This window comes from Thalassophryne amazonica, chromosome 8 (genome assembly GCF_902500255.1).
Source record: "Thalassophryne amazonica chromosome 8, fThaAma1.1, whole genome shotgun sequence".
Lineage (NCBI taxonomy): Eukaryota > Metazoa > Chordata > Actinopteri > Batrachoidiformes > Batrachoididae > Thalassophryne > Thalassophryne amazonica.
The window spans coordinates 29,390,163-29,659,735 of NC_047110.1; the positions used below are offsets into that span (position 1 = coordinate 29,390,163).

The 269,573-nt window shown below is 42.6% G+C and overlaps 3 protein-coding genes and 1 long non-coding RNA gene across 8 annotated transcripts in view; 3 read left to right on the forward strand and 1 right to left on the reverse strand.

The window, feature by feature from the left end:
• Positions 1-4,540, reverse strand: part of pclaf (PCNA clamp associated factor) — a 4,600-nt gene extending 60 nt beyond the window's left edge. Inside the window, exons 1-4 of the mRNA XM_034175585.1 lie at positions 4,378-4,540; positions 1,351-1,431; positions 1,056-1,230; positions 1-849 (exon numbers count right to left, since the gene is read on the reverse strand). The exon at positions 1-849 is cut by the window's left edge and continues 60 nt beyond it. Coding sequence (XP_034031476.1) covers positions 816-849; positions 1,056-1,230; positions 1,351-1,431; positions 4,378-4,423 — 336 coding nt within the window. The 5' untranslated portion in view covers positions 4,424-4,540 and the 3' untranslated portion in view covers positions 1-815. The remainder of the gene's footprint in view (positions 850-1,055; positions 1,231-1,350; positions 1,432-4,377) is intronic.
• Positions 4,541-16,011: 11,471 nt separating this feature from the next.
• On the forward strand, positions 16,012-67,298 carry nedd1 (NEDD1 gamma-tubulin ring complex targeting factor). Of its 2 annotated transcripts, none has more exons than XM_034175918.1 (16): positions 16,012-16,116; positions 22,069-22,215; positions 24,402-24,496; positions 26,603-26,719; positions 29,735-29,875; positions 30,336-30,565; positions 32,930-33,131; positions 33,332-33,452; positions 34,562-34,687; positions 41,679-41,729; positions 41,814-41,903; positions 49,897-50,039; positions 50,142-50,328; positions 54,987-55,122; positions 64,166-64,232; positions 66,231-67,298. In XM_034175918.1, the coding sequence occupies exons 2-16, from the start codon at positions 22,080-22,082 to the stop codon at positions 66,333-66,335; spliced, it is 1,947 nt and encodes a 648-aa protein (XP_034031809.1). In that variant the 5' UTR covers positions 16,012-16,116; positions 22,069-22,079; the 3' UTR covers positions 66,336-67,298. The 2 variants fall into 2 exon arrangements, with proteins under 2 accessions (XP_034031809.1, XP_034031808.1); XM_034175917.1 differs by having other exon boundaries at positions 34,565-34,687; positions 50,142-50,329; positions 54,982-55,122.
• A 58,146-nt stretch (positions 67,299-125,444) lies between these two features.
• On the forward strand, positions 125,445-233,004 carry mfge8b (milk fat globule EGF and factor V/VIII domain containing b). Of its 4 annotated transcripts, none has more exons than XM_034175919.1 (11): positions 125,445-125,595; positions 176,669-176,791; positions 187,728-187,859; positions 189,758-189,790; positions 218,150-218,263; positions 222,157-222,338; positions 223,075-223,230; positions 223,641-223,785; positions 227,762-227,964; positions 229,391-229,546; positions 230,314-233,004. In XM_034175919.1, the coding sequence occupies exons 1-11, from the start codon at positions 125,526-125,528 to the stop codon at positions 230,455-230,457; spliced, it is 1,458 nt and encodes a 485-aa protein (XP_034031810.1). In that variant the 5' UTR covers positions 125,445-125,525; the 3' UTR covers positions 230,458-233,004. The 4 variants fall into 4 exon arrangements, with proteins under 4 accessions (XP_034031810.1, XP_034031811.1, XP_034031812.1 ...); XM_034175920.1 differs by having other exon boundaries at positions 227,780-227,964; XM_034175921.1 differs by lacking the exon at positions 189,758-189,790.
• LOC117515389 lies at positions 133,561-137,886 on the forward strand. Its single transcript, XR_004562136.1, has 2 exons — positions 133,561-133,731; positions 137,805-137,886. It is a non-coding gene; the product is annotated as an uncharacterized LOC117515389 (long non-coding RNA).
• Positions 233,005-269,573: the final 36,569 nt, after the last annotated feature.

The window sequence follows — 269,573 nt, forward strand, 5'->3', positions numbered from 1 at the left end:
CATTAAGACAGTAGCAAAGTGGGAAATAAAAGGCATGTTTAGCCCATATACACTCACAATATAATTTCAGAAGTTTCATCAAAATCTCACGATATTGCATAAACACTAGTCCTAAAACAAACGGCTCTCAGCTTCAGCTGCTCTGGTGACTGTATCATGCACACACCAAAGTATAACATCAAGTAACCACAGGTTTAAAAAAAAAAAAAAAAACATTCATTCTACAGTAACTCAGTATTTAGAAGTACTCAAAATGTTTAAACTGTATTTTAAATCAGAAATGTAAAAATGCTTCATCTTCAGAACATACACTTAATATCAGAATTTCAATAAAAAGCTTTCCAGTTTTTAGAATGTACCGTTTTTTTTTTAATCAACTGTTTTAACATTTGATATTGATTTGTTCCTTCGCTATTTAAACTACAAATACACACTTCTGTAGCAGGATGATGTACTTCAGCACCAACTCACCACCAGGCCCAGTTCCTGATGTCACAGCCCATATACACATACATCAATTAGGAGTGACCCCCCCCAAAAAACAAACCCTGCACATCAACAATAAGACCTTCAACATCCACACCTGTAATTCCTGGACCACCAGCAAGAAATAAGTGGCAGGAACTTCATAAGACTTTCAAGCTTGTCCTTGGTTCACTGAGCAAACGTACCATTAATCTAAGATAAAGCAGAAGTTTCCTGGTATGAATTTGTTTGGTTGTTTGTAATGACGTCTCCCACTTCGCTACTGCATGGAACTAAATTTCCAACTGATACAGCAAAGGCAGCACAGATGAAACTTGGTCAAAACGGAATCAGTCATCTTCATCATCAGGCAGTGGTCTGGACCTGCAAAGACGAGATAAGAGGGTCAATAAACATTTGTCTCACGTGAAAAGTTTGACAACAAATCCTAAATTATTCTGTGTGCAGACCACAAACCCACCGTGAACCTGTATAAATCGGGCAAATAAGCCAGGACTCTAATCACAGTTTATGTACAAGTCAGATAAAAGTAAACCGCTATAGTCGAATTATTAGGATGCGTCACATACTTCCTGTTGGCCTTTGACATTCCACTGCCTCCGGCCTCCTCATCATCCTCCAGAGGTCTCTGGTTCTCCTTCTCAGGCTTCATGCTGGGACCACCAAAGAAGTCCCCAATGCCCTTCTGCCATGTTGGAGTTGGACGGGGACACACTGGATTACCACCAGCATATTTGTTCTTTGCTACAAATGAAAAAAAAAAAAAAAAAAAAAAATGTATCCTAAGCATTATTATGATCTTATTCTGTGTATGCTGCAAGTTGTTTTCTGGCTTAACGTTTGTTAATAGCCAAAGAAACTGACCAGGTGTAGATGACTGACTGCTGGAGGAGGAGTTGGAGGAACTGGAGCCCAGGGACTTCCGAGGTGCAGTGGCTGCAACAGCTATTTAGAACAAAAACATGTTGACTGGACATGAACCAAAAAGACAAAGTACAATCAGGACCACCCTGTATCTATCCAAATAGAATTGTGTGGGAAAACGTGCACCCCCCTTTCCTAATCACTGTCATTTCAACACATTTAGACAATAACTCTGACAAACTGAAGACAACCTCCACAGAGACGCATCATCTGTGACAATCCAATGTTTGTACACTAAACCTGAATAGTAATAATAATAAAACAAGATTTGACAATTTTGTCAATGCTGGCTTTGGGCTGGGGAAAGTAGATACTTTCCCCCTATGAAAGACATTTTATTGGATATCCAACAGCTTCACTGTTATCTACAACTGCAGTAGCATTTCACTGGTAAAAATACACACCAGCTATTACACATTAGTGCCGCAATTAACAGTTATAGAAGTAAGTTCCCTTGGCTGCTCACTCATTGACCGACTCTACTCCCAAAGCGATCAAAGGGAATAATGAGATTATTAACCATCAGATGAAGTAAAACCTCTTAAATCATTTGAAGACAGTTTCAAGCAGAAGTCAAATTTTATTTGTTAAGCGCCTTACAACAACCTAAGTTGACCAAAGCGCTGTACATATAAAAATTGCATTTAAAATATAGTTAAAAAGAGGAACACAGATTCATTTTATTCCCAAGTCTAAAAAGACTAAGTATCAAAGGCACATCTAAACAAATACGTTTTGGGTTTTGTTTTAAAAAGGGGCAGATCCGAGATGGCACGCAAGTCAAGGGGCAGCGAGTTCCAAAGTTTAGGACCTGCTACTGCGAAAGCACGATCACCCCACTGTTTGCTTCGAGACCTGGGCTGCTCCAACAAGTAGAGCTGTGCAGATCGGAGAAATCTGCTGGGCTGGTGAAGAGTCAGAATCTCACATAGATACGCAGGTGCGAAGCTGTGGATGGAGCAGAAAACAAACAGGAGAAGTTTGGATTGGATCCTGTATTGCACTGGCAGCCAGTGGAGAGAGCGCAGAACAGGTGTGATATGGTGATGTTTACGAGAATTTGTGAGGAGCCGGGCAGCAGCATTCTGTACCAGTTGAAATCTGTGTAAAGATGTTTGACTGAGTCCAATGTACAAAGCATTGCAGTAGTCCAAGCGTGAGCTGATGAATGCGTGGATTGCTTTCTCCAGGTCACACCAACTGAGGAAGGGTTTCACTCTTGTGAGAATGCGGAGCTGAAAGAAGCTTGTCTTAACAACAGAGTCAATTTGTTTATGGAGATTTAGGCCAGTGTCCAAGTGAACTCCCAAGTTTCTGAAATGAGGTAATAGTTGGTGAATTGCTGCTGACGCTCTGCATGCACAGCAGCAGGTCAGCCTCTGACATGCTGCTGCGGTGCTCCGATCCCTCCCCCAGCCTTTATGATGAAATAATGCTGAATTTATGTGGAAATGATTGTTGTACAAAAGCTTCAGAGATCTGTCGCTGAGTGCTGCTGCCGCTCAGAAATGATGCATGCGCAGTGAAGGCAGGGCGGACTGATTTGTTTTGTTTTTTTTGGGGGGGTGTCAGTCAGCAACAAGCTTGGATGTGGAAGTAGGTAGTACTCTGTTAATACTCCCCCAAGGAAAAAAATAATCCTGCAAAAATATAGACCCAACAAGGAAAAAAGAGAAACTGCATGGTTTGAAAGGTACATGATAATGTTTGCAAGGCATACTGTACCTTCTGCCGGTGAACATTTTCACTAGCCTATGGTGGATTGTTCACAGTCTTTTTTTTTTTTTTTATAAAATGATGCCCTTTAAATTCAGTTAAAAAAAAAACTACAACATGAGGAACATAAGGAATAAAAATTAAAAAGCCAAAGTGATTTTATGAACAAGTGCATGCACCTTTTTATTGTAACACACGAAGGCTATCACTTTTACATCTAGTCTTCTTCAGACAAGTCAAGGGATGGATGCGGGAACATTTCCAAGACATTGATTATGTCTGAGACTTAAATTACATTTAAAAGGTGGTTTTATACTGTTTTAGGTAGGAGTTCTGTAATGCCAAAAAGAGACATTTATGTTTTGCACTGACAAAATCCCCAGTATTCCCATCACTCAAAAGCATGAATCTGGAAAGGTAATAGTCATGGACACATCTGCTAAAAGTTTGAAGCCATTAACTTTGCTTATGATTATGGTATGAAACAACCGCCTCCCCCAACAGCTCAAATAGCATGGAAAACTGAAAATAAAAAAGTTAAAATTTTTCACACCTGCTGCCTGTTCCTCATTTTCATTTCAGGGAGTTGACAGAAGAGAGAGCAGAAAGGCTGGTTTTGATAAGGATTAACTCAAAATTGGCTGCGTGCAGGCCCATAAACTACAGCGGGCGCGCGCGCGCACACACACACACACAGAGTTTTCATAGTATGGTAGATCATGCCGAATTTATCGGAAAGCCACGTTGATAAGAAAAATATATTTAATTATAGGCGATAACTCGCGAGCCTGCAATCAGCCATGAGTGGATTTTAAAAGGAGTCAGGGGAGGTCCGTCCGCCCAAAACTGGCGCCACTTTACAGAAAACACCACTGTAAATAAAGAAGTAAAAATGTAACTACAGCACAGTAAGTTTAACTTCAGTTATATTTGCTACTTTTAGACGGTAACACACAACCGATATCATAATTAGACCAATTTTAACAGCAGCGTCTCTGCTGGCGGGAGACTGTACGTTGAAGTTTTGCGTGCAACGCATTAGCAGTCGTTTAACTACTGCACTAACATGCTGTCCTTTAATTTGATTAATACAATTACAGAACAAACAGTATTCACGCTCTGACGTCGTGTGGCTAAAATAATTCGCTGCTTCCGCTCTGTTCGCCTGAATGACCGCGCGCTCATTCCTGCGCCTGTTTCCGTCCACAATTGCGCTAAAATGCAAAAAATATCTAAAATTCTTCACTGTACCTTTTCTGTACGCTGCTGGAACGCTATCGGCTTTCGTCCTCACCATTTCGGCAGCCTTTTAAATGAACGCTTTAAGAACGCCAGACGGATGAAGTACAACGACACACAAACAAGTCGCGCCTTGATTTAAAAAGAGAAGCGTAACTGCGACGTCACCGCGCGAGAGGCTTTTTCTTCTTCCTGTTCCTCATTGTGTGCAGCATATACGCTCCGCTGGAGTGTTGGTGCCCCCATCAGACAGATAATTTCCTAGAGACCATGACAGTAATCGCAACATATATTGTTGATGGATGATTTAATCCTTCATCATTCAGGAATGCTTAAAATAGAAAACAGACATTTCGTCCCCAAAATATACAACTCCAAATCAGAAAATTGGGGCGATATAGAAAATGCAAAAAAAAAAAAAAAAAAAAATTAAATTGACTTTGAGTTTTATTTCATTGCCGGCTTCTATTTCATGTTTTGTGTGGTTAACTTCATTTCATTAATGAACATACTATGTGAATCTATTTCTGCCTGCAACACATTCACTTTAATTTCAATGTATTTCTTTTATACAGTGTCAAATCACAACAAAGCTGCCTCAAGGAGCTTCACACGAGTCTAACCTTACCAAGCCCTAGAGCAACCACACAGATGACAGTGGTAAGGGAAAACTCCCTCTGATGATATTGAGGAAGAAACCTCAAGCAGACCAGACGCAAAGGAATTACCTACTGCTTAGCCCATTCTAACAATTACAAGGTTTTGTAAAGTTTTACAAAGCTGAAGAAACAGAAAATCAAACAACATAATAATATAAAGAAGATGAGAAGTCCACGCAGGCGTTAGCACCGCATTCTCTAAAAACAGTTGAGAAGGGGCAATTTCAAAGCAGCAATGAGACAAAAAATGAATGAATGAATGAATGAATGAATGAAAAATTAAATAATGACGTTATTTCAAATAGGGACTATACATGTTTTGGTACAAAAGCAGTATCCATGAAAGGTGTTGGGAAAGTGTAGGAACACGGACCCACAACAGGGGGCGCAAATGAACGGACAATGGAGTAGGTCAAATAACAACACTTTACTGTTGCGAACGTGCACAACAAACACAACAAATTACAACAATGGACAAAGTTCAATTCACAAAGGTGTCGTGTGGGCAGGCTCGAAGATAGGAGACGCCTCTCCAAAGTAGAACCGGAACCACACGGTTTCCTCCGCCACAGGACCCCGGGAATACTGGAGCCGCCAAGTTCCGAACTCCCAGGTGGCCACTGCCTCCGCGTGTCGGACCTGGTACTGCTGGCGAGGAACAAGAACACAATTAACGTGGGCGCGTTTGCACCCAGCAACCTGTACGGCAGGGAAGCTACCTCCACCTCTCGTTGGAGAAAAAAGTCTGCAAACACTCACAAAAATCACAAAGGGTACTGTCAAGCAGTCAGCTGAGATTATTACCTTCCAGGTAGAACGATATCTCGGCGATGAGGTGGAGATGCCGTCCTGCTGATGTACCCCAGTGATAATTGTCGTCAGCTGTCTCAGGTGATGGGTGACAGCTGTTACCGAGGCTGCTCCTGTGGGGCGGCGGCGCCCTCTGGTGGTGGTGGGCCAGCAGTACCTCCTCTTCAGCGGCCCACGCAACAAAAGGCTGAGGATCTCCAGTTTACCATGCATGAGAATATAATAATAATTTAAATATTTAAATGCAATCTTCCTCAAAGAAGAATTCAAAAGTGCATAATATCATAATATCAGTGCATAATATCATGATATGATTCAAGGAAGAATGGAGGAATTTCAGTGCATAAAGGCAAGGGTGGAAGCCTAAAATGAACACTGTGATCATCAATTCCTCAGACAGTGTCATATACTGAGATTACCCCAAATCACATTTGGATAATTGTTATCTGTGAATGCACAAAAAAATGGGGAGGTTGTTCTGTACTGATCTTACCCTTGAGATTATTCTTTTATGAACAGGCGTAAGGGTGTAATTTCGTGGGTACAGTCAGATTTTGTTTCCAGTAAACTGAGGATGACATGTATTAAGCTTTAGGATAAAAAAAAGTATAGTTTGACAAAGGACTGAGAGCAGTTTATGGAGAAAGTAACTCCCCTGTTCATAAACCCTGTCCAAACAAAGTATTGTTGAATGAGTCCAGGGAAGCAACATCGTTAAGATCAGAATTTGTTCACATTAAACCTGATTTTCCATAAATAAAGGGTAAACTCAGTACAGAACAAAGTTCCTTTTTTTCATGCATATGAAGATAGCGAACATACAAATCTGGTACAGGGGTAATCTCAGTACGTGACAACGGCACTGCATTAAGGACTGTCATTCATCAACAGCTGATATAACCACATGGGTAAGGAATTACACTGCAAAACATTTGTCAAGCATTACATTACAGAGTTACATTCACAAATCCCACTTAAAACAATTCAAAGAAGAAGGATCAGAGGCATCTGGGTTGGACCACGAGACACTGAAAACTTGTATTGTGGTCAGACTAATGAGTATTCCGGATCTTTTTGTCTTTTCTTTTAAGAAATGAGACTGTGTGCTCTGAGCCAAAGATGAAAAGGACCATACAGACTGTTATCACCAACAAGCCCTAAAACCAGGATGTGTCATATATGGGGTTGTGTCGTTGCCCTTGGCAAAGGCAATTTGAACTTCTGTGATGGCAGCAAGCATTAATGCAGAAATACGAGGTCTGTGAGAAAAGTAACGGACCTTTTAATTTTTTCATATGTTTTTACGTCAGCCAAGCTTGAACCTTCGTGCGCATGCGTGAGCTTTTCCACGCCTGTCGGTTGCGTCATTCGCCTGTGAGCACGCCTTGTGGGACGAGTGGTCCAGCCCCCTCGTCAGATTTTCATTGTCAGGAAATGGCGGAATGATTTCCTCGCAATGAAACAACGATGAGAGGGGTGGACCAGTGCTCACGCATGTACACGAAGGTTCAAACTTGGCTGACGTAAAAACATATGAATCAAATCCAAATAGTTTTTGAAAAAAATAAAAAGGTACAATACTTTTCTCACAGACCTCGTATACACTGAGGTTTTAGAGCATTATATGCTGCCTTCAAAACAATAACATATTTTTCAGGGTTGTCTATGCATTTTTCTACACGACAATGCAAAACCACATTCTGCACACATTATAAAGTCATGGTTGTAGTAGTAGAGGGAAGGGGTACTGATGTACTGCCTGCAGTGCTAACCTGTCCCCACCAGAGAATGTGAGGAGGATTTTGAAATGGAAAATGCAACAACAATGAAATACCTATTTCTCCTAAGTATTGTTCACAAATCTGTGTTAGTGAGCACTTCTCCTTTGCTGAGATAATCTATCCCACCTCACACGTGTGGCAGATTGTGTAGAAATTCTTTGGTTCTGCAAACCAAATGTTGCAGCAGCTGTCTGGGTGGCTGTTCTCAGACAATCTTGGAGGTGAGCATGCTGGATGTGGAGGTCCTGGGCTGGTGTGGTTACACATGGTTTGCGGTTGTGAGGCCAGTTGGATGTACTGCCAGATTCTCTGAAATGCCTTTGGAGATGGCTTATGGTAGAGAAATGAACATTCAATTAATGGGCAACAGCTCTGGTGGACATTCTGGCAGTATACCAACTGCATGCTCCCTCGAACGTGCAGCATCTGTGGCATTGTGCTGTGTGATAAAAATGCACATTTCAGAGTGGCCTTTTATTGTGGCCAGCCTAAGGCACACCTGTGCAATAATCATGATGTCTAATCAGCATCTTGATATGCCACATCTGTGAGGTGGGATGGATTGTCTAGGCAAAGGAGAAGTGCTCATTAACACAGATTTAGACAGATTTGTGAACAATATTTGAGAGAAAAAGTCTGTGCTGAAGGGGAAGGTAATTAAGGTGTTGAGTGGCAGAACTGCACCCTGTGCTGGCTAAAAGGAGCCTCTGCAGAGTTGGTGGATGCAGCAGGTGGACATGTCAGACAAAGAGTAACCCACACACACACACATACACACACCCCTTTCACATAGCTTAAGCAAATCAACCATTCATTATCAGCAATAAAGAAGCTAAAAGGAGCATCCGGACTTGTGCATTCTTACCGATGCCCCCCAGTGGCCACAAGTGATCTAATCCAGTGTACCCATACAGTCCTTACAATACGAGGTCTGTCCAAAAAGTATCATACCTTTTTATTTTTTTCAAAAACTATATGGATTTGAATCACGTGTGATTACATCAGCCAAGCTTGAACCTTCGTGCACATGCGTGAGTTTTTCCACGCCTGTCGGTTGCGTCATTCGCCTGTGGGCAGACTTTGAGTGAGCACTGGTCCACCCCTCCCGTCGGATTTCTTTTGTCTGAGAACTTGCTGAGAGACTGCCGCTTTGCTCCATGAAATTTTTTTCAGAAACTGTTAGAGACAGGCAGTTGGAAACCATTCGAAAGATTCAGTTGGATATCGGTGAAGATTCTGTCGGCGTCACGTGGATTATGGACTGTTAAAACCTTTTTAAAGACGGCCCACAGCGGCGGAGGGTGCGCGGCGCGCCGAGCGGCCATTCGATAGGCTGGATCGACCAGATCATTTCTAAACTGAATGCTGTGTTGATCCGGGACATCATGTGACTACCACAGAAATGGCAACAGAGCTGGACATAGCACTTTTGCGGCACATTCCACTGTTACAGGAGATTTTGTAATGAAAGACGTGCGGAGGATTTCGCGCGTCGGCATGAAGCAGCTCAGGATGCCCAGCAAAAAAACACCTCCGTCTTGGAAGTCTCACAGGACATGTTGGGGCATGTCCAGCTGTTACACAATTTCTCGGATACTCACTCGACTGAAAGCCATCGAAAGCCGTCTGAATCTTCTGAATGGTTTCCAACATGGAGGTGTTTTTTTTTGCTGCGCGTCCTGAGCTGCTCCGTACCGACGCGCGAAATCCTCCGCACGTCTTTCATTACAAAATCTCCTGTAACAGTGGAATGTGCCGCAAAAGTGCTATGTCCAGCTCTGTTGCCATTTCTGTGGTAGTTATATGATGTCCCGGCTCAACACAGCGTTCAGTTTAGAAATGATCTGGTCGATCCAGCCTGTCGAATGGCCCCTCGGCGCGCCGCACGTCCTCTGCCGCTGTGGGCCGTATTTAAAAAGGTTTTAACAGTCCATAAGCCACGTGACGCCGACAGAATCTTCACCGATATCCAACTGAATCTTTCGAATAGTTTCCAACTGCCTGTCTCTAACAGTTTCTGAAAAAAATTTCATGGAGAAAAGCGGCAGTCTCTCAGCAAGTTCTCAGACAAAAGAAATCCGACGGGAGGGGTGGACCAGTACTCACTCAAAGCCTGCCCACAGGCGAATGACGCAACCGACAGGCATGGAAAAACTCACGCATGCGCACGAAGGTTCAAGCTTGGCTGATGCAATCACACGTGATTCAAATCCATATAGTTTTTGAAAAAAATGAAAAGGTCCGTTACTTTTTCGACAGACCTCGTAAACTGCCATAACAAATACGGTCCTTCGAGCCGGATCTAGTGTGGTTACTGTGGGATTACTCCAAGATGTTCCAGAATCAGCATAGCACTCCCCAGCCATCAGATGTTCGGCCTCGTCGTAGAACACAACCCCCGGCCTGGAAGTCTCCCAGCCAGGAGAGTGATGGCATTCCTACCAAAGTGTAGAAAGATCTTTAGAGAGACATGTCAGGATGATGCCTCTCACACTGCCATCGCTAGATGATGATGACTTTACGTCAGAGCATGGAGCAGCAGCCCCATATCCATATGAGTCTGATTATATGGAATCAGAGTTTCTGGCCCCGAGTAGGCCGGTCTCTTCCCAGCGGTTGCCCCCTAGAGAAACTCCCCCTGATGTTATGGAGACTCTACACAGGTTGATGGAAGATAATCAGAGGTTACACCGGCAGATAAGAGACATGCACAGGAGACTTGACACCCATGTCCCTGTACGTGATCTACCACCTATACAACCACAAATCACCCTGCACTGTCCATCATCAGATGCACCTCAACAGTGTAGTGGTCATCATCAGCCTGCAGGAGAAGAGGACAACTGGCCACCACCACCACCCCCTGTTGCAGATGAGGAGATCTACTGACCAGTACCACCATCACAGGACCCAGAAGCAGAACTGATAACGTTGCTGAGCAATATGAAGCCAATACAGCAGGAGCAACCTTCCTTTCAGCCACATCTACATTATCCAGCACCACAAGCGCAGACCCCAGAGTATTGTGTACCTTATACCCCACCAAGGGCTGAGTCCCTGCGCAGCAAGCCATCACCCTCCCCCCAACATGAGGTTATGTACCGTGGCCCCCAGCCTACAATCCCTTACTTCTCCAAAGGGGATCCAAGAGAATTTGCCAGGCTTAAAGTTGCACTCGACAATTTGTTGCCTGAGGCTGCTACAGAACGCTTTAAATACCAAATCCTGGTAGATCATCTGAAATATGAGGAGGCGTTGCTGATAGCGGACTCTTACACCAACTCACCACAGCCGTATACTGACACCATGGCAAGCCCCACTGAGCAGTATGGGCAACCACACCAGCTGGCTCTCAGGAAGATTGCTGAACTGATAGATGTCCCAAACATTGCACGTGGGGACACCCATGGATTCAAGCTGTTTGCTCTAAAGGTGAGAGCACTAGTTGGAATGCTAGACCAGCTTGGAGACAATGGCCAAACAGAGCTCCACTGTGGGTCGCATGTGACAAGACTGTTGTGTAAGCTGCCACAGGACATGAGAGCAGAGTTCAAGAGATTCCTGTACCCCATGCGGGTCACTATTCCCAGCCTCTTGCATTTTTCTGACTGGCTCAACTACAAGTTAAAGATCCAAGAGACAGTGTATGAGACATTGCCTAATGAAACCAAGGGCAGGGCTGGATATAAGGGAGAACATTGGCGTGATCACAAGATAGGTAGGAGCACCAACATCCTGCAAACTACCGATAAGGTTGATAATACATCTGTAGCAGAGAAACAGCCCTTGAGTATCAAGCCATCAGAGAAGACAGCATACTGTCCTTATTGTAACAACACATATCACTTCCTTGACCACTGTTCTAACTTTGCACAGCTAACTGTTGAACAGATAACTGCTTGGATAAAAATCAACAAAAGATGTTGGCGGTGTGGCCACTCACACCAAGCTGCACAATGCCGCCTTAAGGTTACATGTCAGAAGTGCAAAGGGAAACATCTTCAAGCTCTGCATGAAGTGAATGCAAAACCTACAGCTGCAGATACATCCTGCCTTGTCAGTACCACCAGCAAAGTCCTGTACTTGGACAGACAGTCTGGGTGCAGTCAGGTCCTGCTTAAAGTGAGTAAGGTATTGCTGAGGAATGGTAAGCATATCTTAGAGACATTCGCCATACTTGATGATGGATCTGAGCGGACTATTATTCTCCCTGCAACAGCTCAGAGACTTAAGCTCACAGGTGAATCCGAGGATCTGCTCCTTAGGACTGTCCGTCAGGAAATGAGGACACTGCATGGGACTGCTGTGTCATTCTACATATCCCCAGCTGACCAGCCACAGAAGTCATTCAGGATACATAAAGCATTCACTTCTGATCAGTTGGGCCTGGCTGATCACACATCCCCTGTGAAAGCTCTTCAGAGAAAACATAAGCACTTAAAGGGTCTCCCCCTCCAGTCCTTCGATAAAGTGCAGCCCCTGTTGTTAATTGGGTCAGACTACCCCCACCTGATTACTGCAGTAGAACCTGTGCGCCTGGGACCACCTGGGGGACCAGCAGCAGTGAAAACTAGGTTGGGCTGGACACTTCAGGGCCAACCAAGCACATCAAACAGCAGCCAACTCAGGCGCAATGTCTGCATGTCTCAGTTCACTCTCCCACTACTGACCTTCTGCAGAATGTAGAGAGATTGTGGCAATTGGATGTCCTCCCTTACCGAAGTGAGAAGCTTGTAACACGCTCCAGGCAGGATCAGGAGGCAGTCCACCTGTTGGAGACAAAGACTATACGTGTGGACGTAGAAGGGATCCAATGCTATGCCACGCCTCTCCTCAGGGTGCAGAACATGCCCCGGCTCTGCGCACCGAAGGAGGCTGTGTTAACCAATCTCAGCAGCACAGATAGACGTCTGCTACGAGACCCTCAAAGAGCAACTGCATATTGCACAGAGATTACAAAGTTAGAGAAGGCTGGCTATGTAGTGATAGTACCAGAGGAGGAGTTGAACACATCAGCTAAGTCCTAGTTCATCCCTCATCACATGGTGAGCCATAACGGGAAGAATAGAATTGTTTTCAATTGTTATTCTATGTATAAAGGTGACAATCTCAATCAGTTGCTATTGCCTGGCCCCACCCTGAGCTCAAGTCTGATAGGTGTGTTGCTACACTTCAGAAAGCACTCCATCGCTGTCAGCAGTGATATTTGGAGCATGTTTCATCAGGTGAGATTGCTTCCAGAGGATAGATCCCTCCTTCGTTTCCTGTGGTGAGAGCTCAAGACAGAGGAACTGCCCAGTATCTACACCTGGCAAGTTCTCCCATTTGGCACTGCATGCAGCCCCTGCTGTGCTACCTTTGCTCTTCAGAAGCATGTGTTTGATCATAGCCAGCCAGGTGAGGATGTTCGAGTATCCATTGAAAGGTCATTTTATGTTGATACCTGCCTTCAGAGCCTCTCTTCTATTGATGAAGCCCGGCACCTAGTCAACAAACTGACCTACCTTCTGCAGACAGGGGGATTTGAGCTACGCCAGTGGGCCAGTAACACTCCTGATGTCATCAGCCACCTACCAAAGGAAGCCAGGTCCAAAAGCAGTGAGTTATGGATCAGTGAGACAGACGCTGATCCACAAGAGCTCACCTTAGGACTCTGCTGGCTTTGCAACACAGATCCTTACATAGACCTACACATCTTTGCTGATGCATCAGAGAGAGCTTATGGATCAGTAGCCTATTTGCGTGCAGAGAGTAAAGATGGTCGAGTTGAAGTCTATTTCCTGGCTGCCAGATCCAGGGTTGCTCCAAAGAAACAGTAAACAATGCCAAGGTTGGAGCTTTGTGCCGCACTGACTGCTGCTCAATTAGCCTCGCTACTGCAACATGAGCTGACTGTGAACATGAACAAGAGATGTCATACTCTGGACTGATTCCACCACTGTCCTCACTTGGATCAAGTCAGACTCCTGCCAGTACAAAGTCTTTGTTGGAACAAGGGTAGCAGAAGTACAGGAGCTGACAGACGTGCGGGCCTGGAGGTATGTTGATTCTGTCAATAACCCAGCAGATGACATTACACAAGGCAAGAAATTGTTGGAGCTGTCTTGCAACAGTAGATGGTGTCAGGGCCCTGCCTTCCTGCAACAATCACCTGAGTTTTGGCCCACTCAGCCAGTGATGGATAAGGCAGATGACCCTACGGAACTGCGAAAGTCAATATGTTGTTTTGCCACAACTACACGGGTGGTTTTGCTGCCAAATGCTGACCAGTTCTCCTCCTTTAGAGCCCTCACCAAAGCTGTTGCATGATCTGTCATGGGGCGGCAGGAACCAAAGCCTGTCTTTCTGCTAGAGAGATTCAGGAGGCAGAGAGAGAAATCCTGAGACGAGCCCAGCAGGACAGCTTTAAAGAAGATTTCAGCCTTCTAAGTTCTGGTAAACCAGTACATGCCACCAGGCGTCTGCTCTCTCTAGCCCCAGAGTATGATGAGACTGTGAAACTCATTCGTGTTGGAGGAAGGTTGCGGCGGAGTGATCAACTGGAGCTAGACTCTGTTCATCCGGTGATCCTGGATCCTCGTCATTGTGTGACTAGGCTTATTATCCAAGACACTGATAAGGAACTTCACCATCCTGGAGCAGAGTGACTGTTTGCAGAGCTACGTTGCAAATACTGGATACTACGTGGCTGTGAGGCAGTTAGATGGCATCAGCGATACTGCTCTGACTGTCAGAGGTGGAGAGCCACTCCAACAGTGCCTAAAATGGCAGATCTCCCTCCAGCGAGACTGAGATTCATGAAACCCCCCTTTTTTTCGAACAGGTATGGACTGTTTTGGGCCCTTTATTGTGAAGATAGGCCGTCGCCATGAGAAGAGATGGGGCATAGTGTTTAAGTGTCTGACCACTCGGGCAGTTCACTTAGAGGTGCTTTCTAGCCTGGATACAGATTCCTTCCTAATGGCCCTCCGTTGCTTTATTGCACAGAGAGGCAAACCAGTTGAGCTCTTGTCTGATCAGGGTACTAATTTTAAAGGAGAAGAGAGGGAACTTCAAAAAGCATTTCAGGTCTTGCACCCCACACTCCAGGCTCATCTGGCTAAACATCAGATAAAGTTCCAGTTCAACCCCCCCAATGCGCCTCACTTTGGTGGTGTATGGGAAAGGGAAGTGAGATCTATTAAAGCGGCACTGTACACCACCATCCAGACTCAGCCTGTTCCAGAGGAGGTATTGACAACAGTACTGATTGAAGTGGAGGGGATTTTAAACTCCAAGCCCTTAGGCTATGTATCAACAGATGCAGCAGATGCTGATCCAGTGACCCCTATCTTGTTCCTCATGGGGTGGCTGGATCCCTCACTCCCACAGGCTATATACGGAGAGACTGAAATGCTCAGCTGGCGACGCTGGAGACATACTCAGGTTTTGGCTGATCAGTTTTGGAAATGTTTCATTCGACACTATCTTCCCACTCTTCAAACACGCTCTAAATGGCCTAAAGATTCAGCCCAGCCCCAGCTTCAACCTGGAACCATACTTATGATAGTGGACCCCCAGCTGCCAAGAGCACATTGGCCAACTGGCCACATCACTCAAGTCATCCCAGGGCAAGATGGCCGAGTCAGAACTGCAGTGGTCAAGGTTAAGGACAAGAGCTACACCAGACCGGTCGCTTGGCTTGTTGTGCTGCCTGCCATCCCAGACACTGATACTGTCTGTCCTTCTTAAGGTGACAAATTTGATGGACAAATTTAGGGGCGGCTGTGCTGAAGGACAGCTTTAGGGAAAGTAATTAAGGTGTTGAGTGGCAGAACTGCGCCCTCTGCTGGCTAAAAGGAGCCTCTGCAGAGTTGGTGTATGCAGCAGGTGGACACATACACACACCCCTTTCACATAGCTTCAGCAAATCAACCATTCATTATCAGCAATAAAGAAGTTAAAAGGAGCATCTGGACTTGTGCATTCTTACCGATGCCCCTCCAGCGGCCACAAGTGATCTAATCCAGTGTACCATACAGTCCTTACAAAGTCTTTTGTGTATATAAAAAATGTTTTAGATCTTAGAGTTCAGCTCATGAAATATGGGAGCAAAAACAAAAGTGTTGCATTTATATATTTGTTCAGTGTATATTATAAACAAATACAAGAATCACTTGGCTTTTTTTTTTTGCAAGCTCTATGTCCCAACGTTTTCTGATTGGGGGTTGTCCATCTGCATATGGATACAGGTTCTGAAGTGGGGTGACCACCATTCACTTCCTCCACATGCACTGAAAAAAATTGTGGGATGAAATTTACTGGCAATAAGGCTCAGTAACATTTTCCCCATATCTATCTATCTATATTCTATAACTTTGTTTGTAAATTTGACTATAATTTTAAAACGTAGGTGCAACTTTTTACACTTTTTGACCTTCCTGCTCTCCGTAGTGGCGGTCCTAAGACATCAATTTCACAACATTTACCAGCTTTAAAAACTTAATTTCTCAACTTTCTGGGTATGTATATCACTTCCAACAGGAGGGACTCAAACACTTGAATTGTTTTTCACATGTTGCTGCATATTTAGTTTGATTTTAATGGTTTTATGGAATGTTAAAAACTTTTAAACCTTCCGTGAATCATTTTAGCGTCCGTGGGCTAGCTCGACAAAATTAGCTGCTGTTCATTGAAACCAATGTGTTAACTTAGCTAATTAGCTTAGCTGCGAGCTAACGCTAGCTCACTGAAACTTCACGCTCAGAATGCCTCGAATTTAAAATTGGTCTAGATGTAGAGTTCAAATTTAATGTTGCCGGTGTGATGTCAAAATCTATAATCTATCCGAGACTGAACCTGATTTCTCCATTCGTAACTTATGTTTTTAACTAATGACGGTTATTTTATTCATTCTATGAATGTCGGTAACGTAGCCAAAAATGGAGTTACAACGGACGATAATTTCTTGTCTGCAATATCGTGAATCAATCCATTGTGTACTTTTTACATGCCAGCATAATGTATTATGACATAAGGGTGCAGCTAATGAGTAAAACACTACTCAGATTTGTAATTTTGCAAGTTGTATGGTTTTGTAGGTATGACCTACAAAAGAAATTATTTTTTTGTTTGATTTGAATTATTAGGAAATTCAACATGTACCTATGTACAAATACCAACACATTCACAAGGGTTCATGTAAAATTTTGAGGTTGACACAAATAAGTGTGACTTTTTTTTTTTCCTTCATTGATGGACGTTTTTTATGTGTGATTTTTATATACGCTGAGACTCACGGCTACGGAAAGCAACACTCTCCGGAGCCGGTGTGAGGTAGAGGTGGGTGGATCGATCCTAATATCGATGTGTAAAAAGATCGATAGTCAAGCTTTTTTCTCTCCCACACGCACTGACTGCTGCGCACGCAGATTCATCAAAGTCTACTCTCTGTCTGTAAGAGCAGCGCTGCACTGTGTCACACAACACGAAGCAGCGCACCCTTGTATTGCGGTTTGTCAGCCCTCTATCTCAGTAGATTTTGTTTTAAGTTGTGTTGAGTGATATTTTTTAAACAAAAATGTTGATTTGTGATAAAGTATTTTGTTGTCATGTACAATGTTTGGCGAAATTCTATCCTAGGTGTTTTGGATCCTTTGGATCTATGAAGCTTAAATATGAAAAGGTATCAGTATCAATATCGGTGATACTGGGCCTGTATTTACTTGGTATCGGATCAATACCAAAATTCCAGGTATTGCCCACCTCTAGTGTGAGGAGCTCAGCACTCCCCTTCTGAGCACCCCCCCGCCGTCACTGCCCATGCGTCATTTCAGAATGTCAGCAGCGATTCTCAGATTATCTTCTTGTTTCTGCTTAAAACTGCAGTCATCATCTATATCAGCGACAGATCTCTCAAGCTTTAGTACCACAATTGTTTCCACATAAATTCAGTAATAATTCATAATAAAAGACGGGGGACTGTTCAGAGTGCGACACCAGCGCATCTGAGACTGACTCTCTGAGTCTGATTCTCTGAGTCCGAGTTTCTACCGATCAAAGTGAACAATGTTATTATTAACCATCAGTTCACAAAGTAAAACCTCTTAAGTCATTCTAAAGTCAGTTTTAAGCAGAAACAAGGCGATAATCTGTTAATTGCTGCTAAAGCTCCGAAATGATGCATGCACAGTGAAGGCGGAGACAGATCAGATGATAACACTGGGTTTGCGCATGCTCAGACTAGTGTCGAAAAATCCTCAGTTGAGGAGAGTGCTGAGCCCCTCACACTGACAATCAAGTCACCCTATTGAGATTCCAAATCCCACAAAATCTTGCGAGATCTCAGAGAGGTGGCTGTCACTGCAAGATGTATATTATATACATTTCTATCTATCCATCCATCCATCCATCCATATATATATATATATATATATATATATATACATATATGGTTTAACGGCGATGGAGACACTACTTTTTATTTATTTTAGTAAGACAATATCCATGGAAATGTTCAGTCACTTTTCACACTTTGCACATTCTAATTCAACTTAAATATTTGCAGGTTTAGAATGCGCCATTAGCTGCTGCTTCTTTTGGCTACTTCTGTTTGGGGTCACCACAGCAGATCATTTGTTTCCATCTTACCCTTTCCTCTTCATCTTCGTCTGTCACACTAACAACCTGCCTGTCCTCCATTAGTGCATCTATCACCCTCCTCTTGGACCTCCTCCTCCTTCTGCCTGGTGGCTTCATCTTCAGCATCATTCTCACTATATACGCTGGGTCTGTCATCTGTACATATCAAAACCATCTCAGTGTTGCCTCTGACTTTGTCTTCAAACTGTCATAGCTGTCTAAGGATGGGTATGGTTAAGAGTTTGGCAATACCAATGGGCTAGTGTTAGCATGAAAATGTATTAACATCACATTATGTGATGCTAACAGGCTGATGATCACATGAAAGCTTGTTAGCATCACTTACATAATGCACTGGAATTTATAATGCATTTAAACATGCTTAGAGTTACAGTTTTGCTGAAAAAAATCTTTCTGCACATGTTCAGGTAATTTTACATGTTGCCTGAAAAAATGGCAATCTCACTAATGGTCTTGGAGTTTTTTTGCTGAAGAGACTAACACAAATATTTGGACTTTCAAGAATGGCCTAAATGCACGCAGGAGCATGACATATTTCTAGTGAAATCTCAGGATGGCTGTGAACATCCAGCCATTGGAGAGTGCCATGCTACCATTGAGCGCCAGTCACCAAAACAAATGTTGTTTTTGTTGTTATTGTTAATTTTTATTCCTTCAATATACATCTGCATAATACTACAACAATGTGTAAATGTACGAAAGTGTCATTTCAAAAATGGGAGGACAGCACTTCTAGCCACCACTGTTGTGTGCCGTAATACACAGTATCTGCTATATGGAATTCTGTTCCCAGTTTCCATACACTTCACAGTTACAAACAACTCACATGTTTGTAGCTGATGTATCCAAAGTACAGACCTGATTGAGCCTCCAACTCCAGCTGGACGCTGATGTCTGACAAACGGAGCCATCCCAGTGCTTTTTCAGCGGAACAAATTCAGTCTTCCAGCCCCACGGCTCGGAGTTTGGGAAAGGACAGAGCGACCCAACGCAGAAACATTGCAAACTGATAATCCGTCTGTGGATGTGGAATATCCTGACCATAATTACTGCACCAGTACTGAGCCTGCAGCGCTGGATTTGTCTCTTGACCGCAATGAAGAACTCCATGTACAAATAGCAAATCTCCAAAAACAAATCGAGGAGATAATCATCAGCAGCATGTTTTGTTTGCAGCGGTTTGCTGGTCTGGTCAGCAGCAACTAGCTGTTTTATTTATTGATCATGACTGGGAATTTAAATACATTGCTTATGATGCTGCCTATAAAACCTTTAGCTCTGTGCTGTTGCCAGATGAGCAAAAAAGCAACAAAACAGTGCTGCTGGGTTATTTATAAAGTTAAACTCTTAACAGGGCCTGAAATAATGTTATTGTCATGCACAAATCATGGCTTGCATGAAGTTGTAATGACATTGTGATGAGCAATTTTACTAAACTACATGTTGTCATAAACCAATTAAATATTCCATCAGATGTGCATTACACTAAGATGTTCTGATGTATTTATTTTGGTGTTATTTGCAATATTTGCTTGCATTTATGACTCAGTTCGCTGTGCCAGTAGCCAGCTTCTTTCTGAACCTGTGTTTGCAAAGCATTCTGGGTATTTCTGTCCTCCACTACGTTTGAAGTCTGCATTTGAAATCCTTACATTTGAAGGGCAATTTGGAGGAAGATGTGACTATTCCCCCTAAATCCCTTAAAGAAATGGGACACACGATACTTCACAATAGTGCAAAAAAAATCATAGGGAAAGGGCCAAGTGGTTAGGGGAAGGGAGAATATTGGGATTGGGCCTTTTCTGGCTGTGCCAGGCTACCACACTCTCTATTAATATGGGTAGTTCACCCCAAGTTTTTATACTCATTAACCTTCACTATCTCTTCTCCATGCATCTGCATAATTCCACTGTGCTCACTCTCATTAACACAGAAGTAGTCCATCTTAGTAGTACTGGCTTTCATTTCCCTTCTTTCCAAAGTATATCTCCACCTCTCCAGGCTTGTCTCAGCCTGCTCGCTACTCTCTCTATAGATCATATCATCAACAACCATCATAATCTATGGAGACTCCTGTCCAATAACCTGTCCATCACCATTGCAAACAAGAAAGGGCTCAGAGTCAGTCCTTGATGTAATTACATCTCACCTTGAATGCATCTGTCATTCCTACTGCAGATGTGACTGCTGTCACATTGTCCTCTTACATATCCCGCACCATCCTCATGTGCTTCTCTGCCACTCCAGATTTGCTCATGCAATACCAAAACTCTTATCTTGGCACCCTGCCATAATCTTTCTCTAAATCCACAAACACTGTAACTCCTTCTGGCCTCCTGTATACTTCTGCATCAGCACTCTGTGTAAACATTGCATCTGTAGTGCTCTCTTTTGGTATGTATCCATATTGCTGTTCAGAGATCTTAACCAATTTTTTTTATTTAAGCCTAGTTTCCACTTTTTCCCATAACTTCATACTGTGGCTGATCCACTTTATGCCTCTGTAGTTACTGGAGCTCTGCAGGACTTATTCTTCAAAATTGGAATCATCACACTTCTTTTCTTATCCCCAGGCATCTTCTCACTTTCCAAGATTATATGAAACATTCTGGTTAAAAACTTAATTGTCATCTCTCCTAAACATTTCTATGCCTCCACTGGTATCTGGTCATCTGGACTGACTGCCTTTCCACTCTTCGTTCTCTTCATAGCTGTCCTCATGTCATCCTTACTAATTTGTTGCACTTCCTGGTTTATTCTCTCCACATCAGCCAACCTTTTCTCTGTCTCATTTATGTTCTTCATTCATCAGCAACTCAAAATAACACCTCCACCTTTGCAACACACACTTCTCAGCAGATTACCATCTGCATCCTTTATCAACCTTATGTGCTGCACATCCTCTCCAGGTCGGTCTGGAGAGGATTGCCTGGCCAATCGGTACAAGTCCTTTTGTCCTTCCTTAGTGTTTAACTTCATGTATGGCTCACTACATGGCTTTTCCTTAGCCTTTGGTACATCTCTTTTCCTTAGCCTTTGGTACATCTCTTTTAACCTTACTCCACATCTCTTTGTACTCTTGTCTACTTTCATCATCTCCACAACTTTCCAAGTTTTCATCTTCCTTCCTCTGTCCAGATTTTACACCCAGTGCCTTCTTAGCTGTCTCCCTCACCACATCCATAGTAGTTGTCTAGTTTTCCAGAATCACTTCACCTCCATCCACTGTCTGTCTTGCCTCCACCTGAATTTCTGACTTTCCTCCTATCCTGGACATGTTTCTGGACATGTTCTCCTCTTCATCTTCTTCTTCTTCACCCAACAGTTGCTGAATTTCCACTAGGAGCCATTTGGGCAATAGCACCAGTGGTGGTTATTGTTAACCCAGGCCTTGACCAGTCCTGTATGGAAATTTGATTTGTGACCTTCTCATTTATATGCGCTTGGGCTCAGCAGTCCAAATGCACTGGCTTGTGAATGTGCACCCATTGTGGCTGAGATTTAACTAAATTTCCACATGCACTTCCTATTTCTTCCCTCCTCATTTACCCAGGTTTGGAAACGGTACTTAGAATGCAGTGGCTGTACACCCCATGTGGCTAAGTTAATGCTCAATTAGCCTAAAAAACAAAATGTTAATATTATTGTTGAACTTAATACTGTTCTGGTTATTTCAGGTATGTACAGATGTAGAGCAGTGCCTTTGAATGTGCATTGACACAAGCCAGTGCTAAAGGTTTCTTAATTGCACTACGTGGAAGATTACTGCACAATACATGAGTGGGTGTACTCGTATGTTTGTTTGTATGCAGTGGCCGTTGCCATGGAGGAGGTGACCCGCCTGGTGTCGTCAGGAGACTGTGTGAAGATCTGGGATGCAGTTTCCATGGCACCGCTGGAGCAGTTTAACCCACATGATATAAGCCACCCTGTTGCGCAGGCCTGCTGGAGCTCTAACAGTATCCTGGTGCTCAAGTTGATATTCTATCATTCTTAAGAAGTACATTCAGTTGCTTGTGAATAAAATAGGATAAAAATGCGAATAACCATCAACTGGGTTGATTTACACATCAAGTCCAGTCTGGTGGCATGTCCTAGTGCTGTGCGTGTCTGTCACTTCACAAATTCCCCTGGGTGCAGGATGGAACCCGTACAGGCAGACAACCAGTCCATCCTCACATCTCAAAAGTAACCATCTGTCTGCTGGAGCCCAGTGAAATGTTGGCATCCCCTTGGCCTTCTCCAGCTACTGGAGTCTTTAGCATTGTACCTTCTTTCTGGATCTTGCCCAGAGAATCATAACACATGATCAAAATATCATCACTGACACTTCTTCCAAATGCAAGTGACACTCATTATTAGAGTGCATCATTTTCTCCCTTAGTCATAGATTTCTATGTACCCACTTTAAAAATGTTCCATTCCAGAAAATGCTAACAATTGTGACTTTTGAGGTGATTTGGTTAATGTTAGGGGGACCACAGTGAGGTTATTATCCTTTGCAAATGTAGGTTTGCAATTTTCCTGATTTATGGTAGACTAGTGGAATATATGATCTTCAGATAAAATGAAGTCCGTGTAGTCTGCCTGTTGAAACTTATAGGAAAAAATTTTCAGGCAGCTTTAATTCCCAACTACTTTCAGTATCGGTTTCACTTTCAGTTTCATACAGTGGCTTTCAAAAGTATTCAGCCCCTTGGTATTGCACGCATTTTAATTTGTTTATGGCATTTCAAATACAAAAAGTAAACCAGGCTGCTCAATATAAAAATTTCTCAAATTGTCTTTCTTAGACTCAAACTGACAGTAAATCTCTACAACTTGATATAAATTAATTAAAAATATAAAGCCCAAGATGATGGGTTGCATAAGTAATCAGCCCCTTTGGTATAATACCTGTAAATAATCAGTTTAATTGCCAATTTTCTTCAGACAAGTCAGGGGATGGATACATGAACATTTCCAAGTCACTGAATATGTCTTGAACTTTATTTACATTAGTTATGAAGAAATACAAACAGTATGGTACTTGATGCTAAATCTGTGGAGTAGACAGTTCTCAAAAATTGAGTGGCTGTGCAAGCAGGAGAGTAGTGAGGAAAGACACCCAGACAACCCAGGACAAGTACAGGCTTCTGTGGCTGTGATTGGAGAAATTGTGCACAGTGCATGTTTTGCATTCTGTATCCCCAGTGGTACAGCTTCATGATGAAGTGGTACAGAGGAGGATTTTTATTAAAAAGAAGACCTGAAAGTTCAGCTACAATTTGCCAGAAGGAAGGTACATCTGAGATGCAAGCCTACATTTAATGTTTTGGTGAAAGAAACCCCTCCTCCAAGTGAAACTTGAGGACACATTCACTTTCACATTCAGCAGTGACATACATGTCTTGTATAATGTACGGGGCCTTTAAGATTGAGAGGTGCCTGAGAAGAGCTTATGATGTCGCTGGACAGAGGTGTTTGGTGACACTGATATATTTGCAGGTGAACAAAGGTCCAAGTCTTTAGACTCACCTGTCTTGCTGTATGGTTGTGAGACTTGGATGCTAAACAGTGACCAAAGACGATGACTGGATGCCTTTTGTTTGTTAGGCCTCTTCAGAGGATCCTTGGGTACGGCTGGAATGACTTTGTGTCAAACGTGGCGTTACTTAGTGTATCACTTGCATAGCGACAGAGCATCAGGTTCAACATTATTGGCCATGTGGCACGTTTTTCATGCATGATCCATTACGCAGATGCTTGAGTGCTGAGTGTTGAAACTGGAGAAGGTCAAGGAGATGCCCATGTTTCACCTGACTGAGGCAGATAGATGGTTATTTATGTGGGGATGAACTGGTCATGTGCCTAGGTGGTTACCATCCAGGGCTTAAAGCAGTTCTGTGGTGTTGTGGATGCAGTGATCCACAGCACCAGAGAATTTTCCCAGACTTGACAGTTCTTTTTATTATTTGATATCTCTGGCAATAAGTTTGCAGTGCTTCCCACAATAATGGTCACATAATGTTTTCATCTTATCCTGCATCCTTACCACCTAGCTATTTTTTTTCTAAAATGTGATAGTTCAACGCAAATTGTACTGTATTTTGGAATGGTTGCTAACTTGCTATCACAGTGATCTTGCCTTGACAGTTGGCTACAGATCAGTTCCTGGTCACTGCTAGCAGCAGTGGAGACAAAGTGGTGCTGTCCAGTTTAAAATCACCTCCTGTTTCAGTGATGGAACTGGCAGAAGGAGTAAGTACGCAGTATTGTTTATTGTTGTTATTGACAGTATTTATGGTTTTGAGGCAGAGCTCAAAAAATTATAAAGTATTGAAAAAAGTCTTTATTTATTGATATATTGATTGATAATGGAATGAATCGATTATGGAACGACTAAGTTCACTATGAAACATAGGTCTGCAGGTTAATTTTGTTTTCTTTCTTTCTTTCTTTTTTTTTTTTTTGAAAGCATGTGCTGATTTTCATGTTGGATATTGTGTGTCACCTTTGTGCCAGTCAAAATGAATGAATGTTTTTACAGTGCTAATGGCGAGTGGGCCTCAAAACATTGTCAGCCACAAAATGAGTTCAAATTTTGACATCACGGTCACATTTAAAGTATGTTTTGCAGTTTAGGACCAATAGAAAAGTGTAGCCATCCCCATGAAAGCATAACTAACGTGGGATGTGAAGCAATTTCTTTTTTTTTTTTTTTTTTTTAATGTAACATCTAAGCTCGGGCATTACTGAGTCTGTTTGGGGTATTAGCTTTAAAGTCAGGTTAGTTATGAAATGACTACGGCTCTTTTGGTTAGTAGTCTTATCAAGCAAATATGTAGGTTGTGTTATCAATTTTGGTTAAAGGCAAAGAAAAGGTGAAAATGTGCACAAGAAAATACAAATACAACACACATTATGCAGAAAATAGTCATAAAAAAAAAAAAAAACTCCAGAATGCATCCCTGGACATCATAAACCCCAAATCTTCTGTACCCTTGTCGACAAAGGTCCACTTTCACCAAAAAAGAACTCCCACAAATTGCACATCCTGGCTACAAGCCTAATTGGCATTGAATTAAGTAAAAGCTACAGAAAAGCTGTCCCCTTAAAATGTGTTTATCCTCAAGTATTTCAATGATGTGGAGGTTAAAGTCTTTCTATAAGATGATGCTGCATTAGAAAAGAGCAGCAGTGGTTAGTGACTGAAATATTCAGCAGGAGAACAATTTGCTGTTTTGTTTGCTGTCTCCACCTTTTTTTATCTTCAGTGCTAGGATGCTATTGCAAAAAGGTTTGAAGAGTTTATGATTTGGGCATGATTTTTTTTTTTTTTTTTTTTTTTTTTTTTTTTTTGCTTTAATCCCTGTGAATGATATGTGGTAAAAACAAAAACAAAAACCCCAAACAAACAGCACAAATGGCACTACAGGATATTTTCAGTTTGTACAGGGGTCAGAAGTTAAAGTTGCTCCAGTTTAGGTAAAAAGTGTTGCAAGTCATTGGTTAAGCTAATATGACTGAGTTGAAGGCTTGATCTTCAAAGTAATGATCAAACAAGGTTAACATCCTTTGGATTCTATGACATATGTTACCTCGTAATTTGATAACTAAGCATGACAAATGGTGCAGACCATCCCCTTTGGAATAGCGTAGGGTCAGATTCAGATAGTGTTACCAGGAGAGCCCTCACTGAAGACATTAGTGAATGTCATATCTCAGGCTTGGACCTCAGATCTCTCCTGTTTACTTATATTTCAAGGAAATGACAAATTGAATAGGTTGGCTGATTTCTAAAATTAATTGTGTTGTTAATAAGAGATTTTTCAATCCCTTTCAAACCAGATGTTGTCAGTTATTGTGCATCAGGTGCCATATTGGTTATTCAGGACTCGCCTATGTTTTTTTTTGTTTTTTTTGTGGGAAGAAATACCTTAATGCATTGTATGTAGAATGACCCTGTCAATTAAGTATATTTTACTTTGTTGTTCTGCTCTTTTCCCCAGTGGGCAATATTTTTACTTTCCCTGTACTTTGAATGATATTTTTGCAAAGGTGCCAGTGTGAAATGTTAGACTTATCACATGTGGATCTGAAGAATCTTACATAGACATCTTGTCTGTGTAATTTATTTATTTTTCTTCTTTTTTTTTCATAATTTCTTTGTATGCATTCACCACCTTTTTTGACATGATGTTGATATAGCATTAACCTACTACTAGTCACTACAAAAGTGAAGACAGTTCTTTTTTTTTTTTTTTTGCTGTCATTGTTATAAAAATTACTCATAGATTTTATCTACTTTTGCTGCTGCAGAACTTTCCCTCACTAATCACGGGGCATTTATAATTCTCTATGCAGAAAAAGCAGACTCGTGTGTGTCTGAGTTCATCGTCACGGTTTCTGGTCAGTGGAGGTTTGGATCATTGTGTTCACATCTGGGACCTGAAAACCAGGCGGCTGCATCACTCTCTCAAAGTGAGTTCCCCCAGAGGTCAAGATGGTCACTGAATGCCTGTTTGTCCTCTTATTTAAAACAAAGTTATAGATAAATTGATATGGTATAAAATGTCAGTTGCATCATACAACAAAACACAAAAGTTGTTGAGTTGTAAGTCCAAAATGTAATTAACAACATTAGCTAATATTCGTAGCTTCTCCAAAACTACACTGAACAAAAATATAAACACTTTTGTTTGTCCTCCCATTTTTCATGAGTTGAACTCAAAGATTTAAAACATTTTCTACATACGCAAAAGACCTGTTTCTGTCAAATATTGTTCACAAATCTGTGTTAGTGAGCACTTCTCCTTTGCCGAGGTCATGCATTCCACCTCACAGGTGTGGCATATCAGTATGCTGATTAGACAGCATGGTTATTGCACAGGTGTGCCTTAGGCTGGTCACAAAAAAAGGCCATGCTGAAATGTTCAGTTTTATTACACAGCACAGTACCACAGATGTTGCATGTTTTGAGGGAGTGTGCAGTTGGCAAACAAACTGCAGGAATGCCCACCTCTACCATAAGCTGTCTCCAATCTCCGCTGTTTTGGCATGTTCCCATGGCAGCTCCGCTGGTATCTCCTCACAAAGTTTTCTCACGATTCTAGCACGTTAGATAGAAAGTCAAATTTGTCAATTCTGCAATGCATACACAGACATATTGAAAATTGAAATTACGTTACTCTGTCTCCCTGGCAATACAGAGTGAAAAACCCCCACAACAGAAGAATATAAAATTAATATATAAATATGGTTAACAGTAAAATGTGGTCAGTAAGGTACCTGGTGGTAGCAGTATGTCTTGTGCAAATTGAGCAGTGATTCAACATTGATGAACTTATTCAAAGTAATTTAAAGTGCATGTAGTGCATAAGCAGTCCTTGGAGATCTGTTCGGTGTTTGTGAGGTGGGTGTCAGGAGTAAGAAGTCAGTGACTGGGGGGTGTCAGGATCCAGAGTTTGTGTGTCAGAGGGGTAGCAGGGGAAATGGGGGAAGTACAGGGAGAGAGTTGAGTCCTCTGACAGCCTGGTAGTGAAACTGTCCCGCAGTTGGCTGGTTCTGGCTTGGAGACTCCACAGTCTCCTACGTGAAGGTAGCAGGCTGAAGAGGCAGTTTAATGGGTGGATGGGATCTCCCGTGATGTGGCTGGCCTTGTGGATGAGGCGGGAGCGATATATGTCTTGGTGTGTGAGGGAGAGAGGTGTCTGTGATCTTCTCAGCTGCTCTCACGATGCGCTGAAGGGTCCTGCAGCAGGATGCAGTGCAGGCACCGTAGCACACTGTGATGAAGTTTGATAGCATACTCTTAGTTGTGCCCTTGTAGAAGGTGCAGATGATGGGGGTAGACCCTAGCTCTTCTTAGCTTGTGGAGGAAGTGGAGGCTTTGGTGAGCTTTCTTGGCCAGTGATGTACTGTTGGTGATCTACGAGAGATCCTCTGTGATGTGCACATGTGGGAACTTGGTGTTGCTCACCCTCTCCACAGCAGCACCGTTGATGGTCGAGGGGGTGTTGGGTGTGTGCTCTCCTGAAGTCCACAACAGTCTCTTTTGTCTTCTCAAACCTCTTTTGTGCTCAAGCCATGAGGTCAGGTACTTCGCCTCATTCCTGTAGTGGGTCTCATCAGTAACAATGATGAGACCCACCACGGTTGTGTCACCCGTGAACTTGAAAAGATGGTTGGCCGTGCGCAGACGTGGGTCAGCAGGGTGAAGAGGAGGGGCTCAGCATACATCCCTGAGGGGCCCTCGTGTTCAAGGTGATGACACCGGATGTGTTGCTGCCGATCTGCACTGCCTGTGGTCCCCTTGTTGGGAAGTCCAGCAGCCAGTTTCACATGAGATGTTCAGTCCCAACCAGTTCAGTTTGACAGTCAGCTGTTGGTGGATGATTGTGTTGAATGCTAAGCTGATGTCATTGAACAGCATTCTGACATATGAGCCTTTATTATCCAGATGTGTAAGGGCTGGGTGGGGGGCGGTGGCGATGGCATCCTCGGTCTTGAGATTGGACCGATGTAATGTATTCCGACTTTTTCCAGTGTAAGAAATACATCTGTGTGTTCAGGCAGCCTGTAAAAATGTGGAGGTAGTGAAATAGTGTCCTGCGACAGACATGTCTAGTTAAAATACTTGTCGTTTGTGATTAAAATTGCTTGACAAGACAGATGATTTTTTTTTTATTTTGCGCTTTAAATAACCAAGCTGCTGCTGGCAGATTGAAATGACCCGCGCTGTGCTGCTCAGCCTCACACAGAGATGTGCACCCACACCACTGACTTCATGAATGAAACTTGGTCAATAAAGGATAGTTGTGTAAAAATGTAATATATAAATGTACTGCTGAACACAGCAGCAGCTGCAGGACGTCTCAGCAGCGCAGCTGGAACAGATCAGATCCATGTAACTTTCAGCACTAATATTTGGGAATGTGTATGTGTCAGTAAGTTTAATACTTTCTTTACATAATTTAATGTAAATTCATGTTACTGGCTTGATATCCAGGTCAGAATGGCATTTTATCATGTATTTTGCAAGCGTTTTTCTGTGTGAGTTGTGAATCCCCTTTGAAAATGCATTAACATCCGGCACTTCGTCAATATTTTGCCTAGTGAGGAGGTGTCTTGTCGCTGTCCATGAAGGGACATTCGCATTTAGTAGGTAGCACTGGGAGTGCAGACTCTAGTTCTCATTATTAACCTCTTTTGCTAAAATGTACATCGCACACAGAGAAATGCCAAATAACACGTTTTCCAGAAATGCACCTGTTGACTCGCAGAGTGAGAGGGATAATTAGCAATAAAATACATCAGCAACCACTAATTCTTATCGCATGTGTGTGATAGATTTACAGTCATGAATACTTTGATGTTGTGTTGCTAACTGGGACTTAAAATAACGTGCGATGTGTCCTTTAAGGATTAATGATTAAATAAATAATTTCAATTGTGAGTTTGTAATGGTACATCTATGTCTGTCTTTCTGTCTGTCAGGACCACAAGGAAGAGGTGACCTGCGTGTCATTTAATGCCAATGACAGCTGCATTGCATCAGGTTCAACCAGTGGAGATTTGGTTCTCCACAGTCTGACCACTAATGTCTCCAGCAAGGCCTTCGGCCATGGCAGCAATCAGGTCAGATTGCTGACTGAATACTCTCGCGCATATTATTGTATATTGTTATTATGGCACTATATATATATATATATATATATATATATATATATATATTTTATTTTTTTTTTAATTGCCCCCCACACACACAAATATGCCCAACACTGGCGTAAATAGATTTTCAGTTAACAGGTGACATGAATAGCATTGTGTATTAATCAGAGTTTGGATCTTGTTGCATTTTAAGACTTTATTGCATCACAATCACGTCACGCTTGACAGCAGTGTGTACATCCTATTTCCATGATGACGTGTGACATTCTCATTAAACTTTGTTTTACGAATATCATGTCATGAAAAATGACGCATGCACATTTTTGTGTGTATGTGGAGTTTTATTTGGTTTTGCAATGGCATGTAGGCCCTGTGTTTGTGCTGTTCTTTTCCATGGTGAACTAACAGAGCTCCTGTGTATTTTCAGCCCATTCATGACTTGAAATTGTCCACACTGAAGCGTTCCCTTCTGGGTAGTGTTTCTGGCAGTGGCACTCTGGTTCTGTGGGATTCCAACACCCAGAAGGAGCTCCATGTTTTTGAGCGTGCTCATAAGGCACCGCCCTCTGGCCTGGAGTTCTCTCCTGCTAATGAACTGCTGCTGGTCAGCGTCGGCCTAGACAAGAAGATCGTGTGCTATGACACTGCTAAAAAAATGTAAGACTGAATGCACTGATGTGATATTTTGTTTGTAGATCTGAGCAGCAGTGTGTTTGTGGATTCGTAAACAAATAAACTTAAAAGTTTTCAAAAATTTTAAATAGGGCAGCTGCAGTTAGTCAACATAATTGATTTACATTAAAGCTGAAAATATGTAGACTGGCTGACTTTTAAGTAGTTTTGCATTTGGCTAGGGTCAGTGTCCATACTGGTAGCATGGTGTGTTACCCGGACCCTACAGAGGTTGCACAGGTAGTCAAACTCCTCCAGGATGGCACATCAATATGTGAAGGTTTGCGGTGTCTCCCAGTAAGTCTCAAGAGGAGGAAATTGAAGGAGACAGGCAGTTACTCTAGGAGAGTTGTACAGGACCATAACAGATCCTTGACCCATCAGCAGGACTGATATCTGCTCCTTTGTGCAAGAAGGAATGGGATGACCACTGCCAGAGCCCTACAAAATGACCTCCAGCAGGCCACTGGTATGAATGTTTCTGAACACACAATCAGAAACGGACTTCATGAAGTTGGCCCAACATCCTGTACTTGTCCCTGTGCTTACTGTCCTGCACCATGGAGCTCGACTGGCATCTGCCATAGCATACCAGAATTGGCAGGCCCACCACTGGCACTATGTGCTTTTCACAGATGAGCGCAGGTTCAACCTGAGCACGTGACAGACATGAAAGGGTGGTGGGTCAGTGATATTTGGGTGAGGCATATTCCTGGAAGGGCGCACAGACTTCTACAGACCAGACAATGGCACCCTGACTGCTGTTAACTATTGGGATTAAATTCTTGGCCCATTGTCAAACCCTACACTGGTGCAGTGGGTCCTGGGGTCCTCCTGGTGCACGACTTTGCCCGGCCTCATGTGGTGAGAGTATGCAGGCAAGTTCCTGGAGGATGAAGGAGTTGATACCATTGACTGGCCGCCAGTCTCCCTCAACTTAAATCCTGCTAAGTCATGCCCTGGTCAGGTCTGAGAGGAAATCCCCCAGGACACCATTCAGCAGTAAAAGACATAGGATAATACTACACAGTACAGTAGTACTACTGCAAAAGAGTTTACATTAAAGAAAGGTGACTAAAATATATTGCAGTGTTTGCTGGGGAATGCATAAATACCGGAATGAACAGATTACATGAAAATAGAATATAAGTAAATATGTATAAATATAGTGAAATGATGGCGGTAGAAGTGAGTAATAGTGCAAATCAGCAGGTGGTTATTGTGGTAAAAAACATTGAGGTGTTATACAGTCTGACAGCAGCAGGAATAAATAACCTCTGGTGTTGTTCTGTTTTGCACTGAGGGTGCAGCAGTCTGTTACTGAAGGACCTGCTTAAGGCCCCCGCAGTCTCATACAGGGGTTGAGAGGGGTTGTTGAAATTGATGTCAGTTTAGCTAACATCCTCCTCTCACCCACCACCTTTGTGGGGTCCAGAGTACAGTCCAGGACAGAGCAAGCCCTTCTGATGAGTCTGTTAAGTATCTTCCTGTCCCTCTTACTGCAAAGACTAATGAACAAAACTGCCCAAAGATAGGTGCACCAAGTTTGTGGCATCATATTCAAGAAGACTTGAGGCTGTAATTGCTGCCAAAGATGCATCAACAAAGTATTGAGTAAAGGGTGTGAATACTTGTGTACATGAGATTTCATACCTTTTTATTTTTAATAAATTTGCAAACATTTCAAAATGTTGTCCTTACAGTGTGTTGTGATTAGAATTTTGAGGGGAAAAATTAATTTACTCTGTTTTGAAATGAGGCTGTAACATAGACAAATGTGGAAAAAGTGAACCGTTGTGAATACTTTCTGGATGCACTGTAGATTAGCTCCAGAAACATCAGTGGTACAAAAATACAAAGTTTAATTTTGTCTACAACTATTGCTGTCTCTGTTTTGCTGTTTTTTTTTTTTGTTGTTGTTTGTTTGTTTGTGTTTTTTTTTTTTTTTTTTTTTTTTTTTTTTGAAGAACTGAAACAAATTTACTGTTTAGTGTTTGTGTCATCAGACATCGTTTCACCCAGTTTGGAGCTGCTGTTCAATATATACACACTATTAAGATTTCAGGTGTCAATGAAAATTAACCAAACTTACTTTGACGCCACAGCCAGCAAGATGGTGGCTAAAAAGTTAAATTATTTGGCCCAAAGTCTATAGACGTCTTGCCGTCAAAAACACCTCGTGTCCCCCAGAAGAAATATGCAATTCACTGATATTAAAAAAAAAAAAAAAAAAAATGCAAACAGTATGTGTAATTTGTAGTAATAGAGTAAATTAAGACCGACAGCTAACCTTGAATTTTTTTTGAAGGCTCTGTATGTGTGTATATAAACTGTAATGTGTTCTTCAAGTGTCCCGATGTCCATTCGGGTGGAAAGTCCACTGACGTCAGTTGACTTCACTTTGGATGGTACTGGTGTGGTGGTTGGATCCATTCAAGGGAAGATTTTCCAGTATGACCTGAGGAACTTCAGTGCACCCACCAAGATTACTATGGCCCACAAAACGTCAGTCACCTGCCTGCGCTTCCAGAGTAACACGAGCCGAATCAAGGTGACTGCCACAATCAACAATTTTCTTCATCATAATCTGTTGGACCTTCATCAAATAATTGGACATTAAAGCAAAATGCACATACAAAAAATGTCAGAACCCTGGGTGACAGGAAAAAAATGCAAAGAAAATATACTGAAGTATACACAGTTTCAAAGTCATTTATATCAACTGGCTCCTCATTCTTTCTCATTCCTCAGTCTAGCAAACTGAGCTCCATCAAGACTTCTAGTAGTAAGCGACCGTCAACAAAGCTGCCAAGCGCCCAGATGAACCCAAATCCTAGTAGAGACCCCACTTCTTCCAGACAAACACATACAGGTGAGTTTTGCTCCCTGGCTAATGTGAACATTTCCTTTGATGCAATTGTGGATAAGTGAGGTGCTGATACGCAGATCAGAAGTGATGGAGAATCTGGTCACAGCAACCCAGCTTGTGGAGGCACAGCCATGCCAATATAGGGAAGTGGTATACTAAGATCCAGTGTTTTTCCACCTGCAAATTAATATGTGGTGATGGTTTGAGTTAGAGCCCTGCGCGAGACTAATTTCTTCGTCCAACTACTGCAGAATTTTGGACCATTACTGCCCGCACCCGCAACGTGTGTGTTACACTACTACACTTTCCTGCAGTCTGCCTGTCCAGTCCCGTCCGCACCCACGAAATGCTAAGAATTTATGTCCACACAGCTGTAGAGATGCATTTATTTTGTGTCTCCTTCCCTTCTGTGGGAGAAAACACGTCATTTAGGCTATTAATAAAGAGATTCATGGGGTTATTTGTTTTGAATCCCTGGCCTGTATGTCATTTGACACACTGGTTAAGAACAGCTCTACTATTTGGTTGTTTTCATTTAGTTTAAACACAGTTTCATGTATGTGCCATATGTGGGCATGCAGTGTTACCATGGTAACTCACTGTTCGCTCCTGTTATGTCCACTGCTCCTGTTAAATTAAAGACATTCTATTTAAGCTGAAAGTAGTGTGTGGACACTACATACTTCACACGCTTCTCCTTTGTTGACTGAGTCATCTTGTCGCTTCTATTTCCGCAGTGTTTTTTTTTTTAACCCATCTCCAGCGAAGTTCTGACCACCCGCTCCTGCCAGATTTGCATTGGGTCCTGCGGGACCCATTCTCAGCCCTCTAGTTTGAGTCATGGTTTTACTAGTTGGAATTTGTATGTGTACTATACGTAGGTGTCAGCATTGCTAGGATTCTGATAGTACCCTCAGTGGTACTGTAAAGAGTGCCAGTGTTTTTATGTTAACATTTAATCTAATGCTTTCTGACATTTCAAAGACTTAAAAAATGAGTAGCATAAGGCCAAGAAAATTCCTGGACTGCTAACTACAAAATAATCATAAGACCACGGGTCAGTGGTCACAAGACAGTAGTTGGTTTGATCATGAAGCATTGTGTTGTGTCAGCAGGGGGAGTGGAGGTGTTGTGCAGAGAGGCTGAAGGCCGGCAGGGGACAGAGCAATCTCCTGTTATGGAAAAATTCAGCACAGTGGGGCGCAACAGTTTGGACATGTTCTCTCCTGCTCGGGAAGGTCAGCAAAACTTGTCAAAACTGCATTTGTTTTAAATAAACAAGTCATGAAAGGAGAACACATGAGAGAATGTTACTAATCAGTTCCATAGTACATAAAATATCAGACTTGTTGTTAATCTCTGTCAGTGGTCCTCATGAGTATGTAAAGTTAAAGTACTGTATTGTGCCAAGATGACCCCATGTTTCAACACGTTTTTGGAAAAGTAGCTTTGAACAACCAGGAGCCTCATTTATAACCATTGTGCGCCAACAAAACAGAACCTAAAAGCTTAGCGTGACAATATCGGTGCATGCAGTGTGATTTATAAAAACAAACTAGATGGCAAAGTGTATGCACGTGTACTCAAATTGTGGCCCACGCGAACAAATATTTTGAAGAGAGTTAAAATATGAATGACTGCATTAAACATATAATTATACAGTATGTGTATATGTGAGTGAGTCATAACTTGTACATTTAATACCATTGAATAACACACATCACTTGTATATTATATTAATATTTTTTCCATAATTATTCCAAAGTAACTGTTCAATTGTTAAATATATAAACCGATATAGATCTAAACCACATGTTTAATAATTCATCAACACAATGCAGCAACTGAAATATAAATATATTTGTGGTGGACATGACCAGATTATCATTTTGACAATTGAGATTTTGCCTGTTACAGTGGGGGAAATAAGTATTTGATCCACTGTCAATTTTGCAAGTTTTCCCACCTACAAAAAATGGAGAGGGCTGTAATTTTTATCGTAGGTACACTTCAACTGTGAGAGACAGAATCTTAAAAAAAAAAAAATCCAGAAACTCACATTGTATACTACTACTACTACTACTACAACATCCAATTTTTATTTGTCATCTGCTGCGGGTGTCCCAGGTTCTAGGGTAGGCAGCAGGTGGCTATGTCTCACACCAGCTCTCCAGGCATCTCTGTCCAGTGGGTCAGTACTGGCCAGGTTGCAGTCTTTTATGTCAGTCCTCACACAATCGGCCCATGTCTTTGGAGGTCTGCCACGCCCTCGGCGACCCAGATTCTCCATATCCATGTCAGAGTTGATGCACGATGACGCCGGTTTCACATGCCCATACCATTTTAGCCGCTGGGTACGTAGCGCTGCAGAAACCTCCTCTACTCCCAGATTTGCATGAAGCACATAAGAGGAGACATCATCCGGGGGAGGTGATGGTCTAGTGGTTAAGGCATTGGGCTTGAGACCAGAAGATCCTCGGTTCAAATCCCAGCCTGACTGGAAAATCACTGGGCAAGGTCTTTAATCCCCTATTGCTCCCGGTGTGTAATGAGCGCCTTGTATGGCAGCACCCTCACATCGGAATGAATGTGAGGGTTTTGAGCATCTGATGCAGATGGAAAAGCGCTATATAAATGAGTCCATTTACCATCCTGTGGTTTTATGTTGCAGATCCATCGTATCATGGATCTGTCATTGTGGCTGCAGTTGGTTTTGCTACCATGCAGAAAAGCAGAGCGAACACAGGTTGAGAATATCTTCCCTCGGGTCTTTAGCGAGATGTTTTTGGACGTAAGAATAGAGAGGAGTTTCTTCAACTTTCCTCATGCTGTAGTGCATCTGGCGATGATGCAGAGCTTGCAACTTCCTCCTGCACATAGCATGTCACCGAGATAGCAGACGCTGGGTTCCACATTGAGCATGGTAACATCCACATTGACCTGGCTAACTGGTCTCCCATCAATTGGGCAAGCTTCACCACATCTCAGACACACATAGTCAGGGTTGGTGACTAGTTTGCCAGCGATGCCACTGCACCTCTTGTGCACCCACAGCTTGCCACTGCGGCAGACAGTGCAGGGAAACTTGCCTGAGTCTTTGAGGACTTCCAGTTCAAGGCCAGAGACCACAATCTTAGTCTTCTTCATACTGACTCTGAGACCCTTGCATTCCATGTTCTCCTTCCAGGCTTACAGCTTGGCAATACACTCATCCAGGGAGTCTGCAGTGAGCACTAGGTTGTCAGCATAGAGGAGTTCCCAAGGCGCGCCAGTGCAGAACCCGCGAGACAGCGCTTCCAGCACTATGATGAATAGCAGTGAGCTGAGGACAGAGCCTTGGTGAACTCCAACCCTCACTCCAAACTCTTCACTGTACTGGCCGTTGACTCGTACTCGACATCTGGCATTGGCGTACATGCCCTGTATGACTTGTACCACCCACTCCTCAAGGCCCACCACAGAATTTTTCTTGGGACACGGTCAAATGCCTTCTCCAGGTCGACAAAGGCAAGATAGAGTGGCTTACTGGCAGCGAGGTACTTCTCTTGTAGTTGGTGCATAGTGAAGATGGTGTCAGTTGTGCCTCTACCTGGTACAAATCCAAAGTGCATGGCATCGATGTCAACCATTTGATGAATGAAGGTGTCCATGACCCGCTCCAGCAGCTTCATGACTTGGTCAGTGAGCTTCAGTCCACGGTAATTACCACGGTCAATGGCTTCTTCCCTTGCCTTTGTAGAGGTTCAGAATGTAGCTCTCCTCCCAGTACTTGGGGATTGCACCACTGCAGAAGAACGTTTCTGATAGCTCTCTCATCAGCCCACTCCCACATCACCTGTGGCTTTCAGCATTTCGGCTATGACGCCAGAAGGTCTGGCAGCTTTGCCAGGTTTCATTTTCCTGAGGGCCTTGCGAATCAGCTCCATGGTGACTGGAAGAGGGGCGCTCTCCACTGGGGGGACCTCGGGGAGCAAGTCGCTGGGCCACTCAAACTCAACATTGAGCAATCTTGCATAGTGCTCAACCCAAGCCTTCATCTTATCCTTGTCGCTGAGAGAGAGTTCACCTGCGCCGTTCTTGACACACTTTTCACCCACAACATCTTGGTGGGTTCTGTCCATCTGTTTGGTGATCTTAAAGAGCCCACTGTCATTTGGAGAGATGTCTGCAAACACTTCCTTCTCGGGTTCAGCCTTGAAGGCTTTGTAACGAGCTCGCTTCTTCTTGACTGCATCCTCTATCCTGTCATCCCACCACTAGGTTTCAGGTTTCCACTGGTGTCTTTTGGAGAGGCGACACACCTGTGAGGATGCCTCCAGCACTGGGTCCTTCAGTTTGGTCCACACATTTTCCACAGGGCAAGTAGAATCACTGTCGGTAGTAGCGGTCACTTTCTCACTGAATGCTTCCTGGAATTGGCTAGCAACAGCTGGATCTCGGAGCTTCCAAGTGTGAATGCGTGGTGTGAAATTGCGCTTCCTTACTTTTGGGAAACGAACTGTGATGTCGCAGACTGCCAGGTTGTGTTGTTGAGCGCATTCCTCAATAGGAATCACATTGACATCGTTGACCACCTTGACTAGACTCCTGTGGTAGAGTATGAGATCAATCTGTGTCCTGTTGTTCCCGGAGGAGTAGGTTACGAGGTGGGAACCCGAAGGCAAATTCCAACACTCTTTATCCTTCAGCATTTCGCACACTGAAACCGCGACCACCATGGACTTCTTCGAAACCCTGGCTTTTCTCACAAACATGTCTGTTCCAGTCACCAACTGGAATGAGAACCTCTGAAACAGATATCTTGGTGACCACACTTCGCAGCTGATTGTAGAAATGGTCCTTTTTGGTTTTTGGCACGTCCGACTTGAGGTGCATATACGGAGATAAAAGTAAAGACCACCTTCCCAATGATGAGTCGTAGGAGTATAATCCTGTCGGAGATACGTTGGACTTCAAAAACCTTCTACGCCCACTTCTCTGACAACAGAATACCGGCTCCACCTTGACCTTCTTGGGTTCCACTCCAGTAGAACTTGTAGTTGGTGTCCTTGCCCTTGATCTGGTGAGTCTGATTTGCAGTGAGACCACCAGTCCACCTGTGCTCTTGACCACCGCACAGATCCACACGTCTGCGTGTCAGCGTCTCCACCACCTCACTACCTCTCTTCTTCAGGGTACCCACATTCCAAGTGGCAGCCCTAAACTTGGTTGGGTGCTTGCTTGATTTGCTGCAATGGCCGGACCCTGCCTCCCGCACCCAGTTGTGATATCTCCCGGCACAGCCTATCACAGAATCTGATGAATGACTAGCCATTGGTGTTGACGAAAATGTTTGACGGGGCCGCCTGTCCTAGCTGTCGCTCCAACTCCGACCTTTACGGTGTCCGAGGTTACCGCCGTTCCCGCACTTGGGCTGTGTGCTTCGCCGTTGTCCTCGCAGTGAAAGATCATCCGCCGAACCACGGCATCTACGCCAGAAATACCAGTCTGTCAGTGACTGCCGTAGAGCTCTGCCACACAGGTTGTAGCAACTCGTAACCCTGAGTAGGGGGCTTAAACAGGTACTGACCCCCTGCCCATTGGTGAGCCCGGAGGCAAACTGTGGTTAAGGGCAGCCTCACAATCCCACACTCACTTCTAAGAGTGCTGGATGCAGTTTAAAGCCATACCCAGGACCATGCTATTTTGCATGAAATAAGTTTGATCATCTACCAACCAGAAATAATTCTGGTTCTCTTTATAGTTACCTGTATAAAAGACACCTGTGCACACACTCAGTCAATCACACTCCAACCTATCCACCATGGCCAAGACCAAAGAGCTGTCTAAGGACATCAGGGACAAAACTGTAGACCTGCACAAGGCTGGGATGGACTACAGGACAACAGGCAAGCAGCTTGGTAGAAGGCAACAACTGTTATGATTATTTATTAGAAAGTGGAAGAAACACAAGATGAGTGTCAATCTCCCTCAGTCTGGGATTCCATGCAAGATCTCACTTTGTGGGGTAAGGATGATTCTGAGAAAGCGCAGAATTACACAAGAGGACCTGGTCAATGACCTGAAGAGAGCTGGGACCACAGTTAAAAAGATTACATTAGTAACAAACTACGCCGTACTACTTAAATTAGTAACACATGATGCTGTCATGGTTTAAAATCTTGCAGGGAAGCAAGGTCCCCCTGCTCAAGCCAGCACATGTCCAGGCCCGTTTGAAGTTCGCTAGTGACCATCTGGATGATCCAGAGGAGGCATGGGAGAAGGTCATGTGGTCAGATGAGACCAAAATAGAACTTTTTGGTATCAACTCCACTCACCATGTTTGGAGGATGAGAACAACCCCACGAACACCGTCCCAACAGTGAAACATGGGGGTGGAAGCATCATACTCTGGGGGTGCTCTTCTGCAAAGGGGACAGGACGACTGCACTACATTGAAGGGAGGATGGATGGGGTCATGTATTGTGACATTTTGGTAAACAATCTCCTTCCCTCAGTAAGTGCACTGGAGATGGGACGTGGCTGGGTCTTCCACATGACAGTGATCCCAAACACACAGCCAGGGCAACTAAGCATTGGCTCCATAAGAAGCATTTCAAGGTCCTGGAGTGGCCAAGCCAGTCTCCAGACCTGAACTCAATAGAAAATCTTTGGAGGGAGCTGAAAGTTGAAACCTGAAAGATCTGGAGAAGATCTGTTTGGATGAGTGTGTGAAAACTTGGTCAAGAACTGCAGGAAACGTCTGACCTCTGTAATGGCAAACAAATGTTTCTGTAGCAATTGTTAAGGTGTGTTTTTCTAGTGGATCAAATACTTATTTCATGCAATAAAATGCAAATTAATTATTTAAAAATCATACAGTGTGATTTTCTGGATGTTTTTTGATTCTGTCTCTCACAGTTGAAGTGTACCTAAGATAAAAAAAAATACAGAGCTCTGCATTCTTTGTAGATGGGAAAACCTACAAAATTGACAGTGGATCAAATACTTATTTCCCCCACTGTATACTGGTATTAAACAAATACAAGTTATTTCTTCCTGTAGATTTATATTAAATATGGGCTCACATTATGTTCACTAGTCAAATTTTTAGGAGAGATTTTATCTTAGTAAAGATAGCAGTGTGGTGACATCACAGCGGTGCAAAGGATTCTAGGAACAGTAACAGCAACACGTGGTGTGATTCTATTGATCTCTTTATTAAGGTAAAGCCCTGGTTACACGGCACTAACAAAGCACACTGAAGCTAAAACGAAACAAGAAATCTGGACTTGCGTTGAATTTTGGAGACATCCTTTAACCGTCGTCCAACTTTGTTCCTGCAGCTGGCGCTTTGTCAGAATTTTCAAACTGTTGAAAAATGTGAATGAATCCCGATGACAACCTCAATTCCCCCGTATTCCGTTTTGCTTCCTATCGTGACGGTTCCTCATCGTTTGCGTAGTTCCAATACAGTCAGCGTTCCGTTCGATTGTAGTCCAACCTCCAGTGTCTGTCTCTCTCTCTCTCTCTCTCTCTCTCTCTCTCTCTCTCTCTCATTTTTCTTTTGAGTTTCGGTCTTTTATGCACTCTGCACTTGCAGGCTTTTCGGTGATGGGACTCATTCGCTCACTTTTTTTCTTTCGTTCAGCTAACGCCATGTACCATGTGACTGGGCCCTAATCTCTTCTGATGAAGTTTGAGTAGTGACCTTGAAGTGGTTTTATTGTTGAATATAAATTTTCCAAGGGGTGGGCATAAAAAGCTGCATTGTGTGTGTGCCAAAATAACTGTATGTTGTTGTGAGGGACAGGCTTGTTTCATGGACATTTTCTCGCCATCTAATATTGTGGTTGTATATGACATAATTATGAAGATAAGAAAAACCTACTACCCCCCCCCCCCCCCCCCCCCCCCGCGCGCCCATGTTGCAAGAAGACAAAACAAAATACTGTCTTATATTTGGGCCAATGCAGTATTTTGAATTGTGTATATAAATTCTCACAAAAATCACATTTGAAGTGACATTTATGATCACATGTTCAATTCCAAGAAGCTTACAAATTCATGTAATTTATTCATCCTTACTTATGTGTAAATATTTCATAATCAACAGCCCTTTGCATTTTACCTTGATATTTTGTGTGTGTGTGTGTGTGTGTGTGTGTGTGTGTGTGTGTGTGTGTGTGTGTGTGTGTGTGTGTGTGTGTGTGTGTGTGTGTGTGTGTGTGTGTGTGCGCACACACATAGACTCTAAGATCCAGGGTATGACTTCAGAGGCACTGTCAGGTAGAACACAAGGTACACCAGGAAAAACAAATAACAGACATTGGTTTGGATTGATGTCACTTTCTATGAAATAACCGTGATTCTGTGTCCCAATAGCAACCAGTTTGGAGATGCTGCCTAGAGACGAGGAGGGTCAGCAGGCTCTGGGTCGAGCTAGTCTGGATGTCTTCTCCCCTGTCCGTGAAGGTTGGACTCACTTCAGTCTGCTGTTTTGTTTTTTGCAGTTTCTTATCCTTCAGCTAGGCTAGAATTAACAACAGTGTGCTAGTTGGTGAGTCGTGGTGCTGTGTTCACAGAAGGTATTCGTTCAAGAGTACCATGCATCCAGAAAGTATTAACAACAGTGTGGTAGTTGGTGAGTCGTGGTGCTGTGTTCACAGAGGGTATTCGTTCAAGAGTACCATGCATCCAGAAAGTATTCACAATGTTTCACTTTTTCCACATTTTATTATGTTACAGCTTTATTCCCCCCATTAAAAAAACAAAAAAACAAAAAACAACAAAAAACCAAGGGGGTAGGGAATAAGGCTGTAACATAATGAGAGAATTTTAAAAAAGGGGACCAGAGAGTGTGGACCAGTTACAGGGACATCACACTACTCAAACTCCCTGATAAAGTCTGATAGGCTGATAGTCAAACCTCAGATTCAAGAGGAACAATGTGGGTTCTGTCCTGGTTGTGGAACAACTAACAAGTTTGTCATTCTTACAAAGATTCTGGAGGGCGCCTGGGAGTATGCCCATCCAGTCTACATGTGTTTTGTGGACTTGCAGAAGGCATATGATTGGGTAGCCCCGGAGATACTGTGGGAGGTGCTGTGGGAGTATGGAGTGAGGGAGTCCCTTCTCAGGGCCATCCGACCTCTACTCACACAACGAGAGCTGTGTTCGGGTGCTCGGCAGTAAGTCAGACTTGTTTCCGGTGGGGTTTGGCCTCTGCCAGGGCTCTGCCTTGTCACCAATCCTGTTTGTGATATGCATGGACAGGATATCAAGGCATAGTCGGGGGGAAGAGGGTCTTGTAGGAGAAACACAGGAAGAATATAATGTGTTTGGAGTATTTGAAATGATCACTTGTGGATAATTTTACCTCGAACAAGGGCACCACCTATCATTGCCTGAATGTAATTATAACAAGGTTATAATATCATTGATTTTAGAGTCAGTCGATAGGAAATATTCAAATCAGTCTCAAAATTTCAGGCATAAGCTCCGCAGGTCAGATCCGACACCCTCTGTAAAACCATACAAAAATCACAGACAACTTCACATGTTTAAGATATTTATTTAACTCTGGCAAGAGTTAAATAACAGGACATATCACAGTGAGCAATTTAATTTTGACGACATTCAATGAGCAATGATTATATGACGTTCAGATAATTTGGTTTCGTAGTGGAAATTTTAAGAGTTAAATTCGTCCTAATTTAGCAGGGAATTTACTTTGGTGTTTGTCAACTTGAGAGAAAATTAATAATTCTGAATAGAGTTAAATAAAGCCACTCTTGTTTCATTCTGACATCATAACCCTTACTTGAGGCGCAGTGCAGCTGGTCTCCGTTGGCCAGGTACTAGAATCGTCTCCGTTCAGTCGACACTTTGTCCGTCACACAGCTTTCAGGGACCTTGACAAAGAGGCTTTGCAGGGCAACCCGCCCGGTTTCGTTGGTTACTGGGGACGCTTTCTGTTATGCTGTGATTTTGCGGCAGTGGTTCAAGTCGCTGTTGACGTCTCAGCTGACCTGGGTGTTTTTGTCTCTGCAGCGCTCTGTAGTCTGGGCCGTCAGAGTAAGAGTTTGAGCGCCTTTATTCTCTATCAAAAATTCGTCTTTTGTTGTCATCTTTTTGGAAGCTGCGTCAAATCAAAACTCAATGCAAAAATAGCTGACTTTATGAGAAAAATGTTCACGAATGGAATTTGGAGTTTGAAGAAGAAAAAGGTTTTAATTTGAAAAATCAAAAAAGGAAGTTAAATGCGCCTGCGCGTTTAACTTGATAAAAGTTGCAAAAGTTATCTGTCGGAAAAAGAAAAGTAATTTCTTGTTGGTGCGCAAAACAAGAAATGAGTCTTAAGTAGCACGTGGCTTTAAACAAAGGTCGTAAATCTTTGACTGCTAGGCAGTGTCTTCAGACTGAAAAAGAAAGAAGTGGAAGAGGAGAAGATGAAAAGACAGAGCGATTTCCCGGGCGCGAGCTCTTTTAAAGGTTTAAAAAGCTCCACCTCCAAGAATTCTTTGTAATGTAGTTTTGGGTTTCTTTTGTCTAGTTTTATATAGATAAATCAGCGTCTGTTCCTAAATTTCTGCTTTGAAACCAAACAAGTCCTGTAGGATACCTCTTGTAACTGTTTTACCTGGAATTACACTCAACAAAAATATAAACACAACACTTTTGGTTTTGCTCCCATTTTGTATGAGATGAACTCAAAGATCTAAAACTTTTTCCACATACACAATATCACATTTCCCTCATATTTTGTTCACAAACCAGTCTAAATCTGTGATAGTGAGCACTTCTCCTTTGCTGAGATAATCCATCCCACCTCACAGGTGTGCCATATCAAGATGCTGATTAGACACCATGATTAGTGCACAGGTGTGCCTTAGACTGCCCACAATAAAAGGCCACTCTGAAAGGTGCAGTTTTATCATACAGCACAATGCCACAGATGTTGCAAGATTTGAGGGAGCGTGCAATTGGCATTCTGACAGTAAGAATGTCAACCAGAGCTGTTGCTCGTGTATTGAATGTTCATTTCTCTACCATAAGCCGTCTCCAAAGGCGTTTCAGAGAATTTGGCAGTACATCCAACCAGCCTCACAACCGCAGACCACGTGTAACCACACCAGCCCAGGACCTCCACATCCAGCATGTTCACCTCCAAGATCGTCTGAGACCAGCCACTCGGACAGCTGCTGAAACAGTCAGTTTGCATAACCAAAGAATTTCTGCACAAACTGTCAGAAACCGTCTCAGGGAAGCTCATCTGCATGCTTGTCGTCCTCATCGGGGTCTCAACCTGACTCCAGTTCGTCGTCGTAACTGACTTGAGTGGGCAAATGCTCACATTCGCTGGCGTTTGGCACGTTGGAGAGGTGTTCTCTTCACGGATGAATCCCGGTTCACACTGTTCAAGGCAGATGGCAGACAGTGTGTGTGGCGTCGTGTGGGTGAGCAGTTTTCTGATGTCAGTGTTGTGGATCGAGTGGCCCATGGTGGCGGTGGGGTTATGGTATGGGCAGGCATCTATTATGGACGAAGAACACAGGTGCATTTTATTGATGGCATTTTGAATGAACAGAGATACCGTGACGAGATCCTGAGGCCCATTGTTGTGCCATACATCCAAGAACATCACCTCATGTTGCAGCAGGATAATGCACGGCCCCATGTTGCAAGGATCTGTACACAATTATTGGAAGCTGAAAATGTCCCAGTTCTTGCATGGCCGGCATACTCACCGGACATGTCACCCATTGAGCATGTTTGGGATGCTCTGGACCGGCGTATACGACAGCGTATACCAGTTCCTGCCAATATCCAGCAACTTCGCACAGCCATTGAAGAGGAGTGGACCAACATTCCACAGAACACAGCTGACAACCTGATCAACTCTATACGAAGGAGATGTGTTGCACTGCTTGAGGCAAATGGTGGTCACACCAGATACTGACTGGTATCCCCCCCAATAAAACAAAACTGCACCTTTCAGAGTGGCCTTTTATTGTGGACAGTCTAAGGCACACCTGTGCACTAATCATGGTGTCTAATCAGCATCTTGATATGGCACACCTGTGAGGTGGGATGGATTATCTCAGCAAAGGAGAAGTGCTCACTATCACAGATTTAGACTGGTTTGTGAACAATATTTGAGGGGAATGGTGATATTGTGTATTTGGAAAAAGTTTTAGATCTTTGAGTTCATCTCATACAAAATGGGAGCAAAACCAAAAGTGTTGCGTTTATATTTTTGTTGAGTGTATATACCACATAAACATATGTTAAAAAAAACACACTAAATAAATGTTTCACAATGAACAGAGTATACCACATCAGGTAGGATACTTTCATGCATGAGGTGAAAAGAGTCACATGTTCTTTTCTTTTCTTTTGTTACAACAATACGATGACATTTTTCCTTTTAAACGTGGTTACACTTAAGTCTGCAGGAGTAGGTCACCTGTCCTTTCCCAAATCATCCAAAAGGGGTCACTCTTGTTCCATGGCTGGATTTTGTATTTCTCTGTACAAATGTGAAAAAGGTCAGTGCGAGGTCGATTTTAACCAGAGAAACTTTACTGACATCAGTGAGTTGATGGTAATCCTTCAGTGAATTGTTTTTTTCTTGAGTCTAGTTAGGAACACATCTTTTAGGACTTTTGGGAAGAAGGTATGTCTTTCTGTGGAGGGTTTTTTTTTATGTAAGAGGAGCTGGTACATCTGGTTTGGGGTCTTGATAAGATAATTCACAGCTCCATGAGGAATGCACTTTGGGGAGTCTTAAATCCTGGAAAGTGGTGGGGGTTTTGACACCAAGCCACCCTGAGCGTCTCCTGTGTGACACCTGGAGATACAGTGAGGAAAATAAGTATTTGAACACCCTACGATTTTGCAAGTTCTCCCACTTAGAAATCATGGAGGGGTCTGAAATTTTCATCTTAGGTGCATGTCCACTGTGAGAGACATAATCTAAAAAAATAAATAAATCTGGAAATCACCATGTATGTTTTTTTAATAATTTATTTGTATGTTAATGCTGCAAATAAGTATTTGAACAACTGTGAAAATCAATGTTAATATTTGGTACAGTAGCCTTTGTTTGCAATTACAGAGGTCAAACATTTCCTGTAGTTTTTCACCAGGATTACACACACTGCAGCAGAGATTTTGGTCCACTCCTCCATACAGATCTCCAAATCTTTCAGGTTTGGAGTTTCAGCTCTCTCCAGAGATTTTCTATTGAGTTCAGGTCTGGAGACTGGCCAGGCCACTCCAGGACCTTGAAATGCTTCTTACGGAGCCCCTCCTTAGTTGCCCTGGCTGTATGTTTTGGGTCATTGTCATGCTGGAAGACCCAGCCATGAACCATCTTCAATGCTCTTACTGAGGGAAGGAGGTTGTTTGCCAAAATTTCGCAATACATGACCCTATCCATCCTCCCTTCAATACGATGCAGTCATCCTGTCCCCTTTGCAGAAGAGCACCCCCAGAGTATGATGATTTCACCGCCATGCTTCACGGTTGGGATGATTTTCTTGGGGTTGTTCTCATCCTCTAAACATGGTAAGTGGAGTTGATTCCAAAAAGCTCTATTTTGGTCTCATCTGACAACATGACCTTCTCCCATGCCTCCTCTGGATCATCCAGATGGTCACTGGTGAACTTCAAATGGGCCTGGACATGTGCTGGCTTGAGCAGGGGGAACTTGCTGCCCTGCAGGATTTTAAACCATGACAGCATCATGTGTTACTAATTTAATCTTTGTGACTGTGGTCCCAGCTCTCTTCAGGTCATTGACCAGGTTCTCCTGTATAGTTCTGTCCTTTCTCAGAATCATCCTTACCCACAAAGTGAGATCTTGCATGGAATTCCAGACCAAGGGAGATTGACAGTCATCTTGTTTCTTCCACTTTCTAATAAATAATCGCAACAGTTGTTGTCTTATACCAAGCTGCTTGCCTGTTGTCCTGTAGTCCATCCCAGCCTTGTGCAGGTCTACAGTTTGTCCCTGGTGTCCTTAGACAGCTCTTTGGTCTTGGCTATGGTGAACAGGTTGGAGTGTGATTGATTGAGTGTGTGAACAGGTGTCTTTTATACAGGTAACAAGTTCAAACAGGTGCAATTAATACAGGTTAAAAAGTGCAGAATAAGAGGGCTTCTTAAAGAAAAATTAACAGGTCTGTGTGAGCCAGAATTCTTGCTGGTTGGTAGGTGTTCAAATACTTATTTGCAGCAGTAACATACAAATAAATTATAAATAAAAATCATACATTGTGATTTCTGGATTTTTTTTTTTTTTTTTGATTATGTCTCTCACATTGGACATGCACCTAAGATGAAAATTTCAGACCCCTCCATGATTTCTAAGTGGGAGAACTTGCAAAATCGCAGGGTGTTCAAATACTTATTTTCCTCACTGTATACCAGGCCTTGCTATAATATGCAGTTTATCCTTTTTTTCTTTGAAAAAACTTTCATAGCCTTTGTTTGTGCAAACATAAGACGTTGAGGTTGGTTGAATGATCACAGCTTTCTGCTACATTCTTCAGTTTGATAGGCTGAGGGTCTCATCACTGCTTTTTGCAGATGATGTGGTCCTGTTTGCATCATCAGTCTGTGAACTCCAGCACTCACTGGGTTAGTTCACAGCCAAGTGTGAAGCGGCTGGGATGAAGATCAACACCTCTAAATCTGAAGCCATGGTTCTTAGCAGGAAAAGGATGGATTGCCTACTCTGGGTAGGAAATGAGGTCTTACCCCAAATGAAGGAATTCAAGTACCTCTGTTTCTTGTTCACTAGTGAGGGGACAACGGAGCGTGAGATTGGCCGGAGAATTGGCACAGCAGGGACGGTATTGCAGCTCCGCCGTACTATTGTGACAAAAAGGGATTTGAGCTGGTCAGTCTTCATTCCTACTCTCACCTATGGTCATGAGGGTATCAAAAGAACTAGATCATGGGTACAAGTGGCCAAAATGGGCTTCTTTAGGAGGGTGGCTGGTGTCTCCATTAGAGATGGGGGAGAAGCCTGGTCATTCATGAGGGGCTTGGAGTAGAGTTGCTGCTCCTTCGCTTTGAAAGGAGCCGGCTGGGGTGGTTCAGGCATCTGGTAAGGATGCCCCCTGGGCGCCTCCCTAGGGAGGTGTTCCAGGCACGTCCAACTGGGAGGAGACCCGGGGAAGACCCAGGACTAGGTGGAGAGATTATGTCTCCACTCTGACCTGGGAACATCTCGGGATCCCCCAGTCAGAGGTGGTTAATGTGGCCCAGGAAAGATACATTTGGGGTCCTCTGCTGGAACTGTTGCCCCCACGACCCAATCCTAATAATATACGTATGGTGTTATTTCATGCAGTGCTTGGTTGTATCAAACACCAGAAAATGAGTAAATAAGATAGCAGCTAATGCTACAAACACAGTTTACCCGTTTATTTCACTAGCATCCGTGGTGGCTTCAACGGAGCGTTATAGTCCAATCATTTCTCTGGGTAAGGATCCAGTGGTGTGGGTTTTTTTCTTCATAAAATGAAAAGAACAGCCATAGGGACGTTTGGGTGGATTTTTCAAATTCAGCGCCTTTCGCCAGCACCGGAGATCTACTGGAGGAGGGAACAAGTTAATTGCTCGTCCTCAGCACTCAGATCTCTCTTTTCCATGTTCAAAACATAGTTCTGAAAGCAATAGTTTCCTCTTTTTCAAGTTATTGTGGCACCCACGAACTGAACAATTAATGCTGCTCATGCTCGGGCACTTGTAGCGTACTGTGTTTTCCCACGTAGATAATCATTAGAAGCAGTGACAAACTGGAAGTTGTTTGACAAAATGGAGCCGCCCACCCTGACTTCCTGAATAAGGTGAATATCCATCCAATATTAATGTGTTTTAAAGAAAGATCAACTTTATTTATCACGAAGGAAATTATTTTGCCAGAGTATACAGAAACAGTAAACAGGAATTAAAATAAAATTTAACATTTTAAATTCCAGTGAAAAAATGTTCTTAGCAGTTTTTGACACCATAAGGAGTTACCACTACAAAACAAATATACATATAACTTGTGAGCTGTGAGTGTGTGAGAGAGATTTAGTCCTGATTTTTTTTTTTTTTTTTTTAATTGGAATTTTATTTTATTTTTAGAAACCATTTAATTAAATTAGTGGCTATCCTTGGTTTTGAAAACTGTCCAAAATGATATGGATATACGGGAAAAATCCCAACAACAGCCCAATTGCACTTGCACTGTACACTTAGACCGCACTGTATAGATGGTCAATATGAGGCTTATAGCGTTCTTCGTACCTAGTGACAGACAGCATGGCAGAAAAACTGTACATATGCTATCCAGGTTAAAATGCTAATGGTGATGTTAAGGTAAATTAACATTGTGTCTTTCTAGGAGTTTGTCCAAAATTGTCTGCAGTTATATTTCAAGATTTTTAGTTTCTCTGTTGTGTGACAGACTCTCACCGTAAGACACCCCTGGGAACGCCTCTGGTCGCTTCTGGAGGCTACAGCCCGATGTCAGTCTTCCAGACTCCGCAGCCAATCAAAGAGGAGGAGTCAGTCCCTAGTGCAGCTCCTGAACCACATGACTACAGAAAGGTCTTCACCTCTGAACTCAGTTTCAGAGGATATCTTGGCATACACTATAACATCAGTACTGTGTCTTCAAGTTTCACTAAATAAACCTCACTTGCTCAACAGTTGGACAAGGCCAGCAACTCCAGCCTCACAGGGGAGGGCCAGACCACACCCACATCATCTCAACCGACCAATCATAGCCAGACAGCCCCACCTTTTTTCACTCCAGAGCCAAGCCTCAGGCGAGCAAGTGTTCAAGGTCAAATGAGCTACGCCTCTCCTGTGCATGGAACCCCACCCACCACACCAGGTACAGCAAGCTGCCAGCACTGGCAGTGCTTATGGGTTTGATTTCCAGTTTAATCAGTTAGTGTCAACTACTTTTTTGCTTTTATTCATACAAATCTAAAAGATAGAGGAGGCTGTGTGTTTCAGAAATTAGCCCCTAACATTAGAATGGGCTCCATTTTAATCTTTTTTCCATTGAAGAGGCTTTTACTCACATGGGCTTTTGTCCAGGTACATGTTTTATGTTTTAATGCTCTTGTATATTTGTCATCATAGTGTTATTACATCCGCCAAGGACGTAATATAATCTTTGGTGTTCATTTACACTCAACAAAAATATAAACGCAACACTTTTTTGGTTTTACTCCCATTTTGTATGAGATGAACTCAAAGATCTAAAACTTTTTCCTTATACACAATATCACCATTTCCCTCAAATATTGTTCACAAACCAGTCAAAATCTGTGATAGTGAGCACTTCTCCTTTGCTGAGATAATCCATCCCACCTCACAGGTGTGCCATATCAAGATGCTGATTAGACACCATGATTAGTGCACAGGTGTGCCTTAGACTGTCCACAATAAAAGGCCACTCTGAAAGGTGCAGTTTTGTTTTATTGGGGGGGTCAGTATCTGGTGTGACCACCATTTGCCTCATGCAGTGCAACACATCTCCTTCGCATAGAGTTGATCAGGTTGTCAATTGTGGCCTGTGGAATGTTGGTCCACTCCTCTTCAATGGCTGTGCGAAGTTGCTGGATATTGGCAGGAACTGGTACATGCTGTCGTATACGCCGGTCCAGAGCATCCCAAACATGCTCAATAGGTGACATGTCCGGTGAGTATGCCAGCCATGCAAGAACTGGGACATTTTCAGCTTCCAAGAATTGTGTACAGATCCTTGCAACATGGGGCCGTACATTATCCTGCTGCAACATGAGGTGATGTTCTTGGATGGCACAACAATGGGCCTCAGGATCTTGTCACGGTATCTCTGTGCATTCAAAATGCCATCAATAAAATGCACCTGTGTTCTTCGTCCATAACAGACGCCTGCCCATACCATAACCCCACCGCCACCATGGGCCACTCGATCCACTCGATCCACAACATTGACATCAGAAAACCGCTCACCCACACAACGCCACACACGCTGTCTGCCATCTGCCCTGAACAGTGTGAACCGGGATTCATCCGTGAAGAGAACACCTCTCCAACGTGCCAAACGCCAGCGAATGTGAGCATTTGCCCACTCAAGTCAATTACGACGATGAACTGGAGTCATGTCGAGACCCCGATGAGGACGACAAGCATGCAGATGAGCTTCCCTGAGACGGTTTCTGACAGTTTGTGCAGAAATTGTTTGGTTATGCAAACTGACTGTTTCAGCAGCTGTCCGAGTGGCTTGTCTCAGACGATCTTGGAGGTGAACATGCTGGATGTGGAGGTCCTGGGCTGGTGTGGTTACACGTGGTCTGCAGTTGTGAGGCTGGTTGGATGTACTGCCAAATTCTCTGAAACGCCTTTGGAGACGGCTTATGGTAGAGAACTGGACATTCAATACACGAGCAGCAGCTCTGGTTGACATTCCTGCTGTCAGCATGCCAATTGCACGCTCCCTCAAATCTTGCGACATCTGTGGCATTGTGCTGTGTGATAAAACTGCACCTTTCAGAGTGGCCTTTTATTGTGGGCAGTCTAAGGCACACCTGTGCACTAATCATGGTGTCTAATCAGCATCTTGATATGGCACACCTGTGAGGTGGGATGGATTATCTCAGCAAAGGAGAAGTGCTCACTATCACAGATTTAGACTGGTTTGTGAACAATATTTGAGGGAAATGGTGATATTGTGTATGTGAAAAAAGTTTTAGATCTTTGAGTTCATCTCATACAAAATGGGAGCAAAACCAAAAGTGTTGCGTTTATATTTTTGTTGAGTGTATTTATTTGTTTGTCTGTCTGTCTGTCTGTTAGCAGGATTACGTCAAAACCACTGCACGGATTTTGACGGAATTTTCACCACAGATAGATATTAGTCCATGGAAGACTTCATTAAGGCGATCCAGATCCAGATTCTGGATCAAGTTTCACTTTATGTAGGCTTTGAAGAATTGTGTCAAAACTACGTCACAGATTTTCACTGAATTTGCACCACAGATAGATATTAGTGCATGGAAGACTCTCCTGAATGTTGGAGGTGATCTGGATCTGGATTGGCAGAGGTCAGAAATTACTGATTGCTCTTGTTTATTGCTATTGTTTAGCAAAGCGCTTATGTGGTTTTAAATTGGCTTCAGTAAATGTCTAGGAAATATTCACGTAACCATCCCCTGAATTGTCTGAAGAAAACTGGATGTAAAACTAATGGTTTATATGTGTTATACTAAAGGGTGTATTTACTTATTCACACCGTCATTTAGGCTTTTTGACTTTTATTTCTTTTAATTCATGACATAGAGATTACTTTTCACTGTGAGCTTAAAGGGCGCAATTGTAACATAAGCCTGAATTTCCTTTTTTTTTTTTTTTTTCTTTTTTGATATAAAATTTCAAACATGTAAAAGGTCAAGGGGTGCACATACAGAGAGAGAGGGTAAAATATGTATTGAATACGCCACCATTTTTCTCCGTAAATATATTTTGAAAGGTGCTTTTAACATGAGATTTTCACCAGATGTCAGTAACAACCCAAGTAATCCATATATGCAAAGGAACCTAAACAAATATAAACGCAACACAGGGAAAAAGTATTGAGCACGCTTACTGAAATTTATTTAATACATTGTTCAGCTTCAAGAGGCCTCCTGTACAGAGAAACTAGTCTCATGCATTACTCAGGTGTAATTTTCACCAATTCTTCCACACAAACAGTCTTCAAATGTTGAGGATTCTGTGGACCTCTTCTATGAACTCTGATGTTTTGTTCTTCCCATAGATTTTCTGTTGGATTCAAGTCAGCTGGCTGGGCCATTCCAGCAGCTTTATTTTGAGTTTCCTGGGCTGTGTGTTTGGGATCATTGTCTTACTGAAATGTCCACCTTCATCATCCACCTGTCCGTATAAGCATTCTGAAATCAACTCCTCTCACACTTTTAGGAGGAATTTTGTGAAACCTGATACAAGCCATTGTTATAGAGTGGTAATACACATATTATCATATTGTTGGAGTCAGGCCCATTTTACTGGAGTTATGGCCCTTGATAAACAAATCTACACTCTGTCAGTTTCATGTGTGAGTGCCTGCATTCTGAAATCAACTCTTTACATATTTAGGACGGATTTTGTGAAACTTGGTATAAATCCTTCAGATGTTATCAGAATGTAGCAAGCACTTGTGCCAAAGCAGCATTTGCCAGCAGGGATATTGTGTTCTCAGAGCACTCTTGTTATCAGTGCTCACTGGAACATTCAGAAGTTTGCTTTGGCCTTGCTAACAATAACAAGAACCAGGTGAACAAAATGCAACAAAGATTTGTCAAACATGCAAATCTGATATGACAGAACAGAAGTAGGCATACATCCATATAAAATTCCAATGGGCATTGTGACCCACAGTTTATCATGAGTGGGGAAATTCGTTGCTCAGACAGGGAGCGAAATGGATGCTCTCCTCCTTTGCAGGCATCAGTAGTAACTTCACCTTACAAAGAGACAGAGCAGGAATCAGTCAGTCGGAACGAACAACTCAGACACTGTTTTTCAACAGCAAAGTGATCGAGTAACAGACAGGATGCAGATGGTGTCGCTGGCAGCCTAGCCCTTTGCTTCACTACCAGTCTGAGAATTTGGATATGACAAGTCCAGGTTCATCATTCGTAATATAATTTCAGATCGAGGGGAAAAGTAGCTGAGTAAAACACTAATGTATACAAAAGTCTTTAAAATGTATTTGAATTACTCTACACAATCAGATTTTGTTCCAGCAGGCAGACCAGAACAGACCAGAACATTGATAGGACTAATATTTTTGGAGAAACTACGAATATTAGCTAACGACACAGAACAATTTCACGCCATTCCAGCAGGGGCTGGCAAATCACCTATATATTAAAGGCCAAGTGGCATCTGTGTACGAGTGCATGTGTACGTAATTTTATTTACTAAGTTTAATGTAAGTACATAATATAATTGTAAATACATTAAAAATACATGGATGACACAAGAACATGGAAACACTTCTTTCTATTGCGGTCAATTTAAAAATCAAATGACAAAATAGGAGCAATAATAAAATAAGAATAATAATAATTATACTGATAATAATAATAGTGTGTATATTATAACAAGAACCTAAACAATTTATAAATACATTAAGACAGTAAAGTAACATTAAAAAAATGACATAATTAAGAGGAAATAAAACTCGTGTTCTTCCTCTTAAAAACTTTTGAGGTCTAAGGTTCTAAAAACATTCTGGACTCACACACCATTCCAACTTATTATAGAAACTTTGCATAATTTATTACCGCCCTTGAAAAATGTCAGCTACCTATTTTATAAAGACTACTCAATCTAGAGCCCGTGGATGCCCACAGGCAACATACTAGTCTTCTTAATTGCTGGTGTTTTGGGGTCTGCTGCTGACAAAGTAACTGTAATACAGCAGTCTGGAACAAAGTAGAAGTCATGTTGACTGGCTGCTGTCTGCTTTCTCTTTCTTTGTCTGTGCACTTACAGGTTCAGCTGCAGCCGTGTCAAACTCCCTGTCCCAGAATATTGCAGATGTGGTGGGTCAGGGAGGAGGTGTGCCTCTCACCTCCCTGCAGATCCACTTCATCCAGAACATGATCCATGAAACTCTGGAGGACTTCAGGTGTCAAGAATTTAACTCACATTTGTTGTTAATTTATATTTAGATACCTAGTAAGTTTGTAGCAGTTTAAAAGGTTAAATCAAGAACTGTTAAATGGAAAATTGGTAAAGCTACAGTCAAGTACAGACAGGGGCAGAGTTCCTGGAATTTTGCCTCTATATATCATCACAGTGAAGTTGTATTGAAGCAGTCAGCATGTGGTGGTAGTGTAGAGTTTTAGCTTTAATTTGGGGGTGGGTGTAGGTGTAACTAAAATATTGCATGAACTATTAAGGATTAGACCTGTTAGGAAATGAATGCGCTTGCTTAGCGATGTGTAATTCTCACGTGACTTGAATGAATGAATGAATTTATTCAACACATACACACAGTCCAAAACAACAACAAACAAAACTTACAACGAAAAAGAAAATGGATTGACAATGGAAAAAAAAATGGATTGACAATGCATTCGTGTACCTCAAAGGGTATAGGCAGAAGCAAAGCTTTTTAATGCCTACCCCTTTAACCAAAACTAAAATTATCTAGTCGTCAGAAAGGAGTGGGGAAAAAAAATAACCCCAACTATTCCCAGTCCCATTTTCAGCCACTTCAATCTCTTCAATTTAAAGGACACAATCTGAATGCTCCCGAACAAATTTACAATTAAAATTTGGCTACACACAAAACTCATCCTTCTTCAGCAGATACAGAGCTTGAAAATATCATTTCTTATTGATTTTTAAACTGATTGATATTTGGACATCGTTTGAGTTCATCCATCAGGTTATTCCATAGTCTAGGGCCACACATGGAGACACAGAAACCTTTCCTGGTCATCTGAGCGCCAGCAATTTGAAAACGATACAAGCCCCGTAAATTATATTTTCCTTCTCTCTCAGTAAAAAAATTCTTGAATTCTAAATGGCACTTGTTTATTTTTTACTTTGTACGTTAATCGAACAGTCTTGAACAAAATCATATAGTGAAGTTGTAATATTTGAGATTTAATGAACAGTGGGTTGGTGTGGTCTCGATAACCTGCTTTATGAATTGTTCTTGATGCTCTTTTTTGAAGAATGAATAATGGTTGCAATGTAGTTTTATAATTGTTGCCCCAAACTTCAGCACAGTAAGTCAGGTAGGGTGCAACCATTGAACAATACAAAGTATGTAGTGCTCTGCCATCAAGAACATGCTTTGATTTATTTAATACTACAATGCTCTTTGATACCCTCATTTGAATATGCTGAATATGAGGTTTCAAATTTATTTTTTCATCAATAATGACACCTAAAAACTTATTCTTTTTGACACGTTCTATGTTTACCCCATGTATATTTAACTGAATTTGTATGTCTTTTCTAAATAATTTATCTAGATAACGATTTGTTTCACAGTGTAATCTTCACGTGCCTTAACTAAAGCACTCCCTCTGCTGAATCACCTCTAAATTATTTACACATTATTCACTTTGTGTGTTTTTAGGAATCCGCTAGCTTAGCGCAGCTACTAGCTCTTAGCCGATTTAGCATGGCAGCTTCTCCTGTCTCTCCCGCACTTTTCTGCTCTGGGTGTGAAATGTTTAGTTATTCCTCGGCCTCCTTTAGCAGTAATGGTACTTGTAATAAGTGTAGCTTATTCGTAGCTTTGGAGGCCAGGCTGGGCGAATTGGAGACTCGGCTCCGCACCGTGGAAATTTCTACAGCTAGCCAGGCCCCTGTAGTCGGTGCGGACCAAGGTAGCTTAGCCGCTGTTAGTTCCCTTCCAGCAGATCCCGAGCAGCCGGGAAAGCAGGCCGACTGGGTGACTGTGAGGAAGAAGCGTAGTTCTAAACAGAAGCCCGTGTACACCGCCAACCCGTTCACATTTCTAACCGTTTTTTCCCACTCGGCGACACATCCGCCGAGGATCAAACTCTGGTTATTGGCGACTCTGTTTTGAGAAATGTGAAGTTAGCGACACCAGCAACCATAGTCAAATGTCTTCCGGGGGCCAGAGCAGGCGACATTGAAGGAAATTTGAAACTGCTGGCTAAGGCCAAGCGTAAATTTGGTAAGATTGTAATTCACGTCGGCAGTAATGACACCCGGTTACGCCAATCGGAGGTCACTAAAATTAACATTGAATCGGTGTGTAACTTTGCAAAAACAATGTTGGACTCTGTAGTTTTCTCTGGGCCCCTCCCCAATCGGACCAAGAGTGACATGTTTAGCCGCATGTTCTCCTTGAATTGCTGGCTGTCTGAGTGGTGTCCAAAAAATGAGGTGGGCTTCGTAGATAATTGGCAAAGCTTCTGGGGAAAACCTGGTCTTGTTAGGAGAGACAGCATCCATCCCACTTTGGATGGAGCAGCTCTCATTTCTAGAAATCTGGCTAATTTTCTTAAATCCTCCAAACTGTGACTATCCAGGGTTGGGACCAGGAAGCAGAGTTGTAGTCTTACACACCTCTCTGCAGCTTCTCTCCCCCTGCCATCCCCTCATTACCCCATCCCCGTAGAGACGGTGCCTGCTTCCAGACCACCAATAACCAGTAAAAATCTATTTAAGCATAAAAATTCAAAAAGAAAAAATAATATAGCACCTTCAACTGCACAACAGACTAAAACAATTAAATGTGGTCTATTAAACATTAGGTCTCTCTCTTCTAAGTCCCTGTTAGTAAATTATATAATAATTGATCAACATATTGATTTATTCTGCCTTACAGAAACCTGGTTACAGCAGGATGAATATGTTAGTTTAAATGAGTCAACACCCCCGAGTCACACTAACTGCCAGAACGCTCATAGCACGGGCCCAGGCGGAGGATTAGCAGCAATCTTCCATTCCAGCTTATTAATTAATCTAAAACCCAGACAGAGCTTTAATTCATTTGAAAGCTTAACTCTTAGTCTTGTCCATCCAAATTGGAAGTCCCAAAAAACAGTTTTATTTGTTATTATCTATCGTCCACCTGGTCGTTACTGTGAGTTTCTCTATGAATTTTCAGACCTTTTGTCTGACTTAGTGCTTAGCTCAGATAAGATAATTATAGTGGGCTATTTTAACATCCACACAGATGCTGAGAATGACAGCCTCAACACTGCATTTAATCTATTATTAGACTCAATTGGCTTTGCTCAAAATGTAAATGAGTCCACCCACCACTTTAATCATATACTAGATCTTGTTCTGACTTATGGTATGGAAATTGAAGACTTAACAGTATTCCCTGAAATCTCCCTTCTGTCTGATCATTTCTTAACATTTACATTTACTCTGATGGACTACCCAGCAGTGGGGAATAAGTTTCATTACACTAGAAGTCTTTCAGAAAGCGCTGTAACTAGGTTTAAGGATATGATTCCTTCTTTATGTTCTCTAATGCCATATACCAACACAGTGCAGAGTAGCTACCTAAACTCTGTGAGTGAGATAAAGTATCTCGTCAATAGTTTTACATTAGGGTGGTCCATAAAAAAGGTCAAAATGTTTTTTTCAAAAAACTTCAAGTCTCACCCTCTAAATTTGTTGTACCTAACATAAAAACACATCATGTACAATTTCATAAAACTCTAATAATTTTTACTGGTAGCACACAGCCCTTAAAGATTTTGCTCGCAATAACTTTGTCATATAGTATGGTCATTTCCAGATATTTCCTAATTATTTCTGTCAGTTTAATATTGATATGTCAGGACAGAAATTATGGCAATACATTGGAAAATCAAATCTTTTCATATCCCATAAAATAGTTAACACTAAAACATGAATTGTGAGATGCAGTTCTTCTCGTACATGTATCATGCTCCTACAATACCTACATACTGGGGTAGCGAAGATTTTGTAACAATCAAACATTGCATTTTCATTTTATTGATGAAATACTGTTTCATTATTGATAAATTTACATAAGTCTATGCTTTATATATTTCCACATATATTTTGATCTAGCTCCAAACAATAATATTCTTTATGCCTTGCAGTACTTAATATTCAAAAATGTATGAATCAGCACAAGAACCAATTATATAGCTGTGTAACATAAGAGAACATCCTTTACATGATAATGATATTTAAGTTGCTTGCATCATGACCAAGACTTGCTGCTGCTTCAGTCAGAATATAGGTGGCACTTCTGTCTGTTGTTTTGGTACTATCCAGTGCTGCTGCAAGTCCTGGTGTTACAACAGCTTTAATTTTACTGGCTTTTTGTGGCACTGGCATAACAAATTCTTCATCTGGACTTTCTGTGTTCTCTTCACTCTGGCTGGAGACAGTGTCAGGTAGTGAGACATTAGATGGTCCAGGCTCCTCCAGTTTCTCTTTGTATTTTGCTTCTGCAGCTTTCCTTTTTTCTGCTCTTTGTTCTTTGGCAGTTTGTATTTTATCTATGCCTGTCATGCATCCTCTACCTTTCTCTCGCTGAGCAAGTAGGAACTGTCTGTCATCTTCAAACTTTATCATTGTTAGGACATCCTGATGTGCCATGTCAAACAAGTCCTCCAAAGATTCACAAAACACTGTTTCATCTTTCTTCTGCTTGTCTGTATTGCGATTCTTGGTCTTTTTCAATGTTTTCCATTTTCCGAACACCTTTTCTAACTTTGTGATCAGATGCTGCTTTGCCCTCAGTGGGATTCTAGCTCTCTCCCAAAAAGGAATTGCCATGTCTATAGAGGTCACAGCAGCATCATGGACAGTTTTCTTCAAATCAGTGTGTTTGAAGAAAAATACCTTGAGTATTTGCCCATTTGAGGGCAATTTGTTTCCCTTTATTTCAGTCGGTGGAACCAATAAGGTATACAAATGTTCTACTTCTAGTAGCTGACATGTTTTACTGAAGTTTCCAGTTAATGGTTAAGCATGTTAAGTCAGCAAGTGTCTCTTTTTACATTTATCTCATGTTAGATTCACCATCACCAAAGATCTGAAAGAAAAGAAGCTGTGAATTGAAGCAAAATTTTCAGCTTGTAGCCTAAAATAACATTTTTGAAAGTATGTTGTTTGTGAGAAATATTTAAACCCAGGTATAGTTTTAAATTGAATATAAAATTATACTTACACTCAGGTGGTTAACTTCTATCCTCTTTATAAGTGATGTGATTAGATACTGGATAATGGATAACCTATTGCACGGGCACTCGGGCAGCGATAATTGATATATTTACAACCTTCAGCTATGATGTGCTACCTCTAAATATTAATGTATGACAAAAATGTTTGGCAGGCTTTCTTTTTTCCCAAAGCATCATAAAATGAAGGGGTGAGAGTAATGAATTTCCAACATTTATTTTTTTGAACCACCCTATTTTACATCCTCATTGAAGACAACTTTGGATGCTGTAGCTCCTCTGAAAAAGAGAGCTTTAAATCAGAAGTGTCTGACTCCGTGGTATAACTCACAAAGTCGTAGCATAAAGCAGATAACCCCGAAGTTGGAGAGGAAATGGCGTCTCACTAATTTAGAAGATCTTCACTTAGCCTGGAAAAAGAGTCTGTTGCTCTATAAAAAAGCCCTCCGTAAAGCTAGGACATCTTACTACTCATCACTAATTGAAGAAAATAAGAACAACCCCAGGTTTCTTTTCAGCACTGTAGCCAGGCTGACAAAGAGTCAGAGCTCTATTGAGCCGAGTATTCCTTTAACTTTAACTAGTAATGACTTAATGACTTTCTTTGCTAATAAAATTTTAACTATTAGAGAAAAAACTACTCATAACCATCCCAAAGACATATCGTTATCTTTGGCTGCTTTCAGTGATGCCGGTATTTGGTTAGACTCTTTCTCTCTGATTGTTCTGTCTGAGTTATTTTCATTAGTTACTTCCTCCAAACCATCAACATGTCTTAGACCCCATTCCTACCAGGCTGCTCAAGGAAGCCCTACCATTAATTAATGCTTTGATTTTAAATATGATCAATCTATCTTTATTAGTTGGCTATGTACCACAGGCTTTTAAGGTGGCAGTAATTAAACCATTACTTAAAAAGCCATCACTTGACCCAGCTATCTTAGCTAATTATAGGCCAATCTCCAACCTTCCTTTTCTCTCAAAAATTCTTGAAAGGGTAATTGTAAAACAGCTAACTGATCATCTGCAGAGGAATGGTCTATTTGAAGAGTACCTTAGTGCTGCTTTTGATACTGTTGACCATAAAATTTTATTACAAAGATTAGAGCATGCCATAGGTATTAAAGGCACTGCGCTGCGGTGGTTTGAATCATATTTATCTAATAGATTACAATTTGTTCATGTAAATGGGGAATCTTCTTCACAGACTAAAGTTAATTATGGAGTTCCACAAGGTTCTGTGCTAGGACCAATTTTATTCACTTTATACATGTTTCCCTTAGGCAGTATTATTAGACAGCATTGCTTAAATTTTCATTGTTACGCAGATGATACCCAACTTTATCTATCCATGAAGCCAGAGGACACACACCAATTAGCTAATCTGCAGGATTGTCTTACAGACATAAATACATGGATGACCTCTAATTTCCTGCTTTTAAACTCAGATAAAACTGAAGTTATTGTACTTGGCCCCACAAATCTTAGAAACATGGTGTCTAACCAGATCCTTACTCTGGATGGCATTACCCTGACCTCTAGTAATACTGTGAGAAATCTTGGAGTCATTTTTGATCAGGATATGTCATTCAATGTGCATATTAAACAAATATGTAGGACTGCTTTTTTGCATTTGTGCAATGTCTCTAAAATTAGAAAGGTCTTGTCTCAGAGTGATGCTGAAAAACTAATTCATGCATTTATTTCCTCTACGCTGGACTATTGTAATTCATTATTATCAGGTTGTCCTAAAAGTTCCCTGAAAAGCCTTCAGTTAATTCAAAATGCTGCAGCTAGAGTACTGACAGGGACTAGAAGGAGAGAGCATATCTCACCCATATTGGCCTCTCTTCATTGACTTCCTGTTAATTCTAGAATAGAATTTAAAATTCTTCTTCTTACTAATAAGGTTTTGAATGATCAGGTCCCATCTTATCTTAGGGACTTCATAGTACCATATCACCCCAATAGAGCGCTTCGCTCTCAGACTGCAGGCTTACTTGTAGTTCCTAGGGTTTGTAAGAGTAGAATGGGAGGCAGAGCCTTCAGCTTTCAGGCTCCTCTCCTGTGGAACCAGCTCCAATTCAGATCAGGGAGACAGACACCCTATCTACTTTTAAGATTAGGCTTAAAACTTTCCTTTTTGGTAAAGCTTATAGTTAGGGCTGGATCAGGTGACCCTGAACCATCCCTTAGTTATGCTGCTATAGACTTAGACTGCTGGGGGGTTCCCATGATGCACTGAGTGTTTCTTTCTCTTTTTGCTCTGTATGCACCACTCTGCATTTAATCATTGGTGATTGATCTCTGCTCCCCTCCACAGCATGTCTTTTTCCTGGTTCTCTCCCTCAGCCCCAACCAGTCCCAGCAGAAGACTGCCCCTCCCTGAGCCTGGTTCTGCTGGAGGTTTCTTCCTGTTAAAAGGGAGTTTTTCCTTCCCACTGTCACCAAGTGCTTGCTCACAGGGGGTCGTTTTGACTGTTGGGGTTTTTCTGTAATTATTGTATGGCCTTGCCTTACAATACGTATAAAGCGCCTTGGGGCAACTGTTTGTTGTGATTTGGCGCTATATAAATAAAATTGATTTGATTTGATTTAATTTCCAAATAACATTAATTTAGTTTTAGACAAATTTAATGATAATTTGTTAACATCAAACATCTCTTTAACTTTATCATTTCAGTTCCTAAATCAGATAATAATTGTTGCAAATTTTCTCCAGAGCAAAACAGGTTTGTGTCATCTGCAAAGAGAACTGCTTTAACCAGTTTTGAAACTTTGCATAAATCATTGATGTACAAAATAAATAATTTTGGTCCCAACACAGAACCCTGTGGTAGCCCACAAATGATGTCCAGACATGAAGAACAGTAGTCCCCGAGTTTAACTGCTTCCGGTTTTGTAAGTAGCTTTTAATCCAACTCAGAGCAGCCCCTCTGATCCCATACAGTTCCAACTTTTGAAGTAATATATTGTGATCAGTTGTGTCAGAAGCCTTTCTTAGGTCAACAAATAAACCTGCTACTATTACCCTTTGGTCCACGTTTATTGATCTCTTCTATGGAATCGAGCAATTCCAGTGTCGTGGACCTTTTTGCTCTAAAACCATATTGACTTTCATCAAGCAAGTTATGTTGTTCTATAAATTTATCCAGTCTGCTGTTGTAAACTTTTTCCAGTATCTTTGAAAATTGTGACAATAGAGACACAGGCCTGTAGTTAGTAAAAGATGCTTGCTACCAGATTTGAATAAAGGTATCACTTTGCCACTTTCATACTGTTAGGAACAATTTCAGTTTGAATGATTTATTAAAAATATATGATAATGGTTTTGCGATTTCAGTAATTATTTGCTTTACTAAGGACATATGTACCTCATTATGATCCGATGACTTTTTACTTTTACATGTACTAACTACGTTAATAATTTCCCTTTCATCTACTGGGCTGAGAAACATTGTGTGCGGATTTCTGTCGATTAATTGCTGATTTTCCTGTGGACTGTGTGCAATTTCAGCTGCCAGATCTGGCAGCTTGTTTGTCAATTACTACAGAGGTGGACCAGTTTATTCATTCAGGTGTTTCATCACAAAAGATTCACAACCACCAATATATGATATATGCAAGCAACTAGTTTTGCAAGTACCATATGTTTGTATTTCATAAAGATAGGTGTAAATGAAGTCCAGGACATACAAGTGATTTGGTAATGTTGATTCTGTTCATCTTCTGACTTGTCTAAAGAAAACTGGCTGTAAACGTGCTGATTTGTATTAACAATAATCCTTATATTGAGTTTGTGCTCATAATGGATAGCTTTAACCCCTCAATAGTTCATGAGATGTTTTTGTAAAAGCCCTTAAATTAAAACTAACAGTCTGCACTAGAAGTACAAACGCCCCCCCCCCCCCCCCCCCCCCCCCCGTCCAACTACTGAAGGACCTGACAGGAACAAAATGAAGCTGTGTGGAAATCTCACACCAGTAAAATTGTATATCTTTTCAGGGATGCCTGTCACAGAGACATCGTCAATCTCCAGGTGGAGATGGTTCGGCAGTTTTACATCCAGCTGGTATGAACTCTACTTTTAAAGTGTGTTTAATCATGCCCACTTGTTGGAGTCAACATCAGGAGGTCCATCCTGCCTCTTGCTGACAGTAAAATATCTGATTACAAGCACATTTCGATAACCTGATTAAAGTTTCAAGTCTTCCCTAGACACAAGAACTAAAAGGACGCTAGAAATAAATTGACATCAGTATTGTTTTCTCTTGCATATTAATTGAGGTGGGGAGGCAGTAATGCATTTGGACACTGCTTTTAGCCCCCCCCCCCCCCCCCCTTTTTCTTTTTCTTATTAAATTTGACATATATGAAACTTCATGTCTCTGAATTCAGTGAATCATTATTTACAACCCCAATTCCAATGAAGTTTGGACATTGTGTGAAATATAAATAAAAACAATACAATGATTTGCAAATACTCTTCAATCTATATTCAGTTGAATACACCACAAAGACAAGATATTTAATGTTCAAACTGATAGACTTATTTTGTTTTGTGCAAATTTTTGCTCATTTTGAAATGGATGCCTGCAACACATTTCAAAAAAGCTGGGACGGGGCAACAGTGCTCAAAGAACACCTGTTTGGAACATTCCACAGGTGAACAGGTTAATTGGAAACAGGTGAGTGTCACGATTGAGTATAAAAGGAGGATCCCCAAAAGGCTCAGCCATTCACAAGCAAAGATAGGGCGAGGATCACCACTTTGTGAACATCTGTGTGAAAAAATAGTCCAACAGTATAAGAACAATGTTTCTCAACGTTCAATTGCAAGGAATTTAGGGATTCCATCATCTACAGTCCATAATATAATCAGAAGATTCAGAGAATCTGGAAAACTTTCTACATTAAGCGGCAAGGCTGAAAACCAACATTGATTGCCCATGACCTTCGATCCGTCAGGCGGCACTGCATTAAAAAACGATATTGTGTAAAGGATCTTACTGCGTGGGCTCAGGAACACTTCAGAAAACCATTGTCAGTTAACACAGTTTGTTGCTACATCTACAAATGCAAGTTAAAACTCTACCATGCAAACTAAAAGCCATACATCAACAACATCCAGAAACGCTGCTGCCTTCTCTTGGCCCGAGCTCATTTGAAATGGACAGACGCAAAGTGGAAAAGTGTGCTGTGGTCTGATGAGTCCACATTTCACATTGTTTTTGGAAATCATGGACATCGTGTCCTCCGGGCAAAAGAGGAAAGAGACCATCCAGATTGTTACCAGCGCAAAGTTCAAAAGCCAGCATCTGTGATGGTATGGGGGTGTGTTAGTGCTCATGGCATGGGCAACGTACACATCTGTGATGACACCATCAATTCTGAAAGGTACATCCAGGTTTTGGAGCAACACATGCTGCCATCCAAGTGTCTTTTTCAGGGACGTCCCTGCTTATTTCAGCAAGACAATGCCAAGTCACATTCTGCACGTGTTACAACAGCGTGGCTTTGTAGTAAGAGTGCGGGTACTAGACTGGCCTGCCTGCAGTCCAGACCTGTCGCCCATTGAAAATGTGTGGAGCATTATGAAACGCAAAATACAACAACAGAGACCCTGGACTGTTGGAACAACTGAAGCCATACATCAGGCAAGAATGGGAAAGAATTCCACTTGCAAAGCTTCAACAATTAGTGTCCTCAGTTCCCAAGCACTTATTGAGTGTTGTTAGAAGAAAAGGTGATGTAACACAGTGGTAAACATACCACTGTTGCAACTTTTTTGAAACGTGTTGCAGACATCCATTTTATAATGAGCAAATATTTGCACAGAAACAATAAAGTTTATCAGTTTGAATATTAAATATCTTGTCTTTGCGGTGTATTCAATTGAATACAGATTCAAGAGGATTTGCAAATCATTGTATTGTTTTTATTTATATTTTACACAATGTCCCAACTTCAATGGAATTGGGGTTGTAAGTGCTGGCTGCTTTGTTACCAGGGTTAAGGGTCATGATAGTAAAATGTTCCATCTCTGTTTCTTGGATGTGTCATGTGTCAGAATGAGATTCACAGTCTGATTGAGCGATACTCTGTGAACGAGTCTCTGGTGGAGGAGATTGAGAAGCTGAGAGAGGAGAACCGTAGACTCAAGACAAACTACTGAACGTCTTCAGGACCTCGTGTGTCGCTGTGCCCCGAGTGCAGACTCTCAGGTCGTGCCTCCTCTCAGACTAAATAACAACTCAACAGTTTTCTCTTCTTGTCAGAGGTGATTAAGATTCCAGTGGAGGCTTGTGCTTTGGATTTGTGACTTTCCAAAGAAGAAAAAAAAAAGTCTGAGCACAATTTCCACCTGCGCTGCTCATTCTTTGACAAAAAAAGTTTTCTTGTGGTATTGTGCTGAGGAGCCTTGAGTCCCAGCGTGCACCTCAGCACAGCCAAAGTGGAGCACGCTGCCATCCTGTTCTCGTTGCTAACCGGCTGATTGAGGTCCAGCAGGACTTTACTGCTTCTTTCCAGCTGAAACGTTTGTGCCTGAAGCCCTGTAGTGTGTAGCGCCATCTGCTGTTGACTGACAGCACAGCGTCAGATTGTGTGAGTGATGTATGTTTTTGAAATTGTTGACTAAACACTGATGAATTTCATTTGAAAAATGGAACTTATTTTGGTATCTCATGAAAGGGGCAGTTCTTCACTTTGTAAAAAATAAACTCTAAAACAGGCCACTTTTGTTTTGGATTATCTCAAGTGTGAATACATTTTTATCAGCTTCCATGTAAATTACTCATTCACTGTTTGCAAATAATACAGTACTACATGCTTGGAATTTAAGATGTCTTTAATTTTGAACCATTATTAAGACATACCCCTTTATACAAGATAGTAATATTTTAGGATCTGGTAAGGTTGACATTTACATATGTGGATATGTTTGCATGTTGTGCGTGCATTGCTTATCTTTTTATTCATGTGAAGCACAGCTTTTGTCAATATCAACAATAAAAAAAGATGTGTTTTGATGGCAAACAATGTCTCAATCTTGTCATTTTACATACACCAGCAGAGGAAAGTACATTTTTATGTATGGATAGATGGAAGGTAATTATAATTGAGTAATCTATATATTAAAAGCCAAGTGTCCTCTGTGTATGTCTGATTCGATCACGGACAAACTGCGGAGAGCTGACATTTGCTGAATGAATGAATTTATTCGGCACACGCAGACTCAAAATAGCAAGGAAAACTCAAAGAAAGCAATTTAACAACGTACCCATGTGCCCAAAAGGGTGTAGGGAGAAGCAAAATCTTATAAACGTCCACCTTTTAACCGAAATATAAAAATTTATACATATGTATGTAAAAATATGCATATACCCGTGATAAAGAAAAAATCACTGCACTAAAATTTCAAAATGCAAACAGCAGTGCACCATGCACTCACCTAAAAAGAAAAGCTAATTGATCAACCAGATTCATCATGCTATAACAAGTCCTCAATTTTTATAGTCTTAAAGCTTTAATGTTATCAGGACACTTATTCCAAATATCCACACCTTTAACAGAAATACAATGACTTTACAGTATTTCAAATCTTTGATTTCTTAATGTTCCTCACAAATTGCAACCCCAATTCCAATGAAGTTGGGACGTTGTGTAAAATGCAAATAAAAACAGAATACAATGATTTTCAAATCCTCTTCAACCTATATTCAATTGAATACACCACAAAGACAAGATATTTAATGTTCAAACTGATAAACTTTATTGTTTTTGTGCAAATATTTGTTCAGTTTGAAATGGATGTCTGCAACACATTTCAAAAATGGGATGGGGCAACAAAAGACTGGGAAAGTTGTTGAATGCTCGAACATCTAAATGGAAACAGGTGAGTGTCATCATGATTGGGTATAAGAGGAGCATCTCCAAAAGGCTCAGCTGTTCACAAGCAAAGATGGGGTGAGGATCACCACTCTGTGAATAACTGCATGAAAAAATAGTCCAACAGTTTAAGAACAATGTTTCTCAATGTTCAATTGCAAGGAATTTAGGGATTCCATCATCTACAGTCCATACTATAATCAGAAGATTCAGAGCATCTGGAGAACTTTCTACACGTACAGTAGTGTTCAGAATAATACGAGGGTAGGCTGAAAAGTTCTAAGTCTCCCCATGAAGGAGTAATGCATTAACTGCATTATAGTGAGCCTTAGAACTTTTCAGCCTACCCTCGTAGTAGTGCTATGTGACTAAAAAGATTAATCCAGGTTTTGAGTATATTTCTTATTGTTATATAGGAAACAAGATACCAGTAGATTCTCACAAATCCAACAAAACCAAGCATTCATGATATGCACACTCTTAAGGCTATGAAATTGGGCTATTAGTAAAAAAAAAAAGTATAGAAAAGGGGGTGTTCACAATAATAGTAGCATCTGCTGTTGATGCTACAAACTCAAAACTTACGTTCAAACTGCTTTTTTTTTTTTAGCAATCCTGTGAATCACTAAACTAGTATTTAGTTGTATAACCACAGTTTTTCATGATTCCCTCACATCTGCAAGGCATTAATTTTGTTGGTTTAGAACCAAGATTTTGCTCGTTTAACAGAGGGACATTGCGGGGCATTCTTGCAAATAAGTTAGCTTCACACAGGTGTCTTCTAACTGTCAAAGCACTTACAGGTAACTCCAGACTGTCTTTCCTGGAGCTGATCAAAGGGTGAGCCTTTGCCATTCTGGTTATTCTTCTATCCATTTTGATGGTTTTCTGTTTTCTTCCACACGTCTGTTTTTTTTGTCCATTTTAAAGCATTGGAGATCGTTGTAGATGAACAGCCTATAATTTTTTGCACCTGCGTATACGTTTTCCCCTCTCCAATCAACTTTTTAATCAAACTACGCTGTTCTTCTGAACAATGTTTTGAACGTCCCATTTTCCTCAGGCTTTCAATGAGAAAAGCATGTTCAACAGGTGCTGGCTTCATCCTTAAATAGGGGACACCTGATTCACAAGTTAAAACTCTACCATGCAAAGCGAAAGCCATACATCAACAACATCCAGAAATGCTGCTGCCTTCTCTGGGCCCGAGCTCATTTGAAATGGACAGACGCAAAGTGGAAAAGTGTGCTGTGGTCTGATGAGTCCACATTTCAAATTGTTTTTGGAAATCATGGACACCGTGTCCGCCGGACAAAAGAGGAAAAAGACCATCCAGATTGTTTCCAGCGCTATGTTCAAAAGTCAGCATCTGTGATGGTATGGGAGTGTGTTAGTGCCCATATCATGGGCAACTTACACATCTGTGATGGCACCATCAATGCTGAAAGGTACATCCAGGTTTTGGAGCAACACATGCTGCCATCCAAGCAACATCTTTTTCAGGGACGTCCGTGCTTATTTCAGCAAGACAATGCCAAGCCACATTCTGCAAGTGTTACAACAGCGTGGCTTTGGAGTAAAAGAGTGCGGGTACTAGACTGGCCTGCCTGCAGTCCAAACCTGTCGCCCATTGAAAATGTGTGGCACATTATGAAGCGCAAAATACAAAAACGGAGACCCTGGACTGTTGAACAGCTGAAGTCATACATCAGGCAAGAATGGGAAAGAATTCCACCTACAAAGCTTCAACAATTAGTGTCCTCAGTTCCCAAACGCTTATTGAGTGTTGTTAAAATGTAATAATTTAATTTCCTGCACTTTCACTTAAAATCATTACAAAAACTTTGCAGAATTTACTACCAGCCTTGTCAGCTACCTATTTTATAAACATTACCCAATCTCGAACCCCTTTTTTGTTAAAATTTTCAATAACATAATGTAATAAGGTGTAGTGACACCAAATTCACTGCAGCCACCAGGGGTCTCCTGCTAGGTATACATAGAGTCCCTTTACACAGCCAAAAGGCAAACTCCAGGCAGGCTGCCACCTATGTAGGGATGGTGCCTGGTTTCCTCCAAACATGACGTCTGGCATTCACGCCACAGAGCTCAATCTTTGTCTCATCAGACCAGAGAATTTTGTTTCTCACAGTCTGAGAGTCCTTCAGGTGCCTTTTGGCGAACTCCAGGTGGGCTGCCATGTGCCTTTTACTAATAACTGACTGTGAACTGTGGCTTGAATTCAGAGTTTGGGGGTCGTCTCACAAACTGTCTGCAACCCTTGGACCCAAAAAGAACAATTTTACTCTCATCAGTCCACAAAATATTCCTCCATTTCTCTTTAGGCCAGTTGATGTGTTCTTTGGCAAATTGTAACCTCTTCTGCACGTCTTTTATTTAACAGGGGGACTTTGTGGGGGATTCTTGCAAATAAATTAGCTTCACACAGGCGTCTTCTGTCACAGCACTTATGTTGTGTGGGCTGCCGAAGAGGAGGTACTGCTGGCCCACCACCAGAGGGCGCCCTGCCTGTTGGCACTTTTCAGGCTCCAGAGGGTGCAATGGCCAGGTGGATCCTCCAGGTGCACCGTTTGGCTGTCGGCTGTCATTCATCACTCATCACTTCATTCCATAAAAGCCTGGGAAAGACACCATAACTCTGCCGAGTTATCAGCTTACCACGCAGGTAAACCGACTCAGCCGTTTTGTGCCGTACGCACATTCATTGTTACTGAAGTCTTTGCAGTTGTGACTTATACTTGCAGCCTGTAGCCGAGTTTGTGCAAGTTGGAGGAGTTGGCGTCTCCACTCCTCACTTTTGACTTACTAAGTACATCCCCTGGCAATAATTATGGAATCTCCGGCCTCGGAGGATGTTCATTCAGTTGTTTAATTTCGTAGAAAAAAAAGCAGATCACAGACATGACACAAAACTAAAGTCATTTCAAATGGCAACTTTCTGGCTTTAAGAAACACTATAAGAAATCAGGAAAAATAATTGTGGCAGTCAGTAACGGTTACTTTTTTAGACCAAGCAGAGGGAAAAAAAATACAATGGGCTAAGGAAAAGCAATTGTGGACTGTGGATGACTGGATAAAAGTCATATTCAGTGATGAATCTCGAATCTGCATTGGGCAAGGTGATGATGCTGGAACTTTTGCTTGATGCCGTTCCAATGAGATTTATAAAGATGACTGCCTGAAGAGAACATGTAAATTTCCACAGTCATTGATGATATGGGGCTGCATGTCAGGTAAAGGCACTGGGGAGATGGCTGTCATTACATCATCAATAAATGCACAAGTTTACGTTGATATTTTGGACACTTATCCCATCAATTGAAAGGATGTTTGGGGATGATGAAATCATTTTTCAAGATGATAATGCATCTTGCCATAGAGCAAAAACTGTGAAAACATTCCTTGCAAAAAGACACATAGGGTCAATGTCATGGCCTGCAAATAGTCCGGATCTTAATCCAATTGAAAATATTTGGTGGAAGTTGAAGAAAATGGTCCATGACAAGACTTCAACCTGCAAAGCTGATCTGGCAACAGCAATCAGAGAAAGTTGGAGCCAGATTGATGAAGAGTACTGTTTGTCACTCATTAAGTCCATGCCTCAGAGACTGCAAGCTGTTATAAAAGCCAGAGGTGGTGCAACAAAATACTAGTGATGTGTTGGAGCGTTCTTTTGTTTTTCATGATTCCATAATTTTTTTCCTCAGAATTGAGTGATTCCATATTTTTTTTCCCTCTGCTTGGTCTATAAAAGTAACTGTTACTGACTGCCACAATTATTTTTCCTTGATTTCTTATAGTGTTTCTTAAAGCCAGAAAGTTGCCATTTGAAATGACTTTAGTTTTGTGTCATGTCTGTGATCTGCTTTTTTTCTACAAAATAAAACAACTGAATGAACATCCTCAGAGGTCAGTGATTCCATAATTTTTGCCAGGGGTTGTATAACAATTGACACTGCATGTCCTCCAGTTTTTCCTCTGCACTCTGGGAGTATTTGGATTTATTCCTACAGGAGGATTTCTGTGAGTTGCTGACTGTTTGCTGGGTGTTCACACACCCACCCTAACCTGTTTTTGTTCCTGCCAGCAGTACCGAGTCTGACAGCCACGAGCGGTGGCCACCTGGGGGAATCGGGACTTGGCGGCTCTGGTGTGTTGCAGGTCTTCGTTGGCGATGGAACTTCGTGGGTCCCGGCTCTTCTCTGGATAGGCATCTCCTACCCTCGGGCCTGCCCACGCGTCACCCTTTACGCGTCACCCTTTTGGTTACTGATTGACTTAAGCATATTTGGTTGTGTTGCACATTTTCATAATAAATTGTCATTTATTTGAATTCCTATTGGCTGTTCATTTACGCCCCCTGGTGTGGGTCCATGCATTTCACTTTCCCAACAACTTACAGGTAACTCCAGACTGTCTTTGATCATCCTGGAGCTGATCAATGGTTGAGGCATTGCCATTCTGGTTATTCTTCTATCCATTTTGATGGTTGTTTTCTGTTTTCTTCTTTTTTTTTTTTTTTGTCCATTTTAAAGCATTGGAGATCATTGTAGATGAACAGCCTATAATTTTTTGCACCTGTGTATAAGTTTTCCCCTCTCCAATCAACTTTTTAATCAAACTACGCTGTTCTTCTGAACAATGTCTTGAACGTCCCATTTTCCTCAGGCTGGCGCTGATGCTGGCTTCATCCATAAATAGGGGACACCTGATTCACACCTGTTTGTTCCACAAAATTGACAAACTCACTGACTGAATGCCACACTACTATTATTGTGAACACCCCCTTTTCTACTTTTTTTACTAATAGCCCAATGTCATAGCCTTAAGAGTGTGCATATCATGAATGCTTGATCTTGTTGGATTTGTGAGAATCTACTGAATCTACTGGTACCTTGTTTCCGCACCTTGTTGCGGCACGAATTTGATCCCTGCACTGTGCCAGTGCAGGGATCAAATTCGTGCAAGTGTCAAGGTGCCTTAGAGGTGGATGAACAGGAGGAGCGGTATGCCAAGGCTTTAGATCAACACAATATTAATAAAGTTCCCAGCAGCGCCAAAATCCGCTCGTGCTGAGGTGGAACAGATTACACCATTTAGTGATATAACTGGAAAAGGCACTTGTTTATGAATAATGTCCAAAATTACACTGGTGTTGATCTGGGTGGAAGTGGAAGATTACAAGTCGATAGGTACTGGAGAAGCTGGAGGATCTTGTGATAATATCATGGATAATCTCAAGTTATTGTTTCACCTGAGCAGGCTAATTACATCTGAAGATGTGGGTTTAAGCCATATAGATGTGTAATAAGTAAAGCAGGTTTCATTCCACCTGGAGGGCAACACCAAGAGTGCAGAAGTTACCGTTGGCGGCTGCAGTCAGTGAGTCCTGTTAACTCCAGTCAGTGGTTTCTCACAACTCAAACAGCTGCTCGAGCAAACACAGAGTTGAGTCAGGTCAAGCCATTCATGTATTTCCCAGATGTCATCTTCCAAAACAAGTCAGACTGTGATGATGAATCCAACTGAAAACACGTAACAGCTCAGATTAAAACTTTATATTTTCTCGGTATGTGAATGGTTTTTATATTTCAAACAGTTGAACTGTGTGAATGATCATGTGAGGACTGTAGCTTTAGCTACTGAGGCAATCGATACACAGCAGTGGGCTCCTGCTTGGTCCATTATTTTGATACCACAGGTTTCTCTGCGAGGCGGAGAGCAACACAGCCCAGTGTCTTTTACAAATACACACACACACACACACACACACACACACACACACACACACACACACACACACACACACACACACACACACACACACACACACACACACACACACACACACATTGCTTCACTTTAAACCACCGAGTGAAGGAGTGAAGAAGGAGCCACGCACCCTGTTTTTTTTTTTGTTTGTTTCGTTAGCTATCGTGGCATTATAGTGGCTCAGAGTGGCGCTTAGAGGCATTATCTTCAGTTAACGAGGCTCCTCTCTGAGCGTTGCCTAAATTCAAGATGTTCAAAATTTAGCAACAACAGCGTGGCGCAGTTTGTGTTCGAGTTACTGCGACGGCTTAGAGGCATTTGCGTGGTGCTTACGAGTCTGCAAAAAGTCCATTATCCATGTGCCTGGCACCTTCGCAGGACCTGAGAGGCTATTTTTGGAACAGCTCTCCTCTTGCGCACACAATTCCACCTGCTCTGTGCGCTGGACTCTATATAAAATAATTACTTTGTAGTGGATTAATCATTTTCTGCCAAACCTTGGATGCTGAAAACAGCTCTAATCACTTCTAGAATCAGAGGATGGTTTCATCTGGACGTTTTTTCCCCTCTCTTTCCTGCTCCATGTGGAATGTATTTTGAACAGCTTAAGGTAATTATTTTTAATGTTTTTTATAGCTTGATAAAACAGGTCCTAGCTGTAAAAGTATGTCTGTATTTTGATGTCTGTTGTATGTAAAAGTATGTTAATTTAATATCTTGTTAATGGATCACATGAGCTCCGCAGTGTGTGTGCACTGAGGCAGGACCTGAGAGGCTATTTTTGGCTCTTGCGCAAACAATTATACCGGCTCTGTGCGCTGGACTCTATATAAAATAATTATTTTGTAGCGGATTAATCATTATCTGTCAAACCTTTGATGCCGAAAATAATAATAATAATGGATAATAACTCCAGTGGAGCAGCTAAGAGCAGGAGCTGAGCCGCAACACAGGTGGAGAGCGCGCAAAAGAGCGATTTTGAAGACATAACACAAAGTTAAAAGTTGTATCATGGTGACTTGTAAGCTGCGGAAGAAATATATATATATATATATATATATATATATATATATATATATATATATATATATATATATATATATATATATATATATATATATATATATATATACACTCAATAAAAATATAAACGCAACACTTTTGGTTTTGCTCCCATTTTGTATGAGATGAACTCAAAGATCTAAAACTTTTTCCACATACACAATATCACCATTTCCCTCAAATATTGTTCACAAACCAGTCTAAATCTGTAATAGTGAGCACTTCTCCTTTACTGAGATAATCCATCCCACCTCACAGGTGTGCCATATCAAGATGCTGATTAGACACCATGATTAGTGCACAGGTGTGCCTTAGACTGCCCACAATAAAAGGCCACTCTGAAAGGTGCAGTTTTATCACACAGCACAATGCCACAGATGTCGCAAGATTTGAGGGAGCGTGCAATTGGCATGCTGACAGCAGGAATGTCAACCAGAGCTGTTGCTCGTGTATTGAATGTTCATCTCTCTACCATGAGCTGTCTCCAAAGGCCTTTCAGAGAATTTGGCAGTACATCCAACCAGCCTCACAACCGCAGACCACGTGTAACCACACCAGTCCAGGACCTCCACATCCAGCATGTTCACCTCCAAGATCGTCTGAGACCAGCCACTTGGACAGCTGCCGAAACAATCGGTTTGCATAACCAAAGAATTTCTGCGCAAACTGTCAGAAACCTTCTCAGGGAAGCTCATCTGCATGCTCGTCGTCTTCATCGGGGTCTCGACCTGACTCCAGTTCGTCGTCATAACCGACTTGAGTGGGCAAATGCTCACATTCGCTGGTGTTTGGCACGTTGGAGAGGTGTTCTCTTCACGGATGAATCCCGGTTCACACTGTTCAGGGCAGATGGCAGACAGCATGTGTGGCGTCGTGTGGGTGAGCGGTTTTATGATGTCAATGTTGTGGATCGAGTGGCCCATGGTGGCGGTGGGGTTATGGTATGGGCCACAATTGACAACCTGATCAACTCTATGCGAAGGAGATGTGTTGCACTGCATGAGGCAAATGGTGGTCACACCAGATACTGACTGGTATCCCCCCCCCAATAAAACAAAACTGCACCTTTCAGAGTGGCCTTTTATTGTAGACAGTCTAAGGCACACCTGTGCACTAATCATGGTGTCTAATCAGCATCTTGATATGGCACACCTGTGAGGTGGGATGGATTATCTCAGCAAAGGAGAAGTGCTCACTATCACAGATTTAGACTGGTTTGTGAACAATATTTGAGGGAAATGGTGATATTGTGTATGTGGAAAAAGTTTTAGATCTTTGAGTTCATCTCATACAAAATGGGAGCAAAACCAAAAGTGTTGCGTTTATATTTTTGTTGAGTGTATATATAAAATGATCCACAGGTGTATACGAGGTCTGTTAGAAAAGTATCGGACCTTTTTATTTTTTTCAAAAACCATATGGACTTGAATCACGTGTGATTGCATCAGCCAAGCTTGAACCTTCGTGCGCATGCGTGAGTTTTTTCATGCCTGTCGGTTGCGTCATTCGCCTGTGAGCAGGCTTTGTGTGAGCACTGGTCCACCCTCTCATCGTTTTTTTTATTGCGAATAAATGTCTGAACGATTTTGAGCTTTGCTGCATCAATTTTTTTCCAGAAACTGTGAGAGACCTCCAGGAGGACACCATTCGGAAAATTAATATGGCTTTCAGGGATGATTTTGTGGGGATTACACAGATTAAGGAGTGTTACTGCCGCTTTAAGGACGGCTCACAGTGTCTGAGACACACGGAGGTGGTTTTGTCCCGCACCATGAACGGCACGGTGGCGCAATCCTCCGCTTTTCTTTCCATGAAAAAAACTCCTGTAACAGAGGAATGTGCCGAAAAAGTACTGATGTCCACGTCTCCTGCCTTTTTGTGAAAGTCAGACGACGTCCCGCAGCAACAAAGCCTTCACATTGGAAATGATCTGGTTGTTTCAGCTGGGTGTGAGCCTGTCGATTGGCGCTCGGAGTGCGCCACGCTCTCAGATGCTGTGGGCCGTCCTTAAAGCGGCAGTAACACTCCTTAATCTGTTTAATCCCCACAAAATTGTCCCTGAAAGCCATATTAATTTTCCGAACGGTGTCCACCTGCAGGTCTCTCACAGTTTCTGGAAAAAAACTGATGCAGCAAAGCTCCAAATCGTTCAGACATTTATTCGCAATAAAAAACGACGAGAGGGTGGACCACTGCTCACACAAAGCCTGCTCACAGGCGAATGACGCAACCGACAGACGTGAAAAAACTCATGCATGCGCACGAAGGTTCAAGCTTGGCTGATGCAATCACACGTGATTCAAATCCATATGGTTTTTGAAAAATATAAAAAGGTCAGATACTTTTCTAACAGACCTCGCATAATAAAACGGCCACCTCATTCTGTATGCAGAACGGCACTGCGCGCAAAAGAGCGCTTTTACAGAAATAAACGGGCGAACACAGTCAAAAGTGGATTCACGCTGTAAAAATGATTGTGCTTAAAGCCAAGGAAAAAATAAAGCCAGCAAGCTACAGATGAAAAGGAAGCCACTTAGAAAGAGCAGAGAGGTGGCTGTCCATGAAAGGACAACAGCAGCACGCGCACAAAAGAGCGCTTTTGCAAAAACAAATGGACGAACACAAAGTTAAAGTGGATTCACGTTGTAAAAATGATTGTGCTTAAAGCCAGGGAAAAAATAAAGCCAGCAAGCCACGGATGAAAAGGAAGCCACTTAGAAAGAGCAGAGAGGCGGCTGTCCATGAAAGGACAACAGCAGCGCGCGCACAAAAGAGCGATTTTGCAGAAATAAACGGACAAACATAAAGTTTTGTGTGTTTAAAGCCGCAAAAAAAAAGCTAGAGAGCCGCGGGCGGAGCCAGCGAGGAGCACAGAGGCGGCTCTCCAGGAACCCGTGGTTCGGGTCTAGCTGGTCTGGTACATTACAGGTGGACAGCAGCCTGGTGCACAGCGCACAGCTGCGGAACTGTGATGGAGTGTCTATTTTTGGACTGCGTTTAAAAAAAAAAAAGAAGGGACATCTTTAAATGCTGCTGTGAACCTGTGAATTGAAAACCCACACTTTAAAGGGACCAGGTGTGGGAGGGCTGGAGGTTTGGACCAAACTCATGCCTAAACGTGCGCCAACATGGCGTTATCATGGCGCTATCATGGCACTACGTGGCTTAGTGTGGCTAATGTGAGCCATTCAAGGCTGTAATGACAGGTGGTCGTGGCTCACTAGAGGCTGCTACGTGGCACATGCGGAGTACAGAGAGGCACATAGTGGCACCTTCATAGTGGATACTGATAGATGAAAACGTGGGTCATTCTTCGAATAATCACACCACACCCATGCGTGGCTCCTTCTTCAGCCTTCATTATTCGGTGGGACCGAGGCTTTAAGTCTATTTCAGGTGATCAGCGCAGACCCTCTTTCTCTTTATTTTAATCAGTGTCTTGTTTTCAAAATTTTTTGCTTCTGCTGCCTGCTACAGCACACTTGAGTCTTCTCTATTTTTCATAGGAGCGTTACAGCGCCACATTCAGGTCTGGCATATACAGTGTTTTAAGTGTCGTACAGCTGAAATGGAACATTCTTAACTGGTTTGGGAACAACTTTTTTTTTTTTTTCTAACCGGTCCTCAACATTCAGGTACCTCTGTGCTGGATCCTGCACAGAGGAACACAACGCATGTTCAAAGTGTCTTAGCTGATGCTCCCTCACAGTGCAAACAGTACTTGTGATCTGAGTCCCACCAAAGTAATGGATTTTTCTGTTTCGAAGGTGGTAGCTCAGAGTCTGACTTGACTAATTAGCTTGGAGATCAAAAAATGTACACTTGCATTATCTGGTTGTAACTCCAATTAAGGGTCACAGGGAGCTGGAGCCTATCCCAGCAGTCATAGGGTGCGAGATGGGGTACACCCTGGGCGACAGGGCCACATATAGACAGCACGCACACTTACGGATGGAATCTAAAGTTTCCAGTTCACCTAACCTGCATGTCTTTGGATGTGGGAGGAAGCCGGCGCACCCAGAGTGAACTCACACAAACATGGGGAGAACATGCAAACTCCACACAGAAAGGCCCCAGGTGGAAATTGATCCCATGACCTTCTTGCTGTGAGGCAACAGTGCTAACCACTAATCCACTGTGCTGCCCCTGATTGTAACTACAGGTGACAATTAAAATGTCCTTGATAAAAAAGACTGATAATCTGCCACACATACATCAAAATGCTCTGGTGGTCAAAACCTCTGAGAATAAGAGAGAAGGGTCAGTATTACAGAATTCACCAGAGCAGTGGGTGTGGAAGAAGGAGCCAGAGTTAAATGAGTGGATCAACTATATAAAGTTTGCAGTATCTCAAATATATATGGTGCAATGGTGCCAACCGTCTGCTCCCTGAAAAGAAAGTGCAGCATGTTTCTGCATGGTTCCATTGTGAAGTTAGTTATTCTGTAACCAAAGCAACATTCACAGGATGTGTAAGACATAAAAAGGACTCAGTCCCAAGCAAAAGCAAACTAACCATGCATCCGAGGTGGGACAAAGTCACCATCAAGTCACTCTCAAGTCATGAATCAGCAAGTCCCAAGGTCAAGTCTCAAGTCATAATGACCAAGTAGTAAGGACACAAATCGGACATACTATGCATGTTGTGAAAGTGTAGTGACACGGACCCACAACAGGGGGTGTAAATGAACGGACAATGAAAGAGTCAAATATGAACACTTTACTGTTGTGAATGAGCACAACACAGAGGAATGTGAAATTTACAGACAGTCAATCACAAGGGTGACGTGTGGGCAGGCTCGAGGATAGAAGACGTCTGTCCTGAGATGAGCCGGAACCACACGATTACCTCCGCCACCGAACCCGGAGAATACTGGAGCCGCCAAGTCCCGAGTCCCCAGGTGGCCACCGTCTTCGAAGGTCGGATCTGGTACTGCTGGCAGGGAGCAGAGACAATAAGATATGGGTGTGTGCACACCCAGTAGCAACAACAGTGGGAATTCCACCTCCACCTCTAACACACACTCGTGCAGCTCCTGTCTACCCACTTATCTGGTAGAGGTGTGAAGCGACTCCGTCGCTGGTCACACCGAACGCCGGTCTCACAGACAAGGAACACCACAGGAAAACGGCTGCAAAAAAGAGTTCAGACTGACACACAGTTTACTTTTATGGCTGAGAATACTACCTGAACGGTTCGACGATATCTCGGCAATGAGGTGGAGATGACGTCCGTGTTTTATGGAGTGAGGTGATGAAGCATGAATGAGTGACAGCTGTCAGGAGATAATGAGTGACAGCTGTCACCCCCGACTGTGTCCGTGGCGGCAGCGCCCTCTCGTGCCTGAAGCCCGCACTTCAGGCAGGGCGCCCTCTGGTGGTGGGCCAGCAGTACCTCCTCTTCTGGCGGCCCACACAACAATGCAGTCACCCCTCACCTGTCCTCTGACCTGGATATCAACAGATGATCCATATGTGTATAACCACATGTTGCGAAAATTTGTATTTTACAAGGACAAACTTTCTCAAAATGGTTCTTGTACAATGCCACTGCCTGTTGAACAATGGTACCATTTTCACGTATGTCTGCTATCGTCTTTAAATTTTTGAAAGTTGTTTGGTTACCATGCTCCAGCTGCATCTTTAGTATTGTGTAGTCTGTTTGCAAACTATGTAGGTAATAGATCATCTGAGTACTGTTTGATTACTACTAAATCCATATTGAGTATTCGGACAGCCTGTGGATTTTGACATACTGTTTTTTGCCTACTTGACATGGCAATCCCTCAGTGGTGAGGAAGATTGCCTTTTGATGGATTCCCAGATGGTACATCCAGGATCGATTTAGAGATGCCTGCGCATGGGTTTGTTTAACATGGGAATGTTGCACATAGGCAAATGCATGGCCTTTGTTAAATCCTTAGCCTGGTCCAATGGCTGGGAAATCCCAGACAGTCGAGGTCTGAGGACCTGCTGCAACCTTCAACCTCCTTCACAGCTGTTGGGTTACAAGCCATCATCTCCTCCACTTGATCCGCTGTTGACTTCTAGTTTCACCAAAGCCCTGTTACCTGTCTTGTGTTCAGGGTTACTATATGGCATGTGAGTATCTGTATTCGGATGTAACCCTTGTTTTCAGCGTTAAGGACAGTGAGAAACTCAAGCAATCATCAGGTCTCCCATCCACAGGTGACACCCATGTTTCAGACGGTGGCAGGGAAAAGTTGCATGTCCAAGCAGTCAGTGCAGGGTTAGAGTGAGCAAAAGCCCAGGTAGTGAGGGGATCCTCTTCAGAAGGAGAGTCGTCTGGCAGGGTAAGTAATGACCAGAGGTGTCAAGTAACGAAGTATTTATCCTTCGTTACTGTACTTAAGTACACTTTTTAGGTATCTATACTATACTCCATTACTTATTTTTCTGCCTACTTCTGACTTCTACTCATTACATTTTCACACAAGTATCTGTACTTTCTATTCCTTACATTTTTAAAACAAACAGCCTCGTTACTCTTGGCTTCAGCGCCGGTGGATATGCGCTGCTGAGGTGTCAGCGCACATCCACTGGCGCGGCTCCACCTGAAGCCCGAGGCACCAGCGCAGTACCACCGGCGCGGCTCCACCGGAAGCCCGAGGCGTCAGTGCGGTTCCACCGGCGCGGCTTCACCGAGGCCCGAGGTGCCAGCGCACATCCACCGGCGCGGCTCCACCTGAAGCCCGAGGCGCCACCGCAGTTCCACCGGCGCGGCTTTACCGAGGTGCCAGCGCGGATTTATCTGACCATGGGTCCGAAGAAGGCACTGATGGCGGAGGAGGGAGATGATATCAAGAAGTCCCTGGACTTTTTGTCTGAGGAAATCTCTGTTGTTAAAATGCAGCAGAAATCCATTATGGAGCTGGTGGAAGAAGTGAAGGCTCTCCGGCTCCAGAATGCTGAGAAAGACCGGCGTCTGGTGTACCTGGAGAACCGTGTTGCGGAGTTGGAACAGTACACAAGGATGAACGATGTTATTATTATAGGAATTCATATTAAACCTCGATCCTACACACGGGCGGTGTCAGAAGACAGCGGAGGGGGAGGCCAGTGAGCAGGAGGCCAGCTCAGTGGAACAACAGGTGGCTGACTTCCTGCAATCTAAAGGTATTCAAATGGACTGTAATAACATTGAAGCGTGCCACCCCCTGCCCAGGAGAGAGGATGGAGACAAGCGAGCTGTTATAATGAGGTTTGTCAACAGAAAACATAAAATGGCATTGTTAAAACGGACAGAAACTCAAAGGAACAAACGTATTCATCAATGAACATCTGACCAAAAGAAACGCAGACATCGCCAGGAAAGCTCGTCTCTTAAAAAAGCAGGGAAAAATTCAACAGACATGGACATCCAACTGCAAAACATTCATCAAACTGAACGGAACACCAGAACAAGCGAAGGTTATGGTAATCAGGAACATCAAGGAACTGGACAAATACGATCAATAAGGTATGAGGACACAAACACATCACAACACCATGACACAGACCAGAGGAACCTATTCATCTACTACCTATTCATCTACATCTGGAGACAAGAAGGATATAACTCACAGGATTGCTGATCATGGAAAACTAGAACTGAGAACATTTAAATACACAGACCACAATGTACTGGACTTGGAGCACGATATAGACCCGGACAATAATTTCTTCTCAAATATCAATGACAGTTGTTGCTATTCTACAGATGAACAGTTTAATCGGATCATTAAAACGGATAACAAATTATCAATAATCCATTTCAACAGCAGAAGTCTGTATGCAAACTTTAACAACATTAAAGAATATTGAAGTCAATTTAAAAAAAAAATTAACATAATTGCTATATCAGAAACATGGATCAATGAAGATAAAGGAATGGATTTTGAACCAATCGAAGCAGTGGTTCGCAGATTGAAGCAATGCTTCGACCTATTGTTTCATTTATTCTTTCTTTCTTTCGCTTAATTTTCCCCTGCTAAAACCCTAAAGAGCATACTTCTGTGAGTATTATTTACCTTTTCTATGTTAAACCGACCTGTTATGGTCTTCTGAAACAGTTGATAGATGTATTTTATAACTTAAAAACGGGAGCGACGCTAACGCTTTAGCATGTCTATGGCATTTTCAATGTTAAAAGTTAGCATGAAGCGGTTCCAGCTGTCTTCACGTTCGGGTGCATTTGTTTTCAAATTGTAATATTTCTTAAATTTATTTTTGTTTATATGTTAATAATCTAATGATTATTATATACAATTTCAGAGAAAGAGACAAAAAGAACCTGAATAGAAACACAACAGAAAATAAAATATAAAAGCAACTAACAATGAACATACATAAATAAATACAGAAATAAATAAGTGTTTCCTGTGAACACCTAGTGACTCTCACACCTCCATTTCATCCCTGTTTTATTTAAGTTTAATGACAGTTTGTTTCGGTCAAACAATATTTTCAATTTGTTAATTTCTTCAGTGATTTCCTCCAGAACTTTCTGCCAAACGAAAAAACTGCTGCATCCTAGTAAGAGCAGAATACTACTGGGATGAATTTGAATAAGGAAAGTTGTTTTTTTTCCCTCACTAAATGGATTCAGCACTCACTCCAGTTTATTGTCTGGAATAGTCCCAGATTGCATTTCACAGCTTCTAGAATTGAAACATTTTCGTGCAGGTGGTGTTGGGTGGTAATTTTGGGTTTTGGGTCTTGGGCCACATGTAGAATGAATCAGTTTTTAAATTAAGCTTTCAATTCATATAGTGGCATCTACCGTTTTTTTTTTTTTTTTTTTTTTAAGGTTACTTTATACTTTAAGTAGGTTTTGGAGCACATACTTTTTCACTTTTACTTGAGTAAAGAGGTCAAGTTGATACTTCAACTTTTACCAGAGTGTTTTTAAACTGCAGTATCTGTACTTCTACTTAAGTAACAAATGTGTGTACTTTTGACACCACTGGTAATGACATGCCAGAGTTGGAGTTATCTGTCTTCAGAATAGTTATGATGGATGAAGAAACAGTGAGACAGAAATAGTGCGGCACTTTATAAGCCTGTGTGCAAAACAGGGGCTCCTCTTCAGGGTATTCAGGAGATCATCAGGGAGCAGACCAGAGACAAAGTCCAATAAGGGCATAATAGTGCCACAAGGCTGGTAGCGGGTGAGCCTTCTTATTTTTGTAATGAATTTCTGGCAGGCTGTATACTGTAAAGTGTCATACTGCCCCCCACAGGTGAAAAGATTGGTGTTCATATTCTTACAGCCGGGATGAGCAAAGAGATTTTGTTGGGAAATTCTTTCCAAATGCAAAAATAGACTTTAAAGAGAAAGTCAAAAGAAAAATATCTGGTAAGTCCCTGAAAAACTGTTGCTTTCTGTATCGATGACATAAAAACAGGAGTTGGACTAACTGTCCACACTGACACAGACCTGTGATGTTCAGGCTTGACCACAATGCCCCAGTCTCAGCTTGGTCATGACATCATCTTCCCTTCTGACAGATTTTTATCAGCCATGTATTACTTTTATCAGAAGGTTGCAGAGAAGAATAAAGCCTGTGCCTATATTCACCCATCCACTCTTTCTGAATCTTGTTATCTTGACCACATCAGTTCTTTGTCTTAGTGATTCTTTTGTACTTTGTTCTACTTGTACCAGCAGTAATTTGTGTCTTCCCACAGTTTTCACGGTTTACCACCTAAACTGGCATTTCACCCCCCACCCCCCATCCTTGGCAGATCAATTCCCAGCGTCACCAGTTTCATCTACCCTTTTAATAAATGTTTATATTACAAGTATTCAGTCTGCTGCCTCACTTGAATCTGTCCTGTCCGCCTCTTGTTCATAACAGAGGTTGCACGAGCTTTAAACATATGCTGCTGTTCTCTCAAATCAGTTGTGAGAAAAGCTTTTTGTAGATCAGGAACAGAATGCTGCTGCTTTTCCAGCCCACACTGCACGTACGTTGTTTCAATACTATATTCAGATTTTTTTTTTTTCCTTTATGCTCTTTCATTTCTTTTCAGTTTTACATTGTAGGGGTTTATCTGTCTCTATGGATTAAGCTGAACAGAAACCGACTGGTTTTAAAATCTTTGCTGAAGTGCTGACATGACAGGGATTCAATATGTGACTGCAGGATGCATGTGGCACACATTTATTCCTAACTGTCCAACACAATTATGTTATATAGGTTAAAAAAAAAAAAACTGCTGTTTGGTTGAGGACTCCCGTTATGGCATTTAGAGCGTAGACACGCATTCAGCCTACTCCACCGCACAATTCATTTTGCCTTGCAAACCTTGTACATTTTGTCAGGAATCCCAGTTTAATTTTTATTTTTCATTTTTTCTGCTTTCTGATAAGTTGCAAAATGTTAAAGTCTAAAAGTAAGTACAATCGAGAGAGAAACATCACTGTTTGCTGAATCTGTAACTATGGCGGAGATTAGCCTTCTGCTGGAAGACCACAGAGCTGTGCTGTCTGCAGACTTTAAGCCTTCTTTTGAAAGGTTGTCCTCTAAGATGGACACGGTCCAATCTGCAGTGTGTGACCATGGATTATGCATTAACTCTCTTGAATCTGCACGCACTGATTTTGATCAGAGTTTGGACCAGCTCAAGGCCGAATACTCTGCACTCCGAAGAGACAACGAATGATTAAGATCCAAGATGGCAGACCTGGGAGGATGCAGTGGAGGCCAGAATGTTTGGATTGGGGGTTTACCTGAAATTATTGAGGGTTTGCGCCCCTTCTGATTTTATTCTCCCAACTCCTCATAGATGTTTTTGGAATGGACGTGCTCAATTCAGCACCGGAATTGGACAGGGCACAACAGAGCTTAGCTCCTATATAGCCTCCCAGAGGACAATCTCAACCACTTATCCTGCAATTTCATCGCTGTCAGATGAAAGATCTGGTGATTCGGGAGGCACGTAAGACCCAAACTTGTGTTGAGTTGCCCTCCATGATGCCTGTCAGTTTTTCTTCACCAACTTGGACAACACCCTCTTGTAGGAACTCAGTGTGACAGCTACTGTAGGTTTGTGCAAAAGGTTAATGTAACTTTTTGCACATTTTATTCACCCTGGCTGTTTATGCAATATATATATATATATATATATATATATATATATATATATATATAGTAGGTTTCACTGCTTACTTCAATGTGTCACTGGATTAATGGCCTTTATAAAATACGTTTCACTGATTTTAAAGAATTGTTTTTGTATTGAGACCTTTATCATGTGAGGTTAAGTGTTTTTTGTTTGGTTCAGTTTTTATGAAGTCAGGAGGATAGTGTGGTTGGAGCCTGCAGTAGGAAGTCAGATGTTTGTTTAAACTGCAGCCTTTGTCATGATTACAGACTGAACAAGTCAGGAAACAAATGCACGACTCAAAAACAGTTGTTCAAAAAACTTTAGTCATTGTCCAGGCTGGATTTGGTACATGGTACAACAAGTAGCACAAAGTAACAATGTCCAAAACATGAGACAATAAGCAAGGTCAGTAGACTGGCAAGAGGTCGGTACACTTCTTGACAAAAATGAGGGAAAAGGACACTGGGACATGAGAGCTAGTAACACAGGCATAAAACATGAACAATCAGGCAGAGACGTGCAGCAAACAAGAGGCTTAAGAACAAGAGTGATCAGGGATAATCAGACACAGGTGAGGAAGAAAGAGCAGGAAGAAGGCGTGACCAATCAAAAGGGAACCAGACACCCACACCAAGACACACTGAAGGATAAGAGAGTGCCAACAATAAACGCCAACCAAAACTGCACAGAAAACCCCCACACAAGAATTAACTACAAAATAAAGCTAACAAAATACCCACAACCCCACATCATGACAGTCTTCTTCCTTTGGGGAAGGGGACCAAGAGGGTGGGGGTGTTCTGGCACATATGTGTGCTTGTTATAATTATTTTTTTCCTCTAATTCTTTCTTGTACACTCTAAGAAATAAAATGTTGAATTTAATTGATAAGGTTAAGGTCATTTTTTACACATAACTCTGTCAATTAAATGCAACACAATATTAGGATTTAAGTAATAATGTTTCATTTGATTTAATTAATGTCAATGACAATGTTGTTTTGCACTTAATTAACAAAGTTATGTGGAAAAAGTTACCTTAACTTTATCAATTAAATTCAACATTTTATGCCTAAGAGTGTATGTTTCATTTCTAAGAGTGTACTATTTGCTAACTTGCGCATGTGTAAGTCGAGATTCGGCTTTATTCACAGTCGATTTGTGGACCCTGAAAATTTAGACTATTGTATAAAAGTCACTTTTGATTTGACTGTTTTTGGAGACATGTGTGCGAGTACAAATATGCGCCCGCCACATGCATGAGAGGCAGGCGCGTGCCTCGGCTGTGAGGGGTGGATGCATATATCAATTTTGGCCCAATCTGAACCAGAGGGAAGGATCTAAAGAGGAAGGTCACGTCCAAAAACTTTGAGTCGTCCAGAATCATCTGCACTGATGAAGACCTCATCGCTGAAGTGCAGCAGCCAGAGGAGGAAGAAAAAGATCCCGAACCCACTACAGATAAAGAAATCATCATCATTCAGGAAGGAATCACATTTCAAATGGTCAAAATTATCGTAATGTGGCTGTTGTGTGGGACGCCAGAAGAGGAGGTACTGCTGGCCCACCACCACCAGATGGCGCCCTGCTTGGAGTGCGGGCTTCAAGACGAGAGGGCGTCGGAGCAACGGAGAGTGACAGCTGTCATTCATCATCTGCACCAGCTGTCACTCATTCACCACATCACCATAAAAGCCGGACTACAACTCCACCTCCCTGCCGAGAAATCAGCAACCAAGAGGTAACCTTCTCTGCGGTAATTTCTCTGATAACTAAACTCTTCTTTGCAGCCGTTTGCCCTGTGGTGTACTTATCCGAGCTGGAGTAAGAGCGTGACCGCGACTGCGTATGCAGTCGACTTCCGCATTGCGGCAGCGAGGTCCGGCTGGAATAACGTTGCGCTCCACGCCGCCTTCATAAACGGACTGTCTCCGGTCCTGAAGGAGCATTTGTTGGCTAAGGAGGAACCGCGGGATTTCGATGGGTTTGTCGATTTAGTTATACGCTTAGACAACCGTTTGAATGAACACCGTCGGGAGCAGGCAGGGGGGGCGTGGCCAGGCCCGAGCCGCCCCTCTCCCTTCCGGTTCCGAAAGGGTGTCATCGTCCCCACGCTTCACTGCCAGAGAGCTCCGTGTGGCAACAGCTCCCCCTGCTGACGAAGCTATGGACACGAGCAGGGCCAAAATGAAAGTAAACATCAGACAAAGGAGGCTGGCCCGTGGGGAGTGTTTTTTCTGTGGCTCATGTGAGCACATGCAAAAGGACTGCCCCAAACGGTCAAACTACAACGCCCGTCCTTAGAAACTGGGCTAAGGGTGGGCCATAACACACATGCGGGAAAGCCCCGCAAATCGGCACGAATCCCACTAACGATCCTGAGTGGGGATTTAACCCTTCACGCCCCAGCACTGGTAGACACGGGATCGGAAGGGAATCTGCTGGACAGCAGATGGGCAAAGGACGTGGGGCTCCCTCTGGTGGCTCTGCCTTCACCTTTGAAGGTGCGGGCACTAGATGGCACCCTACTTCCATTAATCACACATCAGACACAGCCAGTGACCTTGGTTGTGTCTGGAAATCATAGGGAGGAGATCGTGTTTCACGTAACACCTTCTACCTCCCGAGTGATTTTAGGGTTCCCATGGATGGTGAAGCACAATCCCCGGATCGATTGGCCGTCTGGGGTTGTGACGCAGTGGAGCGAAACCTGCCACCGGGAGTGTTTAGGATCCTCGGTTCCACCCGGCATGACGGCTACTGAGGAGGTCAAAGTTCCCCCCAATCTGTCGGCGGTGCCAAAAGAGTACCACGATTTAGCTGACGTCTTCAGCAAAGATCTGGCACTCGCTCTTCCCCCGCACCGACCGTACGATTGTGCCATCGATTTGATCCCGGGCGTTGAGTACCCGTCCAGCAGGCTGTACAACCTCTCACGTCCGGAACGCGAATCAATGGAGACCTACATCCGGGACTCTTTAGCTGCCGGGCTGATCCGGAACTCCACATCCCCGATGGGTGCAGGTTTCTTTTTCGTGGGCAAAAAAGGACGGCGGACTCCGTCCATGCATCGATTACAGAGGGCTGAACGAGATCACGGTTCGCATCCGATACCCGTTACCTCTGTTGGATTCAGTGTTCACGCCCCTGCATGGAGCCAAAATCTTCACTAAACTTGATCTTAGGAATGCGTACCACCTAGTTCGGATCAGGAAGGGAGACGAATGGAAGACGGCATTTAACACCCCGTTAGGTCACTTTGAGTACCTGGTCATGCCGTTCAGCCTCACTAACGCCCCCGCGACGTTCCAAGCGTTGGTTAATGATGTCTTGCAGGACTTCCTGCATCGGTTTGTCTTCGTATATCTGGACGATATACTCATCTTTTCTCCGGACCCTGAGACCCATGTCCAACATGTACGTCAGGTCCTACAGCGGTTGTTAGAGAACCGGTTGTTCGTGAAGGGCGAGAAGCATGAGTTCCACCGCACTTCTTTGTCCTTCCTGGGGTTCATCATCTCCTTCAACTCCGTCGCCCCTGATCCGGCCAAGGTCGCGGCGGTGAGAGATTGGCCCCAACCAACAAGCCGAAGGAAGCTGCAACAGTTCCTCGGCTTTGCAAATTTTTACCGGAGGTTCATTAAGGGGTACAGTCAGGTAGTTAGCCCCCTGACTGCCCTGACCTCCACTAAAGTCCCCTTCACCTGGTCGGATCGGTGCGAAGCCGCGTTTAAGGAGTTGAAACGTCGGTTCTCGACTGCACCACTTCTGGTGCAGCCTGACCCTGATCGCCAGTTTATTGTCGAAGTGGATGCCTCTGACTCGGGGATAGGAGCCGTGCTGTCCCAGAGCGGGGAGTCCAATAAGGTTCTCCATCCTTGTGCCTATTTTTCCCGCAGGTTGACCCCAGCTGAGCGCAACTATGACGTGGGCAATCGGGAACTCCTCGCGGTGAAGGAGGCTCTTGAAGAGTGGAGACACCTGTTGGAGGGAGCAGCGTTGCCCTTCACGGTTTTCACGGACCATCGGAACCTGGAGTACATCCGGACCGTCAAGCGGCTGAACCCCAGGCAAGCCCGCTGGTCTCTGTTCTTCGGGCACTTTGACTTCTAGATAACATACCGCCCCGGGACTAAGAACCAACGATCGGACGCACTGTCCCGGGTGCATGAAGAGGAAGCCAAGGCTGAGCTGTCGGATCCAACCAAGACCATCATCCCCGAGTCCACTGTCGTGGCCACCCTCACCTGGGACGTGGAGAAGACCGTCTGGGAGGCCCTGGCAAGAAACCCGGACCGGGGACCGGCCCTTAGAACCGATTGTATGTCCCACCAGAAGCCAGAGCTGCCGTCTTGGACTTCTGTCACGGATCCAAGCTCTCCTGACATCCCGGGGTGCGTAGGACCGTGGCAGTTGTCCAGCAGCGCTTCTGGTGGGCGTCCCTGGAAGCCGACGTCCGGGACTACGTCCAGGCCTGTACCACCTGTGCCAGGGGCAAGGCGGACCATAGGAGGACCACGGGCCTCCTACAGCCCCTGCCGGTGCCTCATCGCCCCTGGTCCCACATCGGTCTGTGGGACACAACACCTTCCCAACAGGATTTCTCGGCCAAGCGTCATGGATCCTGAGGGGCGTCAACCAGAGCTTGAACGGCCAATGGAAGAGCAAGAGGCGCAGGCGTCAGCGGGAGGTGTGTTGAGTGATCTGCAGCATATCCTAACCGCCTTCACGGCTCGGTTGGATTTGGTGACTGAGCAGAATGTACTCCTTAATCGGAGGATGGAGGCTCTCACCGCCAGGGTGGAAGCGCGCGATCAAGGCGCTGCTGCAGTCCCTTCTCTCGCTGGTCCTGGGCCCGACACAGACATTCCACTGGTCGTTCAACGACCCACCCCCACCGTCCCCTGAAGCATACATAAGCCCTCTGGAACCGTACGGAGGCTGTGTCGAGACGTGTGCAGACTTCCTTATGCAGTGTTCGCTCGTTTTTGCACAGCGTCCAATCATGTACGCGTCGGACGCTAGCCGGGTGGCTTATGTGATCAATTTGCTTCGAGGAGAGGCACGCGCCTGGGCTACGGCGCTCTGGGAGCAGAACTCACGACTCCTAACGTCTTATGCTGGGTTTGTGCGGGAGATCAAACAGGTTTTTGATCATCCCAATAGAGGCGAGACCGCTTCGAGCGTGCTGCTGTCGATGAGACAGGGGCGCCGGAGTGCAGCTGCGTATGCAGTCGACTTCCGCATTGCGGCAGCGAGGTCCGGCTGGAATAACGTTGCGCTCCGCGCCGCCTTCATAAACGGACTGTCTCCGGTCCTGAAGGAGCATTTGCTGGCTAAGGAGGAACCGCGGGATTTTGATGGGTTTGTCGATTTAGTTATACGCTTAGACAACCGTTTGAATGAACACCGTCGGGAGCAGGCGGGGGGGGCGTGGCCAGGCCCGAGCCGCCCCTCTCCCTTCCGGTTCCGAAAGGGTGTCATCGTCCCCACGCTTCACTGCCAGAGAGCTCTGTGTGGCAACAGCTCCCCCTGCTGACGAAGCTATGGACACGAGCAGGGCCAAAATGAAAGTAAACATCAGACAAAGGAGGCTGGCCCGTGGGGAGTGTTTTTTCTGTGGCTCATGTGAGCACGTGCAAAAGGACTGCCCCAAACGGTCAAACTACAACGCCCGTCCTTAGAAACTGGGCTAAGGGTGGGCCATAACACACATGCGGGAAAGCCCCGCAAATCGGCACGAATCCCACTAACGATCCTGAGTGGGGATTTAACCCTTCACGCCCCAGCACTGGTAGACACGGGATCGGAAGGGAATCTGCTGGACAGCAGATGGGCAAAGGACGTGGGGCTCCCTCTGGTGGCTCTGCCTTCACCTTTGAAGGTGCGGGCACTAGATGGCACCCTACTTCCATTAATCACACATCAGACACAGCCAGTGACCTTGGTTGTGTCTGGAAATCATAGGGAGGAGATCGTGTTTCACGTAACACCTTCTACCTCCCGAGTGATTTTAGGGTTCCCATGGATGGTGAAGCACAATCCCCGGATCGATTGGCCGTCTGGGGTTGTGACGCAGTGGAGCGAAACCTGCCACCGGGAGTGTTTAGGATCCTCGGTTCCACCCGGCATGACGGCTACTGAGGAGGTCAAAGTTCCCCCCAATCTGTCGGCGGTGCCAAAAGAGTACCACGATTTAGCTGACGTCTTCAGCAAAGATCTGGCACTCGCTCTTCCCCCGCACCGACCGTACGATTGTGCCATCGATTTGATCCCGGGCGTTGAGTACCCGTCCAGCAGGCTGTACAACCTCTCACGTCCGGAACGCGAATCAATGGAGACCTACATCCGGGACTCTTTAGCTGCCGGGCTGATCCGGAACTCCACATCCCCGATGGGTGCAGGTTTCTTTTTCGTGGGCAAAAAAGGACGGCGGACTCCGTCCATGCATCGATTACAGAGGGCTGAACGAGATCACGGTTCGCATCCGATACCCGTTACCTCTGTTGGATTCAGTGTTCACGCCCCTGCATGGAGCCAAAATCTTCACTAAACTTGATCTTAGGAATGCGTACCACCTAGTTCGGATCAGGAAGGGAGACGAATGGAAGACGGCATTTAACACCCCGTTAGGTCACTTTGAGTACCTGGTCATGCCGTTCAGCCTCACTAACGCCCCCGCGACGTTCCAAGCGTTGGTTAATGATGTCTTGCAGGACTTCCTGCATCGGTTTGTCTTCGTATATCTGGACGATATACTCATCTTTTCTCCGGACCCTGAGACCCATGTCCAACATGTACGTCAGGTCCTACAGCGGTTGTTAGAGAACCGGTTGTTCGTGAAGGGCGAGAAGCATGAGTTCCACCGCACTTCTTTGTCCTTCCTGGGGTTCATCATCTCCTTCAACTCCGTCGCCCCTGATCCGGCCAAGGTCGCGGCGGTGAGAGATTGGCCCCAACCAACAAGCCGAAGGAAGCTGCAACAGTTCCTCGGCTTTGCAAATTTTTACCGGAGGTTCATTAAGGGGTACAGTCAGGTAGTTAGCCCCCTGACTGCCCTGACCTCCACTAAAGTCCCCTTCACCTGGTCGGATCGGTGCGAAGCCGCGTTTAAGGAGTTGAAACGTCGGTTCTCGACTGCACCACTTCTGGTGCAGCCTGACCCTGATCGCCAGTTTATTGTCGAAGTGGATGCCTCTGACTCGGGGATAGGAGCCGTGCTGTCCCAGAGCGGGGAGTCCAATAAGGTTCTCCATCCTTGTGCCTATTTTTCCCGCAGGTTGACCCCAGCTGAGCGCAACTATGACGTGGGCAATCGGGAACTCCTCGCGGTGAAGGAGGCTCTTGAAGAGTGGAGACACCTGTTGGAGGGAGCAGCATTGCCCTTCACGGTTTTCACGGACCATCGGAACCTGGAGTACATCCGGACCGTCAAGCGGCTGAACCCCAGGCAAGCCCGCTGGTCTCTGTTCTTCGGGCACTTTGACTTCTAGATAACCGCCCCGGGACTAAGAACCAACGATCGGACGCACTGTCCCGGGTGCATGAAGAGGAAGCCAAGGCTGAGCTGTCGGATCCAACCAAGACCATCATCCCAGAGTCCACTGTCGTGGCCACCCTCACCTGGGACGTGGAGAAGACCGTCTGGGAGGCCCTGGCAAGAAACCCGGACCGGGGACCGGCCCTTAGAACCGATTGTATGTCCCACCAGAAGCCAGAGCTGCCGTCTTGGACTTCTGTCACAGATCCAAGCTCTCCTGACATCCCGGGGTGTGTAGGACCGTGGCAGTTGTCCAGCAGCGCTTCTGGTGGGCGTCCCTGGAAGCCGACGTCCGGGACTACGTCCAGGCCTGTACCACCTGTGCCAGGGGCAAGGCGGACCATAGGAGGACCACGGGCCTCCTCCAGCCCCTGCCGGTGCCTCATCGCCCCTGGTCCCACATCAGTCTGGACTTCATCACGGGCCTCCCGCCGTCCCAGGGCAACACCGTCATCCTCACGATAGTGGACCGGTTCTCCAAGGCGGCCCACTCCCGAAGCTCCCAACGGCCCAGGAGACGGCAGACCTCCTGGTCCACCACGTCGTGCGTCTGCATGGGATACCATCAGACGTCGTATCAGATCGTGGTCCCCAGTTCTCCTCGCAGGTCTGGAGGAGTTTCTGTAAGGAGCTGGGGGCCACCGTGAGTCTCTCGTCCGGGTACCACCCCCAGACAAACGGCCAGGCAGAACGGGCTAACCAGGAGCTGGAGCAGGCCCTTCGCTGCGTGACCTCCGCGCACCCGGCGGCCTGGAGTAACCATCTGGCCTGGATCGAGTATGCCCATAACAGCCAGGTCTCGTCTGCTACCGGCCTCTCCCCGTTTGAGGCGTGTTTGGGGTACCAGCCCCCATTGTTCCCGCTTGTGGAGGGAGAGGTCGGAGTGTCCTCAGTCCAGGCCCACCTCAGGAGGTGCCACCGGGTGTGGCGGACCGCCCGTTCTGCCCTGTTGAAGGCTCGGACGAGGGCCAAGGCCCATGCAGATCGCCGGCGTTCCCCGGCCCCTGCGTACCAGCCCGGGCAGGAGGTGTGGCTTTCTACCAAGGACATACCGCTCCAGGTCGACTCACCAAAACTCAAAGACCGCTACATCGGACCGTTCCCCATCATCAAGGTCCTCAGCCCGGCAGTGAAGCTGGCAGCCGCAGCTTCACTGCGGATCCACCCTGTCTTCCATGTGTCCCATTTGAAACCCCGTCACACCTCTCCACTTTGCACCCCTGGACCTGCACCGCCTCCTGCCCGGATCATCGACGGGGAGCCGGCATGGACCGTGCGTCGGCTCCTGGATGTCCGTTGGAAGGGCCGGGGGTTCCAATACCTGGTGGACTGGGAGGGGTACGGACCCGAAGAACGCTCCTGGGTGAAGAGGAGCTTCATCCTGGACCCGGACCTCCTGGCCGACTTCTACCGACATCACCCGGATAAACCTGGTCGGGCGCCAGGAGGCGCCCGTTGAGGGGGGGGTCCTGTTGTGTGGGCCGCCAGAAGAGGAGGTACTGCTGGCCCACCACCACCAGATGGCGCCCTGCTTGGAGTGCGGGCTTCAAGTACGAGAGGGCGTCGGAGCAACGGAGAGTGACAGCTGTCATTCATCATCTGCACCAGCTGTCACTCATTCACCACATCACCATAAAAGCCGGACTGCAACTCCACCTCCCCGCCGAGAAATCAGCAACCAAGAGGTAACCTTCTCTGCGGTAATTTCTCTGCTAACTAAACTCTTCTTTGCAGCCGTTTGCCCTGTGGTGTACTTATCCGAGCTGGAGTAAGAGCGTGACCACGACGACTTCGCATCACGCTCCATAGCAGATAAGTGGTTACACAGGAGCTGCACGAGTGTGTGATTGGAGGTGGAGGTGCTGTTGTGAAAGTGTAGGTACACGGACCCACAACAGGGGGCGCAATGAACGGACAATGGAGAAAGGTGAATAACAAGTTTTACTGTTGTGAAACGAGCACAACCGATACAACAATCAATAATTTGGGGTTTAAGCCGAAATCTGCTGGTGTCGTGTGGGCAGGCTCGAAGGTAGGAGACGTCCGTCCTAGTCGAACCGGAACCACCCAGATCTCCTCTGCCACCGAACCCCAGAAGTACTGGAACCGCCAAGTCCCGAATTCCCAGGTGGCCACTGCCTCCGCTCGTCGGATCCGGTACTGCTGGTGGGAGAGAGCAACAAACACACAGGTGTGGATGCGACAGCACCCAGTAAACGGAGAGGGGAGAAGCCGCCTCCACCTCTTGTCACAATAAAGCAGGAAGGTGAGTACTTATCCAAGTAATTAGCTTTCAGTAGTCAGCTGTCCTGAAAAGGTTTAACAAGTTTTATCAGATTATACAGAATATGCTTGCAGAGAAGGTTACCTCAATCTTAAGGCGATATCTCGGCACTGAGGTGGAGACGCCATCCTGCTGATATACCTCCGTGCTGAGTGGAACAGCTGTGTCCAGTGATGGGTGACAGCTGTCACCCTGGCTGCTCCCGTAAGGCGGCAGCGCCCTCTGGTGCCTGGAGCCCGCACTCCAGGCAGGGCGCCCTCTGGTGGTGGTGGGCCAGCAGTACCTCCTCTTCAGCGGCCCACACAACAGGACCCCCCCCTCAACGGGCGCCTCCTGGCGCACGACCGGGCTTGTCCGGATGGCGACGGTAGAAGTCGGCCAGGAGGGCCGGGTCCAGGATGAAGCCCTTCTTCACCCAGGAGCGTTCCTCGGGACCGTACCCCTCCCAGTCCACCAGGTACTGAAAACCCCGGCCCATTCGACGGACGTCGAGGAGCCGGCACACAGTCCAAGCAGGTTCCCCGTCGATGATCCGGGCAGGAGGTGGTGCAGGACCCGGGGTGCAGAGGGGTGAGGTGTGATGGGGCTTGATCCTTGACACGTGAAATACTGGATGGATCCGCAGCGAGGCCGGGAGCTGGAGCCTCACTGCGGCGGGGTTGATGACTTTCAGGATTCTGAAGGGTCCGATGTATCGTTCCTGGAGTTTTGGAGAGTCCACTTGCAGAGGGATGTCTTTGGTGGACAACCATACCTCCTGCCCAGGACGATACTTGGGGGCCGGGGCCCGCCGCTGGTCTGCATGTTTCTTCGCCCTCGTCCGGGCCTTCAATAAAGCAGAGCGGGCGGCACGCCACACCCGACGGCACTTCCGTAGGTGGGCCTGGACCGAGGGCACACCGACCTCTCCCTCAACCACCGGAAACAAGGGGGGCTGATACCCCAAGCACACCTCAAAAGGGGAGAGGCCGGTGGCTGACGACACTTGACTGTTGTGGGCGTACTCAATCCAGGCCAGGTGGGTACTCCAGGCCGTCGGGTGCGCGGCTGTCACACAGCGTAGTGTCTGCTCCAGTTCCTGGTTGGCCCGCTCTGCTTGCCCGTTGGTCTGGGGGTGATACCCGGACGAGAGGCTGACCGTGGCCCCCAGTTCCCGGCAGAAGCTCCTCCAAACGTGCGAGGTAAACTGGGGACCGCGATCGGAGACGATGTCTGATGGTATCCCATGCAGACGGACGACGTGGTGGACCAAGAGGTCCGCGGTCTCCTGGGCCGTTGGTAGCTTCGGGAGGGCCACGAAGTGGGCCGCCTTGGAGAAACGGTCCACTATCGTGAAGACGACGGTGTTTCCCTGGGACGGCGGGAGACCCGTGACAAAGTCCAGGCCGATGTGGGACCAGGGGCGATGTGGAACGGGCAGCGGCTGTAGCAGCCCTGAGGTCTTTCGGTGGTCGGCCTTGCCCCTGGCGCAGGTGGTACAGGCCTGGACGTAGTCCCGGACGTCGGCCCCCAGGGACGCCCACCAGAAGCGCTGCCGGACGACTGCCACGGTCCTTTGCACCCCGGGGTGACAGGAGAGCTTAGAACCGTGACAGAAGTCCAGTACTGCAGCTCTGGCTTCCGGTGGGACGTAGAGTCTGTTCTTTGGTCTGGTTCCGGGGTCCGGGTCACGGGTCAGGGCCTCCCGGACGGTCTTCTCCACGTCCCAGGTGAGAGCGGCCACGATAGCGGACTCCGGGATGATGGGATCCGGGGGATCCGACGGTTCCGTTTTGACTTCGTCTTCGTGTACCCGGGACAATGCATCCGATCTTTGATTCTTGGTCCCGGGACGGTAGGTAATCCGGAAGTCAAAACGGCCAAAGAACAGTGACCAGCGGGCTTGCCTGGGGTTCAGCCGCTTGGCGGTCCTGATGTACTCCAGGTTCCGATGGTCAGTGAAAACCGTGAATGGCACGGCTGTTCCCTCCAACAGATGTCTCCACTCTTCGAGGGCCTCTTTCACCGCAAGGAGTTCTCGATTGCCGACGTCATAGTTCCGTTCGGCCGGGGTCAACCTGCGGGAAAAATAAGCACACGGGTGAAGAACCTTATTGGTCTTCCCGCTCTGGGAGAGCACCGCTCCTATCCCTGAGTCCGAGGCGTCCACTTCAACCACTAACTGGCGGCTAGGGTCGGGCTGCACCAGAACTGGTGCAGACGAGAAGCGCCGTTTCAACTCCTTGAACGCGGCTTCGCACCGATCCGACCAGGTGAAGGGGACTTTTGGTGAGGTCAGGGCTGTCAGGGGGCTAACTACCTGACTGTAGCCCTTAATGAACCTCCTGTAGAAATTAGCAAAGCCGAGGAACTGTTGCAGCTTCCTACGGCTTGTGGGTTGGGGCCAATCTCTCACCGCCGCAACCTTGGCCGGATCAGGAGCGACGGAGTTGGAGGAGATGATGAACCCCAGGAAGGACAAAGAGGTGCGGTGGAACTCACACTTCTCGCCCTTCACAAACAGGCGGTTCTCCAACAACCGCTGTAGGACCTGACGGACATGCCGGACATGAGTCTCAGGATCCGGGGAAAAGATGAGTATATCGTCTAGATACACGAAGACGAACCGGTGCAGGAAGTCCCGCAAGACATCGTTTACCAACGCTTGGAAAGTCGCGGGAGCATTAGTGAGACCGAACGGCATGACCAGGTACTCAAAATGACCTAACGGGGTATTAAATGCCGTCTTCCATTCGTCTCCCTTCCGGATCCGAACCAAATGATACGCATTCCTAAGATCAAGCTTGGTGAAGATTCTGGCTCCATGCAAGGGGGTGAACACTGAATCCAACAAGGGCAACGGGTATCGGTTGCGAACCGTGATTTCGTTCAACCCCCTGTAATCAATGCATGGACGAAGCCCGCCATCTTTTTTACCCACAAAAAAGAAACCAGCACCCATCGGAGAGGTGGAATTCCGGATCAACCCGGCAGCTAATGAGTCCCGGATGTAGGTCTCCATTGATTCGCGTTCCGGCCGTGAGAGGTTGTACAGCCTACTGGACGGGAACTCACTGCCTGGAACCAAATCAATGGCACAATCATACGGGCGGTGGGGAGGAAGCGTGAGAGCCAGATCCTTGCTGAACGCGTCCGCGAGGTCATGGTACTCCGCCGGCACCGCCTTCAGATTGGGCGGGACTCGGACCTCCTCCTTAGCGTGGGAGCCGGGAGGAACCGAGGAACCTAGACACTCCCGATGGCAGGTCTCGCTCCACTGTACCACTACCCCGGACGGCCAATCGATCCGGGGATTGTGCTTTAGCATCCAGGGAAAACCCAGAACCACACGGGAGGTGGCCTGAGTCACAAAGAACTCGATCACCTCCCGGTTGTTACCTGACACCACCAGAGTTACTGGTGGTGTCTTATGCGTGATCGGTGGGAGTAGGGAGCCATCTAGTGCCCGAACCTGTACAGGCGAGGTAAGAGCCACCAGAGGGAGCCCTATCTCCCTGGCCCATCTACTGTCTAGCAGATTCCCCTCAGAGCCCGTGTCCACCAGTGCTGGGGCCTTCAGGGTTGAATCCTCATACAGGATCGTGACTGGGAGTCGTGTGGCAATGTGGGTGTGTCCCACGTGAATGTTTTGGCCCACCCCTGGCCCAGTCTCTAGGGGCGGGCGTTGGAGTTTAACCGCTCGGGGCAGTCGCTTGCGAGATGCTCACTCGAGCCACAAACAAAACAAGCTCCGTAGGCCCGCCTCCTTTGTGCTCCAGGTGCCCTAAATGTTGCCCTGCTCGTGTCCATAGCTTCGTCAGCATGGGGAGCCGTAGGCGCACGGAGCGCAGGAACAGAGGAGCGTGGGGAGGGCGGAGCTCGGTCGGAACCGGAAGGGAGAGGGACGACGCGTGCCTGGCCACGCCCTTCGCCTCGTTCCCGACGGCGTTCTTCTAGCCGGTTGTCGAGTCGTATGACTAGATCGATGAGCCCATCTAAGTCCCGCGGTTCGTCCTTCGCCACCAGGTGCTCCTTTAGGACCAGTGACAGTCCGTTTACAAAGGCGGCGCGGAGGGCAGTGCTATTCCAGCCGGATCTCGCCGCCGCGATGCGGAAGGCGACTGCATAGGCAGCTGCGCTCCGACGCCCCTGTCTCATTGACAGTAGCACGGTTGAAGCGGTCTCTCCTCTATTGGGGTGATCGAACACCGTTCTGAGCTCCCGCACAAACCCATCGTATGTATGAAGGAGCCGTGAGTTCTGCTCCCAGAGTGCTGTAGCCCAAGCGCGTGCCTCCCCGCGAAGCAGGTTTATTACATAAGCTACTTTGCTAGCATCAGTCGCGTACATCACGGGACGCTGTGCGAAGACGAGCGAACACTGCATCAAAAAATCCGCGCACGTCTCCACACAGCCTCCGTACGGTTCTGGAGGGCTTATGTAAGCTTCTGGGGACGGAGGAAGGGACCGTTGAACGACCAGTGGAACGTCACTATCACGCGCAGGGTCCTCGGGAGGGAGAGCCGCAGCGGCGCCCAGAGGGCGCGCTTCCACTTGTGCGGCGAGAGCCTCCACCCTGCGGTTTAGGAGAACTTGCTGCTCGGTCATTAAATCGATCCGAGTGGTGAAAGCGGTGAGGATCCGCTGCAACTCACCGATTACCCCTCCCGAAGACGCCGACGCGCCCTGTTCTTCCATTGGCCGTTCAACAGCCGGTTGACGCCCCTCGGGATCCATGACGCTGGCCGAGATATCCTGTTGTGAAAGTGTAGGTACACGGCCCCACAACAGGGGGCGCAATGAACGGACAATGGAGAAAGGTGAATAACAAGTTTTACTGTTGTGAAACGAGCACAACCGATACAACAATCAATAATTTGGGGTTTAAGCCGAAATCTGCTGGTGTCGTGTGGGCAGGCTCGAAGGTAGGAGACGTCCGTCCTAGTCGAACCGGAACCACCCAGATCTCCTCTGCCACCGAACCCCAGAAGTACTGGAACCGCCAAGTCCCGAATTCCCAGGTGGCCACTGCCTCCGCTCGTCGGATCCGGTACTGCTGGCGGGAGAGAGCAACAAACACACAGGTGTGGATGCGACAGCACCCAGTAAACGGAGAGGGGAGAAGCCGCCTCCACCTCTTGTCACAATAAAGCAGGAAGGTGAGTACTTATCCAAGTAATTAGCTTTCAGTAGTCAGCTGTCCTGAAAAGGTTTAACAAGTTTTATCAGATTATACAGAATATGCTTGCAGAGAAGGTTACCTCAATCTTAAGGCGATATCTCGGCACTGAGGTGGAGACGCCGTCCTGCTGATATATCTCCGTGCTGAGTGGAACAGCTGTGTCCAGTGATGGGTGACAGCTGTCACCCTGGCTGCTCCCGTAAGGCGGCAGCGCCCTCTGGTGCCTGGAGCCCGCACTCCAGGCAGGGCGCCCTCTGGTGGTGGTGGGCCAGCAGTACCTCCTCTTCAGCGGCCCACACAACATGTGCTCCCTCCTTAAAGAACATTGACTGTGAGTGGACTGCTGAGTGTGCGGATTCACACTCACCTGGATTTTCTCTGTTCTCTGCCAGCAGTACCAGGGTCGACAGCCGAAGGCAGAGGCCACCTTGGGACTCGGGACTTGGCGGCTCCGGTGTTCTTCAGGCCCGCTGGTGGTGGAAGCTGTGTGGGAATCGGCTCATCTCTCGCCAGAGGTCTTCTATCTTCGAGCCTGCCCACACGTCACCTGGTGTCTCATTGGCAATCCATATCTCTGTCTGTATTCCGTTGTGTGTTTTCACAACATTAAATTGTTACTGGTTGGCTTATCCATTGTCCGTTCCTTTAGCGCCCCCTGTTGTGGGTCAGTGTACCTACACTTTCCCAACAGTGGCAAGGTAAGCTCATTTTAAGTTTTTTTGGTTCGACCTTATTAACTCACGGTCCGATTTTGTGGACCCCAACTCGTACGAGTTTGAGTCTCACCTATCTTTGGTTTATTGTGTTTTGTGTCTTTCATGCCCTTGATGCTTAAGGTGGCCCAATGTTTGTATCACCTTTTTTTTTGTCAAAATGGTACCATACCCACATAGTGTTACTGCTGGAAAAGTGCACATATGGCTGACTGTAGTACTATGGGTAGTTCCATTAGAATCTTATCCTGGAATGTGAAGGGCATGTAAAGAGGTGTGCACAATCCTGTTGTTCTGGTGACTGTCTATGCTCTAAATTTTGCTAATGCCCAGTTTGCTGTTAACCTTTTGGGGTTGATCCTCGATTTAAATACACACCTTCTGGTTTTTGGTATTGATCTCAACTGCGTTATTGATCCTGTACTTAACAGATTTGCCTCCAGCATAAAACCCCCCTCTGTTATGTTCAAATCTTTTTCACACTTTATGATGCAAATGTTATGTTTCGGACGCGGTCGGAGCACCGACCCAGCGTTTGAAGGACCAAGCATAAAATAAGCAGAGCACGGTTCAAAAGGATAACAGAATTTAATAAACATAACAGTGAGTGATATTAAACAACTAAACAGTCCGCGGTCTGGTGAGGTGAAAACACGGCGCGCTCTCAGCAGCGCAAACGGTCCGGAGCCACAGCAGTTCGGACCCAGGGACCCCGCCAACACCCCCCAGGTGGCCGCGACAAACCGAGTCTGTGAAGAAAGAAAACATGAGGTGAGTCCAACTCCACACAGAGAGACACAACTCAAAGGTGCACGCAATCAGCAAACACTTCCTGGCTTAAATCTATACATCAGCTTCTCACCCTGCAGGCACGGAACAACTCAGTTCAAATCTCCACTGCAGCAGAAGCTGATTAGACAATTAGCATAACGTGACAGCTCACTAACACAAGGTGTGAGGGACACCTAATCCACTGTCATTACTTCATAAAAGTCACCAAAACCAAATTACCTCAGGAAGTGTGCTGAAGAGCGTGAGACCTCACCTAATCCTCCTTCACAGACTGTGGCGTCAAACCTGGAGCGGTCTCTGCGTCCGTGATGGTGAGATTGTTCTCCTGACGTCGATCTCACACGTCTGCTCACAAGGTCGAGTCTCTGGCAATCACACACTGTGCATTCAAGGTTTAAATGCAGCAATCTCTGATTAAGACAAAATACACCACAGCTGTGAGTCCTGATGACCTGCACGTGATAACAAGCCTCAGGTGTTCAGGGTGAGGTCCTGATGCTCAGCCACTCAGTCCTGAATGCATACCACCTGGTGGGAGAAACAGAAAACAAAAACCAAGCCAGCCAAACACCCCAGCCCACAACAGCAAAATGGATACAAAATGGATACGTTGATCCTTGGAGATTTCATAATCCACAGGCCAGAGAATATTATTTCTTTTCGCATGTTCATCACAAATATTTTCATATTGATTATTATTGGTTCTCAAGACCAGACACCTAAGTGGCTCTACTCTCTCTTTTCTTTTTCTTTTTCTTTTTTTTTTTTAAAAGATATTTAGGTGCACATTAATAAAGTAGAGTTCCACCTTAGATTTGGAATGTATAATAGAAGATATACCTTACTGAATTTTCATATCAATATGACATACGATATGACTATGATTTGACACAAAGTGCAGCAACAGTGAAAATTAAACATGCTTAAACAAAACAGTAATAATACCACACTTATTTTGCACTCATCATAAGGTTAGGATACTGTGCCCTCCAAAAGTATTGGAACACTTGGAATTTCACACATTTTAATTTGTTTATGCCATTTTAAATACAAAAAAATATGAAAAAATAAAGAATAAACATTTCTAAAATTATCTTCCTCAAACTCAAACTGAAAGCAAATCTCTAAAACCTGTCAATAATAATCAGTTTTATTGCCCGTTTTCTTTTGACAAGTCAGGGGATGAAAACATGAACATTTCCAAGTCACTGAATATGTCTTGGACTTTATTTACATCAATTATGAAGAAATACAAAAGTTTCTTTCACCAAAACATCAAATCTAGGCTTTCATCTCAAATGTACTGTTGTGTGGGCCGCTGAAGAGGAGGTACTGCTGGCCCACCACCACCAGAGGGCGCCCTGCCTGGAGTGCGGGCTCCAGGCACCAGAGGGCGCTGCCGCCGACGAAGGCTGTCAGGATGACAGCTGTCACCCATTACTGGACACAGCTGACTGCACTCAGGACGGAGTATATCAGCAGGACAGCGTCTCCACCTCAGTGCCGAGATATCGCCTTGAGCCTAAGGTAATCTTCTCTGCAGCTTATTTAAGTATAATACTATAATACTTGTTAAACCTTTCAGGACAGCTGACTACCGAAAGCCGAGTGATCGGATAAGTACTCACCTTCCTGCTTATTGTGACAAGAGGTGGAGGCGGCTTGCCCCTCTCATCTACTGGGTGCGGTCGCATCCCAACCTGTGTGTTTGTGTTCTTTCCCGCCAGCAGTACCGGATCCGACGAGCGAAGGCAGTGGCCACCTGGGAATTCGGGACTTGGCGGTTCCAGTACTTCTGGGTTTCGGTGGCAGAGGAAATCTGGGTGGTTCCGGTTCGACTAGGACGGACGTCTCCTACCTTCGGGCCTGCCCACAGGACACCAGCAGATTTCGGCTTACACCTCCAAATTGTGAATTATTGTATCAGTTGTGCTAATTTCACAACAGTAAAACTTGTTATTCACCTTTCTCCATTGTCCGTTCATTGCGCCCCCTGTTGTGGGTCCGTGTACCTACACTTTCACAACAGGATATCTCGGCCAGCGTCATGGATCCCGAGGGGCGTCAACCGGCTGTTGAACGGCCAATGGAAGAACAGGGCGCAGCGGCGGCTTCGGGAGGGGTAGTCGGTGAGTTGCAGCGGATCCTCACCGCTTTCACCACTCGGATCGATTTCATGACCGAGCAGCACGTTCTCCTAAACCGCAGGGTGGAGGCTCTCGCCGCACAAGTGGAAGCGCGCCCTCCGGGCGCCGCTGCGGCTCTCCCTCCCGAGGACCCTGCGTGTGAGAATGACGTTCCACTGGTCGTTCAACGGTCCCTTCCTCCGTCCCCTGAAGCATACATAAGCCCTCCAGAACCGTACGACGGCTGTGTGGAGACGTGCGCGGACTTCCTTATGCAATGTTCGCTCGTCTTCGCTCAGCGTCCCGTGATGTACGCAGCTGATGCTAGCAGGGTAGCTTATGTGATAAATCTGCTTCGCGGGGAGGCACGCGCTTGGGCTACAGCGCTCTGGGAACAGAGCTCACGGCTCCTTCAGTCATACGACGGGTTTGTACGGGAGCTCAGAACGGTGTTCGATCATCCCAACAGAGGAGAGTCCGCTTCAACCGCATTACTGTCCATACGACAGGGACGTCGGAGCGCAGCTGCCTATGCAGTCGCCTTCCGCATCGCAGCAGCGAGATCCGGCTGGAATAGCACTGCCCTCCGCGCTGCCTTTGTAAATGGATTGTCTCTGGTCCTAAAAGAGCACCTGGTGGCTAAAGACGAACCGCGGGATTTAGATGGGCTCATTGATCTGGTCATACGGCTTGACAACCGGTTAGAAGAACGTCGCCGGGAGCGAGGCGAAGGGCGTGGCCAGGCACGGGTCGTCCCTCTCCCTTCCGGGTCCGGTCGAGTTCCGCCGTCCCCACGCTCCTCTGTTCCGGCGCTCCGTGCGCTTACGGCTCCCCCTGCTGACGAAGCTATGGACACGAGCAGGGCAACATTTAGGGCACCTGAAGCACAAAGGAGGCGGGCCCACGGAGCTTGTTATGTTTGTGGCTCGAGTGAGCATATGGCAAACGACTGCCCCGAGCGGTTAAACTCCAACGCCCGCCCCTAGAGACTGGGCCAGGGGTGGGCCAAAACATGCACGTGGGACACACCCACATTGCTACACGACTCCCAGTCACGATCCTGTATGAGGATTCAACCCTGAAGGCCCCAGCACTGGTGGACACGGGCTCTGAGGGGAATCTGCTTGACAGCAGATGGGCCAGGGAGATAGGGCTCCCTCTGGTGGCTCTTACCTCGCCTGTGCAGGTTCGGGCACTAGACGGCTCCCTACTCCCACCAATCACGCACAAGACACCTCCAGTAACTCTGGTGGTGTCCGGTAACCACCGGGAGGTGATCGAGTTCTTCGTGACTCAGGCCACCTCCCGTGTGGTTTTAGGGTTTCCATGGATGCTGAAGCACAATCCCCGGATTGATTGGCCGTCCGGGGTAGTGGTACAGTGGAGCGAAACCTGCCATCGGGAGTGTCTCGGTTCCTCGGTTCCTCCTGGCTCCCAAGCTAAGGAGGAGGTCCGAGTCCCGCCCAATCTGAAGGCGGTGCCAGCGGAGTACCATGACCTCGCTGACGTGTTCAGCAAGGATCTGGCCCTCACGCTACCACCCCACCGCCCGTATGATTGTGCCATTGATTTGGTTCCAGGCAGTGAGTTTCCGTCCAGTAGGCTGTACAACCTCTCACGGCCGGAACGCGAATCCATGGAGACCTACATCCGGGACTCATTAGCTGCCGGGTTGATCCGGAATTCCACCTCACCGATGGGCGCAGGTTTCTTTTTTGTGGGTAAAAAGGATGGCGGGCTTCGTCCATGCATTGATTATAGGGGGTTGAACGAGATCACGGTTCGCAATCGATACCCGTTGCCCTTGTTAGATTCGGTGTTCACCCCCCTGCATGGAGCCAAGATGTTCACCAAGCTGGATCTTAGGAATGCGTATCATTTGGTTCGGATTCGGAAGGGAGACGAATGGAAGACGGCATTCAACACCCCCTTAGGTCATTTTGAGTACCTGGTCATGCCGTTCGGTCTCACTAATGCTCCCGCGACCTTCCAAGCGTTGGTAAACGATGTCTTGCGGGACTTCCTGCACCGGTTTGTCTTCGTATATCTAGACGATATACTCATCTTTTCCCCGGATCCTGAGACTCATGTCCGGCATGTCCGTCAGGTCCTGCAGCGGTTGTTGGAGAACCGTCTGTTTGTGAAGGGCGAGAAGTGTGAGTTCCACCGCACTTCTTTGTCCTTCCTGGGGTTTATCATCTCCTCTAACTCCGTCGCCCCGGATCCGGCCAAGGTTGCGGCGGTGAGAGATTGGCCCCAACCCACTAGCCGTAGGAAGCTGCAACAGTTCCTCGGCTTCGCTAATTTCTACAGGAGGTTCATTAAGGGCTACAGTCAGGTAGTTAGCCCCCTGACAGCCCTGACCTCTCCAAAAGTTCCCTTCACCTGGTCGGACCGGTGCGAGGCCGCGTTCAAGGAGTTGAAACGGCGCTTCTCGTCTGCACCAGTTCTGGTGCAGCCCGATCCTAGCCGCCAGTTAGTGGTTGAAGTGGATGCCTCGGACTCAGGGATAGGAGCGGTGCTCTCCCAGAGCGGGAAGACCGATAAGGTCCTTCACCCGTGTGCCTATTTTTCTCGCAGGTTGACCCCCGCTGAACGGAATTATGACGTCGGCAATCGGGAACTCCTTGCTGTGAAAGAGGCCCTCGAAGAGTGGAGACATCTGTTGGAGGGAACAGCCGTGCCATTCACGGTTTTCACTGACCATCGGAACCTGGAGTACATCAGGACCGCTAAGCGTCTGAACCCCAGGCAAGCCCGCTGGTCATTGTTCTTTGGCCGTTTTGACTTCCGGATTACCTACCGCCCCGGGACCAAGAACCAGCGATCGGATGCATTGTCCCGGGTGCACGAAGAGGAGGTCAGAACGGAACCGTCGGATCCCCCGGATCCCATCATCCCGGAGTCCGCTATCGTGGCCGCCCTCACCTGGGACGTGGAGAAGACCGTCCGGGAGGCCCTGACCCGTGTCCCGGACCCCGGAAACGGACCAAAGAACAAACTATACGTCCCACCAGAGGCCAGGGCCGCAGTCCTAGACTTCTGTCACGGTTCTAAGCTCTCCTGTCACCCAGGGGTGCGAAGGACCGTGGCAGTCGTCCGGCAACGCTTCTGGTGGGCATCCCTGGAGACCGACGTCCGGGACTACGTCCAGGCTTGTACCACCTGCGCCAGGGGCAAGGCCAATCACCAGAAGACCTCAGGGCAGCTACAGCCACTGCCCGTACCTCATCGCCCCTGGTCCCACATCGGCCTGGACTTCGTCACGGGTCTCCCGCCGTCCCAGGGAAACACCGTCGTCTTCACGATAGTGGACCGTTTCTCCAAGGCGGCCCACTTCGTGGCCCTCCCGAAGCTCCCTACGGCCCAGGAGACAGCGGACCTCCTGGTCCACCACGTCGTCCGTCTGCATGGCATACCATCAGACATCGTCTCCGATCGCGGTCCCCAGTTCACCTCACATGTCTGGAGGAGCTTCTGCCGGGAACTGGGGGCCTCGGTCAGCCTTTCGTCCGGGTACCACCCCCAGACCAACGGGCAAGCAGAGCGGGCCAACCAAGAATTGGAGCAGACACTACGCTGTGTGACAGCCGCGCACCCGACGGCCTGGAGTACCCACCTGGCCTGGATCGAGTACGCCCACAACAGCCAAGTGTCGTCAGCCACCGGCCTCTCCCCGTTTGAGGTGTGCTTGGGGTATCAGCCCCCCTTGTTTCCGGTGGTCGAGGGAGAGGTCGGTGTGCCCTCGGTCCAGGCCCACCTACGGAAGTGCCGTCGGGTGTGGCGTGCTGCCCGCTCTGCTTTGTTGAAGGCCCGGACGAGGGCGAAGACACATGCAGACCGGCGGCGGGCCCCGGCCCCCACGTACCGTCCTGGGCAGGAAGTGTGGTTGTCCACCAAGGACATTCCCCTTCAAGTGGACTCCCCCAAGCTCCAAGAACGATACATCGGTCCCTTCAAGGTCGTCAAAGTCATCAATCCCGCCGCAGTGAGGCTTCAGCTTCCGGCCTCACTGCGGATTCACCCAGTGTTTCACGTCTCCCGGATAAAACCCCATCACACCTCACCCCTCTGCACCCCGGGTCCGGCACCACCTCCTGCCCGGATCATCGACGGGGAACCGGCTTGGACCGTGCGCCGGCTCCTCGATGTCCGTCGAATGGGCCGGGGTTTTCAGTACCTGGTGGACTGGGAGGGGTACGGCCCCGAGGAGCGCTCCTGGGTGAAGAAGGGCTTCATCCTGGACCCGGCCCTCCTGGCCGACTTCTACCGACGCCATCCGGACAAGCCCGGTCGTGCGCCAGGAGGCGCCCGTTGAGGGGGGGGTCCTGTTGTGTGGGCCGCTGAAGAGGAGGTACTGCTGGCCCACCACCACCAGAGGGCGCCCTGCCTGGAGTGCGGGCTCCAGGCACCAGAGGGCGCTGCCGCCGACGAAGGCTGTCAGGATGACAGCTGTCACCCATTACTGGACACAGCTGACTGCACTCAGGACGGAGTATATCAGCAGGACAGCGTCTCCACCTCAGTGCCGAGATATCGCCTTGAGCCTAAGGTAATCTTCTCTGCAGCTTATTTAAGTATAATACTATAATACTTGTTAAACCTTTCAGGACAGCTGACTACCGAAAGCCGAGTGATCGGATAAGTACTCACCTTCCTGCTTATTGTGACAAGAGGTGGAGGCGGCTTGCCCCTCTCATCTACTGGGTGCGGTCGCATCCCAACCTGTGTGTTTGTGTTCTTTCCCGCCAGCAGTACCGGATCCGACGAGCGAAGGCAGTGGCCACCTGGGAATTCGGGACTTGGCGGTTCCAGTACTTCTGGGTTTCGGTGGCAGAGGAAATCTGGGTGGTTCCGGTTCGACTAGGACGGACGTCTCCTACCTTCGGGCCTGCCCACAGGACACCAGCAGATTTCGGCTTACACCTCCAAATTGTGAATTATTGTATCAGTTGTGCTAATTTCACAACAGTAAAACTTGTTATTCACCTTTCTCCATTGTCCGTTCATTGCGCCCCCTGTTGTGGGTCCGTGTACCTACACTTTCACAACATGTACTTTCTGTCAAATTGTAGCTGAACTTTCAGGTCTTCTTTTTAAGAAAATCCTCCTCTACACCACTTCATCAGGAAGCTGGATTTTATATTTTTAATTAATTTATATCAAGTTGTAGAGATTTGTTTTCAGTTTGAGTTAAGGAAGATAACCTGGACCTAATTTCTGGCATAAAGTACGGTCATTTACTCACCAATATAAGTCTGGTGCCATTAGATGTCCATAGTTCGAACGACATGTTCAGTTCAAATCTGAAGCAAACATTTTTCTTCTTCTTTTGAGGTGGATTAGAACTTTTTGTGGTACACAGCACAAGCTACTGGACAGGAGGAACCTAGCAGTCAATGTGACTCACTGATTTGAAAATGCAGCTCTTTCAACCAGACGTGGTGCTGTGACATGTCAATCATCTGTGTCCAATCAGATTTCAGGGGAGTCTAGTGAAACCCCAGCCTCCGCTCTAGCTCCACCTATGCCAGGAAATGTTCAACAATGGATATTTCCTGTTTCACTGTGACTGATAAATTGCCACTTTCTGTTTGAGTGTGAGCTTGCCACTGAGTTCCCGCGAGATTCCATGGGATCTTGTCAATCCAGGAAGTGTTTGACATTTGAACATTTCCTGTTTTACTGTGGATTTGAATTTTGGCACTTCCTGTTTAGAACGTCCTGTACCATGAGTGAGCTTCGCCCCACTGCGCGATGCTTTGCTCATATTAATGGCTTTTTAATTTCAAAAATTCCAAATTCTGAATATCTTCCAGTTGTCATCTCAGATCATGCACCTTTGGCTCTTGATGTTGCCTTGTCCCCTTATAATACATCTTGACCTCCTTCTAGGTTAAACCCCTTGCTACTTGCTGACTCTACTTTCTGTGAGTAAATGTCTGTTGTGAAAGTGTAGTGACACGGACCCACAACAGGGGGCGCAAATGAACGGTCAATAGATGAGCCAAAAAGTAACAATTTAATGTTGTGAAGGTGCACAACGAATATACAAACAATCTCAGTATCTGATAACAGTCAATCCACAATGGTGACGTGTGGGCAGGCTCGAGGATAGAAGACGTCTGTCCCGAGAAGAGCCGGAACCACACGATTTCCGCCGCCACTGAACCTGGTAAATACTGGAGCCGCCAAGTCCCGAATTCCCAGGTGATCACCGTCCCCGACTGTCAGATCTGGTACTGCTGGTGAGGAGCACAAACAGTGAGATGTGGGTGTGTGCACACCCAGTAACAACAACGGTGGGAATGCCACCTCCACCTCTAACACACACTCGTGCAGCGTCTGTGTAACCACTTATCTGACGTAGGACGAAACAGTCGCGACCCACGCCGGTCCTCTGGTTGACAGCTGCAACACAATAGCACTTGGAATCAATCAATATAGGCAGAGAATGTTACCTCCATAGAAGTACGATATCTCGGCAACGAGGTGGAGATGCTGTCTGGTCTTTATGGAGTGAGATGATGTAGAGTAGATGGGTGACAGCTGTCAAGAGATAATGAGTGACAGCTGTCACCCCCAGCTGTGTCCGTGGCGGCAGCGCCCTCTCCTGCCTGAAGCCCGCACTTCAGGCAGGGCGCCCTCTGGTGGTGGGCCAGCAATACCTCCTCTTCTGGCGGCCCACACAACGTCATCTTCTATCGATAACTTTTTAATTACTAATACATCTGACGCCATCTCGAACACTATTATGGAAAATAAAGGCTTATGTTAGAGGTGAAATTATTTCTTATTTGTTTCACCTGTCCAGGTTCATGAGAGCTAGACAAAAAGACCTTAAAAATAAAATATAATTACTCTAAATCAATAATATGATAGTATTTTATTATTGATTTAGAGTAATACTATTTTATTAATACTAAATACATAAAGATGAGGATTATGCATTTCAAATGAATAGGATTAATGAATATGCATCATTTAAGGTTTATTTGGTAGGTTTGTATTAAAATTATCTAAAAAAAAGTAAATGGGAATTTGTCATGTATTAAAATTGCATAAATCTTAAAAGTTAGGGTAAATGTTTGTGAGTGTACTACAGTCTCATGGTAACTACTGTGAATATGGCGATAAAGCTTCTCGCTTATTGGCCCACCAACTCAGGCGTCATGCTACCACTCACCAAATTGCACAAATAAAAAATATGTCAGGTGCTTTGACATCTAGCCCAGCTGAAATTAATTCTGTTTTAAAATAATTTTATGCTATGTTTTACACATCACCATTTCCTCCCAACTATAAAAATATGCAACAATTTCTTGATGACCTAGAAATCCCTGCAGTTGATACTTTAAAAGCAGTGGAAGTTGATACTCCCCTTAATCTGGAAGAGATTTTATTCTTGATTAAATTGTTACAGTCAGGCAAATCCCCTGGCTCTGATGGCTTCCCTTTCATTGAACTTAGCCCCCTATTACTCTTGCCAGTTTTTTAGTAATCACTGGAACAGGGTTTTCTCCCTGTTCAAAGACAAATGGTGGTCGCCCCAGATACTGACTGGTTTTCTGAACACCCCCTTCCCTTCCAGACTCCCCCCAATAAAGGAAAACTGAACATTTTAGAGTGCCCTTTTATTGTGGCCAGCCTAAGGCACACCTGTGTGCAATAATCATGCTGACTAATCAGCATCTTGTTATGCCACACCTGTGAGGTGGGATGGATTATCTCAGCAAAGAAGTGCTCACTAACACAGATTTAGACAGATTTGTGAACAATATTTGAGAGAAATAGGTCTTTTGTGTATATAGAAAATGTTTTAGATCTTTGAGTTCAGGCTCATGAAAAATGGGAGCAAAAACAAAAGTGTTGTGTTTCTATTTTTGTTCAGTGTGTTAAAAGTGGCAGAAAAACCAAGGCTGCAGATATAAATGTTGATATGAGGATGGACTTTCTTAGTGCAGGATCCTTTCTTTGCCTTTCAGCCAATCGCAGTGCGTGCATCACTTTCAGATGCATTTAAATCACTTTGGCTTGTTACTAGGCTACAGAGGGGTAAATTTCACTCTGCCAGTCAAAGTGTGAAGAGTTCATGTGAGAATGTTGTTGCTGCCGTTGTAGAATGTGCCACAGTGTAAGCCACGGGGAGAGAAATGTGACAACCAGAGCCAGCAGAATGACATGAAAGTATTTTATCCTCTCAGGCTGACGTCCAACTGAGCTGCAGTTATATTTAGACTGTTTTCCTTCTAAATCTGGAGTGGGATGATCATTTACAGCTCAATAATATTCATCCACACACAAAGCATGAGAGGAAAAGGCCCGATGCTCACACCTATTTAACACACTTCTGTTGTTCACACCCACTCGACAGCATGAAAATCAACTCTGACCCACTGCAGGATCTTAAGAAATGCCCACAGATCAACCTTTCAGATAAAACACTGGCCTTAATCTGCATTTCAGTGGAGGGTTTCATGCATGGTAACATCATGAGAAATTTCCCAAAACGATTCAAATGTAGGCCATTGGATAATTTCCAAACTCAGTCAAGAAATAACATCAAGTCCCATAGGCGGTTCTACGGTTTACTATGATAATGCAGCCCCCCCCCCCCCCCCCCCACCAATAATTCCAGCAGCACCACCATAATCCCAACAGAAATTCAACATTTGCCATGTAAAATGTAGTTTTCAGCCTCAGTTTCTCACATTCTCTGACTGATCCTGTCCATCTGAGCTCACATTTTCCATGGCACCCAAGTTTTGAGGAAGTTGTGTTCTGCTTATGGGTTGCCTAAAGAGGTGGTAACTGATAACGGACTTCAATTCACTGAAAGTGAATTTCAGACATTTCTGAAGTTGAATGCTGTTAAACTTCAACAATTCATCCTACCATCCAGCCTCAAATGGTTTGGCAGAAAGGCTGGTGCAAAATTTTAAAAAGTCTTTAGCCAAGTTGCAACATTGCATTGCAAATTTCTTGTTTGGTTACCAAAATATCACACACATGACAACTGGGAAGACACCAGCAGAACGCTTTTTAAAAAGACAAGTCCGCACCAGGTTGTCTCTGATAAAATCAAATTCCTCTCAGGCTATCCAGGATCAACATGTACAGAAACAGTCCAGTGCAAAGGGTAGACTCAGGAGTTCATCTGTGAGACAAGCAGTCCTGCAGACTGCTAGTTGTGAGGCAGGAAATGAGTCATTGCAGGTGAACTGATACCCACTGGTCCTCAAAATGATCAGAGTGATATTCCTCATGTTTTGTTGAAAATGGACCAAGCTGTGGACAATCCTGGGGGTACACAGCGTGTGGAACATCCAATAAGAAACGTGTGTCGTCCACAACTCTTGGTTGTGAAAAAAAAAAGAAGTGCAAATAAGAGTGTGTAAAGAACTGCACATGTAATAGTGAGATACAAGATGGTTGTTCCATTTAAATTGATGTAAATAAATGTGTAATAGTTCCAGTGCTGCTACGTTGTTTCTTCAAGCTTACAAACCTAAAGTGAGTGGTACACAACAATAACAAAATGTGGAAAAAGTGAAGCGCTGTGAATATTTTCCAGATGCACCGTAGTTTGACTTATTGCAGTTTGAATGCGATGTTGTGAGACCTGAAAGTGATTGTGTCACAGACCAGAAGAAGCTGGTCTGAAGTCCAGCACAGTTTTTAAATGGTTTAAAAGAAGCAAAATTTACATATATCTTACGTGGGGGGAAGGGGGTGTTATATGCCATGTAATATTCTGTAACTGTACAGTACAAATAAACATATTTATTAAAAAAAAGTTTGGAGTCTTTAGTGGCTAGGGTTGCCACCTTTCAGAAATGAAATAAAGTACGCCCACCACGGCTCCTCAGGGCCACTACCACCACCCAGGGAGTGGAATATTTAATTTAGAAAAAAGCATTTCATCATACTTAAAGGTTTAAGTGCTTATTAACATGAAACTGTTAATGGTAAACTGTTCAGTCACTGACGTGTGCAATAATAAACAAATATTACGGAAAACAGACCAATAATTTTAATCTTTAAAGTGAGGACATTTTTATTTTAAGAGGACATAAAAATAAAAATACTTGTTTGCCTTGTACAGATTGCCACTAACTCTGTCAAGCCAGGGGTTCGACCTTCCCACTTGCATCTGTACATTTGCAAACTTTTTTGCTTCTTTGGATATGGTGGAGATTTAGGTGTAGACATACAGTGAGGAAAATAAGTATTTGAACACCCTGCGATTTTGCAAGTTCTCCCACTTAGAAATCATGGAGGGGTCTGAAATTTTCATCTTAGGTGCATGTCCACTGTGAGAGACATAATCTAAAAAAAAAAAAAAAAAAAAATCCGGAAATCACAATGTATGATTTTTTAATACTAATTTCAGACCCCTTCATGATTTCTAAGTGGGAGAACTTGCAAAATCGCAGGGTGTTCAAATACTTATTTTCCTCACTGTAGCTTAAACACGTGTGAGCATTACTTCGACAGTTTCTTTTGCTGAGGGAAGTTTCGGCAGAGGGATGAAGTGAACCATCTTGGATAATCTATCCACCACAGTCACAACAGCAGGATTACTTCTAGAGGGCGGCAGACCAGTTACAAAATCTAAAGTGATATGTGACCAGGGATGAGTAGGAACAGGTAGTGGCACTAATGGGCCCGTAGGCAGGCGGTTAGACAACTTGGGAATAGCACACATTTGGCAAGTGTTAACATACTCAGTAATATCCTTTAACATCCTGGGCCACCAGAACCTCTGCTGAGCAACAAACACTGTCTTTCTGATTCCTGGATGGCAAGAGAACTGCTTGTCGTGTCCCCACCTGATCACGTACCCCCTGAGAACGGCCGGAACAAAAAGCCTACCCTGGGGACAATCTGGAGGAACCAGAGTATTGCCTAAGGCTGGCTGGACCCTAGACTCTGTGTCCCACATTAATGCTGAAATGAAGCCAGATGCAGGTATAATAGTCCCTGGATTGGCAGCTGCGTCAACCAGGTCGCCCTGCCGTGACAATGCATCAGGCTTGCCATTTTTTGGGGCAGGTCGGTAGGAGAGCATGAAGCTAAAACAGCTGAAGAAAATGGCCCACCTGGCCTGACGAGCATTAAGCCGCTTAGCGGTTCGAAGGTATGCTAAGTTCTTGTGATCAATATAAACCAAAAACGGAACCTGTGCCTCCTCCAACCAGTGGCGCCACTCCTCCAAGGCCACTTTAACTGCCAACAGTTCACGGTCTCCGATGCTGTAGTTTCATTAGGTAGCAGTCATTTTTTTTCGAAAGAAAGGCGCATAGCCTCCGCCAGGGCTGTGCCTTATCACCAATCCTGTTTGTAATATTCATGGACAGGATATCAAGGCGTAGTCGGGAGGAGGAGGGTTTCCGGTTTGGTGGGCTCAGGGTCTCATCACTGCTTTTTGCAGACGATGTGGTCCTGTTGGCTTCATCGGCCAGTGACCTCCAACACTCATTGGATCGGTTTGCAGCCGAGTGTGAAGTGGCTGGGATGAGCATCAGCACCTCTAAATCTGAGGCCATGGTTCTCAGCAGGAAACCGACAGATTGCATTCTCCGGGTAGGGAATACGGCCTCGCCCCAAGTGAAGGAGTTCAATTACCTCGGTTCTTGTTCACGAGTGAGGGGATGATGAAGCATGAGATTGGCCAGAAAATCGGCGCAGCAGGGGCGGTATTGCATTTGCTCTACCGTACTGTTGTGACAAAAAGGGAGCTGACCCAAAAGGCGAAGCTCTCAATCTACTGGTCAATCTTCATTCCTACTCTCATCTATGATCATGAGGGTTGGGTCATGACCGAAAGAACTAGATCGCGGGTACAAGTAGCCCAAATGGGTTTCCTCAGGAGGGTGGCTAGTGTCTCCCTTAGAGATGGGGTGAGAGGTTCGGTCATCCGTGGGGAGCTCCGAGTAGAGTCGCTGCTCCTTCGCGTTGAAAAGAGCCAGCTGAGGTGGTTCGGGCATCTGGTAAGGATGCCTCCTGGGCATCTCTCTAGGGAGGTGTTCTAGGCACGTCCATCTGAGAGGAGACCCCGGGGAAGACCCAGGACTAGGTGGACAGATTATATTTCCACACTGGCCTGGGAACGCCTTGGGATTCCCCAGTCGGAGGTGGTCAATGTGACACGGGAAAGGGAAGTCTGGGGTCCTCTGCTGGAGCTGTTGCCCCCGTGACCAAAACCCAGAAAAGTGGTTGAAGATGAGTGATGAGAGTGAGGCACATGGGTGCAACCTATTGTCTGAGGAGTTCACCTGCAACAGGACTGCTCCAACACCAGTATCAGAAGCATCAACCTCAAACACGAACTGTCAAGCAGGGTCAGGGAGGAGCAGCACAGCGTCCGTGATAAAATGATGCTTTAGGACCCTAAAACCATCATCACACCCTGGCATCCACACAAACAGCCGGAGGGACGGCGTGACCTCGTGAAGCGGAGCTGTGATAGTAATGAAATTACGAATGAACTTTTGGTAGAAGTTGGCAAAGCCCAGGAACCTTTGTACTTCTTTACGGGTGGTAGGAACTGCCCAATCCTGCACGGCTGCAACTTTCTCAGGATCCATCTTAATCTCACCCTCTGCCATCACGAATCCATACAATGATATAGTTGGTTTGTGGTTTGGTTTTTCAGCTTTAATAAATAGGTTGTTTTGCAACAAGGTTTGCAGGACGGTGTGGACGTGGTGAGTGTGGGTTTTCAGATCGGTGGAGAAAATCAGAATATTGTCTAGGTAAACGAAAACAAACTTATTAAGGTACTAGTGCAGCACGTCATTTACCAGGTTTTGGAATACCATTGGAGCATTTGTGAGGCCAAAAGGCATAACTCGGTACTTCTAGTGTCCTGAGCGTGTATTTAACATGGTTTTCCATTCATCACCTTGCTTTATACAAACCAAATGATATGCATTGTGAAGGTGGAGTTTCGTGAATATTTTAGCTCCTTCTAAATGCTCAAAAGCAAACGGGATGAGTGGCAGCGGATAACTGTTCTTTACAGTGATGTCGTTGAGGCCCCGCTAATCAATACACGGGCAGAGGGATTTGTCCTTTTTCTCTACAAAACAGAACCATGCCCCTGCAGGTGATGACGATGGTCTAATCAAACCAACGGCAAGAGATTCTTGAATATACCCATTCATAGCATTGCGTTCAGGAGCCAACAGAGAAAAGAGCTTCCCTTGAGGTGGGCTTGCCCTGGGGAGGAGCTCTATAGCACAATCATACTCCTGGTGAAGTGGTAATGATTTAGCTTTGCTTTTACTAAACACTGGTGCCAGGTCATGATAGCACGATGGCACCCCCGCGAGGTCCGGGTTGGAAGTGGACTGAGCACATACAGGTTTAAGCAGGCATGAATTCTCAGAAGCAGGCCCCCACGAAATACTCTCCCCCTTAATGCAGTTGAAATTGGGACCATGTGTCATGGACTGGGCTGTTTGGCTGGCTGTTTTCTTTATTTCCCACCAGGTGGCACGCATGCGGAACTGAGCATCTGGAGACCTCAGCTGCAGCTCGTTTCCACCTGATCAGGAACCTCACCTGCAGCTCATTTCCACCTGATCAGGAACCTCACCTGCAGCTCGTTTCCACCTGATCAGGAACCTCACCTGCAGCTCGTTTCCACCTGATCAGGAGCTGCTGCATTTAAAGCCTGGTGATGCAGTTGTTGATTGCCAGAGACTTGTCACTTGATGATGTTACATTGATGCTGAAGCTGACTCGTGTTTGATGATCATGTTTCTGGTGAAGAGGAGGATTTGCTGAGGATGACTACTGTTCAGCCGTCAGACAGCACACTTCCTGAGGTAATCCAGGTTCTCTATCTCCCGTTATAGAGCTTGCAACTTTGGCATTCCCTTGCGCCTCCCTGTTTGAGCTGCTATGCCAATTTCTTTGATCAGCTTCTACCTGCAGCTTGTATCTGGAACTTTCTCTGCTCTGCACCTGCCGGTGAAGTGTTTGATCCTAAACTCAGCTTGGAAGTATTTGCTGTGTCAGTCTGACTGTGAACACTCTTAAAGTAACGGTCTGCATTATAAAGTGTTTGGACTCACCTCAGCCTCTCCTCCTCCTCAGAAACTCAGCTCCGTCGCGGCCACCTGGTGCCGGCTCCCCTTCTGGTCCAGTTCTCGCTGTGGCTTCCAGCAGTTCTAATGCCTGGAGCGGGCCGTGTCCTCCACTCTACAGACCGCCTGACTTATAATTTGTTTTGTTGACCTGTGTGTAATTAAATATCAGTTATTCCTTCTATCCTTCTCTGCTTCCTTGCGTTTGGGTCCAGATCAAACCCTGGGTCAGCTTCAATCTCGCACCCAAACTGTAACACTATGTTTTAGTAACCAGGGATGCCCCAAAATTGTCGGGTGAGTCATCTTATCAAAAACATGAAAACTGATCGATTTGGAGTGGTTTTCAGAAATTATCATCTGACTGAGTGCGATGAGTAATGCAACCCAATTCATGACCATCCACAGTGCGCATCACCAGAGAGCGCAAGAGCTTGTATAGTTTAAGGTGTAGAGACCCGGCAAGAGAAGACAGAATCAACAAATGGCTAACATGGATACTGAGGAATGGTCAGATATTAATTGAGCCGAAATCACATTTTGTGCTGAGGAAGGAGAAATAGAATTTTGACTCACCCGTAATTCAGACTTTGGCTGCACAGTGGCACCCCTGGCTTGACAATAGGTTATCATGTGACCAGAATGCCCACAGTAAAAACAAAGTCTGCCTTCTCAGCGTTAGGTCCACTGAAGGTCCTGCAGATGCCGGTCTGTCTGTATGGCGAGATCGATGAGCTGGTCAAGGTCTTCGGGCAAATCAACTGCCACCAGCTAGTTGTGGATGTTATCAGAAAGCCCCTGGAAAAAATTCATGGAGCGCCACGGGATTCCAATCGCTCTTGGCTGCCAGAATGCGTAAGGCCACGGTGTAGTCAGTGATTCGGCATCCGCCCTGCCTTAGCCTCATCAGGGTTGCTTCTCGCCCCAGAGAGGTGTGTTGGAAAACATATTGCAGTGCTGCTGTGAATGCCGGAAGAGAGGCACAGGTGGCAGATTGGCAACCCCACTCAGCTGTTGCCCACGCCAAAGCACGACCAGTCAGGTGAGTTATTACGTCAGCTATCTTCGCCCTGTCGGATGGGAACTTACATGACATGAGCTCAAAGTTTAACTCACACTGAGTAATAAAAGGTCGGATGTCACCGGACTCACCTGAGAAGCATTCAGATGGAGACAGCAGATTGTAGTAGTCAGGTTCAGGTACGGAAGCCGGTGCGGCTGCTGACGGCATCGGTGGAGGCACACTGGTGCTGCCGGTGGCGGAACAGTAGAAGCCTGATCTAGTCTTGACAGTACCATCTGGGCGCTCACTACCTCCATCAGTGAGTCCTGGCATTTAGTGAGGTTGCTAAACCCAGAAGAGAGAGCGGTGAGGTGGTCTTGTTGCTGTATGAGCTGTTTCCTGTGGCATCACCAGCTGGAATGGGTCAGAGCCAGCTGTGTCCATCATTGGCCAGTTTGTACTATCAGGCTGGATGGTCAGGAATTGCAGGACACAAATGCATGCTCAAACAAACAGCTCTGGTTTTTAGAAGGCTTTATGGATGTGGGTAGCAGAGGTCGGTACACAACTAAGCAGTCCAGAAAAAGCAGTGGTAAAAAAAAAAAAAATCAGGTGTGGTCAAAGCAACAGGCTGGAGGTCAGGTAGACACAACAAGGCAGGCAGGACTATGGAATGCAGATACAGAGCTGGAATGATGGCACAACGCACGACAGCTTATATAACCCCACGTGGTAATCAGCAAATCACAAACAGGTGTGCATGGAAAACACCAGAACCAGGGTGTGGCCAGAGAGAGCGAAACACTCATCACCAGGAACCAAGAGAAGGACAAGAGAGACAGAGACAGACAAACCCAAGCAGAAAAACCCTGCAAGAGAACAAACAAACCAAAACCAATGAAATGCAAAAATGACTAACAGAACAACAAAACAAAATACAGAAAACCAAACAAAAAGTAAAACCCTGTCACTATAGTTTTGAGATCTGCACAATAAATGTCCTCAAAATGACATTATTTCTGTTTTTGTTTTTTTTTTGTCATTATTTATTTATTTATATCAATTTAGGTTTGCTAAGGGACCATTCAGAAACACTTAGATTATAATTTTTACTCTCAGGCTTATATCATGATGTTAGATAATATCTGTGCTAAGTCCTTATTGTATGTTAGTTATCAAGTATTTGCTTTTTCTGTTTGATTGGAAGTCCCTGGGATCTGGTTTAATGTTAAAACACGTTTAATGTTAAAACGTACCACGAGTTATGTTTCATTTCCATCATATGTCCAAGTTTCAGACACAGGGAGATCGCCCCCTGGTGGTGAGAGCCAGTAACATTAGAAATGTGAGACTAAACCACACCCATTGTAAACGCCCACACTGCATAAAAAGTGTTGTATGATCTACTTTCTGGGTCTTTCACAAGATGGGCACTGTCTGTGAGGGTCCCGGTCCGGTTTTCATTGTGACCTTTAATAAATCCAAAATGAGGAATACAGTGGTTTGGTTCTTGGAACGGGGCACTAAATTATATAAAGAACCAGGAGAAATTACAAAGATATATACCATTACTATGAAAGCATTCAATTTATACAGTGATATGAATTTTAGGTCATATCACCCAGCCCTATGCAAGTAGTAGTTTGTGAGACAGAAGAAGATACAGTCGAGATGGTCTGATGAAGACGGATGCTGTGGTGACCCCTAGTGGTAACAGCTGAATAAAGCAGCAGCACAAGAATGAGTAAATTAAGTGACAGAGTAAATGTGACTACAAAGTACAGTAGTACTGTAGGCTCTGAAAATCATAGTCATTATCCCTGAATCAGAATACGTAGTATATACTTAATGTTGTTGGTTATTATTACTGTAGAATGAACTAGAAGTAAGCTCGCATGTACCGTAGTAGATACAGAATTTAGAAGTACTATTTTGCCACTTATGAAGGAATTCCTATGTATGCTGCAAAAATATCTATTTTGGAACAGTTGACTTTTTTAAACTTCCCTAATGTATATTAGTACAATTCCACTGCCCCCTGGACGCCACTCCCATTTTCATTTATGTCTGACATCTTCTTTGAATTTTGCTATTAAGTTATCCTCCGGTTACCAGGTTCCAGCTGCATCATGGGATAGCATAGTGTAATTGTCTGCACACTGTGGAGGAAGGAGATCATCTGGGTACCATTCGCTTACGACTAAATGCATACTGAGTATTGGGACACCCTACATGTACTGATTTTTGCTTACTATATAGTATGCTTGCATGCATATTCAGATGTACTGTAGTTCTTATAAATATCTGGGTATTTTAATTGATTACTCCCTAACTTTCACAGTGCATGTTCTTCAACTAGTGAAAAAACTGAGATTAAAATTGGTCCTGCAGAAGTGTGGGCTATCTCGTGCTGAAAGCCTGATCATCCAAGCCCAGCTCCGGTGGGTAGGGCATGCTCCCTGATAGCCGCATACTAAAAATGTTGCTATACAGGAGGGACTATCTGGCCGGGGAAGACCCCTTCTCCACTTTAAAGACACGCTGAAGGCTAACATCAGGAACTATAACACTGATGTAGGAGCCTGGGAGGAGAAAGCTGCTCACAGGGAAAATTGGAGGCACCAGATCACAGTGGAGTCCCTTTATTGAGAGACTAGCATCAACTGAGAACATGGTGCCATTTTGGGGCCAAATGTGCTGAACTACTGAATGAACCTTTTATGTTTTCAACATTTTTTTTTGTATCATTTAACCACATACAGCAACACATCCAGGTACAGGGGCTATCAAAATAAATATAAAAATAGTCAAACTATCAAATTTACATAAATTTACACTTTACTGATTTACGGTTCTGTAACTCTACAACTCCATGTCATGCAATGATGTACGTGACAGTTTTAAAGTTCTCCGTCTCTGGATTATGCTTTATTATGGCCTAATTTGACCCTCAACAAGCTTTTCTTTCTACAATCATCACCTCCAGTTCAAAGGTAAGGGATTCAAGTTCCTCTTTTTCCGACTCAGTGCTGTAAATTTGCAGATTTTTCTGCCAAATGTATGTGATCCCGAAATGTAATCAGCGTGCGCACTAGAGGTGGGCAATACTGGGAATTTTGGTATTGATCTGATACCAAGTAAATACAGGCCCAGTATCACCGATATCAATACCGATACCCATACCGATACTTTTTCATATTTAAGCTTCATAGATCCAAAGAATCCAAAAGACCTAGGATAGAATTTCGCCAAACATTGTACGTGACAACAAAATACTTTATTAGAGCACTGAGTGGGCGGGCCAGGGTGAGACTACCTGCAAGGCTGTTGGCTGGTGCCGCTGAGCCACATGACAGTGCAACAACAAAAGACCAGAGGGGCACAGCGCAGCACTGCTCTTACAGACAGAGAGTAGACTTTGATGACTCTACATGTGCAGCAGTCAGTGCATGCGGGAGAAAAAAAAAGCTTGAGTATTGATCTTTTTACACGAGGATCGTTCAATATCAATACCAGCGTTGGTATCGATATTATCGATATTAGGACTGATCCGCCCACCTCTAGTGCGGACTGCAATAACTATTAAAATATGATGGGAGGTGAAGGAGTGAAAACAAAAAAGTGTGAAGTTACAGCCTTTTGCTGTGTCTGATTTAACAGATGCACGTCAGGCTGTGGGTCCGAGTCTGACCACGGTGTGAAAAAAATAAACAGCTGGTTTTTGAATCATGGAAATGACTCCGGTCCCACAAGCAAGGGGTTTAATGGAAATACATTACCATCAGATGGGACATTTTTATCTGATGTGAGCAAAAAATTTGTTGTACAAAATCCGTTATATACGGTATTTATTACACGGAAAACAAAACAAAAACACTGGGACTTTTTTTGTCCGGTGACTGCGAATATCCGGTTTATACAATAACAGTTTAGGTGAGTTTTTCTGTACATGGGACTGAACAATAAATTTACCTCTCAAAGCTTTGACGATGAAATCGGCTTCCATCCCACATGGCTGACTTTATTTTACAAACTTTTTCTTCTGTTTGGATCTGAAGGGAATCTGTACATCTTGAACCCCTTGTTATGTCTATTTGTGCATCCAAATGCACAGCAACCCGGCATTTTCAGTGAATAAATAAATAAATAGGATGGATTTACATGCGGACAGATTAACAGCCAACGCTATTTTGGCCCCAAGATGGCACCACGAGTCACGTGACCGTTTTTTCCAACTTGTTACGTTGCTATTCTCTGAATAAAGGGACTCTAGGTCACACAAGCATCGAGACCTTTAAACAGACAAGAACAACAAGAGAGACCTCAGGAAATTTAGAGCTCTCACCTCAACACTGGACAAAAATCCCCTGTAGTGTCTGTGGAAGACTGTGTGTCCCAGGGATAGGGCTATGCTCCCACATGAGGATTCATGCTAACAGGAAACTGCTTGTCTTCTCATCCTCAGATCCATGGGAGACTCCAACAAGAACAACATTTGCTGTTTATAGTAAAACAAGTATCCGGAGGTCATATTGTGCAAAATCATTGAGGTTTTATTAAAACATCCCTACAGTCCTACAATTCAGTGTTTGTGCATGTACACCTGAGTCTGTGAAAGTTAGAGGAATCTTCAGCATCACGCATCATCTGCACAACCTTCCCTTTAGATATTTGGACGTGGCCAGATGCACCTCCTTTCTTTTTAAAGCAGCAGCACAGAAACGGGTGATATCGACAGACCAAGAACTTTAATTACCTCTGCCATGGAGGCAGTGTTTGATTGTCAGCAGGATAACTCAAAAAATAATCAACAGATTTCAATGAAATTATGTGAGGAGATAGATACTGTTCTGGATATTAATTGTTTCCATTTTTGACCTGATCTGGATTATACCCAGGAAATTAGTTCCAAAAGAATGTTTGGCAAAAAACAACATTTTACTCAAAATTATTTTAGAGGACATTGATGAAATATCGTGAGCAGATAGATAAGATTTTGGAAAATAAGTGATTCAGTTCTGGTGGTGATCGGGAGTATATTCTGCAACTGAAATCCAGAAGAATATTTTGCACTTAGCAACATTTAAATCAAAAGGTTTTTAGAGGATGTTGATGAAATTTGGTGAGCAGGTGGATAGTCTCCTAGAAAATGAGGGATTTTATTTCTAATTTGATTTAGAACATATTTTTAATCCAGTAGAAGTTTTAAGCATTTAGGAACACGTGGGCTTGAGAGGTATGAAGGTGAACATGAGAGGTATGCACGCTCTCTGAGTGCCTCCTAGTTGATTTGTTTTTAATTTTAAGGATGCATCCAATTCAGTGTCTGTGGAGTATTTTTGGAAATAAATTTTTATATATTAATATACCCATAACCTATATTAGACAGCTGGAAAAAGTTTAAATACGTCCCCTTTAACATCATCGCCTCACAGTAGAGGTGGGCGATACCGGGAATTTTGGTAGAGAAGTCAAATTACTACTGTTTGAGGTCTTAAGAGCAGACAAAGAGAAAATGTTTTCCTTTCAGGGAGCAGACTTGTTCTTTACAGGGTCATTTTGCTTCTCTTTAGTTTGTTTACGTTTTACTCTCTCTCTCGAGTGGGCGGAGACAGAGGAGGGGCTACGATTAAAAATAACAGGACGCGATTGGCTGTGAGCTGGGGCGCACGTGCTTGTGCAGTCTGCCTGCTGCGCGAGTTTATAAAAGGCTGCTAACTCTGAGTGAGTCACAGCGCAGCGTTGAGTCAACGCGCGGTGTTATCGAACCGTTTTACCGACTGAGGCTGCAGCTATGAAGGACCTTACAAGGTTTTCTCTCTGGCTCACAGTTTTCACAGCTTGTCTGGTGTTCGGAGCGAGCGGTAAGTTGTTGTTGTACACACTGTTCTGAACGTGACAGCTTACTGCCTGTTTTTCCCCGACAACGTCGTTGTTGTTTAGGCTTCAGGTTTTTCACTAAAACCTCGGTGTTTAAATGTAGTTTTTCCCGCTTCTTGGACTTTTGAGTCGGTTTTCTTTTGTTTAGAATGTGGTCATTCAGTAACTCTGACACAACGGGCATGGGACAATATGAGACAGACACACACATGCGCACACACACGTTTTCATGACATAACAGGACGTATGACAGAAATGTGAAAAGTGGGAACATACTTTTCCCAAGGTCCTAGAGGCCTTGGAATCAAACTAATTCTGAGCCATGCTTATAGGAATATGTCCATCTGAGTTTTTGGCTAGGGCTATATTTTGGTCAAACCTGATTTTTTTTTTAAGATGCTACATATGAGACACTGAAAGCGTGAAAAGTGTTAAATTCCAAAACTGGCCACTAGGCGGTGAAATTGAAGATGAGCACAATAAACACTTATTTTCCAAAAATTGTGATATTTTAGGACGTCAGAGATTTTGGTGGTGGTGGTTGGGGGTGGGGTCAAGCATGCTTTAGAGTACTCGGGGGGAAAATGAAGACATGGAAAATGTTCTTGTTTTTCCCAGTGTCCTGATATCGAAGGTGTGTTATCGGAAAAAATATCCTGAATTGTCATGAAAACAAGTGTGCGTACACACACACACACACACACACACACACACAGATCTAAAATCATGACAATAATTCAAGAGTGTGACATTGCAGATGTAAACAAACCTTGAACAGCTCCTAAATATGGCGTTAGATAGGTACATGATAAAAAAAAGTTAAAGGAATTGTAACAGAAATGGTGTGTTTGGAAACATTCAAAATGGGGTTTAAATATTTGTTCTGTCGCATATGAAGAAAGGTATGAGCATTTGAAGGTCAGAAGTTCTTGGTAATTTTCATCTCTGTGCATCAGAAAGCTGTGACTGGTGTCTTATTGTTTACATTTCAGAATGATGGTACTCTGTCAGACTTAATCATCTCATTTACATGTGTGATTTGCAACGATCCACCGTATAAACCAGGGGTAGGCAACCTGTTCCAGAAAGAGCCATGAGGGTGCAGGTTTTCTTTGCAGCCACTGACTCCACCAGGTGATTTCACTGACTAACTGATTCCATCTGCTCAAAGTGATATTAATCAGTAAAATCACCTGGTGGAGTCAGTGGCTGCAAAGAAAACCTGCACCCTCATGGCTCTTTCTGGAACAGGTTGCCTACCCCTGGTATAAACACTGTTTTCTGACAGTAGTTTCCAAGTTAAAAAAAAAGCCGGCTGTTTCGCGGATCATAAAAATATGCATGCAAAGGCTTTGATCACCACCAAACTTCACAGAAAGGTACATAATCACATGAAATAAATGTTCTATATTATTTGAAAACCGATCTTACTCACCATTTAACAGCAAATGTTTTTGACGCAATTTTTCAATTATTTTTTCACAGAATTTCTTAACTTCTACTCATCACAGGAATACCGTTTGAAAATGAGATTGCAGGGAGATCTCATCTATGTCATCAAATACGGAGATTCCCGATTGTCACAAAATAAATGCATTCCTCCAAGCGACAGCCACAGCAGCGGACGCCATTTTTAGGTCATATGCGTGTACCTACATTAGAATGTTCAAGAATGTAACTGTAAGGTGATGCAATTTGGCAGCATTAATCCATGTTGTTTACTATATAAATGAGATGGTAGATGTAAATGAAGAAAGGTATCTGGGTGTACTATCACTCACCAACTGTTATTTTCCAGTTGACAAAGCTGGTGCTAAGGTAAATAATGTTTGGAATGATCAGATGAGCATTTTCATTTAAGAGTTCCTTTTTTGGTCTGTACAGATGTTAGTTCACTGGCATCTATTGTGTGCAGGTATGGTCACCATTCATTGAAAGCGCTCAAATGCTTTTGGAAAAGTTCAAAGACGTGTAACAAAGCTAGTACCTGAATTAAGGAACATGAATCGTGAACACAGGTTAAGAGTTGGCTTTAACAACTTTTGAGCATAAAAACATGGGTTGATTTGATAGCAGACTGTTTAAATGATATGCGTCCAAATACATTCTTTATCCAGTGATGGTACAGTGGCCTCCGAGGCATTGATCTCGCTGTCACATTTGATGTTCTATGCATTTTGCAACTGTGAGCTAGTCCCAAATGGGACCTGGATCACAATTGAATTGTTACACTGCAAGGCTCCTGAAAGTCTACAAAGTTGTGGTAGTGACATGCAAGTATTGTTCAAATTTCAAAATGCATTATATTTTACAACCGTTATACCCTATCCCAGACCCATATTCTTATCCTAACCCTAAATCATTTAAGATAAAATAATTTGCAAAGTTGTTTGACAGCTGAGGCAGGTTTGAGTAGATAAGAGGATACGACCACCTTTGAGTCAGAGGTGAGACAAAATTCTTGAAGGGTTGAATATGAGTCAAGACAAAGACTGAGTGTGGAGTGGCATTTGACCAAGTCGAGACCAGCCACAAGGAGACAAGTTGAGGCAAACGTTTTGTATCATATAGGAGTTTCATCCAAATGGAACCAGAGTTTTTGGAGCCTAAAATCACTCTGTTTTGAAAACTGGTCCCAAAGTGGGTAAATCTTAAACAAATCAAAACACTTTGCCTTTTTGTGTGTACAACTGATATGCAACTTTTGTTAAATGACTATCATACTCCCCTCTCTAACCTCAGCCTTAAGATCTTTGTTGGGTGTCTCCGATACCGCACCTGAAACGCATCCATGAAATCCTTGTATTTGTATTGATGCTCGACATCCTTTTGTAGTTTAGTCGCTTTATAATCCAGTGTGACTCGAAGCAGAAATTGGTCTCTACGTGCATGCTCCATGTTGTCTTCTCTGTTTTTTTTTCGTGGGAGCGTTACAGCTCCACATAGAGATCTGGCAAAGACAGCATTTTCTGCCATTTTCAATGGATTTGTGTGGACGCAGATGTTTCTTGAAATTGTGCCGTGTTTATGGAACACTTATTGAAAACAAAGAAAAAGATTATATAGAGAGTTCAATTTCAGTGTCGACAAGACACAAGTCTTCATAAGCCTGTGTCAAGACCAAGGCGTAAATAACGCATCTGTAGTTCCAGAACATACACTCCGAGCAATGTTTCTTTTTGAAATGTGTGGTGCAAATGAAGTTTTTGTGATTGAGAAAAGCAAGTTTAATGACAGTGGATTTGTTTTGCTCATTGTTGGCACTCAGTGGGACAAACTGATTCAAGAGGGCATTGCACTGTAGGGTCTCACATGAAATGTAGCGCCAGTCAACGCACTGTGAATTAATTTATTCATTAATTGATAAATTTTATATGCACGCTTACTCCAAATCAGGGTCAAAGGGGGCTGGAGCCTATCCCAGCAGTCATTGGGTGAAAGGCAGGGTACACTCTGGACAGGACTCATTCACACTCTCCCTCTCACACAGGTGGTCATTGACATAACCTGCATGTCTTTGGTTGTGGGAGGAAGCCAGAGCACCTGGACGAAACCCACACAAACATCTGTAGAAGATACAAGCTCCACACAGAATGGACCAGGTGTCAAGCAAACCTTGGATATTCTTGCTGTGAGGCAACAGTGCTAACATGCCACCGCCCTGTCCTGAGTGATTTGTGTTTTAGGCAGAAGTGTCAGCTGTCTTTAACAGGGATGTCCCAATCTGATCAGAGTCGATTAGTATTGGCCAGATTGATTTTTATTCACACAGATCATTAACAGTCTCGCTCAGTTTGATAAGTGTGAAGTGGTAAAGGGCAGCATTCAGAGCTGCCACAGTGTCTCAAAAACATATTTTACACTGCTTCAAATACAGTCTGTTTTGATGAATAGCACATGTGATGTGACTTTCCTCTCTGCCAATTGGTTAGTGATTTCCACAAAAAAATAAACTTTTTTTTCTCGCAGTCGTCTGTTTTCCTCCAGTTTAAAAATAGTTAGGCGTATAGCCAGTGAGTCAAAAGGACCTTCCCCCTTTGCTAGAGTAAAGGTCCACTTTTGAAGACATTTTAGACATTTTTACATACGATGACAATGATAACAATGAATATATTTTTAACAACTTAAACCTTCAGTCAAAATTACTTTGTGTCCTAGTTTTAAGACTACAACATTGTACTAACTGGAATCAATAAGACATACATAAAATTCAGTTTCAATTTATGTAATTTATACGAGGTCTGTTAGAAAAGTATCCGACCTTTTTATTTTTTTCCAAAACCATATGGATTTGAATCATGTGTGATTGCATCAGACAAGCTTAAACCTTCATACGCATGCGTGAGTTTTTCTACGCCTGTCGGTTGTGTCATTTGCATGTGAGCAGGCTTTGTGTGAGCAGTGGTCCACCCCTCTCGTCGGATTTTTATTGCGAATAAATGTCTGAATGATTTGGAGCTTTGCTGCATCAGTTTTTTCCAGAAACTGAGACCTCCAGGTGGACACCATTCGGAAAATTCAGATGGCTTTCAGGGACGATTTTATGGGGATTACACAGATTAAGGAGTGCCCCAGCCAGTTTAAAGACAGCCCACAGCTGCTGAGAGCGCTCCGAGCGACGATCGACAGGCTGAATCAACTAGATCATTTCCAACGTGAAGGCTTTGTTGATCCGGGATGTCGTCTGACTTACACAAAAATGGCAGGAGACGTGGACATCAGTACTTTTTCGGCACATTCCACTGTTACAGGAGTGTTTTTCATGGAAAGAAAAGCGGACAGATGCACCACCGCGCCGTTCGTGGTGCGGCACAAAACCACCTCCGTATTGGTCTCACAGGATGGCTTTGAGATGGCTTTCATACGGCTGTCGATGGGTTTTCGATGGGGTGGTACTGGGTCTTTATATCTAGTCTTCGAGCATAGTCTGTTTTGCAACTGATGTAGTCAACCTTCATTTGCACTCATGGGTGTAGCCGCACAGACGTTGGCACCCCAGGCAGGGGTCGTCCATGCCGTCCGTGGACCTTCACATGGAGACTGCAGCATGCATCACCCGCCTCAGCTCTTCCACCTCACAGTCCGTCCAGGCCCTTCAGTTTGTAGCCATCCGTTGTTCATACCTCGGACAGAGAGAAAAAGAGCAATAAATCTGTTTAATTTTTTTTTTAAAGTAATAAATGACAATAAGAAGCTGCTTGGATTGAAGGTGTTTTCTTAATGCATGGCAGAGCTGTTAAGTGATGAGCATATACACTGGATTTACTTTAACATACTTGCATTCCCCAATCAAAAACATGTGGTGGAACATGTACCAGGGACAACAGATTAAAGTTAACTGATGGCTATAATCTGGTTTACTTCACTGTATGGTGATGTACGTGAACTTGTACTGTCCCTTCACAAGATATATATATATATATATATATATATATATATATATATATATATATATATATATATATTACACGAGGGCTGTCCGTAAAGTATAGGTCCTTTTTATTTTTTTCAAAAACTATATGGATTTCATTCATATGTTTTTACGTCAGACATGCTTGCACCCTCGTGCGCATGCGTGAGTTTTTCCATGCCTGTCGGTGATGTCATTCGCCTGTGAGCACTCCTTGTGGGAGGAGTCGTCCAGCCCCTCGTCGGAATTCCTTTGTCTGAGAAGTTGCTGAGAGACTGGCGCTTTGTTTGATCAAAATTTTTTCTAAACCTGTGAGACACATCGAAGTGGGCATGGTTCGAAAAATTAAGCTGGTCTTCAGTGAAAATTTTAACAGCTGATGAGAGATTTTGAGGTGATTCTGTCGCTTTAAGGACTTTTCACGGTGCGAGACGTCGCGCAGCGCTCTCAGGCGGCGTCATCAGCCTGTTTCAAGCTTAAAACCTTCACATTTCAGGCTCTGTTGATCCAGGACGTCGTGAGAGAACAGAGAAGTTTCAGAAGAAGTCGGTTTCAGCATTTTATCCGGATATTCCACTGTTAAAGGAGATTTTTTTTAAGACGTGCGGACGGGTCCGCGCGTCGGGACGCAGCCGACGCGGCGCGGCGGCACAGGAAAAACACCTCCGTGTTGATAACCATTTGTAAAATCCAGGCGGCTTTTGATGGCTTTCAGTGGAGTGAGTATATGAGAAATTGTTTATCAGCTGGAGATGTTCCAACTTGTCCTCAAGGCTTCCAACAGAGGTGTTTTTCCTGTGGCGGAGCGTCGCGGCGGCTGCGAGCCGACGCTGCAATCCGCCCGCACATCTTTCATTAAAAAAATCTCCTTTAACAGTGGAATATCCGGATAAAATGCTGAAACCGACTTCTTCTGAAACTTCTCTGTTCTCTCACGACGTCCTGGATCAACAGAGCCTGAAATGTGAAGGTTTTAAGCTTGAAACAGGCTGATGACGCCGCCTGAGAGCGCTGCGCGACGTCTCGCACCGTGAAAAGTCCTTAAAGCGACAGAATCACCTCAAAATCTCTCATCAGCTGTTAAAATTTTCACTGAAGACCAGCTTAATTTTTCGAACCATGTCCACTTCGATGTGTCTCACAGGTTTAGAAAAAATTTTGATCAAACAAAGCGCCAGTCTCTCAGCAACTTCTCAGACAAAGGAATTCCGACGAGGGGCTGGACGACGACTCCCACAAGGAGTGCTCACAGGCGAATGACGTCACCGACAGGCGTGGAAAAACTCACGCATGCGCACGAGGGTTCAAGCATGTCTGACGTAAAAACATATGAATGAAATCCATATAGTTTTTGAAAAAAATAAAAAGGACCTATACTTTACGGACAGCCCTCGTATATATAATTCTGCTCTGTGCAAGTGTAATCCAGCCATCCATTTTCTATACATGCATACTGCTTACTCCAGTTAAGGGTCACGAAAGTGGGGTGGGGGGGGGGGGGATGCTGGAGCCTATGCCAGCAGTCCTAGGGCATGAGGAGAGGTGCACCCGGGACAGGACACCAGTATGTCACAGGTCCACATATAGACAAACGCCTTCATGTAAGCGCAACATAGAGGAAAATGCAAGTATCAGGCCAGGACTCTGTATCAACACATACTCCATTAAGAGACTGATTGGGGGCATCCATAGTCACTACGTTCAAGACAACTGCACCAGCAACTAGCACGTCACAATTCATGATTGTGAATTCAGAACTCTGTGGTTTTCTGGGGAGGAACGGTTTTGCACACAAAGGATCGAAGTGTGGAAGCAGCAGTCATCTACCATAACTACCTGAAGTGAAACATTAATGCCTCCTTTCACCATTCAGTCACATACAAATCTCAGTAGGCACAGACTCGAGTGATTTTCCTGTCTGATGGGGAATTGAAGGGATAACTTTTTTAAAAGGTTCTGTTTAACTAACTGGCATGCCACTGTAATGGTCTGCTTTGGTAGATATCCACTGAATACCAAACAAAATGGCTTCTTTATATTAATTCCAGTAACCAGGTATTAATATAAAATCAACAACTTTAAAACGTTAATGAACCAATAGTCTAAAACTTTATTTATGAAAATCTGTATTTTACATATTTATTCAGGCACAACTTATAAATCCTTCTAAAATTTGTTTACAAATTGCTGGTGTAAACAACCTATTAACAGCCATTGAAACTTCAATAACCTGCTCTAAACCTCTGTTTTGTACTTTGTGGAGTGGTTGTTGATATCAATAGTTCCATATTGATTGAATAGTTGACTTATCAAATCCTTCTAATGCTTGTGCAAATGGTCAGGTCAGTGCAAAGTGGGGTGCATTATTATGTGAAACTGGAAGTGTAAACTTGTTGTGGCACTGTTTTATAACCTAAATAATGTTTCATAACCCAAACAATGTGTTTCATAACCTAAATGACGGATTGACAAGTGGGTAAAATATGTTGGAGACGAGGGTATCTGCCAGCTTTTCAGGTTTTCAAAGCCACATGCATGGCTAAAAAGCATACACCCCAGGGCACTTCTGTGCATTGTGTCCCTTTCAAGAAGCACTACCCACACAAGCTGGCTATTATACTTCTTCATTGTTGGCCATATGCCATTGGCAGTTGGCTTTGTTTGCTTTTGCAAGCAACAAACCCATGTAGGCTGATGGACAAAGGATCAGGTGGTGTCAGGTCCGTTGCCCTAACTGGACCTGGCACTTAAACTGTGCCTGAGATCGTATCCTGCAAAACAGTTTCTCAAAGCACAATCACATAAAAAGAGACAACATTAGACAGAGATCTCTTTTGTGAGCTTTGCGCAAAGGGGAGAAGCTTTGGAGAGAGCGTACAAACCTAAGACCAACCTTGCTTCTCCTGCTCCTCTCCGCTGCCCCTCCGGCGCTTGCTCTTTTATTAGAAAAAGAAAAAAATCATAAACAATACAATCTAGCATCAGGGTACATTGTGTTTGGGGAAGGGAGGGTTGAACGGTTGCTTGTGAGTTACGGTTTCCTGTGAAACATGCTCGTTTCTTTCACCGAAAGAAGGGAGTAAGCAGTTAAGTTTCGATGTCAACAGAGTCCTGAAATAACCTTTAGTTCATCACTGTGGTTGAGCAATCATTTAGCTTAAATGCAGCATATATGAATGGGTACATAATTATGATTGAATGAGTGAATGAAATATAAAAGAATATAATTCAGACAATGTAGAATCCTTTAACAAGTCAGCTAAGACACATATTCTTTCAGTGATGTGGCTGGTTTCACTCCCACATCACACAGATAACAGTTGATACAGTTCATTTCACAAGAAGCAGAAACTTAACTCAGACTACTTTTGATTACATTGAATATCATGTAAGAAGGCAATGATTAATTAAATAAATAACTCATGAAATCTCCATTTCCCTCCTCTTTTAGCATTTTTTTGTAGTTAGCTAGTGTAAAAATAAATGTATTTACAGTGTATAACAATTCAGCATAATTTCACTCATCCATCATGAGCACTTGTTTACACATCGTCACTCATAACTTCATTACTTTACACTTTCAATTATCATCATAAGTGTCTTGTCCTTAGTCCACATTATCACATCCTTCCTGGGGCTCCTCGAGGTTCAAACGTGTATAGGTTGGTGTGTGAGTCAGTTGTAATTGCACAAACAGCTTGGTTGCCAGCCTGGCAACCATTGCCTTAATACAGGGTATGGCACAGCAGGAGAAAACAATCAAAACTCCAATCAAAATCCGAACCGGTGTAAAGAATTTTAGCAATATTTGCCACCAGGAGCCGGAGGTAAACCACCCCCACAGGCTCCATCGTGCTGCTGTTTCCTGAAACTCGGTGGTCATAGTAGTTTGCATTTTTTCCAGGACCCTTATCGCCTGTTGTGCCGAATCAGAATTTATCTCATCAGATATATATGTACAGCATGTGGCATTTATCATTCCACATACTCCACCTTGTGCCGCTGTTAACAAATCTAACACTAATCGATTTTGGAGGACCATCGTACGGATTTCGGTCAGCGTTTTGTTTTGGGCTTTGACTACGAGAGATGCGTTTAGGAATACAGCCAATCGATAATTTACCGTTTCTAATCGAAACGGTAAGTATGGAATACCCAACCAGGGCAACACGGACAGACCACCCCTCTCCCAATCTTTCCAGATCTTAAACTCCTCTGGCACATCATCGCTCTGCCAGATGTGTTTTACCTGGTGAATCTCCACGTCGTCTAAATTCCGCCTCACCCTTTCTGGCCTTTTGGGCTCGGCCGCGACGACAAAGGTGTGATCTGACACCTGGGTAGGGGCGCAAATTCCATCCCATCCCGGTGGGAGATTCAGGTACAAGCGTGTACCACAAACCCAGAACACGTCATCCACTGGCCATGTTCCGTTCCGGGCCGGTAACCATAATTTTGCTATCCTGAAGCGATTGTGATCTGTTGGACAGGAGGGTCTGTCCTGAGCCCACTTTCCACAATATAGGGTTTCAGATTTGGTTGTGTTAACTTGAATACACTCTCCAACATTTAGGCGAGTCTCTACACATCTTTTAGCAGTCAACCGTCCCACTGATACATTCCCTTCCTGATAATAACAAATTGGAAATTTAATTCCGTGGGGTATTATAACTGTTTTGGCCACAAGTGCAGATGCCTTAATCCTAGTCAAGGTTACTAATTGACTACACGGGTCATACATTTTCCCCCAATGAGATCCATTCCATCCGCTGTATGCTTTGGACATATATACGTGATCCTCACCAGTCATTGTTACGTACATAGCTTGAACAATAGTCAGTGACACCATAACTAAATGGTCGTGCCCATAAAATTGGTTATGTGCTGGATATTGGGATGTATGAACAGACATAGCAGTCTGTCTCATTAACTGATTGAGCTACGATTGTTGCATAATAGTACCATGAGTTTTGCTGTAATGGATTGTCTGTGGTATCGTTTTTTTTATCTCATCGAGTAGTGCTAGCATCTGTTTAGGTATGTATCTTTTGAGTTTTGTGAACGCTTCGCTTTGTCTAGCTGTCACTTGTAACCGGAAATGATGAAGTAAATATATTACCCCTGCTAACAAAATCAACATTATCATACAACAACAAAACAAGAGCATTTCTTTCTGCTATGAACCTCTCGGATTTCTCCCTTATGTCGTCTTACTCTTTCTCTCCTCAGCAGGAGCTCTTTGTCCTTCATGTTGACTGGTTCAGGCGTCATCTTTAGTGACAGTTCAAAAGATGCAGTTTGTCTGGGCTTAGGGGCTGAAGGTGACAGTTCAGTCTCAGTTCAGCAAGGGACTGAGGGACTCTGGAACCTTTTTTTTTTTTTGTTATTTCCCTTCAGTTGTAGTGCATAAATCTGTACTATTATCAGTATGTGTAAGGCATGTTGCAAGTGGACTTAAGATAATGTGTCATGTACTCTGTCCTGTGCCCTGTTCTTGACGTTTCTTTTAAACACAGGTGCACAGGATTAGAACAGGATCGTCTCGTCTCCTGTTTTCAATGATGCAGTTTCGTCTGCTTCTGTCTCCTGGTCTGGTCACGTCAGCTTCAGTGCTCTTATTTCAAGCTTGTAGTACGTCTGCTTCTGATCCTGGTCTCAGTTGACAGGCCTCTTCTTGGTCACAGCTGGTTACTCGTCTGCTTCAGGACTCTATTTGCTTCAACCTTTGGTCTTTGTCTTTGTAGTGGGATAGATGCACCCAAGATGACCTTTTCCTCTGGGCTGGATGCCTTTTCCTCTAGGTTGTCCAGGAGTTTTACCAGCTTACAGTGACTTAGGTGGATCCAACTCGACCTCAGCGATTTTAACTGCAGTTGGTGTTGTAAGTAACACTTGGAATGGCCCTTCCCGCTTTGGGCTGGACCAGGATTTCCTTTTGATTACTCTAATGTAGATCCAATCTCCAGGGTGTACTTCCAGAGTCTAAGTCTGTAGGAAGTAAAGAGTTTGATGGCAGTAAATGTGTCTTTTGTATTTGTTGTTCTTGCAGCAGTTCTTTCATATAGTCTGCTAGGTTCTTTTATTCAGTCATAGTCTGAATGTCTGGTAGCAAGTCCGGAAGTTTAAAACTTCGTCCATGCAATATCTCAAATGGTGTGAGTCCTGCTTGTGTGGGTGTTATTCTCATGTACATTTTGACTAAATCCAAGCATTCTGGCCAGGGTCTTTTTGTGTCCTCCATGCATTTTCTGAGTCTGCTCTTAATTGTCCCATTTGTTCTTTCTACTAATCCTGCACTTTGTGGATGAGAACAGTGATTTTTGAGGGTCATCCCCAAGTTTTGTGCTACTTTTGTGATCACCTCATTCACAAAATGTGTTCCATTATCACTGTACAGCATCTCTGGGACACCATATGCTGGAATGATCGTCTTGCAGATGGCTTTAGCAACAGTTAATGCATCAGCTTTTGCACTTGGAACAATCTCAACCCATTTTGAGAAGGCGTCAATCAACACCAAACAGTATTGGTAGGGTCCACTTTTATTCAACTCAATGAAATCCATGTGTACACTCTGGAAGGGGTACTGAGGTGCATGAAACTGTCCCCGATTTGCCCTCAAATTTGCCTGTGGATTATGTCTTATACATGTAACACATGCTTTACAGACGTTTTTTTGCGTAGGAATTGAATCCAAATGTTGTAAAATGTTTTTGATTACATTGAATATCATGTAAGCAGGCAATGATTAATTAATTAAATAACCCATAAAATCTCCATCAGGTGGCCTTCATTTTGTGCTCACAGACCAAACATCACATGGCCCATGTGCTGTTTGGGTATGGTGGCATATTTTCCAAATGTTAAAATCTTTTCCATTCAGGACCTTTTGCATGATGAATAAGCAGAATTCATAGTTTGGGCTGCTCTTGGATGCAAGTCAGATTTGGAGTTGGGTTGAAAAAGAATTTTGATAGTCTATGAATAAGATATTAAACACTAACCTAAAAGGTACCTTTTGATTTTCTCAGATTCCTTACTGAATGTGTAAAAATAATTAAAAAATGTAAGGTAAGACTATTATGAGCCACTAGAAGATGTACCCATCTTTGCCTGGGTGAAGAGCAGTTGCAAAATTGTTTTTCACTGGGACAAATACATAAAATAATAATAAATAAAGCACACTGTTGGAATCAGTGTATTAACGCTGTGGTTTTAGGCTATAAATATACTGCAGCACTTGCAGATTGTTCTTGTTTAGTCTTTTAAAATGCTGTATGATTGTGCTAATTAAACTTGTGTTTTGTAAGTATTTATTGTGCACTTTGATTATTTTGTTTTTCACTTTGTTTCACATTTTGTATTGTATAGACTTAGAATAATTAATGCCATCATTGCACACACTCTGATACAGTAGGTGGCAGAATACACATCTAAAGCTGGTTTGTAATCCACTGAACGTGTAAAGATGCAGTTTCTTTTTTTTCTTTTTTTTTTTCTTTTTTTTGGCAATTAATTGGGGTTGAGGTTATTTTCAGACTGTGGCTGACTGAAAAGATTGTCTGGCAGTGAAGTCGTTTCTGCTAAACAAGTAGGCATGATGTTGGAAACCATACTGAACTGATGTTGGTGATAACAAAACAATCATGGGCACAAAGATGAATCCGTGGAGATGCATAGCAGAACGTTATTGGCCCATGTTTGACAGTGGCACATAATTTCACTTTGGAAATACCCAGTCTGGAAGGCCATGATAATCATGTATTCCTTGGCAGAATTTGGTAGCAATCTGACCAGTTGCAGCGGAACTGTTGCCAGAATAACTCCAGGTGGCAACAAACATCCTACCAAACAATACAAATTATAGGTAGGACATCACATGCTCTTTTGATGAAATTTCAGATTAGTGTTTTGGGGTGCATTATATTCGATATTCTCCCTCGTCTAACTCAGGTGAATATCGGTTATTTTGGACGACTGGTCATGGACGTCGGGCCTCTGAAAATGCATACTGCATGACAACTGCATGTTATTTGTATTATTATCACTTACTGAGATGCACCACACGTGGAATCGCATTAACAATATTTAATGTCATTTCAAAACGCACAAACGCATACATAAAAAGTTGGCTCACTTTAACTTTTGTTGTGTTGGCTTGTACCGCGCTGTTCTCCAAATTCGGCAGGGGTCCTCATCAAGCTGGCTGCTTTATCTGCTGTTCATTGTCAGACTATCATGATAAAATCATCCAGAATATCCATATTGAGACCAACACACACTTCTCGCCTTTTCATGTTATCGTCTGCGGACCGTTCTTGGGTTGCGCATGTTAAGACGGGATACCCGCACGTTACTGTGGGCAGGTATAGACAGTGAGAGTAAATGTAAATCCATGCTACCAGCCAAGCAACACCTCAGTAAGTGATAATAATAATTAGTTCCCCTTTCAAGGCCACCCCTGCCAATTCTCTGTAATGTGGCATTGTGTCAAGAAGGGCATCCAGTGTAAAACTTGTGCCAAATCAGCATGCAGATCTACTTCAGATCTGCTGTAACACTCCCTGAGTGAAAACAAGGGAGAAGCCGAAGGGGCTTGCTATAACAATAAGTTGCTCTATTTTTACCTACTACAAGATATTTCCAATGCCATAATGGATACTGACATGGCCCCAAACTATATGGATTGCCTGTCCGCAAGCAAATGCATATTTGACCTTTGAATTCACCTTGTAGTTTGGATGCTTACCCTGACACTAGTTGAGCCATCTTGTTCAAGCAAAAGATAAAGTGCAGTACCAGAGTATGCCCATTGTGACTTTCTAACAGTGAATTCAGTGCCATTGTACAGTGTGAATAAAACTATCCCCAAAATGTAGTTTTGTTTGCTCATAACTGAGCATGTAGATTGAACTACAACCACCAAAAAGCTTGTTAGGTAACAGATTAAAGGCAGGTTTGGACCTGTTGCCATCAAGGGGTGTTTTACACTAAAGCAAACTCCTGTTTGTCTAGTTTTTCTTGTTTTGTTCAAAGTTACAGGCTAACGGTAATGGAAATGAAGTTCTCAAACTAATTCAATCTGTTTTGTATTTCTGCTCTTTGTCCATCAGTTTAATACGTTTTCAACCTTTATCAACCTGTAAGACTGAAATATGCTGTTAAATTTGCCCATATGCATCACTATCTATTTCTTCAGCCAAAACTAATTTTCTTTAAATGGGAAAAAAGAATCCAACTCAAAGACAAACAGGGGTCGCAGCATGATTATTGGAGCCACTGTGACAGGCCAGCTGTGGAGAATAGGTGTGGCTGCTTGGTCATAATGTTGAATCACTTTTCCAGATACACCCACCAACATAGAAGCACCACTGAACTTTCTCCCACAGCAGCACATGTGTGTTCTGGAATCACAATAAGAGTCGAGACAAGTGTTTTTTGTTTTTATTATTATTATTAGTATTATTACATGATGATTGATGTAGTGGGTTTGAGCTCAGTTGTGTATAATCTGCTCAAAGGAGTGACCTGTGTCAGGACTGAGGAAATCTTTTCTCACAACAGGACCACTTACAGAAGCTGATACAAGAGTTAAAACAACAGAGTGGCATGACTCTATAGAATTTGTGTGTGTGTGTGTATCAAACTATACATGAGTCAGTCAGTCAGAGCTGCGTGTCGTCAGAGCGAGCTGCAAAAAGTTTGTACCTGAGTTTTCAGAGGTGGTGTTTGTAGTTGCCATCTGCCACGCCGGTGTTTGCCAACCCGGACAGTGGGAATACCACCTCAACCGGCAACTTAGCCCCGCGACTGGACAGCAACAACGTCCGAGGCCCGCCCAACGTGGTGAATTCTCTGAGGCCGCGCGCTGCGTCATTAGAGCCGTGCGTCACGAGTGCCGCTTCCCCGAGGCCTCGTGCAGCCACCGCGGATCCATCAGCGCGGAAACACCGAGGCCGCGCGGCACCAGCGCAGTGCAGATCCATCCCGGTGACAAACAACGCAGGCTGTTAACATCGGCGATCGACAAGCTGCTCATAAGCCGACCATGGGGCCTAAGAAGGTTCTGACAGCGGAGGAAGGTGACGATATTAAAAATCTCTGGACTTTCTATCAGAGGAGATTTCTGTTGTGAAGCAGCAACAGAAATCAATCATGGATCTGGTGGAGGAGGTGAAGGCATTACGGCTCCAGAATGCCGAGAAAGACCGGCATCTGGTGCAGCTGGAAAATAGAGTGGCTGAATTGGAGCAGTACACCAGAATTAACGACGTCATCATCACAGGTCTTCATATCAAACCACGGTCCTACGCACGGGCGGTAACAGATGAGAGCGGAGGGGAGCCCAGTGAACAGGAGGTCAGCTCTGTGGAAAAACAGGTTGCTGATTTCCTCCTATCTAAAGGTATAGAAATGGATTTAAATAACATTGAAGCGTGCCACCCTCTGCCCCGGAGAAATGACGGTGATAAACGAACCGTCATCATGAGATTCATCAACAGAAAACACAAAACAGCACTGTTAAAACAAGGAAGAAAACTGAAAGGGACAAACGTATTCATCAATGAACATCTCACCAAACGGAATGCCGACATCGCCAGGAAAGCACGCTTCTTAAAGGAACAGGGAAAAATCCAGCACACATGGACTTCAAACTGTAAAATATTCATCAAACTGAACGGATCACCAGAACAAGCAAAAGCCATGGCAATAAGGAACATCGAGGAGCTGGACAAATATGAATAGTGTTTCTTAAAGTGAGGATCTGGACAAATATGACCAATAAGGTATGAGGACACAAACACATCACAACACCATGACACAGACCAGAGGAACCTATTCATCTACTACCTATTCATCTACATCTGGAGACAAGAAGGATACAACTCAAAGGATTGCTGATCATGGAAAAGTAGAACTGAGAACATTTAAATACAGACCACAATGTACTGGACTTGGAGCACGATATAGACCCGGACAATAATTTCTTCTCAAATATCAATGACAGTTGTTGCTATTATACAGATGAACAGTTTAATCGGATCATTAGAACGGATAACAAATTATCAATAATCCATTTCAACAGCAGAAGTCTATATGCAAACTTTAACAACATTAAATAATATTTAAGTCAGTTTAAAAAAATATTTAACATAATTGCTATATCAGAAACATGGATCAATGAAGATAAAGGAATGGATTTTGAACTGGATGGACATGAATTTAATTGTGTAAACAGAAAAAATAAGAGTGGAGGAGGAGTGGCTGTGTATGTGGATAAGAACATGGATTATAAAATAGTAGACAATATGACAACTGTGATTGATAACTTATTAGAATGTATAACTATTGAAATATGTGAAGAAAAAAGCAAAAATGTATGAGTCAGCTGTATATATAGAGCACCAGGATCTAGTATTGAAACATTCACTGACTGTATGGGAAAAATGTTCTCAAAAACTAATCAAAAAACTGTTCATTTGTGGTGACTTAAATATTGATCTGCTCAATCCAAATAAGCATAAAATAACAGATGAATTTATCAGTATAATGTACAGTATGAGTTTATATCCAAAAATCACCAGGCCAAGCAGAATTACATCCCATAGTGCTACCTTAATTGATAATATATTCAGCAATGATATTGAGAATAACACTGTGAGTGGATTATTAATCAGTGACATTAGTGATCATCTACCAGTTTTCATCGTTTATAATAGAAACCATCGGCGGAATCAGCCAGAGGAGAAAATAAAATACAGGCGAGTGCGGACAGAGGAAAACATGAACACACTAAAGAAGGATTTACAGGAGCAAAACTGGGAAAAGGTATACAGTGAAAGTGATGTTGATAGTGCATATGAAACTTTTTTACAAATATTTACATCATTATATGATAAAAATTGTCCAATTAAACAAGGCTACAGAAAACAAAAAATCCAAGCTCGACCATGGATGACGAAAGGGTTACGAAATGCATGTAATAAGAAAAATACACTGTATAGAGAATTCATAAAACTAAAGATTAAAGAGGCAGAAAATAGATATAAGAAATACAAAATTAGATTAACTAATATTATATGGGTATGTAGGAAGGAATATTATAGTAACATATAATAACAAAAACAATATTAAAGGAATATGGGATATATTAAATAGCATTATCAAAAATGGTAATAAAAAAGTTACCCTCAGTATTTCATTGATAATAATGTCAAGAAGGAAAATAAGGATGAGGAAGTCAACGGTTTTAATAATTTTTTTGTAAATATTGGACCAAGCTTGGCAGAAAAAATTCCCGATTCCCAATCTGAGGATTGGGATAATAATCTTATAGAAAGAAATCCCTGTTCAATGTTCCTCACAGCAGTGGATGGAAATGAAATTATAGACATTGTGAATAATTGTAAATATAAAACATCTACCGATTTAAATGAAATTGATATGGTGGTGGTAAAACAGGTCATTGAATGGATTGTAGAACCATTAACATACATCTGTAACTTATCATTTCAAACCGGTAAATTTCCCAATCAAATGAAAATAGCTAAGGTTGTGCCGCTGTATAAGACTGGGGATAGACACCACTTCACAAATTATAGACCTGTTTCTTTGCTTCCACAATTTTCCAAATTATTAGAAAAGTTATTCAATAATAGATTAGACAAATTCATAAATAAACATAAATTACTTACTGATAGTCAATATGGATTCAGAGCACATAGTTCAACATCACTTGCATTAATAGAATCAGTTGAGGAGATTACAAACGCCATAGACCACAAATTACATTCAGTTGGAATATTTATAGACCTTAAAAAGGCTTTTGATACAATTAATCATGACATATTAATCAATAAACTTGAACAGTATGGGATTAGGGGGTTGGTGTTGCACTGGGTGAGAAGCTACTTAAGTAACAGAAAACAGTTTGTGAAGTTGGGGGAATATACATCATCATGCTTGGACAATGCTTGTGGCGTCCCACAGGGGTCAGTATTGGGTCCAAAACTGTTTCTAATTTATATAAATGATATTGTCAATGTTTCCAAAATATTAAAATTAGTATTATTTGCAGATGACACATGCATTTTTTGTTCAGGGGGGGATTTGCAGGAGTTACTGAGGAGGATCAGTATAGAAATGGGAAAATTGAAAATATGGTTTGACAAACAAATTATCATTAAACTTAAGTAAAACAAAATACATGTTATTTGGCTATTGTAATACAGACATACAGGTTCAGTTACAAGTCGAGGGGGTAGATATTGAAAGGGTACATGAAAATAAGTTTCTGGGGGTGATAATAGATAAGATAAACTGGAAGACTCATAAAACATATACAAAGTAAACTGTCAAGAAGCATTTCAGTTCTAAACAAAGCGAAACATATTCTGGACCACAACTCACTCCGCATTCTTTACTGCTCACTGGTTTTACCATATTTACAGTACTGTGCAGAGGTATGGGGTAATACTTATAAAGGTACAACACAATCACTATCAGTAATGCAGAAAAGAGCTATAAGAATTATTCATAATACTGGCTATAGAGATCATACAAATCCACTATTTTTACAGTCCAAATTCTTAAAATTCACAGACTTGGTTCATTTTCAAACAGTACAAATTGTGTATAAAGCAATAAACAATTTACTTCCAGCAAATATTAATATGTTTTTTAACAGATCAGGGGATTGCAGTCTGAGGGGGAAATTTAATTTAAAGCATCAGTGGGCACGAACAACATTAAAAAGTTTCTGTATTTCTGTCTGTGGGGTGAGGATGTGGAACAGATTGGGAGTGGGGCTCAAGCAATGTCCAAGCATGAACCAGTTCAAACAGCGGTACAAAAATGTTTTTTTTCTGGGTATAGGGAGGAGGAAGGGTAATGAGGGTTAGGGTGTTTTTGTTTTTTGCTTCGGCTTGTAAATATATAGTATTTTGTATGTAAGTAGGTATGTGTAGGTGTATATTTATGTTTGTGTATGTATGTGTAGGTGTATATTTATGTTTGTGTATGTATGTGTAGGTGTATATTTATGTTTGTGTATGTATATATATATATATATGTATATATATTGATATCGGTTTAGGTGTGTAGGAATCTATGTGTATATGTGGCAAAGGGTATTACTGGTTGTGGGGAAGAAGGGGTAGGGATAAATAAGCTGATGCTTCACCCTACCCCTTTTCGGACATGTTGGGTACACAGTAGGAACTTTTTTGTTGTTGTCTTTACTGATCTATCTTGTAATTGTTGTTGTATCAAATGTTCGAAATAAACAGTTTTCATTCATTCATTCATTCATACAGTGTATCTGGAAAGTATTCATGGCACTTCACTTTTTCTACATTTCACGTTACAGCCTTATTCCAAAATGGCTGAAATTATTTTTTTCCCCACAAAAGTTTACACTTCGTACCCCATAATGACAATGTGAATTTTTTTTTCAAAATTTCTATTTAAAAAAAAAAATCACATGTACATAAGTATTCACAGCCTTCCAGAAGGACAACCTTCTCTGCAGCAATCGACCAATCAGGTCTGTATGGTAGAGCGGCCTTATGGAAGCTACTCCTTATAAAAGGCACATGGCAGCTGCCTGGAGTTTGCCAAAAGGCACCTGAAGAACTCTTAGACCATGAGACACAAAATTCTCTGGTCTGATAGACAAAGATTGGTGTGAATGCCAGGCATCATGTTTAGAGGAAACTAGGCACCATCCCTACAGTGAAGCATGGTGGTGGCAGCATCATGCTATGGGGATGTTTTTCAGTGGCAGGAACTGGGAGACTAGTCAGGATTGAGGGAAAGATGGATGGAGCAATGCACAGAGACATCCTGGATGAAAACCTGCTCCAGAGCGCTCTTGACCTCAGACTGGGGCAGTGGTTCATCCGTCAGGACAATGACCCAAAGCACACAGCCAAGCTGTCAAAGGAGTGGCTTCAGGGCAACTCTATGAATGTCCTTGAGTCACTCAGCCAGAGCCCAGACCTGAATCTGATTGAACATCCCTGCCGAGATCTGAAAATGGCTGTGCATCGACACCCCCAGCCAACCTGATGGAGCTTGAGGTGCCACAAAGAGGAATCGGCAAAGCTGCCCAAAGATGTTTGTGGCGTCATATTCAAGAAGCCTTGAGGCTGTAATTGCTGCCAAACGTGCATCAACAAAGTATTGAAGAAATGGTGTGAATACTTACATATGTACATGCGATTTCTTAGTTTATTATTTAAAATTTCCAAAAATTCAAAAAACAAAACTTTTTCATGTCATTATGAGTGGAATTTTTATGGGAAAAAAATGTATTCACTCTATTCTGGAATAAGGTTGTGTAACATAACAAAATGCAGAAAAAGTGAAGCGCTGTTCTGGATGCACTGTAAAACAAAATGCTATGTTATCATCCACGGAGTGAAACCACCCTAATTTTATGTCCATTTTTATGTCCACACACACACACACTTTGCATTTCTTGACTCTTGCCACAGCAAATCCAAGTTGGATCTGCATGTTGAATTGGCACAGGTTTTACGCCGGATGCCCTTCCTGATGCAACTCCACGTTACATGGAGAAATGTGGCAGGGGTGGGATTTGAACCCGGAGCCTTCTGAACTGAAACCAAGTGCATTAACCACTTGGCCACCACCCCTGCTAGAACACAGGCTCTTTTCAACATATGAATTCCTTAATCAATGTTTCATCAAAATATATCTTTTAATTTGGGCCACTTCATTAATTTCTGTTGGCCCACATTCCAGTCTGCCACATTAAATATTTTATATTCATCTCATGCATCAAGCTAAAGAGAGTCAAAGTGTTTCCAGTAGGTTTTTATGTTAAGATTGGAGTTGAAATAGTTGTCAATATTTAACCCATAATGATATATTTCTTTTAATTGTTTCAGGCATGGCATTGGTTCAGTTTTCTTAAATGTGATCTCTTTTTTTTTTTTTTTTTTTTTGGTCTGGATCAAACAAACATTAGTTAATCTGGTATTTTTCGATCAGTAGATTAATCCTTTGCTTAATTTACCAGTGAATGACTGTAAACTCCAAGTGACCTTAAATCTGTTTTGTTGCAGATTCTGTTTCAGTTACTTTAGAGCAAAGCTTCTTGTGTTGATGTTGCCTGAAACCTATCTTTTTAGCAGCTGGCCCTTTTTGTTTGTTTTGAGCAGCAGATGGCACACTGCTCTGGAATGCTCTCAGATTACATGGAGTTTACCTTGAGCAGGAGTGCAGTCTGGCGATTGACGTTTCAAAGATATGGGACAGTTTGACTCTACTAAATTGGGTCAAACCACCTCCTCTCCACGTCCCCTTATGTTTGCATGTCCACTACTCCACATTCTGCTGATTCGGCAGTGACTGGTCACAAAAGTAGATGAGCACTCTGCAGGTCTTCAGCCTGCTTGTCTTGGTTTAGCTTGCCTGTAACAGTGTCAGAAAGAACTGGATGTGTGCATACAGTGTAGGTTTTTCTCTATGGATTTGGAGAACATGGCGTTCTCACACTAGTGAGCCAGCTTAAACCCTCCAGCATGTGACAGCGTGTGCATGACTGAGCAGAGACTCAGTACTGTCAGGCTCCAGCACATCAGCTTACTTGTTTCCCTCTTGAGTATCTGATCAGTGAGAGCTCCCCATATAATGGTTGATTTGAGATGTGCTTATCAAACATCCCAAGGACATGACTTGTACTACTACTAAAAAAAAAGTTTTACTATCCTTGACATAAGAAAAAGCAATGAGGAGAAACAGGTACATACATTTCAAATCTGAAAAATGACACAGCACCTGTGAAGGACTGAAAATATCAGCTATTTTTAAAATAAATTTTGTTTCCTTGTTGAATACAGCTAGTGTACTGTACATTAGTAGCGTGATAAACATGCTATTATTAAATATTAAAACTTCACACATGGCATAAATATTATACAAATAATGAATATTTGAGTTCAATGGTACGAATATTTCATGAGGTGAAAGGTGGAACATACCATTCAGTGAGGCGAGTGGTTTGTTCCAGCTTTCATCAAATTAAATATTCATTCTATTGAAAGAATGTAAAAACATTTATTTGTTTTATATAACGGCTAAAATAGATCTTTGTCATTTGATATTTATAAACAATGGAAAAGGGACTTATATTTTGGTGTTCCACTGCAATGTGTAGTCCAGTGATGCTGTGCACTGACTTCGGACGTAAATGAAAAAAAGACTGTTGTTCCTCAGTCCAGCCAAAAATCACGTCAGCGTTCCATGTGAACAGGTCTTCATGCATCCAGACAGCTTACAGTGGAGTGTATGTTGCAAGAATTAGCAGCGTCAGTTAGCTCAATGAAATCATTGTCATTGTCCCGGGTTGGTCGACTGTGTACGTCTTCAGTGCAGCGAAAAAAAAAAATCAGTCAGAACTGAGTCCAGCTTTTCTTCTTTCTTCCTGCCAACAGTCTCCAGTCAGCACAGTGAATTTGTGGTGTGTGTGTGTGTGTGTTAAAGAATTAGCAGCGTCAGTTAGCTTAATCAAATTGTCACACACGCAACCTGGTCAGCACTTGTGCGTGCGTGTACTACCAAAAGACTGTACATCCTCAGTGCAGCGAAAAAAAAAAATCACGTCAGAAATGAGTCCAGCTTTTCTTCTTTCTTCCTGCCAACAGGCTCCAGACAGCACAGTAGATTTGTTTTGCACGTGTGCGCGCGCAATCACGTGTGTGTGGGCGAAGTGCAAATGTATGGAACCAAATTTGCACTCTAAATGCAATGCAACACAAATGGGATGAATTAATCCATGTCACGTGACATACAAAGCACCAATCAAATGACAAGGATCCACTCAGCCATTATATAAAAAGTCTTAAGTTGTTTTCAGTGAGGTCATCTTCAGTCTGTTGAAGAGGTATCCACATAAAGCCTGATTTTGAAAACCGACATCTCAGAAGAATTTAATTCCTTGTCCTGGCTGAAGAAAGGTCCCTCTAACACCAGCAGGTTGCGCCATCAGGTTTCAACACCTGCACCGATTTGGGAGCCGCACGGTCTCCTAACGGTGTAATCCGTTGATTGGGTGTCTGTGGTGCTGGTTTGAGTCTCTGCTGTACCAATCCGGGACCAGTGTTATATCGATGAGCTGCCCTGTCGAATTGATATCCCCGTAGTTTACATACACAGTTACGTGTTCTAAGTTGCGCTCCCCCATCGAGCTGCAATCCCTGTCATCTAACGACAATAATATGCTTTGAAGACAGCGTGTATATGCAGCTAGATTATGTTGTCAGGACACTGGCATGGTCTCGTGCAAGTGTAATCCATTGATTGGGTGTCTGTGGGTGCTGGTTCAACTCTGAGTGCAGCCTCCTCTTCCTTCACTGGGCCTCTGTGCCACAAGTTGAAAGACTCACAGCGCCTCAATAAACATTTCAGTTACCACAAGCATCAGTGGATTGTCTGCATGCAATGAAATTATCCCATGATCCACAAAAAAAATTTAAGTGAAAATGCTCAGTTTTGCCTCTGTGTGAAGTGGAGACACTGCGAGATGCTACGAGACGCTGCACAATGCTGTGCACGCACTCATCAGTATGTGTTCCACCTGCCAATCAAAAGGGTTCTGCTTGCCAGACTTAACCGATCCCACACGCATAATAATTCATAATTCATTTTATGTGAAATAGTATATACATAGTATAATAAAAGCACACATCAGTACATTAAAATACAATGTTAAGCACTCATAAAAACAATTTAAAATTCCATCAATGTTATGAGGCTAAAAAGAAGCACCCATGGAGCCTCAAGTAATCTTGATATTAAAATACATTCTTTTTATACCATATAAACTTAGACTGAGGTGGTATAATATCTGTCATAATTAATTTTTAAAGAATTTACATCAGGTGAGAGTACAATGTGTTCAGGGAGGCTGTTCCACAAACATACAGCTCTATTACTAAAACTAAACTTTCTAATATTAAGATGTGATCTTTTCACTTCCACAGTGAGTTCATGGTCTCTAAGGCCAAGATACCTTCGTCTAGTAAATAAAGTATTGGGGTCTATTGCCTCAAAACCATGTAAAATTTTATACATTTCAAGTTGGTCACCCCGAACTCTTCTATCCTCAAAAGTTGGTAAACCTAATTCACTTAATCTTTCCTTATAACTCAAATTTTGCAACCCAGGTACTAATTTGGTTGCACGTCTTTGAACCTTTTCCAGTAACAATTTATCTTTTTCAAAATATGGTGACCATACTTGTACACAGTACTGAAGATGTGGTCATACATAACTTTTATACAAAACTAAAAATGACTGTCAATAAATGTAAATGCTCTCTTGATCATACCTAGGACACTATTAGCCTTAGCAGCATCTTTAGCTATGCATTTTGAGACAATTTGTTGGTAATTAAAACTCCTAGATCTTTTTCCTCACTTACAGAATTTAACATACCATTCATAAAGTATTCATGACATGGATTTTGATGACCTACATGTAATACTTTACACTTGTCTTCATTAAAACCTAATAACCATTGTTTAGACCGTAACATTAAATTGTCAATATCTTTTTGCAAATTATCTGAGTCAACTAGGGACAAGATTGGATGATACACCTTGGTGTCATCTGCAAAGAGTTTACATTTAGTTGATATTGCACCACGCAAGTTGTTAAAAAATAGTAAAAATAGGACCGACCCTAGGACCGATCCCTGAGGCACCCCACTAGTTACATTCAACCAATTAGACTTTGCATTAACACATACCCGTTGTTTCCTGTCTCTAAGGAACTCTTCAACCCAATAACAGTTTACCAACAATACCATAGGTGTGAAGTTTATAAATTAATCTGGCATGAGGGATGTTATATTTTGATTTCAAAGGCTTTTTTGAAATCAAAGTATAACACATCAAATGGTAAGCCCTCATCATAAAAAGTGGTCCACTCTTCTAGTGTGGTAAGCAAAATAGTGAGACAGGATCTACCTTTTCTAAAACCATGCTGCTCATCACACAGAAATGGACTGCATTTATATAGCGCTTTTCCATCTGCATCAGACGCTCAAAGCGCTTTACAATTATGCTTCACATTCACCCCGATGTCAGGGTGCTGCCATACAAGGCGCTCACTACACACCGGGAGCAATAGGGGATTAAAGGCCTTGCCTTAGTGATTTTCGAGTCAGGCAGGGATTTGAACCCATGATCTTCTGGACTCAAGCCCAACACCTTAACCACTAGACCATCACCTCCCCTTATCCCCTTATATTAGCTTATTAATAGTGTGAGTACCCATGCTATCTCTAACAAGTTTTTCACAAATCTTACATATCTGAGAAGTGAGACTTACTGGTCTATAATTTCCAGTTATACACTTATCCCCTTTCTTAAAAATGGGAATTACATTAGCAAACTTCCAAATATCAGGTACTTTACTTTGGTCAAGACTGTCTACAAAACAGAGGAAAGTATAACTCATCTGCACATTCCTGAAGGACATGTGGGTGGATCTCGTCTGGACCCATAGCTTTGTTAGGATTGGTTATAAGTAACAATTTCTTGACATCATTAGGTGTGAAAAATGTTTTCAAGAATGGTTTCATCACTCATTCTATTATGAACCAAAGGTTCTGATACATCATCTCCATATATACAATGCATGAAATCGTTAAACCAAATCAAGCTTTTATCGTCCTCATGGACAAACACAGACTGAAAAACTGTTCAGTTCATCTGCTATTTCAGTCGTTAACATCACCATTTGTATTTCTCAATTTGGTAATGGATGATCTAGATTGTCTTACTATTTACATACATATAGAATGCCTTACTGTTTTTCTTAATGTTTACACAAATTCTTTTCATACTCTCTTTGCCTTTCTTACTTTTCTATTAACAGAATTTCTTTCCTTTACAAACTCTTGGTATCTAATGTATGATCTACAGTTCTGATATCTCTTCCAAGCAAAATATTTTCTTCTTACACTTCTCTTAAGTGCTACATTAAACCATGGATTAACTTTACCACCATTGTTTATCTTAACCAAAAGTACACATTCATTTACAATTTCAACAATATGGTTATGAAAACAATCCCAGGCTACATTAACATCAGTGGAATTTAACACTGGTGACCAGGCACCCTCTCTCAAGAGCCTTTGTAGTTTCTCAATCTGCCTTGTTGTAATCATACCTATGTCTTCCTTACATGATCTGTTTATACTTGTATGGAATTCCCATGTTATCACACTGTGGTCCGCTTTACCAATGGGACAACACACATTAATGTTACTAACACTAGTTTCACTTGCTGAGATAACCAAGTCCAAACAGCTAGGATTATTATTACCTCTCTGCCTAGTGGGTTCTTGGACATGTTGAACCAGGTACAAGTCACACATTTTGTCAAAGAATCTGAGAAAAAGCATTATCACCATCATTTACCATACAGTTAACCCAGTCAATATTAGGCAAATTAAAATCACCATTTATGGGTGATTCTTTAACTACGGGCACTATTGGCCTTGTAAATGTAATTTCCACCACACCATTGCCTTACAGTATAAAACGCCTTGGGGCAACTGTTTGTTGTGATTTGGCGCTATATACATGTGCTCTGATGTCACTGTTTATCTCCATAGAAACTACTCAAACAATCTTTCATACAAACTGTTTAGGGACATTACAGTGTTGTGGTGGAAATTATGGCAATAGTGTGGGACAACATTTTGTTTAAAAAAAAAAAAATCACAACAGTTGTATGACATTGAATACCCCAATTATGTTTGGATTATTTTACTGATATTTTATTCAGAGATATTTTAAAACATTAGAAAGAATGTTTCTACCATTCATTTTTATCATTGAAGATCAAAAGTCTTGGTGTGGGACAAGCACAAAACGGCAATATTTGCATATAATGATGCTGAAAAAAGGTGAAAAAGTCATCATAGACTACTAGAACAAATTTCTTAACACACTTTCATTGTAAAGATAACTAAAAGTGTGAAATTTCCCCTTTTTTTTTCTGTTTTTCATACAATATGATCAAAGGACATAAGTGCCCGTAGTCTAAGAATCACCCTTATAAGTAATTTACCTTTACAAATATTGCTTGCAATATCAAACTGTTCTAATAATCTTTCATTGAATTTGTCATTTGCATCCCCTTTTCTGTACACAAGTCCTAACGATCATCATTAGAATTATTGTTTTTCAGCCAGACCCATAAGGTATCTTTAACATTCATATTATTTAATTAATTGCAAAGTTTAACATCAATATGATCTCTCACCATTAATAAAACACCACCTCTGATTTCGTGAGTATCCTTACGTAACATTTTAAAACCAGGCACATTTAAAATCAACAAACCACTGCCCTGGCAAAAGGTGCTGCTGCGGCGGCTGTTAGCTCGACGAGACGCTTAGGTTAGGTTAGGCTTAGGTTAGCAGTTACCTCGGTGGCCTAGCTCATAACTGACACAAATACCGCAAAGCACCGACTTAAACCACTCAGTGTACGTAAATGGGGCTGTCAGTAGCCTGTAAAAATTCATAAATTAGCTGCATCACTGTTTAAGCCGCAGTGTTCAAAGCGTGTGTTTATATATATATAAAAAAAAAAAAAAATAGTGCCCGCTGGTCCACAGCTGTCAAACTTCTGGTTCCAGTTGAATCTACCCTCCTCAATGGGACAATGTCAAAACAGCTGTCTTCAAAATGTGCAGAGGACAGGACAGACGAGTCACTGGGTGACCCACTTATCTCTATAATCCACTCATTCCGACGCACGTAATCCTTAGGAAACTGAAACCATCTGACTTCACCTGCACCAGTGTTTTAATAAAAGCCTGCGGCAAACATATCAAGCTGGTATAACTCCAGAAATAAAGCGCTTACACACAGAAATACGTCTGATCACAAACCAAACAAATGGGACTGCCAAAACAATGGTTGTCAGATTCAATTCAATTTCAATTTATTTTCATTTATATAGCACCAAATTACAACAAACTTGCCTCGAGGTGCTTTGCACAAGTAAGGTCTAACCTTACCAACCCTGACAGCAAGCACACAGGCGACAGTGGTAAGAAATGGTAAATGGACTGCATTTATATAGCGCTTTTCCATCTGCATCAGACGCTCAAAGCACTATCAATAATGCCTCATGTTCACCCCGATGTGAGGGTGCTGCCATACAAAGTACTCACTACACACCGGGAGCAACTAGGGGATTAGGGACCTTGCCCAAGGGCCCTTAGTGATTTTCCGGTCAGGCTGGGATTTGAACTGAGGATCATCTGGTCTCAAGCCCAACCCTTGACTGCTAGACCATCACCTCCCCTGAAAGGAGGAAAAACTCCCTTTGATTTGAGGAAGAAACCTCAAGCAGACCAGGTTCAAGGGGTGACCCTCTGCTTGGGCTATGCTACCGACAAAATAGACAATACAGGAAATTATGCAGGAGATTTTGGGTGTCCATGCCGGTACACAGGATGAGAGGCCTGTAGAAGACACCATAGCCATCTCTGGATGGAGCTGCACCATAAACAGAGGGGAAAAAACAGAATCAGGCAGCAGAAAGACAACAAATACAGTATAATTTTCAGCATTTAGCAACAAGAAAAACTGAATAAATAAGTTGATCGCTGGCCACTGGCCCTAAATTCGCTAAAAGACCTAGACTTTAGATAAAGTTGAGGCCATGGCCCACTCTGTTTACGAATAAAATGAATTTAAAAGGGTAGAAAGCATAGTACCACACTATGCCAGTATGCTAGCCATACAAAAGGGAAAATAAGTGCATCTTAAATCTGTGCTTGAAAGCCTCCACAGAATCTGTTTTATTGATGCGGGGAGGTCATTCCACAAAGCAGGTGCACAATAAGAGAACGCTCTGTGACTCAGACTTTTTATTCATCCTAGGGACACAAAGTATTCCTGCATCATGAGAACGCAGAGCCCGGGCCGGTATGTAGGGTTTAAGTAGGTCAGCTAAGTAGGAAGGTGCTAGTCTGTGAATAATTTTATAGGTTAGTAACAGAACCTTAAATTCTAATGTCACAGGGGCAGGAAGCCAGTGAAGAGATGCCAAAATGTGTGTAATGTGGTCAAACTTCCTGCTTCCTGTCTCCCGCTGATATCACATCCTCCTTCTCCAATTTCTTGACACGGCCAGAATTTTCTTGTTTTTAGTTGCACGCAGTTCAAAATCCAAATAATTATCTCTTCAGTAACCACACACTGGGAAAGCATTCATTTCAAACTGTTTAATTTTAGTCTTAAATGCTCAAAAAAATCATTACATATCGTAACCAATGCAGGCAAACATTTAGCAAGATGCTCTGCACAAAAAAAATTACGCATGTTCTGAACAGACATTCCAGGAGCAGCAGCACTTCTGTCAGTCCCCACCCACCCCATCTGAAGAAGCCCAAGTACCCCTAAGGAATGAGGTGAGCAGCTGTGTGTTGAATTAATTGATTATTATGGAGAAAAAACTTTAAAGGAAAATCGTTCTGAAATTTTAAAAAAAAGCATGTAGTCTGTATTTATTTAAGAACAATTTTAATGGTTTAAAAAGCATCAGCTGCCACTGAAATATGTTTGGTCAGTATTTTTGGACTCTCAATCCCTGCTTTGCAGTAGGAACAGAGAACATTTCTAGTGTGTGCAAAGCTCTTTCATCAAGCTCTTTTGGTACTCAAATCATCAAATACAGGTGTACCACAAGGCTGTGTCAGTTCTCCTGTTCTCTTCACTCTTTATACTAATAACTGTACAAATAACTACTGCAATAACTTTGTTTTTAAATTTTCTGATACAGCTATTTTGAGCCTACTGCACAGATTCAAGTCCAACAAAGTACTTCCTTGAAGTGAAACACTTTGTGCAGTGGTGTGATGACAACCACTTGGTTTTAAATGTCAATAAAACCAAGGAAATGATTCTGGATCCAAGGACTGTTGGGGACCATACTCCTGTGGTCATACATGGTATTCCCATTGACCAGGTCAACTCATACAAGTACTTGGGGCTGCACATAGACAATACCTTCAGCTGGACTGCACGTGGACAGTTTGTGCTCCCGATTCCATCAAAGACTTTATTTCCTTCGTAGACTTCTTTGTATGGAGTCAAACAGAAAATTATGTTGTTTTACCAGGCAGTGTTAGAGAGCCTAGTTAGGTATGGCATGACTGCCTGGTACGGCAATCTTTCTGTACAATTTAAAACGAAACTTAACAAATTGATGATGCAGTGAAGATAATCGGAAAGAAACAATATCAGTCCCTCAGTTCACTCTATGAAGAGTCTGTTTTGAAAGCAGCTCAGAGGATACTGATGGATTCAGTTCATGTTCTTCACGCAGAGTACACTCTCCTTCCTTCTGGGAGAAGGTACAGAGTTCCTCGGAGTAGACTGAATAGATTTAAAAATTCATTCGTCCCCATGTCTATTAAATTGTTAAACAATAATGTTTAAAATTGGAATTATGCAATATTTATGGTGTTTCTCCTGACTCCTGTCATGTTAATTTGTTATGGATGTGGTTGTGTTTTTATCTGTATTGTTTGTTTTCTCTTTTCTTGTAAGGCACCTAGCATGAGTCCAAGACAAATTTCCCTGAGGGGACAATAAAGTGTATCGTATCATATCGTAACTGGGTGACTGCTCTCAGTCCAATCAGAGAAAGGTTTACATTTTCTGGAAATCAGAAGATTAAATGGCAACAACCATATAGCCTCCATATGTATTTCTTTTCAGTCTAGAGCATCAGTCTTGCAGCAAATACTCACTCATCGCTCATCTTCAGTCTCTTATCCAGGATCGGGTTGCGGGGACAACAGCTCCAGCAGGGGACCCCAGACTTCTCTTTCCTGGGCCACATTGACCATCTCTGACTGGGGGATCCTAAGGTGTTCCCAGGCCAATGTGGAGATATAATCTCTCCACCTAGTTCTGGGTCTTCCCCATGGTGTCCTCCCAAATGGACGTGCATGGAACACATCGCTAGGGAGACACCCAGGGGGCATCCTTACTAGTGCCCGAACCACCTCAGCTGGCTACTTTCAACATGGAGCAGTGGCTCTACTCAGATTTCCCCATGGATGACAGAGCTTCTCATCCTATCTCTAAGGGCACCAGCCACCCTCCTTAGGAAACCCATTTTGGCCACTTGTACCCGCGATCTAGTTATTTCATTCATGACCCAACCCTCATGACCATAGGTGAGAGTAGGAACAAAGATTGACCAGTAGATCGAGAGCTTCGCCTTTTGGCTCAGCTCCGTTTTCATCACAACAGTACAGCAGAGCGAATGCAATACCGATTCTTCAGCCAACCTCACATTCCATTGTCCCCTCACTCGTGAACAAGACCCCGAGTTACTTAAACTCCTTCACTCGGTTCAAACTGTATTCCCTACCCAGAGTAGGCAATCAATTGGTTTCCAACTGAGAACCATGACCTCAGATATAGGAGTGCTGAGACTCATCCCAGCCACTTCACGCTTGGCTGCAAACTGATCCAGTGAGTTTTGAAGGTCACAGGCTGATGAAGCTAACAGAACCACATCATCTGCAAAAAAGCAGTGATGAGACCCTGAGACCACCAAACTGAAAACCCTCCTCCTCCCGACTATGCCTCAATATCCTGTCCATGAATATCAGAAACGGGATTGGTGATAAGGCACAGCCCTGGTGGAAGCAAACCCCCACCGGAAATGAGTCCGACTTACTGCCGAGCACCCGAACACAGCTCTCGCTTTAAGTACAGATATTGGATGGCCCTGAGAAGGGACCCCCTCACTCCATACTCCTGCTGCAGCACCTCCCACAGTATCTCCCGGGGTACCTGATCATATGCCTTCTGCAAGTCCACAAAACACATGTAGACTGGATGGGCATACTCCCAGGCCCCCTCCAGGATCCTTGAGTGAAGAGCTGGTCTGTTGTTCCATGACCAGGACAGAATCCGCGTCGTTCCTTTTCAATCAGAGGTTCGACTCTCCGCCAAACCCTCCTTTCCAGTACGCTAGAGTAGACTTTACCAGGGAGGCTGAGTAGTGTGATGCCCCTGTAATTGGTACACAGTCTCTGGTCGCCTTTTTGAAATATGGGGACCACCACCCCAGTTTGACTCCCAGACTCAACGCAATGTTAGAGACGTCTCATCCAAGACAGTTCCTCCACACCCAGAGCCTTTAGCAGTTCTGGATGGATCTCATCAACCCCCGAGTCCCATCCTTACTGTAGACAGCTTGGGTTGTTCCGGTTTCCCCTCCTGATGTGCCTCATGGTCCGTCAGAAGCACCTTGGTGCCCACTGAAAGTCCTTCTCCATGATTGCTCCAAACTCTTTCCACACCCACTGCTTTGCCTCCCCCACAGCAGAGGGTGCCACCCTTCTGGCCTATCAGTACCTTGCAACTGCCTCTTGACTCCTCCGAGATGTCATATCCCAGAAGGACTCCTCCTTCAGTCGGACAGCTTCCCTAACCACCGGTGTCCACCACAGTGTTCAAGGGTTGTTGCCCCCTCGAGGCACCCATGACCTTCAGGCCACAGCTCCCTGCCGCAGTTTCAGCAATGGAAGCTTTGAACATTGCCCATTCTGGTTCAATGCCCCTAAACTCCACAGGGATGTTAGAAAAGCTCCACCGGAGGTATGAGTTGAAGATGTGCCGGAGAGTGAGCTCCTCCAGACATTCCCAGTTCACCCGCACTGTCCGTTTGGGCTTACCAGGTCTGTCCAAAGACCTCCCTTACCCTCTGATCCAACTCACCACCAGATGGTGATCAGTTGACAACTCTGCCGCTCTTCATCCAAGTGACCAGAACATGTGGCCTCAAATCAGCTGATAAGTCACAAAATTGTCCATCAATCTTCGGCCTAGGGTAGAGTGCCTTTATTAGAGAGAGTGGCGACATGAGTCGAAAATCTTTGGTCATGTGACTCATGGTGCCATCTTGGGGTAAAAATAGCGTTGGCTGTAAATGTGTCTCCATGTAAATCGAGCTATTTTATTTATTTATTTGCTGAAAATGCCAGTCTTAAAATTGCTAAGGATTTTACCAAGAGGACTGATGACAAAAAAAGGATCAGACCTAAGAGAGATCCCTGAGGAACTCCATGTAGCAAAGGAGAAGCTTCAGACATATTATTTACACACACAGAAAAGTTATATTGATCAAATAAGAGGAAAACCACTTCAGGACTGTCCCAGAAATGCCAGAGTCACAATGCATTCTCTGTAGCAACAGTTTATGGTCTATGGGGTCAAAGGCTGCAGATAAATCCAGTAGAATTAAAATTGAATACTGACCATGGTCAGCAGCCATCCGGATGTCATTAGACACTTTTAGCAGGGCAGTCTCAGTAGAATGCATACTATGAAAGCCAGATTGAAATTTGTCAAGCATTTCATTATTATATAGAAAAGCAGTCAACTGCTCTGCCACTACCTTCTCCACAACCTTTGAGAGAAAGGGCAGTTTTGAAATAGGCCTATAATTGCCAGGCTCAGTTGGATCTAAATTAGGCTTTTTGAGAATAGGACTTATTGCTGCTTGTTTGAAAAAGCTTGGGACAGATCCAGTGGAAAGAGAAAGATTGATCACATTAATACAGTAGTGTTCAGAATAATAGTAGTGCTATGTGACTAAAAAGATTAATCCAGGTTTTGAGTATATATCTTGTTGCATGGGAAACAAGGTACCAGTAGATTCAGTAGATTCTCACAAATCCAACAAGACCAAGCATTCATGATATGCACACTCTTAAGGCTATGAAATTGGGCTATTAGTAAAAAAAAAATAGAAAAGGGGGTGTTCACAATAATAGTAGCATCTGCTGTTGATGCTACAAACTCAAAACTATTCTGTTCAAACTGCTTTTTTAGCAATCCTCTGAATCACTAAACTAGTATTTAGTTGTATAACCACAGTTTTTCATGATTTCTTCACATCTGCGAGGCATTAATTTAGTTAGTTTGGAACCATGATTTTGCTTGGTTACTAGTGTGCTTGGGGTCATTGTCTTGTTGAAACACCCATTTCAAGGGAATGTCCTCTTAAGCATAAGGCAACGTGACCTCTTCAAGAATTTTGACATATCCAAACTGATCCATGATACCTGGTATGCGATATATAGGTCCAACACCATAGTAGGAGAAACATGCCCATATCATGATGCTTGCACCACCATGCTTCACTGTCTTCACTGTGAATGGTGGCTTGAATTCAGAGTTTGGGGGTCATCTCACAAACTGTCTGCGGCCCATGGACCCAAAAAAAAATTTTACTCTCATCAGTCCACAAAATATTCCTCCATTTCTCTTTAGGCCAGTTGATGTGTTCTTTGACAAATTGTAACCTCTTCTGCACGTCTTTTATTTAAGCGAGGGACTTTGCGGGGGATTCTTGCAAATAAATTAGCTCCACACAGGTGTCTTCTAACTGTCACAGCACTTACAGGTAACTCCAGACTGTCTTTGATCACCCTGGAGGTGATCAATGGTTTTTGCTATTTATTTGCTATTTGCTACTAGCAAATTGCTATTTGCTATTTGCTATTCTTGTTATTCCTCTATCCATTTTGATGGCTGTTTCCCATTTTCTTCCACACGTCTGTTTTTTTTTTTTTTTTTTTTGTCCATTTTAAAGCATTGGAGATCATTGTAGATGAACAGCCTATAATTTTTTTCCCCTCTCCAATCAACTTTTTAATCAAACTACACTGTTCTTCTGAACAATGTCTTGGATGTCCCATTTTCCTCAGGCTTTCAAAGAGAAAAGCATGTTCAGCAGGTGCTGGCTTCATCCTTACATAGGGGACACCTGATTCACACCTGTTTGTTCCAGAATTGACGAACTCACTGACTAAATGCCACACTACTATTATTGTGAACACCCCCTTTTCTACTTTTTTTTTTTTTTACTAATAGCCCAATTTCATAGCCTTAAGAGTGTGCATATCATGAATGCTTGGTCTTGTTGGATTTGTGAGAATCTACTGAATCTACTGGTACCTTGTTTCCCATGTAACAATAAGAAATATACTCAAAACCTGGATTAATCTTTTTAGTCATAGCACTACTATTATTCTGAACACTACTGTATGTGGTGCAACAAGGTCAGTTACCTTAGAAAGTAAAGATGTAGGCATGATATCAAAAGGACATGACAAGGGTTTAGTTTTTTCCAGTAACCCCATAACATCTTCCAATGTTACTGGAGAAAACAGTCCAGGAGCAAAAATGAGCAGATACAGGAAGTAAAATGTCTCGTCCGATCGCAGTGTATTTCCATGAAACCTCTCGTATGTAGAACCAAAGTCATTTCTGTGATTAAAAGTCTGTTTTTTTTCACACCGTGTTCAGACTCGGACCCACAGCCTGACATGCACAAATCAAACACAAAAGGCTGTGATTTGACACTTTGCTGCTTTTAATCCTTTGTCTCCTATCATATTATATAGTGAGCACACTGTTAAATGGATCAGAAAAGTCCACATCACATTAACAGCACAAAGTCAGTAAAAGAGAAAAATGTAAAGCTTACTTTTGATTTGGAGGTGGTGATGGTAGAAAGAAAAACTTGAGGGTCAGATTAGTCCATAATAAAGCATAATCCAGAGATGGAACTGTCATGCATGTCATTGCATGACACGGAGTTAAAGAGCAGCAGCTGCATAACTCAGGCTTTAAATTAATTAAATAAATCATCATAAATTGTAAATTTGATAGCTTACCTATTTTTATATTTATTTTGATAGCACCTGTACCTGGATGTCTTGCTGTATGTGGTTAAATTATTCAAAAAATGTTAAACATAAAAGGTCCATTAAGTACTTCAGCGCAGTTAGACCCCAAATGGCCCCATGTTCTGCATTGACGCCACTCTCCAATCAGTGCTCTGGTACCACACACACTTATGAGCATTCTTATGTTTGAACATGGTGTTCGTTGTGGACAGTCCAAGACTGGCACCGAAGTCCAATAACAAATGACCATTCGGGTTTAGATCGGGGAGGCCGTTCCTCCCAATCACCTCTCCAGGTTTCTCTGTCATTGCCCACGTGTGCGTTGAAGTCCCCCAGCAGAACAATGGAGTCCCCCACTGGAGCCCCATACAGGACTCAAAGGTCGAATACTCCAAACTGCTGTTTGATGCATACGCACAGTCAGTTTTCCCCCCACTACTCAATGGCGCAGGGAGGTGACTCTCATCTACCGAGGCAATCTCCAACGTAGCGGCACTCAGCTGGTGACTCGTGAGTATACCCACACCTGCCTGGCACCTCACACCCTGAGCAACTCCAGAGAAGAATAAGGTCCTACACCTATCCAGGAGAGTGGTTCCGGAGCCGAGGCTGTGCATGGAGGCCCACCAGATCAGATAATTTCATTATACTTTCATTGCTTGATCAGTTAACGCGTCGCCGGTAAAACTCAATTTGCGACCGTAAAATCCAGTATTCACGTCTGCAAATCAGACACAAGGGGGTTATTTCCATTCTAATCCAGTTCCAATGTTTGCACGGTTTATTTTTCTGTAAATAATTCGGTCAGCAAAACGTTTTTGAAAGGGTGTGGTCGGCTCGTCAACAGCTTCTTCATGCCAAATTGGAAATTGTGTGAGCAGACCCACAGATTTCTGAATCTCATCAGCTGCATTGAGTTAAATCCATCAATCAGTCCAGTTAAATCCATTAACTCCGTATATTTTGGTATCCTCCTCGCTGCACTAGTTTCTGTCGCTGTCAGGTGGCGGCGCAATTATTTACATCTGCATAGCAGTGCATGCAGTCAGGGCTCAGACTAACACATTAAATGTGAAATGGTCAAATATTTTGCCACCATCCACTAGGGCTGCACGATATGACATAAAATTCATATTGCTGTATAAATTGAATCCCTTCATGGTAATGGTATACATCCCCAATTCCAATGAAGTTGGGACATTGTGTAAAATGTAAATAAAACAGAATACAATGATTTGCAAATACTCTTCAGCCTATATTCAATTGAATACACCACAAAGACAAGATATTTAATGTTCATACTGATAAACTTTGTTTTTGTGCAACTATTTGCTCATTTTGAAATGGATACCTGCAACATATTTTAAAAAAAGCTGGGACAGTGGTATTTTTACCAGTTTTACATCACTTTTCCTTCTAACAACACTCAATAAGCATTTGGGAACTGAGGACACTAATTGTTGAAGCTTTGTAGGTGGGATTCTTTCTCATTCTTGCTTGATGTATGACTTCAGTTGTTCAACAGTCCGGGGTCTCTGTCAGATTTTGTGCTTCATAATGTGCCATATTTCAATGGGGGACAGGTCTGGACTGCAGGCAGGCCAGTCTAGCACCCACACTCTTCTACTACAAAGCCATGCTGTTGTAACACGTGCAGAATGTGGCTTGGCATTGTCTTGCTGAAATAAGCAGGGACGTCCCTGAAAAAGACTTGTATGGCAGCATGTGTTGCTCCAAAACCTGGACGTACCTTTCAGCATTCATGGTGCCGTGGTGAACTTAGCGCTGGAAACAATCTGGATGGTCTTTTTCCTCTTTTGTCCAGAGGACACACCGTCCATGATTTCCAAAAACAATTTGAAATGTGGAATCAGACCACAGCACACTTTTCCACTGTCTGTCCATTTCAAATGAGCTTGAGCCAAGAGAAGGCAGCGGCGTTTGGATGTTGTTGATGTATGGCTTTCGCTTTGCATGGTAGAGTTTTAACTTGCAATTGTAAATTTAGTGATGAACTGTGTTAACTGACAGTGGTTTTCTGAAGTGTTCCGGAGCCCACGCAGTAAGATCCTTTACACAATGATGCCGGTTTTTAATGCAGTGCTCTCTGAGGGATCAAAGGTCACAGGTATTCAGTGTTGCTTTTCGGCCTTGCCGCTTACATGTAGAAACTGCTCCAGGTTCTCTGAATCTTCTGACTATATTCTGGACTGTAGATGATGGAATCCCTAAATCCTTGCAATTGAACGTTGAGAAACATTGTTCTTAAACTGAGATTATTCTTTCATGCAGTTGTTCACAAAGTGGTGATCCTCACCCCATCTTTGCTTGTGAATGGCTGAGACGTTTTGGGGATGCTCCTTTTATACGCAATCATGAGTGGCCTCAGTTCCAAAACACTTGAGTGTTAGAAGGAAAGGTGATGTAACACAGTAGTAAACATACCACTGTCCCAGCTTTTTTGAAATGTGTTGCAGGCATCCATTTCAAAATGAGCAAATATTTGCACAAAAAAAGTTTATCAGTTTGAACACTAAATATCTTGTCTTTGTTGTGTATTCAATTAAATATAGGTTGAAGAGGATTTGCAAATCATTGTATTGTTTTTCTTTACATTCTGCACATGTCCTGACTTCATTGGAATTGGGGTTGTATATCGTGATATAAGCCTAAGTGTAAAAATTGTTTCTGAATGGGTCCCTTGGCAAAAGTAAATTGATCAAAATAATTAATAAAATGACAAAAAAAAACATGACAAAAAAAAACAGATATAATGTAATTTTGAAAACATTTATTGTGCAGATCTCAAAACGACTGTTACAATTTGCCGGAAGCTATATCTAAGATCCAAACCTAGATTTTATGTTTTGGTGAAATAATTAAATAAATTTATGGTCTGTAGCTGAAGTTTCACCTCTTGACCACTAGATGGCAGAACCGCTCTGAATACATGAAGTGCTTTCATGACGGTCACTTCATTTACAAAACGTAACAAAACCACCAAAACATCTTATAAAGTCTGGGTAAATTGACATTACATTATTAAATGCAGCATTTTCTCAAATGTTTGACAAGTGTCCCCGCCTTTCCCCAGTGCATTGGCTGAAATAAACGGCTTTGCAAATATCACCAACAGAACAGGCGTCTCACAAACTTGCATGAACAACAGTGAGTCACCTCAGCTCAGAACACCCCTCTCCACCGCAGCAAACTGGTACACACACACACTGCTGCTTCACAGAGGAGTTTTCGTGGATCGAAAAACTCTGCGGCTGTTATCGCGATTAGTCAGTGGAGTCCAAATCTCTACCGTCAGCCAAAATTTTACTTTAATTTTACTTTGAGCGAGTCTATGGGAATTTGGATCTGGATGTGTGTATGCAGCAGGCATGTTTTTAACATGCACCTCAGCTGTTTTAATGAGGCTATGAAATATCAGATTTCAGATCTGATAGTGATCGCATTTGTCAGATGTGATCAGATCTGTGACTACACAGATCACATCTGTGACATTTCATGTCCATGTACAAAGTCAATGAAACAGCTAAGATGCGAGTTAAAATGGCTGCTGTGCTGATTTAACCCGCATCTCAGCTGTTTCATTGCTGCTTTGTACATGGACGTGGAATGTCTGTGACATTGTTTTTCCACAGGCAACATAATACATACATACATACAGGCCATACAGGTGAACTAAATCTTCCCAGGGTTTCTGCTTTTACCATGACTGCATGAAAATGAACAGTTATCACTTAAATGAGTCATCATAACAAGATATCACACTTGTGTAAACTTTGGAATTATTCTGTGCCTCAGTTCTAAGCGTTAGCAGCTACATTCCATTCAAGCATGCGCTAGGACACACGAGTACTTTGTTTTTGGAAGTATCTGTAGCTGTTACGAATGCCGTATACCTTGAAACCGGTCACGGAAGTGCACAAAGTAATCCTGGTGGCTCATCGGATGGTCACGAACAGCCTAAATCTTTATTGGGCACCTCAGTCACGTTTGAGGGTGGGTGCTAAAGGGTTAAAATATGATGGCTACAATGTAATTTCTGCACTTCCGGGGGCAGAAACATGGCGCTTTCTCTGAGATTTTGGGCAAATTACACCCAAACAAAGTGAAAATACAAAGAAAGTGACGAAGCGGTGTAAAGTGGACATGTCGCGGTTTGTTTATGACCTGGAGCTCAAACGTGCCAAGGTGGTTGTGTAGGCGAGTAAACGTAGCTACTCTGTTTAGCTGTGTAGGCTAACACTGAGCGACATGTCTCCCATTCGCCTTGTCTTCCCTTCTCCACTAGGAACTGAAAAAAAACTGCTTGCAACTGCTTCTGTGATTTAGCTGAAAATAAAACTACACCAGAGTGGCTGTCCCCATAAGTAGTCAAAATCTGTGATATCATGCAGGGTTCAAACGAGACTGCGTTGCCCTATTATGATTTTGGTGCATCATCTCCTTTAATGTTGTATTCTAATGGCATGAGCACTTTTAGCAGCTGTCAGTCGCTTAATTGGTTAAGCCCCATTAATGCACGATTACTGAGAAAATAAGCAGATCATAATGTTTAATGTCCACACCAAAGTAAATCGTTAGGAAAACCACCATGCAGTTCCCACAAGCTGCGTACTGCAATAACTTTTAAAATATGATGAGAGAAGGAGTGAAAACATAAGCGTGACAAATCACAGCCCTTGCAGTCTCCGTCTTTTAGCAGGTGCACGTCAGGCTCCAGGGAGGGTTCACGGCCAGGTAGAGGGCTCTGATCCAAAGCAGTTTGGTTCACCACCCCCAGGGATATGTGTGAAACTTAACACTATATTACAGTGCAGGCAACAAACAGCATTTTAATAATCAGACCTAGAATTATGCCCTGCCTTGTGTAGGGGCCGGGTCTGTGCACGTGGGGTGGGGGGTGGGGGGGAATAAACAGCCAAGGCTTTTAATCAAGGAAACACGGTACCCACTCACCCCTCCACAGAGATGGCTGTTCACATGTGGTCATAATAAAAGGTAGAGACTCTGTGAGAAGAATGAGCTGTTTTAGGCTAATTCATGTTTCTCCTTTCAGTGTAGTCTTCCTTCATAGTGTTACAACATGAATTGGTCTAAGAAGGTATTAGGAAAGTCTTTTACACCCTCTTGTTGGGCGAAGTGTTTGGTAACTGAGTCAGATGATCTTGGCAATAACTGCCCCATGTTCGTTCCTGCACTGGTATTGGACCTCATGCTTGAGCTGAGGCATCATGGGAAAAGCACAGACCATGACTCATAAGTAGAGAGAAACACAATTCCCTGAGGAAATGCTATATCCTGCCAAACATAACTTTGCATCCTGCTGAAATGCCCTTTAAGGAGAAAATGATTTTTGACATTTAAGATTTGATGTGTGTTTGTGTTTGCCACAATAGGGATGTTCATCCTCATAACTCATGGTTTTTATCAGAAGTGACTTGGAATGTTTCATATTTTGTTGTCTCCATTGGAATTTCCTTCTGTTGTCAGAAATCAGTTCTTGATTTTAATAAATATGCTAGTAAACAAAGGAAAAAGTTCAAGTATGGACTTCAACTGTAATATAAATTCATGCTTATCTGGTCATGTAGATTATAGGCAAGAACAAGTCCTAGTTACCTGAGAATCTGCAGCAATTTATATAGCCATAAAGTGGTTTCAGTTTGTCTAAATGTAGTTGTTGTTATGCAGAACAGCAAACCAAAAAAATCTTTCTCTTGTCTGAGGTCACTTCTTGCATTATTCTGTTTACAACAAAATAAGATTCCACTCTATTTGAATGTGTGCACAGGAAAATTTTGCACTTAAATGTTCAAAAAGAGGGAAAAAAGGAGGCAGAACTTGTAGAATTCTCAGGAAGACTGGTTTGGCTGCTCTCTGCTGGCTGACCACCATGACTAATTTGTCAGTACTTTATTTTCTTCACCAAGACATGCACAACTCTCTACTAATTTACCCTTGAGCTGAGTCAGACCAAATGACTTTGTGTAAACCACTCTTTTTGTTCAGTGTCTTCAGTCACATTCTTCGAGTCATAAATCCAGTAACTTTTCCAGTAATTTTTCTTTTTTTACTTGAATTTGTGACATAAACTGGTTTGAGCAGTGAGAGCGTGTAGGAAGGGAGACTATTCCCTCAGATAAAGGAGCTGTAACATTTGGATAAGGATGTGCTTCTGGTGCCAGCCCAAGATGTGAAAAGTTTTGGAGGCCATTGCAGCAGATAAAGCTAGATATTCATGGCAATGCAAAGTTCAGTGAATAATCAACCTGATGGCAAAGTGAAGTTCCTCTAACGAGAGGAAGCAAATCCACTCTGCATGTTGCTAATGAATAATTAGTGCTCAGATGCTGCAAACAGCTGTGCTAAATATAATCGGCAGTATTGATCGAATCCTTTAAGACCAGCTTGTTGGAGTTACCACAGTGCTAGCCAGCGTTCACACTCAACAAACTGAGTGCTCATCCTCAAGTGTTGTAGAAGAAAAAGTGGTGTCCTTGTTTTTGTGTATGGGATGGTGGTTGGACGGTAACTGAAGTGGACACGGTGGTGCTCAGGATGTTGAAAGTTTCAGTGAAATAAAAAGTTTAAACACTGGCATTCTTAGGAAATGAGGCGGGTGTATGGCCTCTGAAAATTACACACTGCCAAGGCATGAAATACTTATTTTCTGTACTATAAAAATGTCACTACTGGATTTACAAAAAAGGATATAAAAATACTTTCATATGGCTGCGAGTTTAATTGGGCAGGAAGAGCTACCAGTATAATAAAATGTGGCCAGGCCCTGCCCCCATAGCAGACATTGTGGTGTGTTAACCACCAGTTTCACACCTAGGGCCCAGCATCCTAAGTTGCAATGATGTTAGCGGTGGCTAAAAAGGTACTGTTCATTCATTTATTACCTCTGCCAACAAAGTTGTTTTCACTCTTGTTTGTGAACAGCCTGTAACCCACAATTTTTCATATATCGTTAATGATTTTTTTTTTTAACAGGATTCATATCCTGATCGGCAAGAACTGATTCAGTTTTCAAGGTCAGTCAGGAAAAATCTTGGAAAATGGGGGAAAAAAATCCCTATCCTTTAACATTGAATTTTCAAAAATTCCTCGCTCTGTCAAAAAAGATTTAATTCCTTTCATATTTGAAATCATTATGTAGGATGGTTTCCTTTATCGACTGACAAAGTTTGATCTGGATTACAGATTTTGTGGCCATTTAAATTTAGCATTAAAAACCCCATTTAATGTATACTAGTGCGTTGCATGTGGGGATCCACAGGCTCTAGATTGGGTAGTCTTTATAAAATAGGTAGCTGACACTTTAAGGGTGATAGTAAATTATTCAGAATTTCTATGAGCTGGAATGGCGTGTGAGTCCAGAATGTTTTTAGGACTTTAGACCTAAACAGTTTTTAAAAGAACTCAACCCTTTTATTACCTGTTAATTACATAATGTTTTAATGTTAATTTAGCTACTGTCAATGTATTTATAAATTTAGGTTCTTGTTATCATATACCAGTTTTATTATGACTTCTATTTTGTGATTTGATTTTTAAATGAATCACAGTGGAAAGAAGGGTTTTCACTTTCTTGGGTCAGCCGTGTATTTTTAATGTTTACAATTATGCTATATACTTACATTGAACTTACTAAATAAAAGCATGCAGGCACACTTTTAATATATAGATATTTACCGTCTCATGCTGGAATGGCATGTGAATGCAGAATGTAATTATCAGCATCCATTGTTCAGTGTTAGGAAATAGGACAAATATTTTTGGAGAAACTACACCTATCAACATTCCGTTTTTGCAGCATTCATCCTTGACCCAAAATACATAAGCATACCAAATGGCAAACGTCAGCTGTCCCCAGTTTGTCCATGATCGAAGTTATATGCATGTACGCACAGAGGCCACTTGGCCATTATAATATAGGATTTTACATTATATCTTAACCATACCTCACTCTCATATTTGAAAGTGAGGTGCAGACTGGCACTCACTATGGCCTGACAAGGTTTGATCTGGATTGTGGAGTTTGTGGACATTTGAATTTAATATTGAAAAGCCAATTTGGTGTACGTTTTGCATTATATCTCGACCAAAAGTGCCTCAATCACTCTTATTTTGCTGGTATGGATTAACCTACACCACCAAAATTGGACGGAGGTTCCAATTTTATGCCTGTGTTTCTTCCAGTTATCAGGAAACCAAGTGCCTAAAAGCAATGACAAATTGTGCATAGCAAAGATAACCAATGTTCTGTTAAAATTATCTGAAAAAAAATTCAGAAATGAAAAAGTTGAGGGGAAAAACCTAACACCACAAAAAACTTTAGATTGAACTGTATGAACTAAGTACATACTCCTGACATTTGATCACATGTAATTTAACTTATGAAAAGTCACTTCTAACAAGACTTTGACCTTGAAAATTGTGATATTTATCCTGTAAACTCTATTTGCAGGGGCTAGAAATCAGCTGCGGACAAGGCAGCAGTTATACTGCTGGAAGCATCTGGTGTGTTTCTGCAGTGCTGTCATGGTTTATTCAGCTGTTCAGATCATCTCATCACAGTTTAAGTTTGTATGAACAGATAATGCAATGATGGAATACATTGTTTCATCTGGTACTCTCAACACAGGTATGTAGTGTACCATTTCCTCAAAAATTGGTTTTAATAGGGAAAATCTGCACAGGGAACAAAATGTACCATAAATGTGCAGAGAGCCAAAAATAAAACTCCTTTCTACTCTGATTTGCACAATATCAGATGGAGCAGAAACTGCTACCCATCCTCTTCTTGCTTTGATGTGTGTGTCTGGACTGGTATTGGATGGATGTTTCTTTACCCAGGAGGGATTGTTGACAGGAAATACACAGCTGTCAGACACTTATGAATATCAAATGAGAAGTCGATATTAGAGATGAGTTGAGCAGGATTCTGAGCGACTTTTGTTGGTTTATTTCTCAAAGTCTTAACAAATGACCTGTTTTATTAAAATGATCTGTCATTACTAGTCAGGGCAGCACAGTGGCTTAGTGGTTAGCACTGTTGAATGAATTTATTTGGCACACACAGATCCAAAATAACAAAAATAAAGAAAATAATCCAACAATGCACCCATGCGCCCAAAAGGGTGTAGGCAGAAGCAAAAGCTTGTAAACGCCTACCCCTTTAACCAAAAATAAAAATTATACATATGTATATAAAATTATATATATACCCATGATGACTAATACAAAGTATAAATTGATCCCTGAACTGAAATCTCAAAAACAAACATGTAAGTATCAGTGCACCAAAAAAATATATATATATAAAACAAAATCAATAAACCTAATTTAACACACTATAGCAAGTAATCAAATAGTTTTTGTAGAGCCTTTTAAAGCCAACCAAAGTACCAAGTGATTTTATGTTATCCGGGCAATTATATTTACACCTTTAATAGAAATACAATGACTTCTTATGGTAGTCTGAATCTTTGATTTCTGAAATGACAATGTTTCTCATAAACTATAACTGGAGTCCCTCATTTTGTACAGGTCCTGGACATGTGATAGAAGTTTGTTTTGTAATTTGAACATAATTTGTATTATAATATAATCAAATCCCAAAATTTCAAAATATCCAACTGGACACACAATAGATTTGTTGGCTCATGATATGGTTTCTTACTAATTCTTATGGCTTTCTTTTGAAGTAAAAATATAGGATTTGTATTAATTTTGTAGGTGGTTTCCCAAACTTCAATACAGTAGGTCACGTATGGAACAAATAATTAACGATATATAAGGTAACTGAGTGTTGGGAGAAGTCTTGTCCTGTATAAAATGGCAAGGATCTTTGACATTTTAGATTTAACATAATTTATGTGTTTTCCAACTAAGATTACCGTCAATAAAGACCCCAAGAAATTTTGTTTCATTTACATTGTGTACTTGTAAATTTCTACCTAAATTCCTGGGCTTATTACCAAATATGATACCTCACAATGAGAAGGAACCAGGTTTGATTCCAATCTGATCTTTTGTATGGTGTGTGAATAATCTGTGTTTGTGTGGTGCTCTGGCTTCCTCTCATTTCCAAAGATATGCATGTTAGGCACCTGTCAGACCATGACTGATTAAATAAATATGAAATTGGTCACTGGATCCTTGATCTCTGGACATAAATAAAAATAAACTAAATCTGTAGTTTTTCTCAAAAGCATATCCTTTCAGACATTAAAATGGCACAAATCTAACACCATATTTCTGAGCTGAGCTCTTACTGTGCTGCAAGTCAACATCAATGTAATTCATAAAGTAGGCAGGATGTCTCATTTTGTCTGTTGTAGTTTGCCTGTATTACAATGTTTGCAAAGAGGTGTAATTTGATTTAAAACAGTGATTCACTTTGAACTTATTAATTCCGACCGGAATTCCGTCTTGGAGTGGTGCAGCGTTCGGAGCTGTGCGAACGGAACAGAGGACAATGCCTGTTTCTTGCTCACAACAGACAAGAGTCCCAGTTAGTGACTTTAATCCGCACAAAAGTGACTCACGATTGACTTTTTTAAATGCCTTTGAGAGGGTTTAAGACAGAGGTCTCAAACCGGTTCCAGAAAGGGCTGAGGGTGCAGGCTTTCTGTGCAACCACCCACTCCAGCAGGTAATTTCACTGATTAACATCACTTTGAGCAGGTGGAATCAGTTAATCAGTGAAATCACCTGCTGGAGTGGGTGGTTGCACAGAAAGCCTGCACCCTCTCGGCCCTTCCTGGAACAGGTTTGAGACCTCTGGGTTAAGAAGTGGACTTGCCGCTCCTGAAAAGCAGCAATGCAATGAACCAACAAAGCAGTGGGTTGGAGCACTGCTTCCTTGCTTCAAGAACAGCTGCAGTAGAAGCGGTTGATTACAGATGCACTGCAGGGTCTGCAATCAATGTAAAGTAATTATCATTTTCCCGATAAAATGCCCTCAAGCAACGGCCGCTCTGAAGGGCCGAAAAGGGAATCGTTAAGCAAAAAGGCTATTGATGTTGGTGGATCAAATCATTTACCTCACTTGATAAACCAAAGATTTTTAGGAGTGATGTGTTACTTGTTGGCCCATTTGAATAGCCATCTGGCTGTTGGCTCCAATGCGCCCTCGCCATTATGCACAGCGATCAGTGAAGGTGAGCAGACGGAGCGCCTCTCACACAATCTCACGTGCTCAGAGTGTGAGTTTCAAAGATGCTCCACTCCTCATTACCTGTGAATGTTATTGAGTAAGCCTGTTGCAAGCTCTCTCGCTCCGGCATAAAGCACTGTTTACCATATCAATGGAGCGAGGGGGGAGGGGCCGCTCCTCAGTATGTAAATGGGCCAAAGTGTGAAAGCTGGTTTCAGAGCAGGACAGAGCACTCTAAAACACAGAAGTAGAAGTTTGTGATGTGACCTTTGTGTAATAGCAGACAGAAATTGCTTTGAGATGAAGACAAACAAAATACATAGACCATTTTGTATATACTGTTCAAAATGTGCATTTGTTTATTGTTTGAACATTTTTGTTGTACAGTCTTTCACACAAGAGCCCAAATTACCTTTAGAAAGTGTCAAAACAGTTGTATTATAGTTTGCTGTGTGTTTTCAATAAATGTGTGGAAAATTATTTACCGCTTTACTTTTTCCCTTCTTATTTCTGATTGTAAACCTTTATTACACTTATAAAACACAACTATAGCATATATATTCTGAAAGTACAGGTTGTCCTGACAAAAAGACATAAAACTTGATTGTGGGATGCAGAGAGAGCTGTTAACAGCAATAAACATTTGTCAGGCGAGTGAACTGTCCAAAAAATGCCCTTGGACCCCAGAGGGTTAATGATTCAAAAAAAAAAAAGTTCTCGATATACCCATCCCTTGCACCCCACCTGAAGAACCCGGGGGGCGCTCCTCACAGTTTGAAAACCACTGGTCTAAAAGGTAACGTTATATTTATATACAACCCCTGACAATAATTATAGAATCACCGGCCTCGGAGGATGTTCATTCAGTTGTTTAATTTTGTAGAAAAAAAGCAGATCACAGACATGACACAAAACTAAAGTCATTTCAAATGGCAACTTTCTGGCTTTAAGAAACACTAACAAATCAGGAAAAAAAATTGTGGCAGTTTTTAGACCAAGCAGAGGGAAAAAAATATAGACTCACTCAATTCTGAGGAATAAATTATGGAATCACCCTGTAAATTTTCATCCCCAAAACTAACACCTGCATCAAATCAGATCTGCTCGTTAGTCTGCATCTAAAAAGTGATCACACCTTGGAGAGCTGTTGCACCAAGTGGACAGACATGAATCATGGCTCCAACACGAGAGATGTCAATTGAAACAAAGGAGAGGATTATCAAACTCTTAAGAGGGTAAATCATCACGCAATGTTGCAAAAGATGTTGGTTGTTCAGTCAGCTGTGTCTAAACTCTGGACCAAATGCAAACATACTGGTAGACCAAGGAAGACATCAAAGCGTCAAGACAGAAAACTTAAAACATTGTTTCAAAAATCGAAAATGCACAACAAAACAAATGAGGAATGAATGGGAGGAAACTGGAGTCAACGTCTGTGACCGAACTGTAAGAAACCGGCTAAAGGAAATGGGATTTACATACAGAAAAGCTAAACGAAAGCCATCATTAACACCTAAAGAGAAAAAAACAAGGTTACAATGGACTGTGGATGACTGGATGAAAGTCATATTCAGTGATGAATCTCGAATCTGCATTGGTAAAGGTGATGATGCTGGAACTTTTGTTTGGTGCCGTTCCAATGAGATTTATAAAGATGACTGCCTGAAGAGAACATGTAAATTTCCACAGTCATTGATATGGGGCTGCATGTCAGGTAAAGGCACTGGGGAGATGGCTGTCATTACATCATCAATAAATGCACAAGTTTACGTTGATATTTTGGACACTTTTCTTATCCCATCAATTGAAAGGAATTGAAAGGATGTTTGGGGATGATGAAATCATTTTTCAAGATAATGCATCTTGCCATAGAGCGAAAACTGTGAAAACATTCCTTGCAAAAAGACACATAGGGTCAATGTCATGGCCTGCAAATAGTCCGGATCTTAATCCAATTGAAAATCTTTGGTGGAAGTTGAAGAAAATGGTCCATGACAAGGCTCCAACCTGCTAAGCTGATCTGGCAACAGCAATCAGAGAAAGTTGGAGCCAGATTGATGAAGAGTACTGTTTGTCACTCATTAAATCCATGCCTCACAGACTGCAAGCTGTTATAAAAGCCAGAGGTGTTGCAACAAAATACTAGAGATGTGTTGGAGTGTTCTTTTGTTTTTTATGATTCCATAATTTTTTTCCTCAGAATTGAGTGATTCCATTTTTTTTTTTTTTCCCTCTGCTTGGTCTAAAAAAAGTAACCGTTACTGACTGCCACAATTTTTTTTCCTGATTTCTTAGTGTTTCTTAAAGCCAGAAAGTTGCCATTTGAAATGACTTTAGTTTTGTCATGTCTGTGATCTGCTTTTTTTCTACAGAATTAAACAACTGAATGAACATCCTCCGAGGCCGGTGATTCCATAGTTTGTGCCAGGGGTTGTAGTAATAACTTGGTAAAACAGTTGCTTGTTCATTCCTTCTTATGAGTAGCTGTAAAAGTATGATTGATAGATTTAACATCTCTTTATAATCATTCAGGTAAGCTGTTTTTTAATTGTTTGCGCTTTGTTCACGTGAAGTTCACATTATCAATGCTTGACAGATTTTGAATATTTCAAAATATTCTTTGCGCACTTGCACAAAGCCGTGCACAGTTTACAGTGAGTTTACACTCCTGCACGGCAGATTACATACCAGTGTTCAGATCAAATTTGTGCAAGTGTCAAGGCACCTTAAGATCGTCTCAACTGTCATGTACTGTTAAGTGAAAATCGGCAGTCTGTTGAAGCCCTTGAGTTCAAGTGAACCTTTGTCTCATTGATCTTTGGTATCTTTCTGCTCGATAATAGGCCTGTACCTTAAACTTCACCGACATGTTTGTTGACTGACTAACCATCTGCTTAACGCTCCCTACTTCAGCCACTCTCTCAGTATTCACTGGATCATGTACAGTGCTCATCAATCTTGTTGGAGACAAGTAACTCCTTGTCTGAGTCATGATCAAAAGGGCTGTTCTCAAACCATTTGAGGATGAGTCCAACTTTCAGCATCTTGCTTCATCAGTGTTTTGGCAAGGTCTTTGTGGAATGGACCGTCTGTTTTTTGTTTAAGACCCTGTGTGCACTGGTCAACACTGAGAACTGATTGAGGGTTTTCACTCAGCACTTCACTATTCCTCATCCTCCCTTGGTTCAACTCTCCTTCAAGCACAGCTGCCTTTATCAGTTTCTCCTTGGCGCATGTCACAGCAGGTGCCAGACTAAAGATTTTCACACAAAAAAGGGGGGTTGTGAAAAGCAGGAATCATGGGCTTGGCCAAGAACTAGTTTTATGGCAAAACAAATACACTCCATTGAGTCAGTCATAAACAGACAAAATAAAACCATAGTTTGACCTCACATGAGCTGATTAAACATTTTCGCAATAGGATTTTGGGTACCTCAACTTTCAGTACCTGTCACAGGTTTCAAATGGGAGTTTAATTTAAACTTTTTGGAAATGTTTACACTTTTACTAACACATTGAAGATATCGCTTGGTAATGAATGTGTTCCTTGTCATGCAAACAAATTTCATTACTAATATTTTATCAGTTAATTTGGGCAATGGACAAAAAAAAAACCCAAAAACTTGTGAACTGACAGACCAAGCCTCACCTCTGTTTTGCTATGATCACATCTCTTTATCTTCAGGTGACATCTGTGAAGTTAACGTGTGTAGTAATGGTGGAACCTGTGTGGCCCGACAAGGGGCCCCTTTCATCTGTGTCTGTCCTGATGGCTTCAATGGAGACACCTGCAATGAGACGGAGACTGGTAAGACAGACCGTAAAATTACTTTGAGATTTCTGTTCCCCTTTTTGATTAGGTACTGAAAATGCAAACCAGTAGACATCAAATTAGGAGATATACTTGTCAGGTACAAATACACAATTTGTAAAAATGCAGAACTTCAAATTACCCTTTTTGATTAGGTACTGAAAATGCAAACCAGTAGACATCAAATTAGGAGATATACTTGTCAGGTACAAATACACAATTTGTAAAAATGCAGAACTTCAAATTACTTTAAAATACCATGAATATAATGAGCAGCTGTGGCCATGGTGACCACTACGTCTTGGAAAAGAAAGGGTAGTTCCTTTAATTTCCAACTGCATGTAACTTCAGCTTTGGAATACTTTATTAATCCCAGGGGAAACTGCATTTGTTCCATGTGCTCAGTGCAAAATAGCAAGCAGAGGAAAGAAATGGAGATAGAATTTTAAATACACAATAGTACATGACAATTTTAAATACACAACAGCACAAATACAACATAGTATATAAACCAGATGTGGAAATGAAAAATTAGTTCAGTCTGGAATCAGGGTGTCTGACATTCAGAGGGAGGAGTTGTACAGTTTGATGGCAACAGACAGGAATGATTTCCTGTGGTGCATTTGGATGGAATAAGGAGCCCAATGAATATGGATAGAGATTCACACGCCAAACATAAGTGTTGTATTATTTAGATGTCAAAATTATATTTAAATATATTTCACAGAATGTTAACATTCTAAACCAAATATATAAAAAAGCACTATTTAATTGAGAGAGAACACAAACCCCAATTCCAGTGAAGTTGGGATGCATTTCAAAAAAGCTGGGACAGGGACAACAAAACATTGGGAAAGTTGATGAATGCTCAAGGAACACCTGTTTGGAACATTTCACAGGTGGACAGGTTAATTAGAAACAGGTGAGTGTCATGATTGGGTATAAAAGGAGCATTCCAAAAGGCTCAGCCGTTCACAAGCAAAGATGGGACGAGGCTCACCACTTTCAAATCAATTTTATTTATATAGCGCCAAATCACAACAAACAGTTGCCCCAAGGCGCTTTATATTGTAAGGCAAAGCCATACAATAATTACGGAAAAACCAACGGTCAAAACGATCCCCTGTGAGCAAGCACTTGGCGACAGTGGGAAGGAAAAACTCCCTTTTAACAGGAAGAAACCTCCAGCAGAACCAGGCTCAGGGAGGGGCAGTCTTCTGCTGGGACTGGTTGGGGCTGAGGGGAGAGAATCAGGAAAAAGACATGCTGTGGAATAAAGCAGATCAATCACTAATGATTAAATGCAGAGTGGTGCATACAGAGCAAAAAGAGAAAGAAACACTCAGTGCATCATGGGAACCCCCCAGCAGTCTAAGTCTATAGCAGCATAACTAAGGGATGGTTCAGGGTCACCTGATCCAGCCCTAACTATAAGCTTTAGCAAAAAGGAAAGTTTTAAGCCTAATCTTAAAAGTAGAGAAGGTGTCTGTCTCCCTGATCTGAATTGGGAGCTGGTTCCACAGGAGAGGAGCCTGAAAGCTGAAGGCTCTGCCTCCCATTCTACTCTTAAAAACCCTAGGAACTACAAGTAAGCCTGCAGTCTGAGAACGAAGCGCTCTATTGGGGTGATATGGTACTATGAGGTCCCTAAGATAAGATGGGACCTGATTATTCAAAACCTTATAAGTAAGAAGAAGAATTTTAAATTCTGTTCTAGAATTAACAGGAAGTCAATGAAGACAGGCCAATATGGGTGAAATATGCTCTCTCCTTCTAGTCCCCGTCAGTACTCTAGCTGCAGCATTCTGAATTTACTGAAGGCTTTTCAGGGAACTTTTAGGACAACCTGATAATAATGAATAACAATAGTCCAGCCTAGAGGATTAGTTTTTCAGCATCACTCTGAGATAAGACCTTTCTAATTTTAGAGATATTGCGCAAATGCAAAAAAGCAGTCCTACATATTTGCTTAATATGCGCATTGAAGGACACATCCTGATCAACAATGACTCCAAGATTTCTCACAGTATTACTAGAGGTCAGGGTAATGCCATCTAGAGTAAGGATCTGCTTAGACACCATGTTTCTAAGATTTGTGGGGCCAAGTACAATAACTTCAGCTTTGAGTTTAAAAGCAGGAAATTAGAGGTCATCCATGTCTTTGTCTGTAAGACAATCCTGCAGTTTAGCTAATTGTTGTGTGTCCTCTGGCTTCATGGATAGATAAAGCTGGGTATCATCTGCGTAACAATGAAAATTTAAGCAATGCTGTCTAATAATACTGCCTAAGGGAAGCATGTATAAAGTGAATAAAATTGGTCCTAGCACAGAACCTTGTGGAACTCCATAATTAACCTTAGTCTGTGAAGAAGATTCCCCATTTACATGAACAAATTGTAATCTATTAGATAAATATGATTCAAACCACCACAGTGCAGTGCCTTTAATACCTATGGCATGCTCTAATCTCTGTAATAAAATTTTATTGGCAACAGTATCAAAAGCAGCACTGAGGTCTAACAGGACAAGCACAGAGATGAGTCCACTGTCTGAGGCCAAAAGATCATTTGTAACCTTCGCTAATTCTGTTTCTGTACTATGATGAATTCTAAAACCTGACTGAAACTCTTCAAATAGACCATTCCTCTGCTGATGATCAGTTAGCTGTTTTACAACTACCCTTTCAAGATTTTTGAGAGAAAAGGAAGGTTGGAGATTGGCCTATAATTAGCTAAGATAGCTGGGTCAAGTGATGGCTTTTTAAGTAATGGTTTAATTACTGACACCTTAAAAGCCTGTGGTACATAGCCAACTAATAAAGATAGATTGATCATATTTAAGATCGAAGCATTAATAAATGGTAGGGCTTCCTTGAGCAGCCTGGTAGGAATGGGGTCTAATAGACATGTTGATGGTTTGGAGGAAGTAACTAATGAAAATAACTGACAGAACAATCGGAGAGAAAGAGTCTAACCAAATACCGGCATCACTGAAAGCAGCCAAAGATAACGATATGTCTTTGGGATGGTTATGAGTAATTTTTTCTCTAATAGTTAAAATTTTATTAGCAAAGAAAGTCAAAGTCATTACTATTTAACGTTAAAGGAATACTCAGCTCAATAGAGCTCTGACTCTGTCAGCCTGGCTACAGTGCTGAAAAGAAATCTGGGGTTGTTCTTATTTTCTTCAATAAGTGATGAGTAGTAAGATGTCCTAGCTTTACGGAGGGCTTTTTTATAGAGCTAAGTGAAGATCTTCTAAATTAGTGAGACTCCATTTCCACTCCAACTTATGGGTTATCTGCTTTAAGCTGCGAGTTTGAGTTATACCACGGAGTCAGGCACTTCTGATTTAAGGCTGTCTTTTTCAGAGGACCTACAGCATCCAAAGTTGTTCTCAATGAGGATGTAAAACTATTGATGAGATAATCTCACTCAGAGTTTAGGTAGCTACTCTGCCCTGTGTTGGTATATGGCATTGGAGAACATAAAGAAGGAATCATATCCTTAAACCTAGTTACAGCGCTTTCTGAAAGACTTCTACTGTAATGAAACCTATTCCCCACTGCTGGATAGTCCATCAGAGTAAATGTTATTACTTTGTGAACAACTGCATGAAAAAATAGTCCAACAGTATAAGAACTATGTTCGTCAATGTTCAATTGCAAGGGATTTAGGAATTCCATCATCTACAGTCTATAATATAATCAGAAGATTTAGAGAATCTGGAGAACTTTCTACACATAAGCGGCAAGGCCAAAAACCAACATTGAATGCCTGTGACCTTCGATCCCTCAGGTGCCACTGCATTCAAAACAGTCACTGTGCAGAGGATCTTACCGCGTGGGCTCAGGAACACTTCAGGAAACCATTGCCAGTTAACACAGTTCGTTGCTACATCTACAACTGCAAGTTAACACTCTACCATGCAAAGCAAAAGCCATACATCAACAACATCCAGAAACTTCTCTGGGCCTGAGCTCATTTGAAATGGACAGACGCAAAGTGGAAAAGTGTGCTGTGGTCTGAGTCCACATTTCAAATTGTTTTTGGAAGTCATGGACGTCGTGTCCTCCGGGCAAAAGTGGAAAAGACCATCCAGATTGTTACCAGCGGAAAGTTCAAAAGCCAGCATCTGTGATGGCATCATCAATGCTGAAAGGTACATCCAGGTTTTGGAGCAACACATGCTGCCATCCAAGCAGCGTCTTTTTCAGGGACGCCCCTGCTTATTTCAGCAAGACAATGCCAAGCCCCATTCTGCACGTGTTACAACAGCGTGGCTTCATAGTAAGAGTGCGGGTACTAGACTGACCTGCCTGTAGTCCAGACCTGTCGCCCATTGAAAATGTGTGTTGCATTATGAAGCGCAAAATAAGACAACGGAGACCGTTGTTGTATTTTGACTGTTGAACAACTGACGTCATACATCAAGCAAGAATGGGAAAGAATTCCACCCAGAAAGCTTCAACAATTAGTATCCTCAGTTCCCAAATGCTTGAGTGTTAGAAGGAAAGGTGATGTAACACAGTAATGAAGCGGTCCCAGCTTTTTTGAAATGTGTTGCAGGCAACCATTTCAAAATGAGCAATTATTATATATAATAACTTTATCAATTTGAACATTAAATATCTTGTCTTTGTGGTTTATTCAATTGAAAATAGGTGGAAGAGTATTTGCAAATTATTGTATTCTGTTTTATTTACATTTTACACAACATCCCAACTTCATTGGAATTGAGGTGTGTGTATATATCTCACATGTACATAAGTGCTTACACCCTTTGCTCAATACTTTGTTGATGCACCTTTGTCAGCAATTATAGCCTCAAGTCTTTTTGAATATGTCACAAGCTTGGTGCACCTATCTTTGGGTAGTTTTGCTTATTCCTGTTCACAGCAGCTCTCAAGCTCCTTGAAGATGAACTGTTGTCCCAGTCTGAGGTCAAGAGCACTCTAGTGCAGGTTTTCATCCAGGATGTCTCTGTACATTGCTGCATTCATCTTTCCCTCAATCCTGTCTAGTCTCCCAGTTGATTGACATGATTTGGAAAGACACACCTGTCTACATACAAGGTCCCACAGTTGACAGTTCATGTCAGAGCACAAACCCAGCATGAAGTCAAAGGAACTGTTTGTAGACCTCTGAGACAGTTCATCTTTCAGCAGGACAATGACCCTAAGCACACAGCCAAGATATCAAAGGAGTGGCTTCAGGACAACTCTACTACTGAAAAACATTCCCATAGCATGATGCTGCCACCACCATGCTTCATTGTAGGGATGGTGCATGGTTTCCTCCAAACATGACGCCTGACATTCACACCAAAGAGTTCAATCTTTGTCTTATCAGACCAGAGAATTTTGTTTCTCATGGTCTGAGAGTCTTTCAGGTGCCTTTTGGCAAACTCTAGGTGTGCTGCCATGTGCCTTTTACCAAGGAGTTGCTTCCATCTGGCCACTCTACCATACAGGTCTAATTGCTGCAGAGATGGTTGTGCATCTGCAAGGTTTTCCTCTCTCCACAGAGAAATGCTGGATCTCTGACAGTGACAATCATGTTCTTGGTCACGTCCCTGACTATGGCCCTTCTCCCCTGATCACTGTTTAGATGGGACGCCAGCTCCAGGAAGAGTCCTGGTACATCTGAACTTCCTTCTATTTACAGATGATGGAGGCCATTGTGCTGAATTTGGACCTTCAAAGCAACAGAAATGTTTCTGTACTCTTCCCCAGATTTGTGGCTTGATACAGTCCTGTCTCAGAGGTCTACAAACAGTTCCTTTTACTTCATGCTGGGTTTGTGCTCTGACATGAACTGTCAACTGTGGGACCTTGTATGTAGACAGGTGTCTTTCCAAATCATGACAATCAACTGAATTTACCCCAGGTGGACTCCAATTAAGCTGTAGAAACATCTCAAGCGTGATCAGTGGAAACAGGCTGCACCACCTGAGCTCAAGTTTGAGCTTCATGGCAAAGACTGTGAATACTTATGCACAAATTTGAAACTTTTTTTTTTGTTCCACATTGTCTTTATGGGGTAATGTGTGTACAGTTTTGAGGGGGGGGGGGGGGGGGGGATCTGGATGCACTGTATGTCAGGAAGCATAACCTTATGTCCTGAGTGGCATTAACCCAAGCAGACAGCCAGTTCTTCCTCACTGCTTGAAGGTAGCAGTTTCTCAATTGCTACCCTTCAAGAGGTGAGGAAGGACCAGTGAAGTAAAATATGGGCATTTTCTCTACCTTCTCCAGCCACTGGGATCCTGAGCATTGAGGCACCTGCTTGCTGGGTCATGCACAGAGTGGTGTTCCCCTCACAGTGCAAGTGACACTCCTCATCTTAGTCTCCCAAAGTAATGGCTTGTTTGATATAAAGCCATTCCAGTGCCATTCTAATGGTACCAAAGGGGCCTATTGTCAGACACTTTGCCTTACTAATAGTGTCTCAAAACTGTACTGTACAATAAGATAGGCATCACCAGTATCTGAAAGATTTGGATTTTCTTTCTCTTGGAAAGGTAACTGCATAACTAAACCCAATCGAGTGTCCTCATGACTCCTCACTCCATAAGTGCTTCCCAGGCATGTCTTGATCTCAAAGGCCAAGAACCCAGAGACATAAATGCCACTGTTGGTAAGTGAAATATCTCCAAGTTGAATACTTTCATCACCTACAAAGGTTTCTGATCACAATGTTCAGAAAGTCATGGAAAACTGTGATCTTGGTTTTGATCCAAGACCATTGCAAATTTTGACTCTGATTCCTCAATCAGCTTCTGTCATGATCATATCATGGTATCCACAAAGATCACAGCATCCTTTGTCAAGTCCAACTTAATAAACCTTTCCTCGAGGTATCTAAGCTGCTGCTTTCTGCCATCCTACCCAGCCCATGTAAGCATTGGCAGGGTAGGAACCAGAACACACCCCTGATGAATACCATTATTCAGTGGCAAAAGTCAGATTCTGCCCCCACTCCACACATCACTCACAGTACCCATTTCTGAGCAGATTATGATGGTCTTCCCACATTCTCAGCATGTCCCAGAGCAACCTGACAAATGAATCAAATGCTATGTGAAAATTAACACAGGCTGCAAAGATATTCATGCTGCATTGGAAAAAGTACTCTGAGCTAAAAAGTGGTCAGTGGTGGTTCTTTAGTGTGGAGCCAGGATGTTCCAGTCATTTAGTGCTGGATATCTGTAACTGGATCATGTTAAAAATAATCCTTGCAAGCACATTTCTCGGCTGAGACGGCAATATGTTACCACTCTGATTATTGCTATCCTGGTGATTGCCCTTTTCTTTCCAAACTGAGACGAGTCCTTCCTTCCTGTCAATATAATACCCATCTCCCCCATCTAAACAAAGTTGGTGTGCAGTGCCAGGAAAAAGGCATCTCCAGTTGCCTGGTGAAGTTCAACTCCAATGCTGCTGATCCTTGGACATGAGAAATTTTGCTGAGTAAAATTTACTCTGCTGGGACAGCATTTGATCCCAATCCAAATAGAGCAACTTATACTCTATCATAGAGCTAAATTGACTCAAAACGGTGTAAAATCACCTCTTATTGGAGTAAAACCACTTGTATTGACCAGATGGTGTTGCAGACCGAACGGTCCGCCGTCAGCCCTGCCGTCACTGCGCTTACGTCATCAGCCACGGTTCACTGATTATCACCTTGTTTCTGCTTAAAACTGCACCCCAGTCATCTATCTCATATCTGAAGCTTTTGTACAACAATCCTGTCTGTATGAATTCAGCATTATTCCATAATAACAGATGGAGGAAGCGTTCAGAGTGCTGCAGCTCCACAAGCTATTAGCTGATGCGTTCTCTGCTTGTCAGACATTTCAGTGCGTCACCGTTTAAAGCCTCGTTTCTGCTTAATACTGACTTTAGAATGATTCAAGAGGTTTTACTTTGTCATCTGATGGTTAATAATTCCATTAATCCATTTGATCACTTTGGGTGGAGAGACTCTGTGTCAGACAGGCGAGTGGGCTCCGGAATGACACATACACAGTGGAGGCAGGGCGGACCAATGTTTAGAGGGCGGACCGTTCAGTTTGCAACAACTGTCGAGCTGATTCACTCAGTGTAATTTACTCTGTTTAGACTGGGATCAAATGCTATCTCACCACAGAAAATTTTACTCAGAAAGATTTCCTGTACACTTGGTTATTTGCAATTGACTCTGCAATAAGCGAAGTGCGCATCGCATCTGCACATGCGTGGGTCAAACGGGGGCAAAAATCCCAGCTACCACACTCACACTGCTCCCATTGAATTTCATATACAGTAGCATTAGCGGACTGTAAATGTTAAGGCTTTTACAGGGATTGTTTCAAAGGCTTTAAGCCTTAAGCAACGCATACAATAATGACAGGGGCGCATTGTGCTGTTTTCAAATGCTTGAACGGAATTTATAGGCTTGAAGGTTGGCTGAAAACACATGATTGCAAACGTCCACCGAGTCCAAACAAAGACGGAAAGAAGAAATGTTGTCGTAAACCTCCATTCATTCTACACAATTTCGCCACAGAAAAAGTTCCAGACGGACGTAAAAGTCGGACTAAAACTGTAAGTTTCTTGCACACATTTATTTTGTCAATATCCTGAAACCATGCCGCCGTTTTCGTGCATCAGCTTATGACTGTAATGTCGTGCCATGAATGACGTGGCGCGTAATATTGTAAAATTGACATGTTCTATAAACAAACTGCATGCATGCACATATAATTGTATGTCTGTCAACTTATCAAAACAAACGTGACACCAAACATATGTGAGACTCGTCGTTGTCGTCATTAGCCAGTGGTGTTGCAATTTCTCATCCCTGCTTAGCAAATATTCTGCAGTATCCACAGTTTCAGTCTCTGGACTTCGTCTAACCATCCGTCAGCTGCCTTCAGGGGGTCAGAAATTTGTTTTTCTCCAACTATCAACAAGCATGGGTCATTTTCGACAGCAGTGCGCTCTTCCTCCTTTGTCGGCACTGACGGTACTTTCTGTACAGATGCAGCACACGCAAGCTTAGCCAGCTCTTCTTTCCATATCTGTCCACTGCTGTACGTAGTCCTGGTTGTAACAGGCAATCCGCGGAGGTTACAAAAACGCTTTAAATCGTCAACTTTCCAGCGGTTGAAATGATCCAAATCACAGCACTCCTCGCTGCTTTCCGCCGCCATAGCTTGTGGGTTGGTAGCTGAAGACTTTAGCCTGCCCATAATGCACCGCGCAGCCTGAGATGCGCACTTCGGTTATTGGCCATGTGAAACCTGCCTGGCACTAGAGATTCAGTCTCAGCAGGAGGCTTAGTCTTGTGCAACTTCTCAAAGTAGTTGGCCCAGTGGGACAGTACTGCAGAGGGATTTGTCAGGACTGAGCTGTCATACACCATAATTGCAGTAGGATGAGGTGTAGATTTGGAGAAACAAAGCTGTTTCCTCTATTAGTAGGCCAAAGGTCACTAGACCACAGATGTTGATTCTCTTGATCAGATTCCTCTATCAAATGCCTCCATATCTCCTATTGGTCAGCCTGCTTCTCAGCTCCCTATACAACCTGGAATTTTCCTGGATGTGTGCACTCTGATTCTTCTGGATGATATTCATAGTACCATTTACATATGAAGCACCTCCTATGGACATTGACAACACCAATGCAATCCTCAGAAACCTTCAGGATCTAGTTGCGGAAGTCCCTGTCTGAGCGTCCTCCGGCCAGGTTGCTCTCAGTCTCAAGAAACAGTCTAACCACATTTAATCTCTGGTGCTGAGCAGATTAATTTGACACGTCATCTAAACTACTGTTTAACACAAAGTTCATTTTGTTCGCAGAAAATTTCTTAATTGCCACGACAGGCTGAAACAGTGTTTCAAACGTGTCCCAGGAGCCTCACATTGAGCAGCCTTGCTTCTCCAAATATTGGTGAATGTCAGGGAAAATACAAAGTTGTTGCTTAAGTAATACCCTGCTAGACGGTGTTTCTATGCTTGACAAGGGACAGTTATTTTGCTGAACCTGTGTTGGCTACAAGTACTAGTGGCCTTTTTATACACAAAGACCCTGCTATTAGCAACAGCAGGGGTGGTGGCCCAGCAGTTAAGTGCACTTGTTTCTAGTGCGGAAGGTTCTTTGTTCAAACCCCAGTCCTGCCCAGTGTGGAGTTGTCAGGAAGGGCATCTGGCGTAAAGCTTGTGCCAAATCAACATGCAGTTCTACCTCAGATCTGCTGTGCCGACCCAGAGTGAAAAGAAGTGAGCAGCCGCAGCAACATCTTCCTGTCCGCTATTGGCAACAATACTGCTTCAGCACCTGCTTTTCAGGTCTGAAAATACACTGAAAGTTGAAATCCTTTGTTTTTATACTGTACTGCTCTGCTTTGGTTAAAATGCCAGGACTGAATGTGTTTCTTGTAGTGAAAGTTATATTGGGGAAATTTTAGGACTTTTCTTTATTCTCTGGGTCTTCGGGAGACGCAGCTTTATTCTGGGTTTTTACTTGAGGAGACTCTGAGAAGTATCACTTGCATTGTGAGGGACTGTCTGTGTCAACATTTTGGCCATGTGACGGGCTTTTCTGTGCACGATCCAGCATGTAGGTGTCCCCAGCGGCTGGAGACTACAAAGGGGATGCCCATGCTGCACCTGGATGTGGGCGATGGTTACTTTTGAGAAGTGTGGCTGGACAAGCTGTCTGCCTGAGTTGTTGTCATCCAGGACCCAAGGTGGTTCTGTGGTATTGTGGCAGCAGCAGTGTGTGACACCTGCACATGCTCCCGGACTTGACTTGGCTCTTTTGAAACACATTTTCTTCAAAGTATGATTACTGCCTGAAAGTATTTTGTATTTATAGATAAAAGGCTACTTCCCTTTTTGTTTGACTCATCCTCATCCAGCTTTTTTATTTTTTTGTCGTAAGGACCCTGCAAGCCCAACCCATGCAAGAATGACGCCATTTGTGAGGTGACTGGCCAGACCCGCCGAGGCGATGTCTTCAGTGAATATGTGTGCAGGTGCCAGCCTGGATTTGAAGGCGTCCACTGCCAAAACAGTAAGGCCTATATAGCCAGTGGTTATGGTTTATATTTAAGTATTCAGTAGGATTTTTTTTTTTTTTTTTTTTTCCCCCCCCACTGTAAGGATTGTACTATCAGTGTTATCAAACTGATGCAATAAGGGTTTTTTTTTTTTTTCATTTAAAGTGATCGTGTTATATTAAGGTTTTTGTTTTGTGAATTATGAAATCTGTAAGATTTCATCATTTTTGTTGTTGTTGGGGTACTTAGTATTTTTTGAGGTCCTTAAGTTTCCAATAATTTTACAAAAGATTGAAAGCATGAATTGTGAATGGTCCAAAGACATTTCGTTTATTTACACACCTGCAGAATGTCTGTTGCTGTGCTCCTTTCAGACACCTTCTAGTATCTCACACACACACACACACACTGCTGCCTGATTATAGCTCAGAATGATTTGCCTACAGTTATTAAATACACAATTACTCCTGGTTGTTGGAGTATAGCAAAAGTCCTTTTTTATAAGTTTACAAGTTACATGGATGGGCATTGTAGTAGGAGCTGCAATGACTTGAAGGTTTTTTTTTAAGTCTTCATTAAAGTAATGAAAGTTTTGTCAGGGCCAGCTAACTGCCAATGCTGTTAATTAATAAAGCCAGAGGAGAGCAGAATGTTTACAATCTGTAGCTGTAAAAATATTGCACATCTTTGACAAAAAAGTAGAAACACAAACTGGTTGCAACACAGCAGAAACGATACTATTATGTTTACGTGCAAAAGAAGGAAGATTGAAATTTCGAGGTGAAACAGAAAATTAGAATTGTGTAAAACCCAATGTGTGACATGTACAGAACCCACCTTTTTGCCCCTAGGAAACATAGTTCATTTTATGAAATATGTACGTTGGATTACTTTATTGTCCTTTTCCATCAGTCCTTCACAATGTCTGTGGTAATCTACAAATCCATGTTCAAATCTACACTTTTCCCTCTGTTGCTGCAGAGTAATCTCCTAGTTAATGACAAAGCGCAGAACACATGAACAAATACATCTTGATAAGTGTTCTGTTGTTGTCCTCTGTGACACTGGTTTATTTAATCACTGTCATAGTCAATGTTAATTGACAACAATGCTAAATACTGAAAGGCACCACTGGTGGGCATGTGTGGGATACCAGGAAGTGGAAGGTGACGTGAGATGGAGGAGAATGTGTTACACTGGTGCTTTGATCAGGTACGCACACAGTATTTGCGATTGTGACCTGTCGTGTCAGTGGATTTAGCAAATGTTTGTCTGCCCTGAATGCAGCCTAGTAGAGTGTCTCCCTGTCATCACCACTCTGTGGTGGAGCCATGTTTAATAATCACATGATCGGTGATAAACTGACAAAGCCAAAAGTGTCACTGCACATCAGTAAGGCTGACTGGCTAATCTCTGATTAAAAACTGGTCAAATAAATCACTGAAAGCCCAATAATGTCACAGCATTTATGCCCTTGAGTGTACTAAACATCTGACTACAGCTATAAAGGCGATGCTCTGTTAATACAATATACCATAAGTTTGTCTGTTATGTCAATATCCAAGGACTACTAAATGTGAAAATTATGCATTCCTTTCCATTGTTCTGTTATCTGTGTAAAATGTCGGTCACACGGAGGATGACCTGGATGCTTGTGACAAAGGCCACCATAATCAGCTCTCGTCCTATTACAAATGTTCACACACACGCCACACAGACCACATTGGTTCAATCCAGGTTATGCTCTGAGATCACGGAGGCAGCGCTGAGAATGTACCCTTAAGACATGCACACAGACAGATGGCTACTGTTTGCATGAGAAGCAGCACAATCAAAGTTGGCGAGGACCAAATAGGTCTTTATATAGAAGACAGCCCAAAGTTGTTTGATCATGTGTGCCTTTTCATTTTAGGTGTCAAAGAGCCTGCTTTAAGTACCAACAAAGGTAACTGCAAATGTGGATGTTTCGGACAGAACCTTTTTGTACATGTCTTATTGTGTGGTCTCTTCGATCCAGGGGCTCTCTGTTTTACTGACTGCATGCAGGCGCTGAGGAATGCATCATGCACACACACATGCACTCAGAGGATACTGCTGAGGTCTGTTATCTCTCCTTGTTTCAGTCCCGAGGTCAGCAGCAACTGCAGCAGCGGGGTCATTGTTGTCAGCTGTACAGTCTTTATTGGTTCGCTCCTCCTAACATGAGAATGTAGCAGAGCGGGTGTATCAGTGTTTGAGGAGTTGGACTGTTACGGTGGGTGGATCACTTCTGGCTGTCAGATGTTCCTTGTCTGTCCTTGGACAAAATACTTTACCCAATTTGTTTTATTCTGTCCAGCTGCAAATGGGTACAGTGCAGAATTACACAAAGTAATAGTGATTCTAAATGAACTTTGAAAAGATTGGGTCTGGCATGAAAAAGACACCCTTGAATATTGTTTCAGAGCCAGAATTTCAAAATGAGGCATTTTAACATAGGACACCACTTGTTTGGTGGGATTTTTGTTTTCCATTAATCTCCTGTCAAATATATCAATGGAGAACAAAAGCAGAATACAGCAAGAGTTCCTGGCATTTAAATACACATTTGACTTTTAAAATGGGCATGATTTGACTTTGGTAATTCCTTTGTGCCTAATTGAACTAGAGTGAACCAAGATATTCAATAATTTGTCCTCTAAGTGGTCACCCTCACATTTAATGTGAGTGTCCCATAAATCAACTTTTATTGCTTATAGCTTTGCTTCTAATTGAGCTGGAGCTCCATAAAGGCTGATTCCATTCCAGCTGACTTCACAAGATAATAGAGCACTCTTATGTCAGGACAGAATCCTCCAGAGGTACAAACGAATGATCCTCAGGAGCTCTGTGATCCTCCTGACTATTGCCAGAAGGAAGGAATCCTAGAGATAAATTCTTCACATCACCTGTGGCCAAAATACCCCTGAGTCCTTTCTGTCTACGTTAAACTGGCTCAAGGTAACGATCAGTCTTCAAATCTGTTTTAAAACAGGACACACGCACAAAATGTTCTCATTTGATTCTGTCGTGTTTCTCCCGCTCACCTCCCAGCTGTCAGAACAAGCTCTGTCGAGTATGCACTTTACACTAATTAGGTAAAGCCTCAAGGATAATAAGAATTTACTTGGCCATGTTTGTTTCCGGGCAGCATTTAGTGCTGCTGGAGGTTGGAAGTCTCTCTTCATTAGAGCCGATGATGACTGTTGTGACAGTTTAAGTGCTTTCTAACTTTGTGTGGGCAAAGCCTGATTCTTGTTGCAGCCAGCGCCTGTAGTACGTGTGTGCTCTGTGAAAGAAATGAGTGACTGCAGTGAACCTGGGGAGGTGCAGTGTCAAGTTGGTCTGAGCAAGTAACATTTGTAACACATCATCACTGCTGAGGTGCCCTTAGGCAAACATGACTGCTGCAGTGGGCCAGCTCAGTTGCCAGAAGATCTGTGGTTGTACTGGCCAGCTTCTAGGTGTCAGTGTGGACTCAGTACCTGGAAAAGAAAGCATTTCTCTGAGTAGCTACGCTGAATAAGTGCAGAGGTGTCACTCATTCCAGAAAGGGCGGAGAGGGTGCTGGTTTTCTTTGCAACCACCCACTCCACCAGGTGACTTCACTGATTAACATCACTTTGAGCAGATGGAATCAGTTAATCAGTGAAATCACCTGATGGAATGGGTGGTTGCAAAGAAAACCTGAACCCTCTCGGCCCTTTCTGGAATCAGTTTGAGACTTCTGAAATAAAGGCTGTTAAAGCAAAACAAACTTGCTGCACACATGTCGATGTGTCTTGGGGCATCAAGTGAGTGAACGGCTAAAATCGCATTTTATCAGAAAATGTCAAATAAAAAAAATAAAAATTTTAAAAGAAAAATGTAACTGGGGTTGACAGGAACCTGGGAGGGAGCATCTCAAATGACATTTTTAGCACAGATTTCCTAACTCTAATGCCTAAGGCCTGGTTCACATGGCAGGATAATTAGGCTGATATCGGACCCGCTCTTCCCCTTCCGACGATTTTAAGGACGCCCCGACAATCTTGATGACGCTAAAGATAATCTTCTCGGATATTTCTGCCGTGTGTGTGGTGTGTTAAGAGCGCTCTGATCTGCTCGGAAGGACGTCAGGAGCGCTCCGATCGCAAATCTGGGATATTCAACATGTTGGCTTTTTTTGACCCAATATCGCAGTGTGTTTTGTCCTCTGACCAAAACAAGCACGCAGCCTACTGAATGTGATGTGCAGCCAATCAGAAAGCGAGGTGACGGAAGTACGGAGCGGAAAATAAAATCAAAACAGCTGTTCTGACTTACCAGAAAGTCCGCTTGTCGCGCTGTCTCCACTCCTTTAAAGAACGCCTTTTCTTTCTGTTTTGTTTTTTCCTCTGTTTTAAATAGTCCACAAAGTATCTGTTTACTCTGAAGTCGCATTTAATCTCGATTTTGCGTGATTTCCTGTCTGACCTGGGAATGTTCATGTGTGAAATCTGTTAGTGTGGTGTTGTCCTTACTGTGTTGCTGAACACCACACACTGTACAACAAAACCCATTAGAGCTATGTTTTTTATCTTCACGTGTGTGGTCTCTCAGGCTTTGGAAACCTAAATATAATTTTAAAATCCTGTCGCGTGAACCAGGCTTAACTCCCTCAATGTAAAGACCTCTCACACAGAAAGCTCACCAGCTCTGCCATGACGATGAACATGTAAGAAATAAAGCCTTCGTTGGCTTGTTCTTAAAGTTGCTAGCTCACCGGTGCCTTGATAGGGGGATGTGTATATGTTGCTGTAGTGCCGTAAAGTAGTTAGTGTTTCTCGCGTGACCTAGGACACTAGGTCAGTGTCCCTAAAGTTGCAAGGCTGCTTTTGCAGTACGACACACTTGATTCGCTCATTGATTACAATGACTTCCAGACTGTAACATTAAAATAAAAATGTTACATAGTTCCTCTTTAACCTATGTACACAAGAAATATGGTCTTTGCTACCAATTAAATAAGCATATGAGAATTCCTCATGCATAACATCACATACCAGCACATAGATGTTACAGTAGACTTTTATTGCAGATGCTGATCGGCTGGAATCTGACTGTTGACCAGTAAAAATGTATGTTTTCTGGTACCAGAAAATGCTACATGGGTCTCATATCAGTCACCATAATTGCACCAGGGCTCAGTCTCCCTCAAACTCTGATCCACAGGGAACACTCAAAGCCCTTGAAAATGTTTATAGGGCTGGGATTGCACAAAAAAAAAAAAAAAAAAAAAAAAAATATATATATATATATATATATATATATACACACACACACAACCCCTGGCAAAAATTATGGAATCACCGGCCTCGGAGGATGTTCATTCAGTTGTTTAATTTTGTAAAAAAAAAAAAAGCAGATCACAGACATGACACAAAACTAAAGTCATTTCAAATGGCAACTTTCTGGCTTTAAGAAACACTATATGAAATCAAGAAAAAAAGATTGTGGCAGTCAGTAACGGTTACTTTTTTTAGACCAAGCAGAGGAAAAAAATATGGAATCACTCAATTCTGAGGAAAAAATTATGGAATCACCCTGTAAATTTTCATCCCCAAAACTAACACCTGCATCATATCAGATCTGCTCGTTAGTCTGCATCTAAAAAGGAGTGAACACACCTTGGAGAGCTGTTGCACCAAGTGGACTGACATGAATCATGGCTCCAACACGAGAGATGTCAATTGAAACAAAGGAGAGGATTATCAAACTCTTAAGAGTAAATCATCACGCAATGTTGCAAAAGATGTTGGTTGTTCACAGTCAGCTGTGTCTAAACTCTGGACCAAATACAAACATGGGAAGGTTGTTAAAGGCAAACATACTGGTAGACCAAGGAAGACAAAGCGTCAAGACCGAAAACTTAAAGCAATATGTCTCAAAAATCGAAAAATGTACAACAAAACAAATGAGGAACGAATGGGAGGAAACTGGAGTCAACGTCTGTGACCGAACTGTAAGAAACCACCTAAAGGAAATGGGATTTACATACAGAAAAGCTAAACGAAAGGCATCATTAACACCTAAATAGAAAAAAACAAGGTTACAATGGGCTAAGGAAAAGCAATTGTGGACTGTGGATGACTGGATGAAAGTCATATTCAGTGATGAATCTCGAATCTGCATTGGGCAAGGTGATGATGCTGGAACTTTTGTTTGGTGCCATTCCAATGAGATTTATAAAGATGACTGCCTGAAGAGAACATGTAAATTTCCACAGTCATTGATGATATGGGGCTGCATGTCAGGTAAAGGCACTGGGGAGATGGCTGTCATTACATCATCAATAAATGCACAAGTTTATGTTGATATTTTGGACAATTGAAAGGATGTTTGGGGATGATGAAATCATTTTTCAAGATGATAATGCATCTTGCCATAGAGCAAAAACTGCAAAAACATTCCTTGCAAAAAGACACATAGGGTCAATGTCAATGAGCAGATCTGATTTGATGCAGATGTTAATTTGGGGGATAAAAATTTACAGGGTGATTCCATAATTTTTTCCTCAGAATTGAGTGATTCCATATTTTTTTCCTCTGCTTGGTCTAAAAAAGTAACTGTTACTGACTGCCACAATTTTTTTTTTTGATTTCTTATAGTGTTTCTTAAAGCCAGAAAGTTGCCATTTGAAATGACTTTAGTTTTGTGTCATGTCTGTGATCTGCTTTTTTTTTCTACAAAATTAAACAACTGAATGAACATCCTCTGAGGCCGGTGATTCCATAGTTTTTGCCAGGGGTTGTATGCATGTATGTATGCATATATACTGCACACTATCTGAATATTCAGAATGTGTTCACAATTGAACATGCAGTATGTTAGATTGTCATGCACCCCAGTACATGTGCACAAACTATTAGAACTAATAGAAAACAGAACAGAATAAATATTTGTAAATTACTTATAAAATAAACACAGGCTGAGCTTTTTATTTTTCTGTCCTGTTACAAATCCAAAAATATATTGTACATGTCTGAATAAGTTTCCACAAAGTGCATTTGGAACCACATCAGGGACATTAAAAAAAGGGCAAAAAAAAACAAATCCTCTGGAAAGGGCATAATCGCGTGTGTGCTGCTGATCCCACATGAACAACCACACGGCACATAATCTCATGTACACAGTTTTGCTGTGCGGAGTCCATCCCTTGTACCAGCCAGCTGAAAGTGGCGGTCCACATTGAGTGCGCAAAACGTCATTGCTGCTACTGTTGCCAGGCAAAAAGGGAACGTGGAGGCGGAACAGTGAATCAAGACTGCCCTCCTGACAATGTCACAATCTCAGGTCTGACTGCAACACTTGTGACAGTCCTGCCAAATTGGCCTAAAAGCCTTTATGGGCTGCAGAGCAGTGGGAAGTGGAGGCTGATATATGAAGCCGAGAGATGGAAAAATGTCAGTAGCTGTTCATTTCACTTCGAGCCAAAGCAGATGGCTACAAACGGAATGAATTTGCCTCCAAATCCCAGATTTTCATGGTTGATTTAAGGCAGCAGTTATTGTCTTTAAAAGGCACGCATGTAGCCTGCTCCTCATTTACGTTGTTTCTGGAGTTTTCCGCTCCTCCCAGGATGTGGTGGTGTGGATACACTGGGCTTCATGCCCCCTGGTGTGTCTGTGTGTGTCTTATACCACTGATGTACTTTTCCTGGTTTTATAGTTCGCATTTATCAAATCTGAGCCTATTCGTTTCTCATTACTTCTGATCAAACATTCTAACAGAAATTTATTTGGTGGTGCTGATGAAGCAAACCAAATGTATGGTAACTCAAGATAAAAAAAAAAATGAAATATTGATAAGTTGGTGGAGGAAGATGAAATTTTCCTTTCAAGATCATTCTGTTATTGCCTGTTTATACAAGTCTTCTGCTGTTAACATATTGTCAGAATTAAGTTGATGGTTTTGCTTTTGTCTTCATAAACTAACCTCATTAAAAAATGGAACTGAATGTGTAATAACTCTACATGAACAGGGAGAAGTGCTTAAGTGCTAAGTTGATTTTAAGACTGTACCATATTAACCAAGGTTCTGCTATTAACCTATAAAATTGTTCACGGGCTGGCGCTTCCCTACTTGGCTAACCTACTTAAACCCTACGTACCAGCCAGGGTTTTGCGTTCTCAGGGTGCAGGACTACTTTGTGTCCCTAGGGGTGAGTAAAAAGTCTGTGGGTCACACAGCTTTCTCTTACCATGCATCTGCTTTGTGGAATGATCTCCCATCATCAATAAAACAGTCTACAGATTCTGTAGAGACTTTCAAGTCCAGACTTAAGACACACTTATTTTCCCTTTCGTATGGCTAGCATACTGGCATAGTATGTTACTATACTTCCTACCCTTTTAAATTCATTCTATTAATAAACGGAGCAGGTCGCGGCCTCAACTTTATCTAAATTCTGGGTCTTTTAGTGAAGCTTAGGGCTAGTGGCTGGAGATCACCTTTGTATTTCTTCTGCTTTTCTTGTTGCTTAATGCTGACAAATTATACCTTATTTGTAGTCTTTCTGCTGCCTGATTGTTTTTTTTCCTCTCTGTCCGATGTGCGGCTCCATCCAGAAGTGGGAGTGGGTGCCTTCAATTCAATTTCAGTTTAATTTATTAATATAACGCCAAATCACAAAGCTGCCTCAAGGCACTTCACACAAGTAAGGTCTAACCTTACCAACCCCTAGAGCAAGTACACAGGCAACAGTGGTAAGAAAAAACTCTCTGGTCATTTGAGGAAGAAACCTCAAGCAGACCAGACTCAAAGGGGTGACCCTTTGCTTGGGCCATGCTACAGACACTTGAGAATTCAAATATAGAGGAAATTTAGGGAGTCCATGTTGGTGTCCAGAATGGGAGGCTTGCACAAGAAGACACCCGCTCCCACTTCTAGCTGGAGCTGCACGTCAAACAGACAGGAGGAAAAAAAAAAACAGAATCAGGCAGCAGAAACACTACAAATACGGTATAATTTGTCAGCATTAAGCAACAAGAAAAACAGAAGAAATAATGTGATTGCCGGCCACTAGCCCTAAGCTTCACTAAAACGCCCAGAATTTAGATAAAGTTGAGACGGTGACCCGCTCTGTTTACTAATAAAATGAATTCTGTAATGGTCATGAAATAGACAGGATGTGTGTGTGTGTGTGTGTGTGTGTGTGTGTGTGTGTGTGTGTGTTGTATTGCTGGAGTACTTCAGCCAGTTCACATGAAATTACACATCTGCAAACTCCTTACTCTTTTTATATTTAATAATACCATTGTGGTTTATCTGGTGGCCATGCCTTTGGCACACCCCTCTTGGATGTGTATTATGGCAACACAACAGTAGTGTGATTAAAGGCAGGCCTATAAATATTTTGTGTTTGGAAAGTTGTTGCTGTATCTGTCTTCAACAGAATATTTGTATTGAAAGCAGATAATGAATATGAATGTGAAGTACAGATTTTCTACTTTTAGTTTTAGGGTATTTGTGACTAAATCAGGCAACTGCTGGAATTGTGCTTGGTGGATGATTCGTTCCACAACTGGAAGCCATTGTTCACGTTGAAGACAGGATCATGTGGAATACCATTTGTTGATATACTGCAGTATTTTTTTCTGTGTAGGAGAAAGTAGAGAAGCTTGAATCTTCGACTGGACTGGGTTGCTTGATGCGAGGACGTTTCGCTTCAAATCGCAGAAACTTCCTCAGCTAAAATTCTTGCTCTGGAAGTCTGACTTCTGTCTGATTCTTGTAGAGAAGAATAAAACAGAAGCCAACAAAAGCTGGAGTTTTAAACCTAACCAGACCCCTCCTACTGAGAGGCAGACTGCTATAGGCTAGTGACTAAACAATAGCTCTAATTAGCAACTATTGTGCTGTAGTTAGCACACCTAATGGCAGGACAGCTGTCCCTCTAATGATGGGATGGATGCCTTTCTGATGGCTTTCTTGATGATGTGAATGACTCATTACCATGAACAAAAGACTGAAACTCCTTTGACCTGAGTACTCCATTGTAAACAGGGGATAAAGTGTGTCTCAGACCCCCTCCCTGGTTAAGGCTGGGTTTCAAATGTTTCACAAAGAATGCTTCCTTGACCCCTTTATCAAACCATTTCTTCTCTCTGGCTAATATTTTAACTTCCTTGTCCTCAAACATGTGGTTAGTGTCTTTAAGGTGGTGAACCGCAGACCGAGGTCCACTGGCGCCCTCTCTGCAGTGCTGGTATAGCCTTTTGTGTAAAGGTTGCTTCGTTTCACCTATGTAGTGTTCGTTACAGTTTTCCTGACATCTGATAGAATACCCTACGTTGCTCTGTTTGTAATAGGGATCATGTCCTTAGGGTGAACTAATTTCTGTCTCAAGGTGTTAACCGGTTTAAAGTAAACTGGGATTTTGTGCTGTCTGAAGATCCTCTGTAGTTTTCCCCTACTCCTGCTAAATAAGGGAGAGACACTCCTCTTCTTCTTGTCTCCGTCTCCTGTAGGGTAGTGGATGTGGCACCAGCACATGCTCCTTGACCTGGAGAAAGAATTAAAGTAGAACTTGACTACAAATGCACTAATCAAAATACTGGGAACTCTCTTGTCGAAATGTTTGTTGAACTGCATTTTTGTGGGCATTGAATCTATTCAGGTCCCTCCCACAGTTGAGGTGTGAAAAAGTTTGGTTTTATCAGTGAAGTCACTCAATATCAAGGATGACTTCTCAGTAAACTGTGTGTGTGTCCCTTTCACACCGGACCAACGTAGAGTTGCATAATGCCATGTACAGACTACGCTGAGCTTATGCAGCCCTATGTGGCAATACGCTGAGGGATGCAAAGGGGTCTGCAAAATGGACACAAAATTAACCCTGTTTAATTTTTGTGAACTCCGCAGTCTATGCAACACTGCGCTACTGTACACAATGCTTCCGCAACTGTCTGCTACCGTACGCCAGTCTGGAAATTTTTTTTTTATTTTTATCAGTACTTACCTGCTAGATTTAATTCTTCCTGCTGGAAGTGAAGCTTCAAAACCACAGAAATTGAAGAAGTGGGCCCAACCCCCCCTGCACGCAACTTATGCAGCCATTGCTGCGTACTAGATACACAGTACAATGAAACCCTACGCAGGCCCAGTGTGAAAGACAGTTAACTCATTGAAAATACACTTGTGTGATTACTATAGTATGTGTTCCCAACTGTCATCTTAAAGAGTGGTGTCCGTTTCCGCATTTAAATCCCTTCAGCTTCTCCCTTATTTGCACTTGGGGTCGCCACAGCAAATCCAAGGTTGATCTGCACATTGAATTGGCAAAAGTTTTATGCCGGATGCCCTTCCTGACACAACTCCACATTACATGGAGAAATGTGGCATAAGTGGGGCTTGAACCGGGAACCTTCCACACTGATACAGAGAGCACTAATCACTTGGCCACCACCCCTGCACTGTCTGTTTATGCATTAAATATCGTAATCGGACAGATTTAGCGGTATTATCAAATGTCTATATTTGAGCTTTAAAATGGGAAGGTCTGTCTAGTTTGCCAAAGCACATCTTGGTGGGGGGGGGGGGGGGGGGTTTGTGAAGTGAGCACATCCTCTTATGGGCAGATGAAACAAACATCAACTTGAATAGGAGTGTGGTGAAAGAAACCACTCATGAACTGAAACATAAAATCAGTCTGCACTCTGACATGGTTTTATGACCCAGTCACACGGCGATTCCTGAATGAAGGGAAAAAAGTAAAATGTCACAGTTGATTGAGAAAAGGTGGACGAAAGAGCTTTACTACCGAATAGTCTGCGACCCAAAAGCGCAAAAGGACAAAAGAGGAACTAAATGAAACCGAAGCTAACGTTGATCTTGACGCTTTAAACGAAATGCACCTGGAGTCACAGCTGGAGCAATGTGTGTCTGCATCTGAGTTCCAGGACTCGTCGCTGGGACGGAGCTCATAGTGCCCGAGTCCTGGAGAAACTGCAAACAGAAGCTGTGGAGATCTGTGCGCACGTTAGAGGGTCCACCTGCTCTGGTTCCTTGTCCAGAACAAAGGAGGGATAATCTTCATCAGAATCAACACAGTCAGTTGACATGCTGCACGATCTGTCTTGCTCCAGTTATTAAAAAAAAAAAAAAAAAAAAACCCTCTGGTGTGGTGTCACGTTACTAAGCCATATATATTGATTTATAACAGAAAACTGTCAAAAGGGAGAATAAATATAAGTGTAAAGATGATTGAATATATCAGAGCAGTAAATTGATCAGTGCGTGTGAAGGCGCATTGACTCCCCATGTGTGGTTATTTCCACCAGCTGCAGCTGATCCACAATGTGAATTCTGCCTTCCAGAACAGCTCTTTATATAATCATTTGAATTATCTACCTGTTGCCACATGTACATAAGGGCTGGATTGTCATTCCTATACTCATTGTTATATTAAAAAAATAAGCAAAAATAAGCTGCTGTTGCCACTGTGTTCAAGCACCGTCGGAAATTACACAACTTTTTGGTTTCAAATTCAGCAGTTGCTTGTGGCAAAATAATTAATTGTATCCACACAAAGATGAATTCTGGCCTATATAAGGTGCCCGAGCCCATTGAAGCTGACCCCCCACCCAGATAAAAAAAAAATCCAAGTAAACAGGCTGAGTTTGCCCTGTAATTTCTGACGGTACATGAATGCAGCATCAGCGCTCACAAACCGGCTTCTGCACTGTGTAAAAACATTCAGATGGTCGAACGAAGTCAAACTAAACGCTAACATTACAAAAAGTAAGCAAACGATAAAAAAATGTCAAGAACAGCAAAACAAAATATGGACAAATTGAGGTTTTCGGTGTGTAGCGCCATGGCCTCGATTCGCCCTGATTAAATAAATATATTAATCCTGTCTCAACAGCAAAAACTGGAGACCGAGACTGTGTTTCCACCCCCAGTTGAGAAATTCCTAAGTCATCTGGAGATCTTCAGATAAGTTTTGGAGACATCCCCTGATGGGCCAACACTGCTTCGCAGAGGAAAAACAAAGCTGTAGTTCAAAGTTCTTCAAAGGGAAGCCTTTTATCGGTTAAATTTCAGTCATTATGAATTACATGACATAATGGCTTCACGTCAGAATCTGAGCTTCTCCAGGCCAGGAGAACCCAAACTTTTATAATCAAGCTAAGACAGAACCTCTCCTCATCCGGGGGGACCCTTCCTCCATGATAACGTGGTCATAAACTTTGTCTTGACAATCAGCTTTTATCTCGATGTTTAAAGCAAAGAAAGACTTTTGGTTTGAAATAAATTTTAGATCAGTATTTCTTTCATTTATATCTAAAGATTTATGTTTGTTTGGATTATTCAAACAAAATGCTTTGCAAAATGCTTTGTCATTCCATTTATTGATACGTGTTCTTGCCACTGATGATGTTTAAGTGTGATTCTGCCTCCATCGTCAAAAGTTGAAGTATTCTGTTTTAACCCAGAGGATGTGCTTAAGTGACGATGAATGTTGTGTCCATTTGAGTCTTAGCATAATAGTATACCGCAGATTAATGTGTTTAAATAGTTGAATCATTTCTGTCTGCCCTCTGAGGACATGAAGTTTTCTGTAAAGTTACACACCCTAAATGGGTGGAGTTTGGTGATGTCAGTTGCCCTTTAAAAAGTTAGGACAGGGCCTCGCTCGCCCCTTCTGCACCCTTCTTCTGCCCGCTTGAGTAAGAAAATTGTTTCCCTGAATGAACTTATTTTCAATTACTGTCCATAAATGCCAGTAAAATGTTCATTTCTTATATAAATTGTAAATAAATCACAAATATTTCTGCTGTGGTCATTTTGTGCTCAGAAGGAAACTCTTGGTCAACTGTATCACGAGAATTCAGACTTCAGATCAGAGATTGATTAAATTGACGGATTAATTCGAGACTGATAAATTGTTTAAATTATAGTATCTATGCTATAAAAAAGAATAAGTGGTGCCCCGAGTAATAATTAATGTGTTAAACCCTAAATTAATTATTTTGGTGACCCGTTACATTGGGCCTAGTCCAATCTAATTCATTTTGGGAATTTAACTACTCAATCACTATAAATTGCTACATATTAATGGGTCCCTGTTGCGAGGCATGAATATCTGTAAAGCAAAGTGTCTCCAATAAATAAATAAATGTTACATGTAATGGTTCCCCATATGGAGGCATAAAGATTATTCCATAATAAATGCTACAGGTGGCATTCGTTCAAATTTTTCAACAGTTTAAAAATCCTGACAAAGCGACCGCTGCAGGAACAAAGATGCGCGAAGGTTAAATGATGCTAACGAAAGTCCAGATTCCTTTTTTTTTTTTTTGGGCTTCGTTGCCCTTCGTTAAGTGCCGTGTAACTGGGCCATTGTATCCACCCAAACAAAATACAAAACTTGGTTTTAATATAGAAGAAATGACAATCAATTGCTCTGTATGTCTTTTAATTTTGTAAGTGCAATTACTCTGAAAATGTTTAGATTTCAGTGAAAATTCACATTATAGTTGGACACCATGTGAAGATGTACATAAAAAATAATTCTGGTCCAGCATCTTGAAGGGGAGATAATTGGACTTTTGCTATTAAAAATATACCTCAATGAGCATTGTCTTTATAATTTGCAGTTATTTAATTGGTATCCCATTGTAAACTGTGTGTGTGTATGTAAAGTTTGGGCACCCCTGATGATTTACATGATTTTCCTTTATAAATCATTGGTTGTTTGGATCAGCAATTTCAGTTAAATATATCATGTAGCAGTCAGTGATATTTAAGAAGTGAAATGTTTATTGGATTTACAGACAGTGTGCAATAATTCTTTAAACAAAATTAGGCAGGTGCATAAATTTGGGCACCCCAACAAGAAAATACATCAATATTTAGTAGATCCTCCTTTTGCAGAAATAACAGCCTCTAAATGCTTCCTGTAGCTTCCAACGAGAGCCTGGATAGTGGCTGAAGGTATTTTGGACCATTCGTCTTTCCAAAACATCTCCAGTTCAGTCAGGTTTGTTCGTTTCTAAGCATGGACAGCCCACTTAAAATCACACCACAGATTTTCAATAATATTCAGATCTGGGGACTGAGATGGCCATTCCAGAATGTAGTACTTGATCCTCTGCATGAATGCCTTAGTAGGTTTTGAGCAGTGTTTTGGGTTGTTGTCTTGTTGAAAGATCCAGCCCCGGCGCAACTTCAACTTTGTCACTGATTCTTGAACATTGTTCTCAAGAATCTGCTGATATTGACTGGAATCCATGTGACTCAACTTCAACAAGATTCCCAGTACCTGCACTGGCCACATAGCCCCACAGTGTGATGAAACCACATCTAAATTTTACTGTAGGTAGAAAGTGTTTTTCTTGGAATGCTGTTCTTTTTCAGCCATGCATACCACCCCTTATGTTTGAATAATTCAGTTTTAGTTTCATCAGTCCACAGTACCTTATTCCAAAATGAAGCTGGCTTGTCCAAATGTGCTTTAGCATACTTCAAGTGACTGTTTGTGGCGTGTACGCAGAAAATGCTTCCTCTGCATTGCAGCATCATACAGCATCTCCTTGTGCAAAGTGCGCTGTATAGTTGAACGATGCACAGAGACACTGTCTGCAGCAATATCATGTTGTAGGTCATTGGAGCAGCTCTGTGGGTTGACTGACTGTTCTCACCATCCAACGCTTCAACTTATGAGATTTTTCTAGGCCTGCCACTTTGGGCCTTAACTAGTACTGTGCCTACGGTCTTCCATTTCCTCACTATGTTCCTCACAGTGGAAACTGACAGCTGAAATCTTTGAGATAGCTTTTTGTATCCTTCCCTAAACCATGATGTTGAACAATCTTTGTTTTCAGGCCATTTGAGAGTTAAGAGGCTCCCATGTTGCCACTCATTAGAAGAGATGCAAAGAGGAGAAACATTTGCAAATAGCCACTTTAAATGCTCTTTCTTATGATTGGATTCACCTGTGTAAGGAGGTCAAGGGTCAGTGAGCTTACCAAACCAATTTTGTGTTCCAGTAAATAGTTTTCAATTTAATATATATTATTTAATATTTAATGTATTCACATGAAATAAAATGACATGGGTGCCCAAATTTATGCATTTGTCTAATTTTGTTTAAATAATTATTGCACACTTTCTGTAAATCCTAGAAACTTCATTTCAATTCTAAAATATCAGTGTGTTTGTCTGCTATATGATATATTTAACTGAAATTTCTGATCCAAACAACCAATGATTTATGAAGGAAAACCATGGAAATCATCAGGGGTGCCCAAACCTTGACATACAACTGTATAATAATTATACATTTAATATTTACATCATTAAGATCCTGTTGTCTTATTCCCAGTTTGTACATGTTCAATTAAGCCCTGCTATTTTGTCACATGATGATTTCACAAAGACTACAATGGAAATAAGTGTGCTATCCATGTATCATTGATAAATTCACTTCTGTATGTTTATACTGATGTTGCAGAATAAACTCAATCAATCAAACAATATTTTATTTACATCTTAGCGGCGTCTGCAGGAGGGCATGCATGTGCAAATACATGAGCGTTTGAAAACAGCAGAAGTTACCTTTGACTGTGGATGATGGGTATGCAGGCTGACGTCCGCAAGATGTCTTACAAATCACTCTAGAGGTGTTATCAGGTTCCAAAAATTGCATCTTCAGTTTTTAAAATGTTTATTTCGCGCTCCCTTTTACATAATATGAGAAACATGTTTCCACAGCGGTTTTGGAGCAGATTCTGCCATGTTGGATGAGCAGCCAGAGAGAAACCAACCAGTGACATCACGGTGCCTCTCTACTCTTATTGGCTGTCTCACAGCGCATGTAAACAATGGCTAGTGAGGATGTGGATGGCGTTAATCCAGCATGTTCACGATTATGATGACACATTCTCCCCAGCTGAGAGTTATCTAGAGGAAGTGTAGCACCAGTGATGGACTTCTGCCATGCCCCGATGTTGTCTTGTTGTCCATACTAGGCAGTGGGCCGTACAGTGAATATCCCTCTAGATTTTTGATTCCATGACCTGTGTCTGGGTGGGTGTGAATTGTTGGTAAATGGAAGCCAATAGTAGCACGGACAACATACTGTTTTTCACAAGCGTAAATTTTGAGCATTAGTGAGAATCACTGCCCAAAATATCATCATACATCAAGTATACATTATTGTCAAAACACATTGAAACTCAAATATAACACCACAGAAAGCATGGAATTGCATTAAAAAATACTTTCACAAATATGTATTGATTTTTTTCAAAAAAGCTTTGAAAAGGGGGTATTTACAACTTACAAAGGTAACATGCTGTTGATGCACTATGTTATAAATTCAAGTGTCTATTATTCCTATATAAGACACTCTCAAAACCTAAAGATTACATTCTTAGTTACCTTTTATCATAAAAGATGCTATTTAGGGTAAATTAAGGCACTCCTGTTTATTTGGGTATTTTCAATAAACGATCAAGTTTATGCAAGTAAGTCAGGCGTCCTGACTTAGATACTGAAGATGCCGTATGAAATGTAATTTACTACTCGTATATGGATGATTAAAACAGTATTTAACACTTGACAACAATTGATTGTTTATTGGTGGGTCCCTAATGGAAAGGGGCCCTTAATGCCCCCTTTCCCTTACTTGTCCCTTGCATATTCATGTACCATAATTTGGGGTAACTTTGGACAGTGGGTGACTTTGGATACTGCGGAAAACTGATTCGTTCGTGTATATTCTTTACCAAATTATGTTTTTAGGAATATTCTGAAAAACAATTTGAAAAATATGATTTGGTAAAAGATGCATAAGACTATTTTTTTCTATAGTGTCCAAGGTCACCCCACTGTCCAAAGTTTCCCCAACTTATAAGAAGTGACGTTAACAAGTAGTCTTGATACCATGAAATCATTTTCTGTTCATGCAACTAACATGTATCTCCTGTGTTCCCCTCTACCCTTACAGGTATGTGTGTCATTAGAGTAGGGCAGGAGAAACATTTATCAAGACCCAAGTAGTTGCAAGCTAGAAGATAGGACTGTTTGTTCAAGTATACAACCATTTCCTCATCTAAATGCCATTAGCGACATTGTGATGCAGTGACATTTGGAAGAAGTCATTTAAATGCATAACATGATCTTCAATTATCTATTGTTCCTATCATCAAGTCAAATGCTCATTACATTGAGTATCAAAATTACTAGTATTTCTGAATGTAGTTAATGAAGTGACTAACAGAAATAAGTTTGAACAGTATTGTACAGATAGTACATGTATAGTCAATACTTTTTACAGAAATCTACTGTTGGAGTACATTGTAAATACAGTGTAGTTCAAATTATATAGATAATATAAAAGAATACACAGAATAGGAATAAAATAGTATCATATAAAAGTCCATAAAACAAAATGAAATACAAGTTTATAAGGATAAAATAAAAAGCAACTAAAAATGAACAACAAATCAGGTTGCTTTTTCATTCAACCCACATTTAAATTCGGGGAACCAAAAATAGATCCAGTCATGGATGATTATTGTTGACATTTGCATGCATCAATTATTGATGCATCAATAATTTTACTGTATTTTTATTTACATCATTACATGTAGGCAAATCAAATTCAAAACATGAATTGGATATGACTTGATCAGCAATAAATTCACAATCACACAGACTATTTCAGGTATTATAATATGAGTGAAGCGCCACAAAGCTCCATCTTATGGTAGACGAAGGCACAAACCGGAAATGGCACAAAAAAATCACAATCCGGAAATGGCACAGAAAATCTGCCCATAGCGAAGAAAGCCACAAACCCGATGGTAGATGAAGCCACAAACCGGAAATGGCACAAAAAACTCTGCCCGTGTAGTCACTTGTGGTTACTTACACACAACGTTTAATGATGGATTATAAAGTACGGGAAGACCTGACAGTCAGTTTTTCCTCCATGCCTGACTGCTCCTCCTAGTGGCACAATGACTGGGCGTTTGCAGTACCAAGAGACACTGATTGAAAATGGATGGCAGGTTGTCTCATTGTCTCTGTCACTTGTAACTAACGTGACCATAGGGTTAATGCCAAGAGCTCTGATGGGCTCAGGTGAACCCCTCTCAGAAGAAGTTGCAGTTCCTTGACTGGCCACTTGAGTTTGGCTCCAAATGCGAGCAGGGTCCTATTAAAGTTCATGTTAAAATGTCCAACATTAGAGCAAAAATATACGTTTACAGCTTGGTACAAAATGATTTTGATCTCTATTTATGGTTCCACCTATGACAACTGGGGGAGAGTTTCATATATTTATATATAATTGGAAGGGTGGTCACTTTGAGCGACAGTGGCGGAGCAGAATTCTGACTCGGTGTTGGTAACTCATTGTTTCCTCAGTGCAGCTGCTCACTGCTGTGGAAGGCTGTGTCATTTGGAGCATTTTACTACAAATGGCTGGAATAATATAGCTTGCTATATGGTGAAATGCCTTAAAGGATCATATAAAACACTCCTGCTGCAATATTTGTGCTGAGTGAAATTCTTGTCTTACATCCTAACTCTGTTAGCACTTTTGGCAGCTACTGGTATCCTAATCGGTGAGGTCCATTTAATTGTAGGTGACACCAAAAAATGTGCACAAATAATCCCAAAAAATGATGAAATGTTTTAAAAAATCCTGAACAAAAGTTGATAAGTGTGCAGATGAAGGATAAACAGCTGTCTGAAGCCTGCACTCTATTTCAGCTCTCAGCCACGGCCATATTGTTGGTACGTCATCGGGAGAATGGGACCTGCCGATTCAAGGCCAAATCAATTGAAAACACGGCGGAGGTCGAGTGGTTTTCAGTTTTGTTTTGTTTTTTATAAAGTGTGGAGGTTTTTTTTTAAATTTTAAGTCCAGTCTGAAGGGGGTTCTGAAGAAGCTGTGTGGAATACAGCCTTATGGTTTTGAGCCTTATTTAGATGACAATGAGGGAGCGAAACCTTGGAGGAAGACCTTCCGTCTGACAACAGTGACAATATTGGCAGAGTTCAGAGCACAGAGTGGTGATTATAAAATAAGTAAATAATGCAGGTGATTTCGGCATGCGGGTGGAGATGATAAACTGTCATCCCCCCCCCCCCATCTCTGTGGCTGTAATCGACTGATCAGAAATTAAGTTTGTTTTGCTGTCCTTGACATCAGAAAAGTGATGAGGAAGTGTGGCTTTTTTATTCATTTATTTTTTTTTAGAAACTGGTACATTTCAAATCTGAAAAATGAGACGGCATCTGCGAGGCACTAGAAATGAGATAAATTGTTTCCTTCTTGAATACAGTTAGTGTAAGAAATCAGGAAAAAAAATTGTGGCAGTTTTTAGACCAAATTGTGGCCGTCAGTAACGCTACTTTTTTAGACCAAGCAGAGGGAAAAAAATATGGACTCACTCAATTCTGAGGAAAAAATTATGGAATCACTCTGTAAATTTTCTTCCCCAAAACTAACACCTGCATCAAATCAAATCTGCTCATTAGTCTGCATCTAAAAAGGAGTGATCACACCTTGGAGAGCTGTTGCACCAAGTGGACTGACATGAATCATGGCTCCAACACGAGAGATGTCAATTGAAACAAAGGAGAGGATTATCAAACTCTAAAGAGGGTAAATCACGCAATGTTGCAAAAGATGTTGGTTGTTCAGTCAGTTGTGTCTAAACTCTGGACCAAATACAAACATGGGAAGGTTGTTAAAGGCAAACATACTGGTAGACCAAGGTAGACATCAAAGCATCAAGACAGAAAACTTAAAGCAATATGTCTCAAAAATCGAAAATGCACAACAAAACAAATGAGGAACGAATGGGAGGAAACTAGAGTCAACATCTGTGACCGAACTGTAAGAAACCGCCTAAAGGAAATGGGATTTACATACAGAAAAGCTAAATGAAAGCCATCATTAACACCTAAACGGAAAAGAACAAGGTTACAATGGGCTAAGGAAAAGCAATCATGGACTGTGGATGACTGGGTGAAAGTCATATTCAGTGATGAATCTCGAATCTGCATTGGGCAAGGTGATGATGCTGGAACTTTTGTTTGGTGCCGTTCCAATGAGATTTATAAAGATGACTGCCTGAAGAGAACATGTAAATTTCCACAGTTATTGATGATATGGGGCTGCATGTCAGGTAAAGGCACTGGGGAGATGCCTGTCATTACATCATCAATAAATGCACAAGTTTACGTTGATATTTTGGACACTTGTCTTATCCCATCAATTGGAAGGATGTTTGGGGATGATGAAATCATTTCTCAAGATGATAATGCATCCTGCCCTAGAGCAAAAACTGTGAAAACATTCCTTGCAAGAAGACACATAGGGTCAATGTCATGGCCTGCAAATAGTCCGGATCTTAATCCAATTGAAAATCTTTGGAAGTTGAAGAAAATGGTCCATGACAAGGCTCCAACCTGCAAAGCTGATCTGGCAACAGCAATCAGAGTAAGTTGGAGCCAGATTGATGAAGAGTACTGTTTGTCACTCATTAAGTCCATGCCTCAGACTGCAAGCTGTTATAAAAGCCAGAGGTGGTGCAACAAAATACTAGTGATGCGTTGGAGCGTTCTTTTGTTTTTCATGATTCCATAATTTTTTCCTCAAAATTGAGTGATTCCATATTTTTTTCCCCTCTGCTTGGTCTAAAAAAGTAACCATTACTGACTGCCACAATAATTTTTCCTGATTTCTTATAGTGTTTCTTAAAGCCAGAAAGTTGCCATTTGAAATGACTTTAGTTTTGTGTCATGTCTGTGATCTGCTTTTTTTTCTACAAAATTAAACAACTGAATGAACATCCTCCGAGGTCCGTGATTCCATAATTTTTGCCAGGGGTTGTAATATAAAGTCTTACCTGTCAATTTCACTGAGATTTTCACAGACTGATGAAAATGTATCCACATAAAGTCTGACTTTGGAAAACAATATCTGAAAATAATTTAATTCCTTGTCCTGGCACACCGGCAGTTTGGTGCCAGTTACACCCCGGCACAGGTGTAATCCCTTAATTGTGGCTGATGGTTCAAGTCTTTGCTATGAACAGAGTCTCCTCTTCTTCCACTGGACCTCTCTGCACCACAAGTTGAAAGACTGGCTGCACCTCATCTGCTGCTCGCTGTGAAATTGTCGCATGAGCCACAAAAAAAATGTGAGAATACTCAGTTTTGCCTCCTAAATGACTTTAGTTTTGTGTCACGTCTGTGATCTGCTTTTTTTCTACAAAATTAAACAACTGAATGAACATCCTCCGAGGCTGGTGATTCCATAATTATTGCCAGGGGTTGTATATGTATGTGTGTGTGTATACACTCAACAGAAATATAAACGCAACACTTTTGGTTTTGCTCCCATTTTGTATGAGATGAACTCAAAGATCTAAAACTTTTTTCACATACACAATATCACCATTTCCCTCAAATATTGTTCGCAAACCAGTCTAAATCTGTAATAGTGAGCACTTCTCCTTTGCTGAGATAATCCATCCCACCTCACAGGTGTGCCATACCAAAATGCTGATTAGACACCATGATTAGTACACAGGTGTGCCTTAGACTGCCCACAATAAAAGGCCACTCTGAAAGGTGCAGTTTTGTTTTACTGGGGGGGATAATGTTGGTCCACTCCTCTTCAATGGCTGTGCGAAGTTGCTGGATATTGGCAGGAACTGGTATACGCTGTCGTATACGCCGGTCCAGAGCATCCCAAACATGCTCAATGGGTGACATGTCCGGTGAGTATGCCGGCCATGCAAGAACTGGGACATTTTCAGCTTCCAAGAATTGTGTACAGATCCTTGCAACATGGGGCCGTGCATTATCCTGCTGCAACATGAGGTGATGTTCTTGGATGTATGGCACAACAATGGGCCTCAGGATCTCGTCACGGTATCTCTGTGCATTCAAAATGCCATCAATAAAATGCACCTGTGTTCTTCGTCCATAACAGACGCCTGCCCATACCATAACCCCACCACCACCATGGGCCACTCGATCCACAACACTGACATCAGAAAACTGCTCACCCACACGACGCCACACACGCTGTCTGCCATCTGCCCTGGACAGTGTGAACCAGGATTCATCCGTGAAGAGAACACCTCTCCAACGTGCCAAACACCAGCGAATGTGAGCATTTGCCCACTCAAGTCGGTTACGACGACGAACTGGAGTCAGGTCGAGACCCCGATGAGGACGACGAGCATGCAGATGAGCTTCCCTGAGACAGTTTCTGACAGTTAGTGCAGAAATTCTTTGGTTATGCAAACCGATTGTTTCAGCAGCTGTCCGAGTGGCTGGTCTCAGACGATCTTGGAGGTGAACATGCTGGATGTGGAGGTCCTGGGCTGGTGTGGTTACACGTGGTCTGCGGTTGTAAGGCTGGTTGGATGTACTGCCAAATTCTCTGAAACGCCTTTGGAGACGGCTTATGGTAGAGAAATTAACATTCAATACATGAGCAACAGCTCTGGTTGACATTCCTGCTGTCAGCATGCCTATTGCACGCTCCCTCAAATCTTGCGACATCTGTGGCATTGTGCTGTGTGATAAAACTGCACCTTTCAGAGTGGCCTTTTATTGTGGGCAGTCTAAGGCACACCTGTGCACTAATCATGGTGTCTAATCAGCATCTTAATATGGCACACCTGTGAGGTGGGATGGATTATCTCAGCAACGGAGAAGTGCTCACTATCACAGATTTAGACTGGTTTATGAACAATATTTGAGGGAAATGGTGATATTGTGTATGTGGAAAAAGTTTTAGATCTTTGAGTTCATCACATACAAAATGGGAGCAAAACCAAAAGTGTTGCGTTTATATTTTTGTTGAGTGTATATATGTATGTATGTGTGTGTGTAAAAAAAAAAAAAAAAAAAAAAAAAAAAAAAAAAAAAAAAAAAAAAAAAAAAATGTGGAGTCACATCCGATGTAAAACTTGTGATGAGTCAACATGCAGATACATATCTGACATGCTGTGGCAACCCCAATTGAAAGAGAGAAGCCAAAATAACATATTTGCCAGGTATAACCTGTGAGGCACCTGTTCTGCTAGCTGTCCAAAGGATGCTGTTTCTCTCGGCACTAAGTCACAGATTAAAGTCCACAGCTGAACAGGCTTTGTGGTTCTCCTGGTGCCCAATCCTCTTACAGGGGACCACCGGCTGACTGTCAACAGGGTTAGAACAGAGCACACTGGAATGCTGTCATTTCCTGACATATATCTCTGGATTATATATAGAACATTTGGTGCTGTATGATTCAAGGTTAAGAATGCGTCAGCATTTAAAGTATATTCACTCCTGAAATCAAAATTTAAAACTTAGAATCTAATCCAGGAACCAAATAAAAAGTTTATCTGTCCTCTGCAGTGAATTAGTATTTCTAATGCTTAAAAAATTGCAGTCTGACTATATGTAGAAGGAATTACAATAAGGTAGGTGTGTGTATACACCCTGATGTCAGCTGATAGCAGTGCTGATCCTTGTAGACCAGGGGTGGGCAATCATGTGCCATAAAGGGCCGAGACATTGCAGGTTTTCCTTGCTACCAGTCACCTTCACAGATGATTTCATTAATGTTCATGTGTCTCAGCAGGTGATTTCATTGATGACCAGGTGTTTATGTGCAGGGGAGAACCTCATCAGCAACCCACCTGGTGAGGTGATTGGTTGCAAGGAAAACCTGCAGTGTCTCGGCCCTCGTTGCCCACCCCTGTTGTAGACGATCATGTGATGCATATGAGTCTAAGAATCCCACTGGATGGGATGCCAGTTGATAGGATGCTAGGTTGTTGCATGTTACCTTCCCAGCCAAGGCTGGTACCCATTTTTAGTTGGGTGGTGTGGGACAATCGAAGAGTGACTTCAGCAACAGACAGATAAGCATGACTGGAATCAACCCTAAAGCTCCACTTTGGTCGTCCAACTCCTATTCCACTGAGGTACCTGCAGGCTCAGTGGGATAGTTCACTGATCAGGATCAAAGGTCAGAATTTGCCTACTGACTCAGATTTAAGAATATAAGGAAGGGAGACAATCTGACACTGGGGGAAACCGTCAAAACAACCACCTTGTCAGGGTTTGAAAATCTGCAATCTCAAAAGGTCGGGCATTAGTGGAGCAGATAACTAACAATTGTTCATTTCTTAAAACAAGCACCAAAATTGGCACACATACTTATTACTCTTTTGTAAAAGCATGTTAGCAACCTAAATTTCAATAGGCAACCAGGTAGGGGTCAATTGAAGAATTACACAGCGGTCAAAATTTTAAAATGCTTCAATCATGACTGAATGTTATGGAGTTAAAAACAGCAAGAATGGTGACAGGTGAGTTTCAATTTGTAAATGGGTCAGAAGTTAAAGTTGCTATAATGTTGGTAAAATGTAATGCAAATTATTGGTTGAGTTAATAGGGTTTGTATGTGTCATGCTTAGTTCATGTTACAGGGTAACATATGTCACATGTCATAGAATCCAATGGACGTTGATCTTGTTTGACCTTTTAATTTGGAGACCAAACATTCAACACTGTCATAACTATTCCATTTATTAATCCTATTAGCAAAACCAATAATTTGCACCACTTTATTACCAAAATTGGTACAACTTTAACTTTTGACCCCTGTACAAACTGAAATTGACCTTTATCATCATTCTTGCTGTTTTTACCCCATATGTTCATAACATTGTCAGATGGTCCAAACTATACTTTTTTGGAATCTTTATGATCAGACATATAATGTGATATAGTTTTCAATATGACTAGAACATTTTAAAATTTTGACCCTTGTGTAATTCTTTAACTGACCCCGACCTGGCTGCCTATTGAGATTTAGGTGGCTAATGTGCTTTTTCAAGAGTAATGTCTGAGTATTTGTGCCAAATATGGTGCTTGTTTCACCATTTGAAAGATTCCTCTGTAAATATTCTGTTATCTAGTTGACTATTCAGGATCTAAGACTGTTGAAGAGCTCAAAGGAATGACTCATAATGAAAGATAAAAGGAAAATATTAACAGATGTAAACTGAGGACTTCACTTGAGATGTGCTCTGGGTCTGAGAGTAGTTCATAAAGTGTAGTTGGTTGATCTTAAACTCTGCTGCGCTTTCTAATAGAAGCTCACAAAGTCAAATGTCATAACAGTGGACTTCCTTATGTGGCCTTCATATATATTTCTAAATTGCTGTATTTCTGTTGTGACTCTAAAAAGGAATGCTTATGCATGTTCATTATGGATAAATATGGCATCACTGTCCCTGGTTGTTTTTGTGCCTCCCCCTTTAAAAAAAAATATAGAACCACCACCAGAGAAGGACTTGAAAGAATCTTTTCAGGCATGCTTAGCTCTACAGTAGGATAAAGTGTGTGTGTGTGTGTGTGTGTGTGTGTGTGTGTGTGTGTGTGTGTGTGTGTGTGTGTGTGTGTGTGTGTGTGTGTGTGTGTGTGTGTGTGTGTGTGTGTGTGTGTGTGTGTGTGTGTGTTCATAATGGATCATGTTGAAAGGGGCTGAATTTCTTTATGGTGATTCAGTTTTCATCCTGGAGTCGGCCATAAGTGATTTTGAGCAGGACCTAAAGTGTTGAAGAGGCGCCATCAAGAGGTTACATGAGGAATAGCAGGAGATGGAAAAAATCATGCTGTTGGATGTCTACAGAGCAGGTGACTCTGTGGGATAAGAGATGGATGAACAGCACACAGTGGTTTGATTACAGGTGTGTGTGCTTCAAATGACCCGTCCGTATTCTGGGACAACACACATCTGTGATCTCAGTCAATTCAGCTGTAAATGGGTACTGGCCTTGGCTGGGGAAGTAACCAGTGATGGACAAGCATCACATACAGGGGGAGTTGTAGACTCTCATCTCCTTCATGCTATGTAATCCAGGGATGACATCTGGCCTGAGGACTCTTGAGGTGTGTACAGGAGTACTACAGCTACATGCAGTGGTTTTCAGATAAATACTGTGAACCATAAGACTTGGAGATTCTGTTGGGTTGTTTTGTTGAACATTTCTCATTATTTCACAACATCAACATCTTGACCACCATGTCTCCTGGTGTAGCTCATTCTTTAAAAAAAGTTTTAAATTAAAAAGCCACTCATTCATGTAAAGAAGCAGAACACACACAGGTCATTCCATGTGAAATCATCCAGCCTGAGGCACATTTGCCAAGTGACCCCCTCAGATTAAAAAAAAAAAAAAAAATCAGATATAAATCTATCATTATAATGAATTTTTATGCTACAGTAGGTTTTTACGGAAATTTTTCATGTCTTACTCGCTCCAGACCGTGTCATCATTGTTCATTGAATCTTTAAAGAAAAAAATTCATAATTTAAAAAAAAACTAAACTTAGCACCAAAACCATTTTCATACCACATCATGCTGACATCTGTAACATTATGTGGTGCAAATATGAAAGAGCTGAATTACTATCAACATGGTCAACTATAACCTTGAAAATGGTAAAATGTCAAAAGATGACACAGAAAAATGTCATTTGTAGCATTTCTGTTTAAAATGTGTATATAAAAGTGGGATGTCCTTCTAAACATACGAGGTCTATTAGATAAGAAACCGACACTTTTATTTTTTTTTTAACTATATGGATTTGAATGACGTGCGATTACACCAATCATGCTTGAACCCTCGTGCGCATGCGTGAGTTTTTTCACGCGTCGGTGACGTCATTTCCCTGTGGGCAGGCCTTGAGTGAGATGTGGTTCAGCCCCCTTGGCTGAATTCCTTTGTTTCACACGCTGCTCGAGACGGTGCGCGTTGCTTTATCAAAATATTTTCTGGACCTGTGAGGGATATCCGAGTGGACACTATTCGAGAAATTAAGCTGGTTTTCGGTGAAAAGTTTAACGGCTGATGAGAGATTATGGGGTGTTTCTGTCGGTGTAAGGACTTCCCACGGAGCGGGACGTCGCGCAGCGCTTCCAGGCGCCGTCGTCGGCCTGTTTCGACCTGAAAACATCCTAATTTAAGGCTTAATTCACCCAGGACGTCGTGAGAGAACGGAGAAGATTCAGAAGAGGCCGGCATGAGGACTTTATGCGGACATTCCACTGTTTAAGGACATTTTTAATGAAAGATGTGCGCGCGCCGCGACATGAAAAACACCTCCGTGTTGAAAACCATTTGTAAAATTCAGGCGGCTTTTGATGGCTTTCAACAAGTGAGTATCTGAGAAATTGTTTAACAGCTTGGGCATGTTCCAACTTGCCCGTTAAGGTTTCCAACGGAGGTGTTTTTCCTGTCGTGACCCCCCGCGGTCGGGTCTGGCCCGACATGCGACTCTGCCCGCACGTTCTTTCATTGCAAAATGTCCGTTAACAATGGAATGTCCGAATAAACTCCTCATGCCGACTTCTTCTGAAAGTTCTCTGTTCTCTGACGACTTACTGGGTCATCAGAGCCTCAAATGTGGAAGTTTTCAACTTGAAACGGCGAGACGCTGCCGCCTCGAAGCGCAGATCGCCATCAGGCGCCGTGGGCCGTCCTTACGGCGACACTACCAGACCAAAATCTCTCATCAGCCGTTAAAATTTTTACCGAAAACCAGCTGAATTTATCGAATGGTGTCCACTCAGCTGTGCCTTACAGTTTTGAAAAAATTTTGATCAAACAAAGCAGCAGTCTCTGAGCCATTCCTAAACAATGAAAAAATAGACAAGAGGGTGGGCGACTCCTCACTCAAAGACTGCCCACAGGCGAATGACGTAACCGACAGGCGTGAAAAAACTCTCGCATGCCCACGAGGTTCTATGTCTGATGTAATCACACATGATTCAAATCCATATGGTTTTTGAAAAAAATAATAAGGTCAGATACTTTTCTAATAGACCTCGTATATTGACATTATAATTGTGCCAAATATCAACTCTCCATCGTGCACATTTATTTTAGTAGTGATGCTTATAAAATGGGGAAAATATTTGCAATTACTGGTTTTTGGCCCTTTTGTGGCCTCTATTGTGCCAAAACTAGTGAAGATAGCAGAAAAATGACAGCATTTTCTGATTCTATAGGAAAAGTTGGCCCTAGGCAGCAAATACCAGCTCCCCACATGCAACACACGACCTGCAGTAAAAGCTCAAACTTGGCCAAAACCGAATCACCCAAAAATTAAGGAAAAAAAATTCCATGGGCTGTTTCAATTTGGTTTGACCTATGGACCTAAAACTTCAGATTTCTCCATTATGTTGATGGATAAACATTGGTGAACTTTTTCATAAAAATCTGAGGGGGTCACCCAGCACCCCTGGATGATTTCACATGGAATGACCCACACATTGACACTTCCACTTGTCACATAAACTGCTGCTTTGATGAAACTGATCTTCTGAATAAAAAGTAACTACAGTCTCTAACGTCACTCTGCTGTATCTCTTCTTCCATTTTCTTGGCTTAAACTAACCTCAGTTTTGAATTTTCAATCTCAAGCATGGTGTGGCAAACTCACCCGCATATCTACAAGGTCTGTCCATAAAGTATCGTACCTTTTTATTTTTTTCAAAAACTATATGGATTTCATTCATATGTTTTTACGTCAGACATGCTTGAACACTCGTGCGCATGCGTGAGTTTTTCCACGCCTGTCAGTGATGTCATTCGCCTGTGAGCACGCCTTGTGGAAGGAGTGGTCCCGCCCCCTCGTCGGATTTTCATTGTCTGGAAATGGCGGAATGAAAAGGACTTTTTTTCCATCAGAATTTTTTCAGAAGCTGTTAGAGACTGGCACCTGGAAACCATTCGAAAAATTTATCTGGCTTTCAGTGAAAATTTTATGGGCTTCACAGAGAATAAGGACTTTAACTACAGGTTTAAGGACCCCTTTAAGGATGGTCGGTGCGCCGCGCTGCGAGCTGCGATGATGCGGCACAAACCACTGGATCATTTCTAAGCTGATGGCTCTGTGGATACGAGACCGTCGTGTGCTCTTTCTCTGGTTATCACAAGACCTGGACATCAGCCATTTTCCGGCAGATTTCACTTTTAACAAGAGATTTTGTCATGGAAAGCCGCGCGGAGGCTTCGCGCGTCACGACCGATTCGCTGATGAAGCGGAACACCTCCGTTTCATGTCTGACGTAAAAACATATGAATGAAATCCATATAGTTTTTGAAAAAAAATAAAAAGGTACGATACTTTATGGACAGACCTCGTAACTTGCCAGATAGGGAAAAGTTGATCAGACGTGCATGATACAGTGATAGTGTATGGTTTGTCTCTGTAGATGTGAACGACTGTGCTGGACAGCCATGCCAGAACGGTGGCACCTGCAGGGACCTGGAAGGTGACTTCAAATGCCACTGCCCCTCTCCTTATGTGGGAAAACACTGTCAACTGCGTACGTGAGCAGTCAGTACTTAAACATTACACCATGTTAAAATAAATAAAATCATATTAGAAACTATTAGAAAGCTTTAAGGAGAATACAACTTGTACATTTTGTCTGTAGATTTGAATGCATCAGCTATTGATCCATCCTGTATGTCTCTCTCTCTCTCTGTCTCTATATCTCTCTGTCTATCTCTGTCTGTCTCTATCTATCTCTCTCTATATCTATATCATGGAGGGGTCTGAAATTTTCATCTTAGGTGCATGTCCACTGTGAGAGACATAATCTAAAAAAAAAATAAAAAAATCCGGAAATCACAATGTATTTTTTTTTTTATAATTTATTTGTATGTTACTGCTGCATCTCAGCACATGTGCACTGCGCACATGAAGATTCACCTCTCAGCTGTGGCAGCAGCTGAGGTGATCACATCTGCACATTTCACACCCATGTCTACAGCAGCAATAAACATCTGAGAGGTGCAGCGCGCTGTTTATTGCTGCTGCGTACATGGACATGAATGTCTCTGCAATGTTGTTTTTTCACAGGCTGATCAAACACACACACACACACACACACACACACACACACACACACACACACACACACACACACACACACACACACACACACACACACACACACACACACAGTGAGGAAAATAAGTATTTGAACACCCTGCGATTTTGCAAGTTCTCCCACTTAGAAATCATGGAGGGGTCTGAAATTTTCATCTTAGGTGCATGTCCACTGTGAGAGACATAATCTAAAAAAAAAAATCCAGAAATCACAATGTATGATATATATATATTTTTTTTTATCATTTATTTGTATGTTACTGCTGCAAGTAAGTATTTGAACACCTACCAACCAGCAAGATTTCTGGCTCACACAGACCTGTTAATTTTTCTTTAAGAAGCCCTCTTATTCTGTACTCTTTACCTGTATTAATTGCACTTGTTTGAACTTGTTACCTGTATAAAAGACACCTGTTCACACACTCAATCAATCACACTCCAACCTGTCCACCATAGCCAACACCAAAGAGCTTTCTAAGGACACCAGGGACAAAACTGTAGACCTGCACAAGGCTGGGATGAACTACAGGACAACAGGCAAGCAGCTTGGTAGAAGACAACAACTGTTATGATTATTTATTAAAAAGTGGAAGAAACACAAGAGGACTGTCAGTCTCCCTCGGTCTGGGATTCCATGCAAGATCTCACTTTGTGGGGTAAGGATGATTCTGAGAAAGCTCAGAACTACACAGGAGGACCTGGTCAATAACCTGAAGAGAGCAGTCACAAAGATTACATTAGTAACACATGATGCTGTCATGGTTTAAAATCCTGCAGGGCAGCAAGGTCCTCCTGCTCAAGCCAGCACATGTCCAGGCCCATTTGAAGTTCACCAGTGACCATCTGGATGATCCAGAGGAGGCATGGGAGAAGGTCATGTGGTCAGATGAGACCAGAATAGAGCTTTTTGGAATCAGCTCCACTTACCATGTTTAGAGGATGAGAACAACCCCAAGAAAACAATCCCAACCGTGAAGCATGGGGGTGGAAACATCATACTCTGGGGGTGCTCTTCTGCAAAGAGGACAGGACGACTGTATTGAAGGGAGGATGGATGGGGTCATGTATTGTGAGATTTTGGCAAACAACCTCCTTCCCTCAGTAAGAGCATTGAAGATGGGTCATGGCTGGGTCTTCCAGCATGACAATGACCCCAAACACACAGCCAGGGCAACTAAGGAGGGGCTCCGTAAGAAGCATTTCAAGGTCCTGGAGTGGCCTGGCCAGTCTCCAGACCTGAACTCAATAGAAAATCTTTGGAGGGAGCTGAAACTCCAAACCTGAAAGATCTAGAGAAGATCTGTATGGAGGAGTGGTGCTGCAGTGTGGGCAAACCTGGTGAAAAACTACAGGAAACGTTTGACCTCTGTAATTGCAAACAAAGTCTACTGTATCAAATATTAACATTGATTTTCACAGGTGTTCAAATACTTATTTGCCGCAGTAACATACAAATAAATTATTAAAAAAATCATACATTGTAATTTCCGGATTTTTTTTTTTTTTTTTTAAGATTGTCTCTCACAGTGGACATCACCTAAGATGAAAATTTCAGACCTCCATGATTTCTAAGTGGGAGAACTTGCAAAATCACAGGGTGTTCAAATGCTTATTTTCCTCACTGTATTGTGTATACAGTATGTATGTATGTATGTATGTATATATGTATGTATGTATATATATGTATATGTGTGTGTGTGTGTGTGTGTGTGTGTGTGTGTGTACACACACACACACAGTGCATCTTGAAAATATTCACAGCGCTTCACTTTTTCCACTTGTTGTTACGGCCTTATTCTAAAATTGAGTAAATACATTTTTCCTCTTAAAGTTCTGCTCACAACACCCCATAATGACTGTGAATTTTTTTATATATATATATTTTTTATTTTTGCTAATTTATTAAATATAAAAAACTAAGAAATCACATGTACATAAGTATTCACACCCTTTGCTCAATACTTTGTTGATGCACCTTTGGCAGCAATTAAAGCATCAAGTCTTCTTGAATATGATGCCACATGCTTGGCACGCCTGTCTTTTTTTGCAGCACCTCTCAAGCTCCATCAGGTTGGATGGGGAGCATCGGTACACAGCCATTTTTATTAGATTTTTCCAGAGATATTCAATTGGATTCAAGTCTGGGCTCTGGCTGGGTCACTCAAAGACATTCAGAGTTGTCCTGAAGCCACTACTTTGATATCTTGGCTGTGCGCTTAGGGTCATTGTCCTGCTGAAAGATGAACTGTCGCCCCAGTCTGAGGTCAAGAGCGCTCTGGAGCAGGTTTTCATCAGTGATGTCTCTGTACATTGCTGCATTCATCATTTGCTCAATCCTGACTAGTCTCCCAGTTCCTGCCTCTGAAAACATCCCCACAGCATGATGCTGCCACCACCATGCTCCACTGTAGGGATGGTGCCTGGTTTCCTCCAAACATGACACCTGGCATTCACACCAAAGAGTTCAGTCTTTGTCTCATCTGACCAGAGAAATAATTTTTTCTCATGGTCTGAGAGTCCTTCAGGTGCCTTTCGGCAAACTCCAGGCAGGCTTCCATATACGTTTTACTAAGGAGTGGCTTCTGTCTGGCCACTCTACCATTCAGGCCTGATTGGTGGATTGCTGCAGAGATGGTTGTCCTTTCGGAAGGTTCTCCTCTCTCCACAGAGGAATGCTGAAGCTCGGACAAAGTGACCATCAGGTTTTGTGCCTTGAGACAATCCTGTCTGAGGTCTACAGACAGTTCTTTTGACTTCATGCTTGGTTTGTGCTCTCACATGCATGGTCAACTGTGGGACTTTATATGTGGACAGGTGTGTGCCTTTCCAAATCATGTCCAGTCAACTGAATTTACCAAAGGTGGACTCCAGTTAAGCTGTCGAAACATTTTAAAGACGATCAGTGGAAACGGGATGCACCTGAGCTCAATTTTGAGCTTCATGGCAAAGGCTGTGAATACTTAATGTACGTGTGAGTCCTTATTTTTTTGTTTTTAATAAATTAGCAAAAAACTCCAAACTTTTTTCATATTGTCATTATGGGATATTATGTGGACAATTTTGAAGGACAAAAAAAAAAAAGAATTTCATCCATTTTGGAATCAAGTTGTATCACAACATAATGTGAAGATAGTGAAGCCCTGTGAATACTTTCTGGATGCACTGTATTGAGTAAAACACACAATCTTTTTTAAAATGAAGCTATTTCTATTAATGGTGAAATGCCTTGAAGCGCATCAAGAAGTCCAGTTACTGTTGAGTGAACTTAGATTTCACACTTGGCGTATGAAGTGATATTGAACCTTCTACCTCTCGGATCTTCAGGCTGCATTTCCCTGCTCGGCATGGAAGGAGGGGGCATTGCAGAGTCCCAGATCTTGGCCTCATCTGTTCGATACAGCCTTCTGGGCCTGCAGCGATGGGGCCCCGAGTTAGCCCGCCTTAATCACAAGGGCCTGGTTAATGCTTGGAGTGCAGCAGCACATGACAGGACCCCATGGATAGAGGTGAGTCCACAGATGCAATGAAACATCAGTGGGTACACTCTTAAATAATGGAGGTGATGGTCAAGTGGTTTAAGCAGGATCCTGTGTTCAAATCCCTGTCAGACTAGAAAATTACTCAGGGCCCTTGAGTCTTGCATGGCAGCGGCCTGACATTCATGTGTCTGTGAATGCGAGTCATCACTGTAAAGCACTTTGACCATAAAGGCTCTATATAAATGCAGTCCATTTCCCATCTAAATAGACTGATACATCATATGCACATTAAGTTGTCTAATAACTACAGTATTTTATTTGAGCCTTGTTTCTTGTAGCACTCCTGTATTACAAGTGGCCTTATTGTTAAATAGTTTTACCATTTATCACATCATTATGTTATTACAATGTATATAATTAACATCACTCTACACAAATTGTGTAGAAAGTAATCTGTGGTGAATGTTTTAAAGAAAGAACTGATTCTGAAGTACAAATTGTAATCCTTGATATGTTTTCTATTTGCATATTTCATAAATCATTAATGATTCTTCTGCAAGAGCTTATCATTTCTTCTGTGCAGTTTTTGATTATTCATGGCATCACAATACTCATAATCATGATTTGATACAGGCCCTACAATAGGATTATCACAGTATGTGAGGTACCTTTCCACCCCTAGTTTTGAGATTTTTTTTTTTTTGTGCTCTTGAAATGGTGAAAATTGCATCAACTCCTGTCTGTTCTCATTCCACAATAACAGATCAACATGCAGAGGAAGATGCGATTTACGGGTATTGTAACACAAGGTGCCAGTCGTGTGGGAACAGCAGAGTTCATCAAGGCCTTTAAAGTGGCTTCCAGCCTGGATGGGAGGACATACACTGTGTACAAAAAAGACGGAAAGAAAAGTGAACATGTGAGCAGATGCAGTAATACACTCTGAGAAAATTTGGCAGGAAAGAAGAGAAGCAAAGTAGTTCATTGGATGTTGGGAGATCAAAAGCTACTATAGGGACTGTAGATTATCAGAACCTTCTTCCTCTGAGAAGAAATTTAAAGACAAAATCAAATTATTTTTTGGGTGGGGTGGTACTTCATATTGTGATATTTAACTGTTAACCATTGTGTTTGCTCATGGGTTTGTAAGTTTTGAAACCTGCCTGTGTGTAGCACCTTGGGCCAGTATGTATTATGGTTTTGGTGCTGTAGATTGTATGGAAATTATTTGAAATGCTGCTGTTTAGAGTATAAAATTCATATTATAAATAGTAACCAATGCAGTGTTCTACATTGTCACATTTGATGGGCTCCTCCCTTCTTCTGTAGGTGTTTGTGGGAAATGTGGACAACCATAGCACCAAGACAAACCTGTTTGACCCTCCAATCATCGCACAGTACATCCGGATCATCCCTGTGGTGTGTCGTAAAGTCTGCACCCTGCGTATGGAGCTGGTGGGCTGTGAGCTCAATGGTAAACTCACACACTCGTGCAGCACAAATTGCACATATGTGCACAAAGTTTACTAATGATTCAAGAAAACTCTTCCAGCATTGTCACATGGAGACATTTTGTTCTGCAGGAGAGAAATTACTTCCAGAGAGGGAAACTAGTTATCTAATTACCAGTATTTATTTGCTATGTTTCCTCGTAAATAGATTCCAGTCCTGTATTAAGTGACTGATCCGAATTCAAAGGATGTTATCAGTTTTGCACACAAACATTCAAACATGGAAAAAAAACATGGAGTCTTATAAATAACAAACATGTTATTTCCAAGATGATCCAAGAATGTATCAAAGCTATTTAATCATATTTTGCACCAGTGTCACGTACAACAGAATTTTTTTCCCTCCAATTTAATGTAGAAGATGTGATGATCACTTTTCCCATGAATATTGTCTCATCACGCCACCATTCTCTTTGATGTTTTCAAGTGTTCTGTAATGAAATGCATGTCTGTTCATCATGAACCTTCATCACAAGCCTGTTTCTCCAAACTCACTGGCACGATTATTCACCAGATGTTGATCTGTCTCAGTGTCCAATATTGATAACATCCATGTCTATTCTTCTTTCAAACCTGCTGCAGTTCTTTAATGGCTGCACATCTGCTGTATTTGTACCTTCTTTTTTTTTTTTTTTAAAGCTTTGTCTCATTGCTGTTTGGCTTCAGGTCACAGTATGTGTTTTGTTGGTTGTAATTAAGTACATATGTACATACTTGAAAGGATGCTGAGATTTTAATCCACTCTTTTGTGACTTTGGGTTATCGTAACACCGTTATATCTGGTCTGCCAAAGAAGACTTTGGCAGACCAAAGGTGTCCATATTGTTCAAAATGTAGCAGCTCACATCCTGACCAGAACCGGCAAATTTGAACACATCACTTCTTTGCTGGCCTCTCTTCATTGGCTCCCCATTCAGGTTAGAGCAGGTTTTAACGTGGTCCTTCTTACCTACAAAATTGTTAATGGTTTAGCACCTTTGTAACTGTCTGACCTGGTGAAGTTGTACTTGTCTGCTTGTACACTCTGCTCCCAAGATTCTGGTCTTCTGAGTGCCAAAGGACCACAAAGATTGTTGGTGAGTGACTTTTTCCTACTGTGCACCAACTTTGTGGAAGAGCCTGCATCTTGACATCAGGCAGGTTACAGATAAGCAGGATTGGGCACCTGCCTGACTATGGCCCTTCTCCCCCCAGTGGTCAATTTAGACGGGTGGCCAGCTCTAGCAAGAGTCCTGGTGGATCTGAACTTCCATTTACAGATGATGGAGGCCACTGTACTCATTAGGACCAGCAGGAATGTTTCTGTACCCTTCCCCAGATTTGTGACTTGAGACAAGCCTGTCTTCAAGGTCTACCGGTAATTCCTTTGACTTCATACTTGGTTTGTGCTCTGACATGCACTGTCAGCTGTGGGACCTTATATGTAGACAGGTGTGTGTCTTTACAAATCATGTCCAATCAACTGATTTTACCCCAGGTGGACTCCAATTAAGCTGTAGAAACATCTCAAGGATGATCAGTGGAAACAGGATGCACCTGAGCTCAATTTTAGAGCTTCATGGAAAAGGCTGTTAATACTTATGTAAATGTAATTTCTTAGAATTTCATTTTTTATTTTTTTTTATTTTAGCTAATTTGTAAAAAATTTCAAACTTTTTTTGCATTGTCAAGGTATTATGTGTTGACGTTTAAAGGGGAAGAATGTGAAATTCATCCATTTTGGAACAAGGCTGCAACATAACAAAATGTGGGAAAAGTGAACTGTAGTGAATACTTCCAAATGCACTGTAATATGGCGGTTTCATATACAGACTTAGTTTTTTTAAATTTATTTATTTTTTTATAGAATGTTCCTATTCCTGTTAATCTTCTCATTAGCAAACTGGGTCTGTGCAACCTTTATGGGACTCTTTAAAATGTAACAAAGGGCAGTACAATAAATACCCAGTATTGTTCAAATATCAGGGGTGTAGGCAGATAGGTGGGCTGGGATATTGTACCTCAGTGAAGGATGTGTGTTCCTTCATATATAGTTGTTTAAAAACTGCCAAACGGATATTCATACTGCATAGTGAAGCAGAGCGAGCCAAAATAACATGGTGGATACAGGGGTTTGTTAAAAATGCTTTTCACATTGAGATGGGGTATTTTTGTAACATTTTTCATAAGAAAAAACAAGATGTGCATCTCAAAGGTTCTGCATGATGCATCTACATTTGACAGATCCTTCTAAATATATACATATATTTAGATGTATTTGAGGTCTGCATGTGGAAGGACAGTGATTGCCTTGGTGGAGGTATACCTATAAAGCTCTCTTTGTAGTTTATTAGTAGTTTGTGTCAAATCATTGAGCAACAAAACAAAATGTTGTAAGATTTAAAACTGACATAAAACCATATGATGTAGGGCTGAGGAAAATGACTTCTATTCAATATCATGATTACTTCAAAGGTTTACCTTGGTTACAGTTAATGAATGGCTATTTTATAGATTCAAATTCAGTGAATAATGGCACACTTTGAACCTGCAGTATTGTCACTTTAGCAGCCAGTATTATCATCATTATTTTAAGACATGTCAGAGGGATGCATGAACATTATGCTAGTAAATGCTTTTCATCAGTCATAAAGAAGTGTGTACCGAATGGTCCTCTGTGGTTAATCTGTGTGGAGTAGGTAGTTTTCACAAACTGAGTGACTGTGCAACAAGACTAGTGAGGGAAGCCACCTAGACACTCATGACACTGTGCAACAAGACTAGTGAGGGAAGCCACCTAGACACTCATGACACTGTGCAACAAGACTAGTGAGGGAAGCCACCTAGACACTCATGACACTGTGCAACAAGACTAGTGAGGGAAGCCACCTAGACACTCATGACACTGTGCAACAAGACTAGTGAGGGAAGCCACCTAGACACTCATGACACTGTGCAACAAGACTAGTGAGGGAAGCCACCTAGACACTCATGACACTGTGCAACAAGAAGACTAGTGAGGGAAGCCACCTAGACACTCATGACACTGTGCAACAAGAAGACTAGTGAGGGAAGCCACCTAGACACTCATGACACTGTGCAACAAGAAGACTAGTGAGGGAAGCCACCTAGACACTCATGACAACGTGCAACAAGAAGACTAGTGAGGGAAGCCACCTAGACACTCATGACAACGTGCAACAAGAAGACTAGTGAGGGAAGCCACCTAGACACTCATGACAACGTGCAACAACAAGACTAGTGAGGGAAGCCACCTAGACACTCATGACAACGTGCAACAAGAAGACTAGTGAGGGAAGCCACCTAGACACTCATGACAACTTTGAAGGAATTATTGGCTTCTGTGGATGTGAATGAAGAAATTGGCCTTAATGCACCTTTTGTCTGTTGCATCACCAGTCTTCTAGATCTTCCTGGTGGAGTGGAACAGGATTTTATTAAACACTACTTTTTGGCTGCAGTTTGCTAGAAGGAACCTGGAAGACTTGAGCCTACATTTGATCTTGTTTACTTGTCCTCACTGTGACTGGTGACGTGAGATACGCAGGCTTGTGACCAGAGAATCCTCTGTCTGATTCTCCCATCAGACAGAATAACTCACTAAGGACCCCTTGAGCAGGGTCCTTAATCCCCAAGTTGTTTTGGTGTGCAGTTGAGCACCTTGCATGGCAGCATCGTGACATCTGTGTGTGTGGCTTCGTTGTAAAGCGCTTTGAGTATCTGCATTAGATGGACGTGATAAAAATGCTGTCCATTTAAGGTGCTTCTACCTTTGCATGTTGCATCTGTCACCTTCTTTTGCAGTCACTGTTTATTTGCTGCCTCATGTCATTGGCTGGCCTGGGCTGCTTCATGTTTGTCCTCTGTCCATGTTTTCTTTCTTTCCATTCTTTTTTTCTGTCTCTCCCTCTCTCTCTCTGCCCGGTCTTACCTCTACAGTGTATTCAAAAACTTCAGGTTGTTCCGAGCCGATGGGCATGAAGTCTCGGCTGGTGTCTGACCGCCAGATTACAGCCTCGAGCGCTTTCCGCACCTGGGGTATCGAGGCCTTCACCTGGTACCCCCACTACGCTCGTCTGGACAAACAGGGGAAAACCAATGCCTGGACTGCTGCCACCAATAACCAGTCTGAGTGGCTGCAGGTAACGGAGGCAGGGCGGGGCTTCAGGAGGACTGTTAAAAAAAAAAAAAATGTATTGTGCTTGACAACTTAAAGGGCATATCTCTCTCAATCAGCACTATCTTTTAAAAAATTAGATACCAGATTACTAGTCATTATGTCCAACTCCTTAACCTGTGCAAGTCCTGATGTAGCTCATAAAAATAGTTTGAAAAATGTACACACAGAACTATTTTTAACCATAAATGTGACGTAACCTCAAGTGCTGACTATTACTTGTCTGCAAGTCACTCCAGCTGTGTCCACTTCATAACTTAGTCCAGTACACACAGCCAATCTGGGTTGGGTTTTTTTTATTTTTTTGGTCTCCAAATGTAATTTGGCTTTAATTTGGCTTTCAAACCAAATTCTTGTATTTTGCAATCAACATAAGTCCGTCTCACTTTTGTAACCTGCGGTGCATTCAGAAAACAACGAAACATTACATATGTCTCAATAAGACTGAATAATATGATTACCTTACATAAAAGTGATTTCGGTGAATTCACTCCTGTTGTGTTCTCACACACACACACAGCCATGTAGAATTATTGTTCCACTATGTGGCAGCGTCCATAGAAAACCGCGTCCTTTGGTCATCTGGTGCCACAAACAGCAGGGATCAGGCTAGCGCTTAGCTTAGCCTAGCCATCAGTTTAGCTCAGCTTGGGTAATAACTCAAAAGGCTGGGAGCTGGTTCATGTCCCAGTTGTCCTGTTAAGAAGCCACTCCTCATCATCTTTCTGTCCAACTCAGTGATCGCAGAAGCGGCTTCCTCAGCGAGACTAACTGGTGTCGCCGCGCGTAGCATGTCATGACTTTGCGGCACAAACCACAAACACGGCCGGTTCCAAGCTTTTGGGAGAGCTTTAAGAATATTCTCCTGACCACACGAAAGAAAAAAAGGATAGAATCCATGGTTAGATCCTTGTTTTGAAGACCATCCTCATGCTGTGGTCGATCAATCAATCAATCAATCAATTTTTTTATATAGCGCCAAATCACAACAAACAGTTGCCCCAAGGCGCTTTATATTGTAAGGCAAGGCCATACAATAATTATGTAAAACCCCAACGGTCAAAACGACCCCCTGTGAGCAAGCACTTGGCTACAGTGGGAAGGAAAGGAAAGCTTCACTTCTGCTATTTGTACAAGATGCGATATAAAAATACATACCTATCAGTTTCCTCCTCAAAATATTATCTTGGGAAAATCTGTCAACCTAATAAGCAACACTAGTGACTACATCTTTGCAAAATACACATTTTAACATATTCACCATCAAAGTCCACAAAAACACTAATTTCACACTGAAAAAAAAAAATTGTTTTTCCACATTCATTTCAATTGAGCGTCTTGATAGGCATGGCCTGAGATGATGTTACCAAAGTGAATTTTTATGTCCTCAGGTGGACCTAGAGTCTCCAAAGAAGATCACAGGAATAATCACACAGGGGGCCAAAGACTTTGGCTGCATCCAGTTTGTTATGGCCTTCAAAGTGGCCTCCAGTGATGATGGACAGTCGTGGACCATCGTGAAAGATGAGACCACCGGGCAAGACAAGGTCTGTTCAGTTGATCCCACAAACATGTATGCAGATGTTTAATCCCAAAAATATCAGCCTCGGTAGTGAAGCTCTCCGTGTGTCAAACTTGTAGCTGTTTTTAGTTTCCACCTTGAATTTGTCGTGTATGAGATGTGATGTTGGGAATTGCTTTGAAGGTTAAATCTCTGTTCTCTTCCTTCTTTTAATGTTGTGCATGAAACATGACACAAAGCTAAATTCATTTCATTCCCCCTCCAACGTCTTCTGCCCGAGCAGAGCATTTTTATATCCATACAAATATTAACCCGTATTGAATTATCCAACATCAACAAATGCTTTGCACGTCTTTTTTTGGGACACTTAATTTTTAGGCATGTTGCTGAAATTATTTCTATAAATGGTCATTTTTTTAACCTTGAAGTTGTATGAGAAATGTCAACAGAAGCAAACCTGATTTATAAAGTTAAAATGACAGATGTTCCAAATTTATTGACTATATCTGCCCCAAATTTGGCAGACGTGCACATTTTCTTTTGCATCGACTTAGTTTGAAATCATCACTATGAAATACATTGATTTTACAAAGATAGAAATAGTTTTTAAAGTAAATGTCTCTCAGGATATGACAAACTAGCTTTGAAAACTCAGTGATGACTGCTTTTTGTACGGTACAATATGGGGAGGGCCACATTATGGGGAAAACCATATTAATTAATGTAATTAGTTTAATATTAGTTATTAGTTTGTAGCTGTAAGATCTTTGATTTTGTTGTGCCTCTGTTCAGATCTTTCCAGGTAACAGTGACAATAACGTCCACAAAAAGAACGTCTTTGAGCCCCCAATCTATGCACGCTTTGTCCGGATCCTGCCATGGGAGTGGCACGAGCGCATAACCCTGCGGCTTGAGCTCCTGGGCTGTGATGAGTAGCTCCACATTGAACCCGACGGCGCCCTGTCCTCTCTCTACCTCCTCACCCCCACTCTTCTCTTCGCTGTTTCTCCTGAGCCAAACCTGCACTACCTTGCTCTCAGCCAAAGGGGGCAGCAAATCACCACACCCAGGCTGGTTGGAGGTGGGAGATGTTACCCCTAACCTCTGTTCCTGAACTGATCACTTAAAAAAAAAAAAAAAAAAAAACATTAAGGACAACTCTATCTGACCCAGGGTCAGCTATTCCACCCTCTGGTTAAATGAAAGGTGATACATCGGCCACTGAGGTCAGGGGTAACAAGCCTGCTGCTGTATCAGACTCTGATCCTGGATCAGTTCTTCCTGGGACACTGAACCTCCACACTCCTCAGCTGGTGACACGTGCACAACATCCATGACAACAGTTTGTACGGGTTCTACAACTTAAACGCGTTTTGTCTCATGAAGAAATGCAGCATATGTGACGATACAGCGACATGTTTACTTCATCCTTCACCAAAAATCCACACATTTACCTGAAAACTCAACATACTGGGCAATAATCAAACTTCTTAAAGATTATGACTTCAGTCGTAAACAGGGTGCTTAATATGCATTAAAAATTCACAAGCAACTTCGCCATTGTTTTAATGACACCAAAAATACTCCAAGTATGTCACTGTGTGCTATAGTTTTAATATTTACCTGCTGTGGTTTTGGCAGTAAAACTGTTCTGTTCAGGATTCCTTTTGTATATGCTGGATGTTTGACTTATTTGAAGATGGTGACATAGAATTAATTCGTTACAGACGAGAACACGGTACAGTTTGTGCAAAAAAGAAAAAAACAAAAAAACTGAATCTACATATGAGTATTCTGTAAATGCTGAGCAGATTTAGGCCAAATCAGAGGAACACTGGCACTCTCTGATTTTTTTTGATCCTGTGGGTTTATTCGGGGAACAAACACAAAGAAGGTGTTTTGATTGTTTACAAATAACAAAATAAGCTATCAGTAATGTTACTTCACCATCATTTTAAGCACCACAAATGTTGCATCAACAATGGAGGCAACGCCCTCATGAGGAGACTCCAAGATGCACACACATTCTCGATTGGGGGGGGGGGGGGGGGGGGGGGGGATCAAAAAAAAAACTAGCCTCATACAAGAAAGAAAAAAACTGTTTATTCCAACTTTAAGGAAATTGTCATGAAGAAACAGGACTTTAAACCAAGAAGAGTGAAGATTTATGTTTTAAAAAAGCTTCAATTATTTAGTTGTACATTATCAGCTACATTTTTAAAAACAAACCCACAACAGTGATATTGCAGTATTCGTTTGTAGTTTCCTGCTATTATTCCAGTCATGTTGCAAGAGTTGTACGGTGGGTTAGTGTTGTGCTCAGTCTTGTCTGTTATTCAGTTTATAGTAGGATGACTTTTGGACAGAAACGGCTGTAGAATTGCTTTGAGTGTAAAAACCACCTCATATCGCAGTAATTAAAATTTTCTAATTTCTTACGGGTTCCTGCTAAAATATAGGTGATTTGTTAATTATTTGGATTGCACTGTACGCTGATAGAACAAGTGTCAAGGAGATGTCAAAATAAAGGTGGTTAAATGTCTCTGGTCGAAGCAAATCTGATGCTACTGAAGCGTTTAGCAGTAACTCGCACTCTCTCAGCCGCGCTTATACTTTTATTCTTTCTGTCACTTAAAGTTTTGGTGTTTGTTAGTGTTGGGAATTGAAAAGAGATCATTTTAAAGCTTTGTGCGTCGAAGAGCAAATGGAAAACATGACAAAGAAATATGGACTTTTTTCTATTTAGAAACCCGTCTTTCAGAGTGGTGCATCCCTAGCGAGTGAGGGTTTTTTTTTTTTTAATGAGAAGTGTTGGTCTGGATTTGGTTCCAGGATTATGCGGTCTAAATGTGCGACCTCACCGATAAGGCTCCAGGAGGGTAACCATATTAAAGCTGATTGTTACGGTTGCACTGGACATGTGACACGAGCCGTCTGCATCATCTGCTCCTGCTGCCCCGCTCTGTGTCTAAAGCTTTCACCCCATGAATAATGAATTATGGGCTTGTGCAATATATGAGTTTTGGTTTAATAAGAGTAAATCATCAGCATTGGGGTTTGTTTAAAAATGCATGGGGGCCAGCAGCACCGCTGAGGGGGTAAGAGATGGATGTCATATTTATTATTGATTCCTGAAACGGCTGCCCTTGTTATCCTGCACGTGTTTTATTGACAAGTGATGCTCACTTTAACTTAAATTGATTAGAATTTCTTAGTATTAGGTTTTTGGTGTTTATCAGCATTAAAGTTATTGTAAATATTTTCCCACCATTCAGGTATTTTATGTTCAAGCTGTTGATGGCATTGGTGTCTTTTATGAAGTTGAGGTTTTTCTTGGACTTCACAGAATGTTTGACTGGATTTGAAGGGTGTTTACTATTTTTTTTTTTTTATTATTATTCCAGTAATGTTTCTAAGAGTATTCCTTCATGTTTGGCCTTTGTATCCTAAAAGGAAGCCTAAATAAAGAAAAAGTAAACACTTTGGAGTGACTCTGAATCATGTAGCAGCATGGTGAAAGTTGTTTCAATATGTAAATAATTATATTAAATATTAATCGTAAGTTAATACGTTGTAGCTGTTTTCCATTTTAAAAGGTGGAGGATTAAACGGACAAAGGCACTGAGGGTCGTTTTGCCTGTTTAGCATTTAAACGCCCCACAGGCTTATAATCTCTCTTTGAACCACCAAAGGTATCTTCAGTTCATGTGTGGACAGACGTCCTCATCACACGCTAATTATAGTCTCAAAGTCACAATGAAGTCTAACAAATGTGCATGTGCGAGGTTCAGTGCGCACAGCTGCATGAAAATAATTTCATGTTGTGGCTTCTTTGTTTGACATCAATGTTTGTGCTCTTATTTCTGCACAAATATCGAGTAACATGAGCTTGCATTAACATATCAGTCTCAATTGATCTTCCCAATAGAATGGCTGCTTTTCATCTGCACCACCTGCTGGTTGTGATGTCAAGACCTTAGTGACAGCTGCTTTAAACAAAACTCACCAAACCTCCATCATATTCTCCTATTTTTTTTTTATTTATTTTTGGCTAATGTTATCTTTAGGCAGCTAACATTTAAACTGTAACTTAAGGCAAAAGTTGGTCACTACCTAATGTTGGCATTCATCTGTAGACACCTGATACAATGTTAAACAGAACCTTTGAAGCTAAGAAAGTGTATGAAACAAGTTAAACCCACCACACATTGGACCATAGATTTAATGAGGCAGCCAGATGAGAAGTTCAACGAAGGTTTAAGGCACCTTGATACTTGCATGAATTTGATCCCCGCACTATCGCGCAATTCGTTGTGCCAGTGTGTCCCGCTTTGTCCCTAAAGCCTGTGCCATATCATTTCGTAGCCAACGATGCATTCGCTGTCTGAACTTGACTGAAGAAACCATTCTCTCATAGCTCCCAGACTTGCAAGGAAATTATCTGCAGCTGCAGGTTGTCTAGTGCTCATCATGTGGTGGAGAACACATTTGGAATCTTGTCTCAAAGGTAATCATTTGTAACACACATATATATATATATAGATAGATATTCTTCATAATCTCAAGTTCGGATGCCCTGTGCACATTGACAGGCAGTCTTTTTGAATATTTTGTGCAATGTTCACGACTCGTTCACGCAACTGGTGTGAAATTTGACTGCCATAAATTTTGAACATTTCAAAATTTTCTTTGAGTATTGGCATGTTGCCGCACACAGTTTACGAGTTTGCTCACTGACACATAATCTTGCATGCCAGTGCAGGGATCAAATTCATGTAAGTGTCAAGGTGCCTTAAGGCAGTGGTTCTCAGATGTTTCCTGCAGGGACCCCCTTTTGTAAAAGAGACTGTCTTTGAGCCACCACCGCCACCAAACTATGACACACAGCACGTGACTGAGGCAAAGCGGCAACTTACCATTCATTTTGAGAGTAGCAGTTTTGCTGCAGCAGCAAGAGACAACAGTCTCTGCCACCAGCTAAGTGAGGCCACAATAAACTTGAAGTTTATTTTATGCTGAGCAACAAGGCAACTGCCAATCAAAGCGAATAGGCAGTGTGATGTCAGCTGGCAGCTTGCTTGGACAAAATAGACTGGAATTAAGGGGTTAAGGAACAAAGATCAGGTTAGGAATCACAGATCAGCATTAAAAAGGTAATCAGGCAAGGAATGGCATCAAAGGTCAGGACCTAAGATCAGAGTCAGTTAAGTGATCCATCACAATTAAGGTTTAGTGAATAGGATAAAAGACAAGCATAACAATTACTAAATTTATCAGAGCAGAAGGTTCCTGGTTCGCCCATTCCTCATGGATTATGGAGCTGTCAGGAAGGGCATCTGGCATAAAACTTGTGCCAAATCAACATGCACATCCATATGATTCACTGTGGTGAACCCAAGTGAAAACATAAGGCAAAAATAACGTAAAATAACAGCTCAGAAGTGATTATTCAGGGTCAAATTATTGCAAGGCAGGCCTGAGTTCAGAATCACAGTTTGGCAATCGGAAACAAATAAATACCAACTAGTAAGTTGCCTGTGGGGATCCATGGGCTCTAGATTGGGTAGTGTTAATAAAGTTGGTAGCTGACATTTTTCAAAGTTGGTAATAAATTACTCAGTTTCTATAATGATCTGGAATGGCGTGTGTGTCCAGAATGTTTTTAGGACCTTAAGCTGCGTTTACACATAGGTAGGACGCGTTACGAATGTCATATTTGTGTCATTCTTGGCACATTCCTGACATTCATAAGGTGACAACGCATCCGAATAGGTTTCTTAATAGTGCGTGTTGGTGCATGATATTCATAATTTTTGTGGAGCATGTTTTTGGCTGTCAAATCTGCGAATGGCATGCACCACCCTCATTTCACCTCATGCCGTGGAAGTTGCAACTGAGCTTTTTTGATCCGTCTTGATTAGTGGTGATCCTTAATAGAGCGTGACAGCATTCTTCTCTGACGTCCGCACAATTAAACCCTGCTGTACCGCATTCAGTTTCATTGCTGCAGTATGCTGAAGGAGGACAAAGACGCCAAGTCGGCTAAAAGTTTCGTTCCAATGCTCATCAGTGCACTCCTGCTGGTGCTGCTGCTGTGCCTGATGTTTGGGAAAACGAGCGAGAAGAGAGCCACATGGAGCTACACATCTGGCTCTCTCATCTCTTTCTTCTCTCTGCACCACTCCATGACACAGAGCCCAACTAAGCATGCTATCACAAAGTTCTTCTGCTGTGGATTTTGAGGAGAAAACTGGAGCAATCTGAATTGTTCAGCAGCTGATGGCAGGATGAATGTGTGTGTGGAGGCAATTCACAACGTGACAACATAACGATGCACTGTTGCATGCAACAACGTGCAACATTATTCTTGACCGTGCATAAGGGTTCCTGATAATTTGCCAGCAACATGTGCCATTAATCGTAACATGTGGTAACAGGTTGCAGCAGTTCCTGAGGACACCTGATGCCTCTGCCTCAAATCATCACATTCTTGATCAGTGCATAGAATGTATACTTAGTGGTATTCGTGACTTGTCGTCGTTAGACCTCAACAGCTTTTAGAAGAACTCAATTCTTTTATTTCCTGTTAATTGCATATTTTTTTTTAATTTACCGTCTTAATATATTTATAAATTGTTTAGGTTCTTATCATATACACACTATCAATATTTTATTTTATTACTTGTATTTTGTCATTTGATTTTTAAATGCACCATAATGAAAATAGGTTTCACTTTTTTTGTCATCCATGTATTTTTAACATATTTACAATGCTATTATGTACTTACATTGAGCATACTTAACGAAATCAGACACTCATGCTTTTAGAGGACGTTGCACTGAAATCAAAACCATTAAAATGTAGACTATTTGTGATGATCCGATGATCCACCGGGATTACTTCGTGCACTTCCGTTACCGGTTTCAAAGTATATGGCAGTCGCAACAAGCAGCTACGGAGACATCCGAAATCAAAGTATGTCCCAGTGTGCGCTTGAATGGAATGTAGCTGCTAATGTTAAGAACTGAGGCACAGATTGCTTCCAAAGTTTACACAAGTGTGATGTCGTGTTATGATTGGTTTTTAAGTGATAACAATTTTGATAGTCACAGTAAAAGCAGCAGCTCTGAGAAGATGTAGTGCACCTGCATGGCCATTAGTCATAAATGCAGCCTGTTAAAATCAAAATAAAACACTTACAGTGAAAAATAATCACATCTGTTATCATGTTGCCAGTGAAAAACAATGTCACGGAGACATTCCACGTCCATGTGCAAAGGCAATAACAGTTGACATGCAGGTTAAAACCGTTTATTAAGGGATTCTTCAACATTAATTCTCTTTAAAAAGTTCCTTGTAGAGATTGACAGTTTTATGACATTTGGAAGAGCCTATAAGCTTAATACTGCTTATATATTGTTCAAATTCAGCCAGGCGTCCATGTAAATTGGGGTCTTTTTCCTATGTAAAAGAATACATCCACATGTCCAGGCAGTCTATAAAAACAGTGTGGTGGAGACAGTCCACGTCCATGATCACAGCAGCAGTAAACCAGCATCCTGTGACACAAACAGCAGCGTGACCACACTTGTTTCAAAATCTGACAGGCTCCGAAAAAGTTAAGTTTTGGGGTGAAGTGTGTTTCCTCTGTAAATCCGAGCCGTCGCTTTAAAATAAAAGGTCAGAAGCTTTATCGGACATAATCACATTAATTTCGCTTTGTCTGTCAGCCATTGGGATATACAGTGAGGAAAAAAGTATTTGAACACCCTGCGATTTTGCAAGTTCTCCCACTTAGAAATCATGGAGGGGTCTGAAATTTTCATCTTAGGTGCATGTCCACTGTGAGAGACATAATCTAAAAAAATCCGGAAATCACAATGTATGATTTTTATTTATTTTTTTTTTATATATATATATATATATATATATAGATATATATATATATATATATAATTTGTGTTATATGTTACTGCTGCAAATAAGTATTTAAACACCTGTGAAAATCAAAGTTAATATTTGGTACGGTAGCCTTTGTTTGCAATTACAGAGGTCAAACACTTCCTGTAGTTATTCACCAGGTTTGCACACACTGTAGCAGGGATTTTGGTCCACTCCTCCATACAGATCTTCTCTAGATCTTTCAGGTTTGGAGTTTCAGCTCCCTCCAAAGATTTTCTGAGTTCAGGTCTGGAGACTGGCCAGGCCACTCCAGGACCTTGAAATGCTTCTTACGGAGCCCTTCTTCGTTGCCCTGGCTGTGTGTTTGGGGTCATTGTCATGCTGGAAGACCCAGCCATGACCTATCTTCAATGCTCTTACTGAGGGAAGGAGGTTGTTTGCCAAAATCTCACAATACATGACCCCATCCACCCTCCCTTCAGTACGGTGCAGTTGTCCTGTCCCCTTTGCAGAAGAGCACCCCAGAGTATGATGTTTCTACCCCCATGCTTCACGGTTGGGATGGTTTTCTTGGGGTTGTTCTCATCCTCTAAACATGGTAAGTGGAGTTGATTCCAAAAAGTTCTATTCTGGTCTCATCTGACCACATGACCTTCTCCCATTCATCATCTGGGTCATCCAGATGGTCACTGGTGAACTTTAAATGGGCTTGGACATGTGCTGGCTTGAGCAGAGGGACCTTGCTGCCCTGCAGGATTTTAAACCATGACAGCATCATGTGTTACTAATGTAATCTTTGTGACTGTTGTCCCAGCTCTCTTCAGGTCATTGACCAGGTCCTCCTGTGTAGTGCTGAGCTTTCTCAGAATCATCCTTACCCCACAAAGTGAGATCTTGCATGGAATCCCAGACCGCGGGACATTGACAGTCATCTTGTGTTTCTTCCACTTTCTAATAATCATAACAGCTGTTGTCTTCTACCAAGCTGCTTGCCTGTTGTCCTGTAGTCCATACCAGCCTTGTGCAGGTCTACAGTTTTGTCCCTGGTGTCCTTAGACAGCTCTTTGGTCTTGGCTATGGCGGACAGGTTGGAATGTGATTGATTGAGTGTATGAACAGGTGTCTTTTATACAGGTAACAAGTTCAAACAGGTGCAATTAATACAGGTAAAGAGTGCAGAATAAGAAGGCTTCTTAAAGAAAAAATAACAGGTCTGTGTGAGCCAGAATTCTTGCTGGTTGGTAGGTGTTCAAATGCTTATTTGCAGCAGTAACATACAAATAAATTATTTAAAAAATCACACGTTTTGATTTCCGGGTTTTTTTTTTTTTTTTTTTTTTTTTTTTTTTTTTTTTTTTTTAAGATTGTCTCTCACAGTGGACATGCACCTAGATGAAAATCTCAGACCCCTCCATGATTTCTAAGTGGGAGAACTTGTAAAACCGCAGGGTGTTCAAATACTTATTTTCCTCATTGTGTTGGTTCTGCTAATATGTACGTCACATGCTGAGAACTGCCGAGTGAGACGTTTTGTGGAAATGCACCTGTTAACTCGCCCAGGGAGAACATCAGAGACAAATAATTAGCGTATGTGTGAAGAGAGATGAGTACTTTGATGTTGTGTTGCTAACTGAGACATTAAAAAAACATGTGGCATGTCCTTTTAATATATAGATGATTTACCGCCCCCTGCTGGAATGGCATGCGAGTCCAGAATGTAATTATCAACATTCAGTGTTGTTGGCTAATATCCGTAGTTTCTCCAAAATTATTAGTCCTGTCAATGTTCCATTGTGGCTGCGTTCATCCTTGAGCCAAATTACATAAGCATACCAAATGGCAAATGTCAACTCTTGCCAGTTTGTCCGTGATTGGAGTTACACACATGCATGGACACAATGCTTTCTTTTCTGCATTCTGCCACAAGCAAGTGCTTTTATTTTTACACACCCAGAAACAGAGACTGGTGAGACCTCTGCCAAGACCTCAAATGCACTACACTTTCCACTTATGGTAACAGCGACATGGCACTTAACTAAACTGACAAAACCAATTGAACTACAAAAACACAATAAATCAGTGACACTAACACTGAACCACAATAACATTTAAAACCCCAAACTCCCATGGTGCATTTCAGCACAGCACCCATTGTTCACTGTTTCACCAATTTTCACCAATTTCTCCAAAAATATTAGTCCCATTAACATTCTGTTTTTGCAGCGTTCATCCTTGATCCAAAATACATAACAATGTCAAACAGCAAATGTCAGCTTTCCCCAGTTTCTCCGTGATCGAATCCATGCATATGCACACATACACGCACACAGAAGCCACTTGGCTATTATAATATAGATAAAAAAGTAATTAAAGAATTAAAGTTAAATTGCAAGACAATGTAATTAAAATTACAGAAAATGGTGAGATAAAATAAAGGTTTACTAATTATAAACAATCAAAATTGATCTATATAAGCCTTTATGGCAACTAAAAGGTGACCAAAGTACTTTGCAGTATAATGAAGAAATACAATTCAATGTGAAAACATAAAATAAAATATGATGAAACAAAAAATGGCACATAAAATGTAAGTGCTACAGCGTATTAATTCATTTTGAATTAATAAGACTTCAGTCTTAATCATAAACAATGGAAAATAAATTCATTTTTCATCTACTTTTAAAAAATTCTAGAGTGTGACAGTTTAAGTTCAGACAGCAGAGAAAAGGATCACAATCTGTGAACAGCCAAGAACATGCTGGCATATGTTTCCCCTTTGATTTGGAACACTGTCCTTTGATATCACTCACCAAACTTTGATCTTGCTTGGTGACCTTTCTGATGTTAAATGAGATCCTGATCTTTGATCTTGCTCCACAAACATTTTCCTTGATGTTTGATCCTGAAAAACCTATCACTGCAAAAAAAATTTTTACCTTTTCTGATTGCTCAAATGTGATCCTCATCTTTGTTCCTAATCTTTGATCCTGTACACTGACCTTTAATCTAGATAGCCAAACATTAACCTTGATTCATCACCTTTCTGAATGCTGGACTGTGATGCTGAATTTTATTTCCTTGGATTCTGAACATTGACCTTTGTTCCCACTCACTATACTAATAAATAGTCTCTCTGATGGATGAATGGTGATCCTATTGCTTTGTTTCTGTTTGTTTGGCAAATTGATTCTGACCTTAATCTCCATTACTGATCTTTGGTCCTGAACAGTGGTCTTTGATTCCGCTCACCACACTCTCATCTTGAAGGATCAACTTTCTGATGCTGAAGTGTCACTCTGATCCTGATCTTTATTACTGACCTTTACACTGATTTTTGGCCCTGCTTGATAAACTTTGATCCTGATTGAACACCTTTTTGATTGCTGACATGATTGTGATCTGTATTTCTGACCTTTGATCATGCTAGTGAATCTTTGATCTTGATTGATATTTTATCTGACTGCTAAACTGTGAACTGATCTTTATTTTAGACCCTTCGCCCTGTTCTTCAAACTTTGATGCTGATTGAACACCGCTTTTGACTGATGATGGTGAGTCGATTGGTGATTTTGATCTGTATTTCTGACCTTTGTTCATGAGCACTGATCTTTGATCCTGATTGAAATTTTATCTGACTGCTGAACTGTGATTCTGATCTTTATTCCTGACCTTTCATCCCATTCTGAAAACTGATCCTGACTGATCACCTTTCTAAGTGCTGATGCTGTTGTGATTCTGTTCGCTCATCTTACATCCTGACATTTGATGCTGATTGGCAGTTTCTTTGATCCTGTAATCATTACTGTGGATAAGGAGTTTGCCTGACAATATGTAGACCTGAGTTCAAATCCCCCTCATGCTACCTTGTCCTTGGACAAGAAACTTAATCTACATTGTCTCAATGAACCCAGCTGTAAATGGGTAACGGCTTCAACTGAGGAAGTAACCTGCGTCAGACTGGCGTCCCGTACAGGGCGAGTCATGGACATTCATCTGCTTGATGCTACACATTCCAGAGATGAGGACCAACACCAATTGGCCTCAGGGCCTATTTATTCTTATATATTCTGGAATTGAGCCCCACCCATCGACAAGTCTAATTAAAATTGGTCATTAGAGTAATCCTGCTACCAAACAAACCAAAACAACAGACACTGGTGACCACATCATCTCTGTGATGGGGATAATAATGCTTTCAATATCCCAGGGTCTTCATGGAAAATATGCAACCTTTGACCGCTCTGCCTGCATCTCTGCCAGCTCTGCGTCGAGCTCCTCTCTGTTTGTCTTCCTGAAGTGACAGCTGGTCAGGGACGGCGGAAACCGGAGACACAGAAGCGGTTTCTACAGGAAGGATCTGCTGTCAGCTCTGGTGTATAAGACCATAGACATTTCAAAGGGAAAACATTTTAATTTTTGCTGAAATGAAATGTTTGAAACTGGATTTGACAGGTGATGAGAGACCTTTCTACTGCTGCGGCCTGAGTTTAGCGTGTGTACAAGCCAGAAGATGTGGCGTGCTGTGTGATTACAGCTCATTTCCCGTCCCGTCTCTGTCATCAGGGTGAAGGCTGTCACTCGGTGCCCTCCTCTTCACTCTACTTTTACTGAAGCCTCTGCCTTTAATCACCCTCAAACCACACACACACACACACACACCTTTTGTGACTAACATCCGTCCCTGCGAGGACTCTGTTAATGACAGCGTGTAACGGTGCACGCTGACTTGATCAGCCGTGACATGGCCTTTCATGTGTCCTTGCTGAGCGACGGCTTCGACTCTACAGAAATTACACCCCACTAACGCCGCAGTCACCCAGCGACTCGCGGGCCGATGGTATTTGGGGCCCCGGGCCAAACCTTTCATCTAGGGCTTTTTGGAAAGAGCGGTGACTAAGTCTTCAAACGCACCGGGAGATAATGGCACGGGGGGGGGGGGGGGTGGCAGTGTGGGGTTGGGGGAGGTTTTTAGGGATTTATGGGCTTGTTCTGGTCCTTCTTTATAGGGTTTTTACAAACTCTTAATTGAATTTGGGAATAAATAAAGTGACATAATTGAGCACTGGGTGCTTTTGTTTAGCGGCTTAGAAAACTTTAGAAAACAGCTGAAGGATGACTGAGAAACTGATATTTGGCTCTTAAACTTCAAAACACATGAGGCCGTGTTTCTGGCTCAATGTATAAAACCAAAATCCCAGCCTACAGTTCAAGTTACAGCCATAAATATGAAGTTCACAGTGCTCTTGTTGTGTAGTGAAGTACATAGTGAAAGACAAGACTAAAAGTGACTGAAACAAAATATAACCCAAAAATGTTGTATTTATGTGGATTTAACACTTCTGTCATTATCAGAATGTTGAAGGCCTCATGTTGTATAAAGTTATTTGCATTTAATACTTACAGTTGTGGTTGGGCGTTCATACATTCATCATGGGTGGGAATATCATGGTAATCTGGGGCTTTTAATGAAGTTCTTTTATCAGGGTGGAATGACAGTACAATATACAAAGTTGGAACGTACCATTCATATTTCTACCACTGAAAGAATGTAAAAACATTCATTATTTGTTTTGTATAACAGCTCAAATAGATCCTTGTCATTTGATATTTTATTAATTTATAAACAGAAAACGGACTTACATTTTGGTGTTAGTCGCTGGTGCTTCACTGTCCAACATGAACTTTAAATTGGAGTCCAAAATTGTCCATGACACCGTCCACTGACTTTGTGTACAGACTGCCGTCTGCTTTCCTCACTCCAGTGAATCGCATCAAAAATTTGTCCAGCTTGTGATCCTAACAGCTCTTCATGTCTCCAGACATCTTATGGCATGCTGGATTTGTTTTGTGTGTGTGCGTGCATTAGAAGAATTAGCAGCATCAATGGGCTCCTTCAAATTGTCGTCCATCAGCAAAACAAACTCTGCCGTGTTTAGCTAAAGACCGCCCTCCGTAGTGTGAGCATGCGCGGTGGTAGTGGCGCACAATCGCACATTTCATATAGCACCAAAATTTGCACGCTAAAAAAGAACTATTGCACGGTCAATGAAGCGCAGTGACAAATGGTATGAATAATCCATGTCATGTCATCCACTCAGCCGTTATATGAAGCAACATTAATGGCTTTACAAAACAAATTGGGTTGCACAAGATCTCTATCTCACACAGGATAAAAATTATACATACAGCACAAATATTCATACATACATGCATACAGTATTGTTCAGATAATAGTAGTGCTATGTGACTAAAAAGATTAATCCAGGTTTTGAGTATATTTCTTATGTTACATGGGAAACAGGTACCAGTAGATTCAGTAGATTCTCACAAGACCAAGCATTCATGATATGCACACTCTTAAGGCTATGAAATTGGGCTATTATTAAAAAAAGTAGAAAAGGGGGTGTTCACAATAATAGTAGTGTGGCATTCAGTCAGTGAGTTTGTCAATTTTGTGGAACAAACAGGTGTGAATCAGGTGTCCCCTATTTAAGACATTGTTCAGAAGAACAGCATAGTTTGATTAAAAAGTTGATTGGAGAGGGGGAAAACTATACGCAGGTGCAAAAAATTATAGGCTGTTCATCTACAATGATCTCCAATGCTTTAAAATGGACAAAAAAAAAAAAAAAAAAAATCAATCAGAGACGTGTGGAAGAAAACGGAAAACAACCATCAAAATACACTCAAAAATATAAACGCAACACTTCTGGTTTTGCTCTCATTTTGTATGAGATGAACTCAAAGATCTCAAACTTTTTCCACATACACAATATCACCATTTCCCTCAAATATTGTTCACAAACCAGTCTATGATTAGTGCACAGGTGTGCCTTAGACTGTCCACTCTGAAAGGTGCAGTTTGTTTTATTGGGGGGGGATACCAGTCAGTATCTGGTGTGACCACCATTTGCCTCATGCAGTGCAAAACATCTCCTTCGCATAGAGTTGATCAGGTTGTCAATTGTGGCCTGTGGAATGTTGGTCCACTCCTCTTCAATGGCTGTGCGAAGTTGCTGGATATTGGCAGGAACTGGTACACGCTGTCGTATACGCCGGTCCAGAGCATCCCAAACATGCTCAATGGGTGACATGTCCAGTGAGTATGCCGGCCATGCAAGAACTGGGACATTGTCAGCTTCCAAGAATTGTGTACAGATCCTTGCAACATGGGGTCGTGCATTATCCTGCTGCAACATGAGGTGATGTTCTTGGATGGCACAACAATGGGCCTCAGGATCTTGTCACGGTATCTCTGTGCATTCAAAATGCCATCAATAAAATGCACCTGTGTTCTTCGTCCATAACAGACGCCTGCCCATACCATAACCCCACCGCCACCATGGGCCACTCGATCCACAACATTGACATCAGAAAACCGCTCACCCACACGACGCCACACACGCTGTCTGCCATCTGCCCTGGACAGTGTGAACCGGGATTCATCCGTGAAGAGAACACCTCTCCAACGTGCCAAACGCCAGTGAATGTGAGCATTTGCCCACTCTAGTCGGTTACAGCGACGAACTGGAGTCAGGTCGAGACCCCGATGAGGACGACGAGCATGCAGATGAGCTTCCCTGAGACGGTTTCTGACAGTTTGTGCAGAGATTCTTTGGTTATGCAAACCGATTGTTTCAGCAGCTGTCCGAGTGGCTGGTCTCAGACGATCTTGGAGGTGAACATGCTGGATGTGGAGGTCCTGTGCTGGTGTGGTTACACGTGGTCTGCGGTTGTGAGGCTGGTTGGATGTACTGCCCAATTCTCTGAAACGCCTTTGGAGACGGCTTATGGTAGCGAAATGAACATTCAATACACGAGCAACAGCTCTGGTTGACATTCCTGCTGTCAGCATGCCAATTGCACGCTCCCTCAAATCTTGCGACATCTGTGGCATTGTGCTGTGTGATAAAACTGCACCTTTCAGAGTGGCCTTTTATTGTGGGCAGTCTAAGGCACACCTGTGCACTAATCATGGTGTCTAATCAGCATCTTGGTATGGCACACCTGTGAGGTGGGATGGATTATCTCAGCAAAGGAGAAGTGCTCACTATCACAGATTTACACTGGTTTGTGAACAATGTTTGAGGGAAATGGTGATATTGTGTATGTGGAAAAAGTTTTAGATCTTTGAGTTCATCTCATACAAAATGGGAGCAAAACCAAAAGTGTTGCGTTATATTTTTGTTGAGTGTAGAAGAATAACCAGAATGGCAAAGGCTCACCCATTGATCAGCTCCAGGATGATCAAAGACAGTCTGGAGTTACCTGTAAGTGCTGTGACAGTTAGAAGATGCCTGTGTGAAGCTAATTTATTTGCAAGAATCCCCCGCAAAGTCCCTCTGTTAAATAAGACATGTGCAGAAGAGGTTACAATTTGCCAAAGAACACATCAACTGGCCCAAAGAGAAATGGAGGAATATTTTGTGGACTGATGAGAGTAAAATTGTTCTTTTTGGGTCCAAGGGCCGCAGACAGTTTTTGATACGACCCCCAAACTCTAAATTCAAGCCACAGTTCACAGTGAAGACAGTGAAGCATGGTGGTGCAAGCATCATGATATGGGCATGTTTCTCCTACTATGGTGTTGGGCCTATACTATATCGCATACCAGGTATCATGGATCAGTTTGGATATGTCAAAATACTTGAAGAGGTCATGTTGTCTTATGCTGAAGAGGACCTGCCCTTGAAATGGGTGTTTCAACAAGACAATGACCCCAAGCACACTAGTAAACCAGCAAAATCTTGGTTCCAAACCAACAAAATTAATGCCTCGAGATGTGAAGAAATCATGAAAAACTGTGGTTATACAACTAAATACTAGTTTAGTGATTCACAGGATTGCTAAAAAAGCAGTTTGAACATAATAGTTTTGAGTTTGTAGCATCAACAGCAGATGCTACTATTATTGTGAACACCCCCGTTTCTACTTTTTTTTTTTTTTTTACTAATAGTCCAATTTCATAGCCTTAAGAGTGTGCATATCATGAATGCTTGGTCTTGTTGGATTTGTGAGAATCTACTGAATCTACTGGTACCTTGTTTCCCATGTAACAATAAGAAATATACTCAAAACCTGGATTAATCTTTTCAGTCACATAGCACTACTGTTATTCTGAACACTACTGTACATTCACTGAAATCATTTAGCAAGTGTTGCTGAAGGCTCTACGATGTGTTTTAACATGGCAAGGCCAAGGCCTATTAACTCATTTGTGATAGTGATTGACTACAACTGGTAGTTTCTCCTTGACAGCACTCAAAGGACTGACCAATACTCAGAAAATTGGAAAAGTCCAAGAAACTCAGTGAAGATCTAAGAAAGAGAATTGTAGATTCACACAAATGGGAAAGGTCTCTTGGAGCCATTTCTGAAACAACTGCAGATTCCAAGAGCATCCGTTCAAACAATTGTATGTAAGTACAAGTTAGTCAACTGTCTGTTGTGCTGCCTTGGTGTCTGCTCTGCTCCCCCTCCCTTCCTGTTCCTCCAGCTGCTGCATCACAGAGCTGATTCTACACACCTACCTACAGGGCCGGTGCTAGCCATTTGGGTGCCCTAAGCACAAATGCTTTGTGGTGTCCCCCCACCCGCCCCTTCCAAAATGAACAATATTTCAGAATTTGTCAGTGCGGTTCTCTTTATTTCCAAACTCACTTCTCAATACTCAATATTAAATTAATATTGAGTTATTATTTTAACAATAATTTATTAATGTTTGAAAACAGATGCAAATAATAATTTTACATTAACAATGGCAACAAACATGACAAGAAATACATATAAAATTTAAAATAAATACCACCACCGTTATTTAAAAAAAAATGATTTGTGCAACTACAGTAGACTTAACATTGCACTGAACTTTGTAAACACAGAACATAGTATTCAAGTATTTAGCCTTGTAAAGAAATTTGCGCTTATTAATCTCAACCTCGCACATCTGTTCAGAACGTAGCGGACAGTCCAGCAGGTGCGGTGTTGGCGGGGAGAGCAAAGGGGAGAAGTCGGTGCTTTTTAGTGCTACACGTCCACAACAGAGAGAGGAACAGGTGAAAGTGCACCCACGCTTAAGAGACGAGCAACTCCAGGTCACCTTGTTGACCTCCAGCAGGATATCTGACCACATGGACAGATGCGTAATCCAGTGCATAAAGTCTCCAAAGTTCATTCTTATGAGGAAAAGAATAGGGTTGCAGGTCTGTCCTTGCGCAGACAGGAGCAGGAGTCAGATTTAGTCCCTATATGGGCAGGGTCAGGCGCTGTTGGAGGTGAGCTCGCTGCACTGGCTGATGGAGGAAACTGCAAGATGGAAATGGGGGCGTGGGCACAACGCAAAGCAGCATGTGTTAAGAGCAGTGACGTGCGGTGAGGTTCATGGCTGGTGAGGCACTAACTTAATCACAATCAAATTTACAAACATGAACCCCACAGAGTAGCTTATTCACTGTTTGATTGGCAGCAGTTAATGGGTTATGTTTAAAATCTCATCAGCATTCTTTACACATACAAACTGTAGCACACAGAAAGCATATTTAATTAAATACGTTATTATGGTCTTACCTTTACTAAAAAAAAAATGAAGTCCATGTGCCGCTCCTTCTGAACAAAAGCATCAATGACTTGTTTGTAGAAATTTTCCTTATCTTCCTTCAGTTTTAAAAGTGTCTCTGTCTCAGTGGAGATCACTGCCAGGGAAGAAAGTTCAGTCCTGTTCCGACTGTATGTTTTCAGCCTTTTCTGGCTTTGAATGTGAGTGGTCGTCCAGTCCTGTTTGATATTTCTTTGCAAATTCTTCAGGTCACAATATCTCATCTGAGTCCAGACATTGTCACAAGTTGAGAAAATAAGGAAGGAATAAAGGCAGTTTCTTGCTGGACGTACACACAGCCTGACTTTTCGTGTGTCCCGTTCCATTTGTCTGAGGCAAACCTTTCAGTTCCGGTGCTGGTCGTCCTTTAATTATTACCTCCTGCCTCTATTGAAAGTCCAGTTTAGAAAAATGCTTCTGTTTGCATATGTAATCCTACATTGGACCAATGGACTGTGGCTATTAACTTGCTAACTGTAAATTGTAGTTTGCTGTCAGTTATTCTGCAGCTGAGGAGTTGCTGAAAAAAGAATCCCTGGGATCACTGGTGCCCCCTAACATGAGGCAGGAGAACTGCGAGCCTCACTTTGTGCCTTTTTGCAGCTGTTTTATGATTGTTCAGCACACGAAACACATTGCGCACGCACACACACCACACACACACACACACACACACACACACACACACACACACATCAAATCCATTGGCAATAGATTTCCCTGCCTAGTCCAGTACAGGCATTCAAATGAACAGTTAGAAAATTACTACAATTCCACAATAATCATTTAACGTTCTTCTCAAAATCAGCAGTTTCACAGATAAAGTTAACCATTTACAGCTATATTATGCCTCATTTATACTTTGGAAAGGAACAGTATCAAATACAATAAAACACTCAAATTCTTGAGCAAGGAACATTTGACACCAATTACACACATAGTACAGCAAACTGTACTGTACTGCCATTATCTTCAGCCAAACCGATCATAGGTTTCGCAATGACACCCCCTTAACAGAATAGAAAAAATGGAAAAATTCCTCAATTGACAAAAGAACATTATGTACATACTACAACGTTCACATCACCTTCCAAACAACAAAAGAGGGAGAGAGTGAAGCTACTTACCTTAAAGAGGCAAAGGGATGCACAAACAGTCAAATCCATAGCCGAGATGCAATCCAGAAAACTTTTTTTCAAATCCTCACTGAAACCTTGTCCCCATTACAACAGTTGTCCCGCTCCGAACTATTCAGTGAAGCCGTTTGCACTTTTTTGATTTTCCTCGCAGACCTGAGTGCAATGTGTGACCACACGCCGCTGTAAAAACACAAACCCATCCATCCATCCATTTTCTTCCTCTTTATCCGGAGAAGGGTCGCAGGGCAGCAGCTCAAGCAAAGCCGCCCAGACCTCACGATCCACACACACACCTCCCCCAGCTCCTCCGGAGCACCGACTACAGGGGCCTGGCTAGCTGTAGGATTTTCCACGGTGCAGAGCCGAGTCTCCAATTCGCCCAGCCTGGCCTCCAAAGCTACGAATAAGCTACACTTATTACAAGTACCATTACTGCTAAAGGAGGCCGAGGAATAACTAAACATTTCACACCCAGAGCAGAAAAGTGCGGGAGAGACAGAGAAGCCGCCATGCTAAAACGGCTAAGCGCTAGTAGCTGCGCAAGCTAGCGGATTCCTAAAAACACACAAGTAAATAATGTGTAAATAATTTAGAGGTGATTCAGCAGAGGGAGTGCTTTAGTTAAGGCACGTGAAGATTACACTGTGAAACAAATCGTTATCTAGTTAACTAGATCAATCTAACTGCGCAGATTAAACAGCGAACAGATACAGCCAAACACACGCTGTGCTTCCGAACAGGAAGTGATACAATACCGCAGCGGAGCCAACCACTGCTTAGGTGGGATAAATAATTTACCCTGGGGGAGAGATGAAATTTTGTTTTCTGAATGTATTGAAATGTACCAAAAACACACACCAAAAGAAAACTTGTTTTCTGGATTTTATTGAAATGTACCAAAAAACACACCAGAAAACCAAAATATATACAATAGGTACAGGTTACAGTCACTCACAATGACTAACAGTCCCCAGACTGTTATTATGTCATTATGTCCACATCATGACAGCAAGCAGACACACATGCGTCACAGTGGGCAGTTGTTAGTCCATGTCTATCCAAACACAGTACATGTTGTCCAGCTGGGACATCCAGAACGACAGATCTTTCAGCCGCTGTGGTGCACAAATAGTTGTAGCAATAGGTGTACTAGGCAGCTGTAATTTTACACGTTTTGCACACAACTCCTGCTTCATACGCAGCCCTTTCAGCTAAGCAGGCAAGTGACTCCAAGATTACCTGTGGAGAGCTACTTCTGTTATGTAAACAAGGAAGTCTCAGAACACACAGACAGCAAATATGCAAACACAAGAATGTGGCTAGCCAAGTCAGCTAGCCAGGGTCATTTGACTCTCCATGGGCTTTATGCAAACACAAGAATGTGGCTAGCCAAGTCAGCTAACCAGGGTCATTTGACTCTCCGTGGGCTTTACAGGTAGAAGAGAAAAGCTTGGACCTCCGAGTGTTAAATTTGGCGATGCTGATTCGCCAAATATTTATTATTTTCCTTAGCAACCACACACAATTGGTCCAGGGGCAAAAATTCTGTCGCCCCCAAGATATTAAATTTGGCGATCCCGATTAGCTAAATATTTATTATTTTTACTTAGCAACATACACAACTGGTCATTCCGCTGCACTTCAAGGGGCTCTTTGAGTGACCGCCCAAGAAGAGAAATGATACGTTCTGTTGGCGGAACAAAATGCACTGTTGCATGAGAGTCAGTTGGTGGAAATGTTTTAATAATTCAGATTCCATGTAGGTACATACTATCAAGTAAAACTGATGATAATACTTTTTAAATTTTTTTTTATCATTATAATTTTTTATCAAAAACCTCTGCTGCTTCTCTGTTTCATTCACAGGCGAGAACAGAGACAGGCAGGCATTTTTACCCACTTCGCTGATTATGTCAATCCACGGGGTTGATTTTTTTTTTTTTTTGGTACCCCATGTGCAGTGCATGATGAGCGTGTGCAGAATGACAGCACTGCCTGCCTACTATCATCTCAGCTGTATTTAAACACTGGTCTTGCCTCTTCACACTCACCAGAAACTCAGCTTTTCCTGCATGGTACCTGGCTTCCGTTCATCTCTGTATGAACCTGGTATTCTGGTCCTGTGTTAACTCCGATTTCCTTGCGTCCTCAGCATTCCTGCCTGAAGTCAGCTCTGTCGCGGCTGCCTGGTTCCTGTTCTAGTTCACTCATCCTTCTGGCTCAAGAACTCACTCCATTCACCATTTGAGTCAAGTCAGTGTCTCCTAGCTCCAGTGTCTTCCTCCCCAAATTTGTACATTTCCAATTCCAATTTTGTTTGCACTGTAAAAATGATGTTTTGCTTCATTGTCCTTTGGCCTCCACATTAGAAATATTACTAGGACTGTTTTCTTCCACCTGCAAAATATAGCGAAGATTCGTCCCATCCTGTCTATGGCTGATGCTGAGACCCTGATCCATGTGTTCATCTCTTCTAGATTGGACGACTGCAATGTTCTATTTTCTGGTTTACCGCAGTCTAGCATTAGGGGTCTCCAATTGGTTCAAAATGCTGCAGGCAGACTTTTGACACAAAGCAGAAAGTTCGACCACATTACACCCATTTTGGCATCTCTTCACTGGCTTCCTGTCCCGATGAGATCAGATTTTAAGGTTCTGCTACTAACCTATAAAATTATTCATGGACTGACACCTCCCTACCTAGCTGACCTAATTAAACCTTACGTACCGGCCCGGGCTTTACGATCTCAGGGTGCAGGACTATTTTGTGTCCCTAGGGTGAATAAGAAGTCTGTGGGTCACAGAGCTTTCTCTTATCGTGCCCCTGTTCTGTGGAATGATCTCCTTGCATCAATAAAACAATCAGATTCTGTGGAGACTTTCAAGTCCAGACTTAAGATGCACTTATTTTCCATTTCATATGGCTAGCATACTGGTACAGTTTTGTTTTACTCTTTTTACTCTTTTAATTCATGTTATTAGTAATTGGAGTCGGCCACAGCCTCAACTTTACCTAAAGTCTGGGTCTTTTAGTGAAGCTTAGGGCTCGCGGCCAGCGATCACCTTAGTATTTCTTCTGTTTTTCTTGTTGATTAATGCTGGCAAATTAGACAGTATTTTTTGTCTTTCTGATGCCCGATTCTGTTTTTTCTCTGTTTAAGGTGCAGCTCCATCCAGAGATGGGAGTTGTTTGTGTTGGCGATCCTCCTGTCCTGTGCACCAACAGCAATTCTTGTATATTCATCCGTGAATTGTTCTGTGAATTGTTTCTGTAATTTATGTTTGTAGCATGGTCCAAGCAGATGGTCACCCCTTTGAGTCTGGTCTGCTTGAGGTTTCTTCCTCAGAGGGAGTTTTTCCTTACCACTGTTGCTCTCGGGGTTGGTAAGGTTAGACCTTACCTGTGTGAAGCGCCTTCAGGCAACTCTGTTGTGATTTGGCGCTATATAAAGGAAAATAAATTGAAACTGAAAATTGAATACGCAAATTTGCCAAAAAGCCACTGACTGAGTCGTCCATATTTTGCTTTCGTGTGTGAAATTTATATCTCTCGGCAATGTAATTTGTTTTTGGCATATAATGCTTTTTAAGTAGGTCAATTAACCCTCTGGAGTCCTGGGCATAACTGTGCATTTTTGACTACTTTTGGTTTTACCTTCATAATTTACCTTAAAAACGGTTTAGCTGGCCATGTTTGGTGTCATTTTTTTCAGCACAACCTCACCTGTGTGACTTTCCAATTTTTCTTTCATTCTGACATACTGCATTAAAACAATAAACTTAATTATACATAAAAAACTAAAATCCAAATAGCAAAAAAGGTAGTTTTTTTGTACTCTGAAAATCACAAATATGTGTAACGAACCATTTTCATAACTTAGAATGCAAATATAAGTTGTAAATGTCAAAAACATATGTACAAATTTGCATATAAACAAAGCTACATGCAGCTATTACATTAAAATGCAGGAAATGGTTCAGGTTTTTTTTTTTTTTTGAACAGTTATCAAATGCCACACAAACTGTATTTGTATCACTCAGAAAAACAGTTCCTGCCCATCAAAAGGTCCTGTGCTGAACAAAACAGGCCTGACACTTCCTCATGTTGTCCACCAGAGGCAGCACTGGGCCCTTGGAGAGTTTTCCCCTGACATCTGATCAACAAGAGGTAATTGTAAAGATTTTGTAACTGAAGCAGTGTTTTTTTCACCGGAGGACACCCAGTGTGGGGACCTGGACCATGCTTGATCCGCACTCCCTTTTCTTGTGCTGCCATGATTATTGGCAAATTCTCTACAAATGAAAAAATTACTGCTGTCCAGCTTAATCCCCTACCACCTGCCTCATTTTGACTTATCAGTATCTTACAAATAAAAAGTGAAATTTCCCATCAATGAGATATACAGGCTTAGAAGGGGTTAAACTTATTATTCTAAAATTTTATTTTAGGTTTAAAATGTCAGGTTTCTCTAAAATGTGATATATGTAATTCTATGTACAGGGTGACACCCACCCCTCAAAAAAACAATACCCATAAAAATTGCAAAAATCCTACAAAAGTCCAGCAGATTTCTTGAAATTTACTTGACTTAAAGTTCAGTCTGTGTACAATCATTCCCCTAAGTTATCTTGGTTGCTTTGCATAAAAGTCATGTTCTTTCCAAATTATACTCCACATGGTTTGATTTGTTGGCAAATAGGCCTCCAGGCAAAATGTCTTTTCCATGGTTGACCAAGACATGTTGGGGAAGACTATTGTTCCAATCATCTTGTTGTTCCAATCGTCCAATACATATGTTGAGGGCAGACATGCCCACAACATATGTATTGTTTGTAGTTATATGCAGCTTGAAATGAGCTTGTCAGTGCTTGTGATGATTAATTTCTACACCTGCTTACTCAAATCAAGGGTCACAGGAAAGCTGGAGCCCTTTCCAAGAATCATAGGGCAAGAGGCACGGTACACCCTGGACAGGACACCAGTCTTAGACAAACACATTCACACCTACGGTTATCTTAGGATCACTAATTCACCTAACCTGCATGTCTTCTGAAGTTGGAGAAACACTGAGCACCCGGAGGGAACCTACGCGAACATAGAGAGAACATGCAAACTCCATCTAGAAACTACCAGGCGGGAAGAGATCCTTCTTGCTTTGAGGCCCGTGATGATTAATTTACAATTTATAGGTCTTTACAAGCAAAAGCTGTCACATTTGATTGGCTTCAGCTTGTCATATTTCAAATGTTGCTCTATTTCTCTGTTATTAATATCACTGCAAAATAAATGCTTGAGAAACCACATTACAGCAAAGAATGATCAGCATCAAATGGTGGAAATCCCACATCACCACAAATATCTGAGTCACACTTATTGTGTATGTATGTATGTATGTATGTATATAATATACAGTATATTTTAAATTCTAGAATTACAAAGTACAGTATGTGTGGTTTTGTGATCCGATCCCAGGTAAGCAGTTGAAGATGAGTATGTGCGGCTTCTTGGGTCTGTGGGTTGGAGAAACAAAGTTGATCATTGACACTGTATGTTCTTTTAGCTCCTCCCTTTTTGCTTGTGGTCACCACAGCAGATCCATTATGGATCTGCACGTTAATTTGACATAAGTTTCATGCTCCATGCCCTTGCTGACTCAACGCCACATTACATGGAGAATAGGCACGGGTGGATTTGAACTGGGAACCTTTGGTTTTGGAAGAAAGTGCACCAACCACAAAAATTCTTACATTTTCATTTTCTCTGCCATGACTATTGCTGGTATTCATCAATGTCCAAACAAAACTCAAAACCCAACATGTTCAGAATAGCAGGAATAAAAATGGCAATGACGTGTGTGGTGAGAGTGTTGAACTTGTGTAGACTTGCGACATTCATGTGTCTAGGTCCTCAGCCTGTGAGATCAAGAGGCACCTGGAAGGAGCTTTTGCGTGGTCATGATGCTGACCAGATTGATGACAGATTGACCAAACATCAATCTGTGATGAGTCGAGTACCCCCGTTGCATCATTCTTTGACATGCGGGGAAACGCTAACCATAACCAAAACATGGATCAATGTTCCCTGATGACACTGAAGTGAAGCAGATTTTTCCATGTGCTGTAAACACAGAAATGATGCACCTGTCAAAAGAAGAAATGTGTCTTTCCACTTGTTGCTAAATCCACAACGGGGTCCATAACTTGTCACATCGTGATGGAAAGAGGCACTGACCAAGTGTAAAAATGTGACGAGTTGGGAATGAGAACGTGTTCTGGGTTATGTAGGGAAGCTAAGATGAGGAGTATCATTTGCATTGTGAGGGAGTGTCAGCTTCAACATCTTGGTCATGTGGCTTGTTTCTCTGTGCAAAATCCAACATGCAGGTTCCTGAGTGCCAAAGACCCCAGTGGCTGGAAAAGGCCAAAGGGACACCAACATTTCACCAAGCTGCAGCAGATGGATGTTTATTTTAGAGATGTTGGGATGGGCCGGTGGTCTGCCTTGGTGGTTGCCATCTGGGACCCAGGGTGTCATGGATGTGGTGACGCGCGGCACCGGGGCATGATCCAAGACTTGACTTGTGGCTTGTTTGCTATGTTTGTCCACCCAAGATTGTACAACTGTAGAAAAACTCTGGAATTCTGAAATGCTAGAATTCCAACTATGTGCATGTGATAGCTTTGCTGTCAGAGAAACTAATCTAAAACAGTCTGGATTTGGAGCAGACCACTCCCCTTCTTTCAGCACAACTAAGCTGGGCTTTGGAATGTAGCCCTGAACAAAGTGGACGTCTTCTCAGAGTTTTTACGGCTAACCTCCCACCACACCCGCTCTCCTGAAATAGCGGTGGTCTCGGGTTCCTCTTGTGTCTGCTGTGTGTCGGTCAGCTGTACTGGAAACACAGCCGCGGCTGCAGAGGTTTGACGCTACGACTGACGGCAGACCATGTTTATGGCAGATTTAGGCCTGACTGTGAGGCCATGTCAGGAGGGCAGCTCCCATCTGCGCTGACAAGTCACTTTCACACTGCTATTGGGGTGGCGGCACGGCTGCAGCACATTCTCACAGGCTCAGTGGAGAACAGGAACTGCTGCTGTTTTCCACCACGGCTACTATGAATTCAGCAAATGACTGAAATATGAGTGCGTTGGGCAATATTTGCCAAGCTTCTTGAAGCTGCAGTGAAAGGGGGGCATGAAATGTCTCCCATTAGCCTCAACATACCAGAAATAGAAGAGCTGGCTGTCTTGGACAGTAGACTTTTAGCACTTTAGTGCATTTTTTTTTTTCCCCGTTTTACAGTTGGATACATAAGTATGTGAACAGTCACACAGTTTTTCAGGTTTTGCCTTTGGACACCTCCACATGCGTTCGTGGTCAAATCAAATCAATTTTATTTATATAGCGCCAAATCACAACAAACAGTTGCCCTAAGGCGCTTTATATTGTAAGGCAAAAGCCATACAATAATTACAGAAAAACCCCAACGGTCAAAACGACCCCCTGTGAGCAAGCACTTGGCGACAGTGGGAAGGAAAACTCCCTTTTAACAGGAAGAACCCTCCAGCATAACCAGGCTCAGGGAGGGGCAGTCTTCTGCTGGGACTGGTTGGGGCTGAGGGGAGAGAATCAGGAAAAAGACATGCTGTGGAAGAGAGCAGAGATCAATCACCAATGATTAATGCAGAGTGGTGCATACAGAGCAAAAAGAGAAAGAAACACTCAGTGCATCATGGGAACCCCCCAGCAGTCTAAGTCTATAGCAGCATAACTAAGGGATGGTTCAGGGTCACCTGATCCAGCCCTAACTATAAGCTTTAGCAAAAAGGAAAGTTTTAAGCCTAATCTTAAAAGTAGAGAGGGTGTCTGTCTTCCTAATCCGAACTGGGAGCTGGTTCCACAGGAGAGGAGCCTGAAAGCTGAAGGCTCTGCCTCCCATTCTACTCTTAAAAACCCTAGGAACTACAAGTAAACCTGCAGTCTGAGAACGAAGCGCTCTATTGGGGTGATATGGTACTATGAGGTCCCTAAGATAAGATGGGACCTGATTATTCAAAACCTTATAAGAAGAAGAATTTTAAATTCTATTCTAGAATTAACAGGAAGCCAATGAAGAGAGGCCAATATGGGTGAAATATGCTCTCTCCTTCTAGTCCCCATCAGTACTCTAGCTGCAGCATTTTGAATTTACTGAAGGCTTTTCAGGGAACTTTTAGGACAACCTGATAATAATGAATTACAATAGTCCAGCCTAGAGGAAATAAATGCATGAATTAGTTTTTCAGCATCACTCTGAGACAAGACCTTTCTAATTTTAGAGATATTGCGCAAATGCAAAAAAGCAGTCCTACATATTTGCTTAATATGCGCATTGAAGGACATATCCTGATCAAAAATGACTACAAGATTTCTCACAGTATTACTGGAGGTCAGGGTAATGCCATCCAGAGTAAGGATCTGGTTAGACACCATGTTTCTAAGATTTGTGGGGCTAAGTGCAATAACTTCAGTTTTATCTGAATTTAAAAGCAGGAAATTAGAGGTCATCCATGTCTTTATGTCTGTAAGACATTCCTGCAATTTAACTAATTGGTGTGTGTCCTCTGGCTTCATGGATAGATAAAGCTGCGTATCATCTGCTTAACAATGAAAATTTAAGCAATGCTTTCTAATAATACTACCTAAGGGAAGCATGTATAAAGTGAATAAAATTGGTCCTAGCACAGAACCTTGTGGAACTCCATAATTAACCTTAGTCTGTAAAGAAGACTCCCCATTTACATGAACAAATTGTAATCTATTAGATAAATATGATTCAAACCACCGCAGCGCAGTGCCTTTAATACCTATGGCATGTTCTAATCTTTGTAATAAAATTTTATGGTCAACAGTATCAAAAGCAGCACTGAGGTCTAACAGGACAAACACAGAGATGAGTCCACTGTCTGAGGCATAAGGTCATTTGTAACCTTCACTAATGCTGTTTTCTGTACTATGATGAATTCTAAAACCTGACTGAAACTCTTCAATAGACCATTCCTCTGCAGATGATCAGTTAGCTGTTTTACAACTACCCTTTCAAGAATTCTTGAGAGAAAAGGAGGTTGAGTTGGCTAATAATTAGCTAAGATAGCTGGTCAAGTGATGGCTTTTTAAGTAATGGTTTAATTACTGCCACCTTAAAAGCCTGTGGTACATAGCCAACTAATAAAGATAGATTGATCATATTTAAGATTGAAGCATTAATTAATGGTGGGGCTTCCTTGAGCAGTCTGGTAGGAATGGGGTCTAATAGACATGTTGATGGTTTGGAGGAAGTAACTAATGAAAATAACTCAGACAGAACAATCAGAGAGAAAGAGTCTAACCAAATGCCAACATTACTGAAAGCAGCCAAAGATAACGATATGTCTTTGGAATGGTTATGAGTAATTTTTTCTCTAATTTTATTAGCAAAGAAAGTCATGAAGTCATTACTAGTTAAAGTTAAAGGAATACTCGGCTCAATAAAGCTCTGACTCTTTGTCAACCTGGCTACAGTGCTGAAAAGAAACCTGGGGTTGTTCTTATTTTCTTCAATTAGTGATGAGTAGTAAGATGTCCTAGCTTTACGGAGGGCTTTTTTGTAGACTCTTTTTCCAGGCTAAGTGAAGATCTTCTAAATTAGTGAGATGCCATTTCCTCTCCAACTTAGGGTTATCTGCTTTAAGCTGCGAGTTTGTGAGTTATACCACAGAGTCAGGCACTTCTGATTTAAGGCTCTCTTTTTCAGAGGAGCTACAACATCCAAAGTTGTGCTCAGTGAGGATGTAAAACTATTGACAAGGTCTCACGTCCCTTGGGTACTGCTGGTACTGCTACAAATTGTGTCAAACAAACCATCACTTTGACGATGATGAGGAGTAGCACTTGCGTTGTGAGGGAATGTCAACTATAATTTAAAATTTATCTATTGTTGGCTGTGTGTCATATTTATGTTGCCATGATCCAGCTTGCAGGTGCTTTAGTGTTGAGGACCACAGCAGCACACAGGTCTTACCTGGCAGCAACAGATGGATTTTTACTTTCTAGAGGGGGATGGACCTGTTGTCTGACTGGGTAGTTGCCATCCAGGACTCTAGGTGTCTCCATAGTGTGGTGGATGGGGTGACACATGGTACCAGTGCATGTTCCCAGACCTGATCTCATCTGATCTGAATCCACCACAAGAGATTTGAAATGTGCTTATAGTCCAGACTGACCTTTAACTCAGAGGGTTGACAAAAATATGGCATTAAACATGAAGGAATTATTGCCATTCGTATACACAATACCCCCATTTTAAAAGACCATGAGTAATTGAACAAAGGACTGGCCAAGCATTTTTATTGCTGTTCCCTCTTTATTCCATGACAAATGCATCAGAGGATTAAAGCATATAACCTGCATGCTCCACACACCATGATATAATTGGACGCGTGAGTATACGAACATATCTGTAATGGTGTTTTTGACTATGTGTGACTTCATCATATTACTTCTGTGTGCCTTCATTTTGAAGTCATTCATACCAATCAATCACAAATATTTTGCTGATCAATATATGCCTTAGATCATCCATCTTGGATGTTGAGAAACGGCAAAAAGAAAAAGTTTGTTGGACCATATTTTCTTTGACCGTGACCTTTGGCCAAACTACGCACAGGATATTTACACAGCCGAGAGGTCTGGGGCTTGTACTACGAAGTGGGGCTAACTTACTCAGATGTAACCCAGAGTCAACCTCTTAAACTGGGGTTGACAAAACCTGGTTTCCTCAAGTGGTGTTAATCGGTACTACGACGCTGAATAAGATGTTGATTTGTTGAACCTGTGTTAACCTAATTGGAGTTTGTGCTCGTTCACATAAAAGGGGCAGGTTGCAGCACACGTCACCATTTTTCAATGATGGCGCGCTCACCTTACTTTACCGAAGAAGACTGCACGATTATTATGCAGAGCTACGAGGAATTTAAATTAATGTTAAGGGGGAAATCGAACACATCGTCTGCCAATAAAGCAAGACAGGTTTGTTGGCAACGTATTGCTGATCGGGTAAATGTGTAAGTACAATTCAATTGTTCCCCAAATCTTTTACAGATGATTAACCTGTGGAATGTCTAATATGTGTAAAAAAATGACCTTCTTTCATTAATTACGCCCAGATGCAACACGATTCAGAAGTGGGCATAGGCCTACTAATAAATGTTAGGTTAATTTAATGTTTCCTAAATAGGCTACCTTGACTGTATGATTGCTATTCCTAATCCTGTCAATATTTCAGATGTAATAGCAGTGCCAAACGCACCTGGCAGCAGGTGATGAAATATAAAAACATCCTTCAGAACGGTAGGTTTATATTCATAGCTTGATAAGCCCCACTTCGCCTAATTAATGGACATGCATTAGACCTAATTTGATATTAGTAATTACCCGCGATTGCATAACACCCTTCTTTGATTTGCATTGCGGATAAATGGCCATGGAAAACGACAAATGCATCCAACAGTTTAGATAGAGCAAGTACTACCCTGCGAATCATACGACATACAGTATTCTTGCTCAGATGTTCAGCATCACCGATGGAATACATAAATTGTCCACTGGCAAAACAGGCACAAGGCACATTATCTGCTCGATCGTCGGGGCATTGCTACACTGTAAAAAATGACTTGTTTTTACAGGAAAACGCTGGCAGCTGTGGTTTCCAGGGAATTCCTGTAAAACATACAGTAGCACAGTAGATAACATTACAGACATAATATGTATGTGGATTTACAGTGAATGAACCACGGCTGACTCACATTAAAAGAACTGTTAAATCTACAAACAAGAGCTCTCTTTTTTGTATATTTAACTGCTGTATTTTTTTTTACAGGAATTCCCTGGTAACCACAGCTGCCAGTGTTTTCCTGTAAAAACAACTGTCTTTTTACAGTGTACGATGGGTGATGTTACAGACTTCTGGCCCGATCAGCTGACAAAGATAACGAATTCCCTCGGCTGAGAATCTATATCTTTCATAGAGAATATCTTCCAGGTATGTCAGCGGATTCTGGTGGTCTTTAAAAACCCTCGCCCTGCGAAGAGAGCCCCTCACAATTTGTGCCCCAATATCAAACGGATCATCCAGGTAGGCCGGCATTGTCTTCGGAGTGATTGAAGGTGGATGGACGGTACTTATAAAGGGAGTGGTTAAGCGAAAACCTCAAGCTAACTGAGAACATAACCTGCTCGGAGCAGGTTTGGCACACAGCATAAATTGCCATGGCAGCATACCGCGATCAAAACCTATCCACCTTTCGTAGTACGGGTTAACCGGGAAGTTACTCCACACGTCATCAACTTACTCCTGAAGTTACCCTGATAAGCTAGTAACCCCGCCTCATAGTACAGGCCCCTGGAGTTGATTCCAAGTGTTGAATTAGCATTTGGTAGCTGTTTCTTGGAACTTTAAATATGAAGTCCAAAGAGGTGGTGACACAAATGTATGAGGCCTTAAAAAGACTAAAAAAAGAAGCCAAATGAAAGATAACAGCAGCACGGTGGATTAACAGTTAGCACTCTAACCTCACAGCAAGAAGGTCCTGGGGTCGCTTCCCACCTGCTGTTTTGAGTGGAGTTTACTTGTTGGCCCGGTGTTTGTGTGAGTTTCCTAGAAATGCTCCGTCTGTGAATTTATGATGACAAAACTGACCATAAGTGAGAATGTGAATGTGTTTCTCCATCAATATGTGGCCCTGTGATAGACTCCTGTCCAGGGGGTACCTCTCCAGTGGCTCGTAATTGGGATAAGTGGGTATAGAAAACAAATGAGACAGATAACAGAACCTTCAGGTGTGGCCATATTAACAGTTTGGTGCATTGTTAAAAAGAAGGACTGCATCTATGTGCAAAGAGATGCCAAAGCGTTTGTAAGGCAACTGAATTGTCTTTGGTGAAGGAAAGCTCCTTCATAACATCGAGCTACGTGACAAACAGTCTGGAGGTGGTTGATGTATCACTGTCAAAGTCTACAATCAAGAGTCGCCTTAATGGATGTAAAAAGAGAATTTACAACCCACTGCAAACCACTGGCAACACCCAAAAACAGGAAGGCAGGATTAAACTAAAACAGACTGCCCAGTTTTGGAAAAAGATTCTGTCAGCAGATGAAACCAACAATACAGTAGTGTTCAGAATAATAGTAGTGCTATGTGACTAAAAAGATTAATCCAGGTTTTGAGTATATTTCTTATTGTTACATGGGAAACAAGGTACCAGTAGATTCAGTAGATTCTCACAAATCAAACAAGACCAAGCATTCATGATATGCGTACTCTTAAGACTATGAAATCTGGCTATTAGTAAAAAAAAAAAAAAGTAGAAAAGGGGGTGTTCACAATAATAGTAGTGTGACATTCAGTCAGTGAGTTCGTCAATTTTGTGGAACAGGTGTGAATCAGGTGTCCCCTATTTAAGGATGAAGTCGGCACCTGTTGAACATGCTTTTCTCTTTGAAAGCCTGAGGAAATGGGATGTTCAAGACATTGTTCAGTAGAACAGCATAGTTTGATTAAAAAGTTGATTGGAGAGGGGAAAACGTATACGCAGGTGCAAAAATGATAGGCTGTTCATCTACAATGATCTCCAATGCTTTAAAATGGACAAAAACCAGAGTCGCGTGGAAGAAACGGAAAACAACCATCAAAATGGATAGAAGAATAACCAGAATGGGCAAAGGCTCACCCATTGAGCAGCTCCAGGATGATCAAAGACAGTCTGGAGTTACCTGTAAGTGCTGTGACAGTTAGAAGACGCCTGTGCGAAGCTAAAGCCCCGTTTACACATAGACGGTAAGAGCTCCCGGAAGCGTCCCGGAAGAGTCTTAAGGATCACACGCTGTTGTTAACGCCGGCACTAGGGGGCGTGGCTTTACCGGGAATCGTCGAAAAAATTATTCAACATGTCGAATAATTCCGGGAGCACTGCCGGAGAATTTGCGTGACGACGGAGACAACTGAACAACGGTGTTTGATACTTTTTAATCGCCGTTTCATCCTGCCCTTTCCTATAGTGTCGCAGTTACACCGCCGTAATTGGCGGCCGGCGTTGTATCCCTAATCAACGGCGTGTAAAACAGCGATAGAGCTCACATCGGCGTCCTCAAGGGCGTTTTAACCGGCGACAGAGGCAGACAAAATGGCGGCGCTAGTGGACAGTACACCGTTCTAAACGCCACCTCCCGGTTAACGGCGTTCCAAACGGCCGATAGGCGGCGGTCAATATAAAAACGCTAGCGCGCTGCATGCAGGCCTCTCACTCGCGGCCAGCTCCAGATATTTTTGCAGAGAAGCTCCAGTATGCCTCCTAAAGAAAATTGGCAGCGGCAAGGACTTACCAAGAGGTCTGGTTCAGAAGCAGAGGGGTAGCCCTGTGGTGGAGGGGGAAAGGAAGGAGAAGAAAAAGGCTGAGGATGATCTCCCTCCCCCTGAAGTGACAGAGGCTTCAGCCTATTATACTGTGGGGGCGGTGCCTATATGCAAAAGTTCCTGGAGTAACGCAGGATTTGCTTGGATAAATTCAACGGTACACAGTGCATCATCGGCGGCGGCAGAACACCGCTGTTCTCACGCGCATCTTAACCTGCGATTGTAAAGGATAGAAATGGGTATTAACCCCCATTGCCTGACGTGTGCCGGATGCTACGGCTTCAAAACGCCGCTTTATTCGTCCGATTTAGCGGCGTTTTATCCGTGTATTTGCGGATAGTACGGCGGCCAAAACGCCGGCGAAATGCTCCACCCCTTTCCACTGTGAAAACAGCCAGAACTACCGCGAACTTCGGTCTACATACTGTCCGCCGACAAAACCGTCTGTGTAAACTAGGCTTAATTTATTTGCAAGAATCCCCCGCAAAGTCACCTCTGTTAAATAAAAGACATGTGCAGAAGAGGTTACAATTTGCCAAAGAACACATCAACTGGCCTAAAGAGAAATGGAGGAATATTTTGTGGACTGATGAGAGTAAAATTGTTCTTTTTGGGTCCAAGGGCCACAGACAGTTTGTGATACGACCCCCAAACTCTAAATTCAAGCCACAGTTCACAGTGAAGACAGTGAAGCATGGTGGTGCAAGCATCATGATATGGGCATGTTTCTCCTACTATGGTGTTGGGCCTATATATCGCATACCAGGTATCATGGATCAGTTTGGATATGTCAAAATACTTGAAGAGGTTATGTTGCCTTATGCTGAAGAGGACATGCCCTTGAAATGGGTGTTTCAACAAGACAGTGACCCCAAGAAACACTAGTAAACCAGCAAAATCTTGGTTCCAAACCAACAAATTAATGCCTCACAAGATGTGAAGAAATCATGAAAAACTGTGGTTATACAACTAAATACTAGTTTAGTGATTCACAGGATTGCTAAAAAAGCAGTTTGAACATAATAGTTTTGAGTTTGTAGCACCTTTTTTTTTTTTTTTTTTTTTTTTACAAATAGCCCAATTTCATAGCCTTAAGAGTGTGCATATCATGAATGCTTGGTCTTGTTGGATTTGTGAGAATCTACTGAATCTACTGGTATCTTGTTTCCCATGTAACAATAAGAAATATACTCAAAACCTGGATTAATCTTTTTAGTCACATAGCACTTTTGTTATTCTGAATACTACTGTACGTTATTACCATCAAAGATTATGGAGGACAAATGGCACATGATCTGACGTGTACCACATTATCATCATGGTTCTTATGCAGAGCTGAGTAAAAAAAAAAAATATGAAAGCAGATGCAACAACAAGGTTCTTTAATTATCTCTCCATCTCTTCAAGTTAAAATCACCTAAAAATTTAGGATGTCCCCTTGAGAGGTTATGTTTTTCCAGATTTACTGTTGCCTCTTGACCTATTCAGTATAGTAAGATAAAAACAGATTTGGCTAATCTTAGCTCTTTGATAATTCTGTTCCTCAAACCTGTATGAATCTGCATGTTAGTGTCTCTTCTAGTTTTCATTTCCTGTTTTTTTTAGTGTTGCACCTCATCAGCTTCCACAAATTTACATTAAGCTGGGGCAAATTATTTTTATTTTTAGATTTAACCCCGAGTACTGGCCAAACATGAGTGAGACCTGTCCCTCACCCTCACCTACATCCCCCTGCTGATTCGAACAAAGCCATAACGAAAGACAATCCAAACCTGGCCTGAGGGAGCGCTCTCCCAGCTACAGGACTGCTTCTCATGAACTGTATGGGATTTATTTTCCAGCCACAAGCTGCAGGAGTACACTGACACCGTACTCTCTTACATTAAGAACTGTGTTGACACTGTCACCGTCAACAAAAGGGTCAGGGTTTTTCTGAACCAGAAGCCCTGGATGAACAGCGTAGTCCAGTCCCTATTAAAAAGCCGCAACACTGCCTTTAAATCAGGGGACAGGGCCCTGTACAGCGCAACCAGGTCCGACCTGAAAAGAGGCATCAGGGAGGTCAAGGCTGTCTACAAGAAAAAGATAGAGGACCACTTCGCTGTGAATGACCCCAGAAGGATGTGGTAGGGAATAAATCATATAACCAACTACAGAAGCAGCAATCCAGGAAATGCTAGGTCTGACGCCTCACTAGCAGAGGAGCTGAACTGCTTCTTTGCCCGCTTCGAAGCAGACAGACCAGTAGCAACTCCACACCCACCACCCTCCAGCACTAGCATACTAACACTTCAGGAACATGAAGTGAGACGTGTGCTGAAGGCGGTGAACCCCAGGAAGGTGGCCGGCCTCAATGGTGTACCTGGCAAGGTACTCGAAGCGTGTACTGACCAACTGGCAGGAGTTTTCACCCGCATCTTTAACCTGTCCCTGCCACAGGCCATCATCCCACTCTGCCTCAAATCTTCCACCATCATCCCAGTCCCAAAGAAGTCAGTAGTGGAGAGCATAAATGACTACAGGCTTGTGGGCACTTACGCCTGTAGTCATGAAGTGCTTTGAAAGACTTGTCTCTCAGCACATCAGGGCCTGTCTGCCTCCTACTATGGACCCCCACCAGTTTGCCTACAGGGCAAACCGCTCCACAGAGGACGCCATCACCACAGCGCTCCACATCGCGCTGAGCCACCTGGAGCACCAGGGGAGCTATGTGAGGATGCTCTTCCTGGACTTCAGCTCAGCCTTCAACCACATCATCCGGAGATCCTGGTCCAGAAACTGACACATCTGGGCATCCCCACCCCCATCTACCAGTGGATCAAGGACATCCTCACAAACCGCCCACAGTCTGTGAAACTTGGTCCCCACCTTTCCCCCACCATTACACTCAGCACTGGCTCCCCTCAAGGCTGTGTACTGAGCCCCTTCCTGTTCACCCTTTACACGCACGACTGCTCTCCGACATATCCCACAAACACCATAAAGTTTGCAGATGATACCACCATGGTTGGGATCATCTCGGGGGGATGAGTCTGATTACAGAGTTGAGGTCATTTGACTGATAGCGTGGTGTTCAGCTAACAACCTGCCGCTGAACACCACAAAAACAAAAGAAATAATCCTGGACTTCAGGAAGGGCAGGGCTGACCCAGCCCCACTCTACATCCATGGGACTGTGTGGAAAGGGTCAGCTCCATCAGGTTCCTGGGAGTGCAGCTCTCTGACAGCCTCTCCTGGACTGCCAACACCACAGTGGTGGTGAAGAAAGTCCAGCAGCGACCCCAGTTCCAATGAAGTTGGGACATTGTGTGGAATGTAAATAAAAACCAGTGGTTTTTATACTCCAACAGTTTAAGAACAATGTTTCTCAATGTTCAGTTGCAAGGAATTTAGGGATTCCATCATCTACAGTCCATAATATAATCAGAAGATTCAGAGAATCTGTAGAACTTTCTATACGTAAGCGGCAAGGCCGAAAACCAATAGTGAGTGCCCATGATCAATTGATCCCTCAGGTGGCACTGCATTAAAAACAGATATCATTGTGTAAAGGATCTTACCGCCTGTGCTCAGAAACACTTCAGAAAACCATTCTCAGTGAACACAGTTTGTTGCTACACCTACAAGTGCAAGTTACAAATCTACCATGCAAAGCGAAAGCCATACATCAAGAACATCCAGAAACGCCATCGCCTTCTCTGGGCCTGAGCTCATTTGAAATGGACAGACGCAAAGTGGAAAAGTGTGCTGTGGTCTGATGAGTCCACATTTTAAATTGTTTTTGGTAATCATTCAATCAATCAATCAATCAATTTTTTTTATATAGCGCCAAATCACAACAAACAGTTGCCCCAAGGCGCTTTATATTGTAAGGCAAGGCCATACAATAATTATGTAAAACCCCAACGGTCAAAACGACCCCCTGTGAGCAAGCACTTGGCTACAGTGGGAAGGAAAAACTCCATTTTAACAGGAAGAAACCTCCAGCAGAACCAGGCTCAGGGAGGGGCAGTCTTCTGCTGGGACTGGTTGGGGCTGAGGGAGAGAACCAGGAAAAAGACATGCTGTGGAGGGGAGCAGAGATCGATCACTAATGATTAAATGCAGAGTGGTGCATACAGAGCAAAAAGAGAAAGAAACAGTGCATCATGGGAACCCCCCAGCAGTCTACGTCTATAGCAGCATAACTAAGGGATGGTTCAGGGTCACCTGATCCAGCCCTAACTATAAGCTTTAGCAAAAAGGAAAGTTTTAAGCCTAATCTTAAAAGTAGAGAGGGTGTCTGTCTCCCTGATCTGAATTGGGAGCTGGTTCCACAGGAGAGGAGCCTGAAAGCTGAAGGCTCTGCCTCCCATTCTACTCTTACAAACCCTAGGAACTACAAGTAAGCCTGCAGTCTGAGAGCGAAGCGCTCTATTGGGGTGATATGGTACTACGAGGTCCCTAAGATAAGATGGGACCTGATTATTCAAAACCTTATAAGTAAGAAGAAGAATTTTAAATTCTATTCTAGAATTAACAGGAAGCCAATGAAGAGAGGCCAATATAGGTGAGATATGCTCTCTCCTTCTAGTCCCCGTCAGTACTCTAGCTGCAGCATTTTGAATTAACTGAAGGCTTTTTAGGGAACTTTTAGGACAACCTGATAATAATGAATTACAATAGTCCAGCCTAGAGGAAATAAATGCATGAATTAGTTTTTCAGCATCACTCTGAGACAAGACCTTTCTGATTTTAGAGATATTGCGTAAATGCAAAAAAGCAGTCCTACATATTTGTTTAATATGCGCTTTGAATGACATATCCTGATCAAAAATGACTCCAAGATTTCTCACAGTATTACTAGAGGTCAGGGTAATGCCATCCAGAGTAAGGATCTGGTTAGACACCATGTTTCTAAGATTTGTGGGGCCAAGTACAATAACTTCAGTTTTATCTGAGTTTAAAAGCAGGAAATTAGAGGTCATCCATGTCTTTATGTCTGTAAGACAATCCTGCAGTTTAGCTAATTGGTGTGTGTCCTCTGGCTTCATGGATAGATAAAGCTGGGTATCATCTGCGTAACAATGAAAATTTAAGCAATACCGTCTAATAATACTGCCTAAGGGAAGCATATATAAAGTGAATAAAATTGGTCCTAGCACAGAACCTTGTGGAACTCCATAATTAACTTTAGTCTGTGAAGAAGATTCCCCATTTACATGAACAAATTGTAATCTATTAGACAAATATGATTCAAACCACCGCAGCGCAGTGCCTTTAATACCTATGGCATGCTCTAATCTCTGTAATAAAATTTTATGGTCAACAGTATCAAAAGCAGCACTGAGGTCTAACAGAACAAGCACAGAGATGAGTCCACTGTCCAAGGCCATAAGAAGATCATTTGTAACCTTCACTAATGCTGTTTCTGTACTATGATGAATTCTAAAACCTGACTGAAACTCTTCAAATAGACCATTCCTCTGCAGATGATCAGTTAGCTGTTTTATAACTACCCTTTCAAGATTTTTTGAGAGAAAAGGAAGGTTGGAGATTGGCCTATAATTAGCTAAGATAGCTGGGTCAAGTGATGGCTTTTTAAGTAATGGTTTAATTACTGCCACCTTAAAAGCCTGTGGTACATAGCCAACTAACAAAGATAGATTGATCATATTTAAGATCGAAGCATTAAATAATGGTAGGGCTTCCTTGAGCAGCCTGGTAGGAATGGGGTCTAATAAACATGTTGATGGTTTGGATGAAGTAACTAATGAAAATAACTCAGACAGAACAATCGGAGAGAAAGAGTCTAACCAAATACCGGCATCACTGAAAGCAGCCAAAGATAACGATACGTCTTTGGGATGGTTATGAGTAATTTTTTCTCTAATAGTTAAAATTTTGTTAGCAAAGAAAGTCATGAAGTCATTACTAGTTAAAGTTAATGGAATACTCAGCTCAATAGGGCTCTGACTCTTTGTCAGCCTGGCTACAGTGCTGAAAA

Excerpts from the sequence above, each read along its gene's own strand:
- nedd1 (XM_034175917.1), top strand. The coding sequence starts at position 22,080 with ATGGAGGAGGTGACCCGCCTGGTGTCGTCAGGAGACTGTGTGAAGATC. Across the intron at positions 29,876-30,335 it reads TCGGCCATGGCAGCAATCAG|CCCATTCATGACTTGAAATT; the intron begins GTCAGATTGCTG and ends GTGTATTTTCAG. Across the intron at positions 50,040-50,141 it reads AACCACATGACTACAGAAAG|TTGGACAAGGCCAGCAACTC; the intron begins GTCTTCACCTCT and ends CTTGCTCAACAG.
- mfge8b (XM_034175919.1), top strand. The coding sequence starts at position 125,526 with ATGAAGGACCTTACAAGGTTTTCTCTCTGGCTCACAGTTTTCACAGCT. Across the intron at positions 176,792-187,727 it reads CTGCAATGAGACGGAGACTG|GACCCTGCAAGCCCAACCCA; the intron begins GTAAGACAGACC and ends TTTTGTCGTAAG. Across the intron at positions 222,339-223,074 it reads ACAGGACCCCATGGATAGAG|ATCAACATGCAGAGGAAGAT; the intron begins GTGAGTCCACAG and ends CCACAATAACAG.